General features: G+C 42.9%; 1 protein-coding gene across 6 annotated transcripts; it reads right to left on the minus strand.

The window, feature by feature from the left end:
- Nucleotides 1-24,296: 24,296 nt before the first annotated feature.
- Nucleotides 24,297-225,022, minus strand: blnk (B cell linker). Of its 6 annotated transcripts, XM_033033622.1 has the most exons (26): nt 224,932-225,022; nt 223,495-223,557; nt 174,514-174,560; nt 101,678-101,743; nt 99,571-99,627; nt 96,282-96,328; nt 94,256-94,302; nt 83,859-84,024; nt 80,762-80,868; nt 78,791-78,881; nt 71,755-71,841; nt 69,361-69,411; nt 64,035-64,060; nt 63,306-63,328; nt 56,847-56,948; nt 54,690-54,732; nt 51,031-51,076; nt 49,439-49,505; nt 46,157-46,187; nt 45,088-45,124; nt 43,869-43,953; nt 43,693-43,730; nt 34,887-34,981; nt 27,729-27,812; nt 27,493-27,648; nt 24,297-24,761 (listed from the first exon to the last, which is right to left on the minus strand). In XM_033033622.1, exons 1-26 carry the CDS (start codon nt 225,004-225,006, stop codon nt 24,642-24,644), a joined length of 1,857 nt encoding a protein of 618 aa, XP_032889513.1. In that variant the 5' UTR covers nt 225,007-225,022; the 3' UTR covers nt 24,297-24,641. The 6 variants fall into 6 exon arrangements, with proteins under 6 accessions (XP_032889513.1, XP_032889514.1, XP_032889515.1 ...); XM_033033623.1 differs by lacking the exon at nt 99,571-99,627; XM_033033624.1 differs by lacking the exon at nt 56,847-56,948.
- Nucleotides 225,023-226,147: the final 1,125 nt, after the last annotated feature.

The following is a 226,147-nucleotide window of genomic DNA, read 5'->3' on the forward strand; positions in this document are numbered from 1 at the left end:
GATTGAAAATTGGCTTCATGGATGGAAGCAGGGTGATAGTGGAAGGTTAGCTCTCGAACTGGAGGCCTATGACTAGTGGTGTGCCTCAGTGTTCGGTGCTGGTCCCGTTACTGTTTATCATCTATATCAATGATTTGGATGAAAATATAAGTGGCACGATTAGATGATACAAAAGTGAATGGTTTTACAGATAGTGAAGATGGATGTGAAAAATTGCTGCAGGATCTTGATTGATTGGTGAGGTGGGCTGAGGAATGGTTGATGGAATTTGATTCAGAGAAATGTGAGATGTTGCATTTTGGTTCCTTGAAGGTGGAGTCGCAGGTAGATAGGGTGGTCAAAAAGGCGTTTGGCACATTGGCCACCAGTCAGGGTATTGAGTATAGAAATTGGGAGGTCATGTTGCAGTTGTATAAGACGTTGGTGAGGCTGCATTTAGAGTATTGTGTTCAGTTCTGGGCACTATGTTATAGGAAAGATGTCAAGCCGGAAAGGGTACACAAAAGATTTACAAGGATGTTGCCAGGACTAGAGGGTGTGAGCTATAGGGACAGGGTTGAGTAGGCTGGGACACTATTCCTTGGAGCTCAGGAGGATGAGGGGTGATCTTATCCTCATCATATCATGATTTTATAGCTGTTCATTTTCAATATTGTATAAAATCATGAGAGGAATAGATCGGGTAGATGCACAGAGTCTCTTGCCCAGAGTAGGTGAATCGAGCACCAGAGGACATAGGTTTAAGGTGAAACATAGAAACAGCAAATAGGTGCAGGTGTAGGCCATTCGAACCGTCGAGCCAGCACCGCCTTTCAATATGATCATGGCTGATTATCCAGAATCAGTACCCTGTTCCTGCTTTTCCCCCTTCTTGATTGAGTTAGCCCTAAGAACTATATCTAACTCTCTCTTGAATACATCCACTGAATTGGCCTCCACTGCCTTCTGTGGAAGAGAATTCACAACTCTCTGGCTGAAAAAGTTTTTCCTCATCTCAGTCCTAAATGGCTTACCCCTTATTCTTCAACTAAGACTCCCCCAACATCATTTTTCCTGCATTTAGCCTGTCCAATCTCTTAAGAATGTTATATGTTTCTATAAGATCCCCTCTAATCCTTCTAAATTCCATTGAATACAAAGCCCAGTTGATCCATTCTTTCATCATATGTCAGTTCTGCCATCCCAGGAATTAACCTGGTGAATTTAAGCTGCACTCCCTCAATAGCAAGAATGTCCTTCCTCAAATTAGGAGACTAAAACTGCACACAATACTCCAGGTGCAGTCTCACCAGGGCCCTGTACAACTGCAGTAGGATCTCCTTGCTCCTATACTCCATCTCGTCTCTCCATCTCGTCTTGGCCAGTACCCCATTCCTGCCTTCTCCCCATATCCCCTGACTCCGCTATTTTTAAGAGCCCTATCTAGCTCTCTCTTGAAAGCATCCAGAGAACCTGCCTCCTTGTAAACCTTGTAAACCTACGCTGCACTCCCTCAATAGCAAGAATGTCCTTCCTCAAATTAGGGGACCAAAACTGCACACAATACTCCAGGTGTAGTCTCACTAGTGCTCTGTACAACTTCTGAAGGACCTCTTTGCTCCTATATTCGATTCCTCTTGTTATATAGGCCAACATAACGACAGATGGCACAATGGGCTAAGTGTTCGGCTGGCAACCGGAAGGTAGCCTGTTCGAATCCCGCTTGGAGTGCATACTGTCATTGTGTCCTTGGGCAAGACACTTCACCCACCTTTGCCTGTGTGTGAATGTGTGTGAGTGATTGGTGGTGGTCGGAGGGGCCGTAGGCGCAGATTGGCAGCCACGCTTCCGTCAGTCTGCCCAGGGCAGCTGTGGCTACAGAAGTAGCTTACCACCACCGAGTGTGACTGAGGAGTGAATGAATAATGCGATGTAAAGCGCCTTGAGTATTAGAAAGGCGCTATATAAATCCCATCCATTATTATACTCAAATACTCTTGCAAGAACGCCAACATGCCATTAGCTTTCTTCATTGCCTGCTGTACCTGCATGCTTACTTTCAGTGACTGATGTACAAGGACACCTAGGTCTCATTGCACCTCCTTTTCCTAATCTGTCACCATTCAGATAATAATCTGTTTTGTTCTTGCCACCAAAGTGGAAAACCTCCCATCTATCCACATTATGCTGCATCTGCCCACTCACCCAACCTATCCAAGTCACCCTGCAACCTCATAGCATCCTACTCAAAGCTCACACTGCCATCCAGCTTTGTGTCATCCGCAAACTTGGAGATGTTACATTTAATTCCTTCATCTAAATCATTACTATATTTTGTAAATAATGGGGGTCCCAACACTGAGCCTTGCGGCATCCAACTAGTCACTACCTGCCATTCTGAAAAGGACCTGTTAATTCCTACTCTTTCCTTCCTGTCTGCCAACCAGTTTTTTATCCATGTCAATACCCTACCCCCAATACCATGTGCTCTAATATTGCACACTAACCTTTTGTGTTGGACCTTGTCAAAGGCTTTATGAAAGTTCAGATACATCACATCCACTGGCTCTCCCTTATCCATTCTACTTGTTACATCCTCAAAAAAATCCAGAAGACTGGTCAATCATGATTTCCCCTTCATAAATCCATGCTGATTTTGACCGATCCTGACACTGCTTTCCAAATGTGGTGCTAGTGAAGGGGAAAAGATTTAATAGGAATCTGAGGGGTAACTTGCACACAAAGAGTGGCGGGTCTATGGAACAAGCTGCCAGAGGAGGTAGTTCAAGATTCAAGAGAGTTTATTGTCATGTGTCCCAGATAGGACAATGAAATTCTTGCTTTGCTTCAGCACAACAGAATATGGTCGGCATGAATACAGAACAGATCAGTGTGTCCACATACCATTATATAAACACATGAATAAATAAACAGATAAAGTGCAAATAAACAGATAATGGGCTATTAATGTTCAGAGTTTTGTTTGAGTTGAGTTTAATAGCCTGATGGGTGTGGGGAAGTAGCTATTCCTGAACCTGGACATTGCAGTCTTCAGGCTCCTGTACCGTCTACCTGAAGGTAGCGGGGAGATGAGTGTGTGGCCAAGATGGTGTGGCAGGATTATTGCAATGTTTAAGAAACAGTTATACAGGTACATGGATAGGACAGGTTTGGAGGAATATGGACCAAACTCGGGCGAGTGAGACTAATGTAGCTTGGACATTTTGGCCGGTGTGGGCAAGTTGGGCCAAAGTGCCTGTTTCCACTCTATGACTCTAACATCCCATTAGTGCTGCTGTACATTGATGATTGAATTAATTATCTATTCACTCATTGCCATCACAACATACTTTCTCTGGTAGAGAATCACTGTTTAGTTTATGCTATCAATATTATCCTTTGTAAGTATCATACATTTCTACTTTAAAGTGGCATCTATTTGTCAATTTAGCTGACAAATTAAGCAGAATCGAGTATTGGATTTTTGGGATTTCTCCCTAGCTTGTTTCCATTTGTGTATTGCAATATTTATTAAATTAAACAGAAAAGGCTGGAAATAGGCCAGGCAGCAAGCAGATGTAAATCAAATTAACATTTAAGGTTGATAAACCTTCATCAGAACTAGGCAAATTAGATGAGCACAGCTTTTGAAGTTGCAGAGAAGGGGTCAGCGAGGAGAGAAGATAAATGTGAGTGCATGGAGACCATATGAGAATGATTCATGTGACAATGACGCTGGCCATGAGAGGGCGATGAAGGATTATTGTAGGAAATCTCTGCCTGGAAGAGCTGCATATTAGAGATAAATTAAATCAGACAAGAGAGAATAATGCCTGAGCTTGAGATACAAAACACTGCAGTTGCTGGAAATTTTCAGTAATGGGGATTGTTGGAAATATCCAGCAAGTGAAATAGCATTTGTGCACCTTGAAATTCATTGTTCAATCCTGAGTGGCAATATCAAAAGCAGTTCCTGGAGATACCAGGGAAAGAGTAAAATGGCAGGGGTTTCACAGAGATGCAGCACCCTTTTTAGTCTTTGCCAATTACCAGGGAACCAAACATCCTTGGTGAAACAGTGAATCATGGTACTATTTCCAATCTCTTGTACTGCATTGGGTCCTCCCAATATTGCTCTTCATCTCTGGAGAAACCAATTGCAGACTACTATGTGGAATTAGGCTTGTAAATAAGCGAAATCCACAATCTGAAGTTCAAGATCATCTTTAATCAGTACCCATATTATAACGGTACAGCAGGTCGTTGGTTGTTAGTACATCGTGACCTCTTCCAAGACTGACTAGTATAGGAAGTGGGTGTTAGTATGAATCATACAGTAGGGTGGGGTTAGTGATGCTATTCTACTATGATTGGCTTTCATGCACAAACCAATCTACATCCTTCCCCGTAAAAAGTGAATATGGTTAAACACACACGTCGCAAGAATTCAAACATACTCGCCGTATCTATCAGGCGGTCTACTAATATGGCCCGAAAGTGTACGGACCAAGCCCTCTCCCCCTTCGCCAGAAAGATTAAAAGGAGGTGGTGAACCCGGAGGTGAGAAAGCAGCAGAGGACACCTGTGGTGACCGACAGGGGAAGCATGCGGGAGAGGTAGCATTGTGGTTAGTCATAGCAGCCGGTCGTGGTAGGTTAAGGGACATGCTGGAACTGGTGGTGGACGTGGCAGCAGGCGGCTGGAACAGTAGAGGTGGAGCAGAAAGATCAGCTGGTGGCGGACTTGGTTCCTTCACAGCAAGCAAGTGTTGGCGGCTCCGACGATGTCAACAAGGTAAGATCGTGGTTCTTCAGCCAGGCCAACAATGCAACCCAAACGGGAATGTCCCACAGAAGTTTGCAAACGAGCGACTTGGCCCGGTAGTAGTGGTTTAAGTGGTTTGCAGGACTTGTCATGCGATAGTTTCTGTATGTCGTGTTTCTCCTGGATACGCTTCAGGATCATAGCTGGCTTCAGCACCTGTGGCAGAAGCTTCTACCGGGCAATCGGAATCGGAGGTCTCGTTGTCCTGGACATCAGTCGCTGGGCCGGCGAGCCCAGGGTTCCGTCGCTAGCAATGTTCCTGAGGTTTAAGAGGTCGAGATACACATCTGACTTGGCTAGGTGGGAGCGTTCCATTAGCTTTTTAGCGCTTCTGACGGCTCGTTCAGCGAGCCCGTTACTTTGTGGGTATTCAGGGCTGCTCGTGACGTGGTGGAAATTCCATCGTTTAGCAAAGTGTTTGAAGGCGTAACTGGTAAACTGTCTTCCGTTGTCGGTCTGCAAACGGACAGGTGCGCCGAATGTGGAGAAGTGTTTCTGTAGCTTTTGAATGACCATCTCTGATGTGATAGAAGGCAGTAAATCGAGTTTGAACCAGTTAGAGTAGGAGTCAACCAGGACTAGATAGTGTTTACCGTGCCACTCGAAAATGTCTGCCGCCAGCGATGTCCAGGACAGTGCTGGTGGAGGCTGTTGCAGCAAGGGTTGTCTCTGTTGGTGCGGTGCGAGGCTGTTGCAAATGGGGCAGGAGGCTGGCCTGTCCCGTATGTACTTGGCCATGCCGGGCCAGTAAAACATGTTTTGTGTGTGGGCCAGCGTGGCATCGTGCCTGGGTGGCCGCTGTGTGCCTCTTTGTATTACTCGTCACTTAGCGATGAGGGGATCATGACTTTGTGGCCCTAAACTATGACACCGTCCTGTATTACCAGTTCATCATGGACTAAGAAGAACGGCTTCACCTCTGGCGGTACGCTGGATTGTCTGTCTGGCCAGCCTCTTCTAATTACGGATGAAAATTTCTGGAGGGTAGCGTCGGTGGCTGTGTGTTCGGCTAAGCGGCGCAATTGTTTTGTGGGAATAAAGTCAATGCTGAGAACCGTAAACTCGTCCCGTTCGTAGGAGTGTCGTTCGTTGGATGCCCGTGGTGCGCGAGAGAGAGTGTCTGCAACGAGCATGTCTTTACCCTTCCTGTAAACAATTTTAAAGTCAAATCGCTGGAGTTGCATCATCATGTGCTGCAGACGTGCAGGTGCTGCGTGGATAGGTTTGTTGAGGATGGTCACCAGGGGTTGGTGGTCTGTCTTCACCGTGAAAACATTTCCAAAGATAAAGTCCTTGAATTTGGAACAAGCGAAGACCACAGCTAGCAGCTCCTTCTCGATTCGGTGTCGGTCATGGTACGGGAGGCATAGGAGACAGGGCGTAAAGTTCCATCGGCAGAGGATTGTAGGCAGGCTGCGCCGAGTCCAAATCGTGAGGCATCGCAGGTAACTGACACAGGGCGCTTCAGGTCGAAAAATGTCAAGGTGGGGGCGCTGGTCAGCTTCGATTTCAAAGCGTCAAATGCTTTTTGGTGTTGCTGGAACCAGGACCAGGCAGCATCCTTTCAAGTCAGTTGTCTCAGAGGCGAACTCAGTTCACTGAGGTTCGGTATGAATTTTCCCAGTTAGTTCACCATACCCAGGAATCGCTGCAGGCCGAGCACATCGGTGGGAGCAAGCATCTCTGTGATGGCAACATTTTTCTTCGGATCCGGCCTGAGACCATCAGGAGTGAACACATGTCCGACATAGGTGATCTCTGGAACCCTGAACTTGCACTTGTTAGGGTTGAATTTCAGGTTGATCTGATGTGCCTGGTCCATGATAAGCTTTAGGTTGTTGTCATGCTCTTTGCCATAAACCAAGATATCGTCTACGATGATGGCACACGGGAAGCCCTGGAACAGCAGTTCCATGTTCCTCTGGAAGACTTCACTGGCTGAGTTGATGCCGAATGGCATTCTTAGAAACTTGAATCTGCCAAATGGAGTGGCAAATGTGGTCAGGTTTGACGACTCGTCATCTAGCGGTATCTGCCAAAATGAGCTCTTTGCGTCGAGGACTGAAAATATGGTGGTTCGTCCAATCTGCGCAGTGATGTCCTCGACAGTCCTCATAGGATAACGGGGACGCCTGATGGCAGTGTTCAAATCCTTCGGATTGATGCATATTCTTTTACCGGGACCACAGATATCAGCAGCTTGTGAACTGACTGGTCAAATGAAACCAGCCCTAAGTCTTGGCATGCCTGAATGCCCAGTAGAGTCACAGAGTCAGAATTCAAAACATAGAAGGTCAGATTCCTTGTAGTCTTGTTCAGCACACATTTAAAATTGGCTATTCCCAGGGGAAACAAAACTTCTCCCGCGTAAGCATGCAGAGTGGACTTGTCTTTAGTCAAGGCCTCATTATTTCTTAGGTACACAAAATTGCTGGAGGAACTCAGCGGGTGCAGCAGCATCTATGGAGCGAAGGAAATAGGCGACGTTTCGGGCCGAAACCCTTCTTCAGACTGATGGGGGCTGGGGAAAGAAAGAAGGAAAAAGGGAGGAGGAGGAGCCCGAGCGCGGGCGGATGGGAGGGTGGGAGGAGACAGCTAGAGGGTGAAGGAAGGGGAGGGGACAGCACAGGCTAGCCAAATTGGGGGAATTCAATGTCTGAATTCCCCCAATTTGGGGGAATTCAATGTCTGAATTCCCCCAATTTGGGGGAATTCAATGTCTGAATTCCCCCAATTTGGCTAGCCTGTGCTGTCCCCTCCCCTTCCTTCACCCTCTAGCTGTCTCCTCCCACCCTCCCATCCGCCCGCCCTCGGGCTCCTCCTCCTCCCTTTTTCCTTCTTTCTTTCCCCACCCCCCATCAGTCTGAAGAAGGGTTTCGGCCCGAAACGTCGCCTATTTCCTTCGCTCCATAGATGCTGCTGCACCCGCTGAGTTCCTCCAGCAATTTTGTGTACCTTCGATATTCCAGCATCTGCAGTTCCCTTTTGAACTCATTATTTCTTATCTTGTTGTAGAGGTGCATAGACATTACGTTAACTTTTGCACCAGTATCTAGCTTGGCCTTGACAACTTTATTATTAATTGACATCAGAACAGCTGTGTGAAGGAGTGAATGCACAGTTGACTCCCCGTAAGAGTTAATTGGACCATCCTCAGGGGCTGAGTCGAGCTGGTCTTGAGAAACAGTGGATATTTGGTCTTGTTGGAACAGGTGCAGATTAGATGCTGAGGGGGCTCATTGGTGAGTCCCCGATTAGCCGGTTGAGGGGCCTAAGTCATAAATCTTCTGTTATTGGTCGGTGTTTGCGGTCTGTTAAACCCCGTCATATTTATGGACTTCTTTTCGGAATCAAACTGCTCGCTTAATGGAGCGACAAACGCAGACAAACGACAGGCATGTGCAGCCTGCTCAAGTGTTAAATCAGGGTTCCGCAGTAACTCTGACCGTAGCTTCTGATCATTCATCCCAGAGACCAGTTTATCCCTTATCAGCTTGTACTCGCTAGAATTTAGAAGATTGAGGGGGGATCTTATAGAAACTTTCAAAAATTTTAAGGGGTTGGACAGGCTAGATGCAGGAAGATTGTTCCCGATGTTGGGGAAGTCCAGAACAAGGGGTCACAGTTTAAGGACAAGGGGGGAAATCTTTTAGGACCGAGATGAGAAAAACATTTTTCACACAGTGGTGAATCTCTGGAATTCTCTGCCATAGAAGGTAGTTGAGGCCAGTTCATTGGCTATATTTAAGAGGGAGTTAGATGTGGCTAAAGGGATCAGGGGGTATAGAGAGAAGGCAGGTACAGGATGCTGAGTTGGATGATCAGCCATGATCATATTGAATGGCGGTGCAGGCTCGAAGGGCCGAATGGCCTACTCGTGCATCTATTTTCTATGTTTTTATGTTTCTATTAGTCATGGTCTCGAATCGGCACCTCTGAGCCATGTATCGTAAATCACAAATAAATTTCTCCACCGGCTCATCAGGAAGCTGGTGTCTCACAAAGAATTTGGCTCTTTCTAAAATGCGGTTCGACGGTAGGTCACATATCTCACGGAAAAAAACGCAGTAAAACATTAGGGTCATTCATAGGCACAATTACCTGATCATTGTTATCTTGAACGGCTGGTGCGTATTCAAAAGTCCGAGCTCTCATCATGGCCTCGGGTCCCGCAAGGTTACGTAGGAGGGAGGCCTTGACAGCATCTGGTTCATTTCGGTGGACGATGTTGATGTAGTGTCCGTCATCAATCTCAAATATCCGCCATCGCTCGCCGATGTCGGAAGCAAAGATAAGCTGTGCAGGCTTTCTGCATGATTGAGCCATAGTGAAGCAAGGAAAAAAAACGGATATACAGAAATAAAACCTGGTAGGCGGACGCAGTGGGTTACTCCAAGTTGACTGACACCATGTAAATAAGCGAAAACCCCAATCTGAAGTTCAAGATCATCTTTAATCAGTCCCCATATTATAACGGTACAGCAGGTCGTTGTTTGTTAGTACATTGTGACCTCTTCCAAGACTGACTAGAGTAGGAAGTGGGTGTTAGTATGAATCATACAGTAGGGTGGGGTTAGTGTTGCTATTCTACTATGATTGGCTTTCATGCACAAACCAATCTACAGGCTGACCCTCAGCTTCCAGTTGCCTGTCGCTTTAATTCTCCATCTCACTCCCTCTTTGTCCTCCATGGTGAGGCATCTATCCCCCAGCAGCAGCCCTGGCCTGACTCACCTGCCGTGGAGTTTGGAATCCCGTGCTCGATAGGGAAGCCGCTGAGCCCGGTCCCAGAGGACCAGAGAGGATGGTGGAGAGAGATGGCGGTGGTGGACGCAAAGAACAAAGGGCCGATAGGAGGAACCAGGGTCGTACCTGCGGGAGGCACCCCTGGGCGCAAAGGCTGAAAGGTGGTTGGGCAAGGTCAGTTCTCTGGCCATTGTGATGGCCATGGCGATGGCTGGAGGTCCTGCAGCAGCCTGGGGCTCGACTGGATCAGGCGCCACTCCAAGAGACCGTGCTTGTGGACTGGACGCACTGTAGTGGCACGGAGCGCTGGTGGATGCCTGCAACTTTCCTTGGCCAGGACAGCCCTGCAACACCGCTAGGACAACGGGCCTTTCTGACTTTACCCGATTCTGATGAGAGATCATCAGCTTGAAGTGTTGCTGCATTTCTCCAAGGCTGCCTAACTTTGAGTTGTCTGTGAGGTGAGGTCATTGCCTTCATCCATATTGATCCAACCCAGAACACAAATTTCTCCCTCTTAAAAAAGTGCGCCCTCCGACCTTGCAGCAGTGTGCTGAACAGGGCACCTGTCTGGACAGGTATCATACACTGAATTGCTTTAGTAGCAAAATACTTGTGAAAGTAAGTGAAATTTTTAGCTGGATTTTTTGTTGCATGCTATAAAGTTTGGTTAAACATCCACTGTAAGCCTGTGAATGTTCTACACTGTTGAACGTTCTTTAAGGGTGAAGTGCTTGTGAAAGTTCCTTATCCAATTTCTGATGCATGTTTGTGCATCAGATTAAATCTCAAAATTGATTCATTTGCATTCCATTTGAGAAAAAAGCTAAAGTTTTGGAGAAAAGGGGGTGAGCGGTTGGGAACATGCCTGAGTTTCTCAACTGTGATGTTTAATTGTCTGTGTAGTCATTTCCCTGTTTTTCTGGGCTACAGCTATTTTGCAGATAATTTGTGGTTCTGTTTTAGAGAATAGAGAGAAAAAAAACATTGTAGCGTGGTCTGTGCTGCTTCAGTGAAGGATTGCAATGTTGAGAGTTTGTTATTGATCCATGGTTTTAAATACTAGCTACTGTTTAAAATTGAATTAAATAGGTGTTCAAATTGGTATGCCTTGTTTTCTGTTAAATTATATTGTTTCTGAAATCTTCATATGCGACTAATAGTATATTTCTATGCTCTAAATTATCAGAACATTTGTTTATTTACACACACGTGTACATGTCCACCTCCATTCTGAGGTACCTGAAGGCTGGTGATGGTACTCAAAACTCTTGGATCTAGGATGCAGCACCACTCTGACAGCACCACCTTGACTTTATGACCCATAGACTACAATCAATGAAGGTACACAAAAATGCTGGAGAAACTCAGTGGGTGCAGCAGCATCTATGGAGCGAAGGAAATAGGCGATGTTTCGGGCCGAAACCCTTCTTCAGACTGATGGGGGGTGGGGGGGGGGGGGGAGAAGGAAGGAAAAAGGGAGGAGGAGGAGCCCGAGGGCGGGGGGGATGGGAGGAGACAGCTCGAGGGTTAAGGAAGGGGAGGAGACAGCAAGGGCTAGCAAAACTGGGAGAATTCAACGTTCATGCCATCCGGACGCAAGCAACCCAGGCGGAATATGAGGTGCTGTTCCTCCAATTTCCGGTGTTGCTCACTCTGGCAATGGAGGAGACCCAGGACAGAGAGGTCGGATTGGGAATGGGAGGGGGAGTTGAAGTGCTGAGCCACCGGGAGTTCAGGTAGGTTATTGCGGACTGAGCGGAGGTGTTCGGCGAAACGATCGCCCAACCTCCGCTTAATCTCCCCGATGTAAATCAGCTGACATCTAGAGCAGCGGATGAAGTAGATGAGGTTGGAGGAGATACAGGTGAACCTTTGTCGCACCTGGAACGACTGCTTGGATCCTTGAATGGAGTCGAGGGGGGAGGTGAAGGGACAGGTGTTGCATTTCTTGCGGTTGCAACGGAAAGTGCCCGGGGAGGGGGTGGTACGGGAGGGAAGGGAAGAATTGACAAGGGAGTTGCGGAGGGAGCGGTCTTTGCGGAAGGCAGACATAGGGGGAGATGGGAAGATGTGGCGAGTGGTGGGGTCACGCTGGAGGTGGCGGAAATGGCGGAGGATTATTTGTTGTATTTGTCGGCTGGTGGGGTGAAAGGTGAGGACTAGGGGGACTCTGTCCTTGTTGCGAGTGCGAGGATGGGGAGAGAGAGCAGTGTTGCGGGGTATGGATGAGACCCTGGTGCGAGCCTCATCTATTGTGGCGGAGGGGAATCCCCGTTCCCTGAAGAACGAGGACATTTCCGATGCCCTGGTGTGGAACGTCTCATCCTGGGAGCAGATGCGGCGTATGTGGAGGAATTGGGAGTAGGGGATGGAGTCTTTACAGGGGGCAGGGTGGGAAGACGTGTAGTCCAGATAGCCATGTGAGTCAGTTGGTTTGTAGTGTATGTCGGTCAGAAGTCTGTCCCCTGCGATGGAGATGGTGAGGTCAAGGAATGGTAGGGAAGTGTCGGAAATGGTCCAGGTGTATTGGAGTGTCGGAAATGGTCCAGGTGTATTGGAGTGCCGGATGGAATTTGGTGGTGAAGTGGATGAAGTCAGTCAGTTGTGTGTGGGTGCAGGAGGTGGCCCCAAAGCAGTCGTCAATGTAACGGAGGTAGAGGTCGGGGATGGGGCCCTGGTACGTATTGAACAAGGATTGTTCAACGTACCCGACAAAGAGGCAGGCGTAGCTGGGGCCCATGCGTGTGCCCATAGCTACACCTTGTGTTTGGAGGAAATGGGAGGAGTCAAACGTAAAGTTGTTGAGGGTGAGGACCAGCTCCGCTAGGCGGAGGAGGGTGTCAGTGGCTGGGTATAGGTTGCTCCTCTGGTCGAGGAAGAACCGGAGGGCTTTGAGGCCATCCTGGTGGGGGATGGAGGTGTAGAGTGACTGGACATCCATGGTGAAGATGAGGGGGTGAGGGCTTAGAGAGTGGAATGCGCGGAGGCGGCGGAGAGTGTCTGAGGTGTCTAGAACATAGGTGGGAAGGGATCTGACCAAGGGGGATAGTATGGAGTCAAGGTATGTGGAGATGAGTTCGGTGGGGCACGAACAAGCAGAGACAATGGGTCTGCCGGGAGAGCCGGGTTTGTGGATTTTGCACAATCAATGAAGTTAGGTGAGAACAGTCCTCCATAATAATTCTCCACATTGGTGTCCCACAATGACGTGTTCTCAGTGCACATACTGCACTCACATGACTGTGCAACCAAATTTGACTAGCTCCATCTACAAGTTTGCAGATGGCACCACTATGTGTTTTTGATTTTCTGTTTTTGGATTGAATTCTGTTTTTAATTTGTGTCTCTGTGATGTCTTTATTACTTGTTATATTCCGATTATATGTTATTCCGATTACTATGTAAGGTGTCCTTGAGATGTCTGAAAGGCGCCCATTAAATAAAATGTATTATTATTATTGTTATTAGATCACTAAGAATGATGAGATGGAATGCAGCAAAAAGATAAAGAACTTGGTAACAATGTTGTTGGGACAACCATCTCTCGTTCAATGTCAGCAAGACAAAGGAGCTAGTCAATGGTGTAAATATTACCAATGATTTGTTGTGGGCCAACCACATTGAAACCACAGCCAAGAAGATGAACCCACACCTACTTCCTCAGGAACCTGTGGAAATTCAGCGCCTCTCCAATGATGCTTACAAACGTCTACAGATACACCATAGAAATCATACTGTTGAGTTGCTTGGTACTGTATGTCCCCAGGATTGCAAGAAATTGCAGAGTTGTGGAAGTAGCCCAGTCCATCACATAGACCATATTCCCCACCATTGATTTCACCGACAGTGCATTCAGAAAGCATTCAGACCCCTTCACTTTTTCCACATTTTGTTACGTTACAGCCTTATTCTAAAATGGATTACCGTAAATTCTTTTTTTTTAAATCAGCAATCTGCACATAATACCCCTTAATAAAAAAGTGAAAACAGGTGTTTAAAATTTTTTGCAGTAATTAAAAAGAAATAACTGAATATCACATTTACATAAGTATTCCGACCCTTTACTCTGTACTTTGGTGAGGCACCTTTGTCAGTGATTACAGCCTCGAGTCTTCTTGGGTACAAGCTTGGCACACCTGTATTTGGGTAATTTCTCCCATTCTTCTCTGCAGATCCTCTCAAGCTCTGTCAGCTTGGATGGGGAGCGTCGATACACAGCTATTTTCAGGTCCTTCCAGAGATGTTCGATCGGGTTCAAGTCCGGGTTCTGGCTGGGCCACTCAAGGACATTCACAGACTTGTCATGAAGCCACTCCTGCGTTTTCTTGGCTGTGTGCTTAGGGTCGTTGTCCTGTTGGAAGGTGAACCTCCGCCCCAGTCTGAGGTCTGGAATGCTCTGGAGTAGGTTTTCAACAAGGATCTCTCTGTACTTTGCTCTGTTCATCTTTCCCTCGATCCTGACTTGTCTCCCAGTTCCTGCTGCTGAAAAACATCCCCACAGCATGATGCTGCCACCACCATGCTTCACCATAGGTATGGTATTGGCCAGGTGATGAGCGGTGCCTGGTTTCCTCCAGACGTGACGCTTGACATTCATGCCAAAGAATTCAATCTTAGTTTCATCAGACCAGAGAATTTTTTTTCTCCTGGTCTGAGAGTCCTTTGGGTGCCTTTTGGCAAACTCCAAGCAGGCTGTCATGTGCCTTTTACTGAGGAGTGGCTTCTGTCTAGCCACTACCATAAAGGCCTGATTGGAGGAGTGCTGCAGATATAGTTGTCCTTCTGGAAGGTTCTCCCATCTCCACAGAAGAGCTGTGGAGCTCTGTCAGAGTGACCATCGGGTTCTTGGTCACCTCCCTGACCAAGGCCCTTCCTCGATTGCTCAGTTTGGCCGGGCGGCCAGCTCTATGAAGAGCCCTGGTGGTTCCAAAGTTCTTCCATTTAAGAATGACGGAGGCCACTGTGCTCTTCAGGACCTGCAATGCTACAGAAATGTTTTAATATCCTTCCCCAGATCTGTGTCTCGACACAATCCTGCCTCGGAGGTCTACGGACAATTGCTTCTTCTTAACTCCACTGGTTTTTGCTCTGACATGCTCTGTCAACTGTGAGACATATAGACAGGTGTGTGCCTTTCCAAATCAAGTCCAATCAATTTAATTTACCACTGGTGGACTCCAATCAAGTTGTAGAAACATCTCAAGGATAATCAATAGAAACAGGATGAACCTAAGCTCAATTTTGAGTGTCATAGCAAAGGATCTGAATACTTATGTGAATGTGATATTACAGTAATTTATTTTTAATTACTTTGCAAAAAATTCTAAACACCTGTTTTTGCTTCTTCATTCTGGGGTATTGTGTGTAGAATTATGATAAAGAAACTGAATTTAATCCATTTTATAATAAGGCTGTAATGTAACAAAATGTGGAAAAAGTGAAGGGGTCTGAATACTTTCTGAATGCACTGCATGTTTCATGCTACCTTGAGAAAGCAGCAAACATAGATCCTCCTCCTCACTCCAGTCGGGCAGAAGATAGGGAAGTTTGAAAGTGCACACTGCTAGGGAGATGAATAGCTGCTTCCCCTCTATTACCAGGCTTCTGGACGGACCTTCCATAAGCTGGGGTTTAGACCTGATTCTCCAACGTAACTCATTGCGGACATTGGATTTTGTCTCTCTAACTCTTATGTTACAATGCAGTGAACTATGTTCTGCAATCTGTACCTTTCCCATCGCTCTATTTCACTTGAGTTTGGATTGATTGCACTGATGTATAGTATTAGGAATTGGTTGCTTAAAAGTTGTTAACATATGAACAATGGGCTTGTGGAAGAATGGGGTGTTAAAAATATGTACACTGACAAATATCATCGAAAATCAGATTCTAATAGATTGTTGATTTATTTTCTGATTGCTAGCACGTACGACAGATGGCACAATGGGCTAAGTGTTCGGCTGGCGACCGGAAGGTAGCCGGTTCGAATCCCGCTTGGAGTGCATACTGTCGTTGTGTCCTTGGGCAAGACACTTCACCCACCTTTGCCTGTGTGTGAATGTGTGTGAGTGATTGGTGGTGGTCGGAGGGGCCGTAGGCGCAGAATGGCAGCCACGCTTCCGTCAGTCTGCCCCAGGGCAGCTGTGGCTACAGAAGTAGCTTACCACCACCGAGTGTGACTGAGGAGTGAATGAATAATGCGATGTAAAGCGCCTTGAGTATCAGAAAGGCGCTATATAAATCCCATCCATTATTATTATTATTATTATTATTATTTAACTTTTGCATTTTTCAGCTTGAAATTGTGCAATCTGGTGCATACTGTAGCGAGTCTTTTAACTTGCATTTGAATGCAACATTTATGCTTTAAATTGGATTAGGTATCAATAAGGTAAGGCTTAATTACATTCCTAATTACATTCCACAATAGAGCCAGGCTGATCAACAGGTGCAGCACATGAATGACTATATTCATGTATGGAAATCAGATTATATTCATGCTGTTATGCATATATATATATAGAGAACATTTCAGAGAAACAAAGCAAAAGTTGGACTTCCATCACTGTTCTGCACAAATAAATCAATCAACCTTGTTCAAGAAGGAACTGCAGATGCTGGAGAATCGAAGGTAGACAAAATTGCTGGAGAAACTCAGCGGGTGAGGCAGCATCTATGGAGCGAAGGAAATAGGCAACGTTAAGGGTCGAAACCCTTCTTCAGACGGTTTCAACCTTACCCCTTGAATATAGAAACAAGACAAAAATAATGCTATATATTCAATCATATATGGTTCAATGAAATTAAGGTATATATGTAAAAATATATATGGAAACAGGAACTTCCGCCCACAAAGTCCACACCGACCAGCAATCTATCATACACCAATTCCATCCATCACGCCAGGGACAATTTACAGAAGCCAATTAACCTACAAACCTGCGCTTCTTTCGGATATGGGAGAAACTGGAATATCCAGAGAAAACCCATGTGGTAGTAAGGCAGCAACTCTACCACTGCGCCACTGTGCCACACCATTAAATTATTTTTTCTGTAATATATTTATTATGATGTCATGTGAATAAAGATGAACACATGATTCTGATTTCTGCCCTTAGTTGGATAACACACATGTCCAGTCATTGTGTTTTATAGCTGGTTTCAAACCTCTTCAGGCTGAAGGTCTCGACTCGAATCATCACCCATTCTATCTCTCCAGAGATGCTGCCTGTCCTGCTGAGTTTATCTAGTTTTTAGTGTCTATCTTCAGTTTAAACCAGCATCTGCAATTCCTTCCTACACTATTTGTTAAGCAAAACAGGTCCTATTCTCATTATATAATTTTGTGATCAGCGTGAGAGTTGGCAGCCCTGTCTAAGGCCAGGATGTGACAACAGACACACAGGGAGACACATGCACAAATGAAGAGACACACACGCACGCACGCACGCGCGCACACACACACACACACACACACACACACACACACACACACACACACACACACACACACACACACACACACACACACACACACACACACACACGGAGACAGACACACACACACACACACACACACACAGGGAGACAGACACACACACGGAGAGGCACACACACACACACACACACACACACACACACACGGAGACACACACACGCACACACACACACACACGGAGACACACACATACACACACACACACACACACACACACACAGGGAGGGAGACAGACACACACACACACACACACACACACACACACACACACACACACGGAGACACACACACACACACACACACACACACACACACACGGAGACACACACATACACACACACACACACACACACACACACACGGAGACACACACACACACACACACACACACACACAGGGACACACACACACACACACACACACACACACACGGAGACACACACATACACACACACACACACACACACACACACACACAGGGAGGGAGACAGACACACACACGGAGAGGCACACACACACACACACACACACAGGGAGACACACACACACACGGAGACACACGAACACGCACACACACACACACACACACAGGGAGACACACACAGGGAGACGCACACAAGGAGACAGACACACAAGCACACACACACACACACCTTTCCTTCCCCCTCCCTCCCTCCATCCTCCCCTTCCTCCCTCCTGCCCCCATCCCCCCTCTTTCTCCCCCTCCCATCCTCTTTCCTCACCCTCCCTCTTTCTTCCCTTTCTCCTTTCCTTCCTTCATCCCCTATCTACATTCCCTCCCCTTGTGTGTGTCTCTCTCTCCCCCTCCTCCCTCTCCCTCTCCCTCTCCCTCTCCCTCTCCCTCTCCCTCTCCCTCTCCCTCTCCCTCTCGCTCTCTCCCCCCCCCCCCCCCCCCCCCCCCCCCCCCCCCCCCCCCCCCCCCCCCCCCCCCCCCTCCCCCTCCCTCTCTCCCTCTCTCTCTCTCTCCCTCCCTCTCTCTGTCCCTCTCTCTCTCTCCCTCCCTCCCGCTCTCCCTCTCTCTCTCTCCCTCTCTCCCCCTCTCTCTCTCCCTCTCTCTCTCCCTCTCTCTCTCCCTCGATCCCTCCCTCCCTCTCTCCCTCTCTCCCTCCCACTACCTCTCTCTCTCCCTCGATCCCTCCCTCCCTCTCTCCCTCCCTCCCTCTCTCCCTCTGTCCCTCTCTCCCTCTCTCCCTCTCTCCCAATCCTGGCTCAAAACCACTTCCACTCTTTTCTCATATCTATTAATTCTCTTTCACTTAAAATACTGTATCTGTTATTCTTTAACAGAATGCATTCAGCCTCTCATCATCATTACCTCTCTAGAAGAGAGAACTCCAAAGATTTATGATCACTGATTGAAGATGGTACTACTCATCCATTGTAAATGGGATATCTATCATTCTGAAGCTATATCCCTTATTCTAGATACTTCCAGGGTGTGAAATATAGTTTTTGCATCCAATCTATCAATCCCAAGGCAGAATTCTGTTTCCCCTCCTATTCTGAACCAATGAATATAGGCCTAATTTGCTTGACATTACTTCCAAGAGCCTCTTGTGGCAGGAATCAACCTAGTGAACCTTCTAGGAAATAGCCTAGTGAATTTCTTTTGGACTGACCTCAATGTCAGTATGTCTTTTATGAGGTGAATCAAAAGAGTAATGCAGATGTGGCCTTAGCAGTACCTTAGTGAAATAGTTACAATGCTTATAAACTCCAACCTACTTGTCAAAAAGCAGATTGCATTTACTTTGCTAATCATTCACTGCATTTCCCTGCTGCCATTTTACGATTCATGTACAAGAGCACCTAGATTCTCTGACCTTCACCTGTCTGACTTTAGTTTCCTCTTGCCGAAGAGCTGCACAACCTCACACTTTTCTACATTAAACTCCATTGGTCATGTTTGTATCCACTCACCCAACCTATCTACAGGTATATACAATTGTAGAGTCCAAATACATTCATTGCAATACGTTCTCATGCCTATTTTCATGTCATCAGCAAACTTGGATAGCTTGGATTCCCTTGAGTTATAGGGTCAGAATAGGGGTGTTTTTGCTGATGATTACACAATGTTCACCAATTGTGACTGCTCAGATAATGAAGCAATTAACAACCAAATGGAGCAAGACCTTGTCAAAATCCAGGCCTAGGCCGATTGGTGGTAAGTAACATTCATGCCACATAGTGACATTCAATGGCATTACTACAACTGTTGCCCACTGTCAATTTTCTTGGGGTTACCATTGACCTAAACTCAACTAGAGTAGTAGAGTAGAGCAACTACAGTGTGGCCATGAGAGCAGGTCAGAGGCTAGGAATCCTGTGGCAAATAACACACCTCCTAACTCACCAAACCGTGTCCACCATCCACAACTCGTGAAGAATATCATGGAATACTCTCCACCTGCTTGGTCGAGAGCAGCTTCAGCAACACTCAAGAAGCTTGACACCATACAGGACATAGCAGCCCACTTGTATTCCGTCCACAATAATTCACTCACTCCACTGGCGACGCACATTAGGCAGCAGGTTGCACCACCAACACAATGCACTGCAATAACTCATCAAGATGCCTTAGACTGAATCTTCCAAACACCACCCATACCAGCGTAAAAATATGTGACCACCACCACATGGAAGTTGCCCTCCAAGTCACACACCATCCTGACTTGGAAGTATATTGCCGTTCCTTCGCCATTACTGGATCAAATCCCAGGAACGCCCATCCAGTGGGAATACCTGCATCTCAAAGTCTGCAGTGGTAAAGGAGGTAGCTCACCACCTTCTTCAAATGCAGTTAGGGATGGGCAATTAAATGCTGGCTCAGTTGCGAAGTCCATATCACGTCAATGAATAAATAAATTAATTAACAATCCCCAGGTCATTAACATAAATAATGAATAATTGAAGGCCAGGAACGAATTTGTTGGCCATCGACCAGTTATATCTGTATTGCTTGAAAAAGATGTTCATTCTGGCGCTCTGCCATCTTTGTGATAACTAATCTTCAGCTCAATCTAACTTGTTTCCCCTAATACCATGCCAATGTGTACACAAGCTCTTTCTGTGATATTTTGTCAAATATCTTTGAAAATCCAAATACATTGCCTCTCCAGGTTTTCTCCCACAGACTGAATATTGTATAGTTGCACCAAAACTTGGTACTTTTATACTCAACAGTCCTTTTAATGTAAGCCAGTGTTTCATTAGCCTTCCTAATTACATGTTGTGAATGCATGTTAATTTTGTTATGTTTGCACGCTTCATTTACTGGAGCTTCATTTATTGGACATTTTACTGAGCTCAATTTAATGCAAAATGTTAGATTTAAATGACATTGATTTCTTCATTCCTCTTCTTAAAATGGATAATGTCACATGTTTCTACATTGCACTCCATCTGACAACTCTTTGCCACTCACGAAACCTGCCTGTATTCCTTTACAGTCTGTTTTTGCTCACAACTAGCCAACCCACTGTTTCACACTTCACAGGTGGGTGTCTGAGAAATATTGCTGGGGGCGGAGGTGGTGTCAGTTAGTATAATGTCGTTAAAGAGACTTTTGGATCGGCACATGGATATCCACATAATGGGGGGATATGTGCCGGCAGATAAAAGTCGGTCTTGGCAGACATTCTGTTTTCAAGTTTTCACCAGCAGAAGGTGTCTGCAGTTGTATAGAAGCTGCCAAATCCATCCTGCTGGTCTCGCAAACACTAGTTTGTTCGCATGAGCTGTACATAAATAGAGGCTGCGAGGACCTATTTTGTTAGATCTAATATTTTAATCAATTAAAAACCGTTGTTCTCAGTAAACAAAAAGGCTTATGGCATGTCCATAATCTCTGATGGTGCTTGGACACTACTGATAATTGGGGTTTACAATTTCTGATTCTGCACTGTGACGGGAATAGCAGATCACTGAGGGCAAACCAGACGGTTTCCAAACTCAGTGTCTATTTGACCTGACCACATGTGAGCACTTACATCCACCTCCACAACATTGACCAATTTTAACCTTGCCACAATCTTAATTTCACCTGCTACTCTTCAGCCTAAGCCTGGATATTCCACAGCAAGAGCTAGATAGTGATGTAGGCTGTTCCACAATGGGGAGACTGAAGGGAGGAAACCAAAGAATGCACAAATTCTAGCAGTGATTCCAGTGGAGATTCCAAACGTCTGGCTTGGAAATCAGTAATTATAACAGACCATCATTATGTCATGGCTTCAGTCTTGGCATGAAATAACTACATGATACAACAAGACCTTTTTGTCGTATCCCCCTTCTCTGCCTCCGTCTACGCTGAGGCCTAATGGCGGAGCTGACTCTGGAGGCAGCTGACAGGACTCGCCCTGGGCTCGCTCCCGTGAGGGTGGCCCAGCCCGGGGCTGGAACTGCGCTCTCGTGAGAGCGGCCTGGCGAGGGGCTGAGAGACTCTCCCGTGAGGGGCTGTGGCCCGTCGGAGTGGCCCAGCCCAAGGGAGGAACGGCACTCCCATCGGAGTGGCCCAGCCGGAGGGAGAACGGCACTCCCGTCGGAGTGGCCCAGCCCGAGGGAGAACGGCACTCCCGTCGGAGTGGCCCAGCCCGAGGGAGAACGGCGCTCCCGTCGGAGTGGCCCAGCCCGAGGGAGAACGGCGCTCCCGTCGGAGTGGCCCAGCCCGAGGGAGGAGCGGCACTCACGTGAGGGCGATCCGGCTCGGGGCTGGAACGGTGCTCCGGTGGCTGGGACGGCGTTCTGGCGGCGGTGACCTGAGTCTGGGGTTCAGCCGCGGGCCAGCGGCTGCGTGTGCTGGACTGGAGGGCGGCAGCTTCGACCACCCCCGGGCAGCGGTGTTTGAACCGGCCCGTTTGCGGGGTTCGGTGAGCCGCGGGACTGTTTGTACCATCGCCCGGTGGGGAATCGCCTCAGCGCAGAGGGAGAAGAGGAGGGAAGAGACAGTAACCCTAAGATTTTTGCCTCCACCACAGTGAGGAGGTGCTTGGAGGATACACTGTGGTGGTGTTAATTTGTGTTTATTGTTGTTTATTATTGTATGATTGTAGGTATGACTGCAGGCACGAAATTTCGTTCAGACCGTAAGGTCTGAATGACAATAAAGGTATTCAATTCAATTCAATTCAATTCAATTTCTTAATGTCAGAGACACAACGAACTGCAGATGCTGGAATCTTGATACTAACTGCCTTTGACAATGTGCCATATAGCTGAAGAAATAATCTGCATATGAACATTGAACAGAATTGTCCACATGGTTCCTTTGGTGTAATATAGGCAATGTCAAGTGTACCTTTTGCAATTTTTCTTATGCTTCCAAGGTTGAGAATAGGAATGTTCTCACATTATTTACCTTACTTCCCAAATGATTTTCGTGCACTTCTTTCTTAACAGGACTTTCCTGCTTTTACACACTTGCTTCCCAAGTCTTCAGATATTCATGGCATCCTTCACTTTTCTTCAATAAGATGCCCTTCCAAAACAGTCAGTGTGTGTGTAAGATGGCAGCACGCAGCACAACTTTAGTGCCACTTTGTTGCCCTATTTACTGGTCTAAATAATTAGACTTCATTCACATGATAACATAAGGTGAGAATATTTATCCATTAAATGTCATTTTCAGACCCCACCAAGGGGTGGGAGATTGCAACCTTCACGTGGTCCGTATTGTTTCGACTAATGCAATCAACTCGACGTGCACAAACGGAAGATCAAATAGAACAAGTTGTCCAACAACTTTAGGTTGTGCACGCCACACGAAAGAAGAAGAAGACCCCACCACAAAAGAATAAACCAGATTATTTGCAAAAATAATACTGTACTTGACATCTATGAGCTTCGGACCCAAGGTTTTAGAAACATAAACATAGTTTTCTCTTGCTTCATAATAATGTCCAACTTTAATCTTGCCTTAGGTATGAATTAGGATTGTAGCAGATGACCTGTGTGACCTTCCAGGAAATAGTCATGTGTAGAGTTTATGTGTAGAGTGTGTTAAAAAATGAAGCTTAACAGAGTCAACGGAAGACTCGAGGCCCCCGACCGCGGGAGAACAAAGGAAGAGATCTAACTTTTTTTCGCCTTCCAACACAGTTAGGGATGTGGAGGAGTCACTGTGGTGGATGTTTATGTTAAAATGCATTTTGTCTTTTGTTATGTTTAGTGTGTTTTAAAAGTTTATGTTAATGTTCTCTGGTTTGTTTTATGTGGGGGGTGAGGGAGGGGGTTGGGGGAAACGTTTTGCCAATCTCTTACCTTGTCGGAGATGTGATTGTTTTCCGGATCGTATCTCCGGTCGCTCTGTGGCCTAACATCATGGAGCTAGAGGCCTTGCTCGGGACTGACTTTGAGCCCCACCGCGAGGCCGTGGACTTACCATCGGAGTTGATCCCTTGCCTGGGATCGACGCTCCAACTGCGGCCTGTGGATTTCACCATCGAGGAGCTCACAGTCTCGGGTAGAGACTGATGTTGGGAAGCTCCAAACGATGCCGAAGGTTTCAACCAGCCTACGACCCGGGGTCCGATCGCCCGGCGCGGGGGAGCTGAGATTTCTCCCCGATGCAGGAGCTTGATCGCCTCGACACGGAGGGCCCAAACACTGCCAAGATCGTCCCGTCAATGAAAGGCTCGACGTCCCCGTCCGCGGGAGAACAAAGAAGGGAAGAGATTGAACTTTTTTCCCTTCCATCACAGTGAGGAATGTAGAAGAGTCACTGTGGTGGATGTTCATGTTAAAATGTGTTTTGTGTGTTCTGTTGCTTTTTATTGGCATGACTGTATGGCGAATGAAATTCCTCGTATGTTGCAAAACATACTTGGCTAATAAAGTATTATTATGATTATGATTGTGATTATCCATGATACTGGTTTCATATTTTGTTTTATTCACAGCAGCAGGCACTGCTCTAGGTGATAACATTAACATCAGCCAAAATATGATTAGTGTGGTTGGTCTATGATCAAGAATTGTAATTGGTCTACTCAGTATCCTTCCATGAACAACACTTACAACAGGCATATGAATTTTATCTCATCAGACCAGACAGCTTCTGAAGCACAGATGAAATGCCAGCTGTACTGTGCTATACCGCAGAAACGATTTTCCTTCAGCTTTTCATTCTGCATTAACAATGATTTCATTTCAAATATTCTTAACAAACTATTCATAGCATTAGCAATATGATTGTGGACAGTATCAAATTTTGGTAACAAACACACTCATTTAAAAATTTTATTACCATTGTTCAACAGTATAAATAGCACGTTTTTAGTAAGAGTAGACAAGAAAATATTTTTTTTTGTCATCTGTGTGGTAGACATTTTATACCATGCAATAGCTTCAATAATGTTTTATTGTTGAAAATAAATTCCTTTGAGGTCCAAATAAATAGGTTAAATGATAAAATGGTTTCAACTGCTCATGAATTATGACTAACACAATAACCATGACAAAATTCATCTCTTATAGGAATTTAGACATCTCATTTTATTCAAATAATTTGCATTATTTGAAAATATGATATAAAATGGAAATGATATAAATACTATTCAGTAAACACACTTCACGAGTCCTTGACTGGATATTTCAGTTTGGTCGAATCTTTGGTGTTATTTTGACTGTCGATGAGAACCAAGGGAATCTTCTGATGGTTTTCAATAATATCAGCAATACTGAAAAAACGCTAATTGAATAGAAACAAACATTGTTAGCCCATTATTATTCTTCTTCTTATGTGGATCTATGACATAAATAATCAACATTTCAGCATGCAAAATTCCCCAAAGGTTCCACATGACGTATTTTTCTTTGTAAAAATAAAATGTAGTGAGCTGAAATTAGAAGGGAATAACAATGGTCTGGTCGATGACAAATTTAATAATAAGCTTCAGGAGTTTGAGAGCCCAAGGAACTGGGTATTCCAAGAATAAAGGCCGAAATAGGAGTACACCATTGTGTCATGAAATATATCCCTTTAATTTCTCAAATCTCTCAATATAACACATGGGTCAATTCTGTACGTAATTAGGAGTTTTAGTTCCAATATCCAGCGTGAAATATATTTGTTACTATCAATAAGGGAGGTCTTTCTGGTTAAAATATATTTCCCCTTTATCAATGAGTTTAAAAGCAGGCCACGAGATATTAGGGTAGATGACCAATATCTTGATCCGTTGTGTCCAAAGGATGCTCGCGCAAGGATAAATGCCAAGATGTCTAGGAAGGGATTTATGGAGCTGTGTGACTTGGCAGCTGAACACCTGGATGCCGTTAATGGAATTATTTAATTTGTGGATACTAAGGAAGCCAGAGTTAGAAGGACATTGATGCCCCAGGGTTGTGTAGAATCAGACATATAGTAGGGATTAAGACCAAAGAGGCTTTTAAAGTAAGAATGTGAATTATAAAATTGGTGCAATGCTTAGCCAGATACCAATGTAGGATACGAAGCACAGAGTTAAATATGAACAATGATTGATGCAGGTTTAAGGAATGGAGTGGATTTCAGGATGAACTTTAGTTTATGAAGGGAACAGCAAGAATAGCCAGCGTGGAACATTTTGTCAGACTGCGTTTGAGAGAGGTGGATAATGGTTTCTGCACCAGACAAGCTGTCATTGCAGCAGAGGCTGGTGATGGAGCTGGAAACACCAGGGTGTGGGGATGGCCACTGCTCAGTATGAGGTTGTGAACTATGAGGTTTGGAGTCAGACAGTTGTAAGGAGGGAATGTCAATAAACAGGAAATAGATGTATGTTATTATTGAGTTGGGGAGTCAAGGAAAGAGCGTTCACGTCGCGGCCCTGCTTTCACCAATCTTTCCACCACCACGCACAAGAAGCACAAGACAGACACTGTTGTATGCTGATGTCAAGAAGTGTGTTCAGCTCTAGCTGAACAACTTCTATTCTTGTGTGTGGACTCGATAAGAAGAAGATTGAAGTGGCCTTGATCATCTTGATACTAAATTGGAGGAAATTTCTACTCTTTCAATGCTAGCGTAGAGGAATCCTTAATGATGCTGGCAGCCTTGCCAAGAAGCATGAAGTGCAGATGGAGTAAATGGAATGGAGGCTGGTTTGTGTGATGGCACGTCACAATTCTCTGCCATTTCTTGTGGTCTTGGATGGAGCTGTTCCCAAACTAGGCTGTGATGCATCCCGACAAAACGCTGTCTACAGCGCATCTGTAGAGTTGGTGAATGTTTGTTGGGGACAAACGGAAATTCCTAAATCTAGAGATTACTAGACTAAGTGGGACCCATTGGGTCCCAGCATCACACGGGAGGGCTGGTCACCAACGCAATATTCCACATCTCCACCAATTCCAATATTGATCGCCAGTGGGGGGGGCTGTCTGGGTGTTGCGGGCCGAAGGTACTGGTTTCCAGAGGGCTAGCATAGATATTGTGGGCCGAATGGATTCTTGGGCTGGCATCCAACTGTTGCAATGATTTTAAAAGCCAAGCCAAGGCAAACAATTGGGCTGCAGCCACCTGACAACCAAAATTCATTTTGTGAACACAAACTTTTTAAAAAGGCGAGGCAAACAATTGGGCTGCAGCCACTTTAGAGCTGCATCGAGGGGACTCGCCGTGGAATAGACGTGCGTTCATTGTTATTCGCAGCTCAGAGAGCCATGACCCTCTCGCTTCCTGGGTCTGGCAGAGACTGAGTGAGGCACTACACTTCCAGGTTTTATAGTCCCTCCCACTGCCGCCAGCGGGGGCAGCAGAGAGAATGGGGATTTAAAAAAACCCATTAATATCTCTGATTTTTCATCGATGGGAAAAATCTTCTGGTCCCGCAAGGCGGAGGGGGGCTCTGAGCAAGGTGGCCAAAAATGACGGCCATTGGTGGTGGCGTTCTCTCGGAAATCGCAGCACAGTGGGCCAAAAGCGGTCAAGAACAGACTTTTAGTAATATAGAAGATATTCTAAACTCTGCTATTTTTCTTCTTGTACTATCTGCTATACTTGTTCATGGCTTGATTGTACTCATGCATAGTGTGTTTGGACAGCACACAAAGAACATTTTTCATTATAAGGGATAAGGTGATTTATAATCCATATGTAATACTGAACTACAGAGAGGTAGTCTACTGCTGAAAAAGACATATGAGATGATCTGGACTAATCCCATCCTATTTGCATTTTACCCTGTGGTTTTCACTCGAGTCACTGTAACACAGGAGATAATATCCTAAAATAGAAAATTGGGAATAAACATGACACACAAATGAAAATAGTGCCTAGAAAATGCAACGCGCTATAGGGTAGTTTTTTAACCAAGTCACATTAAATTTCTGATGCGGTTATTGATTTTTAACTGATCTTTGCTACATGTGAAATAATTAAGAACACACTAATTATCCTATGATACATGAAGGAGATACATGAAGGAGAATTCACTTACCTCTTCACCACTCTTTTCTTTCCCCAATGCATACTCTTGCGTTAGTTCAATGTAGCGCACAGGAATATTGTAGACTTTTCTTTTGTATAATACAACTAATGTATAAGGCTGCCGTATGTCCTGTCCAGAGCTTTTTCTTATAAGATATGATCCGTCCTATTTGTTTAAAAAGTGCATTTAGCTACAAGAACAGATTGAAGTCATGTAAAACTGCTAAGAGAAATTAACTCCTGTACCTTATTGAATTTCTGCAATGCCTCTTCTGCAGTTTTTCGATCACACTGATTAGTGAACCAGGGTTTGCCATCTACACTCGGATCCTTCAAGTTAATAAAAAGTGGATGAATACCAAATGTTTCTAATATTGTTCAATGACGTCAACGAATTGCAGATAAATTTCCTAACCATTTTCAGCATAACTATCACACGCAGTAAAATGAATAATTAATATGATGTCTTCTCTGTGCACAACTGCTTACTACTTAAAAAAATGCAAAGACATTTTGTAGAAAGTATATATACAAGCATTCTAAATAGAGGCAAGATTAAGTCACTGAGGTTCTCATGCTTGGCTCGTTATTAACAAGACCATGGCTAATTGGAGTGTAATATCCACCGCTCACACCTATCTACCCATGCTAACCTTTAATTCCCAAAATTATTATCTATCTGTGCCCGAAATAACAGTTCACCAACTTTGCTTCCATCTTCCATTTAGGCTGAGAATTCCAAAGATTCATGATCCTCTGAGTGAAAAAAAAGTGTAATCTTCATCATAATTTGGTGAATCTTTTTGTTTTAAGTGATCCTCAGTCCTCGATTCTTCCACGAGAATCATCCTCTCCACACCCACCTGAAAACACCACTCAAGTCACTCTCATTTTTCCAATCTCCAGTAATACAAGTTAGCTTGTTGATCCTTTTCATAACCTCCACACTTCAGCATTTATTTCCCAGAGAAATAAATTGTATCATTATGTTAGGATTCTAAGTTACTCACTGAACATGCACACAAGTGACGACACACAACATGGTTGGGGAGGAAATGGGGAGAGGGGGGGCGGGGGGGGGGGGGGGGGGGGGGGGGGGGGGGGAAGGGATTACTTTCCTAGAAAACTGTCTGCATCACGATTTTCCGTAGCACAAAACCACATCAACTGCGTATGCATCAAGAAACACAGTTGAAAAAAAATAGATGTAATATTTATCCCCCACCTCTGCATAAATTTAATGAGCAAATTCTATTCCTTATTTCAAGTATTGGGTGATTTGTGAATTCTGCAAGGATGAATTTCTGTTGCCTGATTGGCTGTAAAGGTGAGGCTACCTGTACTGGGCTCTTGTGAATCATGCACTCAGCACTCAAATTTATTTGCATCACAAAACTCTGCAATTGTTCACCATGTATATATATATTTTTTTTACCTTCCCTACATTTGCTAGATCTTTTCCCTTTTATTTAACTTATCGCAGCCTGAAGAAGGGTCTCGACCCAAAACGTCACCTATTTATTTTCTCCAGAGATGCTATCTGACCCGTTGAGGTACACCAGCTTTTTGTGTCTATCTTCGGTGTAAACCAGGATCTGCAGTTCCTTCCTGCACATTTAACTTATCAACATCTATTTGCATCTTCTTCGTTGTTTTCCTGCCTACTGACAAGTCAGCAGGAATTCAGCTATCATACCTTTGATGCCTATGTCGTCATTTATATACATTATAAAAAGTTGAAGTGCCAAATACTTATCTCAATGGCACATCACTTGCTATATCTTCCCATCAGAAAAATAGATCCATTATTCTCCTCACTTCCTATTAGCCACTCAAACATCTGAGTATGCCAGTTATTATCCTCCACACTATGAAATATTTTCAACATCAACCTTTGATGTGACACCTTATCAAATGAAAAACAATTGACTTGGACAGACCAAGAGATCAAAGGCTAGATAAAACATTAATTTCAATGTCATTAAAAGTAGGAAGCATAAGATAGATGGAATTGTACAGCAGAGAAATCAACTCTTTTGGCCAACCTCATCCACACAGACCTGACACTCCACTGATCCCATTTTCTCACATAATCTAAAAAATAGTCAAATAAGTGACTGAAATACAGCTGTATATATAACTGATGACTCGATGAATATAAGTGAGCGTGCAATAAATGGAAGACAGTTTGACTCGCTTTGGCAAGTTTGCGCACCTTTGCAGATATGACTTCACCAGCCTATCAGATCAGATTCAGATTCAGATTCACATTTATTTTCACATGCACCACTTAAGGTACAGTGATATTTGATTTACCGTGCAGCCATACAATTAAAAGAAGACAACACAATTAAAAGGACGATAGAACTTAACAGTGATCACTGTGATGGAAGTCAATAAGGTTCAGTCAGTTTTCCTCCTTTTGTTCACCTCATGCCAAGTACGTGTAATTGACATAATGCACTTCCTTTATAATGTAAAACAAATTTCTACGAGCATTAAATCCCCTGAACACCCTTGAACAGTACTTCTGTTTCCCCATATATTTTAAGCTCATTGCCCTTTCAAAACTTTTGCAAAGATGTATATTCTGTGTCATACCTTCTAATTAGATTGTTGATGTAATCTAATTCAATTATCCGATGTAAACATTAGCTCAATGTGAGGGCTAAAAATACTCATTATACACCAATAGTTAGTTACACAAATTTCTGGCCTTTTAAAGTAAGAATTTTTAAGATTCTTGAATGACTTGTTTCTTGACTACTGAAGTCTACCAGAAGTGATTAAACCCAATGAAATGTCTTGTCGCAATACAAGAAGGCTGAGAGACGACATAACTTGAGGTTTGGCTTATTTAATCCAGTTATATAACCATTACCATGTAGTTATGTTATTATTATGTTGTTTATGATTTAGGGTATTATAATGGGAAGGTAGATGTGATCACTGACAACAGCAGTATATATGCTTATTCCCTAATTGTCTTGAGGGTTGTAGCTGAAAAAAGTTACATAGGCAACTAAATGTTAATCACATCACTATCACATCAGATCCAGTGAACATGGTGACTGGCTCTTGACACAGTTTCTTCCCTCAAGAAGACAGGGGCACAGCTGGATGAGCTGCTGCCTCAGCGCCAGAGACCCGGGTTCAATCCTGACCTCAGTGCTGTCTGTGTGGAGTTTGCTTACTCTCATAGTGACCACATGGATTTCCTCTGGGTTCTCCAGTTTTCTCCCACATCCAAAGACGTGAGGTTTTGTGAGTTAATTGGTCTCTGTAACGTTGCCCCTTGTGTGTCGGGAGTGCAAGCGAATGTGGGATAACATAGAACGAGTGTGAATGGGTGATCGATGATCGGCATGAAGTCTGTGGGCCGAAGGGCCTGTTTCCATGCTGTATCACCAAACTAAACAAAAGAGCTGAAGTCAGAGGAATTGGGTACTTAGTACAAGAAGAGTTTGCAAAAGTAGAAGAATGCAAGTCTATGGGAGGATGTAATGTGGATTTAAGCTGGAGAAATTAGGTGATCCTTTGTGAGGGAGAGAAAATGGAAAATACATTTGAAACTCAAAACAGAATAGAAAAGAGTTTGGTTGCAAATGTCCAGAAATATGTAGGTTAAGGTAATAAATGTGAAATAAGCCAGAGAAATTTTAGGAATTAGATTAAGGCCAGATATTTCTGAAAAATAACTCCCAAGATTTTTAATAATGCAGGAATGGTAATCCGTGTAGGATCTTTACATTAGTACAGGGAAGTTGAGGTTCCTTTAATAAAGTTGAAATGAATAAAAATGTCCAACTGAGAACATTTCATCAAAAGAACATAGTGAAAGATTAATGCTATATTCTTATTTAGGTGAATGTCAAGACATAAAATGTTCATAATATTCAGCCCATAATATTCCTATGAACAAGTTCACGTGAAGAAGAATTGCAATTTGGTAGATAGATAGAACATAGAACAGTACAGCACAGGCCCTTCGGCCCATAATGTTTGTGCTGAGCATGATGCCGGGAAGCTGATCTCATCTGCCTGTACATGATCCATATGTTCTCTGTTCCCTGGTCTTCCATGCACCCATCTCAAAGCCTCTTAAACACCACTATCATATCTGCCTCCACCACCACCCCCGGCAATACGTTCCAGGCCCCCAACCAATATCTGTGTTAAAAATACTTATCCCGCACGTCTCCATTAAAGTTTCCCCCTCTCCCATTAGAACTAAACCCTCTAGTGTTGGACATTTTCATCCTGGGAAAAAGACTCTGAGTGTCTACCTTATCTATGCCTCTCAAAGTTTTATTATCTTCTATCATCTTCCCTCAACCTCCGATGTTCCAGAGAAAACAACCCAAGTCTATCCAATCTCTCCCTGCAGCTGAAACCCTCTAATCCAGGCAGCATCCTGGTAAACCTCCTCTGTACCATCTCTAAAGCCTCCACATCTTTCCTGTAGGGAGCGACCAGAACTGCATGTAAAACTCCAAATGAGACCTAACCAAAGTCTTATAGAATTGCATCATGATTTCTGACTCTTATATTCAATGCTCCTAGCAATTAAACACCTTCTTTACCACTGTCAAAGTGAGGCCACACACAGATTGGAGGAACAGCACCTCATATTTCACTTGGGCAGTTTACAGCCCAGTGGCATAACTACAAGTGACCCTTGCATTTCCTCTCTCTCCGCCCCTCCTCCACCCCAGTCTTGCTAATTTCACCATTTGTATTCCTTCGTTATCCCCTCTTCCCCAGGCAACAATGGACCATTGTGGGCTCCACTTTTCCTGAGTCATCAATGCTGGCTCTGCTTTGTTCTGCACCTTTCCATACCTCGAGTGTCCCGAAACATCACCTATTCCTTTTCTCTAGAAATGCTGCCTGACCCGCTGAATTACTCCTGCATTTTGTATCTATCTTCGGTGTAAACCAGCATCTGCAGTTCCTTCTTACACACCTTTACCACCTGATCTACTTGTGCTGCCACCTTCAGTGAGCTATGAACTGAACTCCACAATCCCTCTGCATATTAATGCTATTAAGAGTCTTGCCATTAAATGTATAATTTCCCCTTACAAACTCCCAAAGTTCATCAAGTCAAGTCAGATTTATTTGTCACATACACATACAAGATGTGCAGTGAAATGAAAGTGGCAATGCCTGCAGATTGTGCAAAAAACTACAGAACACAATAGAACAGAATCAGTAATTACATATTAGAAAAACCTCCCAGCAATTTTTAAAAAGACACAACATAACAGTAAATTGGTACAGTAAATTAATCCCTGGTGAGATAAGAGTTTACAGTCCTGATGGCCTGTGGGAAGAAACTCCGTCTCATCCTCTCTGTTTTCACAGCATGACAGCGGAGGCGCTTGCCATGACCGTAGCAGCTGGAACAGTCCGTTGCTGGGGTGGTAGGGGTCCCCCATAATGTTGCTGGCTCTGGATCTGCACCTTCTGGTGTATAGTTCCTGCAGGGGGGCGAGTGTAGTTCCCTTGGGTGCGTTCGGCCGAACGCTCTACTCTCTGCAGAGCCTTCTTGTCCTGGGCAGAGCAGTTCCCAAACCAGATTGTGATGTTGCCGGACAAGATGCTTTCTACAGCCGCTGAGTAGAAGCACTGAAGGATCCTCAGAGAGATTCTGAATTTCCTCAGCTGCCTGAGGTGGTAAAGGTGCTGCCTTGCCTTTCTTACCAGTGTGGCAGCGTGTGATGTCCATGTCAGATCCTCTGTGATGTGGACTCCCAGGTATTTAAAGCAGCTCACCCTGTCCACAGTAGCCCCATTTACCACGTGCTCAAGTTAAACTCCATCTGTTATTTCTCTACCCATTTCTGCAGCTAATCCACATTCCTTCATATCTTCTGACTGCCTTCCTCGTTGTCTGCAACTCCACCAATTTGGGTATCATCTGCAAACTTTCTCCAAACCCACCTACATTTACATCCAGGTCATTTATATATAATCACAAACAGCAGAGGTCTCAGCACAGATCCACTGGTCTCAGATCTCCAGCCACAATATCTACCTTCCACCGCAACCTTCTGGGCAAACCTACCACAAGGGACCTTATCAAAGGTCTTACTGAAATCCATGTACACAACATCCATCACCCTACCTTCCTCATTCTCCTTCGTTACCTCCTCAAGAATCTCAATCAAGTTAGCTAGACCCAAAGAATGTGGTTGAACCTTGAACAAATTGTAGTTCATAGAGTACAGGGGACAGAGCGTTGAAGTACTTGAGATTTGATAAAGGCAAATGCATGAAGGTTTCCATGGTGGAATGCCACAGATAGTATCTTGGTGTGGATTTTAGCAACTGTACTGATATAGTAGGAAACAAGTTCTGAAACTCAGCTCTGTCAGAGATATCAATATCACAATCTTATTCCATCTGAGGATCCCTTGTTATGAGAATGGAACTCATGAAAAAAAGACAAGGAGGTAAACTGCACATGATTCTATAATGAGTAGAAATGTATCTGCAGGAAGGATACTGCAACATTATACTGCACTATGGACACTGGACAATTTGAACTTTAGACATTGATTGCACTGTAATTTGTCTTGTCACTGTTCATTTTGTGTTCACTGCTTTTCCACGCCCGGTTCAGGAATTGTTTTGTTTATTTAATCTAGTTTTTTTCCCCTCATCGTAGTTGGGGGCCGTTTTCACAGGACACTCTCCCTTAGCTGGTCGAGGAGATGCGAGTGTGTCTCTTCCGTCCGTCGGTTTCTGCATCGGTCTCCTCGCACCCCTCGGTACCTCGGGATCGCCCACGCAGCGCGTCACTGCGCCCGTGGAGCCTCCATCCCGACTCACGCCCGGGGTGTTCCAGACCTACATGCAGGAGCCGCCCTCGACCATGCTATTCCTTCCTCCGGTTCTGGGGGGGGGGGTCCTGTGGCGTCAGCCTAAACACGGGCCACTCATGCTCGAACCCTCGTCAGGAGATACGAGGGCGGGCACGTGACGTCATGGGCTAGAGGGAGTGTCCTGGTACTTAAGGTCTCTCACCGCGAGACCTTGGGAAGTCGACAGGTAGCTGAGCCCGAGATAATAACCTCGCTCAGCTACAGTAACATTGTATTATAGTTAGCGCACCAACCTAACGTGTCACCACGGAATAAATGACTCTTTGAACCGGCCTGACGTCTCACCTTTATTCACCACATATGGTGCCGCTACAATTTCATGGTTTGTTGGTTAAGAGCCTACAAGCAACGCACTGGCAGAAACAAATCTAAGAGTAAGTATCATGAAACACAGTTGTGGTGAGCTGAATGGAAATAGAAGTTGTGTCGATTTGACCTACTAATCTAAATATCCTTTCTTTTGTTTCTGTAGTCTATGAAACTGATACGATATATTGGCTTATGGAAGATTTACCTGTTCAAAACTTGAATGAGAACTGGGACTGGGAGGATTCGCTGGGTAAAGTCGTGCCGGAATTTCATTGTGTCTGGGTGGAGTTTCTGGAATATCTAAAACAATCATAATTAGAAAGTAATCAGTCACATTTGATTATTTCCCATAATCAGTCATCATGATCAATGTTACCCAAGTATCATCTCTATTGTAATGATGTGCCATTTTCTGGTAAAATCCTATTTTGCAAAACTGGGCTTGGATTCACTCCAAAAGAGACATTCCCAGCTTTCTGCTTTCAATTAACAGAATCATAGAATCATAGTAATTTTTTGCAAATTAGTTTTACATCCTCCCTTGCCTTCCAAAGGTACATTTTGCATAATTGGCCATGATGTCCAACCGCAGGTGAACCAGTGTTTTTTTAAAGAGATTACTTGCTTTTGTTCTTCCGCGCCCTCTTGAAGTCTATCATTGTCTACCTCATTGTTTACCATGGTTTTTATATCATTAAATTTGTACTTTGTGTACCCGCCAAGTGATCAAGAAAAGCAGCAATCCCAGTGATAATGGCCATTTTTGATTTATGGGCTTTTATTTTTGATCATAAGCATATTTCCTGCACTTTATCAAAAATGATCTGCAAGGCCAGGAACAATTGTGTTCCTTCAATCAGCTCTACTTCCTCATCAACAAATGTAAATCTAGTTGGTTCAACATGATTTGCTTTCCTGTATTAAACCATGTTTGCCCAAATAACATTTGGTTCCAGATTGCTGTTCCAGATTCCAGTGGTTTCCTTACCATAGAAAGAAGACTGACCAGCCTAAGATGCTGTGTTCATCCTTGCATCCTTTTCTAAACAGTCATGTAACATTTGCAAATCTTCAAACCAAGCAGTATCGCAAGATTGAAAGTGTAAATCCCCTCATCCATCTAGGATGTATTATATTGACACTGGATTACTTATTTAATTTATGTACAACCAGTATTTTTAGTATCATGTACGTTCAATTTTTAGTCTATCTAGTACCTTAACCTCCTATTTACCAGTGACTTCCATGACAAATAATTTTTAGATGAAGTGAGACATTGAGTACTAATGTAATATCTCTGTATCTGTCTAATGCCTCTTTTATTTGGTCCTAATCGGCTCTTTCCCTGTGCTCACTACACATTTTTGATAGTTATGCTAATGGAAACATCTGGATTCCCTCGTGTTATTTCTATGTCCATTCTCCTACTCCAATTTAGTTTTGTTTTTTGTTTTACTCCCCTTCAATCTCTCTCTACTTGGTCTGGTTGTCACTTGTATCATTAACACAGTTACTGCTTAATTTGTTTCCCTTTCATCATCCAGGAAGCTATGACGTTGGTGCGTCTATCATTCCCTCTAGGAGGAGAGGTGAACAGTTTCCATCTGTCTCTGAGCTCCTTGCCTCCACAGGTATCGAGTGACCTACTAAGTTCTTGCAGCAGTTTGTTGCCGCTGTTCTGTGGTGATATTTTGCAAGCAGCACAACCGCAAAGAATCAAATATAGCAGCTCTGAACTTTGGATGTAAGAAACAGCACAAATCGGTGCGGTAACTGACCATATAAATGGACCAATACTATTATGATGTCCTGAATACAAGGGAGCCTCTGATTGTAAGGGAGTTCCCTGTGGGAAGATAATCGTGGAGGATCACTACTGTAGTCCGTACAGTCCCACAGAAACCAGGGAATGTGTCTGGAAATGTTGGGCTTGCTAGTAAGACTGAAGCACCTGGACTACACCCCTTCTCCCTACCAATCTGCTGACCAATGTAAAGTCCCAAGAGAATAAAGTTGAGGACTTATGGGCAAGGTTGCTTTATCAAAGGGAGATGAGTGAATGCTCTGTGATCTGATTCACAGAGACATGACTCAGCCCAGCTCCCTGGACTCGGCCCTCCAGCCTGAAGGTTTCTCCATCCATCGCATGGACCGAACACAGGCATCGGGGAAAGGGAGAGGTGGTAGCACCTGCCTCATGGTCATGTAGCTCAGACCCGGCGGTCCTGTCCAACCCCTGATCTCCCTAATTGCAACATGTGGTGCTGAAGTGTGGCCACTTCCTCACCGCCATCATCATGACCACAGTCTACGTCCCACCCCAGGCTGATGTTCACCTAGCGCTGGAGGAGCTGCATGCAGTCAACGAACACTAGTAGATGTACCCCGACACCTTTCCCATCATAGCCGGGTTCTTCAACGAAGCCAGCCTGAAGAAATCACCCCCTAACTGCCACCAGCACGCATCCTGCAGCATCAGAGGATCAAACACCCTCGACCTCTGCTATGCCACCATCATAGATACCCAATCACTCCATCCGTCGCCCTCACTTTGGGAAATCAGACCACGTGGCTGTGCTCCCTCTTTCTGTGTCGAGGCAGTGACTGAAGAGCGTAATCCAGCAGTGAGGCCTACACTGAGCTGGTCAGGGGAGGCAGAGGAATGACTCTGCGACTGTGAAGTTGGTAGACGGGCCTAAATGAATACACCACAGTTGTTACTGACTTCATAAGGAAATGTGTGTCCCCACGAAAACCATCCGAGTATTCCCCAACCAGAGGTCTTGGATGAACCAGGAGGTCCGCAACCTTCTGAGATTCCATATCTCCGGCATTCAAGAATTGCAAGACAGGTTCACACAAGAAGTCCAGATATGACCTTGATAAGGCCATCAAAAAGATTAAAGGGGACTCGCTCTAAACGGGAGGATGATACGGATGTTTGGCAACTGTGGCAGGGCTTGCATGCCTACACTTTCTACAAGGCAAAACCAGGGGGCAGCTCAAGCGAGAGCAAGGCTTCACTCCCAGACGGGCTCAATGCTTTGATAGGGATGATGTGCTTCTCGCACCGACATTGATATTCGTTGGATGAGATTACAGATGACGATGTCAGAGTATAGGGAGGAATATCAATCCACTGACTGATTGTCCTGGGGCCAGCACACTGATGCAATCATAAAGGAAGCAGGTCAATGACTCTACTTCCTTACAAGATTGAGGAGATTTGGTCCGTCATTGAATGCTCTCTTGAACTTCTACAGGTGGACAGTAGAGAGCATATTAACTGGTTGCATCACGGCCTCGTTCAGCAACTTGAATGCCCAAGAGCAAAGACGATTGCAAAAAGTGGTGAACACTGCCCAGTCCATCGCGGGTGCCGATCTCCCCACCATCGAAGAGATCTACAGGCGTTGCTGCCTCAAAAAGGCAGCCAGCATCATCAGACCCACACCACCCTGGCAGCGATCTCACTTCACTCCTGCCATCGGGAAGAAGTTACAGGAGCCTGAAAACTGTGACTTCCAGGTTCAGCAGCAGCTTCTTCTCAACAACCATTCAGCTATTAGCCACGACAACCTCCAACTGAGCTCTGAACTCCAGGGACTTGTGGGACGTTGCTTTTACTGTTTTTGTCTTTGCACTTTTATAGTCTGCTTTTTATAGATCAAACAACTTTTTTGTTGTTTATTATAGTATTTACAGAGTACTATGGTTACATATCTGTTCTGATGCTGCAAGTAGGAATTTCATTGCTCTGTTTTGCGACATTTCATAATAAAACACTCTGTACTCTTGACACTCTTTTTACCCCTAGATTACAACATCTGCAACCAAATGTCTCCTTAGGTGAACCGTACCTCTTTCAGAAACGTTTTGCTCCAGAAAGTTTTGAGAAGTTCAAAGTTTCTTGCCCATCACTGCCCCAGTCTGTATTTGGATTTGTTGAAATTCCCCTTTAGCACACATAACCTACAGTTTATGCAACTCAGTAACAGAACAATTACAGGATTGGTCCCAATCCTATACAATTTCAGGTCACAACTCTAAGAATACACATTCAGGCAATATTTAAAAAAGTTGTGGATGTTTCTCCCTCAATCACTCTTTCAGCCATTCAGATCCACAAACACACGGTTAAAAACATCTTTCACAATCTCCCCTCTAATCCTTCCACCGCCACTTATAATTTATGACTGGTTTCTGATGCCTCAATTAAGGAAAGCAGACTTTCCATTTATTCTATTTTAGCTCATCATAATTTTCCACACACCACTTAAGTCTCCCCTCAGTTTCCTCTGTACCAAGAAAGCAATCCATGTACTGAAATCAAAATCATTGCCATCATCGCTTCTCCTTACCTTCACATTCAATTAAGCCAATTGGACATTCCCTTCCATTCTCAAGAAGGGTCTCGTCCCGAAACGTCACCCATTCCTTCTCTCCAGAGACGCTGCCTGTCCCGCTGAGTTACTCCAGCTTTTTGCATCTCCCTTCCCTTAACCTTGACCTTATCTCCAACCGGGCATCAACCCTATCTTCAGTAAAAGCAGCTACAAAATATTAACTTAGATCCTGACTCACATCCACTGCATCCACACAGAGGTCACCATCTTGTTCCTGAACACGACCTCCTCTTACGTTTGCTGTCCTCTTGTAGTCTAGGATTATCATTTTGGGATTTTCTTTGACTTTATCTCCTACTATTTTGTTTATGTTGCCTCTTTAATTTGCTAACTTTTCTTTTAATTTCATTTCTTTGCTTCCTATATTCAGTTTCTTCCCACACTCCGAATACGTACAGGTTTGTAGGTTAATGGGTTTCGATAAAATCGTACATTGTCCCTAGTGTGTGGGATAGTGTACGGGGGTGATTGCTGGTCGGCGTGGACTCTATGGGCCGAAGGGCCTGTTACTGTGCTGTCTCTAAAGTCTAAAACAATATCACGGGTAGGTATTTCTCCTTTCCCCAATCAGACAGTTCTTGGTACTTTGGCTCCCTCTGTTGACCAATGAGTCTGCAGTTGCACTCCAAAGTTGAACTATTTCTCTGTGAATATGAATATTGATTTTTCTAACTTCAAGTAACCCCTGCATTTCCCCCTCTCTGTAACCCTCCCCTACCCAAGTCGTATCAGCTTCCAAGTCGCATTTTTGAGTCTCATTGTCTGTACTCGTTCTCACCGAACAAAACATCTAACAATGGCTTGTTTCCTATATCATCCTCACTGTTTTGCATATCTTTCATTCATTTGTTCTATGTCTCTCGTTTCTCTTTCCCCTGACTCTTCGTCTGAAGAAGGGTCTCGACCCGAAATGTCACCTATTCCTCTTCTCCAGAGATGCTGTCTGATCTGCTGTGTCACTCCAGCTTTTTATGTCTATCTTCTATTTCCCTAATATATAGATATATAGTCCACTCTAGAGCAACACTGTTTTCTCTTTCTAAAATAAAATTAAGAGCTTGTGGCTCTCAATTATTTCTAACTTTTCAAATTTTCAGATGCCAAACTATTGAATTAATATCATAAATGATCTGTCAGCTGGAAAGCAAATCAAGTGAGGCTGGAAAATGTCCAGTAAAATCAGAAGGATTATGTCAAATACATATCAGTGTTTAGTATCTGGACTCAACAAGATTCTAAATTACTTGCTCATTAATGTTGGTATCACTTGCAATGCTAGAATGCATGGCCCATTCCTGAATGCCATTGCGAAGATGTTGCTCAGATATTGACTTAAACCACTGTGGTCCTTTAGATGAATATCGTATAATAATGGAGTTCCAGTCCTTGACCCATTAACAATGAATGTTTCCACGTTAGATTGGTGCATGATCGAAGGTAAACTTGTAGGTATGTAATGCTCCCATTAGCCAGTTGTGTGGTGAGATAGTTACATTCACAGATAATGGGAGATACAGTTGGAAATCTTTCCTGCATTTGTGGAGTATTTTGTAGATGGCATAATTTGCAGTCATGGTGTGTTGGTGGTGGAGAGAATGAATGTCTAAGAGGGTGGATTGTCTGTCAATAATCGCCGATAGTATTGAGCAGAGTAACAAATCCAGGACTTTTGGAGTCTGTAAACTGGGCAATGTCCAGGGACTCGGCATGAATGAATGAATGAATGAATGAATACGCCACAGTCCTTACAGACTTCATAAAGAAATGTGTGGAGGACTGCATCCCAACAAAAACCTTCCGAGTGTTTCCTAACCAGAAGCCTTGGATGAACCATGAGATCCGCACTCTTCTGAAGTCCAGATCCCGGGCATTCAGGTTTGGAAATACAGAGGTCTACAAGAAGTCCAGATACGACCTTGGTAAGGCCATCAAAAAGGCCAAAAGGGACTTCTGCTCCAAGCTGGAGGATGAGACGGATGTTTGGTAACTGTGGCAGGGCTTGAATGCCATCACCTCCTACAAGGTGAAATCAGGAGGCAGCTCAATTTTCAGTGGAGCAGCACTCCCTGATGAGCTCAATGCGTTTTACGCACGCTTTGATAGGGAGAATACTGATGTGCTTTCCCAAGCCCCCATTCGCCGTGATGGTATTTCAGTCTCAGTCACAGAGGCCGACGTCAGGAAATCCTTCAGAGGGGTGAACCCTCGGAAAGCACCTGGACCTGATGGTATACCTGGTCGTGTTCTAAAAACCTGTGCGGACCAACTGGCTGGAGTTTTTACAGATATTTTCAACCTCTCACTTCTGAAGTCGAGGTCCCCACCTGCTTTAAAAGGGCATCAATAATACCGGTGCCCAAAAAGAGCAAGGTGACGTGCCTCAATGACTATCGACCCGTGGCACTAACGTCTGTGGTGATGAAGTGCTTTGAGAGGTTGATTATGGCGCGTATCAACTCCTACCTCGACAAGAACCTCGACCCACTGCAGTTTGCCTACCGCCACAACAGATCAACGGTGAATGCGATCTCGCTGGCTCTCCACTCCACTCTGGACCATTTGGACAACAAAAACTCATATGTCAGGCTGTTATTCATTGACCACAGCTCGGCGTTTAATACAATCATCTGCTCCAAGCTGGTTATCAAGCTCTCAGATCTGGGTCTCTGCGCATCCCTCTGCAATTGGATCCTCGACTTCCTCATTCACAGACCACAGTCTGTCTGTTTTGCTGGAAATGTATCATCCTCGATAACAATCAGCACGGGAGCACCTCAAGGCTGCGTGCTCAGCCCCCCTGCTGTACTCACTCTATACTCATCCCAGATTCAATTTTAATTGTCATTGTCAGTGTACAGTACAGAGACAACGAAATGCCTGCGTAGCCGGACATAGTGCGAACTCCATCATCAAGTTCGCCGACGACACCACTGTTGTGGGACATATCACTGATGGTGACGAGTCAGAGTATAGAAGTGAGATCGACCGATTGACCAGATGGTGCCAGCACAATAACCTGGCCCTCAACACCAGCAAAACCAAGGAACTGATTGTGGACTTTGGAAGGGGTAGGATGGGGACCCACAATCCCATTTATATCGATGTTGGAAAGGGTCAAGAACTTCAAATTCCTGGGCGTGCATTATTCCGAAGATCTTTCCTGGTCCCAGCACACTGATACAATTATAAAGAAAGCACATCAGCGCCTCTACTTCCTGAGAAGATTATGGAGAGTCGGTATGTCAAACAGGACTCTCTCGAACTTCTACAGGTGCACAGTAGAGAGCATGTTGACCGGTTGCATTGTGGCTTGGTTCGGCAACTTGAGCATCCAGGAACGGACAAGACTACAAAAAGTTGAGACCACTGCCCAGTCCATCATCGGCTCTGACCTCCTCGCCTTCGAAGGGATCTATCGCAGTTGCTGCCTCAAAAAGGCTGCCAGCATCATCAAGGACCCACACCATCCTGGCCACACACTCATCTCTCTGCTGCCATCAGGTAGAAGGTACAGGAGCCTGAAATCTGGTACATCCAGGTTCAGAAACAGCTTCTTCCCCACTGCCATCAGGCTATTAAACTCGCTATCAAACAAACTCTGAACTATAACAGCTTCTATCTGGGACACATGACAATAAACTCTCTAGACTTGACTTGACTTGACTTCTTGGGTGCTATTGGAGCTGTTCTCATTCCGGCAAGTGATAGATTCTCTAATGTAGTCCTTGCAAAGAATAGTTATACCTTGCAAAGACATTCTTCAGCATCTTCAGGTGGATTCCAGTACCGTAGCATCAGTTTGGCTACAGGCCTGGCTGATTCTGGAGCTTACCCGTTGGTAAACTGTGTGAAAACCTCTATGGTGGGGACCTTTGAAGGAGGCTGAGATGGATCAATCATTTGGCATATCTGCCTGAAGATATGCTGCAAACTGCTCAATTTTTCCCCTTGCTCCAACAAATTGGGTTCTTCCAGCACTGATGATAATAATGTTATGGAAATATGACCTTTTTAATTGCTTCATTGGAAGATTGGTTGATGTTGAATGGATGGAAAACTATGGGTCCTTTGCCATTATCAATCTGTTAATAGTTTTTGTTTTCATTTATATAATTTAATCCACATATTTGGTTCCTGTTACGCTTCTTAATTAGAGTTAATTTTAATTCAGTTTAGTTTAGAGATACAGCGTGGAAACAGGCCCTCCTGCGTCACCGAGTCGGCATTGACCAATGATCCGCGCATATAAGCACTAACCTACCCACACTAGGGACAATTTTACATTTTATACCAAACCAATTAACCTACAAACCTGTACGTCTTTGGAGTGTGGGAGAAAACCGAAAATCTCGGAGAAAACCCACGCAGGCCACAGGGAGAATGTACAAACTCCGTACAGACAAATACCCGTAGTCAGGATCGAACCTGGGTCTCTGGCACTGTAAGGCAGTAACTCTATTGCTACCTCACTGTGCCGTCAACTAGGATAGTTAATATTTAACTATTTTCCATTAAAATGATCATCAATTTTGCAGATAAACCTTTTCCTCTCATATTTTACGTGTATGTTGTACTAGTCGAGCGAAGGTTTACTTGAAAACTTACTTGGATGGTTTGCAGGCGGTAATCTCAATGCCTGTGGTCTGAAAACAGAAGACGAAAATTAGTACCAATAATCTTTTCAATAGCTGTTAAGAATATAACAAACACAATCCCTTTCTTATTTGTCCTGAGTTTAAGAAAAAAAATCTTTGACGAATAGTAAATAAGTAGAATAATACTTGGGACCATAGCGTGGAGCTGGCAAAGTTGGAACTTCAACTGGATTGGTGGGTCGAGGTTTATCGGGAATCTTGTGCCTTTCACCTGAAGGAAAACATCACAGATCGAAATATTGCCACATGTGAGAATAAAGTATTCATTCATGGTTAAAGACAAAATACATCTCAATGAAAATGGGAATAGATTATCTGAAAAATTATGGCCAAATAATAAACATCATTAGAAAATTAACCGCTTAAAGATTTAAAACATGCAAACTTAATTATCTTATTTCAACATGGCTCATTTTTTTCTTGGATGAAACACACTACCAAATGTGGGTGTGACCACACCATTACCCTGTACAATTGTAACAATACATCCCTATTTCTAATCTCGAATTCACTTGTAACGATGCCCAGTGTACAATATGCCTTCTTAACCACCAGCTGCACCTACAAGCTAACGTTTCAGTGATTAGTGCATAAACAATTCTAGATCCTAAATTCTTGAGGATACAGGTTTAAGGTGAGAGGAGAAAGATTTAATAGCAAACCTGAGGAGTGACCTTTTCACACAAAGGGTGGAGGGTGTATGGAACGAGCTGCCGGAGGAGGTAATTGAGGCAGGTACTATTGCAGCGTTAAAGATACATTTAGACAGACACGTGAATAGGGTAGGTTTGGAGGGATATGGGCCAAATGCAGACAGGTGGGACAGCGTAGAAGGGGCATGTTGGTCGGTGTGGGCATGTAGGGCTGAAGGGCCTGTTTCCACACTGTATCACTCTATGACTCTGTCCCTATGTATTTTACTTATCTGCAACCTTTCTGCATTCAGTTGATAATTTCCCTTTACCAAAGTTACACTTTTCCACATTAAACTTAATTTACCAAGTTATTACCTCCTCACTCAACGTATCAAGATCCTGTTGCAGAGAATTTTATTTATGTGAAAATATGAAAAGATTCCAAAGAAAGGTATTGAGATGGGAGTAACTGTTGATTGAGCATGGTATTGGCAGAATATTTTCTTTGTGTAGTAATACTGTATGTGTGTGATTATTCCTAATTATGTGCTTTGAATATTTTAGCACGGTTTTTTTTTGAGAATATATAATCTCAGAACTCAATTTCATATTTAATGAGAAGCATTTCAAACAGTTGAATAAAGTGAAAATCTTTAAAAGTGTCGGATTACAGTAGGAAGTGGTGTTGAAATAGTTAAAATCAATGTTACCTTCCGTGTGTGGATGCTCCCTGGATTCCAGCATTCTCTGCATCAGATTAAAAAAAGATGAATGTAAAATCAAAAACAGAAGGAGAAAGGAAAGGGAATGTTCAAATTGCCATAAAAATGATAGGTTGTGAATCATGATGAAGTAATTGTAGTGGATACTACTGATTGTTAAACTGTAGAGGGTGTGATTGGAATCCTACAGAGAGCAACTCTGAACTACTATCTATCTCTTTGGTGACCCTCAGACTATCCTTGATCGGACTTTGCTGGCTTCACCTTACACTAAACGATATTCCCTTATCATATATCTATATATTGTAAATGGCTTGATTGTAATAATGTACTGTCTTCCTGATGATGGGATAGCACGCAACTAAAGCTTTTCACTGCACCTCGATACACTTGACAATAAACTAAACTGAACTGAAACTGAAACTACATGCACCCGACAGCAGGATCCCCAGTGACACAGTGTTGAAGCCTAAAACTTGAGGCATTCCTAAAAGCTTTGACAATTGGTAGAGGCCTGTCCCAGCTTTGCTGTCTTTCAAAAGTGTGGGAAATCAAATATCTCTGAATGTCTCATGTGTTCAGAAACATATAAAAACTTGACGATTAAGTAAATTCAGAGTGCATTTATGAGGATGTTGCCAGGACCTGAGGGCCTGAGCTACAAGGAGAGATTGGGTAGGCTGGTTCTTTATTCTTTGGAGAGCAGGAGGCTGAGGGGTGAGTTGTATAGAATCATGAGGGAATAGAGTCAAGAGTCAAGTGTTTTATTGTCATGTGTCCCGGATAGAACAATTACATTCTTACTTGTTGCAGCATAACAGAATATGTAAACACAAAAGTGACTGTGCAGAGACTTTTCACTGGAGAGGGGAACCAAGAACTAGAGGTCATAGATTTCAGATAAGAAGGGAAAGATTTAATAGGAATATGAGGGGCAACTTTTTCACACAGAGTGTGATAGGTAAATAGAATGAACTGTGGGACTATTATGACTTTAATGTAATTAAAGACTTCAGAAATTAATGTACAGCTGCACTAATGACTTATTTTTTCTTACCGGCTTTGGGAGTGGCCTGTTTGTTGGTTTCCTGAAAAATACAAGATAAGGCATGAAACCAATTTCTAGATAGTTTCTACGTTGACCTTGTTTTTTAATTTATTCATTTGTCATTGTATTTTACACACATTATTCTGGCCACATCAGCAGATTGACCTGATGATGTGGTTCCAACTAGGAGTGGCATCTCGTTTGCAATAGGTCAAGGCCACTCAAGTAACAGAAGCATCACCTTGACTACCTGTAATTCCCTGCCTTGTTTTATAACAATGTTTTAAAATAGCGTGCTGAAATCATTGGCTTTACATCTCTCTCTAGAGTGGGATCTTGAAAACTGCTTGTTTTTGCTTTTGCGTGCCATCTCTTGAATATAATGCTGGAGATGTCAGCTTTGCAGATGGTGAGATCGCATACGTTTAATAGATAGAAGGAAGAAAACAGAATAATACAGCACAGAAACACACCCTTCCACCCTCACTATCTGGGCCAAACATGATGCCAAGCCCAACTCTTATCTGCCTGCAGATAGACAAAAATGCTGGAGAAACTCAGCGGGTGAGGCAGCATCTATGGAGCGAAGGAAATAGGCACTGTTTCGGGCCAAAACCCTTCGTCAGACATTTTATCTTATCTGCCTGCACATCCCACCATTGCCTGCATATCCATTTGTCTATCAAAAGGTCTCTTAAATGCACAAAAATACCTGCTTCCACTATCACCCCATGGCCTCACGATCCTGGCACCACCACCATCTATGAAATCTAAAACTACTATGAAAAAAAAGAGCTACTGCCTAACTGCGCCGGAGACCCGGGTTCGATCCTGACTACGGGTGCTGTCTGTGTGGAGTTTGTACATTCTCCCCGTGACCTACGCGGGTTTTCTCTGAGATCTTCGGTTTCCTTCAAAGGTTTGTAGGTTAATTGGCTTGGTGTCATTGTAAATTGTTCCCAGTGCGTAGGATAATGTTAATGTGCGAGGATCGCTGGTTGGTGCGGACTTGGTGGGCCGAAGGGCCTGTTCTCTAAACTAAACACCGCTTTTAAACTTTGCCCCTCTCATCTTAAAAATATGTCATCTTGTATTTGATATTTCTATCATAAAGAAAAGGTTCTGACTGTTCACTCTATCTATGGCTCATAATTTTATGTACATCTATCGGATCTCCCATCAAACACTGGCTGATCAGAGAAGACAATCCAAGTCTGTCCAACATCTCCTTGTAGCTAATACCCACTAATCTGGGTATTATTCTGAGCGACCTCATCTGCTCCACTTCCTTCCTGTATTGGGATGGTCAGAACTGCATACAATGCTCCAAATATGGCCAAACACGTCCTAGAAAACTGCATCATGACTTCCTGACTATTATACTTCATTCATTCATTCATCATCGTTGAAAACATCAGCGACGCAGTGGTGCTGGTTTCCGATGGGAACGGTGATGGACGCACCACACATCTCTGTCCTCCAGTTTCTGCGGACTTCCGCCGCTGGAAGTGTAGGATTGTGGTGTGTGTGCTTTATCATCATTCCTTACAATGCTGTGTACGACAGTGATCGCAACTTCTACTGAAGTGTGGATGGCCATTGGCTCGCTAGAAGCTCATCCGCTTTTAGACACGTCTTGTATTAGGTCCTGCTGGGGGTCCACAGCCCCCTCCTCACCTGGCAAACCAGGTGGGGGAGACGGTTTAGTCGCCGACTATCCGACAATGGAGCAGGTAGCAGGGGGATTACATGGTACCCGTGGAGGGAAGAACTCCCCCCGACCTGACCATTGTTATACTCAATGCCCCAAACTAATCCAGTGAATATAAGGCTGTCAAAAAATGTTGATGGGTTATCAGCAACTGTTAGCTTCCTTGAGCCTCTTCCAGTAAGGTTAACAACACAATGGTTCAAAACACAAAGAGTGCAGCTTTGCATTGTGTCGGTGTTTTGCACAATGCATGGACGGCATTCTGCCATGTTTTGTATTTCAGTACGAACACTCACCATCAGCTTCATTGGGAACAGTTTTAGATGGCTGCCATGTTATTGCTGAGGGCCGCTACTGATAATGTTTTCCAAGGGATCAATCACTGCTCCAATTCCACTAATTTATCCATCAACCAGGTGACTTCATCAACCTCACCCTTCCAGTCTTATTCATCTCTTCCCCATTTTTTCTGCAAAGTAAAACTAATTTGTTTTTTTTTTCTTCAGCCCACCGAGTCGCAAGCCACCAGCGATCCCCGCACATTAACACTATCCTACACACCCTATAATTATATCATAATTATACCAAGCCATCAACTTACAAACCTGTTCCTCTTTGGAGTGCCGGGGGAACCAAAGATCTCAGAGAAAACCCACGCAGGTCACGGGTACGTACAAACTCCGCATAGACAGCACCCATAGTTAGGATGGAACCCGGGTCCCTGGCGCTGTGAGGCAGTAGCTCTACCACGACGCCACCGTACCACCCTTCTGATGAAGGGTTTTGACCCGGAACAACTGTTTCTCTTTCTATCAAAACTTCCTGTCCCACTATTTTCTGCTTTGTTTCACATTCCCATCGTTTTGCAGATTTTTATAATGTCAACAACTTTAAAAAGTGTTGCCTAATTTTATAAGTACATCTTAATTTGCTAGCAGTTCTGTGTACTTCCTTGAAATTTTTAATTTTGCTCGCAGTTTAGAAGTAAAAGGAATAAAAGAACAAAAGTGTGGAAGTACATGGCCGATCAGGCAGCGTCTATGGAGAGAGAGAAAATTAACCTTTCAGGTTAATGACCTTTCATATGAACTTTTCATATAATTTTCTGTGTCAGTTCCACATTGGAATCTTTTTTACAGTAGAGGTCCTAGGACAATATACAATCAAGGTTAGAAATACTAAACGTGTGTGGATGCAATGTGTAGGTCGAAGAAAGACACGACAAGCTGGAGTAACTCAGTGAGTCAGATGGCATCTCTGGAGAAAAGGAATAGGTGGCGTTTCGGGTCGAGACCCTTCTTCAGACTGAAACATCACACATTCCATCTCTCCAGAGATGCTGCCTGTCCTGCTGAGTTACTCCAGCTTTTTGTGTCTATCTTCGGTTTAAACCAGCATCTGCAGTTCCTTCCGACACAAGATATAGGTCAATGGCCAAATGTCAGAATTATACCCTGAGTAACTTCAGCATCTTGGTTCTTAGTTCAGATTTCCAGCAGACACACTTTGCTTTCGTATGACTGCAGAAAGAACTATTTTATCTAGGTATTCAAACTGATACTCAAATGCTGTTAACTCACAGTTCCCTTTGTGGTGGTATTGGGATTTCTGATACATTGAAGGTCCTGGAACCCTCTGTGGAATCACCTGGAAACAAACAGGAAAACAAAAGGAATAGTAATATCTAAAATGTATTATTTGCTATTCGGGATCCAATGATTAAATAGATAAACGTTTCTCGGTGTGATAATGTTTTTAAGGGATGCATGCGATCAGTAAAGCATGAATCTCTTAATTTAGTTCAAATCTACACTTTCCCCTGTACACCCTGATTCCAAAGCCATCTGCACAACTCCTGAATATTTTATTGCCTCCTCAATATTAGCCAGTGGGAATAACCCTAAACAAAATGATATTCAGCTTTTCCAAAGCGTTGTTACCTGCCTGCTTTGGATCTAACCATCAACAGGGGAAACAGTATCATCCCACACAATGTAGCTGAAAACATTTATTCTCCACTAATTAATCTTAATGATAGTCCTCAGGACCCAGCCTGGTTGCATGGGGACCGAGGGTCACAATAGAAGACCATGCCTGTCTTTTTTTAAATATTACTGCTTCTAGCCCTCCTTGCAGTAAACCATCTGCTCAAGACGAGTGAAAAGAAACAAATGACTGATTCCAGTAAAATAAAAATGCACTTTCTCGGAGTCGCCCAGCAGCACGAGAAAATAGATGTATTAATTATTAATATATGAATAATATTGGAAGCAATATTGGAAATTTATTTGAAGGCTGAACTGGTTATCTTTTTGCAAAAGTCTAAGTTAAAGTTGATGAGCATGAACGTTTCCTACTGAAACGGAGTATTTTGATGTTGGCAACACGATGAGTGTGATTGAGTAATCCAATCTCACGTTGCCTCAGAATCTTCACCAAACCTTTCTGGGTACATCATTAAAGTCCAGCTAAATGAATGTTTCATGATATGTTCTGGGCTGAAGAATGTACATTTAATCTGATGCGAAAAATAGCATAAGTATTTTTCTTTATTTAATATATTGTTTAAAAAGTCATGACTACTTTACTGCTATTAATAAGTAAAATAATCTTTGAAGAATGATTCAAAAATGTGTATGAACAGGAAATGTGTCCTATGAGAGTAAAGAATTAGTTTGGAGAATTCCAAACATTTCAGCATTCTTTTTGGCCAGAATCCCCTTTTCCTCTCAACCATTAGTTTTTAAAATGGGGTGAATGTGGCGTGGCAAACCTTTGAAACGAGTCCATGACTTCTCATTGTAGGAAAACATGTGATAAAAGAACAAATGGGTTCATTCATCTATTTTATAATCATCTTTGCATTGCACTTCATTGACATGACATGTCACTACAATACATTAAAATGTCATAAACTGCCTTATGCATTTTATTGAATTTATTCATATTTATTTTCAGTTGGTTTCTTTCTCTGCCAGTTCAGTCAAGATATATATTACTGGGTATCACCCTGATACTTCATAAATGAAGCTTCATTTTAAGTAACCTGCACTTACAGATAAGCTCAGCATGGTTTTTCAGACGTTCATTACAGAATTAAAAAATATTTAAAACAGGCGAAGGTATGTAAATTGGCAATGGTAAGTAAATTACCAAAAAAATGATTACTAACCTGGCTCATGGTCACAAACTTCATATTCATCTTCGCTGTCATCCTCCTGTTAAAATATCAGGTGGCCATTTTTATTTTCGTCCAGATATTTTAATGTAAATAAAATGATTTTGCTGGTTTCTAAAGGTTACTAATTGTTTCCGCAAAGATCAAATAAAAAATGGAATATGGTGTTATTTACTTTCTTAATCAATATTTGCAGGTAATGAAAATAATGCAAATCATTTCAGAAGGTAACATGGTAGACATGGTTTACATAGACTTCAATATGGCTTTAGACATGGTAAGATCCAGAAGGCATGAGGTATTCAAGGTGTATTTGCAAACTGGATCCAAAATTGGTTTGACAATAGGAGGCAGAGGGTAATGATAGAAAATAGGTGCAGGAGGAGACCATTTGGCCCATGATCACAATGAATGGCGGTGCTGGCTTGAAGGGCCAAATAGCCTACTCCTGCGCCTATTGTCTATTGTGTGATTGCAGTCTTTGGACTATTTACCCCTTGATACTGATTTGATGTCAGTTTTTACCAGGATTAAAGCTGTTTCATTCTGTCACGTGTGTAGGATAAATCTGCAGATGCTGGTTTAAACCGAAGATAGACACAAATGCTGGAGTAACTCAGCAGATCAGGCAGCATCTCTGGAGAAAAGGAATAGGTGTAGTTTCGGGTCTAGACCCTTCTTCAGACTGAAGAGGTGTCTCGACCATGGACCTTATGAAGAAAGTTCGTATGCAGAAGTTACAAATCCATAGCATGATTTTAGTGGTTTTTGCAAATAAAAAAGCTGTCTGTACACATCAATTAATAATTAAGCTACATTTAGCAACATTTTTCCCCTTCAATATACTCCCCTCTTCTATATTGATTATCTGACCAATATAGAATCAATTATCTGGTTTATTGAGTATAGGTGACCACAGGGAGAATGCAGAATTCACTCATCAGGATGTTGCCTGCAATTGAGGGTTGTCCATTCTTGTGCAAATTTATTTAATCACAGGCTGATTTTTGCTATTTTTTCATATGATGAGTTTCCATGTCCACCATTTGTTCTTATATTTTTCTGAAACTCTTTAAATCTCTCTGAAAAAGTTCTGCTGGTCATTTTCCGTTCTGCAGGTATTCATGTCCAGGGATTTCTGTGAAATCTCCCGCTAGTTGGATGCATGATACAATATTGAATCAGCCCAGTGTAGTGTAAAAATTCACAACATGGATTTCAAGCAATTCACAAAATGGATATCACTGCAAGGAGGCGAACAAAGATCATAACCTTGCCTCAGCATTGCTTGAAATCACACGAGAGATGACAAAGTTGGAAGGTTTGAGCCCAGTTTCTGTATCCAGAATTGTTAGGCAAGGGTTCAAAACCAGATCACTAACACCCAAGAGGACTGGCAGGTGCGGCTGCAAATGGACAACTCCTCCATGAGATGAGTTGAGGCCTTGCTGAATCGGAAGTATCCCAGGAAAATAAGAGATGCCCTGAATAACGATTTGGAGGCAGCAGGAGCCTCAATAAGCTCCAGCACCGTATGCTGATGCCTTACTGAAGACAGTTGTATAGCCAGAAGATTTGTGGAAAATCAACTTCTAACTGATGCGTTGAAGCGAAAAACGATACCAGTGGACCTTAAAATATAAAGATTGGTCAAATGAGGACTGGTGAAAGATGTTATTCAGTGACGTAAACCATTTCCTGGTTCAAGACCAACATGTTCGAGATAATTTGGAGAGCTGGTAAGAAAATGCCACATTGACCAGTTTATCAAACACTCTGGAAAGATGATGTTCTGGGGTTGTTCCAGCTATTATGGTGTTGATCCACTGCACCTTGTTGCAGAATGATGGGATCGCTACAATGTATCGATGTATTGGAGAGGTGTGGTGCTGGAGATGGCAAAGACTTGAGATAGACACAAAATACTGGAGTAACTCAGCAGGACAGGCAGCATCTCTGGAGAGAAGGAATGAGTGACGTTTCGGGTCGAAATCCTTCTTCAGACTTTAGATTAGTTTATTGTCACGTGTACCGATGTACAGTGAAAAGCTTTTGTTGCGTGCTAACCAGTCAGCGAAAAGACAATACATGATTACAATCGAGCCATTTATGGTGTAGAGATACATGATTGGGAATTCAACGTTTCCAGATGTATCTGGGATATTCCAGCAAGACCTTGCACCATGCCACACATCGAAGACGGTGACACTTTTTTTCCCAGCAAAAGGGGATAAGTTTATGGACTTGCCTGGCAACTCGCCTGACCAGAATCCAATTGAGAATATGTGGTCAATTGTCAGGGGGAGACTGAAATGAAAGGACTGTAGCACAAGACAGAAGTTCATTGAGGCCATAATTCAACCGTGGTATCAAGATGAAAAGACCCTCAGAAACTGACAGAATCTGGTCAATTCGATGCCAAATCATGACAAAGATTTGATAAAGAATCGTGGTGGGCATATAATGTACTAAAGACATAATGGTAGGATGATAATGAATAAAAGGCGGTCCTGCGATATGAATGTTGACTCGTTTAATCTGAGTTTCTGCTTAATTCCATTAATATGCACAGTGGTTTGGATGTAAAGAGGGATTAGATAGGCTGGGTTTATTCTCAATGGAATATACCAAGTAGGGTAACTTTAGAGGATTATCAAATTATGAAGGACATAGATGGAAAGATGGTCAGAATTATTTTCCCAGTCTAGAACTAGAGGGAACAGTTTTCAGATTTAAATTCCAGATCAGTTTATTGACATATACACCAGGGTGCAATGAAAGTCTTTAGACTTTAGCGTTTAGAGATACAGCGCATAAGCAGACCCTTCGGCCCATCGAGTATGTGCCGACCAGCGATCAGCCCGAACACCAGCTCTAATCTAAGCATTAGGGACAATTTACAATTTCCCTACAAACCTGGAGTGTTGCAGGAAACTGGGGCACCCAGAGAAAACCCACACGGTCACAGGGAGACATACAAACAGACAGCACTCGTAGTCCGGATGAAACCAGGACTCTGGCGCTGTTAGGCAGCAGCAACTACCACTACGCATTGTGCCACCCCAGGACCAAGTCCTTGTTCACATCAAACTCATAGAATAGATAGTATACATGAAGCAATTATTATTTTCTCACCTGGGATAAATAAAGTTCTATCGTATCGTATTGTATGATAAATTCAACAATAAATACAAAATATAATATGAAAAGGGAGAAATTTAAGGGAGATTTGGGGGAGGTTTCTCATACAGATGCTGGTGGTTTTCTGGAATGTGCTGCCAGAGAAATTATGGAGGTAAATACGATCACAATGTTTAAAAGGCATTTGATGAGGTAATTAGATACAAATGGCACAGAGGGGTAGAGGCTTGTTGTAGGCAAGTGGGATTAGCCAAGATCAGCATGAAACAGCTGGGCCGAATGGGCTTGCACATGATACTATGATACTATGATTATGATTAAGAATTTTATATGGAACTGCATTGAGATAGGGAATGAGATTTTGTGTGCTTTATGATCACACTATTGTTCAACAGCATTGCTTCATCTTCTACTTCAGTCTGGGTAATTACTCAAGCTTTATCCTGCTTCCATTTTAAAGCTGCTCCAGAGGGGAAGATGAAATAATTTTTTTCTTAAACTTTGAAACTTACAGTTTTCAAAGCGGGAACTTTTCTGTTCAGTGGTGACTCTTTTCTGGAAAAAAACACATATGTTGAGAACAAATCTGTAGTGTTAAAGTTTTAACAACCTGCCCTGCAATCAATGTTTAAGGTGAGTTAATAAATTATAGCAGCAGAATTGGGCCATTCGGCCCATCAAGTCTACTCCGCCATTCAACCTGGCTGATCTATCTTATTCTCTCAACATCAGCCTTCTCCCCATAACCCCTGACACTCATACAAATTAAGAATCTGTCAATCTCCACCTTAAAAACTTCCATGGACTTGTCCTCCACAGTCATCTGTGGCAATGAATTCCACAGATTCACCACCCTCTGACTGAAGAAATTCCTCCTCATCTACTTTCTAAAAGTACGTCCTTTTATTCTGAGGCTATGACCTCTAGTCCTAGACAGTCCCACTGGATTAAGATTGAAGGTAGACACAAAATGCTGGAGTAACTCAGCAGGTGAGGCGCATCTCTGGAGAGAAGGAATGGACGACGTTTCGGGTCGAGACCCTTCTTCAGACTGATGTCAGGGGAGGGGGCGGGACAAAGATAGAATGTAGGCGGAGACAGTAAGACAGGTGGGAGAACTGGGAAGGGGAAGGGGAGGGAGAGAGAAAGCAAGGGCTATCTGAAGTTAGAGAAGTCAATGTTTGTGGTGTAGACTACTCAAGCGAAATACGAGGTGCTGTTCATAAAAGATTAAGATTAAGATCAGGGCGTAATAAAGTTAGCTGCTGAGGCTGAAGTTTTATGATTTTTTCATGCCTGAAGCCATATGCTGGATACGGGACAGTTTTTGATGATCAGTATCCAGTGTTGTCAGATACTTGCAGATCAAACAAGGAATTATACTTCTTTCACAGTGACAATATACTGTAATTCACCACAATTTCAAAATACCATTTCCTTTTGAATTTTCTACATAATATAAAGTTCTCTTGTCTTTTGATTTAAAATGTTTACAACAGCAGGGTTCTCTATCAAATAAAATTACTAGCTGATACCATGGAGGAAAAAAATAACAACGATTTTTGTTTTTTGACTTGTTTCTTAGTGACCTGCGTTGGAAACAGCTCAGTATGGTTCAGCATTTATGGATAAAGTATAAGACCAAATTGGTCAATATTTTTTTGGTATATTATAATCCTTTTATGACCGTATTTTTCTCATTATAAAAAACAAACCTTGTTAAATTCTTTCAACTCATTTTATCAAAATTGGAACGGCAATCAGCAATGTTAACTTTCAATGAAACCAATTTAACATGAAATTCTGGAAATGTTATTCCATTTAAAGAGTGCAAAAAGGATTTATCTGAGGGTTTCAATTTTAAGGCGAGGCTGGATAGACTAGGACGTTCCCGTGGAGTGTAGGAGGCTGAAGGGTGACCTTATAGAGGACCATAGATAAGGCGTAAACACAGTCTTTTTCCCTGGGGTATTGGAGGCCATAGGTCTAAGGTTAGAGGGGAACAATTTAAAAGGGACTCGAAGAATAGCTTTTGCACACATCGGGTGGTGCGTACATGGAATGAGTTGTCAGAAGAAATGGTGGAAGCAAATACAATAACATTTAAAAGATACTTGGAGAGGTACATGGATAGGAAAGGTTTGGAGGGATAAGGGCATTACACAGACAAGTAGGCCTAGCTCGGTTTAGAAACTTGGACATCATTGATAAAGGGCTCATTTGCATGCTGCTTTGGTCCATGGCTAAAAACACAAGACGATCTAAGGGATTTGGTCATCTGGCCCTTTACTGATCAACCCATTATGTATCCTGTGCAGATGTACTTAGCTCAGCTCATCGTCATTTTCAGTTTGCTCCCCTCCTCTCCCACCCCTGTCCCACTATTAACATTGATACACAACATGAAACTCCCTCCCGCCCACACCATTCCCCGCATCTACCTGGCAATTTGTTAAGTTCAGTTGCAGGCTTTTCAATTTATTTCTACACCTGTTCTTTCTACAAATCTGAATCTTTGGCATTCCCTCTGCTAACTTCCTGTTTGCATATTGTTTATGATTCATTTGTTCCTTAAAGTTGCACGCTATTTATTGTTAACTGACGCATTGCTGCTTCCCACAAAAGCCATCTGAGTATTTATGCAAGCAAAGTATTCACAAAAATAGTACCTGAGTACTTCTGGCGTAATGGCCACTTTGGGAAGAAAGCGAGCAAGTAAAAGTGGACTCCCTGTTCCTGAAGACCCGGGTTTCGGAAGTTGTGGCTTAGGTCTTCAAACAGAAGAAAAACATTTGTCTGATTAGAATTTTAAGATAAATATAAGTGGAGAGAATAAACACCAAAAGCTGGAGTAACTCAGTGGGTCAGACAGCATCTTTGGAGAGAAGGAATATGTGACTTTTCAGGCCAGGACCCTTCTTCAGACTGAGAGTCAGGGAAAGGGAAAAGAGAGATACAGACGATGATGTAGAGAGATACAGAACAAATTAATGAAAGATATGCAAAAAAGTAACAATGATAAAGGGACGGACTATTAACTGTGGTCTGGGTGAAAATGAGTTACAGCCAATGAGACTCAACAAGACGACTTTGAAGCTGGTACAACTTGGGTGGAGGGGGATGGACAGAGATAGGATGCAAGGGTTACTTGAAGTTTGAGAAATGGATATTCAAACCACTGGGCTGTAAGCTGCCCGAACAAAATATGAGATGCTGTTCCTCCAATTTACGTTTAGCCTCACTCTGACAATGGAGGAGGACCAGGACAGAAAGGTCAGTGTGGGAATGGGAGGGGGAAGTAAAGTGTTTGGCAACCGGGAGATCAGGTCGGTCCAGGCGGACTGGGCGGAGAGCATCTTATGAAGTAGTTGGTGATGCATATGACTCAAGCCCATGTAAGGATTCCCAGGAGCAATGTCGAATTCCTCAGCACTGCTTAGGAAATGTGGCTCTTAGAATGGATGGAATTCCAGGACATTTGGACATTTCTCCAAAAAAGAGATGACAGGCAAAAAGCAAATTATCCTCCAAAAGAGAGTGGACGTTTGCAACATTCCTGCTTCATTTTCCTGCAGTTTAAACTGTAAGGTGATCAATTTGGAGAAATGCTTGGGAAAGTGCAAGATGAGCATCTGTCCTCCAACACAACAAAACTCTGTCCCTCTCCCCCATGACTGATCAGAGGTTTGGGGAGAGGCATGCAAGAGCTATGGAGCTGAGTTGCAGAATCAAATCCGGGATCAGGTTGTACAAAGTTGCAAATCAAATGGCTTGAGACGGAATTTGTTGGAGAAAGATGACACGCTAACATGAAGGGAAGCGTCTCGACCTGAAACGTCATCCATTCCTTCTCTCCAGAGATGCTGCCTGTACTGCTGAGTTACTCCAGCATTTTGTGTCTATCTTCGGTTTAAACCAGCATCTGCAGTTCCTTCCTACATTGATGATTGCCCGTTCATTTGAAGTCATGGAAACCCAGTTGCAGCCAATGAGATTGGATGGAGGAAGCCATGTTAGCAAGATGACATCCACTGGCACTCGCAGGGGACATGGACATGATAAGGGTCATTCCAAAGCTGAAGATGACTGTGAGTGTTTCAGATGTGGGAATTTTGGACATGTTGCCAGGATGCAAAGGAATGGAGGATGAATAAAACAATTATGTTCCGTGTCCTTGAAGTTTGTTTATGATATTCTGATCAAGGTGAGGATCTGAGGCAGTCTCTTTGTCGCTTGTGGACGTTGGCTGAGAGAAGATGAAAAGCCTTTGAAAAGGACTGACATTGCCATCATTGCTATGGTTGTGGATGTCTCCTCACTGCTCCAATGCAAGACTCTAGGTGGGTGCATGATTATTATAATAACATCCTAATAAAGTCTCCATTGTAAACTAAGGGCAGCACGATGGCGCAGCGGTAGAGTTGCTGCTTTATGGCGCTGGAGACCCGGGTACGATCCGGACTACAGGTGCTGTCTGTGTGGAGTTTGTACGTTCTCCCCGTGACCTGTGTGGGTTTTCTCCGAGATCTTCGGTTTCCTCCCACACTCCAAAGACAGGTTAATTGGCCAGTAATAAGTGTAAAATAATGTGCGGGGATTGCTGGTCGGCGCAGACTCGTGGATCGAAGGGCTTGTTTCCGCACTGTATCTCTAAACTAAAAAACTTAAAACTAATGAAGCAACTATGCCTGCCATGCTATTTCTTGCAATATTCTGACAAGATATTCTATACTTTGTCCAATTTGAAATTGCGTGATTGTAAATCAAATGGTTTTGAAAACAAGCAAGCCTCTCTCTATTTCCAGGATGTGGAGAATTTCAAATCCAAAACAGTTGGTAAAATAACAGTTACAGTAAAATGTTATACCTCAGATCATATAATCAGTTTATTTATTCATGTGTGTATATATTTATATCATGGTATATGGACACATTTATCTGTTTTGTAGTAAATGCCTACTATTTTTCTGTGTGCTTAAGCAAAGCAAGAATTTCATTGTCCTATACAGGGACACATGACAATAAACTCACTTGAACACTTGAACTTGGTTAGAAATGGTCAGTATAAAATGTTGATGATTGTGGATGAAAATCTTTAAGGTGGCCACTTGGGGGCGCTCTTATACAAAGTAGCAAAAAGAAAATGGCAACATTACAGGACTGACATTGTAATTTGTTATATTTGGGAGAGACCCCAAATCATGTGGATTTACTGGATGATAAAAAAATGACAGCACTGTCACGATAAACATATTTATCACTATGCAGTTCATTTGATTTATGATTTGAGTTGTGCGATTTACGTTAATACGTTCAAATTAATTTTCCCTCCAATAAATATCTGTTGAATTCTTGATTAATTTAATTAGCAGCAATACCTAAAATATGAGTTTGTAAGCTGGCTGACAGAGCCAGCACACCATCGTTAATATTTAACCTTTAAATCTCTTTCATAATCGCTGGATGGAATTAAGAGAGCGTTAGATAGAGCTCTAGTGGCTAGTGGAATCAAGGGATAAGGGGAGAAGGCAGGCACAGGTTATTGATTTGGGATGATCAGCCATGATCACAATGAATGGCGGTGCTGGCTTGAAGGGCCGAATGGCCTCCTCCTGCTCCTATTTTCTGTGTTTTTATAAACGTTATCAAATGTGCCAGGTCAAATATGGTTGTTGTAGTAGGGGATTTTAACTTTCTCAATATAGACTGGGAAAAGCATAGTGTGAAGGGTTTAAATGGGGTACAATTCCTCAAAGGTGTTCAGGAGAGTAGTCTGAAGCAGTATGTGGAGGCCCCCACATGTGCAAGGGCAATGCTGGATCTAGTGTTGAGAAATTGGGAAGTGCAAGTTAATGAAATGTTTGTGGAGGAGCTTTTTGGGACCAGTGACCGCAGTTCGATTAGGTTTAAGATAGTTATGGATAGGGACGGAGAGGGTCCACATGTTAAAATGCTCAACTAGGGTAAGGTCAACTTTGAGGGTATGAGAGAAGGTTTCGCTCAAGTTGACTGGAATAGGTTATTTGAGGGGAAAGGAACATCGGCCAAGTGGGATGTTTTAAAAAATGTACTGACGAAAGCTCAGGATATGTACTTCCCTGTTAGAGTGAAGGGCAAAGCAGGCAAATGTAAGGAAGCTTGGCTGACGAGGGAGATTGAGGTGTTGGTCAAAAACAAGAAGGATGCATGGGACAGGTATAGGCAGCTGGGATCAAGTGCACCCCTGAAGGAGATTTGGGAGCTAAGGAGTAAACTGAAAAAGGAGATCAGAAGGGCAAAAAGGGACCAGGAGATAGCTCTGGAAGGTAGCATTAAGGACAATCCCAAAAGAATTTATAAATACATAAGTGGGAAAAGGGTTACTAGAGAGAGAGTGGGACCTCTCAGGAATAAAAGCGGTCACCTCTGTGTGGAGCCACAGGAGATGGGCAAGGTCCTCAATGAGTATTTCTCCTCTGTATTTACCGAGGAGAAAGACAGTAGGACGGAGGAACTTGTGGCAGTCAATGGAATTGTCTTGAGAGCAGTCAGTGTTACCGTCGAAGAAGTGCTGAAGGTACTGTTGTGTATGAAGGTAGACAAATGTCCAGGGCCTGATCAGATATATCCAAGGACATTGCAGGTAACTAGAGAGGAAATTGCGGGAGCCTTGGTTGAAATTTATGAGTCGTCCTTAATACAGGAGAGGTGCCGGAAGACTGGAGGGTGGCAAATGGGCTGCAGGGAAAATTCTGGGAACTATAGGTCAGTGAGCTTAACATCTGTAGTTGGAAAGTTACGAGAGAGTATTCTGAGGGATAGGTTATACAGGCATTTGGATGGGCAAGGGCTGATTAGGGATAGTCAGCATGGTTTTATACGTGGGAGGTCGTGTGTCACAAATCTGATTGATTTTTTTGAAGACGTGATCAATGTTGTGTACGTGGATTTCAGTAAGGCATTCAACAAGGTTCTGCATGGTAGGCTGCTCTGGAAGATTAGATTGCATGGGATCCAAGGAGAGATAGCTGAATGGATAGCACATTGGCTCCATGGAAGGAAGCAGAGGGTGATGGTGGAAGGTTGCTTCTCGGACTGGATGCCTGTGACTAGTGGTGTGCCTCAGAGTTCGATGCCGGGCCTGTTACTGTTTGTCATCTACATCAATGATTTGGATGAAACCATATAGGGCAAGATTAGCAAGTTTGCTGATGATCCCACAGTGAGTGGTTTTACAGACTGAGAAAGATTGCAGCAGGATCTGGATCGATTGGCCAGGTGGGCTGAGGAATGGTTGATGGAATTTAATACAGAAAAGTGTGAGGTGTTGCATTTTGAGACTTCGAACAAGGGCAGGACCTACACAGTAAATGGTAGGCCTTTGGGCAGTGTTGTAGAGCAGAGGGATCTAGGAGTACAGGTGCATGGTTCCTTGAAGGTTGAGTCGCAGGTAGATAAGGTGGTCAAAAAGGCTTTTGGCACTCTGGCCTTCATCGGTCAGAGTATTGAGTATAGAAGTTGGAAGGTTGTGTGGCAGTTTTATAAGACATTGGTGAGGCCGCATTTAGAATATTGTGTTCAGTTCAGGACACCATGTTATAGGAAAGATATTGTCAAGTTTGAAAGGGTTCAGAAAATATTTACGAGGACTAGAGGGTGTGAGCTATAGGGAGAGGTTGAGTAGGCTGGGTCTCTGTTCCATGGAGCGCAGGAGGATGAGGGGGTCTCTTATAGAGGTGTATAAAATCATGAGAGGAATAGATCGGGTAGATGCACAGAGTCTGTTGCCCAGAGCAGGGGAATCGAGGACCAGAGGTCATAGGTTCATGGTGAAGAGGAAAAGAATTAATGGGAATCCTAGGGGTAACTTTTTCATCACAAAGGGTGGTGGGTGTATGGAACAAGCTGCCAGAGGAGGTAGTTGAGGCTGGGACTATCAGAAACAGTTAGACAGGTACATGGCTAGGACAGGTTTGGAGTGATATGGACCAAGCGCTGGCAAGTGGGACAAGTGTAGCTGAGACATTGATGTGGGCAAGTTGGGCCGAAGGGCCTGTTTCCACACTCTTATCACTCTATGACTCTATATAAAATGCTGGCTAATTCCTCTCCGTTAATAACATAGAGAGTAACTCCTCCAATTCATTGTGCAGATAATGTGCAGGGAGAAACTGCAGATGCTGTTTTAAACCAAAGATAGACACAAAATGCTGGAGTAACAGTGGGATAGGAAGTATCTCTGGATAGAAGGAATGGGTGATGTTTTGGGTTGAGACCCTTCTTCAGACTGAGAGATGGTCTATCTTCTCTCTATCATTGTGCAGATATATTATTTGTGTTCTTTACATGCAAATATTCAGATAGATTGTCCAGAAACAGATGTTAAAAAGTAAAAGCTGAACACTAAATGAATTTAATAACATTCATTACATTCCTGAGGTCTTTCCTACGGGCTATCTCCAGGATAAAACTACAGTCACCCAGCTTCTGTTAAAAATTTGTTTGTGAATATTGTTTGAGTCAAAATCCCCAACAGCCTCAAATATTGTCCCATGTATGACTGAGGATGTTGTCATCCTGCACTGTATTTGGTCTGGGCTTGGACTCCCTGGACACTGGAACTCTGGCAGTAACAAGACCAGTAGATCCAGCATGGATCTAACTAAAGTCAAGTTTTAGTTTCTGATATAGAGTCGAAACAGGCCCTTCGGCCCACCAAGTCCACGCTCACCATTGGTCACCCATACACTAGTTCTGTGTTATCTCACTTCTGCATCTTACACTCCAGGAAGCCATTTAACCCACAAATCTGCACATCTTTGGTATGTGGGAGGAAACTGGAGTGACGAGAGCAAACCCACACGCTCACAGGGAGGACGTACAAACTCCACACAGACAGCACCCGAGGTCAGGATCGATCCTGGGTCTCAGCCACTGTGAGGCAGCAACTCTACTGCTGCGCGATTATGCCATAAAGGATCTGGGGGGATTGCCAGATTCCTGCTCGGAAACCTGAAGAAAATTGATTTGTTGTGGATGAATGGATCACCTTGTAAATTGCTTACTTGTGTCTAATCAAAAACAAAGTTAAAAGATAAATTCATCAAACACTGTAACATCTCTCACATTCGCTTTTAATTGTGACGTACCTGAACTTTGGTGGTGAAGGCTCCTAAGGACAAAAGAACAAATACCAGGTTACATCAGATTTTGGAAAGTGATTGGAGAATTACTGCATTGTACACTCATGTTACAAAACACACCTTTAGTTACAATCAATGTGTGAACCAATTGAATGATCAAGGAGAAAAGCACCATGCTGCAGGCACTTAAAATCTGAAATAATACAGTAAATTCAGGATATACTCAGTAGATCCGGCAACATATGTTGGAGACAGAATCAGAACTAATGCTTCAGGCCAATAAATAAACTCCTGGAAGAATTCAGAGGGTCAAGCAGCAGCTGATTAGTACTAGTGTCAGGGGTGACAGGGAAAAGGCAGGAGGATGGGGTTAGGAGGGAGAGATAGATCAGCCATGATTGAATGGCAGAGTAGACTTGATGGGCCGAATGGGCTAATTCTGCTCCTATCACTTATGACCTTATAGAGGCCAAGGGATGGACATAGTTTTAGACGAAGACCATGTATCAGGACTGAGAGTGTAAGGAAAGGAAGCCAGTATATAGAAATGAGGGGAGAGCTATTTATTTGCTAACCCCATCTGATTTAGATTATTCTTTTCAGGTGAAATAAGGTAAACCCTATCCTGAAATTTCAGAAGCTTTTTCTGATATATTATGGCCACATTTGTATAAATTTGTATAAATACTTGTATAAATTTCACAAATCATTGATATTAACTTATCAGCAACTTACCACTTCATCTGGAACTTCGTACACATCTGTGAGAGGAGGACATGTATTAATAAGATGAAAACACAGCTAATATGTTGAGCTGTTTCCCAAAATTGACACAAGGTTCAGGTTTGTTTAACAGCAAATTGATTTGCATGTATGTGTCAAGCTCCCCAATTCAAATATAGAAACAGGGAACTGCAGATGCTGGTCTAAAAAAGACACAAAGTGCTGGAGTAGGTCAGCGGGTCAGCCGGTATCTCAGGAAAGCGTGGATAGGCAGCATTTTGGGTTGGGACCCTTCTTCAGACCTGAAATGATGTATTTCCATGTTCTCCTGAGATACTGCCTGACCCTCTGAACTACTCAAGCATTCCGTGTCTTCCCCAATTCAAATTTGGGCGGCACGGTGGCACAGCGGTAGAGTTGGTGCCTTACAGCGCTTGCAGCGCCAGAGACCCGGGTTCAATCCTGACGACGGATGCTGTCTGTACGGAGTTTGTACGTTCTCCCAGTGACCTGCGTGGGTTTTCTCTGAGATTCCTCCCACACTCCAAAGACGTACAGGTTTGTTGGTTAATTGGCTTGGTATAAATGTACATTGACCCTAGTGTGTGTAGGGTAGTGTTAATGTGGGGGATTGCTGGGCAGTGCGGATTCGATGGGCCGAAAGGCCTGTTCCCGTGTTGTATCTCTAAATTAAACTAAACTCAATTCCAGTTTGCAGCAACTCACACTGATCAAGCTAAAGAATATACTTTTTTTTAGAAAAAATAGATGCTCTTTGAATTGTGAATTTAAAATTGCATATTGTTTTCTTTGTAAGTTTTTGAGAATAAATATTCTCAAATATTCGTCGCGGAACCGGTGGGCCGAAGGGCCTGTTTCCGCGCTGTATCTCAAACTAAAACTAAAAACTAAATTGATATTGATGAGAATTTCGGGCCTATTGCCCTTGTTTTGAATGAATGTGGTGCAGTGCTGTGGACCAATACATCCGAGATTGAGAGGGTATCTCGTGTGGAGAGTACAGTTGGGCCAATGACTTTCAGATGGGTAAGGAAATTCTTTTGTTCATCAGTCAGCTGGCTTTAAAAAGACTTCCATACTGCTGCAAACTAAGGTAGACAAAAGTGCTGGAGAAACTCAGCGGGTGCGGCAGCATCTATGGAGCAAAGGAAATAGGCAACGTTTCGGGCCGAAACCCTTTTTCAGACTAAACTACTAGATGCTGAGGGTGACCTTGGCTGTGGGCTCCCTGTATTGATGCTGCATTTTTATGTACAGCCACCAGAGGGCGGGACAGGATCTGTTGTTGCATTTGTATTTCCAGCTATCGAGGGACTGAATGTGAGTTCATCTGTTACCACAACCTGGGGCACGACAAAGGTGGGATCAGCATCATTTAAATAGGCGGCAGGACCAAAGTGCAGAGAATGTGCCGAGATTCTGAAGAGAAATGTGAATTGCTGTCTTTGTATGTTTCTCGTCGATCGGTGGGACCGGGAGCCCGCCCGAAGTCTCGCTTTCGGTGGGACATCACCCGAAGATTCATCGGTCGATGGGACCGGGAAACCGCCCGGAGGCTCGGCAGACGCCAAAACCGGGATGGAGCTGGAAAAATGAGACGCGTGGAGCAAAGAGCCCCTGGGACACAAAGATGGCCGGGCGAGGAGAGGAGAGGATGTTGGTTCACGGGAACTGCTGCAGTACATCGAGCGTGCGGGTCAACCGGTCTTTGCACTTTGAATAATGGCAACAATAATGTCGGTGCCTGCATGTGTTATTTACGCAAATTGAATGTCACTGTACAGTTGCACATGTGACAAATTCTCTTTCTCCTCCCCAGCTAGCCTCTGCTGCGGGGTTCCACTAGGTTCCATCCTTGGCCCCATTCTCTTCTCCCTGTATATGCTCCCCTTAGCCAAGTCATTCAAAGGCACGGCATTTCCTTCCATTGCTATGCAGATGATACACAACTCTATCTCCCCCTGAAGCCCAACAACTGATCAAATCTACTTAACCTTATCCACTGCCTCGAGGATATAAAGTGTTGGATGGCCCAGAACTTCCTCCAACTAAACGAGAGTAAGTCTGAGGTCATCCTTCTTGGCCCCTCGGACTCAATCAAAACGATAGCAGGCAGTCTTGAAGCCTTACCCCATTACTCAAACCTCACGTCAAAAAACTTGGCATGTTATTTGACTCAGCGTTGAAATTTGACGTGGTAAAAGCTAGCTTCTTCCAGCTTCGGACGATAGCTAAAATAAAACAATTCCTCCAGTTTGACGACCTCAAAAAGATCATCCGTACATTTATCTCCTCCCGCCTAGATTACTGCAACTCCCTTTACACAGGCATCAGCCAATCCTCCCTGTCCCGCCTGCAACTGGTCCAAAACGCCGCAGCGAGACTCCTGACGGGCACCCGAAAATGGGACCACATCACCCCGATCCTGGCCTCTCTCCACTGCCTCCCTGTGCGGTTCCGAATAAATTTCAAGATCCTTCTTTATGTTTACAAAGCCCTTAACGGGCTTGCCCCCACCTACATCAAAAGTCTGCTTACCCACCACACCACCTCCAGTTCCCTCAGACTTGGGGTTACTGACCATCCCGCGGTCTAGGCATAAGCTCAGGGGTGACCGCGCCTTTGCGGTTGCAGCTCCTAGACTATGGAACAGCATCCCTCTTCCCATCAGAACTGCCCCCTCCATCGACTCTTTTAAGTCGAGACTTAAAACTCATCTTTACTCTCAAGCCTTTCTTGACGTCCTCTGAGTGAGGGCTATATGTATGTATTTATGTATGTACTTAATCTATGAACCACCGTTATATAATGTTAGTACCTCCACCAATGTAAAACACTTTTGTCACCGAGAGTTGTTTTTTAAACGTGCTATAGAAATAAAAGTGACTTGACTTGACTTGAAATAAATTACTATTGAACTATTTTCCTTTCAACAGTTCCAATATTTGCTGAGTTCAAATTATCGTAAACCATAACCCTCACCAATTACTGAAAGAATGTTTTTATTCTAACATTGGCACAGTATTAATTTTGGATCAACTGACATTTCCAGGCGGCTTCAGTGAAGCAGTTACACCGAATACTAATTAAATGAAAGGTAATAGAATATTCAGCAAAGATTATCTTCATAAGTCACCACCATTAGGAACCAAGGTGCATGGAATTAAGTGCTCATCTGTATCCACATCACTTCTTAGGCTTTATCCCGACCCTAACAAAAGCTTTTCACTGTACCTTGGTTAGGGATGCCAACTATCTCACTCCCAAATAAGGGACAAAAGGTCAAAATACGGGACAAATTCACGACGGCAATTCATTGACCGACTCGGCCGTGGCTGGGTGAATGATGAGTTGAGTGATGAATGATGAGGCCGGGTGCCAGACTGCACACAAACCCCAGCTGGCGGGCCAGCTGCGGAGTTTTGGCCCACGCGACGTCGCGCACAAAGTCTGGCATCCCATCCAACTCATGAACCGATGATCGGCCATGAGAAGGAGGGGTGGTGGTGTCGGCGGTAAGCAAAGGTCTGAAGGTCGGACAGCTGGCCGGGCTGCCGACCGACGGGGCCATGAGCGAGGCGCTGCTGCTGCACTCCATGGGCTGCACAATGTCGGGACGGGTGAGGCGGGACCGGACGAGGCGCTCCGACCCGACAGTCCCCTCGACTCGAGTAGTAGCAGTCAAATATGGTACAAAGGCGGTCCCGTATGGGACAAACCAATTTAGCCCTATATACGGGATGTCCCGGCTAATACGGGACAGTTGGTAACTCTAATCTTGGTACACGTGACAATAAACTAAACGAAACTAAACCCACTTCTCTTTTCCAACTTTCTTCCCCCAACTACAATCAGTTTGAAGAAGGGTCCTGACCCAGAATATCATCTGCCCTTTAACTTCTCAAATACTGCCTGACCAGTTGAGTTACTTCAGCAGTTTGTTTTCTGCACAAAATTCGAGCACCTGCAGTTTCTTTTGTCTGGAATTAAGAATAAAGGGACAGGCCATTTAGGACAGAGATGAGGAAAAACGTTTTCACTTAGAGAGTTGTGAATCTGTGGAATACTCTGCCACAGAAGGCAGTGGAGGCCAATACGCTGGATGTATTCAAGAGAGAGTTAGATATAGCTCCTAGGGCTAATGGAATCAAGGGATATGGGGAGAAAGCGGGAACGGGGGTACTGATTTTGAATGATCAGCCATGATCCTATCGAATGGCGGTGCTGGTTCAAAGGGCCGAATGGCCTTCTCCTGCACCTATTTTCTATGTTTCTAAGTTATGGAAATAATTGTTGGCATGCCATGAAGCTCTCAATCATGAGGGATGTGATGGAAGGATTCATCGGTAGTGCTACCAAACATGCTTACTCTCCAATAATCTGCTCATGGATGTCCAGCTTGAGATTTGCCAGGATTACTTAGCTTCAGAAATTGTCACAACCTTGTTTCTTGCATGGATGAAAGAACTACATTTCAGAGGTGAGGTGGGAATGTCTGCCTTGACATCAATGCAATGCTTGATAGATTGAAGATAGACACAGAAAAAAAGAGTTACTCAGTGGGTCAGACAGCATCTCTGGAGAAAAGGAATAGTTGATGTTTCGGGTCTGAAGGATCTTGACCCGAAACATCACCTATTCCGTTTCTCCAGAGATGCTGTCTGACCCATTGAGTTAATCCAGCATTTTGTGTCTATCTTCGGTTTAAACCAGCACCTGCAGTTCCTTTCTACACTCTTGACAGAATGAAGCATCCTTTGTTCCTGGTAAAAACTGACGTCAATTTGGCATCAAGGGGTAAATTGTCCAAGATTGGATTCACACCTTGCACAAAGGAGGAGAGCTGCAGTTTTTTTGACACCATTCGCCTCTACCCTGATATCATGGCAGAGGGATTCCTTAGGACTGTGTACTAGGCCCAACCATCTTCAGCAATGACATTTGTTTGAACATAAGGTCAGAAGTGGGCTTGTTTGTTGATGCTTGCACAATATGAGGCTTTATGTTTAGTCGAAGCCTGGGATATGGTGCCAGGGGAGGGGGTAGGAGCAGATAGATAGACACAATAGACAATAGGTGCAGGTGTAGGCCATTCGGCCTTTCGAGCCAGCACCGCCATTCAATATGATCATGGCTGATCATCCACAATTAGGGAATAAGCAGGGAATAGAGGGACGTGGACCATCTGCAGGTAGATGGGATTGGTTTTGATTAGCCCACCATTTCTGCCCTAACCATAATGGCAAAAGGCCTGTTCCTGCACTGAAACATTTCATGTTCCATATATTGAAGAGTTAATTCTTTCTACATTTCTTACCTTGAAACTGTGGGCTTTCTGACCGTGACTGTGCCTCAGATGCAGCATGGTCTGGATAAAATAAGGAAGACATATGACCTACCCGTGCATGATTCATGAATGCAGAATTACATATTTTCCAATAACAGTTTACCAATAGGCTGATGACCAGGTTACTAGATGACTCCAGATTACAACAGATTACCAGGGCGGCATGGTGGTGCAGCAGTAGAGATGCTGCCTTATGCCCCTGTCCCACTTAGGAAACCTGAACGGAAACCTCTGGAGACTTTGTGCCCCACCCAAGGTTTCCATGCGGTTCCTGGAGGTTTTTGTCAGTCTTCCTACCTGCTTCCACTACCTGCAACCTCCGGCAACCACCTGCAACCTCCGGGAACCGCACGGAAACCTTGGGTGGGGCGCAAAGTTTCCAGAGGTTTCCGTTCAGGTTTCCTAAGTGGGACAGGGGCATAACAGTGCAAGAAACCTGGGTTCGATCCTGACTACGGGTGTCGTCTGTACGGAGTTGTACATTCTCCCCATCACCGTATAGGGGATTCTCCGAGATCTTCCATTTCCTCCCACACTCCAAAGATGTTCAGGTTTGAAGGTTAATTGGCTTGGCATAAATGTAAATTGTCCCTAGTGTATGTAGGGTGGTGTTAATGTATGTGGATCACAGGTTGGTGCCAACTTGGTGGGCCGAAGTGCCTGTTTCCACGTTGTGTCTCTAAATTAAATTCTCTCAATATATTCATATTTTCTATATTTAAGCAGAATCTATAATGCTTTTCATTCAATTTTAATTTACACCAATCATAAAGAAAAGTCCTCATGAATCAGTATCATACGCCCATGATGTATATTTAAACATTCTTTAAATTGCACATTTATAAATAAAACTGGCATTACAATGTTGCAGAATTTTAGTTAACTGAATCCTACTTTGCAGTTATTGTTATTTATAATAGGAACAAAGCAATAACCATTCAATTATAGATCTGGATTTTTTTGTCAGAACCATAATCGTTCTTCGATCTCCCACCCTCTAACTTCAACTGGCCTGTCTAATGTTGATGATCTGAGAGGGAGGGGAAATGATGGAGGGGATTGTTGCCTCTCTGTTCTTACCCTGCCTTGTGTCTTTCCTATTGTCTACACTTGGGAATGCATAACAATGCATTTGCTTGTATATGGGATGGTAAGATAAAATGCAAGAGAAATAGCAGCAGGAGTGAAGCATTTGGCTGTCTGACCATACATGCAGATCATAGCCGTTCATTTGCCCACGGTCTACTTTCCTGCTTGTTCTACATAATCCAAGAGATGACAAATTTTGTTCTTCAATATTCCCAATAACATACATCCAAAATTCCCTGGGGTAGCAAATTCCCGTGATGAGGAAGTCCTTTATTGTTCTGGTTTTCACCCTTTACATTGAGGCCATGTCTGGATTCTCACATTCGAGGGAACATAATCACAGAACCCATTACATCAAACTCCCATAGATTTTTGTCCATTTCAATAAGTTCACTTCCCAATCTAAATTTCAGATCATATAAGGCCCAATCCCCTCAACTTTTCCCAATAAGGTCACTTCAACGCAGCGTTATTCATATGTTGTTTCTGTAACAACTCCAAGGAGTATATACTTCCTTAAATAAGGAGCTCAAATCTGTAAGCAGTGCTCCAAGTGTGGTCTGGATAGTTAAACTCTATTCCATTGGTCTTCCTGATTATCTGCTGTACGACTTGCTAACTTTTTGAACTGAGGGAAATTTTGAGGAATATGTTCTCCAAAACTTTATTCCATTGCTTCATCGTGGCTAAATGAATAATATTTTGGGCCAAGCTGTTCCACAAAGTGTAATGTACGTTGGAATATATACTTTTGAAGTTATTGCCATTACCGTCAGAATGATGGATTGCATAGACTTAAAGGATTCGTGCAAGTTTAAGCACAAAGCACAAACTTGCAGTCCACTTTCCACACTTGCCAGAACAAAGGTTTGTTTGCATGTTAGTGGAAATCCCCAGCAGAAATATACGATTCTCCTCGTGAAGGAAGGAACTGCAGATGTTGGTTTAAACCGAAGATAGACACAAAAAGCTGGAGTAACTCAGTGGGTCAGACAACATTTCTGGATAGAAGGAATAGGTGACATTTCAGGTCGAGACCTCAGATTACCTTCAGACTGAAGAAGGGTCTCGATCCGAAATGTCACCTATTCCTTTTCTCCAGAAATGTTGTCTGACCCGCTGAGTTACTCCAGCTTTTTGTGTCTATCTATTGCGATTCTCCTCTTCAGTTTTTAAAAGATCCCAAGGATACAACAGTGCATGAATTGCACTACAATAACAAGCTGTTGCATTTTGAACAGCATCTTATAATTTGCATTGAAGGCATTTGAGTACCTGAATCGTGGAAGTGCCCTGCTTTGGGACTGGATGATGAACCTGTCGGTTTGCTGGGTGGCTTGCCTGCTCTGTTCACTAGAGGAGCTGAAGGAATATGAATAATTTAATGAAGAGATAGATAGACACATTTGAAAATCATTTTATGATTAAGATTCAAAAAAATTAAAATGTAGCACAATCATGCCGAACACAAGTAGTCTTTGCAATGTTCACCTCTAATAGAAAGCCACAACCCGCTGCGTACACTGGCAACTTGAGAGTGAATGTGAAAGGAAGGCACCAGAATTTGTTAATGGTTCTCACGTTAACGGTTCTCATGAACATTCTCAATATATTCTTTGAAGTTAGTTTAACAAATAAATAGCCCTCTAGTTGCTGCCTCTTTTCATTGGATTTTTATTTTAAGGTAATTCTTCTGAAATCTCAGTCTGCAAAATCTTTAATACGCATTTTTTTTAAATCATGCTAAAAAATTGTCCCACCTATGGCCCAAGTCTGAAGAAGAAGGGTCCTGACCCAGTTGAGCTTATAGGACTTGATATTACAATCCCTATTATAATTGGCACCTTCTTACTATCTTGAGTGGGGGTAGGGGTAAAGACTTAATTGGGGTCATCAGGTGGGCACCCTCCTTCCTTTGTTGATAGGCCCACGACACCTCCAGAGGGCTCAACAGCAACATCTGGCGTCCCAGGTGCGCTCTCCTCCGTTTTACCCCTCTTGCCGGTCATGTTGCAACCCAGTTGGAGTCCTTCCTCTTCAGCCACAGCCAGTTGCTGCTTTGCTCGGCAGCCTCTGACAGCGACCTGATGGCTTGCCGGAAGGCCTGCCCTCGAACTCCCATTCCCTTCAGGAGTCTGGTTGTTGTCATGGCTACAAACCCTCTACAAACAACCTCTACAGGGAGCACCTGGGTACGCCAGCCACATTGTTCTGCCTCGGCTGCTAAGTCTGAATACCTCAGACATTTTCGTTCATGCGCTTCACCAACTGCAGCCTCCCAAGGCACAGTTAACTCCACGATGTACAGGGACATCTGTGAGGTTGACCATATGATCAGGTCGGGCCTGAGATTAGTTGTGATGATCTCTGGTGGAAAGATGAGCTTCTGGTCTAGATCAGCCTGCATTTTCCAGTCCCGGGCAGTGTCCAGGAGGGTCGGTTCCTTTCTTGCAAATGGCTTCTCTGGAAGCTGTCCTGCCTTTACAAAAGGGATGGTGATCGAGAAACCAGGCGTTGAGGGAGGGAGGGAATTGGTGGTAGTTCTCCTTCTTTCCAAGGTAATCGCCAGTTGTAGCAGGACCTGATTGTGCCTCCAGGTGTAGCGGCCTTGTGAAAGACTGGATTTATGATGTGCCTAATGTTGCTGGGGTTTGGCAGAGAGAACATGATGGATCTTCTCCAAGTCACTGGTTTAGGTTCTTGGGTGTGGGAAGAACATCGTAGGTGGCTCTGATGATGAAGCTAAGATGGCTTCCTTCCATTTCCCACAGATCCTTCCAGGTAAGCTTCCGATGCTCCAGGTTTTCCCAGGTAGTCCACTGGCCTTGTTTGGACTGTGAGGCTGAATTTGCGCATCTTTCTGCCTCCTCTTGCTAACGGACCTCAGTAACTACCAGCTTTCTTCTCTGGGTGGATGTTGCCTTGTGCCATGTGGGTCGACTTGTCCCGAGTCCAATCCCACCTCTTCCCTGCTGCACCTGTCCTACATGTCTCCATGCCTGAGAGCAAATTTTGCTTGCGGTGCAGCCTCTGATGGGGTCCACATCCTCCCAGTTGCCAGTCTGGGAGCAGCCGCTCGTACCGTATATCTTGAGACTTGGTCAGGGTCATGTCCAGCTTCACTTTGGTGCATTTGTATTCTTCTGTGAGGCTCGAGACAGGCAGTTCCAGAGCGCTGAGTCCATACAAGCGCGGGAGTCCAAGCCACTTCTTGATGTATGAACTGACTGTCCTCTCCAGCTTCTTGACTTTGGTGATGGGGACCTCGTAGACCATCAGAGGCCACATCTGACGGGGGAGCAATCCAAACTGCAGGCACCACAGTTTCAGCTTACCGGGAAGCGAGGTCTTGTCTATGCTAGCAAGGTCTTTGATGGTTTTTCCCCTCAATTGGTCACACTGGTCTAAGTCTTTGAGGCTTGCATTGTACCACCGTCCTAAACTCTTGACTGGCAGCTCTGATGCCATCGGAATGGGTGTTTCATCAATGTGGAATTCCTTGTCTATCATTTTTCCTCTGATGATGGATATGCTCCTGGATTTGCTGCGTTTCAACTTCATCCGAGCCCATGTTATGTTCGCATGAAGCTTTTCCAGCAGGCGCTTGGTACATGCAATGGTTGAAGTCAGGGTGGTCATGTCATCCATGTAGATGAATGGGAGGTAGCCACTGCCCAGACTGCAGCCGCTCTCCTCCTACGACCCACTTGGAAGCTCGGATGATCATTTCCATCGCCATGGTGAAGGCTAGCGGGGAGATGGTGCAACCTGCCATTATTCTCACAATCCAGTGATTGCCATGATGTTGTGTATTCTGGTGTTGTAATACAGAATTGCAAATCTTGAAAGTAGTTTCTGAGCAGGTTTGTAATGGTCTTTGGTACCTGGAAGAACTCGAAGGCTGTCTAGAAGAGAGAATGGGGAACAGAACCAAAAGAATTGGCTAGGTCCAGGAATAAGACGTGCAGATCTCTTCCTTCCCTTCTTGCAGACTGGATTTGATGCCATATCATGCTTGTGTGTTCTAAGCATCCAGAGAAACCTGGTATACCAGCTTTCTGTACCGACGTGTCAACCAGGTTGTTCTGTTTCAGGCTTCCTTTGAGCAACAATGCTAAAGAAGATCTTCCCTTCAACATTCAAGAGATTGATTTGCGGGAATTGGTCGGTGTTTGAGATCGTTTTCCTTGGGGATCACCCTGCTCTTCGCCATGCTTTTGGGATGGTTTGCTTTCTCCACGCTATCTTCATTAGCCTCCATAGGAACTGTAGAACATTTGGAGCATTTTTGTGCAGCCGGTATGGAACTCCATTTGGTCCTGGAGCTGAAGCTGCCCTTGCCTTCCTTACGGCTTTCTCGACTTCGCTCCACCTTGGGAGGCTGTCGTCTAACTGGTGTTCTGGTTGAGGAATGGGCGGCATGTCTGGAGGTATCCCCCTCTGCTCAAATCATTAGTTGTCTGTGTACGTTGATTTCAGGTGGTCCTCCAATTCCCTCTTTGACACCTTAAGTGACCCGTTCTTTTCCTTTGAGAAGAGTCCTTTCACAAATCTGAAGGGATCCTTGTAGAAGGATGTTCTTTCCCTCTCCTTCTTCTTGCGTCGAGTTCTGAGGGTTTCTGCTCTCCGCAGTCTTCCCAGGCGTTCCTTTAGATCTGCTTGCAGGAGGTTGATGCCCACTCTTTCCTCCAGTGAGGATTTCCTCCACCGTTTCCTCAGGTCCCTTCTCTCTTTGATTAGGCGCTCGATTTCTCACTGCCTTCTGAGCTTGGAAGGGGTTGTTGTTTCCTTCTTTTTGGTTCCGAACCTTACTGCCCCGTAGGAGTAGATCAGATCACTCATTTTCTCCAGTTTCTTCTCCACTGTTCCTTGAAGTCCGTCTAGGATCTTACTCAGGTTTGCGTCGATTGTTGCCCACTCTTTCGTGCTGCTGAACTTTGGCCACTTCACATGATGTCTGTGGCCTTGCATGTTCTTCTCCAAAGCAGGCTGCGTCTGGCTGGATTCCTGGTTCTCAGATGTTGTGCTTGAATTACTCTCCTTAGTCACTGGGGTGTTGATGCTGGTTGGACTGTGGGTTGTATCCTGCTGCTGAGCTTCATTGGACTGATTTGATCTTTCTCTCAGGAAATACTGATCAATGCGAGGTCCCGGCCTCACCTCCTTCAAGCACTTCATCCGTCCTTGATGTATTTTTAAGGCTCTGATGGATGTTACCTTGGACCAGCCGCAGCTACACACCTGGAGTTCTTGCCCTGCAGCTGATGTTGTACATGCCGTGCCGATTATCTCCATCGTTGTCGAGTTCATGCCAGGGTCAATTACCGGGTTGTCATCCGACGAGTCATCTTCCCCCCCCCCCCCCCCCCCCCCCCCCACCTCCCCGCTCTCGCAGTCTTAGGGGGTATTTTCCTCTTTGAATTTCTCGTAACCATTAGGGGTGACTCCTATTCACAATTATTACCTGCCCATTAACTTCCCAAATACACATAATGAACAGATAATGAGGTGGGCATTGTAAGACTTGCAAATATATTCAGGGATCTCGCACCAATATCATTGCATTGTGTGTGGGGAGCGTGTTACAAGGTGCAGTGGTAGAGATGATTGAGGGGGGAGGATTGATCGGGAGCTGATGGAAGTGGGATCAGTGAGACTGTTGAGGAGACGGTGAGAAGATTGTTAGATTTTGAAGCTCGGATAGCATGAAATTTTGAAATCTAACTAATTATCTAATAGCTGCCCAAGAAAGGCCACAGATTCAATCGTTAAAGTTCCAGCTGGTCTTAACCATTAAGTTAAACGGCTGCATTCAAGGCTTGCACCTGGTGAGGTCTTGTATGTACACTATCATTTCATGGAGTCAAACAGGAATGAAACAGAATCTTGGGCCCACTTCGGCCTTGCCAACCAAGATGCCCCATCTAAGCTGGTCCCATTTGTCTCCATTTGGCTTCCGTCTAAACCTTTCCTATCCATTTATCTGTCCAAATGTTTTTTAAATGTTGTTGTGGTACCTGCCTCTGTCAGTTCATTCCACATACCCACCATCCTCTGTGTGAATATGTTGCCCATCAGATTCCTATTACATATTTCCCCCCTCATCTTGATGCCTTCTAGTTCTTGATTCCCTTACCCTGGAAAAAACACTCTGTACAGTCTCTATTTATTCCGTTCTTAATTTTATACATCTCTATAAGACCGCTCCACAGCCTCCTGCGCTCCGAAGAATAAAGTACTAGCCTGCCCAACCGCCCTTATAGCTCAGGCCCCTCGAGTCCTAGCAATATCCTTGCAAATCTTCTCTGTACTCTTTCCATCTTCGTAGCTTCTTTCCAAGAGTAGGGTGACCAAACTGCAACACAATACTCCGTGCATCCTCACCAATGTCGTATACAACTGCAACATAAAGTCACAACTTCTATATTCAACTACCTGACTGATGAAGATCATTGTGGCAAAAAGCCTTCTTGAAAAACATTTCCACCAGTGACAACACTTTCAGGGAACTATGTTCTTGCATTAATAGATCTCTCTATTCTTCAATGGTTCCCAGCCCCTTACCATTCACAGTTGAGGTCCTAATTGGGTTCGAATTCCCAAAATGCAATATCTCACACTTAGCTGAATTAAACTCCATTAGCCATTCCGTAGTCCATTGGCCCAGCTGATCAAGATCTTGGTTAACATGAAGTTAAACTGAATGATATTTGCTGTGTAACATCATCGTGTATGACCTTGGACTTGTATGCATGTGCCATGTGCAGGAAGACAATTATCAAAAATCCATTTATTTGCTCTTGATAATTGCATTTGATGATTTCTTTAAAAATATAAGATTGCACAGTAAACATGCACTTTGCACTGTTCAACAGAAATCCTAGGCCAATCTGTTTTAATTCATCCACATCTGTGGGCAATGTAAGGAAATCATAGAATGAATGTGATGCCTGAATGTATAGGTCTGTAAAATACAGTGAGTTAGTCTGCTATCTGTAATAGTCTTTATTCAAAAAGTTTTAAAAGTTTATTCTTACTTCATTGTCCTCACCACATTGTTCTAATATCTCTGGACGCTTCTGAATTAGGATCCTATCATTGACCCCGTCCTCAATATCCAACAAATAGATTGCTCACTTTATATCTTCTCCAATTTTCAAACCTGATCACGTCTTCATTCACTCACATGCATGCTAATTACAGAGCTGAGCATAATTGTTTCAAAAGTGATTTCATTTTAACAATTATATCCTGTCAGGTTGGAAGCCCGGAGGAAAAATATCAAATTGGCTTCAAGAAGATTAAAAAAATCAATTAGTCTGATCTGTATTAACCATTCTAGCTCTCCCTGTCCAGCATTGCTAAAAGGATAGAAAGATGACATTCACCCAGATTCCATCATAGGAGTTTTTTTTTTGTTTCTATGATCATGTCTAGGCTGAATCTCCCTGACAGGTGCAGCGGTAGAGTTGCTGCATTACAGCACTCATTCGCTGGAGACCTGGGTTCGATCCCGACTACGGGTGCTGTCTGCACGGAGTTTGTACGTTCTCCCTGTGACCGCGTGGGTTTTCTCCAAGATCTTTGGTTTCTTCCCACACTCCAAAGGCGCATAGGTTTGTAGGTTAATTAGCTTGGTATAATTCTAAATTGTTCCTAGTGTGCATAGAGTAGTGTTAATGTGTGGGGATCGCTGGTCGGTGCGGACTCGGTGGACTGAAGGGCCTGTTTCCCCTCTGTATCTCTTAATTGGCTTGATATGATTGTAAATTGTCCCTAGTGTGCGGGGATGGATGGATGGTCGGCGCGGACTTGGTGGGACAAAGGACCTGTTTCCACGTTGTATCTCTAAACTAGACAGCAGCTGTAAACAGATGTACGTGCTTTGAGAAACCATATTTCCCAAACTGCCACCATGCATTTAATAACCATGTCAATGCTATTGAAATTCTTTGATGCAATTTTCTTTGATTGCATTTATTATGATGTTGATCTGATTCAGTTTCTGGTACATAGTGAGTGTTTCAGCAAATTACCCCTTGGACCAGTCATTTACATGAAGATAAATTCTTGTCATCTTGAGTTTGCACGTTCTTCCCCCTCCATGTAGTGCAGCTTTTTCCACTCACAACCCACGTGTTGGTTGGTGTGTTACTTTAGTGACCTGCCAATGTCATTGGTTATTAAGGAGTCAGGGAGGCATTGATGGGCATGGAAGGGCGAACAGATGCCAGGGATATAAGGCTGATGGGATTGTTGTGAGTTGGCATGGACTAGTTTTATGTTTGAACTATGAGATGCAAGAACTTACCTTTCAACATTGGTCGAAGGACACTTTTCTCTGTGGGGTCAATGTATGCATCTTCGGGTTCACTATCCTTCATGGGGACAATGTAATCACCCTGCAAATAAATACAGTTTCCCACTAAAACAAAACGCACCAAAATAAAACAAACAACAGTCGTTTACAATCAGCTCACTTCATTCACCAAATACATTTGCAGGATATGCATGTGATTTTGTATGCTTTTACTACTTTGTGCCATTCTCTAGAGAAATCATTTGTTATAAGAATGGCCATTTTTAATGTTCAGATCTAAATCATTTATAAGCCATAGTCATAGAGTGGCAATGCGTGGGAAAAGGCCCTTCGGCCCAACTTGCCCACACCAGTGAAAATCAAAGTTGCACCGTGCAGATGCAATCAGGATACAAACAGAATAAGAAAAGATATTATTCTGAAGAAGGGTCTCAACCCGAAATGTCACCCATCTTCTCTCCAGAGATGCTGCTTGACCCGTTGAGTTACTCCAGCATTTGTGTCTACCTTCGATTTTACCAGTATCTGCAGTTCTTTCTTACTATACTAAGAAATATATAAATGCTTATCCAGAGTGGCATTTGAATGGTCAAATTTGCATTTTTGGCAAGTGAACTGTCTTGGACAATTAGACACAGTAGCAGATTAAACGCTAGCATTCAAAGAGGAATTGGATAAGTATCTAAGAGGAAAGAATATGCTGGGCCAGAGGGACTAGCGGGATTGTCCTTACAAGGAGTTGGAAAGAACTCAATGGGCCAAACTGTCACGATCAAAAATGCAACCACTCTTTGACTGTGTACATTGCTGAGGCTAGTCACCATTCAGAGCCGTCTCTGCCTTACTAGAGGCCCGTCAGCTGTGGAGATTCAACACATTCAATCCTACACATGCTGAGAAATTAAATGCAGACAGATGATCTGTCCAAACATTTTGGTAGCTTTAAGAATCTAAACGTAACAAGCTGTTGATTCATCTATGATATTAATTTACAGTTTCTCTCCCCACAGACACTACCTAATGTGTTGGAATTGTCTTTTTGGTTTCAGGTTTGATAACCAGCATCTCGTTCTCTAAATGTCCCCATTAACCCATTGCCCCTGAATCACCACATTAACTCTAACCTTACTTTATCAAAGAGATTCCCTTAATCCCTCCCCAACCCTTTCTGCAATGTAAAAATAACTACATTTCCCCCCCACCTTGTTGGTCCTGATGAAGGGTCTTTGACCTGGAATGTTCACTTTGTTTTGCTTTCCGCAGATGCTGCCTGAGCTACTGAGTGATTCCAGCATATCTTGTTTTCATTTCAGTTTCTGAGCACCTCATAGAGTCATACAGCATGGAAACAGGCCCTTCAGCCCAACTTGCCCAGGCTGACCAAGGTGCCCCATCTACACTAATGCCACCTGCCAGCATTTGGCCCATCCCTCTAAAACATTCCTAACCATGTACCTGTCCAAATGTCTTTTAAATGTTGTTATAGTACCTGGCCCATTCCCTCTGTGTGAAAAAGTTACCCTGCAGGCTCCTATTAAATCTTTCCCATCACACCTTAAGCCTATATCTCCTGGTTCTTGATTCCTCTAGTCTGGGTAAAAGACTCTGCGAATTCATTCTATCTATTCCTCTCATGATTTCATACAACTCCATAAGGTCAGCCTCCTGCAATCCAAGGAATAAAGTCCTAGCCTGCCCAACTTCTCCCCACAGCTCAGGCCCACGTGTTTGTGGCAACATCCTTGCGAATCTTCTCGGTACTCCTTTGCATTTTTGTTTAATATGCTTGGTGCAGGGAAACATGACTAGAATTCCTCCTTTGCAAGTCACCAAGCACAGGCCCTTTGATCTCCACTGATACTCCTGACTCTCACTCACGTTCTCCTTCTGGAGAAGCCAAGCACTATTGAGGGCACCACCTGTTGAAAAGGTCCAGCCCCCTTTCTGTGATGTTGACCTTACCTCATCATCTTCCTTCCGTCCCCGGGGCTGTGGAGGCATCTTCCGCTTATTTGGAACCGGAGACGGCTTTGAGCAAGGGACCACAGGCCGGCTTGCTGCTTGATTGTCTATGGGAATAATGTGGAGGATTAACTTTAGATTCGGGCAGAGTTACCAACCCAGCACTGATATCTTGCAGCGCTTTCAGGGCAAGGCCAGCAGCATAATCAAGGACGTCGCACCCTGGCCACTCCCTCTTCTCCCCTCTCCCATCAGGCAAAATGTGTAGAAGTGTGAAAACGCACACCTCCAGATTCAGGGACAGTTTCCTCCCAGCTGTTATCAGGCAACTGAATCATCCTACCACAACCAGAGACCAGTCCTGAACTACTATCTACCTCATTTGTGACCCTCAGACTATCATTGATCGGACTTTGCTGGCATTACCTTGCACTAAATGTTATTCACCTTATCATGTATATATACACACTATACATGACTGGATAGCACACAACAAAAGCTTTTCACTGTACCTCGGTACTGCCACTGAACAGGGGGGAACTTAGAGATTTCATAATATTTCAGATGTTAGAAATGACTGAAGGGATTCCGTATTTAGGTCAGTTCAGAGATAGGCCCTTCAGCCCACCGGGTACATGACAACCATTATTGATCCATTCACACTAGTTTAGTTTAGTTTAGTTAGGAGATACAGCGCAGAAACAGGCCCTTCAGCCCACCAAATCCAGACTGACCAGTGATCCCCGCACACTAACACTACCCTACACACACTAGGGACAATTTACACTTATACCAAGCCAATTATCCTACAAACCTGTACATCTTTGGAGTGTGGGAGGAAACTGAAAATCTCGGAGAAATCCCATGCGGTCCGTACAGACAGCACCCGTGGTCGGGATCGAACCCGGGTCTCCGGCGCTGCAAGTGCTGTAAGGCAGCAACTCTACCATAGCGCCACCGTGCCGCCCACATTCTAAGTTATTCCACTTTTGCATCCATTCCCCTTACACCAGGGGCAATTACAGAGGTTAATTAACCTACGAACATGGAAATCTTTCAGATGTGAGAGGAAACCAGAGGACCCGGAGAAAACTCACGCAGTCACAGGGAGAATGTGCAATTCCACACAGACAGCATCCGATATTAGGGTCGAACCCGGGTCTTTGGTATTATGGCACCGTGTCACTGTGCCGCCCAAGTCACAGAGAGATACAGTGCAGAAACAGGTCCTTCGACCCACCTAGTCAACACACTTACACTAATCTTACATTAATACCACATTTTCAATAGGTCCCTTTCAATTCTACCAGTCAGCTACACGAAAGGACCAATTTACAGAGGTCAGTTAACCCACCAACTCACACGTCTCTGGAATTAGAGAAGGAACCTGAGAACAGGGAGGGAAGTCATGAAGTCACGGGGAGAAAGTGCAAAGTTCACAGGCAGCACCTGAGGTCAAGATTGAACCTGGATTGGTGTCGCAGAGACACAGCAGGTCTACAGGCCGCACCCCTCTGCTGCCCTGGAGATATCTTCATGCAAAGCTTGTGCTGAATGTGATAAGAATTTAATCGGAAACTCGATCAATGGGACTTTGACCTGAGTTGTGCACTTTTGTTCTATGTTCCCTCAGGTGTTTAACAGAATGATGCATGGAGACACCTGGATATTGCAAGCACTGTCTAACAGCAAGGGCCGGTGACTGCACACCAACCCCATAATATTAACTCAGGTGCCGGGAGGCAAGCCATCACAACAAAAATCAAACCTCCTTTGGTGAAACTTAATAAAACTTACTTGAACTGACCAGAGTTTGTTCTTGAACTGACAGCTCTTTGTGTAAAATAAAATCTACCACTTGGTCCAAACATTAGATCGCGATTGCCACCTCTCTCAACACTCTACTTCAAATCCTTCATCATCTGATTGACCCTGACCATACTCCCCCCTCACCCTAAACCTTGTCTCCCACCCCACTCCTCCGCGACAAAATTATCCTCAACCCAGCTGTAATCAGGCAACTGAACCATGCTATCAGACACTAGAGAGCAGTCCTTAGCAACTATCTACCTCATTTGGAGACCCTCGGACTATCTTTGATCTGACTTTACTGTTCTTTATCTTGCACTAAACGTCATTCACAAGATTCCCTTTATCATGTATCTGTACACCTTGGATAGTTCCATTATAATCATGTATTATCTTTCCGCTGACTGGTTAGCGAACACCACAAGTTTTTCACTGTACTGATTAAGGCCAACTTCTATACTCAAGACTCTGACTGATGTCGGCCAAAAGCCTTTTTGACCAACCGATCTACCTGTGGTTCCACCTTCAAGGAACTTTGTAGCACTTTTCACAATCAAGTCAATTCAGTCAGGACCTGTGAACGTTTCTCCCCATCCATCACAAACTGTGCAACGGAGTTTGAGATGGTCAGCAGAAGACCAGTTGTGTTGCCCATGGCACCTTGAGACGTGCACGATATAATTTTTCTGCAGCAGATACCCCCACAGTGTGCGTTGGGCCAAGCAGTTAACACACCTTTCCTGGCACCGGTGAATACCCGGCCACTTCTTATATTAAAAAGCAAAGAACAGAACTGATTGGCAATCTCGAGCAAGGGAGCAAGATACATAGTTCCTTTTCTAAGATGCATGATACAAGTATAAACAGAAATCAAATTACAGCTGAGATGGAAAGAATCTCAGCGGTTCATAGCCAAGAGAAAGTAATCAATATGTGATTGATCTAAAGATTGCATTTCTGAACGTGCTCACTGTAAATACTTTGTGCTTACTAAAGGGCCGGTCCCATTCAGGCGAGTTTTTGGGAGACTACAGGCGACTGCCGCAAAATTTTCAACATTTTGAAACATTTTCGGCGACAGTGGCGACAATGTTTGCTGTCGTAGGTTGTTGTAGGCTGTCGCCAGTTGTTGTAGGTGAATTCCATTAAAATTAGTCCCTGGCAGTTGCCTAAAGAGTGGCCTAAGTGGGACAGGCCCATAACTTTCAACCATACAAATTCTTGCAACTGTACATTCACAAAAGGTAAAAAAACGAATGGAATTGAAAACATATGAATCATAGAATACCTGCATATTCACTTTTAAAACCTTGAAAAATGTTTGGAATCATTTTCTTGGGATTTTCACTCGGAGGTGGCTCATAGTTTTCATCACCTTCCCCGTCTTCACGTGGATCTTCGTAAGTGTCAGAGTCTTCAGAACGTTCATCTGGGTTTTCATAATCACTATTATCCTGAATACAAGCAGAAGACTGGCTCTGGTTTACAGTTATTTGATTTAATACGCTATGCCAATTTGCACAGCATTTGATTTTGAATCAGACTAAAAGAAAATATCCACTCCAAAAGCACAATCACACTATTATCAAGTGTTAATATTTCATTAGCTGGTACAGCGTTTATTTTCATTTTAAATTGTATCAAGTAATTTTATGGTTAATGTATCATTTTCATCAGCGGAGATTGATGCCAAGAATGATTCACGCTGGCAGCAGGGCAAGCAGAGACATACACTTTAGAGGGGTTTGTACGCATGTTATTCCAAATAAGCTCCAAACTACATAGACTTGAGGGCATTGGTTTTGTTTTTTTTGCACTATTATTATTATTTATTTTTTTACGTGTGCAAATGTGTGTGTCTGTGTGTATATGTGCGTATATGTATATATACGCACACATAACCTTTTTTTATGCTCTGAACTACATAGACTTGGGGTGCATTGGTTTTGCCTTTTTGCACTAATATTGTTTGATTTCCTGTGCGCGTGTGTGTGTGTGTGTGTATGTGTGTGTGTGTGTGTGTGTGTGTGTGTGTGTGTGTGTGTGTGTGTGTGTGTGTGTATGTGTGTGTGTGTGTGTGTGTGTGTGTGTGTGTGTGTGTGTGTGTGTGTGTGTGTGTATGTACACGCACACACACTGAACTTTAATTTTGTTTACAGTGTACTATGTTTACATATTCTGTTGTGCTGTTAAGCGGCCTTTTCACGGGGCGAGTTGACGCAAGATGTCACCAGAGTGAAGAGGTCGTGGTCCAGCACGAGTCTCGCACGATATAACGGCAGTAGATAAAGAGTTCCCACGGTACTCGGCATTTCTGCTATTTGTGCGAGTGATCTTGTCCGTTTCCCGAGCTTTCCCGTTAAATCTTGAATGAACATCGTGAACTACACATGACACAAATGATGTAACTTTTTTTTTCACACACTATATATATCCTCCCTTGGTTGAATTGGCTCATTTGGAGACATATTTTACTGTGTATGTGGGAGACACAGATGGACTGAGCACAGTACCTCGGTCTTACTGTGTGTGGGAGAGGGGGAGAAAGAGACGTACACTCACAGAGGCAGAGTCTCTCAGCCTGTGTAAGAGGGAGGGAGAGAGAGAGAGAGGCACACACAAGGTGGATGTGAAATCTCACCTGCCTGTTTCAGTGACAGACACCCGCCGCCAGTAAATGAAGACACCCCCATCTGTCTCCCCCTCCTCTCCCTCGACTCCCCCACCTTTCTCTCCCAACTCCAGTCCCGTCCCGACCCCCTGGGAAACTGAATAGAGCAACAGTCAACTGCTGCCTGTGCGCTGATATGACAATAAAGGCTACTTTACTTTACTGAGTTAAAGAGTTCCCACGGTAGACTGTAAAACTGGGACCCTGGTTCTGGACTCCCCCAACACCGGAACCCTTCTTCAGACAGCCTAATCGGAATTGAGTCTGAAGATGTGTCTCGTCCCGAAACATCAGCTTTTTTTCTCCAGAGATGCTGCTTGACTCGCTGAGTTACTCCAGCTTTTTGTGTCTGTCTTCGGTTTAAACCAGCATGTGCAGTTCACTCCTTACACGGGTCTCTGTACAACATTGATTGGTAGCGTTCCGGACCCCTGGACCCGAGGACTCCGACGTGTATCTCTCAAAGAAGTACATGTGAAAAATTTCTCACGGACCATAAAAATGCGTAACCTTTCAGTAAAGTCCCTTTTAAAGTCCCTTTTAAAGATTATAGTTATTTTCTTGAATCTCATTAACATAACTCATGAATAAGTTGATGTCCATATGCGGATGCAAATCTTTATTTTTATTTATTTTTTAAATTCAATCCCACATAAGATAATTTTTACTCACCTTCTGTCCCCTCTGTCCAGCTTCCGGGTTCACCGTTCGCAGGAGTTCCCACGGTACCCGCAACAGTTATTACGGATATCGCACTGGCCACTACGTTCATATAATGTTGCAATACTCAACCACAAGTGTACAAGTCACTCTTGGAGAAATTCAAACTTTCTTGAATTTTCTCCCGAGTGACCAAGTTACACGATGACCTGCCGTTAGCGCTACGGTGGTCCACGGTGGTCCACGAATGCCGCACTGTTATCGCACGAGGTTCCCACGATGTTAAACTCCGGTTAACTCTTGCGTCAAGTCGCCCCGTGAAAAGGCCGCTTTACAAGTAAGAATTTCATTGTTCTATCTGGGACATATGACAATAAAATATTCTTGACTCTCGAGTGAGCATGTGCTTATGCCTTTGGTTCACATTACTTTATGGATGATTATTGGGGGAGGAGCTGTATCTGTGCATGCACTCTCTGCCCCTCTATCTTGCTCACAGCCCCGGTGTGGAAGGATATTTTACCCAGTGGCTAACATCTTTTAAAATGTGATAAAATGGGATCCATATTTCTTTGATTTCACCTTCCTTAGTTAAAACACTCTTTGATGTTGGTATAGGTAATTTACAAGTTACAGTTTTCCCAGCCTCAGTATTCAGTGGGTTGAACACGTTTTCCTTCACAAACCTGTAATTTTGAGTTAATTTCGCACACATTTATTCTCATCCATCCAGGCAAGCTGCTGATGTGTTTTGGTACTAAGGACATTTCAGGACTCTCTCTATTAGTGCTTTCTGGCCAGTTGGCCCATTTCTACACAAATGACTAATGCAACACAGAGTGCAGTTTCCACATAAATGGGTGGTTAGGGTTAGCCAGTTGATCCATATTTTCCATAAAGGAAAACCTAATAAACCTAATAACAGAGACAATGGAAATACAATCATGTTTCTCTGTGATGCTACATCAATGCAATTCTAAGCTTTAGTTTTAGTTTAGCTTAGAGATACAGCGCGGAAACTGACCCTTCGGCCTTCGATCCATCGTGTCCGCGCCGACCAGCGATTCCCGCACATTAACACTATCCTACACCCACTCAGGGCAACTTACAGTTATACAAAGCCAATTAACATACAAACCTTCACGTCTTTGGAGTGTGGGAGGAAACCGGAGATCCCGGGGGAAACCCATGCAGCTCACAAGGAGAACATAAACTCTGTGCAGACAGCACCCGTAGTCAGGATCAAACCCGGGTCTCTGGCGCTGCAAGGCAGCAACTCTACCGCTGCGCCAACATGCCGTGTCAAACTAATTTGACACTTTATATTAAAATTTACATTAAATGTGCAATGTGATTTGTCATGCAGTTTGCAGTTGGTGCAGATGTAATGAGTTGTTTCCATAACACATTTCGTATGAATGTCTGAATTAAATTTCTTGTGCAGTTTTGATTAATTGAATAAGGAACATGTTCATTGTGTCTCGGATAACATGTTGTCAACTAATTTCCATCTTTCTTTAAATCTCCTCCCTTTGCTTTCAATCCCCATATGAAACAAAAGGCCAGATTTTACTTTCCAAGTACCAGGATTGTAACTAACACTCTCTGTTAGTTATGCTTAAAAGGTACAACTGCAGAAAAGAGACAGATATGCTGAAAATCTTGTTGGATTATTTACATTTTAAAATAATTTGAATTTAACACTTTTTATTTATATTGGAAGTACTATAGAAAATAGAGAAATGGATAAAATGAGGAAGACTTTTTAAAGTTTTGCTACAATTCATTGTAATTGTTATGTAGAAACAAGGAACTGCAGATGCTGGTTTACAAAAAAGGACACCGGGTGTTGGAGTAACTCAGCAGGTCAGGCAGCATCTCTGGAGAATATGATTAGGTGGTGTTTTGGAATCGGGTTATTTTTGCATATCTCTTTCCTCTTGCTCTCTCTCATAATGTAATCTTCCCTTCTTTTTATTTATCTTTCTGCATATGATAATATGCACAGTCTGAAGAAGGGTCTCGACCCGAAATGTCACCTATTCCTTTTCTCCAGAGATGTGATCTGACCCGCTGAACTACTCCAGCTTTTTGTATCTATCTGTGATAATATTGAATTCACTTTCCGCTTAGTCCTGGTGATGTTTACTTGGTAACATGTTTACGGAGATGCACAGATGTTTTCCCTGTTCTGGTTGTGTGGTTTCCTGCACTGTGATGTTATAAACCTACACTTTTCAGCAAGTTACAACAGAGAAAACGATAAAAAGAATAGATGTAAGTGCTAATTTATCCAATGACAGATACAAAAATCCAGCTGCAGTGATTAATGGATTTTTGTGGAACTTTTCCACAGCCCTGCTGAACTTTTGAATCATAGCCTTTATATTCCCAATTTCGTGCTCGTATCTGCCAGTTTGGCTGTAAATTACATCCACTTCGGAGCAAGCAATATGAGAGGGAGGATTTATCAACTTTTAAGAATGATATCTATTGTACACCATAAAGAAATATTATTTTTTCCCTCCTACATATTATTTTTTTGTATTGTTGCTGGGTCAGAATCGATGAAGTCGCCATCTCGCACATAAATGGGAAAACAAGTGGTTCAATGGGATGACGGACCATCACTTTCTCAGGCGAACCAGACAGCAACAATGGTCTAGTCCACTAATAACACTCAAAGGAAATTTAAAAGCACTATCTGTTAATTTTCTTTAAAAAGATAGGGTTTAGAAATTTGTGTAGGAAAGAACAGCAGATGCTGCTTTAAATCGAAGGTGGACACAAAATGCTGGAGTAACAGCGGGTGAGGCAGCATCTCTGGAGAGAAGGAATGGGCGTCGTTTCGGGTCGAGACCCTTCTTCGGACTTAGAAATTCCTTAGCTTCTTAAAAATATTGTTGATTTAGCCATTTTTCAGGGGAGCTGTCTTAGCACGAATATAAAGATAAAGAGGCCCAAGGCGTTGCATGCTAAAGATCAGTGTTGCATTTTGTGCATTAAAATGCTTCCCCTTCTGGAGTGTGCAAACTAAAATAGAGTTTGGGAGGGGAGTTGTGCAGTTGGTGGGGTAAGGAAGATCAGGATATGTTGTCACAGAAGGCTGTGGAGACCAAGTCAATGGATATTTTTAAGGCAGAGATAGACAAATTCTTGATTAGAACGGGTGTCAAGGTTTAAGGGGAGAAGGCACGAAAATGACAGATTGACACAAAAAGCTGGAGTAATTCAGCGGGACAGGCAGCATCTCTGAAGAGAAGGAATGGATGACGTTTCGTCTCGACCCAAACCATCGCCCAGTCCTTCTCTCCAGAGATGCTGCCTGGCCCGCTGAGTTACTCCAGTACTTTGTGTCTATCTTTGGTTTAAACCAGCATCTGCAGTTCCTTCCTACACACAGGCAAATGGGATTAGGAGGCAGAGATCAGCTATGATTGAATGGCGGAGAAGACTCGATGGGCTGTATGGCCTAATTCTACTCCTATAACTTGTGAACTTGTGTGATATCAATTGCATAGAGGAAATAAGTACTTTGATGGGTACGAGGGAAGGGGAAATACTCATCTGTTGGGAGCTCAGGACAAGCAAGCAATCCGGGGTAAAGGGATGGCCAGAAACAGCCCAACAATTCTGGTGGATGAAATTCTGATGAGAGACTAGGATGCCGGTGGAGTTGTGGGGGTCTGATTTGGGATTGGGGTTGGGATAGTGATGGTCAAACATGGACTGAGTGGATGTTGACACAGAGCTGGTTGAAGACATGGGGACATAACACAGATGGACTAGTGAATAATGAGGGTTATGGCTCCCAGAGTGGTGTGGTTTGGTGGCCATGGTAAAGCCATCATATGGAATACATTTGTAAGTTAGGATACTGTGATGATTGCCCAGTGCCACACTTCAAGGTCTATGTGTATGAGGGAACTGCAGATGCTGGCTTACACCAAAGGTAGACAAAAAAAACTCAGCAGGACAGGCAGTATCTCTTGATAGAAGGAATTGGTGCCGTTTTGCCGTTTTGGGTTGAGACCCCTCTTCAGACTGCAGAGAGTCAGGGGAGAGGGCGACATAGAGATATGGAAGGGGAAGATCAAGGAGAATGTAGAATAGACCATTGTTAGCTAGGGGAAGGTGACAATGAGGCATACAATGATCTATGATTTGCTCAGGTTGGACTCCATCAACTAACACTGAAGCAGGTCTCACTCATGCTGTGAAGTCCTGCCTGTGCATCAGTAGACCAAACTTTCCGCGCACCTCACCGCCACGCATTGTTAATGTTTCAGATACACAGAGGGTGAGGTAGGGAGACTTGGCATATCTCAAAGAGAATAAGCAATTTGCCTTAAAAAGTGCATTTTTATTGCAATTGTATTGCATGCTGCATACGAATGTTGCTCAACTCAGCAGAATTTCCAGTTCAGATGTTCATCATTCCTGGCACATTTCTCACTTTGTTATTTTCTTTTGAGCATATCCACCATTTGCTAAAAAAACCCAAATTATTCTATAGCCAAGTTTACATGCCCCTTGAAATCAAAGTTTTATGGGAGTCATCCTGAAATTATGCATATAAGGTCATAAGGTCATGTGATATGAGCAGAATTAGGCCATTCGGCCCATCAAGTCTACTCTGGCATTCAATCAAAGCTGATCAATCTCTCCCTCCTAAACCCATTCTCCTGCCTTCTCCCCATAGCCTCTGACACCTGTACTAATCAAGAATTTATCTATCTATGCCTTAAAAATATCCACTGACATGGCCTCCACAGCCTTCTGTGGCAAAGAATTCCATAGATTCACCACCCACTGTCTAAATAAATTTCCCCTCATCTCCTTCCTAAATGAACTTCCTTTGATTCTGAGGCTATGACTTCTAGTCCTAAGCTCTCCCACTAGTGGAAACATCCTCTCCACATCCACTCTATCCAAACTTCACTATTCTGTATGTTTTAATTAGGTCCCCCCTCATTCTTCTAAACTCCAGCGAGTACAGGCCCAGTACCTACAAACGCTCATCTTAGGTTAACCTACTCATTCCTGAGATCATTTTTGTAAACCTCCTCTGGACCCTCTACAGAGCCAGCACATCCTTCCTTAGATATGGTGTCCAAAATTGCTCACGATATTCCAAATGGGGCCTTACCAGCACCTTATAGAGCCTCAGCATTACATCACTGTTTTTGTATACAAGCCCTCTTGAAATAAATGCTAGAAAATATATTTTCTTTGATGATTATTATTTGATTTCAAAAGCAAAGTGTGAATATCTCAAAATGTCTAATTTCTTATCAGCAAAATCTATGAATATTTTCAAAATAACAACATGTTTAATGTACAAGGTGGGTCATTGCAATTTATAGGTAATAAATTCATAATTTTCATTGGATTGAAAATATTCCTTCCGAAGACTACAAAGGACACCTTTTCCCCAAAGCATGGAACACAATGTTCCACAGCTTCTCATTGATTCTGAAGGCCATTGGGTTTCCATGACGGAGCAGTAAAAAACAAATGAGCTTTGGTTAATCATGCATTGGGAGCTTACTCTGGCCAAAATGTGACTGATTATATCAAGTGTGCAATGTGAACAGGGACACCAGCAATTTATTATTAGTGAAAATTGCTTTGTTATATGCAAATTACTGGCTGCAGTTATGTTGCAGGGTTACAGAGAAATATCCAATTTGAATAAAGGTGTCACCATTGTGGAAATTTCCAGTGCAGGATGACATTCTTAATGAGGCAGATCCGATGGGTTCTGTACTTGGCATACATTTATTTAGTCCTGTGTCAGTTGTACGTTAATACCGGCCTACACGATCTCCCTGTTACCAAACACTTTAACTCCCCTTCCCATTCCCACACTGACTTCTCTGTCCTGGGTCCTCTCCATTGTCAGAGTGAGGCTAATCACAAATTGGAGGAACAGCAACTCATATTTCACTTGGACAGCTTACACCCCAGCGGTATGAGCATTGACTTCTCTAACTTTGTAATCCTTGCATCCCCTCTCTCTCCACACTCCCCTACCCTAGTGGCCGTACTAGTTTTACTGTCATCCTGTTGAGTTCCACTGTCTGTCGTGGACTCATTATCACCTAATCCACAACCAACAATGGACCGTTGTGGACTCCACATTTCCATGGTTATTGTTACTTTCTGCATATCTACCATTCATTTATCCTAAGTACCGTCTTCATCTCTCATTTCCCTTTCCCCTGACTGTCTGAAGAAGGGTCTCGATCCAAAACGTCACCTTTCCTTTTCTCCAGAGATGCTGCCTGACCTGCTAAGTTACTCCAGCTTTTTGTGTCTGTCCACCATTAAATTATTTATGGCCATGCCTCTAAATGTTAAGAAGTCGTTTTTCAAAAAACTGCTCTACTGAATGCAAGTTTATAAGTTAATGTTTACCTGCAGATTGCAGAAGCTGAGGTCATAGAGTTATACAGCATGGGAACAGGCCCATCGATCCAACTTGCCCTTGCCAACCAAGATGCCTCATCTACACTAGTCCCACATGCTCACGTTTGGCCATATCCCTCTAAAGCTCTCCTAAATGTGTATCTATCTAAATGTCTGTTAAATGTCATTATAGTACCTGCCGCAACCACCTCTTCTGGCAGTGCGTTCCACATACCCACCACCCTCTGTGTGAAAACGTTGCCCCTCAGGTTCCTATTAAATCATTCTCCTCAACTTAAATATTTCTCCTCTGGTTCTTGATTCCTCTACTCTGGGTAAATGACTGCGCATTTACTCTATCTATTTCCCTGATGATCATATACACCTCTATAATATCACCATTCATCTTGCTGTGCTCTAAGGATAAAGTCCTAGGCTGCTCATCCTCTACACAGGCCCCTAGACTGATCCCAGGATTGAGTAGGTTAACCTATGATGAGCATTTGTCGGCACTGGGCCTGAACTCGCTGGGGTTTAGGAGAATGAGGGGGGACCTCATTGAAACATAGAGAATAGTGAAAGGCTTGGATAGAGTGGATGTGGAGAGGATATTTCCACCAGTGGGAGAGTCTAGGACTAGAGGTCATAGCCTCAGAATTCAAGGACGTTATTTTAGGAAGGAGATGAAGAGAAATTTATTTGGTGGGGGGGGAGGTAATCTGTGGATTTCTTTGCCACAGAAGGCTGTGGAGGCCATCAGTGGATATTTTTAAGGCAGAGATAGATAGATTCTTGATTAGTATGGGTGTCAGAGGTTATGTGGAGAAGGCAGGAGAATGGGGTTAGGATGGAGAGATAGATCAGCCATGATTGAATGGTGGAGTAGACTTGAAGGGCAAATGGCCTACTTCTACTCCTATCACATGACCTTATGACCCTGCCTGGGCCCTGCCATTCACTGTGAAGGTCCTGTCCTGGTTTGATTTCCCAAAATGCAACACCTCACACTTATCTGCATTAAACTCTATTAACCATCCCGCATCACACTTGCCCAACTAATTAAGATTTTTTTGCTGTAATTTTTGATAAAGATCTTCGCTACCTACAATATCAGTATCATCTGCAAACTTATTAATCACGCCTTCTACATTCTCATCCAAATCATTGACATAAATCACAAACATCAATGGGCCCAGCACAGATCCCTGAGTCACAATACTAGTCACAGACCTCCTGCCTGCTAAACAACCTTGCACATCACCCTCTGCTTCCTTCCATGGAACCAATTGTCTATCCACTTGGCTAGATCTGCCAGGATCGTATGTGATCTAACCTCCCAGAGCAGCCTGCCATGTAGAACCTGATCAAAAGCCATGCTGAAGGCCATGTAGACCATACCCACAGCTTTGCCTTCATCAACCATTTTTGTTACTTCTTTAAAAAACTCAATCAGATTAATGAGACATGATCTTCCACGTACAAATCCATGTAGACGAGCCCTAATTGACCTCTGTCTATCCAAGTTCATATTTATGGGGGAGGGGAAATTAGATTTATTCTGTAAACCATTTTTGCATTTGGGGTGTGGAGTGGCTTGTGCCTGTTGGACATGATGTCTGTACATGATGTGCAGTGTCTGCCTGGAAATACCACAGGTAGTGATTCTTAATGGTGGGCAGAACTATGATTAGATCATAAGATCATAAGTGATACAAGGCGAATTAGGCTGAATCATGTCTCTTCCACCATTCAATCATGGCTGACCTATCTCTCCATCCTAACCCCATTCTCCTGCCTACTCCCCATAACCTCTGACACCTAATCCAGAACATATCCTACTTTACATATCCTACAAGAACATTTACAACCCCTTTACAACATTAGGAGCCCTCTCAGTTGAAGTGTTTTATATAATTAGTGACATTCCAGTTTTAAACACTTACAAATTCATTGTCAGACCACCGTTCACCACCAGGTCCTTCAGCTCCTTCTAATTAATAGAATAAGAAAATATATTTTCAGTAACCAAAATAATGATGTTATTCCATACTTTGGAATGACATGAAGCAAAACAAATCATTAGTAGGGTGGAAGGGCTGCAATTTAGATTCTGGAGAACCAAGTTTACTTTTGACAGACACAAAATGCTGGAGTAACTCAGCGGGACAGGCAGCATCCCTGGATAGAGGAATGGGTGACGTTTCAGGTCAAGACCCTTCTTCAGACTGAGAGAGTCTGGACCCGAAACTTCACCCTTTCCTTCTTTCCGGAGATGCTGCCTGTTCTGCTGAGTTACCCCAGCATTCTGTGTTCTATCTTCTGTGTAAACCAGCATCTGCAGTTCCTTCCGATACAAGTTTAATCAATTGTTCGCTGATAGCCCATTGAGAAATGGAAAACCTCTGGTCAAAAATTCACATTTTTAAGCAACAATTTATAAACAAAGCCAATGGTAGAGTGAGCCTTTCACAATAATAAGTATGATCTGATTTAACTGATAATCCATGTTGTTTCCTGGAAGTTCCAACATGGCTAGAATGCGGTGAAGGGTCCATACATGTATCACAATCAAGGAACATAGCATCAGGGAACTTTTGAACAATCCACTGGAGGACTCCGTGGGTCGGGCAGCGACTGTGAAGGGAAGAAATTGCATTGAAAACAAAGGTTTCAAAGGTCTTTTATTGTCACGTGTACCAATTAAGGTACAGTGATATGCAAATTACCACCAGTAGGACACCTTTGATACAGTTTCAACCCAAAATGTCAACAATTGCATTCTCCCCACAGATGCTGCCTGACTTGCTGAGTTCCTCCAGCAGATTGCTTGTTGATCCAGATTCCAATATCTGCAGTATTTTACGTATTCAAGATTAGTTTTTATATGCATATAGGGACTAGACTTCTTCCATTTTATAATAATGCAGCTTTAAATCTTACACTTGTCTCCTATAAGTTTCTAACAAAACCTAGCATGTTTAGAAAATACAAGTTTAAGCTGCAGTTGCACAGTGGACTTGTAGGTGGTTTGAAATGAAAAACCTGATTTAACATTGAGCTTTGTTCACAAACACTCATCAAAATGTTATATCCATTGTAAATCTGTGGTAATTCTTTCCAAAGTGATTGAAGGCAGGGGAATTGGTTGTTATGTTATGCATGTGTGCGTTCGTCAGGACCTGCCAAGCATCAGTTGCAATGAAAATCACTTACATTTTAATGTGTTTCACTCAAAAATAAATAGGGCTTTGTATGTTCAATCATGATATCATTTTTCAAAATTCATAAATCTTAATCTTATCATTCCCTGCTGTGAAAGCTGTGATAAATATTCATGCTGTTGTTCTTGCTATGATCAAGGACTTCACTCCTGAAAGTTTTTGAATTAATTAAGCAAAATTAAATGATCTTCAAATTTCTCTCTCAGATTCAGGTAAGAAAACAAATCCTATTCACTTTTAAAAGTATAAATTCGGACGCAGCCCAGAACACCACACAAACCAACCTCCCTTCTATTGACTTCATTGAAACCTCACGCTGCCTCGGCAAGGCCAGCAGCATAATCAAGGATGAGTCGCACCCTGGCCACTCCCTCTTCTCCCCTCTCCCATCAGGCAAAAGGTATAGAAGTGTGAAAATGCACACCTCCCAATTCAGGGACAGTTTCTTCCCAGCTGTTATCAGGCAACTGAATCATCCTACCACAATTAGAGAGTGGCCCTGAACTACTGTCTACCTCTTTGATGACCCTCAGACTGTCCTTGATCGGACTTTGCTGGCTTTACCTTGCAGTAACGTTATTCCTCATGTACCTGTACATTGTAAATGGATTGATTGTAACCATGTATTGTCTTTCTGCTGACTGGTTAGCACACAACAAAAGCTTTTCATTGTACCTCGGCACACGTGACAATAAACTAAACTAAAACAGAAACTGAAACTGATCAACATTTGTGTAGACAACTTTACCTGTGTAATCTCTATGAGGAACAGTAGGTGGTGCTTGCTTAGTGATTCTGCAGCAATTAAGAGAAAAATAGATTAAATAATCATCAGGCCAAAAGCTTCGATGGCAGGGAATGTTACATTTCAAATTGTTAGTATTTTCAGTACAACATGCACTAGGCCTTATTCAGCTGTAAAAGCAATTCCAAGTTAGTCAATGCATTCTAGAAGCATGACAGTATTTGGGTCACTGTCAGAGGTCATGTGAGTGAAGTTAGCTCTTTGAATAGCATCTGGTGAGTAAACAAAATGAGCCATTGATGTTACACACATATGCTTACAAATTTCTGACCTGACCTTCAAGAGGATATGATGGAGGTTCTAACGCCAGTTATAGGACGGCGATCCTTTCCCAAATGATTTGTTGGTTCACCTTGAGGACCATTACTGTCACTACAGGGAAGATTCAGCGATTACATGAACATTCTCCTGCAGTTCATCTGTTTTCTATCAACACAGTATCAGCTGATACTGAAGCCAGGAGCCAGGTTATATAAATGGGGAAAAGGAATACTGAGATATTAATAGCTCCCATTTGTCACTTGGAACCTAAACTACCAAAACCTCACCTTCACTTAGCCACTAAAATGAATTTAGTCAGTTCATTTTAGGAATTGGTTCAAATAGGCAGAGCATGCTAGGAAAGTGGTCCAACATTGCATTAAGATTGGTGTCACATCATGGGATCCTGCTTTTCCAGCAGAGTAATTTGGGAGGAGGCATATAGGTCACCTTATTGAATGTCCTGGTACATCAGAACAGCAGATGTTGCAAAGCACCAAAGCAAGTGTGGTGATGAATGCTGATATCGGAACATGAGGCCATTAATTTGTTGTGAAATACATCTTCAATTAAACTATTTAATTACTGTTAGTATAAAGATAATTATTTGTCTGAACGTTTGGAGAGGGTTTCTGTTTGTTTGAATTCCGCACCAAGTTACTTTCTATCCACCTGAGCGGCCAGATTGGACCTTGGTTTAATGTGGCACTACACTGACAATAGTACCATCTGATGTAAAGTGCTCAGTTCTCATGATCCCAACCGCAAGGTGGGATCACTAGGGACAATTTACAATTTTACCAAGCCATTTAACCTACAAACCAGTATGTCTTTGGAATGTGGGAAGAAACCGGTGCACCCGGACAAAATCCACGCGGGTCACGTGGAGAACGTACAAACTCCGTACAGACAGCACCCATGGTCAGGATCGAACCCGGGTCCCTGGTGCTGTAAGGCAGCAACTCTACCGCTGCGCCACTGTGCTGTAATCTGCAAATAAATCTCACCGGTGACAACTTGTTTTTTTCAAGAATACCAGTAAATAATTAATTTTAGTATTTTTACCTATGATGCAAATGACTTGGCTCTCGGCATGCTGTTATACTCAAGCAATTATGCTTAAGCTTTAATCATAATTCTTTAGCAATTTATATGGTATTGACCAATAAAGACCAGAAAAATAGGCAACATGTGCCCAAAATGACGGTACTGAAGTGTCTTTTCTAACCAAAGTGTTCTTGTTCTAGAAACTCATTGTAATAGATTAAATAAACCTGCCTAATTTTAAAAGAGGTCACAAAGCATTGAATTGGAACAGAAAGTCTCTACAGTATTGCATGTAACAGAATCCCACCCATTTCTGGCACGAAAGATATGCCTGGTAAATACATAGCTGCTGCATTCACTGTGAATAGGACAGAACTGTTAGCTTCGCCACGCTATACTGATTGTACAAAAGAATAATCACTCAACTTGAAATGGGCAAAGAAATTTAGGCTCTTTAAATCATGGAGGATCTCATTAAATCCACCAAAAGACTTTGATAATATTTTTTTGGAAAATTAGCGGAACTATTTTTCTTTTTACAATGTATATGGACAGTCTCACAAAATCGGCATCTTATTGAATTCCTAAGTGTATGTCCAAATGTACCATATTTCCTTGAATAGCAATTCCTTTCAATATTCACTGTTCAAAGATAAATGCACAGTAGCTCACATATTTGAGTCATTTTTTGTTTACCTACATTATTTACTCTTTTAAGATTTACAGGTCATTAATGATATGTTATCATTCAATAACATTATCACCATTATATCCATTGAAAGGACTGTGTAAAATTGCGAGAGGCAGTATGTATAATCATAAGAGGCATAGATAGGGTAGATAGAACCTTTATTCCTGGGTAGAGATTTCCAACACTAGAGGGCCCAGCTGTAAGGCGAGAGGGGGAAAGTTTAATGGAGAAATGCGGGGCATTTTGTTAGTGGTGATTGTCTGGAATGTGCTGTCAGGGTTGGAGGTGAAAGCAGCGACGATTGAGACATTTATGAGGCTTTTAGATAGGCACATGGAAGTGCAGAAAATAGAGGGATATGGTTCATGTGCAGGCAGGTGAGATCAGTTTAACTCGGCATAGTGTTCAGCACAAACATTGTGGGCCAAAGGGCCTGTTCCTGTGCTGTACTGTTGTATGTTCTATGAATGCATATAACGAGTTGTACCTTAAGCTTTGTGTTGCCATGCAACTATAGAGCTTTGATTCAATAGGCAAGTCTGTACACCAACCCATGTAGACCGATCAGTTATGGATTTATTCCTGGAATAGATGTTATGTACTAGCAAAGTACATTGATATCAAAGTTTAAAATATTTAAAAATATCACTTCCCCATCCTGTAAAAATGCACCTGTTGTTCACTGATGAGGAAGTAGCAACAATACCATCGTAAATATACTTTTGCTACTGGCTGTGCCAACTTTGTACGGTAAAATAGCAGGAACTAATCTTAAAGAAAAAATAAATTATAAACATTTGCAGTCTACCTAACAGTAAAACTTAACCCTAAATGTGCTTTTCAATTGAAGATGTGAAATATTGTACAGCTTCGAGCCTTATTATAAGCAAAAGTATATTTGAACAGGAATGCAATGAAAACAATACTCAAGGAAATATGATACCTTTAGACAGAGGGACATAAATTAAGTCTTTTGATTCAATTCCAAATTTATACTTTTTTGTCGTTGTGAATGAAAGTGTTTTGAGCAATTGGCCTCATAATACTTATCTGCTGTGATTATTCCTTTTTCTACAATATGTATTAGTATCAGTAAAGTTAAAAACAAATACACGGACTAATTGCCTGCAGTTAGAAACACAGCTTTAAACCGTTCTTGGTTAGTGCAACAGACAAATCCTGGAGCACACTGAGAATAAAAAGAATAAGCAGGCTTTCCGTGTTCCTTCATACCGATCCCAAGTATTTTTCCCAGTTTTACGCATCGCTGCCACTTGCACATTTTGGAACCTATGAGTCGGAGGAAAGGCTCACATCTTAACAAACGTGGTTTTATTAATTAGCACAATCCCAAAACATGATTTTTTTTCTCGGAATACATTTTTTCACGGGACAAATCAGGAAGCAGTTTTGTTAAATTTGGGGAAGATCAAATGGCCATTAAATAACCGCGTCTCATCAATCACTTTGCCATCTTTTCAACAGCAAAATGAAATAAGTTGTAAAGAAACATGAAAAAAACCAAAGGTAGACAAATATGCTGGAGAAACTCAGTCTGAAGAAGGGTTTCGGCCCGAAACGTTGCCTATTTCCTTCGCTGAGTTTCTCCAGCATTTTTGTCTACCTTCGATTTTTCGGTATCTGCAGTTCCTTCTTAAACATTAAAAAAAACAAATATACGTTTTAAATGAGGTAGATTATAACAAAACTATTTGTTTTAGTGAAAGATACGTGAGATAGATAAAGGAGTCATAAGATTGAAACCTGGAAAGACAACGAACATTTCAATTTTTCAAATGACCACCATCGATGATCATCAGAACTAGATTTCAGAAACAATAATAAACAGATAAAAATGTTGAAAGAGAATATTAAATGGGTCAAATAATGACTGACTTAGTGAAATTGAATTTTTGAGTGATAATTATTGTTTTAAATTTCAAATATGTTTGATAACAATGAGCATTTCCCTCATAACCAATCACTCCTGAAAAGAAGCATTCCACAGGATGCAGAACTAGCATTCCAATTTCTAAATATACTGCAATTCCTTAATTTGCAATTCTTTCACATTTGTAAAGTAATCTGTGCCATGAAGAATGACCCGAAAATGGTCAGTGAGTAATCAATTAGCAATTAAATTCAACACTCAGATCCCCCTCAGAACAAAGCAAAGCAGCTTTATTTTCTTGTTTCCTATCCTTCCTGTAATGTAGACATATTGATGTGGGGAATGATAGGCTTGACACCCCATGATTGACTTGCACTATCAAGACCCACAGGAATAACTTGTTTGGCTGAGGTTCCTTAGAGCAAAACAGTAGGCAAACAGATGGAGGGGGCGTTCCCCAATTATTGCAGAAGAATTCCCAGGAATATTCAGCTACAATGCCAGTGAGTCTGGTGAAGGGAAGGGTTACGTGAAGGCCATTGCAATAACTGTAATCCATGAATACAATGGTGTCTGGATCTAACATAGTCTCAAACCAGGCTCCACTTGAAATGAATAAATCAGAGGAAGAGAGGGAAATAAGCTCCATATTCGAACTTAAAAAAGGGATCCATACAGCATTGTAACACCAATAAGACCATTTTAGCTGTCAGAATAATTGCTGTCAGAATAATTTGTCCCTAGTGTGTGGAAAGGGCATTTGAGAGAAATAATTAGACAATAGAAGCAAGATTAAAAAATATGGTATCCAGAGGAGAAAGATGGATAAAGAGGCAGAGAAATAAGAAAGATTGATAGTAGTAGGATCCACTAGGGTAGTAGGTGTCTAAGCAGCTGAAGACATGGTCAGTCAATGTGGCGCAAAGGAAACTGTATTTGTTCCAAAGACAAAGGAGGGAGAAGTTTGAGAAAGAACTGCGGATGCTGGTAAAATCGAAGGTAGACACAAAATGCTGGAAAAACTCAGCGGGTGAGGCAGCATCTATGGAGAGAAGGAATTGGCGACGTTTTGGGTTGAGATCCTGTCTATCAAGGAGGGTGATATCATTTTCAAGCAAAACAATTATAAGCTAACAGCAGATATTCAACATCACTATATTTGATACATTTGCTTTCATGATTGGAATGTTCAAGTCTTCATTTACTTGGAAGTTAAAAAAGCTATGAATCTTGTGAGATTAAAGATACTGTACTCAGCATAACCAAGAATGCTCAGGCCTTCATCGAGAAAGAAGGAGTGAAATAAAAGAAGCTGTGCCTCACCGTTTGTTCAGGAAAATGAGACGTTCAGATATTGCAGCTAATTCATAACCTTCCTAAAATTAGCAGCAATACATGAAAGGTAGGTTTATGAATGATATAGTTACTTAGAATAAAACATAAACTTACTTTTTAAACTTCCTGATAATCCCACCTTCATTCTTTTTAATGTCCTGCACTATTCTTTGTATTTGCCTGTGAAAAGGAAAAGACAAGAAATACTTGTTAGTCCAAACATCTTTCTCTAGTCACAGAAAGGTACATTGCAGAGCATTGACCATTTAATCTTAAATCAAGAGTCAAGAGTGTTTTATTGTCCTATGTCCTGGATGGGACAATCAAATTCTTACTTGCTGCAGCACAACAGAATATGTGAACATAGTACATAATGGGGGAAGAGAAAAAAAAATAAAAAATTTAATAAATAACAAATATAGTGCAATAATAATAATAGTATTTCACAGTTCAGAGCTTATTCGTTGTTCTGTTTAATAGCCTTATCACTGTGGGGAAGTAGCTGTTCCTGAACCTGGACATTACTGTTTTCAGGCTCCTGTACCTTCTTCCTGATGGCAGTGGTGAGATGAGTGTGTGGCCAGGATGGTGTGGGTCTTTGATGATGTTGGCTGCCTTTTTGAGGCAGCGACAACGATAGATCCCTTCGACGGTGGGGAGGTCAAAGCTGGTGATGGACTGGGCAGCGGTCACAACTTTTTATAGTCTTTTTTTGCTCCTGGACACTCAAGTTGCCGAACCAAGCCATGATGCAACCAGTCAGAATGCTCTCTACCGTGCACCTGTAGAAGTTTAGGAGAATCCTCTTCGACATGCCGAATCTCCGCAATCTTCTCAGGAAGTAGAGTCGCTGATGTGACTTCTTAATAATTGCATCGGTGTGCTGTGTCCACTTTAATATTAATGCAGAGGTACTTCAGTGAAGGAAAAAGTGCTCTCTAAAGAATTAGAGCTGATGATTCTGGTCAGGATAGTAATAACCCATACCACTTGACAAGACTTCAAATTAATTGGTATATTATCTAATTTTGTCTAAGGAGCCAGCACAATTATAATCAAAATGAGTATTAAAAGGGTGGCATAAAGTGATCCGCTTCCTGTTGCTCATAAATATGATACAATACCACTTTATTTATCCCAGACTGGTCTGCCACCAGACAAAATATACGGTTACAAGGCATTGAATGTGGCACGTGTATGATAATAATAATAATGACATTTAAATGGCCAGTTATTACAGCACAATATTGCTCAAACATGAAATTAAATTATTGTGTGGAAAAGACCAGGATGAGGGATATGCAAAGGTGGGGGTCAGTCTACCCCACGACAGAAAGGGGAGGAGTTGTACAGTTTGATAGCCACAGGGAGAAAGGATCTCCTGTGGCGTTCTGTGCTGCATCTTGATGGAACCAGTTTGTTGCTGAAGTTGCTCCTCAGGTTGACCAGTGTGTCATGGAGTGGGTGAGCTGCATTGTCCAAATGCTCCACAGTTTGAGGAGCATCCTCCTTTCCGTGACCACCTCCGATGAATCCAACTCTACTCCCAGGACAGAGCCAGCCTTCCTGTTGAGCTTGTTAATCCTGTTGCCGTCCGTGGCTTTCGCTCTGCTGCCCCAGCACATGACAGTGAAGAAGATGACACTGGCAAATGCCAGCTGGCATCTTTTAGAAACGGTGGATGCGGTGAGAAAATAGATCTACATTCTTTTGTCACGTTCTCCATGGCACTGTCACCTTGGAACACGTCTAAAGAATGGGAACTTGGTTGAAGTGTCAGAAGCCAGGGCTGAAAATTAAATTGTAATTTGTATACAGTGACTTTTGCCAGAATGAATCAAAAAAGGGCAAGGATAATTCAGCTGAGTTTTGAAACAGTCTTTTTTGGAAAAAGAAAATGGAATGTAAATTTATTTAATAGAATGAACATTTATAAATTTTCATTATGTAAATAATGAAAAATTATAAAGGGAACCAAGTGAAAAAGCAATCCCCATTAAGATGATAGATTATCCACAAAGAAATGAGCCTTTGTAACAGAATCTGCCCAGAAAGCAATATGGAAATGAAACCAACACAACCTCTTGTTGTCAGGTATAGAAGAGAAGGGTTAGAGTTTGTAATTGTATTTTTCACAACATGGGCACATTTTTGTTACTCCCTTTGAGAACAATCCCAATATCTTCCCACTTCAGCACGATTTCAATGTCCTGGCCTTAACTACTCAATTTGCAAGCAATTCTACCAGTCTGTGATCATCAATGTAATATAATGGTTGCTGTTGTGTTTTCTAGGTTTGTCATTCACAACTCTCACACTTGCAGTCACATCCTGCCTGCCCTACACATATTGACTGTCAGCTGTTTAAATTGACACCAATGTTTTCACTCACCAGTAAATCCGTCAATATTTCTGTAGAAAATATGAAACTTTGTCAGTGAAATTGGAAACTGTCAGTGTTAACTTGTTAAATTACTTAGATGGTAGGGTGCAAGTCTGATTGAATCAGTTGGACAGATATTACTTTCTCCAATTGTTAGTTGAACACAATTTATGGCAGGAATGTATTCAGATTGGAGTGTATTGTAGTGCCACAGATAATAAAAGACAAATCAGCAAAGCTTTACTGCCTCATCTTCTGCGCTGATTCTCGAATGCGGTTGACACTAGGCATAACCTGTAATACACTGGAGGAGTCGGTAGGTCAATTCTAATCCCAAAATTCCTTGTCAACATTCAGTTGATAATGTCTCAACTAAATGTAAATGGAGACGGAAGGAACTGCAGATGCTGTTGTTAATAAAAAGAGACACAAGTGCTGGAGTATGATAGGGAAGGCAGCATCTGTGTGGAACATTAGGTTTCTGGTCAGGACCCTTCTTCAGACCAACTGACTGTCAAGTTTCCTTCTGGAGTAACTCAGTGGGACAGGCAGCATCTCTGGAGCGAAGGAATGGAAGACCCATCTTCAGACTTCTAGATTTGTCATTCACAACTCTTAAACTTCAGTCTTGACCCATTCTCAGCCCAAGAACGGTCTTGACACATTCCTTCTCTCCAGAGATGCTGCCTGTCTCACTGAGTTACTCCAGCATTTTGTGTCTATCTTTGGTGTCAACCAGCAGCTGCAGTTCCTTCCTACACAAGTTTCCTTCTGGGTTCGGCATTGGCCAGGTGGATTATGGTCTGGGTGGTGGTTCTAAGACAATCTGGCTCTGCTGTGCTGGTTCCTTACCACCAAGATCTTTAGGATGGGCTGCTAATGGCTTGATTGTCAATGTATGTGGAGGGACACTGGTGATGCTGGAATCTGGTAACTCAGTGGGTCAGGCATGGGTAGACAAACTCCAGTCTCAAGAAGGTCCCAACCCAAAATGTTGCCTATCCATGTTATCCAGAGATGCTGCCTGACCCGCTCAGTTACTCCAGACTTTGTGTTCAATGCTGGTGTACGTATTATTGAGGGGTATCTGTGGAAGCCCTTAAATGATGGTATCTGAGCAGCTTATTTTATCTACCAATGTGCAGCTCTTCATTGTTAACTATTGAACTGTTCAGCTGCATTTGTTTCCAGAAGACCAGAGAATAGGCTGCCAAGGAATATGTTTAAGATCAAGTTAGATTTTTGGACCAAAAGGAAGTCAAGAGTTATGGGAGCTGGGCAGGAAAAAGCGATTGAGGCCCAGATCAGTTCAACCATGACCTTATTAAATGGCAGAGTAGGATGAGGAGTTGTAGAGACTACTCCTGGCCCAACATCCCTTGCACATTTATCATTAGCACAATTATTACGTAAGTAAGAAAAACCCTGCTGAGGTTTAGTCTCACCTTATTGTTCATATCATGAGCTAAAATATCCTTTAGCTGTGGTGTACATCTATTCACCTGATCTCATTTGAAATCATTGAATAGTCTCAATTTGACATACAAACATTATTATGCTATTCAAACAGTCTTACCCACATATAATAATGAGTAATGATATTTTCATTTTATTACACGCCACCTTTGTTTCTTAAAGATTGAAGGTTATTTGTTGGGTTATTAGGGCACCACGGTAGCGCAGCGGTAGAGTTGCTGCCTTACAGCACCAAAGACCCGGGGTTCTGTCTGTACGGAGTTTGTACTTTCTCCCTGTGACAGCGTGGGTTTTAGCCAGGATCTCCGGTTTCCTCCCACACTCCAAAGACAAATAGATTTGTAGGTTAATAGGCTTGGTATAATTGTAAATTCTCCCTAGTGTGTGTAGGATTGTGTTAATGTGTGAGGATGTCTGGTCGGTGCGGACTCGGTGGGTCGAAGGGCCTGTTTCCGCACTGTGTCTCTAAACTAAAATGGTTATAGTAGGAGGTAGCAAGGCATGAGAGGACTCTTGTTTACACTTTAATTGAGAATTTGTCATTGGAAGAAGATCACTGTGTCATATCAGTTGCAAATGTAGAGCACAAATATTTACCCACAATGAGTGTGTGATATGATACATAATGGCTTTAGAAAAGATGTAATTACCTGGTGTGACGAAATGTATCGAGACAAAAAAATGGTGTGATTGAGGTGGGTTGGACACATTGCTTTTAGAGTTTGAGGAGTTAAGATTAGGAATTAATATACAAGAAGCACAATTTATAAAGTAGCCTTATAGCAATGATATCTCAAGGTATTTTCCTGGAATCACACAGCAGAAATGACAGCAAATGTGGCCAAAGAGGCAAGTTTTAACAAACAGAGAGGGCAGGCTGCATTGAGATTGTAAAGTCGTCATAAAAAGCATGTGTGAGAGTTTCAGTAGATATTGAACTGGGGCAGAGGTGAAAATGGAAAGGAATTGTCTTTATAATAGAATGGCCATGTCATGGGGGAGTGACTGGGTGGCACAGTGGCGCAGCGGTAAAATTGCTACCTTACAGCGCCAAAGTACCTGGGTTCAATCCTGACTATGGGTGCTTGTCTATACGGAGTTTGAAAATTTTCCCTGTGAAAGCGTGGGTTTCCTCTGGGTGTTCCGGTTTCCTCCCACGCTCCGAAGACGTACATGTTTGTAGGTTCATTGGCTTCAGTAAAAATTCTAAATTGTCCCCAGTGTATAGTGTATATTGGCTGGCTGGCGTGGACTTGATGAGCTGTAGGGCCGTTCCTGCTCTGTATCTCTAAAGTCTAAAGTAAAGTGGTGTGGAAGAGCTAGTGCAGGTATTTGTTAACAAATAAATGGAAAGATATAAGTGGAAACAGGCAAGGGACTCTCAAATGTGAATGGTAGTGACGGATAGTATAGACAACCTCTACCAAAAGGATTGAGGAGAGGCATTAGTCCGGATAACAGCCCCAAAGATCATCAACTGTAACTTACAAGAGATTAAAGAGATGGAGAAGAATTTAGGGAATAGGAAGTGGCAAATTGCCTACTGCTTAATGGTCAACGTAGAAATGACGTCAGCATTCATGGTGCACTGGATGGATGGAAGGGATAAGGTGCACTCTTTGTGAGCATGTTGACATTTCTACTTGCATAACACTGGTCTGGCCAATCCCAATGATGTTGTTGTCACATTTGTAACAACACAACAATCTGTTACATTTAGATGAGCGGATGATTTCAGAGAATTAGTGGTTTATTCATTTAGCATTTACTTATCTCCAAGGAAGACGTTATACATGACAGGTAAACGGTTAAAATGCAGCTGTTGGCTTTTCATTTTCCTCACCAGACCTTCCCTGACATTAATTCCTTTTGTCAGAAACTTCTTGAGGATGAGAGGTAGGAGAATTCTTGCAGCTATTTTTGTTTCTTCAACGCTACTTCAACAGAAATCTCATTATCGTGTGACAATTGGTGGTTAACGAAAAAGGACAGGGCTTGAGTAAGATGAATTTTATTTCATTTAAATAATTTTGATGAGATGTCCAAAGCTTATTTTAATTCTGCATTATGATGTATGCATGAATAATGATGATATTCAGTGTATCTGTTACAGTACCAAGTTAATTTGAAAGTATTTAAAAAAAAATTATTTCACGAGCACAGCGGGGGTTGCATTATTACATTGTAGCTTCAGAAGGATCAATGTCCGTGAGAAGATGTGAGTAATGACATTGAAAAAAAATAGGTAACAAGACCAGATCCAGCGGCAGCCAGTCCAGGCTGCTTGTATTCAGCAGCACATCGGCAACATATTCTTTCAAATAGTGATGCTGATTTCAACAGTCAAGCAGTTTACTAGCAATCTATCTGTGCTGGACCAAGTCATTTTGAGACAAGTATTTTGTGAGCACTTGTAGAAAACTCATGGGGGCGGCACGGTGGTGCAGCAGTAGGGTTGCTGCCTTACAGCGTTTGCAGCGCCAGAGACCCGGGTTCGGTCCCGACTATGGGTGCCAGGGCCGACCTTAAGCCAATTGGACCAATTGGTCCCAATTGGGCCTCGCGCCTAAGGGGGCCCCGTGCTAGAGTAATCTACTCTCGGCTCATCAAGTACACACAACTTATTGCAATATATATGTAACACCACATTGCAGGTTCTACAGAGATTTCTGTGGTTTCTGTAAATATGAGTAAAAGATTAAGAGTCATCATATGAGTAAAAGATTAAGGGTCATCGGCAGAACATATTTGAGTGGCAATAAGAAGAGGGATGTAGCCAAGGCAAAAAAGGCCGAAGCAGAAAAGGAGAAAGGTGCATTAGATAAGTATTTCAGCAAAACTATCGCAGAAAATGCAGAAGAGCAATTGGAGCTACAACACAGTGAAGATAATGACACCGAAGGAAGCCAGTCTGAAGAAGTTTTGCAAGACAATCAAAGGAGGAATTTGTGTACTGAAAGTAAGATCGGCCATTTCGAAAGTTAAATTTGACAAACAAGGAAATTCGCCTGTTGACATGACTGCTGGTGCCTCTGAGGCAAGGGAGAACGGGCATTCAAAAGCTGCCAGTTTTGTAGAATTAATAGATGATCCTGCAACATGGCCAGAAATGATAAGTCAGAGTGTTAGGGACTATTTAGTGAAAAAAGGACCACCTACAATTATAGTAGAATTTTTCCCCAAGAATGAGAGTGGATCACGTTTTTCAAAATTTCACTGCAAAAGAAAACTGCCAAATGGTGAAATTGTAGATCGTCCGTGGCTAATATACTCTGTGTCAAGTGATAAAATCTTCTGTTACTACCGCACGCTTTTTGATAATAACGCAGCATGTGCACTTGCAAGTTGTGGTTTTAATAACTGGCCGAACATTCATACAAGAATAGCCAAGCATGAGAACTCCAAAAAGCATTTGCAGGCTATGCTCAGTTGTTATGAACTGCAGCAAAGATTATCTGCTGAAAATGCTTGAATTCCTTGCTTGCAACAACAGATCTACCGTATTTCCAAATGTATTTATTTCTCTTCGGATTTTCTTGATAATCCCAGTGACTGTGGCATCTGGAGAAAGGAGTTTTTCCAACCTGAAAGTGACCAAAACTTACTTGAGATCATCAATTCAGCAAGAACGTTTGAACAGTTTGGCAATTATGTCCATTGAATCTGAAATTAGCAGGAGTTTAAACTTAGACAAAATTCTAAAAGACTTTGCAGAGAAAAAAGGAAGAAAGATAACTTTCTCATAATAAAAGGCAATAATAATATGATTCATTTATAATTTATCAATGTTAATAGAAATCCAAAAAAGATAATTTGTTTCCAACGATCCACTTAAATTCTGAAATGTTTTTTTCTGAAAAAAAAAGTAATATTTTTAATAAATCATTTCACAGTATGGGAGGATCGGAGGGCACCACGTAGTTGAAACTGAGCAACATATTATGTTGTAATGATGTTTTGAGTATAGACACTGCATCTGTATGTGGAAAACACCACTCAACTTTCAATACATGTCTGGATTTGAATTTACCAGCTTCTGGAGAGAAGCGGCCAAATGTGATTTTTTTAATATTTGGTTTAAGCGAGCTCTCATGGTGAAAGTTGGAGAGAGTCAACTTGCAAGAGAAACCAAGTAGTTAAATCGTAAAATCCGTGGTTTTATAGCAAGCCTTCCACTCATAAAGGTCTGCAGTAATCAAAGCCCGAAAAGGGTAGGGTGGGCCTGAAGCCCAACATTTACTGCCTGGACTGGTTTTTCGCCAATGGTTATTGGTTTTCCAGGATCTAGTTAATTAAATTACTTTTTTTCCTTTTTTTTTTCATTTCGCAGTCACTAAAACAAGTGATATTGTAACTCTGTACTTTTCAGAGGTGATCTACACATTTTTTTGTTACTTGTAGGCTTACATGTATGCAATTTTATATTAAAATGTAGCTTAGATCTGTTTGGTCCATTAACTCGCAGGCACTTTTTAAGCGCACATTTTGATTTCTTTCCATTCTACCATAGAGATATAAAGTCTATAATAGACTTGTATTTCTATGAATCTACAGACCTTGGCTGATTTTTATATTTCTATGATTCTACAGACCTGGGGCTCACCAAAATTGCTCCCAATTGGGCCCCGCACCTCCTAAGGCCGGCCCTGACGGGTGCTGTCTGTACGGAGTTTGTACATTCTCCCTGAGAACTGCGTGGGTTTTCTCCGAGATCTTCGCTTTCCTCCCACACTCCAAATACGTACAGGTTTGTAGGTTAATCAGCTTGGTATGAATGTAAATTGTCCCTATTGTGTGTAGGATAGCATTAATGTGCGGGGATCGCTGGTTGGTGCGGACTTGGTGGGCTAAAGGGCTCGTTTCCGCTCTTTATCTCTATAAAATAAAAGCAGCAGTACTCCCGTTCTTTGGTAAACCATTCGATTCTCTGGCATGTGGTCTGAAAGCACATATTGCACGTTCCATACATCCCACAAAACTACGTGACATCTGCAAATAGAATACAGAGTAGCAGAGAGTACAGCATGCACTTTGGTAGAAGGAGTAAAGGCGTGTCGAGACCACTTTCTAAACGGAGAAAGGATTCAGAAATTGGGGGTGCAAAGGGACTTTGGAGTGCTGTGCAGGATTCTCAAAAGGTTAATTTGCAGGTTGAGTTAGTGGTAGGAAAAGCAAATGCAATGCTGGCATTCATTTTGAGGGAACTAGAATATAAAAACAAGGATCTAAAGCTGAGGCTTTATCAGGCGCTGGTGAGATCACATTTGGAATATTGCGAGTCCCATATTTGAGGAAGGCTGTCCAAAGAAGGGTCCAGAGAAGCTTCATGAGAATAATGCCGGGGATGATTAGGTTAATAGACTAAAATGCTGGAGAAACTCAGCAGGTGAGGCAGCATATATGGAGCGAAGGAAATGGGCAACGTTTCGGGTCGAAACCCTTCTTCAGACTGATGTGAGGGTGGGGGTGGGGGGGGGAGGAGGGGTGCGGGAAGAAGAAAGGAAGATGTGGAGGGAGGTGCCGTGGTAGTCTGGCCCACTGACCTCTACCGGTCTGAGGCCAAGCGTCAACTCTCAGACACCTCCTCCTACTAATCCTTGGACCATGACCCCACAGACGAGCACCAGGCCATTATCTCTAGCACCATCAGTGACTTCATCCACTCCGGCTCCCTGCCCTCCCAAGCCTCCAACCTCATCGTTCCCCGATTTTACCTTCTCCCCAAAATCCACTAACCTGACTGTCCTGGCAGACCCATTGTCTCTGCCTGTTCGTGTCCTACCGAAGTTATTTCCACATACCTCGACTCCATCCTATCCCCCCTGGTTAAATCCCTCCCTACCTATGTTCAAGACACCTCACACGCTCTTCATCTACTCCAGGACTTCCGTTTTCCAGCCCCCATTCCCTCATCTTCACCATGGACGTCCAGTCACTCTACACCTCCATCCCCCACCAGGAGGGTCTCAAAGCCCTCCATTTCTTCCTCGACCGAAGAACCAACCAATCCCTGTCTACTGATACTCTCCTCCAGCTAGTGGAGCTGGTCCTTACCCTTAATAACTTTTCATTTGACTCCTCCCATTTCCTCCAAATACAAGGCGTAGCTATGGGCACGCGCATGGGCCCTGGCTATGCCTGCCTCTTTGTAGGGTACATCGAACAATCCTTGTTCGAGGCGCACCGTGGCCCTATCCCCGAACTCTACCTCCGCTACATCGACGACTGCATTGGTGCTACCTCCTGCACCCACACACAACTCACTGACTTCATCCATTTCACCACTAATTTCTATCCAGCGCTCAAATACACCTGGACCATTTCCGACACTTCCCTACCATTTCTTGGCCTCACTATCTCCATCGCAGGTGATAGACTCCTGACTGACAACCACTATAAACCCACTGACTCCCATGGCTATCTGGACTACACGTCTTCCCACCCTGCTTCCTGTAAGGACTCCATCCCCTACTCCCAATTCCTCCGTCTATACCGCATCTGCATGCAGGATGAGGTGTTCACACCAGGGCATCAGAGATGTCCTCATTCTTCAGGGAACGGGGATTCCCCTCTTCTTCTACAGATGAGGCTCTCACCAGGGTCTCTTCTATACCCCGTGACTCTACTCTCTCTCCCCATCCCCCCACTCGTAACAAGGGCAGAGTCCCCCTTGTCCTCACCGTCCACCCTACCAGCCGTAACATACAACAAATAAACCTCCGACATTTTCGCCACCTCCAATGTGATCCCACCACCTGCCACATCTTCCCATCTCCTCCCCTGTCTGATTTCCGCAGAGACCCCTCCCTCCATAACTTCCTGATAATTTTTGTCCCTTCCTACCCGTACCACCCTCTCTCCGGGCACTTTCCCTTGCAACCGCAAGAAATGCTGCACTTGTCGCTTTACCTCCCTCCTTGACTCCATTCAAGTAGCAATGTTACAAAATTTTGAGATTTTAAAAATCAAGTCTGCAATTTATCCCATCAGATAAAGCATAAAAATAAGTTTAATGTGACACCTAATTCACTTTCATATCTCAAGTATTAAAAAAGTTATGGCCATTTTCATACTGGGAAATGAGCATCTTGTTCCCTATTGATTTTCTATGGACATAACAAAAAAGCTGTGATCGTGAACAGTCAAAAGCCCATAACTTTCTTAAAAATTAAGAGAACTGAATGAAATTTTCAGTTATCATAGATTGAAGCATTCTGAAACAAATATAAAATAATCTTACTTGGATGACCTGAAATTAAAGCATACAATTAGTTAGTTACCTAATTGTAGCTAATTTCAGACTTCAATTACTAGATCTAAACATCTATCCATTTCTTAATAAATGATTAATATTTTTAAATAGCCTAAATGTCCAAATAATATTCACAAATAATTCACAATAAAACATGATTTTAAAATCTCATTTACATTAATTTATAGACCAAATGGAAGGAATTTAGTGTTCAATTGCTGTAAATTAAAGTCCATTTTAAATCAGCTTTCCAGTGGGCCCCTGTGGAACGCGCTGGTTTAGAACGTTCACATTGCGGTAGATTTGTGCCCCAAATGCCCAGAAAAATACTGCGCGATATAATGGGGCCAAATTGAGATACTCGCAATATTAAACTTAGTATAAAGGGATCTTTAGAAGCCCTTTTTAATGTAAAAATATACAGCCTACCTTCAGATATTTGCTTTATGAGACCCAGCGGGTGCGGGTGTTCGCGGGTTCAGAGATTGATTTTTAAACTACTATAACTATTTTACGAGGCCTTTAAAACTAATAATAGCTTTTGCGACGGGGTCTTTCAGCGATTTTTCGTTAATAATTAACTAGGCTGAACATCTTCGATTTGAACAGCCTAGAGAAAATCGCGTTTTAAACCCGCCCCCTCTAAACGGCGCCAAAATCGCGCACAACCTCAGCGGCAGATATTCAACGACGCTTCAGGTAGGCTTTGCAACATACCTAATTCAAGGACCCAAGCAGTCGTTCCAGGTGCGACAGAGGTTCACCTGCACCTCCTCCAACCTCATCTATTGCATCCGCTGCTCTAGATGTCAGCTGCTCTACATCGGTGAGACCAAGCGTAGGCTTGGCAATCGCTTCGCCCAACACTTTCGCTCAGTTCGCAATAACCAACCTGATCTCCCGGTGGCTCAGCACTTCAACTCCCCCTCCCATTCCGAATCCGACCTTTCTGTCCTGGGCCTCCTCAATGGCCAGAGTAAGGACCACCATAAATTGGAGGAGCAGCACCTCATATTTCGCTTGGGCAGTTTACACCCCAGCGGTATGAACATTGACTTCTCCAATTTCAGGTCGTCCCTTCTTTCTCCTACCCTTCTCAGCTCTCCTTCAGCCCACTGGCTCCACCTCTTCCTTTCTTCTTCCCGCCCCCCCCCCCCCCCCCACTCTCACATCAGTCTGAAGAAGGGTCTCAACTCGAAACGTCGCCTATTTCCTTCGCTCCATAGATGCTGCCTCACCCGCTGAGTTTCTCCAGCATTTTTGTCTACCTTCGATTTTCCAGCATCTGCAGTTCCTTCTTAAAGGTTAATGTGTGGGGAGTGTTTGAATGCTCTGGGCCTGAAATTGCTGAAGTTTAGAAGAATGAGGGGAAATTTCATATAAGTTCTGGGTAATGAAAGGCTTAGATAGAATGTACGTGGAATGGATGTTTCGATTCAACGGCACAGCCTCAGAATAAAAGGAAGTACCTTCAAAATGGAGATGAGCAGGAATTTCTTTAGGGTGGTGAACTTGTGGAATTCATTGCCACAGATGGCTGTGGAGGTGAAGACATTGTGGTTTTTTAAGGCAGAGATGGATATATTCTTTATTAGGATGGATGTTAAAGGTTACAGCGAGAAGGCGGGAGAATGGGCTTGAAAGAAAAAAATTGATCAGCCATGATTAAATGGCAGAGTAGAATTGATGGGCTGAATGGCCTAATTCTGCTCCTATTTCTTATGGTATTGAAAGCGCATCATAGAAAGGCTATATATGTATAAGCGCACTGTAACTTTTATAATTGAGTGAATTGGTTCTGTTAATTGCCTGCTATCACTGATCTTCCTTTGAGTCCACTGCCACCTTATTCATTTTGACCAGTTAGCAAACAAACGGCCTTCATGTTTTACGTATATTTTATTATTTATAAAATTATAGTTATCACAGTGATAGTATAAATACAAATAAGACAAGAAGGAAAATCTTTTCCACAGGATTTAAAGTGGCAACTGGGATCAGAATTGATAATTCATTTAAAAAACAAATAAATGATTAACCTGCCTGAGCAACTTTGCCGGTCTGCTATTTTAATGGAAGGCATTGATCCATTTAATTTGAATGCATTAGCGCCATGTTGTACCAGTATTCTGAGGAAGGTTATGTCAATTGATCAAACTGTAAAATGTTTTTATTACTAACAGTAATATTTTACTCCATGTTGGGAAATGCTTTATTATGGATAAATAGTTAATCAGAAATTTAAAAAGACAATATGTTCTTGTTTATGAATAATCATTTGTCAAATTCTCTTCTACATTCTGTTTTGATAATATTTTTTATATAATGTCAGTTCCTACAATACACAAGGGTTCCGTTCAGTGAGTCTATAATTTGATTTCTCTGTGTTAGAAACATGTATTTTCCAGAGCTATCTACATCTTATTGCTCAGCAAATACTTACTATAATTGTTTCATTTCATTGCATATTCACCCGTTAAGGCATGTTACGCTCCGTATGAGGCCACTCACACAGAGATCTGTGGTTCCAGATTGCAGTGGCAAACGCTTACATTTACTCTAAAGAGGCCAGCAAGTCGGCCAGTTGTATCAAACCAATTATGCTAAATAGAGAAAGAAATCCTGGAGCTCCATACTCAACAGTGCAGCTCAATATCCTCTTCTCCACAACAGTTGGGGGAAGTCAGTCGACGCTGGCCATGGCAGTCAGACCCACCTCTCAAAAAGTTACAACTATGTTTAAAGAAGGTGAACGATGGGAAGCCATGATCCCTGGAGTACTTGTGTCAAGATAAGACAGAGACAAATGGAGCATTTCAGTTGTAAATGAACAGGAGTGCAGAGTTATACACTGGCCTCCTGCAGCTCTCTTCATTCAACTAATACCACCAGATTTTTACCTGTGAGGTTTTAGTTGCTTTGTCTGGAATGCATGTGAATAATTTGAGGGTCATTTAGTTACAACATTAAAATAGAGCTTTCTACCCTCAAGTAATTTATGTTCATATGTGACTAAATGGCATCTGTTGAAGCTTCACTCCTCTAAATCTGTTCCCTATGCTGTTGGCAAGAGTCCCCCACGTTGTGCCTGCAGTGTGGCAGGCTTTCAAATAGTACTGAACAAAGCATGCAAGGCTGTACATAAGTGAAGCACTGTGTAGCTCTATCTAAAGGGATTTACAATCAGTTTTGGCTGATTTGTCAATATAATCCAACAATCTATTTCTGTTCATTTCTCACTTGAAACAGTTCCGTTTTATTCCCAACAAATAATGAGAATAATTCCTTTTAATTCGTCTGTTGATAATTTTAGCCTCCTCGTAAAGTGTCTGCAAATTTTGTTTCCAAAATATTCTTGGGGTAGATATTTGTCTTTGCCTGCATGCACTAACCACGTGATATGGAAGTGTATGTGTCCTCATTGATTTTCAGTCCTTTCTGAAATTTGGTCGCACTGAGGTTAAGGTAGCTGAATTTTACATGTCCACAATACTAAACTGTGCTTGCAACCCAAGATGGATTTCTATGCTGCAAAGTTCTAATTCATTTACATTGAATTTAATTTGCAATTTGAGCATAGAAGCTCTGGGCTCAAAGGATCAGTTCACAATTCAACATCAGAATAATGGCGGCTTTCTGGATTTATACTCTCCAGGATTAATCACTCAAACTGCAATGTTGGATGAATGGAGACACTGAGATATAACAAAGAGAAGGGGATGACCATCAGATTGAATCAGATGATGGAGATAACAATCAAAGTCCCAAGGAATTGTAGTGGAACAGTGGATGCATAGACCATATTATTATATGTAGTTTTAGTGGGCTCTTGTGACAAAATCCTAAAATATCATGCAGAATATTTAACTTGGAAGTAATGTATTTTAATTTAATGCAAGCCACGTTGTCGAGTTATTGATAAGGTTGATGAATAATGGTGTATTTCCATGCATGATGTTATAGCGTGACATTTGCTACTACTTCTGCATTGGGGATTGAGTTCCCTGTTGAAATATCCATCCTTTGAAGATCAGCAATAATAGTCTCTCACTCTTGGGAGGATTTACACAGCCACAAAATAATGATGTTTATTCTGGATAGGTGCCAATACTATGTGCTCAGCTGAACTTCACCAGATTCACAGAGAGGAGAGCCAGCAAAGGTTTTGCAGTTCCTCCCAAAACCTCTCAGCCTTTCCACCTTACTTTTCCAGCGTAAGACTTCAGAATATATTTTTCCGCAAGTCCAGGGAGGAGGCTGCTGATTCCGCACATCTTCAAGATACAGTAAACCAATTTACTGTTGTGTGGTGTCTTTTTTAAATTGCTGTTTTTTCTTTTTTTCCCTCCCACAAATATGTAATATGTGAATATGTGATTCTGTTCCATTCTGTTTTGTAATTTTTTTTGCACAATCCGCAAATAAACTTGACTTGACTTGACTACAGTGTTGCAATTTGCCACGGCTCCTTTGCCGACGCCTCACAATCCTGGGACCTCTTCCACACGTGGAAATGTCCTCATCTGCACATTCTTCTGAGCAGCATTAACCATCTTGACATAGAAAAATACTACCATTTCTTCCACCTCTCCGAGTAAAAAATTGTGAAAATCACCATCCAAATGTACACCTTAACCTCAGCTGATCAGGAAGATACTTCATCAGCAATTTCTCTCCAGTGATTAGAGATGACCAATAAAAGGTCATCTTGCTACCAATGCTGATACTCCATACCTGACGTCTTATTCCCCTCAATGTGAGTGTACACAGAGTGTAAAAGTAAAAATGTAATGAAAATATATTCAAACTATTGCTTAGACCACAGGCGTATCGTTTACGGTGTGGCACATCACCACAGAAAGGATGATAAAACTATATATAAGAAAAGACTAGAGCTGATCAGAAACATTTATAATGTCTACCACAGCAGATGGGTTGTGACAATAATTCACCTGACTCACCAAAGTCCTTTCAAGATACAACCTGCTGGAGTATTCCTTATTCATTTGAATGAGTGCAGTTCCAGCAGTCGGGAGCCATGGACTATCTACAACAATCTCTAATTGATGCTCTGCTGCTTAACCATACAATGTGACAGTGGTGCATACCATCTGCGAAATGCACTGCAAATCCTTTGTCCATGGTTTTTGGACATCTCTTCCCAAACCTAAAGCTGCCACTGCTTCAGAGAACAAGACCTGCAGGCAGGTAACAACACCAGACCTTGCATGTTCTCCATTAGGAGACACATCGTCAGGAGTTTAAAATATATTGTTGCTCCGCCATCAAATTCATAGAACTCCGAAAGGCAGCATCAGAGACCATTCTCACATTCAGCGCAGCGCTTCAGAGAGATGGCCTTCCAAGAGCAATTAGGAACTGATATTAAATGCTATTTATTTTTAGGAAATATATTGGAGCAGGTTTGATTTAAGGTAGGTGAATAACATTTTAAATTACGAAGTGTCTTGGTAGTAAATACAGGAAGACTAATTAATATACTTGATGGGTAAAAGACATTTTAATTTTGCATAATTGGATCTGTACGCATTAAGAATCATGAATAAACGTAGTTGCTGAACCCAGCAGTTATTTGTAAACAGATAAAACTCTTTAACCACGTGGCAGATAGAATTGTAAAATAGTTCAACAAAAAAGCTAAAAGGCAATTGAGGCTATACTGATTCTGTCAAAGACCAAGGTTTACTTCCAGAACCCAGATCAATTTACTCTTTAAATATTTTGAAGGACAAATCTATTTTTTCTGTCCTCTCAGCAATGTAATCTCAATCCTAACCATTCATTGCATTAAATATATTTTCATAATTTTGCTTTTGTTTCTTTGCTGAACTATTTTAACTTTCTCTTCTTTCATCTACTTGGAAATGGTGGCATTTAGTAGATGAAGTTGCTCTTCAACCCGCCACGTGCTGGTCATTCCACAGCCTGCACATGTCTTCCTGTAACTAATCTTTATGATTGAATACTACACTTAGATACTTTATGCTTTTATAGCCTTTTTGTCATGAGTACTGAAGCTAAAAGGTGAGTTAAGAGGCATTAAACAATTCTGAATATCTTTGTGTGGGAAACATACAAGCACAGAACTTACTGAAATGTTGTAACAATCTACTTGCATTGCAATCACTGGTGAAATTTACAATGATCCAGCCATTGGTATTTTACCAAACATTCCTTAAGGCTGTGAGAACCAGTACAAAAGCATCAGAAAACATCATCATCAATCAGCACCCAAAGAAGATATTCCTTCTGTGTTAATTACATATTTGATTCCAAGAGACTGCTGATAATGTACGTTAGCTCAACTTTCAGAATATACAACTGTAACAACTATTTACGTTTGAATGCAGTTCTCTCTGATGAAATGAAAATGGCTTTCAGGATCCAGAGAATAAAGATTTTTTTTAAACACAGTCATGAAATCATCTAAAGGAGGACTCTTGACTGTTTTTTTAAAGTGGAAAATTCAAGATCTAAAAAGTTATAATTGGCATTAAATAGAGTTCACATTTGATTGTCATGAGAACAGTTTTTCTCAGCTCTTTCTTTCACAACATAAAATGTGATCAGTGGCTGATGAATTACTGGCAAAGTGTGGTCATGACCAAGGCTGTCTGTAGTAATTAGCATCAGATCTCAAACATTCAAATATCTTCAATGAAAAGTGAGGAGGTAAAGTTCAACAAAATAGTTATTACTTGAATTTGTACAAAAGCTTCACAGCCTTTGTAATTGTAATCTTTAGATGATTGCTGTGAAAAATAATCAATTGGGAAAATGGGTTTGAACTTTGAATGGCATCAAATTTCTGCATACTCATCATATTAACCAAATATTAATACACATTCACGTCGTCCGCCCTTCCCATGCTAATTCCATGTACACCAAACTAAACACTCACTCATGTCTCACAGCTATAATACATTTTTGTTATAGCAAATTTTGTCAAAACAAATGTTGGCTGATCTAAACATCTTCACTTCAGATATTGGGATATTACACATCTTGCCAAAATGTTAATTGTATACTGCACAATTCTGATTTAAGGGCAGGTTATTTTCCTTTGGTCACAACATAAAAATATTCATGATTTTCCACTTTTCATTTCCATTGAGTTCAAAGACTTCATATTCATGCAGGATCATTACACTTTTGCAATCAGATCTAATTATGGGAGTGTTGTACCAAACAATCCAACAGACACATGTTGTCAGAGTTTCAGTGTAAAATTACACATTGCCACATGTGCACTTTGCTTAGTTTTACAGTTGCAAATAATTGATATAGTCAGGTCACATTCTGCACTTCAAACAAACAAAGAACAAAAGAATCTTTGAAAGGTCTAGTTATGTAAGTAACCATTTAATATATTTCAACTCTAATGGCTCATTTCTTATCAAGAATCTTAACACTCACCTTATTTTCTCACTCTGAACAAGTTTATTAAAGGTTTCCATGTTCTCTGACCAGAAAATAAAGTTTTGCAAATTGTTTGCATCTGTGTGTGAAATGCAGCTGCTACCAGGAGGTCAGCCAAGGCAGAAGTATATTTTTTGCATCATATCAGATGTTTTTCATACGTATGAGTGACAAATGACATCACCTACCACAACCTTTGACGCTGTCTAAACATTATTCCCTGAAATCGTACGATCATGAGATGTATGTTTGAAGAACTTAACCAGTACTTGGTAAGTCACAAATCATTGAACTCATCCCATTAGTTAATATTTCCCAAGAACTAATTATAGCCAATAATGCAGAACTCACATAATGTAATCTTAAACGGACATGTGAATAAGTGAAAGGGGGATTTTCTGCCAATTTTAACCACATTTTCTGTTTTGAATCCATGGCACATATAAAAAAATGATTTAATCTGTGGCACTTCACTTACATTAAAATTGCATTTTAAAATTAAAGTTCTATCTTTATTAACATCTTGACATATATTGATTATATGGAAATTCTAGACTGTAAAACAAACATTATTGCATTTGAATGGGAATGACTTCTAAGAAGATAAAAATGGTGACTCTTACTAGCCTGAAATAATTTTCACACTCATACATTTGAAGACTTAGATATGTGACTAGAAATACTTCAGTATCCATTGAGGCAGGATGAATCATCGTTGTGTGGGATACCTGTGTGATTTTTGGCCAATGTTCTGATCATTGAAAATTTCAATAGCATGCACTGTTGTATGGGGCTTGCACACAGAGAATAACTTTTCTTCACACAACATGTGGAGATTCCACAAAGAAAAGTAACAGGTAAGCCTAGGCAAGTAGCAGGAGAGAGGCGACATGTGGTCGCGGGCATCTGGATTGGGACCTGGTGGAATGGAATCATTCCTGTCAGCCATCAGTGGCGGGGTCTGGCCACACTAGATCATTGGAGCTGGGAGCTGAAGGATGAGTTAGAGGCTTGGTGTCAGAGCATTTGAATCTGAGGTGAGTTGGATTGGAGCTGGGAGGGGGTGGACTGGTTGTTCGTACAGGTGCGGTGAGCTCGAGATCAGTGTAGAGTGGGGCAGCAGTTAAACGGTTCAGAAAGATATTGAACAGGGCTTACTCGGGTAGCTCTCCCAGCACAGACCTGCGACCCGCCACTATTAATACCAGAGGCTCTGACCACTCATCATGTTCCCCGGGGAAATGTGTTCATTTTGATTCTAAGGCACGCCCTCAGTTGGTCATAATGCTACCGTTTCTGCACAGCACAGCACAGCACAGCACAGCACAGCACAGCAGAAACAGCACAGCACAGCACAGCACAGCAGAAACAGCAGAAACAGCACAGCACAGCACAGCACAGCACAGCACAGCAGAAACAGCAACATAATCAGCAACTGTGGGTGTGCCTTGGAACTACACAACTAATTTCCCTGGGGCATATGGTGAATGGGCAGAGCCTCATTTATTAATGTTGGCAGCTTTGAATGAAAACATTTAAACAGCAGTAAATCGAGGACCTCTAAGCATGTCAGAAATCCCAGATTCACTGACAGATTCAGGATACCAAACCTGTTACTTCACTTTGCTAGACATAAAAATAAAAAAAAACTATCAAAGATTTACCACTGTTTGCGTGCCTAGTGAACGTGGGGATGTTGCTTTGCTGGCTGTCAAAGTGTGTTTCAAATTGTGGGCCAATCAAACAAAAAAAGCAGAGAAGGAAACAAATGGGAAAATCAGTTGAATGAGCACAGATGTGCTTAGACTTCGTCTAGTTTATTATAAATCCCCCTACAGTGCAGCATCTACCATGGAAAGAAACACTTCTGCTTTCTGGTTTTGGGTCACCGATTCACAACATATAACACAAAATAACTCACAAACTTAGTCACACCCAAGAAAAAAGTAACAACAGCTGCAGATGCCAGTTAAAGATAAAGGATGCATTAAGTAAAAACAGAAAAATCTGGAAATACTCAAAGGGACTGGCAGCATCTGTGGAGCAAGAAAGAGTTGCCACCAGCCAGCCTTACCGCCACACCATATACAGCATTTGTTTAAAACATAAAGAGGGGGAGGTGTAATTTCTTGGGATTTAGTTTCGTTTAGTTTGGAGATACAGCGTGGAAACAGGCCCTTCGGCCCACCGTGTCCACACCGACCAGCGATCCCCACACATTAACACTACCCTACACACACACTAGGGACAATTCTACATTTATACCAAGCCAATTAATCTATAATCCTCTACATCTCTGGAGTGTGGGAGGAAACCAAAGATCTCGGAGAAAACCCACGCAGGTCATGGGGAGAAGGTACAAACTCTGTACAGACAGCACCCGTAGTCAGGATTGAACCTGGGTCCCATGTGCTGTAAGGCAGTCGCTCTAGCACTGCACCACCATGCCACCCTAAGGAGGTATTACAAATATTGCTGAATTGGAATATTTACCAGTTATTATTATTAAAAAATGGTTCAGTATTATCAACCAGAAACATAGCCTCAGCTAACTAAATCCTTGGTTTGGTGACATCTGTAGAGTTGCCAGTTTTGGAGGAAGTGCTCCCGATCCCGACTTAATTAAGTTGATGTGATAGATGCTGTCTGCACCGAGTTTGTACATTCTCCACGTGACCGCGTGGGTTTTCTCCGGGATCTTCGGTTTCCTTCAATACGCTAAAGACCTACAGGTTTGCAGGTTAATTAGCTTGATGTATATGTAAATTGTCCCGAGCGTGTGTAGGATAGTTTTAATGAGCGGGGATCGCCGGTCGGCACAGGCCGAAGGCCCTGTTTCCGTGCTGTATCTCTAATCGAAACTAAACTAAGTGTAAGAGATGTTTACCGGAATAAAAACTGGTCTCCATGGGTTAAATTATGAAAAGAAACTACTCAAACTAGAGTTGTATTTTCTGAAAGTTGAAGGTTATTTGATTGAAGTTTTGGAGACAAAGAGAACAAAGATGATTCCTGGAGAGAGTTTATTTTCAGCTGGGGAGTCTAGGAATTTGGACAAGGCTTAAATATTAGAATTATACTTTTTTAAGGAGTAAAATCAGGATTCCCTGTTATCTGGAAGCAGCAGCAGAAATTTGGCAGACTTTTGCATAAATGGCAATTGATATGATATCAACCAATAAATATAAATCTTGAGATCTGCAGATATTTGTTTACCAAATGTATTAAGGAATGAGGAGAAAACACAAGTCTGTGGGGCTGGGTTTACATTGTAATAATTTCTTAGAATGACATCTAATGTTTAAGGGGTGGTACTGCCTATTCCTATGTTCTTAAGTTGAGGTGATTTTAATTGGATGAAAAGAAAGCCAACAGATTTTTCGCATCTCCTGACTAATATTTCTCTCCATCACTGCTGCTCACAGAACTTGCTCAGAAAAACTATTCTGTCAGAGTCAGTAGAAAGTTGAAAACCGCTTGGTGGTTTTTTTGTTAGTTAAGGGTATTCAGGGTTAGGGAACCCACACAGGTAGAAAACAGATCAGCCACGATACAAATGAATGGTGAACTTAGTTAAGGTGTTAAATGATCTACACCGATTCTTGTTTATTTTGGCCATCCACCTTAATGTTACTGAGCTCTTCACCGAAATAGCTAAACTTGGACAACAAGCTAGAATATTGTGTAGGAAAGAACTGCAGATGCTGGTTTAAATTGAAGACAGACACAAAAAGCTGGAGTAAATCAGCGGGACAGGCAGCATCTCTGGAGAGAAGGAATGGGTGACGTTTCAGGTCGCGAACCTTCTTCAGACTGGGTCAAGCTAGAATATTGATAGTCTGAAATTATGGAGTCAAAATAAAAGTAAATTCTTATTTACCACAGTTTGAATAAAAATATCAATTCGTTATATTCGGTTTCATCCCAACAAAATTAACATCTACAATTCTCCATTTCCATATATTGCATGTGGTTTCCCATGATTAGTTAATGAGATATGTAGTTGTGAGTGTTGTATTTAGCTGCAGTAAAGGTTATGCTTTGTTTTTTAGCAGAACTGATGGTTCTGTCAAGTCAATATTTCCACTTCAGAGTGATATCAAATTAAGAGAGACATTTGTTGCAAACAGACCCCAGGGAACAGCAATGCTTCTACTTCCCATCTGTTAACTCTATGCCACGCAACTCCTTGTACTCTTTCAGAACGGCAAACCCCCCCCCCCCCCCCCCACAGTCCGCGCTACTTTGCCTTTCGGATCCACTTACCAACATAGGTCATGAACATTGCCTGAGTAAAACCCTTACAGGCCTCTCCTTTTTATCGTGAGCTCCAGCCAGATGGCAATAGTCATCTCTAGCCTTCCTGCGCCTCTCCAGCATTCTAATTTTCCATTTCTAGCTCCCCAAATGTGTCGGACATTGATTGCACATTTACAGTTCTCCCCATCCACATCCTATAACCAGAGATGCTGCCTGTCCCGCTGAGTTACTCCACCTTTTAGTGTCTATCTTCGGTATAAGCCAGCATCTGCAGTCCCTTCCTACATATCCTAGAATTGGAGTATGCTCATCAATGAACTAAACAACAGTGTCTTCATGTTCAAAATAATATCCTCTCAGAATATAGCTGTCAATTCACAAGTCAGTTGCAATAGCTTCTTTCACAAATAATGCGCTTGAATACAAAAGGGGTAGAGGATGAGAAAGTACAATTAAATTCCTTCATCGATGCAGCTTGATTTCAGGCACAGTCCATTTGCAATCACATAATATGCATCAAAGCTCTACTTCCTCGTGAAATATTGATGTTTGGAAAATACCATCAGCATCCGCCATTGTCAGGGAGGAAGAATTTCAAATTGGCTGCAAAAGTGAAATTAAAATTTATCAGAAGTAAAAATAGTTTAATATAACATCAAGAAAGGTGCGGGAGGTGCTATCCACAGTGGGTGAAGTAGATTTAGAAATGTTCATGTAAATGCCAATGTAGACCAAATGGTGTTATTAAAATGAGTAAATACACGTTACTGTGGTTATCGCCCGACACCTCTGCTCAGTCCTCCTGGGCCTACATCATCTCCTGGTTGCCAAACACTTTAACCCCCCTCCCCATTGCCATACCGACCTTTCTGTCCTGGGCCTCCTCCACTGTCAGAGTGAGGCCCAACGCAAATTGCAGGAACAGCACCTCATATTTCACTTGGGCAGCTTACAGCCCAGCGGTATCAATATTGATTTCGCTAACTTCAAGTAACCCCTGCTTCCCCTCTCCCTCCATCCCTCCCCCAAGCTAGTTGTTGTACTAGTTTCACTGTCGTCCTGGTGAGTTTCATTGTCTGTAACTCGTTTTCACCTCGCCCACCGCTAACAATAGTCCATTTCTTTTATCATCATTACTTTTTGGCATATCTTTCATTCATTTGTTCTATATCTCTCAATAGCACCGTCTATATCTCTCGGTCCCCCTTCCCCTGGCTCTCAGTCTGAAGAAGAAGGATCTTGACCCGAAGCGTCACCTATTTCTTTTCTCCAGAGATGCTGTATGACCCGCTGAGTTACTACAGCTTTTTGTGTCTATCCGTGGGTATCAAGCTGGGCACATTTGACACCAGTTCCTTTCTTCAGTATTCTGAGCAAGCAGCTGTAGTTGTATTGATCAGAATGCATTTGTTCAAGGCATTGGAAAGCTGAGCTGCATCCGCACTGGGCTTCAATGTGAAGCACAATCTTTGCCCCTTGGTAGTCTATGGCCCGAAGAAATGTTAATGGGAGAGTAAGCAAATATATGCCTCTTGTTAAGTGAGTGAGGAGCCATCACACTGTTTCTGAATATCCAACAAAATGCTGGAAGTCAGGAAACACAAGGCCAACTTATCTTGAAGATAGACACAAAAAGCTGGAGTAACTCAGCGGGTCAGGCAGCATCTCTGGAGAAAAGGAATAGGTGGCATTTTGGGTCGAGACCCTTCTCGACCTGAAACATCACCTATTCCTGTTCTCCAGAGATGCTGTTTGAACCCAAAGTATATTTAATCAAATAAGTTGGAAGGGAGTATTTAATAGCATATTGATGAACTAACAGGCACATTCAGAATTTCAGTTGGCCCACATTAGAATATTTGCAGTGGTTAGTAATGAAATATTCACAAGGTGCATCAGATTTTGATCCACCATACATGTAAGTCGTTGAAAATCAGCTGTATTTCAACATATATGTGCCATGAGGTTTTGTTGTTGGATTTGAAGACTACTCATCAATCCGTTCACAACATCACTCACTTCTTGTTGCTCCACACATATGTTCATTCCTTTGTCCTCGAGAGGTCCTGTGCTCTTCCTGGCTACCCTCTTTTTTTCAAATGTTCGTATAAAATGATTGGATTTTCCTTAATCCAACTTGCCAAGGATGTCCATTGTCCCATTAGGGTCTCCTAATTCTCTGTTTGAGTTCTTTCCTGCTTTCTTTATATCCCTTTGCAGGCCTCGTCTAAGCTTCTTAAACTTTACATACTTTAGCTTTTTAATTTTAGTTTATTAGTTTAGTTTAGAGATACAGCGTGGAAACGGGCCCTTTGGCCCACCGAGTCTGCCCCGACCTGCGATCCCCGCACATAACACAAGCCTACACACACTAGGGGCAATTTACACTTATACCAAATACACACACCCAAGCCAATTAACCTCCAAACCTGTACGTCTTTGGAGTGTGGTAGGAAACTAAAGATCTCATAGAAAACCCATGTGGTCACGGGGAGAACGTACAAACTCTGTACAGACAGCACCCGCAGTCAGGATCAAATCTGGGTCTCCGGCGCTGTAAGGCAGCAACTCTACTGCTGCTCTACCGTGCCACCATTCTGTTTAAATTTAGAAAGTTTCTTGTCATCCATGATTCCTGAAACTTGCCATCGTTATCTTTCTTTCTTTCTTACTCACAGGAACATGATTGGTCCTGAATTCTGATCAGCCTGTCTTTGAACGACACTCTCATGTCAGATGTGTCTAACCACATCATTGCCACTCCCTATCTACTCTCCCAGGGCCAAGGAAAGAGTGTTTATGGCTCTGTTTCCACCAATCTTTCCACCACAACGCACAAGAAACACAAGAAGCACAACACGCCATAGTATGCAGATGTTGAGAAGTGTGTTCAGCTCTGGCTGAACAATTTCTAATCTTGTGATGTGGAATCAATAAGAAGATCTACTCTCCCCACCACCTCCTTAATGCTGTTTTGATTTGCCTTTTCCCCATTTAGCAATGTCCCTCGAGGTCCAGGATCGTGCTTACACATGACTATTTAAAAACAGGAGTTGTGATCACAGTTCCCAAAATCTGAAACCCCAGTCATCTGGCCAGGCTCATTACCCAATACAAAGTCTAGTATGGCCCAATGTAGTTGTGACATTCTCCCTGATTAGTTATGCAATTCTCCCACCTCTTTCACTTCTCTCTCTATCATGTCTAAATCATTGAATCCTTAGAATGATGAGCTCAATGTCCTGCCCATCTCTCAACCAAGTCTCTGCACTATGCATCAATCCAGGATCTAAACACTCATTGTGTAGGAAGACATTGTGTAGGAAGGTAACCACAGAATGCTGGAGTACCTCAGCGGGACAGGCAGCATCTCTTGATGGAAGGAATGAGTGATGTTTCAGGTTGGGAGCCTTCTTCAGACTGACATTCTAAAGTCTGAAGGGTCTCGACACGAAAAGTCACCCATTCCTTCTCTCCAGATATGCTGCTGCCGGTCCTGCTGAGTTACTGCAGCTTTTTATGTCTCTCTTCAGCATTACACTCATTGCACTGAAATAAACACACTTGTGTGTTTGTTTGTGTTTATAGTGTGTTTGACCATCCCGACATTGGAGGTTTGTCTATCCCGACGAGAGGGCCTGTACATCGGGCCGTCCGTAGCGGCGACTATGGAGGGGTTATGGCCCCGACCACGGATGAACAAAGGAGGAGGACTGACTGAACTTTGTTGCTTTCCACCACAGTGAAGAATGCTGTGGTGGATGCTTGTGTTAAATTCATTTTGTGTTTTGTGTGTTCTTTTTAAGTGTATTGCTGCTGGCAAATTCATTTCACTGCACCTTCGGGTGCATGAGACGAATAAAATTGACTTTGACTTTGACACTTCAGCCCATCAGTCCCATTGTGTCCATTACTATGCCCCTTCCTATTTTTTGTGTGTCCTTTCTATCAGCCTTACTCGGTCTGATCCCTACCTTCCCCTCATACCACTTGTTGATCTGCTGCTCTAGTTCCCCCCCACCCCACCAAGCTACAATTAGCACTAGCATTCTTCTCCGCAAGGATATTGGCGCCTTTCCAGTTGAGGTACAATCTGTCCTAATTATATATGTCCTAACTGCCCTGAAAGAGAGCCCACTTTCCTTGTCCACTTTCCTGCCCTTTCCCTATAATCCTCGATTCCCTTGCTGATTGGAAATCTATTTCTTTCTGTCTCTCAATGTACACAAGGACAGTCCCCACACAGCTAGCTCTCTGTGGCAAGGATCTCCAGTAGACCAGATGCATTTGGCATTCCCGGTGTGGCCTCTTTTATGTCTTCGAGATCAAGAGAGCACGAGGTGACCATTTCTCCCACCAATTCCCACCCCCTTCCAGTCACCTGCCTCTTTCCCTTCCTTTGTACACTCATCTCCCTTCTCTGTACCCCATTTCTCATTTTTACCTCTCCCCTTCATCCTGTATCTCTCCCTCCAGCTATACATTTCACTCCTCCTCTTCTCTTCTATCTGACATCCATTTGTCTCATTTTCACCACAAGCCTTTGTCACTTATTCCACCCATCTGCTAATAATCTCCTCCCCCCACTTACTTGTACCCATTTATCACCTTGGCTTCTAGACTTTGTCCCTTCTACCCAGTTTTCATCTTTTTTTTTCCTCTTCTCCAATCAGTTTGAAGGGTCCCGACCCAAATCGTTATCTGTCCATTTCCTCCATTGATCCGCTGAGTTCCTCCAGGACTTTGTGTTTTGCTCAAGATTCCAGCATCTGCAGTTTCTTGAATCTCACTCAGTGTTTACCTTGTCTAGCCCCCATTAAAAATCTGATCTGTCTCAATAATCATGGCAGAAGGCAAAGAGTTGCAATAGCGGAAGCTTTTTCTGGTTGGCTGCCAGTGACTAGCGGAGTTCCGCAGGGCTCGGTGCTGGGGCCGCTACTCTTCACGTTGTATATTCATGATTTGGACGAGGGGATTGAAGGCTTTGTGGCCAAGTTTGCAGATGATACGAAAATAGGTGGAAGGGCAGGTAGTGTAGAGAAAGCAGGGACTCTGCAGAACTTGGACAGGTTGGGAGAGTGGGCAGAGAAGTGGCAGATGGAATATAGTGTAGCAAAGTGTGGAGTCATGCATTTTGGTTGTTGGAATAAAGGCGTAGACTATTTTCTAAATGGGAAGAGAATCCAGAAATCAGATGTGTAAATGCTGGTGCAGGATTCCCAAAAATTTCATCTGCAAGTCAAATCGCTAGTAAAGAAAGCAAACTCAATGCTAGCATTTATTTCAAGAGGCCTTGTATACAAAACAGGGATGTAATGCTGAGGCTCTATAAGGTGCTGGTAAGGCCACATTTGGAATATTGTGAGCCATTTTGGGCATCTTATGTGAGGATGGATGTGCTGGCTCTGGAGAGGGTCCAGAGCAGGTTTACAGGAATGATCCCAGGAATGAGTGGGTTAACCAATGATGAGTGTTTGTCGTCACTGGGCCTGTACTCGCAGGACCTCATTGAAACATACAGGCTTGGATAGAGTGGATGTGGAGAGGATGTTTCCACTAGTGGGAGAGTCTAGGACTCGAGGTCATCGCCTCAGATCTTATGACATGACTTTATGACATAACTTTATGATCATTTCCTTTTCTTCTAAACCACCGAATAGAGTCCCAACCTATTTAACCTTTTCTCACAAGGATAGCTCCTTTGTATCCAGGACGATCCTTGTGAACCTTCACCAAACTGCCTTCAATGAACTAGGTACTTTATGTAATAGGAAGGAGACCAAATGTATTTGCAGTGGTCTAAATATAGTCGCATTCAGTAGCACAGATGCTGTGTCTTCCCAACTTTATAATCTACCGCCGTTGAAAGAGAATAACAATATTCAATATCTTCCTGCTGCATATGTGCGCTGATTGTACTAACTGATCTTTCACAATGTCCTGCCTCTTTCAAGCACTCTTCTTCAAATGTATTCTGACCCCTTACCTGTACACCCTATAAAATCGTGCCATTGTGTCTTTTTGTCTTTCTTTAACCTTTCTGATGAATTGTAACATTTCACACTTCTCTATATTAAATTATATCATCAACATTTGCCTATTTAGCCACCGTGCCTATTTGTTTTTGATCACTGAACACTTGCTCGTGGTCCGCCAAGGCCTACTGGATCTCCCGGTTGTAATCCATTATTAACCCCCCTTCCCATTCCCATACTGTCCTTCCTGTCCTAGGCTTCCTCTGTTGCCAGAGTGAGGCCACATGCAAACTGGAGGAACAGCACCTTACTTGTGGAGCTAACAACCCAACGGTATGAACATTGAATTCTCCAATTATAGTGAACTTACAAACTCTTCCTCCTTTCTTCCCCTCCACTGCCCCCCCCCCCCACCCCCATCCCTCCCCACCATCTCTACCCCCCCCCCCCCCCCATCTCTACCCCCCCCCCCCTCCCCCCTCTCTTTCCCAAATTATGCTGGAGCAGCTTACAGCCCAATAGTATGAATGCTGAATTCTCAAATTACAGGTAAATTACAAACACACTCCCATGTCTTCCACCTCCCATTCACCCTCCCCCCACCACTACCCCCTAATTCCCTGTGTCCTATCTGGACTTTCCTTCCCTCCCCTTCCACCTACATTCCTTCCTCTGGCTTCATAATTCTTCAATCCTTCTCTCACACCTTTAGTCCTTTCATCTCTGGCCTTTGTCCAACCATCAGCCTATACAAACCACCCCTTACCTGAATCTAGGTATCACTTGCCAGGCTGTGTCCTGCCCCTCATCTCTTCCAGCTTTCTCCCCACCCTCCCCCTACAATCAGTCTGAAGATGGGTTCCAACCTAAAATGTCACATATCCAAATTCTCCAGGGATGCCGCCTAACCTGGTGAATTACTCCGGGACTTTGTGTCTTTTCCTTTGTAAACCAGCATCTGCACTTCCTTGTTTCAGCATTCTACCTATTTCTACTTCCAGTCTATTACCCTCCTTCCTACTTAACACACTTCCAAGCTTTGTCATCTGCAAATGTGGAAACTTTATCCTGCACAGGTATATCATAGGGTCATTGAGAGATAAAGCATGGATCCTGTATCTGCCCAAGTCCACACGGATTATCAACCTCCCACTAACCCAAATGATTCATTAATCCCACTTTTGACTTTCTTCATTTTCTCATCAACTCCCCCAGATTCGGCCAATTAACCTAACAACCCTGATCCCAATGGGATATGGGAAGAAATCAGAACACCCTGAGGAAACCTACTTGATGACCTGCGGATTGTACAAACTCCAGAGACATCAGGATTGAATCGGAGTCTCTAGCACCGTGAGGCAGTGGATCCCAACACTGTGCCATGGTGAAGTTCATTCATGTCTATCACAATGTAGACCACACTGCCTGCGCTCCACTGTGGAAAAACAACCACTCTTTACTCATCCATTTCTGCTCCAAGCCATTTTTTAATTCATGCTTCTATTAGCCCTTTACTTCTAAGGCCTCAAGATCATCAGCAAACTTGGAGACATGAAATGTTCAGCCAAATTCTTGAGTAACTACAAGCCCTGAGATACCCAACTGCAAACCTGCAAAAGTTCTGCTTATTCCCCACCCTCAGTTCTCTGTCTGATAATAAATTCCCAAACTGTCAGTCTTTTACTCCAAAGCCCATGTTTAGTTTAGAGATACAGTGTGAAAACAGGCCCGTCGGCCCACAGAGTCCACACCAACCAGCGATCCCCACACATTAACATTATCCTCCACACACACTAGGGACAATTTACATTTATACCAAGCCAATTAATGTACAAACCTGTACGTCTATGGAGTGTGGAAGGAAACCAAGGATCTCAAGAAAGTCTACGCAGGTCTCTGGGATGACGTACAGATTCCGTACAGACAGCACCTGTCGTTGGGATTGAACCCCGGTCTCTGGCGCTGAAAGCGCTGTAAGGCAGCAACTCTACCACAGCGCCACCGTGCCGCCCATGTGTTATAACCTCCTGTGTGGGACCTCATCGTCGCTCCATGCTCAGACCTGTGCGCTGTGCAGATTGATGCCATGTAGTGTTGAGGATACTGACAGAGCAGTCGTCGTTCTGCTGAGAACCAAGCTTCAACTTGGCTTTTCAAATAGATGTAAAAGATCTTTGTAATAAAATGTACTCCTGCCATCTGGGTTAACCTCTATCCCTTAACCAATAACACACAAAAATGCATTATATGGTTATTTACCTCATTGTTAAATATCTCTACATTACATCAGTCACCACACATCATTAGGTAGTTAATTGATTGTGCAGTATTTTGAGACATACTGAATCATGAGAATCAATGTATTTTTCTATTACAACTGCAGCCTGAACGATATTCAATATTCCATTCCATTCTGAATATCAAGTGTTTATGAAGCCCACACATAAAAAACCCCAAACCAATTGGAGAATATTAAGATAAATCCCAACATCCACTTAAATCTTTCAGTCATATTAAGGCATGGGCTCATTCGCAGGCATCCATTCGGTACAATCTATCTTAATTGTACCTGTCACAACTGCCCTGAAATAGAGCCCACCTTCCTTGTACACTTTCCTGCCCTTTCCCCATAATCCTTGAGAAACTTTACAACGAATATAATCTCGATTTTAATCATGTAGTGTCTTTCTGCTGACTGGTTAGCACGCAACAAAAGCTTTTCACTTTACCTCGGTACTCGTGACAATAAACTAAAACTAAACTGAGCTGGGTTTAGTTCAGTTTAGTTTATTGTCACGTGTACTGAGGTACAGCGAAAAGCTTTTGTCGCGTGCTAACCAGTCAGCAGAAAGACAATCCATGATTACAATCGAGCCATTCACAGCTTACAGATACATGATGAGGGGAATAATTTGAATAACATTCAGTGCAAGATAAAGTCAGTAAATTCTGATCAAATATAGCTCGAGGGTCTCCAATGAGGTAGATTGTTTTTTAAATATTTTTTTAAGAGGAAGGTCCTCTTTGCTAGAACTATTAATTGACCATATTAATTCCATTATAATTCCCCATTTTGTAATGTGCTGGGCAAATCCTAGGCTTTGGAACCTGACATATTTTCACATATTCTTATTTTCACTTGCTCTTTATGAATATATAGTAATGAAAGAATGAGTGGGAAATAAAGATCAGAAAATAAAGCAGTTTATCGATGCATTCGAGTACTATTTTAAAGCTGTTGTCATGTCAAGGACAGTTTCAGCCAACAACTTTACAATTATATGTGGCATTTCCAAGGAGCAAAGTGAAACTTCCAGCCCAAGTCCACACAACCGGAGAGACAAACACACAATGTGAATTGTGTCGGTTTTACAGAAAAGAGCTGATCATTCACCGTGTCAGGGAATGTAAAGCTGGCAATTAATTTTGAGCCAAGATAAATTTCCAGCTGGACTCAAAAGGAATTCTGTCAAGAAACATAAATCGGGCAATTAATTTGGAGCCAAGGTGAGGTTTCACCTGGATACAAATCAAATTGTGAGACTGAACCAGCTGTTTTGCTCCTCTGTAACAGTTTGTATCATTAGTACGTCTTGCCTAATTCCTGCGTTTGTTTTTTGACACAAACTAACAGAATATGTTCTCTGCTTTATTATTTTACATCCAGTTCAATGGGTTAGACTGAGAAATAATAACTGTTCGGTGCAGTCTTCCCCCTTGTGTTCCAGCAGTCCCATCATGCAGACCCTTTCCAGGAATTTAAATAGACTCATTAATAACAATCTTTACACGTCAATAAAAGATATGTAGGTGGAAGGAACAGGGCAGACAGCAAGTAAGAATAAAAGTACAGCCATGGCTTTAATAAAGGATAATACCAACTTTGTATTTGTTGCTTTTCTTTCAAGATACATTTGAAAAGTAGATTTTCTTTCTACTTTGGTTGTTGAAATAAATTGACCGCTATATATTAATATTAAGTGATATTTTATTTTATTTTATTTTATTTAACCTTTATTTAACCAGGATAAGTCTCATTGAGATTAAAAATCTCTTTTACAAGAGAGTCCTGGCCAAGACAGGCAGCAGCACAGTTCCACAGTTACAGACAATAATTTAAAAAAAAACAACAGAGAACATATAAATAGAGTCACAGTCAGAACATCATCAAACAAAGCATGTACAGACAGAAGAGCCCGCTTCAACATCATTAAGAAGGTATTTAAATCTGTTTATAGAAACCAGCTCCTTAAGTTTCAGATTATTCTGCAGTTGGTTCCAAACATCAGCAGTGTACACTCCATGGAACAGAGATTATATATCAATATTCTAAATAGGCCGAGTGATGTTGTCAGAGAAAGGGATTTATTATTTACTAGTTGATGACAAAACTGCACATTCTCTTATCTTTCACTTTGCACAACTCCGTGACCTGTTACTCATGGTTGTTGCATTTAGACTACAAATCTGTGCAAATTAGAAGATTAACCAAACTTAGTTATCTTCTAACTAATTTAGAATATGGGCAGCTGCGGTGACGCAGTGGAAGAGTTGCTGCCTTACAGCGCTTGCAGCACCGGAGACCTGGGTTCGATCCCGACTACGGGTGCTGTCTGTACGGAGTTTGTACGTTCTTCCTGTAACCGTGTGGGTTTTCTCTGAGATCTTCGGTTTCCTCCCACACTCCAAAGATGTACAAGGTATGTAGATTAATTGGCTTGGTGTATGTGTAAATTGTCCCTAGTGTGTGTAGGATAGGGTTAGAGTGCGGGGATTGCTGGTCGGTGCAGATTCGATGGGCCGAAGGGCCTGTTTCTGTGCTGTATCTCTAACATAAACTAAAGCTAAAGGTTCGCCTTAGACAAAGGGACAATGAAGGCAGATATTAGAAATGCTCTGAAAATCATACAGTGTTACTCACCCCCACCCCATTGCCTGGGCTCCTAGACGCACCCTCACAACTGTTTATCTCATTCCTGAGTCCTCAATCTCACATTCAACCCATTGGACTATCCCCTAATTATCTAAATTGGACACAAAATGCTGGAGTAACTCAGTGGGACAGGCAGCATCTCCGGAGAGAAAGAATGTATGACATTTCGGGTCGAGACCCTTCTTCAGACTGATAGACAGGGGAGAGGGGAACTAGAGATATGGATGGGCAAGGTGTGCAAATGACAGATCAAAGCATAGGATGATCAAGGAAATGTAGAATGGTTCATTGTTTGCTGAGGGGAAGGTGACAACGAGGCATACAAAATGTAAAATTAATCAGGAGGACAGTGAAACTAGTCAGAGAATTATCCAACCCTCCAACCTCACTCCCATCCCTAAATGTGCAACCAACCCCTGCTCAAAATGTGGATAACAAGCATGTCTGAGACGCTACATCTTGAAGATATGAGACTCGTCTTAGTAGGAAAATCAGAGCAATTTTTAAAGATATGGTCTCCTTTCATTGATTTATTACAAGTATAGTATGGTGCAACTGGAAATTAACTGTTTCTGAACTGGGTGATGGGTGTGGTGAGATGAAGTAGGTATATCCCTTCTCTGTTTCTAATCTTTCTTTCTTTTTTCTCTTTTTTCTCTTTCTTTCTTTCTATTTTTCTACAAGCTATCACTTGTTAACCCCAGGCACTCCAGGGGTTTACACGAAACAACTTATTTCACTCTTTCATTTTCTCACTTTCCTTTTCTTGTGCTATCTTTCTTTTGTTAAATTTAATATAGAAATTGTACACGAAATGTATTATGTCCTATGCCATGCATCTAATAAAATAAAAAATAAATAAATAAAAATAAATAAAAAAAACAACCCCTGCAGAACTTATTCCCCTGTGTCACCTCCTGATCTCACTCCTCTCTTCCCGATCTCACTCTGGGCAAACCTGCGCTCCCAAACCTGTGACTTCACTCGGAATACCCCTAACTCCCCATCTTGCTCTCAAAATACCAGACTCATTGCCAAGGCATCAACCTCTCTGCCAATCTCCCCAACTTCATTCATGAGGACAAAAACTCATTCCTCAGCCACTCAACCTGTCTGAAGAAGGATCTCGATCCGAAACGTCATCTATTCCTTCTCTCCAGAGATACTGCCTGACCCGCTGAGTTACTCCAGCATTCTGTGTCTGTCCTCAGCCACTGAGCTTGCCTCTCCATTCCCATGATCTTGTTTCTCTTTCACTTCTGACCTCACTCCAACCTTGTTTCCTAACTCTGAAGGTTTCTCTCAATTCCCCAGTCTTAGCCCTCACACACCCAACCTCACTCTTGCCCCACTGATCTCACTCTAGTTCCCCAACCACCCACAGCCTTGCTTTCCAAATCTGACTTTGTGATCTCATGCCTAAGCTCCCAAATATTCCTGGTCGAATGAGTTTGAAGGATGAGTCCGAAGAAGGACCTCAACCCGAAAGGTCACCCATTCCTTCCCTCCAGAGGCGCTGCCTGTCCCACTAAGTTACTTTTGTGTCTATCTTTGGTGTAAACCAGCATCTGCAGTTCCTTTCTATATACACTTTTTCTACCAACATCCTTGATCTCATTCTAGATGGATGATATCATTGATGAAGGCTCAAACTCGTCTCCTTCGGCCACTTACCCATTCATCCTCAAACCCCTCCAATTCTGGTGTTGCCAGCTGATTACCCCCTGCTGCTCGCTCAGTGATCTGAAAGCTGACCAAATGTCAGGCCCCAATTATGCGTAAGCTGTGAAACGCACACTAGGCAGTGGCAGTCGCAAGCCAAAGCATTACTTATATGTTTCCGCTATAAGTACCCAGGTACATCACATCTTTTAGCCCATAACTAGGATTCTGATATTGGATTTGACCCCCAGTACATAAAGTAATGTCTATTCCTGGGCGAAAACTCCAATCGTTTAAATCTATTCAAAAACTAGATTTAGTAATGAATCAACTGTATGTAGTGTTGTGGTATGATTCTATTATCCTGGAATTTCCTACCCAACTCTGCTGTTGGGATAGATACAGAAAGCTGGAGTAACTCAGCAGGCCAGGCAGCATCTCTGGAGAAAAGGAACAGGTGGCGTTTCAGGTCAAGACCCTTCAGTCTGAAGAAGGGTCTCGTCTTGAAACGCCACCCATTCATTTTCTCCAGAGATGCTGCCTGTCCAGCTGAGTTACTCCAGCCTTTTGTGTCTATCTTCGGTTTAAACCAGCATCTGCAGTTCCGACCTACACAACTGTTCGTAGCGTTGTGGTAGGACACTGTTACCCTGGAAATTCCTACCCAACTGTTGGGATGTTTGTTAGATCTTCCCAGTTTGACCCATTCCCCTGCATCATGTACCCTGGCCCTGGATTTCTTTTGTACCTTCATTCCTCTCATTTTAGAATGGTGTCACAGAGTAACATTATCATCTATCAGAAATGAATCTGACCCCTTGTGCTGGAATCAATGAAACACACATTACCGATGAGAGCGACATGACTTCTGGATTAATAATGCTGATTTAATAGGACATGAAATATCCCTACTTCTTCAATTAAAACTAGATTTTAAAAAATACAGCTGCGTACAGAAAAAGGCTTGATTTCTTCTTTTTGTCTAATTTTAATGAAAAACACAGACCTGTGTCAAAGCAGTTTTGTTTCTAAAACTGGTATGTTTTTAGTTGCAAATGCTTCAGTTTTATCATTTCCTGTACATAGAATCTGAGCTTATCTGATAATTTTGCAAAACATAAAATAACCAATTCTCACTAAATTTAGAGCTGCTATAAATATCTTCTCAGGTTCGGAGTTGTCAATCGTGTTGGCTTGTATTTTTTAGATGGAGGTGGACACATTTCCCTTCTTCTTTGCCAGTGCCCGGCGGTTGAGAATGACTTGCTTCCACTTCAGTTTGGAGGTCAGGCAGATGCCTGTGTGTGAAAGTTATTTTTAAACTTGGGGTGGCCGATGTACACCAATTGCCGCAAGAGCGAGGTTTTGGTCTGGAGATCAGGCTCAGCCACACTTATGTGGTATGCATACATGTGCTTGGCACACACAAAACCACTCTCTCCCAATTCTCTCCTCCATCAGGACCCCCCCTCAGTTTTCCTACCTCTCCATCCCTCCCCCGTTCCAACTGTTCCCTCTCACTCTCTTCTCCTCCCAATTCTCCTGTTCTCTCCTTAGCCTGCCCCCACTGCACAAATACGTTCTAGCAGCTGGCTTCTGCCTTTGACTAAGGCCCTACACCCTGTAGTGAACCTAGGGCAATATATTAATGGATCTCTCTTGCATGAGAGCGAGATCTCTCTGAATATAGGCAGAGTAAATACTGGGCAACACTTGGTTTGCTTTCTAGCTACTTCAAATATTGTTACAACATGTACTACATCAATTTGTTATCACTATAACTTCTTGTTTACATGCTAGTAGCAATTGTAGGAATACAGATAACAAATTGCTGTGGTGAATGTTGTTGCAATTGGCTGCTGGCACGAGCAAGTCTTTCAACTTACACTGACCAAAACTGTCCGTCCGGCATTACCCCTTCGCGTTGGTTCTCCTGATATATCCTCCATTGCTCACTCTAATGGCCCTGTCCCACTTAGGCTATATTTTAGGCGACTACAGGCGACTAGGCTGTCGCCACATGGCCGTGAATAGTCTCCTCAGTCACCCAAAGATTCGTAGCGTCTTTCTGGTTGCTGCTGGATTTTCAACATGTTGAAAAATTTACGGAGACAGTCGGCAATAGTGGGTTTGACGCCAATGAGCGTAGCTTGACTTATCCTGACATAGGTGCTGTCGTCCTTGTCGCCAGGTTAACGTAGGTTGTCACCAAGTGACGTAGGTTGTCGACGGTGCTGACTTCATTTTTTGTTGTTGTTAAAGTAATGATTCTATTTCAAATTTTAAGTCGAAGGTGAGTCCAGTCGCCGTTTTTTCGGCGACCTGCTACCACTATGACAGTCGCCGGCAGTTGCCCACAAATAGCGTAAGCGGGACAGGCCCATTACTATTCAATACCACACAGTGGAGGAGAGGGCATGGCATGTTCGTGGGTCAGGGTGTTGGTGGAGTGGGCACTAGAGGCCCTGCTGCAGCCAGCGGCACAGAGAGGCAGAGAGTGATGGAGGACATCAATAGCATCATTAGGCCAGTCCTGTAACACGGAGCCAGTATCATCGCCTAGACAACGGGTGTTTAAGGCCAAGATAAGACTCAATATTTTTAAGAAGTTGAAACATGATTGCTAAAAGATGGCACTGTAAATGTGGCGACTGTATATTGCCTCAATGAAGCCTATCATTTTTACACTACAATCGCTGCACTTTTGTACTTACTGTATTTATTATTGTGTTTATGTATGGTCTGATTTTACTCAACTATTTGCAAAACAAAGAATTTTGCTGTGACAATAAAGTACCACTGAGCCATTGAATTGAACCATGTTACTGTACAGACCACTAATCTGAAAATGATCTCCGTGCCCACAAAATACAAGTAGAGCTAAGTATGTTGAAGAAACTATTCAAATTGCATTTTTTTTCAATGATAAATCGCTTCATTATTTTGCTTGACGATCACTATATATTGTTGCTGCACCAAGTTTGTCAAATATCCCCTTGCTGGGTTCCCAAGGCATAGACTTGTGGAGCAGCAGCGGAGGACACCATAGCTACGCTTGGCCAGGCCGACCCTGCAACGCCACCAGGACAGTGGACCTTCATGGTCAGATCAAGATCCCTGCACTTACAACAACTGGGACTTGAGAATGGAGCCAAACTGGTGACGCTGTATACTGTCTGTGCACTACTGCTATACACTTGAACTGTACCTGAGATGCTTATCCAATATTTATCTAAGCGCTTATTTATGTATAGTGATACTTGTACTGAACTGCATACAAGAATTAAATGAATTTCAATGTACCTCGGTACGTGCGACATATAAAATACCCTAACAGAAAATGTAGGGTTTCAATTCCCCATCAGACATTATTGCGCAGGTGGTAGGAAAAACATTTCAAGTCAAATGTCTCAACTCCTGCCAGAGGGGATAAAATTAATTAATGATGCCTCTCTCGGCATTTTAATACAAACTTATTGCGTGTAAGTATAACTTAAGGATGCTGAGCCCATCCTGCTACTGTCTGCAATCTCTTGGATTGTGTAGCCATTGCCACAATGCTGAGAACACGGAGAGCAGATCACCAAAAGGAATATTGTAATAGCCTGGAGTACCTGCTTAATAATACTTTGGAGCAGTTTGACCCTTAATTCCACTGTAATGTTGCATATGTGGCAAATAAACCACTATTGACTATTATTATATCATTATAACATTAAAGATTTTTGCATTGCACCAACAGTTCAAAACAAAACCATCAAACAAATCAATATGATGTGAAGTAATCCCCCCCAAGTAGAAGGGAATAAAAGCAGGCAAATTAATTTATCCTCTCCCCATTCCCCTTTGTAAACTCTCCACTATACTAACTGTACAAAGGACCAAATCTGTGTTAGATGATACTGATGCCCCTGCAAATCTTCAAATTCAATAATTAACTTGTTTGTTGCAGCTTTAATAATGCAAAGCTTTAAAATTAATGTATATTTAATTTGTTTCAACATTTAGCTGGTTTTGTGGTGGAAAGTGGTTTGGGGGACTTTTAAAGGAACTAATTTTGTTCTAATTCTGGGGACAAAATGCAAAGTGCGTTACAAACTGAAAATATCATCACAGAAGAAATATCACCACCAAATTGACAACGGTTTTAGTTTAGTTTCGAGATTCATCGTGGAAACAGGCCCTTCGGCCCACCGAGGCCACACCAACCAGCGATCCCCGCACATGAACACTACTTTACACACACTAAGGACAATTTTTTTTTACATTTGTGCCAAGCCAATTAACCGACAAACCTGTAGGTCTTTGGAGTGTGGGAGGAAATCAAAGATTGTGGAGAAAACCCACGCAGGTCAAGGGGAGTGTATGTATTTGTGTATTTTGTGTATTCAAATTTATTGTCATTGTCTCAGTTAGAGACAACGAAATGAATTTCCCTTACAGGCAGTATCATAAAAATAAAAATAAATAAATAATAATAATAATAAATAATAAAACATATTAAAAATAAAATAGAATTTAAAAAAAAGCACAAACACTGAAAGTCCACGACACAACATAACACAGTGGCACCAAGGTGAGGAAGGCACCATAGTCCAGCCAGCCTCCCCTCCGTTCTTCCCACAAACTCCGTACAGACAAGCATCCTTAGTCAGGATCGAGCTCGGGTCTCTGGCGCTGTAAGGCAGCACCTCTACCACAGCACCACTGTGCCACCCAAAAACTGAAAATCTACACCATAAAAAAAAGTTCAAACTCTCAATAATTTCCAAACGTAACTGAATGGCTCTGGAGAAGTAATTATGACCCACAGTATAGACGCAAATCCAATTTAATGTTGCACTTGTGATATTAGTGTCAATGTGTTATGTGTTTAACATAACAAATAGGGGCAGGAAAAGGCCATTCAGCCCTTCGAGCCAGTACTGCCATTCAATATGATCATGGCTGATCATCCAAAATCAGTACCCCATTACTGCTTTCTCCCCATATCCCTTGATAACCTAACCACAGGACTAGATCTTTAATTTCTTTCATTATTCTCTGCACAACATAAACTACGCCAGACTTGTCCTCAAACCCACCTTTTCTTTGTGTACCGATGCTCAGCAAAAGTGACCAATTTCCGTGTTGAAAACATCAATTATTCCCTAGCCATGGGTACACAGACTCAAATTTCTAACATGAAAGAATCCTTCCTGATTTCACTCTTGAATGGACTGGCTCTAATTGCATTATGCCTCTTATTTTTTATCTGTTCCACCTGAGGATATACTATTCCTTCATCCACTTTGTCAAGTCCTTTTTATCATTTAAAATACTTGATTAGATTTCCCCTCATTATTTTGTGATCAAGGAAATTATGCAACACACACCAGTAATTTAATCCCTTAACATTATTTAACAGTACGCTTTACAAGGCCAATCCTTCCCGGTCCAAAGGGCAGAACGAAAGTTCTGAAAAAGCTAAAGCTCTCTTTGCATTCCAGTCTTCTTGAGAAAAATCTATTATTTTATTAATCATTAAAAAAATATTTACCTGATTTTTATGACACATATGTACACTAGCTGTCATCTGCACGAACTTAATCTCTAGAAGGAAAGCTAGATCTAATATCATGACTAGATTTTTATTCTTGATGTATGGAGCACAGTCGTGTATTATAATGCAAAATACAGGAACTAAGGATACTGTTTATTAAAAAAGGGGTTGCCAATTGATGATGAAAATTAGGTGATTTCTTTTCTCCCAGAGAGTTGTGAATCTTTGGAGTTCTCTTCCTCAAATGGCAGTAAAAGCAAAGTCTTGAAATGTTCTTAAGGCAGAGGTAGATACATACTTGATAAGCAAGGAACTGAAAGATCATCAGGAGTAGACAATAATGTGGAGTTGGGGTCAGCCATGAATAAATGGACCATGCTTGAGGGGGTCAAATGGCCTACTCCTGCTCCTCTGACGAGAGTTTAGCATATATTTTATCTCTGCACAGCCCACTCCCCTGATATCAGTCTGAAGAAGAGTCTCGACACGTAATGTCACCCATTCCTTCTCTCCAGAGATGCAGCCTGTCCCGCTGAGTTACTCCAGCATTACTACAGTAAATACCTGTACCATGTTGGTGAGCTGCATTAATGCAAAAGATTAAGGCACATTATAGAGTGGGGTCAAAGGATTAAAGTTGTGTAGGTGTGGAAATCACAGAATGGAGACCCGGAATGACATGGGAAATGATGCACCGACTAGCATGTTGGAGTTTAAATCTAAGAGGGAATCAGTAAATATGGTTAAAAGGAAAGAACATTATTTAATAAAAACTAAGGCTCTGTATCTGAATGAATGCAACATTCCAATCAAAATACATAAACTAAGTTAATAAGTGATAGGAGCAGCATTAGGCCGTTCGGTCTCTCTCTCTCTCTCTCTCTCTCCCCCCTCCCTCCCCTCTTTGCGAGCTCCAACCGCGGGAGCCTGTGGACTTAACATCGTGGAGCTTGCGATCCCTTTGTCAGGGATGGAGCTCCAACTGCAGGAGCTTCGATCGCCCCGATGCGGGAGCTTCGATCGCCCCGGCGCGGGAGCTTCGATCGTAGGCTGTGAGCGCTTCAATCACCCCGACTGCAAATGGTTCAACTGCCCCTGACCCCGAGAGAAAAGGAGGGAAGAAGATATATGTATTGCCTTCCACAACAGTGCACTGTGGTGGATGTTTATGTTAATTTTTATGTAGTGTCTTGCTGCTTATTTGATTTGGCAAATCAAATCCCTTGTATGTTCTTACATATTTGGCTAATTAGTTCTTTGTATCTAAGTAAGATCCCAGAGGTACTTCTAAATTGGTCACTGGAAATGAGGGAGGAACTCAGGAAAATTCCAAATGTTAGAGCAGTGGGATTGAAATGCAGGCTGACAAGTCTTTGGACCCTATTAGATTTCATCCATGGGTGGTAATTGAATGGCGAGTGAGATAGCTGCTTCAGGGAAGTCCTGTTAGATTGGAAAGTTGCAAATATGACTCTTTTATTCAGCAAGGGAGGTAAGTAGAAAGCAGGAGATCACAGACCAATTAGTTTAACATCTGCCATTTACAAAATGTGAGAGACTGTGTAAGCTGTAGGAGGGCGCATCGGAGAATTCAGTGTGCTTTTGTGAAAGGCATATCTTGTTCGACCAAGTTACTGGAGATCTTTGAAGGAGTGACATGTGCTGTGGATAATGGAAAGCCAGTGGATGTACAGGAGATGTAAGTGTAGAAGGCATTGATAAGATGCCAAATTACATAAAGTAAAAGCTGATGATGTAGGAGGCAACGCAGATTGTCCGGCTGACAAGAAACAGAAAATAGGCATTCACAAAATACTCTGAAGAAGGGTCTCGACTCGAAACATCCTTTTCTCCAGAGATGTTGGCTAACCCACTGACTTACTCCATCATTTTGTGTCTATCTTCAGAAAATAGGCATGTGGGTTGGAAGTATATAACGCATGGTGTATCACAGGAACTGCTGTCTTAGCTTTTCTACCTGATGATGGTAGGGCAGTGTATGTAGTTTATATAGACTTCAGTGAGGCCTTTGAAAATCTTTCATAGGCTGCCCTGCAAGGTTAGTTAGACTGCACGGGACGCTGGGTGAGCTGGTTAACTGTACATAGAATTGACTTCAAGATAGGAAGCAGAAGTTGGTGTGGAAAGGTGTTTTTCAGACTGGAGGCCTGTGATTCGTGGTGTGCCTCAGGGGTTAGTGATGGGCTATTGTTGTTTGCCACCTATGCCAATAATTAAAAGTGCATGTCCTTCTAACTGTTCCAAGCACTCAGCCTTATCTCTCCCCTGCTGCTGATTTTGTTGTGGCCTACTGATTACGTCTTTGACATTCAATGCTCTCCCTTTCTCCATGCATCCTGATCACTGCAATATTTTCCAGCTTCCTCCCCAACCAAAATCCACAATCAGTTCCTTGGTCTTACTGATGTTGAGAGCCAGGTTGTTGTGCCAGCACCATTTGGTCAGCCGGTTTATATCACTTCTATACTCTGACGTCCCTGTAATGTATTCATACATATTCATGTATATGTTAATGCGTTGGTGTTCAATATAAGCAGGGAATGTTGTGTAATAAATCTCTCTCTCGTGATCCAGGCAACCTGCGTGTAAGTTGTTAGTTATTCTGCCGTCCGGAATATAACAAAATTGGCGACGAGGATGGGATAGAGTTTGTGAACTCATCCTTTAAATACAGTGCAGGACTGTTTTGAAACATGCAATATTGTTTAACATTTTAAACAGTAAATATGGAGTTGTGTTGCAGTTCTTTACGAGCTGGACACGATAGGCCGCAGATCCTTCTATGCAGGGGACTGCAGTTTTAAACAGCAGTTGGACAAATCGTCCAGAGTTTGGCAGGCTATCTCTATGTTGTGTCTACGTGGCAAGATGCTGTCTTTGGGATTGTATAAGATTTTTTTGTCGAGTTCCTCAAGCTGTATAGCCTTTGTACAACTAAGTTTTAGGTGAATTGTTGCACCAGAACAGACAGGAAATCGGGGTTTTTGAACGGACTTTAAAAATAAAGAGAGAACAACACGATGGCAGCGTCCACGGGCTACATTGGAAACCTTGGCACTTCTGACAAGAGTAGAGAGCCGTTCAGCTCCTATATGGAGAGAGCAAAAGTGTTTTTCATGGCAAACAACATAATGGAGAATAGTGGTGAAGGAGAGATAGCGACTGAAACAAATAAGGCATTTGTGAACGCATGAAAGAGATTCTGCTCACGGAGATCGGTCCTGAAGTGTACGGCACACTCGTGAATCTCCTTGCACCCATAAAGGCAAAAGACGTGCCATTCAATGACATCATGAAGAAGTTGGAGGAGCATTTCAACCCAGAGCCTCCAGAAATTGCAGAAAGGTATAAATTTGGCACTAGAAATCAGAAGCAGAATGAGACTATCAATGAGTACATTGTTGCCTTGAAAAACATAACTTTCCACTGTAACTTAGGAACCTTTCTCAGATGCGCACTATGCAACAGATCTGTTTGTGGTCTAGTGGATGTACGATTTAAGTCCAAACTCATGAACACTCCAGATCTTACATTTGAGAAAGCATGCAAGATTGCTACCACAATGGATATAGCATCAAAGAATGCTTGTGAGTTTCGTTCACCATGGACTGCAGTGGCCGTTTACAGTTACAAGACAGTGCTTATGGCCAAACCAAGAGGCGCTAAACCAAAACCACAGTATGGCGGGGGGCCGAGTTCAGCCAGTTGTTATCGTTGCAACGGTAATCAATTTTGTCAGTTCAAAATGGCCAAGTGCTATAACTGCCAGAAGAAAGGCCATATCGCCTCAGCATGCCGGGCCAAGCTTAAAAGAGGAAACCAACAATCTGCAGGAAACAAGCGACAACACCAGAGAGGAGTTCACAACTTGGAGATGAACCCAGATGGAAATTAACTTGGGTTGTACACCATTTATGCAACCAACATCGATAAGCCTACAACCAGCCAAGGCAGGGACTTTCGAACTAAACAATTGATAAATGATCAGTTAATCGATATGTATATTGACATGGCAGGTAGCAGATTGTTCGGTCATGAACAAAGGCCTGTACGAAACAAAGTTCTCACAGACACCATTGTTTGCGAGTAAGGTCAAGCTGAGAACCTACTCGGGCGAAGTTTTGGAGACTTGTGGACAAATGAACTGTAAAGTTCAGCATAATGGTCAGTCAGTAACACTGCCCATCATAGTGGCCAGCTACAGAAATAAACCAACCCTCCTTGGAAAGGACTGGCTGAGTAGAATAGAATTAGACTGGAAAAACATTTTCAGCATTGATGTGTCCAAATCACATCTTAAAAACGTCATAAGCAAACATGCAAACATTTTTGCTGACAGTTACACGGGAATAACAGGGTACTCTGCACACATTCGTCTTAAACAAGATGTGAGACCTGTGTATTGTCCACCAAGACCTATACCATATGCACTAAAGCAACAAGTTGAAGAAGAACTCAACAGGTTAGAGCGGAATGGAGTACTCATGAAGACAGACCCAGAGTAACTGGGCAACGCCAATTGTGGTCGTACCCAAGGCCGACTATGTGGAGACTACAAAGTCACAATCAACCAAGCCATTAATGATGAACAATATCCGTTACCAACCTTGCAAGATCTGTACGCAGAACTTAGCAGAGCAAGAAACTTCACTAAACTGGATTTGTCTAACGCTTACGCCCAACTCAATGTCGACAAGGAAAGTCAGCAGTACTTGACTATCAACATACATAAGGGCTTGTATTCATATACAAGGTTGCCCTATGGTGTGAAATGCTCCCCGAAAATTTACCAGTCTGTCATGGATAAAATGTTACAAGGCATTCCACACTGTGTGTGCAACCAGGATGACCTACTGATATTCACAGAGGGCATGGTAGGACATCAGGAAATCCTTGAGCAAGTTCTCACACGACTGAACTGCCACAACGTCAAACTGCGACAAAGTAAATGTGCATTTGCGCAGTCAGATGTGGTCTACCTTGGGCTCAAAGTAGATGCCAACGGACTTTGCCCTGTGAAGGCGAAAGTGGAAGCAATAGTGAATGCTCCAAAACCCAACAATGTGTCAGAGCTACGATCATTCCTTGGGATGGTGCAGTTCTATGCACGATTCCTTCGGATTTAGCAACTGTGCAAAAGCCACTACATCATCTGCTACAAAAAGATGTGAAATGGACGTGAGGATGTGGGGAAAGGAACAGCAACGTGCATATGAACATTTGCAAGGAAAACTTGACAAGCGAAAACTCCTTGTTCACTACGATACGACACGTGAGATGAAACTTGCTTGTGATGCTTCAAGTTATGGTGTAGGTGCAGTGATCTCCCACGTAATGAATGACGGACAGGAAACATGTAGGACAGGAAACTATAGCTTTTGCATCCCGCACCCTATCACCGAGTGAATGTAATTATGCACAGATAGAAAAGGAAGCACTCAGCATCGTGTTCGGAATCAAGAAATTCCATCAGTTTCTTCTCGGCAGACCATTCACCCTAGTGACTGATCACAAGCCACTACTAGTGATACTGGGTCCCAAGTCAGCTATACCTTCCATGGCGGCATCAAGGATGCAGCGCTGGGCAATTTTGCTGTCCCAGTATGACCACAAGGTGGAGTACAGGAGCTCCAAGTGCAACGCAGTTGCAGATGCGTTGTCCCGGTTGCCCCATGAGATCTCTGACATGGGAAGTGAGAACTCAAACTACACACTGCAAGTTGTAGATGAAGACTTTCCAGTGATTGCAACTGAAATTGCAGCAGAAACAATGAAAGACACTGTGCTGAAGTTGGTCTATGAACAGACATTGAATGGTTGGACTGAAATCGATAGTGGATTGAACTCAGAGCTGAAGCCTTTCCATAATCGACGCCATGAATGATCATGTGAGCAGGGATGCATTAAGTGGGGTTACAGAGTGGTTGTACCAGAGTCTTTGAGACACAAAATGATGATTGAAATTCATGCCGATCATCCTGGCATAGTAAGCATGAAGTGATTTGCCAGAAGTTTTGTGTATTGGCCTGGTATTGACAGTGACATCGAGTCACTGGTGAGCAAATGTAGCGTCTGCCAAAATTGCCGGAGTAATCCACCAAAAACATCATTGCAACCCTGGTCATGGCCAAGTAGACCTTTTCAGAGAATTCATGTCGATTTTTGTGAAAAGGGTGATGATCACTTTCTGGTACTAGTAGATAGTCATTCCAAATGGATTGAGGTTAAGTATATGGGGTCAAGTACTACTACTGAATGTACCATAGATGAGTTGAGATCTATTTTTGCATGCCATGGTTTACCGGAAGAACTTGTTTCTGATAACGGGCCTCAGTTTAGTTCAGAACGGTTCAAATAGTTCATGCAGCGGAATGGTGTAAAACACACACTTGTTTCCCCATACCATCCAGCCTCCAATGGGGCGGCGGAAAGGTCTGTTAGAGTTGTCAAAGATGTTCTCAAGAAACAGGTTTTGCAGGGTAGTTCAAAGCTCAGCATAAAACATCGTTTAGCTAGTTTCTTGCTGAAGTACAGAACCACACAACACACAACAACAGGTTACTCATCTGGAGAACTGTTGATGAAGAGAAGGCTAAGAATACGCCTAAGTCTAGTTCAACCCGATTTGGCCTTGAGAGTTAAGCAAAAACAGTCGTCAAAAACAACATTTTGACTCCCACAAAAAAGAGAGGTACTTCAAACCAGATGAGCAGGTTCGTGTTCTCAGTCCTCCCAACAAGACCAGTCGAGACAAATCGGATATTGGGAAAATAGTGGGAGTGTGTGGAACGAAAAGATACTTCGTTGAAGTTGGAGATAGGGTCAAAGTGTTCATGTTGATCAAATGATTCCAGCCAAAGATGAACCAAAAACTGAGCATGAAGTCCTAATCCCTGAATTTTTATCTGAAAGTGAGATGGAAGAGACGACTGTGATTGAAACACAAAGTTGTTAGTACTGACAAAGAAACAGATTCCTCTGGTCAAAGTCAGGGTACTAAAGCAGAGCCAAACAAGCCTACAGTTGAGTCAACACCTGTTACATCTGTTACTGTTAGACGATCAGGCAGGATCCGTAAACCAGTAGTCATGTTAGGATTGTGTTAAATAACTCACTGTATAAGTAAAATGAAAATGTGTAGATATGTAAAATAAATATATTATGTTTATAATTTAAGATTTCATAAATACTGGTATAAATCAAGTATAGAGATAGTTATGGATAAAGACAGGGCAGGCCCACAAGTTAAAATTCTAAATTAGGGCTAGGCCACCTTTGATGGTATTAGGCAGGAACTTAATCATGTTGATTAGTGGAGGAAAAGGAACATCCAGAAAGTAGGATGCTTTAAACAGTGTGTCGACAAGTCCAGGGCTTGCATGTTCCTGTTAGAGTGAAAGGCAAGGCAGGTGGGTGTAAGGATGCTTGGGTGATGAAGGAAATTGAAGCTCTTATCAAGAAGAAGGCAGCAGCATGCAGCAGGTATAGGCAGCTGGGATCAAGTGTATAACTGGAGAAGTTTCGGAAACTGAGGAACAGAAGGAAATCAGGAGGGCAATAATTAGGCAAGGGATAGTTCAGGCAGATAATATAAAGGGTAATCCACTAAGATTTTATAAGCACTGATGGGAAAATGGTAACCAGTAAGAGAATAGGGCCCCACAGGAATCAAAATGGTCATCCCTGTGTTGACCCACAGGAGATGGGCAAGATCCCCAGAGTATTTCTCCTTTGTTTATACTGTGGTGAAAGACACAAAGACTGGGGAACTTGGGGCAATCAATTAAAGTGTCTTGAGGGCAGTAGATATTAAGGTCGAGGAGGTGCAGAACATCCTAATGCCAATGAAGGCAGACAAATCTCTCGGGCCTGATCAGAGTTATCTGAGGACACTGTGGGAAGCTAGAGAAGTAATTGCAGGTGCCTTGACTGAGGTGTTTGAGTTATCATTAAATATGAGCAAGGTGTCAGAAGGATAGAGGGTGGCAGATGCTGTGCCTCTATTTAAGATGGGCTGCAGGAAAACGCCTGGGAATTCTAGGCTAGTGACACTAACATAATCCCGTTCCCTCATTCATTCATTCAAGGCCGACACTCTTTGCTGTGGCGACAGATTCCTCCACCCACTCTGCAACATACACAATAGAACACAGGCCCGAAACATATTTACCTTTTGCCAGTGGAGGACCAAATGTGAGGCCCCCCTTCATGGGTCAGTCTTCTCTGACTTTGACACACATATTGCAACATGTCAGAGCTGAGTTAGTTACCAAGGCAAGAGCGAAATGCAGGCTTGTAGGCTGAAGTGTTTAAGATGTCTGAAGAAGGATTTCTGCCCGAAACGTTGCCTATTTCCTTCGCACCATAGATGCTGCTGCACCCGCTGAGTTTCTCCAGCATTTTTGTGTACCTTGTAGGCTGAAGGACTGGAGTCACTTTGAGTCCACTTGTTGGTTCAGTAAGTGAGTTCATTTGGTCGGCATCATCTACCTGCACTCTAAAGTGCACATTAGTGTTTATTTTTGCCTTCATTTTATTTGCTCTGAATGCTTTTAATTAGGTCATAAGTGATAGGAGCACAATTAGGCCATTCGGCCCATTAAGTCTACTCCGCAATTCAATCTTGGCTGATCTATCTTTCCCTCCTAACCCCATTCTCCCGCCTTCTCCCCATAACCCTTGGCATCCATACTAATCACAAAATTAATTTATGCTAGACTAAGTGGAACCTATTGGGTCCCATGTTCACATGGGAGGGCTGGTTCCCCCCAACGCAATATTCCACCTCTCCACCAATTCCAATATTGGTGGCCAGTGGGGGATGGGGAAGCTTTCTGGAGCACTGGTATGGACGTTGTGGGCTGAAGGGACTGGTTTCCAGAGGGCAGCTCAGTCACTCAGGCCTGGTGGGCTGGCAGCTCAGTCACTCAGGCCTGGTGGGCTGGCAGCTCAGTCACTCAGGCCTGGTGGGCTGGCAGCTCAGTCACTCAGGCCTGGTAGGCTGGCAGCTCAGTCACTCAGGCCTCGTGGGCTGGCAGCTCAGTCACTCAGGGCTGGTGGGCTGGCAGCTCAGTCACTCAGGCTGGTGGGCTGGCAGCTCAGTTACTCAGGGCTGGTGGACTGGCAACTCAGTCATTCAGGGCTGGAGCGGTGACAGCTCAGAAACTGCCTGAAATTCTGGCCATAACAGGTGAGAGGCTATGAGAGAGAAGGGGGAGAGGGTGGAGCATCAATTTTTGTCATTTTTCATCTATTTCATCTATTTCTGCAGATCACAGCAATGAAGCAGGAAGGTCTATCCTGGCTTGGATCTCACAGGGAGCCAATGAAGGGAGGGAGAAAAATACTGGGGTGAGGTTTAATACTTGCAGGGGGAATACTTACTGATGGGCCGAAGGGACTCCTCCTGGGCTAGTACAGGCTTGATGGGCTGAAGGGACTTAAAAAAAATCTGAGTGGAATCTCAGTGAAATACTTTTTTTTTGTACTTTAGGCCAACATGCTCTTCCTGGGTTAATATGGGCATTTGGGGCAAAAGGGACTGATTTCTCGGCTATTAGGGGTCATGTGGGGCAAAATTAGTGGTTTGAGGCAGGCCAAACAACACATTTCATTTCATTTGTTTCAGGCGAAACAACTCATCTCTTTTTCATTTCATTTCATTTCCATTTTCATTTCAGTTTCAAGCACGGGGCAGGCCAAACATCTCAACTCATTTTCATTTTCATTTAATTTCCATTGTCATTTCAGTTTCAAGCACGGGGCAGGCCAAACAACTCATCTCATTTTCATTTCATTTCATTTCCATTGCTATTTCAGTTTCAAGCACAAGGCAGGCCAAACAACTCATCTCATTTTCATTTCATTTCATTTCCATTGCCATTTCAGTTTCTAGCACAGGGCAGGCCAAAGAACTCATCTTAATTTCATTTCATTTCCATTGCCATCTCAGTTTCAAGCACAGGGCAGGCCAAACAACTCATCTCATTTTCATTTTATTTTATTTCCATTGCCATTTCAGTTTCAAGCACAGGATAGGACAAACAACTCATCTCATTTTCATTTTATTTCATTTCCATTGCCATTTCAGTTTCAAGCACAGGACAGGCCAAACAACTCATCTAATTTTCATTTTATTTCATTTCCATTGCCATTTCAGTTTCAAGCACAGGGCATGTCAAACAACTCATCTCATTTTCATTTTATTTCATTTCCATTGCCATTTCAGTTTCAAGCACAGGGCATGTCAAACAACTCATCTCATTTTCATTTTATTTCATTTCCATTGCCATTTCAGTTTCAAGCACAGGGCAGGCCAAACAACTTATCTCATTTTCATTAAGGGCTAACAAATCATTTATTGCAAGTACATTGCAGACTCACAATTCAATTGACTCACAGCGGAATCACAGTTGTGGCCTCTCCATAGCGATCTTCCAGAGGGACTGACTCATGTCCAGGCATCTGGGGTTTTATAATACTGCCCTCGCCCGGAAGGGGCGTTACCTTAATCATGGTGATTGACATGCGAGAGGACCAATCAGCTGATCTCAAGATTTTTTAAACATTCATAACTTTTTTATTTTTCATCGATCGGAAAAATCCTCAGGGCTGCCTTAGGACTGTGAGTAAGATGGCCAAAAATCATAGCGATATATGGTAGCGTTTTTTCTAAAATCAATATACAGCGCAGACAGGAAGTGGTCAAGATGAGACTTTTAGTTATATATAGATTACAAAGATACGTTTTGATTTATTGCATTTTTACTTATTTTTAATTATTCTAATCCATTTGAACGACTAATTCAAGGCAATGAAAAAAGTTAAAAACACTTGCAGATGTTATTTAATACAGCGATCAGGCATGTTCATGATCAAAGGACAGTTGCATTTGCATAGTAATGTCCAAGTGAAAAAAACATTCATACAGACACTAATCATACCATCGTAAAGTTTAAATAACCTTTGGACAGATACGTGGATAGGATAGGTTTAGAGGGATATGGCCAAATGCAGGCGGATGGGACTAGTGTTGATGAGACATGTTGGTTGGAGTGGGCAAATTGGGCCGAAGTGCCTGTTTCCATGCTATATGACTACAGTTTCTAAACTGCGTGCAACACAGCTCATTCTATCCAAACACTTGTGGTCTATATATTTACATATTGAATAAAAACATAATTGGTTATTAGTGGCTCTAGATTTGACTAGACAGTACGGTATTTTCCAGACATGCATCACCTGGTGTTTGCAGGAAACTTGCAATAGAAAAGGCAGCAAACTTGACAAACCAGATTAACGCATGTGACATTGAATGCTTTTATCAGCTGACTCATCATAACAACTTGGAGACTTTGTTCCAGACTTTTCCTTATGAAAGGTGAGAGGCAGGAAACAAAGAAGATTTGAGCTTTGTAAACAGAAGCAATGTTTATTGTGTGCAACAGATGCTATCTGTGGCACATATTTAAGTTAACCTCTACTTTTACCCAACAGCCCAATTGTACACATGCTACGTATGAGGTGCAGAATAAGGAACATCATGACTTCCGGTGGCGCTATGGAGGCTTGAGTCCAGCGCCAACTAGCTCCGTGCCGAAGAAATTTAAAACGGGAGAAAATCGGGTCTTACCTGCAGCGATCGCGATCTGAACGGCTGCCTGCGTGACGTCATCAGGCGCGCGACTTTAAGATATGTCGTCGGTACAACATACCCCCCCCCGTGGGACAAAAAAAGTCGGTAAAGGGAGACCGCAGAAGGAAGAGGAAGGCCTTACAGAGGCCTCGACCTCAGTTACAACAACGGCCCAGGAAGACCCTTCGAAGAAAGCGAAACCGAAAAAGTCTGAAATGGAGGAACTTAAAATTTTTCTCTCTGCAGAAATGAAAACCTTTGGACAGAAGTTTGGAGAGAAGTTTAAAGAGGAACTTGACTCTTTTAAGGTAGATTTTAAAGCAGAAATGCTTTCTACCGTTAAACAAATGCTGGAAATCTGGAAGAAGACGAGGGAGGAAGAGATCAAGGATCAGATGGAAGTGCTGGAAACCAGGCTTGTTTCGGTGGAAACGAAGGTGGACCCCATTTATCACATACTTGATCAGCATAGAACAGTGATAACCGAACTTGAGAATTCGGTGACGACAAGTGTGGAAACAGTAAGTCGACTCCTTATTGAAAATCAACGCCTCTCCGATATGGTGATCAAATTAAATGATAAGTGTATTGATTTGGAGGGGCGTCAAAGACGTAAGAATCTAAGAATTGTAGGGGTGAAAGAAGGAAGTGAGAAGGAAATGGGTACGCGGGATTTTGTGGCAGACCTACTACAAAAAGCCTTAAAATTGGATCACAAACCTTCACTCGGTCGAGCTCATAGAGCGCAGGGACGTCGTATACAAGATGATGGCCGTCCAAGACAAATTATCGTAAAGGTACAATTGGATCATGAATTTGATGATTTAATGAAGAAAATTGTTCGAGGTGGACAGCTCCTTTTTGAAGGTGCGAGATTCAGTATTTATCGAGATTATCCGGCAGAAGTCTTCAAGAAAAGAGCGCTGTTCACTGAGACAAAGAGAATACTGAAGGAGGTACCTGATCTGAAATACAGTTTGTTTTACCCCGCAAGACTAAGAGTCTTCTACAAGTCCAAGGAGCACTTTTTTACAGACCATGAAAAAGCACTGGAATATGCCAAAAAAGTCAATAACACGACCATAGACGGAAGAATTTACATTACCCCTTAGGAGTCAAGCCAGATCTAAAAGGACCTTTAAAGTTCTTTTAAGAGCTTTAAGGACATTCGGAAACCGAAATGGACGGAGGACATTGGATAAAACCGTGATCTTTGTATTTTTGTTTATTAATCAATATTATTATCTGTATATTCATGCCTAACTATATATGTAACAACTAATACTTATTAAATATCTATATTACCACTAAAATTATTAACATTAACATTTCTCATAAAAATTTAATACTGTATATGATTGATAACAATGATTAATAATTAATAGTCTTTGATTAACGTAGAAATGAATTACATACTTATATTATATAGGAAGATATGCAAGAGGTAAATTAGATTACGTCATTAAAAAAGTTTAACGGTTTTTCTCTTTATTTTTCGATTTAAAATTAAATTTATAGATTTAGCGAAAAAATTAATATGATATGTGAGAATAATAACGTTGGGAATTTTTGCTGTTTTTGAACTTTTCTGCAGGGTCACGTGTTTGTGTATGTATGCATATGGGTATATATGTATATATATGTATATGTATATATATATATATGTGTGCATATTGTGTGTGTGTACGTATGGATATGTAAATAAGTTTGTTACTCCCAAAGAAGTTATTTGAATGTTAGAAATAATCTTTTTTTTCTTCGGGCACGGAGCTGGAAATTTTTTTTTTTTACAAAGGCTACGGAAGTCTTTAGAATTCTAGCCACGTTAGTGTGGCTATCACTAACTACACTAATTGTAGATGTAGTTCTTTTTCTTTCACCCTATACTAACCAACTCTATCACTTTTTTCACTTTAAATATTTTTATAATTTAATGTTTGAATGGAAAAATAAGACTAATACAAGGAGATGTGTTCGGAAGAGCGATGTATATGATTTTAAATTCATCTATTTGAGGTTCGGGAGCAGGGTCAGGTTCTATGTGTTGTACCTTCTGCTCGGTTATAGACCACCTTAGAAACAATATGCAAGATGTTAATATGATAAGAGGGGGTCAGGGAATAACATTTTGTAGTTGGAATGTCAAGGGAATTAATGAACCAATTAAGAGAGGTAAAGTTTTGGCACATCTAAATTTAATCAAAACAGATATAATATTTCTACAAGAAACACACCTTAAAAAGGAATCCCAACATAGACTTAAAGCTAAGTGGATCGCTGAATCATATCATTCCTCCTTTTCCCATAAGTCCAGAGGAGTTGCAATACTAATTCGTAAAGGAATACCTTTTAAGAACTCTTCAACAATAGTGGATATTGATGGTAGATATATTATATTAGTTGGAGAGTTAAATGGAGAAAAAGTGATTCTTCTTAATGTTTATGGGCCTAATTTTGATAACCCCAAGTTTTTTAATAAAACATTTAATAAAATTCCTGAATTTACACAATATAAATTAATAATTGGAGGAGACTTCAATTGTACACTAGATCCATACTTAGACAGATCATCAAGGCAAAAAAAAGTAAAATCTCAATCAAGTGTATTTCTAAATTCATTTATTAATACCACTAATATTAAGGATATCTGGAGAATAGAAAACCCAACGGGACGGGAATATTCATTTTACTCACCAGTACACAAAACATACTCAAGAATAGATTATTTTTTAGTTGACTCTACGTTTATCCCATTTATTTATAATTCAAAATACCATAACATTATAATCTCAGATCACGCACCTGTAACATTCATGATTAAATTAAATGGAATGTCCGAGAAACAAGCATATTGGAGATTTAACCCACAAATTTTGAACGAAAGATCATGCCAGGAATATATTATTAAACAGATTCAAATATTTTTTGAGGTAAATGACAACCCTGAAACACCTACTTCTCTTATGTGGGAAACGTTTAAAGCGTATGTTCGAGGTACATTAATTTCTGCTCAAGCATTTTATAATAAAGAGAACAGGATTAAGCAACAAACATTGGAAATTGAAATCAAGCAACTAGATATAGAAAATGCGAGAATGCCATCTACTTTAAAACATAATAAAATTGCTGTATTGAAATATAAATTAAATAAAATGTATTCAGAACAAGTAATAAAACTTTATCAAAAAACCAAACAACTACATTTTGAATTTGGAGACAAACCACAAAAATTATTAGCACGTCAGTTACGAAAAATGGAAGGGGAAAAAACAATTCATAAAATTAGAACAGAGACAGGAGAATTATTAAAAATGCCCAAGGATATAAATGATAGATTTCTCCAATACTATCATAACCTTTATTCAACTAAAACCGTAGCACAATCAGAAGGAATAGCAGATTTTTTAATAAAATGTAATTTAAAAGGTTTAGATTCAAACGATAGAGAATTATTAGAAAGGGAGATTACGATAAAGGATATTGAGGAGTCTATTGGCTCTTTAAAAAATGGTAAAGCAGTAGGACCAGATGGTTTAGGTTCCGAATTTTATAAAAAATTTTATGATTTGCTTAGCCCACGTTTACAAAGACTGTATGAGTATATCTATACTCAACAGAAACTTCCAGACACTTTAAATGAATCAATAATAACACTTATTCCTAAAGCTGATAAAGATCTGGAAGACCCGGGATCATACAGAGCAATTGCACTTTTAAATACAGATCAGAAAATTTTAACTAAAATACTAGCGCATAGATTAGGTACAGTGATGAATAAATTAATACACCCTGACCAAACAGGCTTTATTCAGAAACGGTACTCATATTATAATCTAAGAAGATTATTTAATATTATATATTCTAAGAGAATTATTAATGAAGATCTAGCAATAATTTCACTTGACGCTGAAAAAGCATTTGATCAGGTCGAATGGCCTTATTTATTTTCGGTGATGGAAAATATGCAGCTAAGGGAGAAATTCTGTACATGGATAAAACTGTTATATACAAATCCCACGGCTAGAATACTTACAAACCAAAGGTTGTCACCTAAATTTAGCCTATCTAGAGGTTGTAGACAAGGATGCCCATTATCTCCATTATTATTTGCGCTTGCTATTGAGCCACTGGCAGAAAGAGTAAGGGGGCATCCGGAAATACATGGGTATAACACAAAGGACACAGTGAATAAAATTTCTCTATACGCAGATGATGTATTAATTTACATTACAAAACCAGAAATTAGTATTCCAAACTTATTAAAGCTAATAACCCAATTTGGTTCACTTTCAGGATACAGAATAAATTGGAATAAAAGTGAAATTATGCCAATAAGGGAACATAACAAACAGACAATACAACAATTTCCATTTAAAATAGTAAATGAAAAATTTAAATATCTAGGTATTTATGTAACTAAGATATATACATCATTATTTAAAGCAAATTTCCCCCCATTACTGAACAAACTACATAAGAATATTCAATACTGGAAAACACTTCCTATCTCAATGGTAGGCAAAATCAATGCCATAAAAATGATTTTTTTACCGCAAATACTATATCTTTTTCAGACAATTCCGATATATCTGGCAAAAAACTTTTAAAAAAAATTGGACTCTATTGTTAATGATTTTATCTGGGATTATAAGAATCATAGGATAAACAAAAGACACTTGTGTAAATCAAAAATAAATGGAGGCTTGGTTTTACCCAATTTTTTGTTTTATTTCTGGGCAGTTAACATTAAAAATATGAATTTCTGGTTGGAAGAAATAGATCATCAACCAGACTGGTTAAAAATGGAAAAGGAAGATTGTTTACCTTTTGATATCGGTTCGATATTATTTGCTACGTCTAAATTAAACAAAAAAATTTATAGGGAAAACCCTATAATATTTAGTGCTATACGAATCTGGAAACAATTAAAAAAGACATTAAAATTAGATAATTTATCACTTTTTCTTCCAATTGTGAATAATCCTTTGTTTAAGCCTTCATGGTTGGACGGGGGTTTTACACAATGGAAGAATTATGGAATTAAAAATATGGGACAACTTTACAAGGAAGGTACTTTTCTGACATTTCAGGAATTGCAACAGACTTATGGACTTCGAGGAAATGATTATTTCAGATATCTTCAACTTAGAGATTATGTAAAATCGAACTCCCAAAATTTTCGAATTAGAAATTCAGAAATTCTTGATGAATGTTGGAACAAACATCCTAATACAGAAAAATTAATATCTTATATATACAATATTTTATTAGACAGTGACATTCCCTCGACGGACTTACACAGACAAACATGGGAAAAAGAATTAAATCAAGTAATAACGAAAGATACTTGGGAAGAAAGTTTGCAACACATACATCAGTGTTCACTAAACGCCAGACATTCTCTAATACAATTTAAAGTAATACATAGGTTACATTATTCAAAAACAAAACTACATAAAATTTTTCAACATATCTCACCTATATGTGATAAATGTCAACATTTAGAAGCTACATTATCTCATATGTTTGCAAACTGTATAAAAATAAAAAAATTCTGGGTAAATATTTTTAGTATAATATCTAAAGTAACCAGCATACAATTGGACCCAGATCCAAAATTAATAATACTCGGAATATTAGAATTAAATCAAACACTTAGAACAACACAAAGAAACTTTATTGATTATAGTTTAATAACAGGAAAAAAATTAATTCTAAAATTTTGGAAAGGCCCTATGGCCCCCACAATCAAAATGTGGATTATAGAAATGACGGAGACCTTAAACGTGGAAAGAATCAGATTTTCCCTGTTGGATAAACAGGAATCATTCGTTGGAACATGGTCTCCTTTTATTGATTACTTAAAGGGTCAGAATGGTTCAGCACAGGAACCTGACTAGCGCGCGGGCTAAAGAATGGATGAAATATTATACTCTGAAATGTACGAAAATATCTCGAATGAAGTCTTTTTTATTTTAACAAATTTTTCCATTCTTCTCTAACTACCTTTTTTTTTTTTGTTTGTTGTTTTTGTTTTTTGTTTTTCTTCTCTTTCTTTTCTTTCTTTACTTCATCTATCTCTTTAGTTCTATCTAGTTTAAAAAAAAAAAAGGTAAAAAGTATTGGAGACAATGTAATAATAATTGACATGTAATGATGTATTTTGGTTATGTACCTATCTCCAATAAAAAATATTTTCAAAAAAAAAAAAAAAAGAATAAGGAACATCATTGTATTTTAATATGAAAAGGAAGCAATCTCTGACTGATATAAAATTGACCACACCAATCAGAATTACAATTAAAATATTGGAACGGACATATGTGAACACAATTCCTCCTGTGAAATACAGGAAAACATTAATTTAATTCACGGCAGTGTCTTGCATTGGAAAGGATTACAAAATGAAGTATGTTTAGGGGGGACTTGCATATGCTGGATTAAACCGAGGATAGACACAAAAATCTGGAGTAACTCAACGGGTCAGGCAGCATCTCTGGAGAAACGGAATAGGTGACATTTCAGGTTGAGACCCAAAGTCACCTATTCCTTTTCACCAGAGATGTTGTCTGACCCACTGAGTTACACCAGCTCTTTGTGTCTAACAAAAGTGAAATATTCTCTCCATGTACTTGCTTAACTAATTCAAAAAGTGTATGGTGCCAGTATCAGCTTGCAGGAACAAACACAAATGTTTAGCATTATGTGATTTGTAATGCACAATAGGATCGGTTGTAAAACCAACTCCCACAAATCATCATGGATTTTCGATGGTGTCAGCAAACTTTAACTTTCAGTAGAAGATAGACACAAAATGTTGAAGTAAAGGGCCTGTCTCACTTTCAGGACCTAATTCACTACCTCTGCCGAGTTTGCCCTTGACTCATATTTGCAGCATGGTCGCCACGAGGTCGTAGGTAGGTCGTGATGCTAGTCGTAGGTACTCGTGGCATCAAGTAGGTCGGGGCGCTTTTTCAACATGATGAAAAATGTCCACGTGTAAAAAAAGGTCATGAATTATGTCGTGAAAGTTGGACAGCAGGACAGGCAGCATTTCTGGAGAGAAGGAATGTAGTCCAGGCCACACACTACAGCCCATTAGATTATGTTATATGCCCCCCTAAATGTTCACGCTGACAACTAAATATATACTGTGGTTGCAAATAAAACAGACAGGCAGTCACACAACATCCTCCAAAATTTGTGATAATTTGTAGTTCCTCCTGGAACTAAACCAGTCTTTGCAAGCACGCGAAACAGCTACATAGTACCAAACGTGATTGTATTAACCCAACTTTTATTGTATTCCACGTACATGTTTATCACGCTACGCCCTTTCTCTTCTTTATATGCAACATGTTTTCCTTGTGTTAGCTGCACACATTCTATGACTTGGATACTGTTCAACACTAACTGAACTCAATGTGACAATTTTACTGACAAAATTAGACCCTTTTTTATTATTCAAATATTAGAATCCATAAACATTTAACCTATTCTTCCACTGGAAATAGAGTCATAGTCATAGAGTCAGAGTGATACAGCGTGGAAACATGTCCGTCGGCCCAACTTGCCCACTAGTCTCACCTGCCCGTGTTTGGCCCATATCCCTCCAAACCTGTCCTATCCATGTACCTGTCTAACTGTATCTAAAATGTTGGGATAATCCCTGCCTCAACTACATCCTCTTGCAGCGAGCTCCATACACCCACCACACTTTGTGCGAAAAAGTTACCCCTCAGATCACTATTAAACCTTTTCCCCTTCACCTTAAACCTATGTCCTCTGGTATTCGATTCACCTAATCTGGGCAAGAAACTCTGTGCAACTACCCGATTTATTCCGCAATAAACTCCTAACAGAAATGAGAAGTAATGCGCTGTTTGTTCATTCAACCATATATTGTTTCAAGTAACCATGGCCAACGCATAAACAAGTGTGCCTTACAGCCTTGTAAACAAAGTGTGCACAAGGCAAACATACATCTGCAATGCCTGGGGGTTTTAGGGTGAGCGGGGGATGGTGGTTGGTGTTTCTGAAGTTCTCCTCAACAGCAACCTTAACTTCAATACGACATCAACAGGTCCCTAGGTTAAAGACCTCCATATCTTTAATTCTATTTTTGCTTTTCTGTTAGAATTAAGGCAGAATTGCTGGAAACCCCCGTGGAAATTATACTCAAAAGTTTTTTTTATGTTCTTACGGCCTCTACTGCAAGGTCATTTTAGATTGGATTTTTCACCCTTGCATTGTGACAACTGTATTCTTACAGCTTAGGTTTAATTTTAATGAAGCTGCAATAAATGAAGATGAACTACCCATTCACCTGCTTCTTAATAACACTGGAAGCCAGTGAGTTTTAACACTTAAACTGTCAGTCTCCATTGAGTATCGGTACAATGAAGCACGCTGTGCTCTATTGAAGCAGAGAAACAAAAAGCAGAAACATACTGTAATACAGGTTTGTATTTAGATATTTTCCCCCCTAGGCCCACTATTGCAATCCCCAGCCTAGCTCCAATGGTTATATTTTGTTTGATTATTGCTGGAAGCACAGCTATTGATGTAAACACAGGGACTGCGCAAGGATGCAGTCTCAACCCCCTTCTTTACTCCTTGTACACCCACGACTGTGCAGCAATGTACAAATATAATTCAATTTTCAAATGTGCTGATGCACCACCATTGTGGGCCAGATATCAAGTAGTGATGAGATGGAGTACAGGAAGTAGATCGAGAACCTCGTGTCCTGATTGTTGAGACAACAACCTTTCTCCCAATGTCAGCAAGACAAAGGAGATAGTGGTCAACTTCAAGAAGTGAAGCGGTTCACATACCCCAGCTTGCATTGACGGTGACGAAGTAGAGATGGTTGAGAACTTCAAATTCCAATCACCAACTTCTCCTGGACCACCCATATTGAAGCAACAACCAAGAAAACACACAAATGCCTCTACTTCCTTAGAAGGCTTAGGAAGTTTGGCATGTCCCCAACAGCTCTAGCTAACGTCTACAGATGCAGCATTGAAAGCATTATATCAGAATCATCACAGCTTGGTTTGGGAACAACTCCATCCAAGACCGCAAGAGATTGCAGCGAATTGTAGATGCAGCCCAAACCATCACACAAACCAACCTCCCTTCCATTGACTCCAGTTATACCTCACACTGCCTGGGCAAGGCCAGTAGCATAATCAAAGATGAGTCGCACCCTGGCCGTCCCCTCTTCTCTCCTCTCCCATCAGTCAAAAGGTATAGAAGTGTGAAAACGCACATCTCCAGATTCAGGGACAGTTTCTTCCCAACTGTAGAATAGATCATTGTTAGAAAACAGAGATAAAATGTAATCAAGGACAGTCAGACTGGTCAGAGAACTGGGAAGGGGAGGGATGGAGACAGAGGGAAAGCGAAAGTTACTTACACAAAATGCTTTCCCTCTCTCTCCATCCATCCTCTTTACCAGTTCTCCGACCAGTCTGACTGTCCCTGATTGCATTTCATCTGTGTTTGCTTTGTTGTAACCTTCTCCTAGATAACAATGATCTGTTCTATATTTTCCTTGATCCTCACCCCCTTTTATGTCTCATTCTCACACCTTACACTTCCTTATCTCTGTGTCTCCCCCTCCCCTGACTCTCAGTTTCAAGAAAGATCTGGAACCAAAACGCCACCTATTCCTTCTCTTTAGAGATGCTGCCTGTCCCGCTGAATTAAGCCAGCATGTTGCATCTATCTTGGGTGTAAATCAGCATCTGCAGTTCCTTCCTACACCCTATGCCTTCTTTACTACTCTATCTACTTGTGTTGCTATTGTTTGGGAGTTATGGATTTGGACCTCATGATGGCTCTGTACATCAATTAAGTGTCATGCCATTAATTACGTATTTTCCCCTTATATTTGACCTCCCAAAGGCAACACCTCACACTTGCTCTGATTAAACTTCATCTGCCATTTCTCTATCCATACTTAGTTCCATTCTCAGGGCAGCTTCCAATCAATCATCTGGAGATGGAACACATGCCTTTTTATCTCCCCCTAGCTATTGTCCAGTGACCCAAACAATCAATGGTGAAGCAGAAATTTATTTATGCTTCTTTCAATTGAGTGTATTGTATTTCTCAGAGTGACTTCATTTACATTGGGTGAGCCAGACAAAGATTGTGCGCACCTTTATTCAACCCACCACTGTGAACCCGAGTATTCAGTGATCTGTCATTTCAATTTTCCATTCCATTCTGTTGCCATCTGTCCTCACCAACTTTAGCCTTTGCTTTTGCACTAAACTAAATGAAAACTGCAGCTCACGTCTTGAAAGGACATAATACAGCTCTGGGAATAAACACATTTCAGATAATCAGTGATCACCCATTCCACTCTTGTACTGTCTCCTAGAATAGAATAGAATAGAATAGAATAGAATACCTTTATTGTCATTCAGACCTTACGGTCTGAACGAAATTTCGTGCCTGCAGTCATACATACAATAATACAATAATAAACAACAATAAACACAAATTAACATCCACCACAGTGAGTCCTCCAAACACCTCCTCACTGTGGTGGAGGCAAAAATCTTAGGGCTGCAGTCTCTTCCCTCCTCTTCTCCCTCTGCGCTGAGGCGATTCCCCACCGGGCGATGGCACAAACAGTCCCGCGGCTCACCGAACCCCGCAAATGGGCCGGCTCAAACACCGCGGCCCGGGGTGGTCGAAGCTGCCGCCCTCCGGGCCAGCGGCTGAACCCAGGACTCAGGTCACCGCCGCAAGAACGCCGTCCCAGCCACCGGAGCACCGTTCCAGCCCCGAGCCGGATTGCCCTCACGTGAGTGCCGTTCCTCCCTCGAGCTGGGCCGCTCCGACGGGAGCGCCATACCTCCCTCGAGCTGGGCCGCTCCGACGGGAGCGCCACAGCCCCTCACGGGAGAGTCTCAGCCCCGCGCCAGGCCGCCCTCACGGGAGCGCCACAGCCCCTCACGGGAGCGCCGTTCCAGCCCCGAGCCGGGCCGCCCTCACGGGAGCGAGCCCAGGGCAAGTCCTGACTGGCTCTGCCTCCGGAATCTCGAGGTCGCCAGCTCCGCCATTGGGCCTCAGCGCAGACGGAGGCAGAGAAGGGGGATACGACAAAAAAGTCGCATTCCCCCGAAGGGAGAGACAGCAAGCCCCGTTTCAACCACCCACCCACCCCCCACATAAACACAACCTAAAAACCAAAAACTTAACTAGACAAAACGAAAAAAAACAACACCAAAAAGTAAAAACAAACGGACTGCAGGTGAGCCGCAGCCGTTCACCAGCGCCGCCACTTCCACTTCTAGTGTACCCAATATATTTTCTATCCTCCTTTTTGTGCCTCCCCCAAACATACCTTTCATTATTCACTAGACTTTACCAGACTCTTTCAGTTGGCACGGTGGCGCAGCCGTAGAGTCGCTGCCTTACAGCAAATGCAGTGCCGGAGACCCGGGTTCGACCCCGACTACAGGGGGCTTGTCTGTACGGAGATTGTACGCTCTTCCCGTGACCTGCGTGAGTTTTCTCTGAGATCTTCGGCTTCCTCCCACACTCCAAAGACGTACAGGTTTGTAGGTTAATTGGCTTGGTAAATGTAAAAATTGTCCCTAGTGGGTGTAGGATAGTGTTAATATGCAGGGATCGCTGGTCGATGCGGACCCAGTGGGCCGAAGGAGCTATTTCTGCACTGTATCTCTAAACTAAACTATCACCTCTAATTATGTCCTTCATTCTCCTGATCTCTCCCCTTTCATTTCTATTTGTTCCTTCTGCCCTTTACCAATTTTCTGCAACGTAAAGCATAGCATTAATAATATTTCCCAGTTAGGATAAAAGGGACATGCACCAGTCTGAAAAAGGGCCTCGACCTAAAACGTCACCTATTCGAACAGGGGGCGCTGACCTGTGCGCGGCTGCCCAGCCAGCAGCTGTCTGTCTTTTCATCTTTTTTTTATTTTTAGTTAGTTAAAGTGTTTTTGTTTCTGGAGTTCTAGACTTTTTTTATGTGGAGGGTGGGGGGGAAGGGGGAAACTACCTTTCAGGGTCCCTACCTGGTCGGAGAGGCAGCTTTTCTCCGGGCTGCAGTTTCGACCCGTCCTCGCGGCCTACCAGCGGGCCTGGAGCGGTGTTTCCTGATGGGGACCGCCCAGAACCACGGCTTCGGCAGCGGCACAGCGCTGGAGCGCTATCGTGGAGCGGGCGATGCCTTGCTTGGGTCGCCGCGCTGGAGCTCCGGTGAGCTGAAGACCGCCGGGAACAACATCGTGGAGCTGCGGGACTGTGGAGCGGCCAGCTGCGGGCGGCGGCGCTGAACTGTACACCGGGAGCCTGGGATCTCGCGACGAGATCGCCAGTAGTGGAGCTCCAACCGGCGCGGCCTTGTTGGCTTTGGAAGCCGCGGCCTCCAGTACGGAAGCGGCCGTTCCAGGTGTCCTAAGCCGCTGTGAGGATTCTCCCGACGCCGGAGCACCATCACCCGGCGAGAACGGCCAGGAACATCGGGCCTCCGTAGAGGCAACTGTGGAGGCCTCAATTGGCTTGACTATGGGTGAACTGGGGTTGGGGACTGGATATTGTGCCTTCCCTCATGGTGGGAGCCATTGTGGGGGGATGTTCTTTATGTTTAAATCTCTTATTAATGTTATGTCTGTATTCTTTCTTTATGTGCTGCATTGGCAAGAAGCATTTCACTACACCTAGGTATATGTGACCAATAAATAACCTTTGAAATAACCTTTGAATATTCCTTCGCTCCATAGATGCTGCCTCACCCGCTGAGTTCCTCCAGCATTTTTGTCTACCTTCAATCTTTCCAGCATCTGCAGTTCTTTCTTAAACATGCATCTAAAATATCATCTCCATTTCTCTCCCGACAACGTTACATAGAGTATTTTAATGTTTTTTTCATATATCTAACATCTGTAGTTTTACACTTCAAGAAATCGAGTTCATAATTTTCTGAAATGTGTCCCTTCTAATTTATTGGAGTGACAACTAACAACTGGAAAATTGCACAATGATATCAAATTCCCTAACCTGGCAGCTAGAATGAGTGAATTTTTAGACCATTAAATATCTTAATAAAAGATATCTTTCATACTTCAAAGAAGAAATCTGTCCAGATACCTTTGGTACTATTTTCTGAATTACAAGATAACCATTCAAAAAGAGCACATTTTCATTCATTCATAATTACAGAAAATACAAAATAGTATCAATCAGGACCTCCCAACTGAAACCATTGGGATGACACCAACAAGATCAATGGCTACATAAGGAAATGTAGATGCTGGAATCTTGAGCAAAATGCAAAGTGCTGGAGTAGCTCAGTGGGCCAGGCAGCATCTGTGGAGGGAATGGCTAGGTGATGTTTTGGGTCAGGACCCTTCTTCCATGGCGATATTCCTGGCTTCCCCCTACAAATGCACATCTTACATCCATACCCAAGCCAGTACCTGACAGGATATTAAACAGTCCTCTGCAGTCGTTGTTCAGCTCAGGGTGCACATCCACTCCTCACAAGGCCGTCAAAATGTAATATTAAAGAGACAGAGGCGCAGGTGGTAGAGCTGCTACTTTGGGTTCAGAGGCCCAGGTTCAATTCTGACCTCTGGTGCCACCTATCTGGAGAGAGCTCAGATTTCTTTTGGGTGCTCTGGTTTCCTCTCTTATCCAAAAAAAGCCATGTGGAGTTGGCAGGATGATTGGCCATTGTAAATTATCCAAGTGTGAAGATGAGTGATTGAATCAGGGGTAGAGGGGCTGATAAAAATGAAAAGAGAATATAATGGGTTAGGGGAGGATTAGTGCAAAAAGGGGCCTTTTTACAATAACAAAACAACTACTTTTAGAACTCCGTAGGGCAAGCACCATGCTGATGTAGGGTCTTGACCCGAAAACTTCAATCATGTCTTTGCCTCCTCCAATGCTGTTGAGTACTAAAAACAATTTATGATTTGGTCCAGATTCCAGCAACTGCAGTCTGGGTTCTTGATGGCCAGGTCTGAATCAGTGGGTCGAAGGGCCTGTTTCTACCAGTGTCTCTCTACGACTTTAAATCTTCCTTTCGTTTCCCCGCAGACAACCAAGAAACCTCCAACTAAACAGCTGCCTTACCTATTCATCAGTATAATTTTAAACAGATTAAATAATGTTCTGGAGATAAAGAAGCACTGAAGTTAAATAAGTATTTAAATTAAAACTTTGTGAAGGACAATGAAGATCATAAGTGATAGAATTAGGCCATTCGGCCCATCATCTACTCCACCATTCAATCACGGCCGGTCTATCTCTCCCTCCTAACCCCATTCTCCTGCCTTCTCCCCATAACCTCTAACACTCGTACTAATCAAAGTATTCTAAAGTATTTTAAATAAAGTATTCCATTCCATTCTAAATCCACAGTATATAGAATTCAGGTTACGTAGTCTTTACTTTGAGATTACGACTAAACTCTAACATGATACATTTGATTCCAACAGGTTGCAACAGGTTCTCGGCTAACAAATTGTAATAGTAACCAGTACTCACTGCATTGGTTCACTAATGTCATCAACTTGCTCAAACGCAAAAAAATAAATAAAAAAATGAGAGGAATAATGCGTACCTTACACCTTTCATCCTTCAGCTGACAGCTATTTGAATATTTGCTGGTAACACTCGGTAGTCTCTGGGTTTTTTGTGCAGATTCTCAGACAAAAAACAAACATTTGTGGAAAGTCAGTAGACGGATGTTTGAACACGTTTTAGTTATGCATCTCCCAGGACATGCATTCAGTATTATTTCAAAGAAAAGGGACCGGAATCAAATTATTTACGTTTTCTTCCAACGTGAGAATCAAAGCAGTACTCGTCCTCTGTTGGTTCTGCGGCTCTGTCTGAAACTTCCGTGTTGATCATGTTAATGATTACAGGTGAAGCGAGATTTAAGTTGATAATTATGGGTGTGGCATTCAGAGAATATTCAAGGCAGTCTCATGGTGACCGTATCAGTGACATTTCACCTATTTGGAACACTTTTAAAATTCACTGTATTAAAATTCAGGATGCAGCTGGCAGAATCTGTGTAAACCTGGCTTTTTCCATGAAATGATAGTAAAGTATTTCCATTCACTCGCATTCTCAAATCTCATGGCTCTGTGTGGATATGGGGCCACTGTTGGAGAGGACAGTTTCCTTACATCAGCCAGTACAGTGAATGGGCAGGGAAGGAACTGCAGATGCTGGTAAAAAAACTGAAAATATACACAAGAAAGGTCCCGACCCGAAACGTCACCTATTCCTTTTCTCCAGAGATGCTGTCTGACCCATTGAGCTACAGTAAATGGGCAATTCCCCTTCTTTCTCTTTCCAACCTGCGCTGACTGTTCAAAATACAGGTGACAATCCAGATACCTTCCCAGCAGCATCACTTGTTCTAACAGTATCTGTTGCAAAACTAAGGTGTCCAGATGATTTGTTTACTCCTCCACTGATACACTGGTAGAACAGGATCAGAAATGTTCAACCTTTGGAAGCGGAAATGCTGGAGGATACTTGTGTCCATTGCAACTCATCATTTTTATTCCCGTCCTATGTGTGTATTGTTGTTTTTTATTGTATTGTATTGTATGTATGACTGCTTCAATTTCGTTCAGACTTCGGTCTGAATGACAATAAAAGGTAATCTAATCTAATCTAATCTAATCTACAGGCCAAAATTGACACAGAATAATATTGAGTGATAGTCACAGACCAGGCAGTGCAAGAAAGGAGTTTTATTGTAGGAGCCCCCAGATCCCAATGAGTTATCATGTGCTCGAGGCAGAATTGCCAACAAATGTCAAGAAATTATGAAAGAATAGGCAGACTGTGGGAAAGAAAAGTCTCATGAAATCAGAAACAAGGGGGAAAAAAAACCTATTCTGCATTTAGCCGACCTGGCAGCTTCTGAGAAGTGAAACTTTCAGTGTACAGTCCGTGAGCTTTTATACATGGAAGTTTATCGCCTGTCATGTTCACTCTGTTTCTTTCTCTGGAATGCTCCCCGACTCAAAGGGCTTTCAGTAATTTTTTTTTACTTGAAAGCATTGTGTGCTTTCCTTAGAAAGTGGCGTGCGAAATGTGAAATCAGTGAAACTGCAGATTAGGCAAGAGGATCTCCATTAGTCATCACAAGCCAAGCTAAACAAGTGTAAACAAAAGCATCATAGTTAAGGATGTGGTGGAAGAATAGGATTCAGGTTCCCATTACATTTTAATTTCATTGTCTACATTTACCCCCCCGGATTTTCTGATAGATCACTGGATGATTACTGAACATGGATTACTGAGCTACGACCAAGGGTCTGAAAATTCAAAACTGAAAGAATGAATACATTATCGTCACATGTGACAAGTCACAGTGAAATTCTTTGCCTACCCATGGTAAGCAATGGTCACCACTGATGGCGTTTACAAAATATCCCTGTGCCAGGTCTCCCTTCGTTCTCCCCCCTTCACAGCATTGCCCCCATGCCGGGTCTTCCATTGCCCTTCCCCCTCCTTCACGGCAGTCCCCCCACGCTGTGTCCTCCTACATACGCTGAGGCCCTGTACAAGCAGGGACAGAGCCGGCTGGACAGTTTTGAGAAGGCTCCACGGGGGACAATTTAAATTTTTTTTTATACCAAGCTAATTAATCTACAAACCTACATGTCTTTAAAGTGTGGGAGGAAACCAAAGATCTCGGAGAAAACCCACGCAGGTCACAGGGAGAACGTACAAACTCCGGACAGACAACACCCGTAGTCAGGATCGAACCGGGTATCTGACACTGCGCCAGCATGCCAAACTCAATTTATTGAAATTTGGGCTTCTACTCGCTGGAGTTTAGAAGATTGAGGGAGGACCTCATTGAAACTTACAGAATAAAGAAAGACATAGATAGATTGGATGTGGAAAGGATGTTTCCACTGATGGGAGAGTCTAGGGGCAGAGGTCATGGCCTTGGGATTAAAGGGTGCTCTTTTAAAAAGGTGGTGAGGAGGAACATCTTTAGTCAGAGTGTAGTTAATCTGTGGAACTCATTGCCACAGAGGGCGGTGGAGGCCGTCAGTGGATTTTAAGGCAGAGATCGACAAATTCTTGATTAGGGCGGATGTCAAGGACTATGTGGAGAAGGCAGGATTAGGAGGCAGAGATCTGCCATGATTGAATGGTAGAGTAGACTTGATGGGCCGAATGGCCCAATTCCACTCCTTTAACTTGTGAAGTATCTCCAAAGAGGGAAAGCATCACAGAACTGATCCAAGAGTTAAGGGTGTTTGTCATTTGCACTGGAACAATAAGATTCTGACTTGCTGCAGCTTTAAAGCACATTAATTGCAACAAGAAAAATAATATTTAGTGATCCTGAGTAAACTAGACCATAATAATGTAGAAACAAAGTACGGCGAGCAACAATTGAAACAAACCAAAACGAGATATGTCTCATTGTACTGGCATAAGCCTCTCCCACAGACAATAGAGGAACAGGTTGAACACAGATTTTCCGGTACACCCACCCAATATTCCGGGCAAATGGGAACTCAGTTGAAATTCCCTGAGCGGCCACATATGGTGTTATAATCTGAATGTGAATGGAATGATCTGCCGACCCATCCCTGACTCCCACCGTCTCCCCAGACATTTAGAGCCCCGGCTTGCGACCCCAGTCCCGACAGGCAAGTAGCACCAGCGAGCCCCTCTCACCTGTAAAACAGTGGCTTTATCCACTCAACCACCGCCACCTGCTTCTCCTGTCTCAGTCCAGTCGGCCTCTTTTTCCACCCTCCTACCCCTCCTCCCTCCACAGCCACAGCCCACCCCCGGAGTCGTCGACAAACACCACCTTGGAAGCGAGAGCAGGTGAGAGGGGAGGGAGCCCCAGGGTGACCAAGAGCATCCTGTCGTTGTCAGTGGCCTGAAGCAAGAACGTCCTGTCGGGGATTACAACGCGAGCCACTACAACAGCCATGTGAACCGGTGAAGAAGGGATCCCTGGTGCAGACCAGCGGCATTGGTGCCTAGTTTTAAAGTGAAACGGTGCAAAGTGCCTGATAACTCAGCTGACTGAATCAGTCTGAGGAAAGGTCCCGATGTCACCCCACCATGTTCTCCAGAGATCCTGACCCACGGAATTACTCCAGCACTTTGTGTCCTTTTGTCTGTTAACCACCACCTGCAGCCACCTGCAATAACGGACATCACTCCCTCTGCTATGGCCCATTATAAAGAGGGTTTACTGTAAACAGACCATAGTGGAGGCAATGGGATCATTCCATTCACATTTTATATATATATATTTTTTAAGTTTTTGGCACTCCATGGTGCTTTCGAAACATGAGAGGGGTGTCATTAGGAGACCAGGGGTGTGTTGTTGTTTCATATGACCTCTGTTGGTCCAGAAAAAATGGATAATCCAGAAATGCTCTGGAACTGAGGGTGCCGGACAAATCAGTGATCAACCTGTACCATAAAAGAGGAATTGATTGGCATAATTGTAAATGGCTAGCTCCCACAAATACCAAAATAGCCTCCTTTTGCTCTGGTATTTTATTTCATTCACATGTTTCAACTTTAATGTTTTATTCTTAATGTTTTATGTTTTATTCTTAATTGTTATTCTTAATTGTTTATTGTATGTCGTGTTGTTACTTGCGAGCGGAGCACTAAGGCAAATTCCATGTATGTGTACATACTTGGCCAATAAACTCATTCATTCATTCATTCATTCATTCATTCATTCATTCATTCATTCATTCATTCATTCATTCAAAACGAATTACTGAAGTCGGCATTCTTAGGCCCTTGAAGACCTTTCAGAAATGTTCTTTTTGGTATTTGTTCCATCCTAAATGGTCACGTACCTCCCCCTATGAAATGCCAACATGCTGATTAAAGTCCCAAGCTGCTAAACTTGAAAAGCAAGTATTTGGGGTGTTTGTGTCAGCAGCTCACACGGACAAAATGGGTTCCGCCCAAAATTGTTCAACTCCTCTTTGAAGTAGAAGCTCGTCATCTTCAAGTCCCAATTGCTCCCGTCTACATATGAATCATGGGTAGGTACATATTCTGATAATACCTTTGGAGTGGGCTAGTCCCCTGGCTGAATACTTTATCCTGGTCAGTATGATGAGCATAGTATTGTTGCATACGTTCCTTTTTTCTTCAATAGGACCATTTGGATTTAAAATAGAAGGCACCACTTTAGAATGGCATCTCTGTCAATGTACCCTTTCAGACTGTTGTTTCAATTGCATGTTTAGGATTGTTATATTAATGGTGTTAGCTATGCCAAGTATAAAAATATTAATAACTAGGCTTGGCTTGGGCTAGAATTGGCCTGGTTCACTCTGGAATGAATCAGCTCTTAATTTTTATACCCAAGCGCACCGCTAGTTTGGAACCTCTTTTGAAAACTTCCCTTTATTAGAATCAACTCAAATAAAATAAAATAAAATCAAATACGTTTATTGTCATTGCACAACAACTGTACAAAGAAATTTCATTGCATCACCTTCAGTGGTATACATAGAAGACACGGGATAAAAGATTAAAAGAACAAAAACACAAACAACCATTGACTCTCATATACCGACAAGATCAGTAAATGAAATTAATAAATAGATAATTGAAATATAAAAAAATATTGCGCATTATATTGCACCACAAATTGTGTTGGGTTGCCCGCAGTGTTGTCTATCTGAGTTTAGTTCTTTTATGGCACATGGGTAGAAACTGTTAATGCTCTTGGTCCATCCAACTTTAACTCTTGCTGCCTACCATATAACTCACTCTTAACTCCCCTGTAGGAAGGAAATGCAGATGCTGGTTTATACCGAAGATCGACACAAAATGCTGGAGTAATTCAGCGGGACAGGCAGCATCTCTGGAGAGAAGGAATGGGTGATGTTTCGGGTCGAGACCCTTTTTCAGATTCCTGCCCCATGTCAATAAAGCTATTCCACCTTGTGCCATTCAAAAGAAACCATCAGGAAACAAGAGCATAGTCCTTGCCACAGATTATGCGGTATGAACATTGACTTCTCTAACTTAAAGTAACCCTTGGTTTCCCTCTCTCTCTCCAATCCCCCCTCCCCCTTCCCAGTTCTCTCACCAGTCTTACTGTCTCCGACTACATTTTATCTCTGTACCGCCCACTCCCCTGACATCAGTCTGAAGAAGGGTCTCGACCCGAAACGTTACCCATTCCTTCTCTCCAGAGATCTCGCCTGTCCCGCTGAATTACTCCAGCATTTTGGGTCTACCTTCGATTTAACCCAGCATCTGCAGTTCTTTCCTACACATGTTATATTATTATTTGTGCTACACATTAAAAAAAAAGCAAATTTCTACTTACGGGAAATCTATGACATTGAATCGGTTTTGGAGACTATCGCATGAATTCTGTAAAAGAAAAAGACATTTATTTATTATTACTTGTACATTAATAACATGTTATATAACATTTACATTCTTATCAAAACCAAATATAATTAATTGTAATTGTGCATTACGTGAGAGACTAAAAAGGTAAACACAAAATGCTGAAGTAACTCAACGAGACAGGCAGCATCTCTGGAGAGAAGGAATGGGTGACATTTCGGGTCGAGACCCTTCTTCAGACCGCTGGCAGGAATCTGAAGAAGGGTCTCGACCCGAGACATCACCCATTCCTTCTCTCCCGGGATACTACCTGTCCAGCTGAATTACTCCAGCATTTTGTGTCGATCTTCGGTGTAAACCAGCATCTGCAGTTCCTTCCTACAGAATAAAAAGGTTACTTGATTTTGAAAAAATGGATGATATGATTTAGTTCATACTTTGCTGCAAGTAGTTTAATCATCAACATATTGAGCACATCTAACTGCCTAGATGTTCATTCCTGGCATCATCTATAAAATGAGGTTACTCCTTTGGGTTACTCCGACAACACTTCTCTAACCAGTAGGGTCTCAACCCAAAAGGTCACTCGTTCCTTCTCTCCTGAGATGCTGCCTGTCCCGCTGAGTTACTCCAGCATTTTGTGTCTATCTTCGGTCCAAACCAGCAACTGCAGCTCTTTCCTACACATCTCTAACACCATGTCAAGTTCAGCTGTCACATGGGAAGACCTCGACCTGTAAGCTCCTCTGCACTGCTGGAAAATGCAGCGAGCGGTCCACAATAAAATATTTGGTCGCTGTCAATATTAGGAGATTCAAGGTGGAGTTGGAAAAGTATCTGAGAAGGGATACTCATGGCATTTAATTTTTGGACATTGACATCTTCAAGATTCTTGACCTCGGCTTCCTGCTTTTAAGTTACTCAAAAAGGAAGTCAAAATCCATGGAAATGTAATGAAACGGAAGGCAGTGCGATTGTGGTCCACAGAAATAAATTCACTAAGAAATTATTGTTTTCAATGCACAGTTTATGAGAAGAATTTGATTTTCTTTTTCTTAAATTGATTGCAAGTTGACAACAACTGCACCGAGCAGATGGTTTTCCTTTAATAGGCTAAAATAAGTAAGATAATGTTCAAATAAGATTGACACGAAAATCAAAACTAGAAATGCATTTTTGATTATATACAACAAAGCTAAAGTACGATACAAGACTAAATTAAAATTTAGCTTCAGCTAGATTGAACGACGAGTCAATTACCTACATTGGGAACAAACTTTGGAAATTTGAAACCACTACCGATTTGTCTCTCAACATTTCTTGAGCCTTTAAGTTCTCTGAGAAGTGAAACAATGTCTACTGAGAGACAAATGTTAAACCAATTACTGAAAAGGCCTGAATGATTGATTTCTTCCTGAGTCTGAATGTCAGTTTGTTGCTCTGTGGTGAAAAATCAATATTAAAAATGTAGTTTTGAGGCAGGCAGGAAGGGCCTAGTTATTAAACTTTCGATCCTACTTAGTAACAAGTAGATTCAAAGCCAGGACAATATTGACTTTAATGGGAATCTTGGTCTGAGTGGAATTTACCAGCTTTAGTGCATGCATGCACCGAGCACACCTGACTGAACAGTGTGCTCAGCACAGTATTTAAACATTTACAGGCTTTAACACTTTGCAGGCAGCTATAGTTTTCTAGAATAACAGCTAACGATGGCCTGTTTCCTTTATCATCTTTACTTTTTTTGCATATCTTTCATTCATTTATTCCATATTTCTCTACATCACTGTCTCTCGTTTCCCTTTCCCCTGACTCTCAGTCTGAAGAAGGGTCTCAACCCCAAACGCCAGCTATTCCTTTTCTCCAGAGATACTGTCTGACCCGCTGAGTTACTCCAGCTTTTTAGGTCCATCTTTTCCAGAAACCTTTGAGCTTCATGTTTGACATGGCAGCTGCTGGAATGTTTTAAGTATAACTAAAATAAATATAATTGCTCGATAATTAGCTCGATATTCCCTTTTTGTTTCCTTTTCCCTCAAAATGTCAACTGTGCTTTCTGTGTTTGGATTGTCTCATTGGCTTTTCATCACTTCCTTCTCGCCTACAAATTCTTCTGTTTGGTTGAGGGGAAACAAGCTATAAAGCTCTGGCAATAAGTTCCATTCCATTTCCAAAATGACAGGGCTCTAAGTCGAATTATTCCAACTTAGTGTTACAAATTAATAACACATTTGTGAATACCCTGGGAGATTTTACAATGTTAACGGAACTATATAAATGGAAATTATTGCCATATTTTGAATAACCCATAGATTAAACTCAAAGGTATTGCAGAGAGAGTTTTATTATTACACTAGACCAAGTGCAGACCCGTTGGGTCTGTTCCCCCAACGTGCAGTTGAGGGGGCATTGGGCGTCACACACATTAACCACCCCCACACACACACTAACTACCCCCCTGCACACACGGTAACTACCCCCCTTGTTAATATATTAATATTATTAATTTGCTCCTTTTACTCCAAAATCGCCCCTATCTACTGACGCATAGCTCCCAACTCGCAGGCGCGTCTAGAGAGGGAGGGGGGGGGGGGTAGAGAGTGAGGGCAGTGAGAGAAGGGGGGAGAGGGAGGGGGAGAGGGAGGGGGGGAGAGGGAGGGGGGAGGGAGGGGTGGAGAGGGAAGGAGAGGGAGGGAGGGGAGGGAGGGGGAGAGGGAGGGGGAGAGGGAGGGAGGAGAGGGAGGGAGGGGGAGAGGGGGAGGGAGAGGGAGGGGGAGACGGGAGGGTGGGGGAGAGGGAGGAGTGTGGAGGGAGGGGGAGGGGGGAAGGAGGGGGGAGGGGAGAGAGGGAGGGGGGGCAGGGGGGACAGAGATGGGGGGGCAGGGATCGGGGGACAGGGAGGGGAGGAACAGGGAGGGGGGGAGAGATGGAGAGGTGGGGAGAGAGAGAGAGAGAGAGAGACGTGGGGGAGAGAGAGGTAGAGGGCGGACCTGAACTCGGTGAGCAGGCGGGTCGGACGGGGCCTGCGATCAACGGAGGAATTTCAGGTTTCCCAGAGGGAGTAATGCCCCGCGCGACATTAACTGCTGTCGCCATGTTCAAACCGGTGACCGGCTGTGACCTTCGGTGACCTCACGATCTGCAGAGCATTTTGAGGATGGGGGGGGGGGGGAGGTTGTAGTGTATGGGCAGGCGGGCGGGCTGGAGTCCAGCAGCTACCTAATGTAGCGGTTCTGGCAACAGCCGCCGTTCTGCTCTGTCTGCGGGGAGAGGGGAAGAGGAATGGAGAGGATGGGGGAGAGAGGTGAAGGAGGGGGGGAGGAAGGAGAGGATGGGGGAGAGAGGTGAAGGGGGGGGGGGGGGTTGGAGCGGGCGCTCACTCCAGCTACAGGCTCTGCTCAAGCCCAGGCAGCAGCCTCCCTACCAGGCATGGACTGGAGGGGGGCCACGGGCGGGGATAGACCTGAGGATGCCGAGCGCGGCGGCGGGCGGGCGGTCGTCCAACCGGGCTTTCCCCCGGCGGCAGTCTCCGGAGAGGGAGAGGGAGAGGGAGAGGGAGAAACAGAGACACTGAGACAGAGAGACAGAGAGGGCAGAGACAGAGAGAGGGGGGAGACAGCTGCCGGTCGTGGGGTGGCTTCTTTCGGCTGTTTTTAAATGGGGTCTTTGAGGCGAGAGGCGGGTGTTATCGTTGCTGGCCAGCAGGAGGCGAAAAATGAGTGAGTGGAGGGGGGGGGGGGGGTATGATTTTATTAAAAAATGGGTACATAAAAAGAAAAAAATGTTTTGAGGAGTGCAAAATCGGATGTAAAATGAATGAGCTAGCGACATGGTAAAAATGATGGAGTTTAATGACGGAGTGCCGGCGTAGCATGGAATCAAAGGTCGAATGTGGCACCCACAAGACAGCCAGGCAGAAACACACACACACAGCCACAGAGTCTTAAATATAGATAGATGTCCCAGATAGAATAATGAAATGTAAGCATTGTAACTCCAAACAAGATCATAAATGAAAAAAAACGTTCAGTGTGTGTATACATACACATGCTTATACATACACATACTTTATACATATACACATACAGACACAAAAACAAACAATAATAGTGCAAAAAGACAAAACCAATGCTCGCAAGACTGTAGTTTGAGCTTATTTGGAGCTTGTAATGTTTACTAGCCTGATGGCTGTAGGGAAGAAGCTGTTTCTGAACATCATAGTTTCAGGCACGTATATATCTCCTTCCCGATGGCAGGAGTGAAATAAGTGTGTGGCCAGGGTGGTGTGGGTCTCTGATGATGTTGGCTGCCTTTATGAGGCAGGGACTCCTGTAAATCCATTCGATGGTGGGGAGGTCAGAGCCAGTGATGGACTGGGCAGTATTCACAACTCTTCGCAGTCTTTTCCGCTCCTGAACTTTCAAGTTGCTGAACCAGGCCGTGATGCAACCAGTCAATATATTCTCTACTGTACACCTGTAGAAGTTCAAGAGAATGCTCCCTGACATACCAAATCTCTGCAATCTTCTCAGGAAGTAGAGGCGTTGATGTGCTTTCTTTATAATTGCATAAGTGTGCTGGGTCTAGGAAAGATCTTCAGAAATATGCACGCCCAGAGATTTGAAGCTTTTGACTCTTTCCACCTTCATCCCGTCGATACAGACAGGATTGTGGGTCCTCATCCTTCCTCTTCCAAAGTCCACAATCAGATCCTTGGACTTGCTGATATTGAGAGTCAGGTTGTTGTGCTGGCACCATTTGATCAGTCGATCGATCTTACTTCTATACCCATCACCATCTGTAATTCGTCCAACAACAGTGGTGTCGTCGGTGAACTTGAAGATGGAGTTGGCACTGTGTCCGGCTGCACAGTCATGAGTATAGAGTGAGTAGAGCAGGGGGCTGAGCACGCAGCATTGAGATGCTCCTGTGCTGATAGTTATTGTGGAGGAAGTGTCTCTGCCAATTCTGTTGGTGAGGGAGTGGGGGATCCAATTTTAGTGATCGTGATATCGAAACAAATCTTTTTGCAAAGTCTCCTTATTTAAGACACTAACTACCAACTTTTGCTGAATTTTCTTGGTAAAAGTGACTATTTCTTTCAAACATTTGTGCTTTTCCTTTCCCGAGGCAAATTATTTACATAAGGACAATGCAATGGACAGTTTGATAGCCACAGGGGAAAAAGGATCTCCTGTGGTGTTCTGTGCTGCATCTTGGTGGAACCAGCCTGTTGTTGCAGGTGCTGCTCAGGTTGACCAGTGTGTCATGGACTCAGTGGGCCGAAGGGCCCGTTTCCACGTTGAATCCCTAAACTTGCATTAATGTAGATTAATAAGCTTTATGAAACCACCACCATTAGTCGAATTAGTTTAATCTAACAGGGGTTGTGAAAGTAGTCAATGCTTTGCAGCATTTTAATGTCTGTTCCACGCACAAAGGAGCAATTTATCCTATTACTAAAATTGTTTGGCATTGAATAGGCAATAAAAAATGCTGCCGGTTACACCTCACTTGATTTATGCTCTCAGTCAAAATTACCCCCTAGTGGGTTTTTTGACACACTGCACTAATTCTCAAAAAGAAAAGTTGATAGGAGTTAGATGCGACCTCCACATCAAAAGCTTCTTTGTCCCAAAAAATTCAATAAAGATTAAAGACATCAGTGGATGACAATATTAAACAGCCTATGAAATTAAAATAAGATAAATGATCCATTCTTATCAGCATTGATTGCTGTAACACAGATTATGATATCAGTTTAAATTGGCCACATAATCTCTAACAATGCAGATTGTACAACCCAGTTGCATGATTTTTCAATCCTCTCTTATAAAGCTACACATTTGAACTTTCAAGAAATTGTCGGGCGGCACGTTGGCGCGGGGATAGAGCTGATTGATGCCTTACAGCTCCAGAGACCCAGGTTCGATCCTGATTATGGGTACTGTCTGTATGGAGTTTGTACGTTCTCTCTGGGTATTCTCCGAGATCTTCAGATCTTTGGTATTCTCCGAGATCTTCAGTTTCCTTCCACACTCCAAAGACTTAAGGCCCTATCCCACTTATGTGTCCTTGGCATGTAAATTACGTGACCTCGTCATCGCGTTGAGGCGCACGGGCATCGTGTGGCCGCGTGGGGCCGGTCCCACTGAGAAGCGCGGAGGGGTATGGAGTTGTGCGCGATATCGCGCGGCACCCAAAAATTTTGTAGCGAACAAAATCTTCACACGCCACCTGCCTATCGCGTAACTGACGGCCAAAGTGGGACAGGCCCAAGACCCTGGCGCGATGCAACGTCTCACCTCCAACAGCAGCAGAAGCAGGCAAGCGATCGTCGAGCTCAGCCTGGGGCTCACGGCCGTTGCGGTTCGGATCCGCCCCCACTTCTACTCCCAGAGCGGGGCCAGGAAAATTGAAGATAGACACAAAATGCTGGAGTAACTCAGCGGGACCGGCAGCATCTCTGGAGAGAAGAAATGGATGACGTTTCGGGTCAAGACCCTTCTTTCAGACTGAAGAAGAGCCTCGACCCGAAACATCACCCATTCCATCTCTCCAGAGATGCTGCCGGTCCCGCTGAGTTACTCCTGCATTTTGTGTCCATCTTCAAATGACGTCACGCGCTCCAGACGGCTGTGCGGGCGCATGAAGTCGCGTAATTAGTGTGCCTAGGACACGTAAGTGGGACAGGGGCTTAACAGGTTTGTAGGTTAATTGACTTGGTAAAATTGTATGTATTGGCAAAAAGTAAAGTTGTCCCTAGTGTGTGTAGGATAGTGTTAATATGTGGGGATCGCTGGTCGGTGCAGACTCGTTGGGCCAAAGGGCCTGTTTCCACACTGTATCTCTAAACAAATCTAAAAAGCTAAACTAAACCTACTTTTCCCCCAATCTTTTGGCTTGGGAATATGTTTCTTTAGGAACACACATTTGCTGTCTGCATTTTATTAACAGAGTACTAGAATATGCAGGAATAGGTTCAGACTGCAGCAATCACATTCCAACGTCTCTGCTTTACTTTGGGATTTTTTGATAGAATGAGGCTTCAGGGCCTGGAAATCTACATATCTGCTTATTATCATCCTAGTTGAATATTTACATGCAACCATGGAATCACCGTGAATGGAGAGCATGCCAAGGAAAGAATGAATATCAAATTGATACATTCAAAGACACAATCAAATCCCGTGTACAAAATCATTTTGTATCCATTTGTTTAATGTAACTGTCACAGTCTGCCCTCTCCTCATTCTCATCCACTTCACCTCCCAGTAATTTTCCACCGGTCCCTCCTTCTCCTCGCCTGCCTGCCACTCCCCTCTCATCAGCCCAACTCTCCTCACCTGTTGCACTCAGTTGCCTCTGATCACCAATTAACCCGGTATATAGACTCTCCTCACCGTTCACACAGTGCCAGATTGTTCTCAGCATTCATGCAAGACTCTCCAGCGATTTCCCGACTTCCTGCCTGGCATCGACTCTCCTTTCGTCTGTCCCTCGTTGGTTTGTTTGCATCGTGTGTTGGATCTCCTGGTGACCGGACCTTCCGCTACCCCAACTATGTCTCCTGCCTGAACCTTTTCGGAACCCTCGCTCAATCCTGAGCCTCTGTGTGAGTACGGTGTACCCATTCCTGTGTTACTACTCTGTGTTACAGTATCGTAATAAAGTTCATTACCAACTATACCTGCCTGATTCTGTGCTGCTATTGGGTCCAAGCTATACCCGTTACAGTAACAGTGTCAAGGTCAGGGGAAGGCACTGCAGAACAGCTGTTTCACCTTGTTACAAATTTGTTCCCAAGTACAGAAAAAGTTTAGGGAGGAACCGCAGATGCTGGTTTAAACCGAAGATAGACACAAAAGGCTGGAATAACTATGCGGTTGACGGGCCAGGCAGCATCTATGGAGAGAAGGAATAGGTGGCACTTCGGGTTGAGACCCTTCTTTCAATTGTTTATCCCTAGTTAGTAAACTATCTAGTAATGACTGACTTCCCTCTCTGGGTTACAGCAGGACTTCGTTCCCAAACGCTGTGTGTAACACAAACTCTTTGTTGGTCGGTAATGAACAAATAAATGTGAGGGAAAGAATCACAGAACCCGCTGAAGTGTGTAGGAAGGAACTGCAGATGCTGGTTTACACTGCAGATAGACACAAAAATGCTGGTGTAACTCAGCGGGACAGGCAGCACCTCTGGAGAGAAGGAATGGGTGATGTTTCGGGCCTCTCCCATTCCTTCCTCCAGAGGTGCTGCCTATCCCGCTGTTACTCCGGCATTTTGTGTCTATCTACAGAATCAGCTGAGATGGGAGAGTAAGTGGATGCAGGATGAGTGGCCAGCAGCCAACCTCAATGCCTTGATGAGTGAGTGAGCGAGCAAGCGAGCTAGCTCCTCAGTGCTCCTCAACCCAACGCAGTCCCAGTCCCAGCCCCAGACAGTCCTGTTTCAGTCGGGGGGAATGCAGGAGGTGGAAAAGGGATAGCATGTGGAAATGACAGGAAAGCCATCCTATTCATCCCACTGTTATCCCCAAAGCTAGTTTGTGTGCACAGGATATCCATAGGTGGGGTACTTGTAACAGTGTAAAGATAAGGTACGGGCATTTACTCTGCTTCCAATACAGAGCTTTGGGTCCGACATAGAAACAGGATATTTGTCCCTCCAAACCCACACTGAGCATTAGCACCTATTGTTACACTGATCCTAAAGGGTCTGTCCCACTTTCATGACCTATTTCACGACCTTTTTTACTCGTGGACAATTTTCATCATGTTGAAAAAAACGCCCCAACCTACTTGATGCCACGAGCACCTATGATTAGCATCACGACCTGCTACGACCTACCTACGACCTCGTGACGACCATGAAGCGAGTATGAGTCAAGGGCAAACTCGGCAGAGGTCGTGAATTAGGTCGTGAAAGTGGGACAGGCCCTTAAAACCGCACTGACCGTTAGCTTTACACTGATCCTACCCCAACCCATTCTATTCTCCCTATATTCCCATCAGCTCCCTACTCCTCCGATTCTCCCACTAATCTACACACCGGGGGATTTGGGGATCTACGAGAATACTGGAGCATCCAGAGAAAGTCCCGGCAGTCACAGGGAGAATATTCAAACTCCACACTGACAACAGTGCAGATGAAGGTTTAACCCAGGCCACTGCAGGCATGAGGTTGTTTCTCTATGAACTGTGCCACTTTGCCTCCCATATGCTACACTGAAGATAATGGGACCTCATTTGAAAAGAGGAAGGGAACATGAAGCTACTCATAAATGTTACTAACCTAGGTTGAATTTTTAGGTGTCACTGTCGATTATTTGGGCAAGGGAACTGAACAGAGGCTGACCAGTGGCAACCTCAGGCAGCAGAGTCATCTCCTGTTCAATTTCACTGAGAGCTGTTGATGGGTTTGTATGTGCAAGAGGCACTGTCAAAGAGGAACAAAGAGTTGCTAGGGATTAATTCTGCCCAGCAACCCATTGATGAGACTGTTCAAAATAAATATGAATTTTCCTTTAGACTTTAAGATACAGCGCAGAAACAAGCCCTTTGGCCCATGGAGTCTGCGCCGACCAGCAATCACCCCCTACACCAACCTACACGCACTAGGGCCAATTTCACAACTTACCAAAGACAATCAACATACAAATCTTACGACTTACCTCGACTAAACCTACGAGTAAAAAAAGTATCGATTTTTTTCCATCGCGACCTTTTTTTTACTCGCGGGCATTTTTCAACATGTTGAAAAATACGCCGCGACCTAGCTGAGGCCTCGAGTACGCGGGGACTACTCTCGAGCATGAAGGAGAGTTACAAAGACCTCCTAGGACCTCGTGTCGACCGTGCTGCAAGTATCAGTCATGGGACAGCCCCTTAACTCAGTGGGTGAGGCAGCATCTCTGGAGAGAAGGACACAAAATGCTGGAGTAATTCAGCCTGAAGAAGGGTCTCGACCCGAAACGTCGCCTATTCCTTCTCTCCAGAGATGCTGCCTCACCCGCTGAGTTACTCCAGCATTTTGTGTGTACCCTCATTGTGGGAACTGCAGGTGTTCAATGATGACATGCAATGTTCAACTCTTGTCACCACTACTCAGCAAATAAAGCAATCTATGCCTGCATGCAGTAAGACTCAAGATAACAGTCAGCTACGGGCCAATAATCACAAATAACATTCATGCTAGGTCCATTAAAAGGGAGAGTTTGCCAGCTTTCAATGGCGTTACCAATGCTGAATCCTCCACTGTTAACTTTCCGGGGGGGGAAAAAAATCACCTTTATCATGAAAAACATTACTGGACCAGACAGATAAATATCATGTCTCAGAGGTGGCATGTTGGTGCAGCGCCAGAGACCTGGGTTCAATCCTGACTACGGGTGCTGTCTGTACAGAGTTTAGTTTAGTTTAGTGATGCAGCGCGGAAACAGGACCTTCGGCCCACCGTGTCCGCACTGACCAGCGATCCCCGCACATTAACACTATCCTGCACAGAAATTAGGTATTATTTTTACATTTATACCCGCCAATGAACCTACAAACGTGTATGGCCTTGGAGCGTGGGAGGAAACCGAAGATCTCGGAGGAAACCCACATGGTCATGGGGAGAATATACAAACACCATACAGACAGGGCCCGTAGTCGGGATCGAACCAGAGTCTCTGCCGCTGCAAGCTCTGCAAGGCAGTAACTCTACCGCTGCGCCATCGTGCCGACCATTCTGGTTGTACGTTCTTCCAGTGATCTGCATTGATTTTCTCCGGAATCTCCAGTTTCCTCCCACACTCCAAAGACGTACGGGTTGTTAGGTTAATTGGCTTGGTGCAATTGTGAAATGGTCCTTAATATGTGTAGGATAGTGTTACTGTGTGGGGATCGCTGGTCGGTGCGGACTGGGTGGGCCGAAGGGCCTGTTTCTGCGCTGTATTTCCAAACTAAACAAAACTAAAGAGCGTGTAAATGATTGGATATCCCAAGATCACTGACTCGTGTCCTGACATCCCAAAGCTTGTCCATCTTTTACAGCGAATGCTGGGAATGTGATGGAATATTCTCTAGCTGCCTGGAGGAGTGCAGCTCCAATAATACTCACAAAGCTCAACACTATCCAAGATAAAGTAACTCATAGGATTGGAATCCTTGAGACACAAGGAACTGCTTCTCAAAAAAAAAGACAAAGTGCTGGAGTAACTCAGGCAGCATCTCTGAGAACATGAATAGGTGATGTTTCGGGTCGAGACCCTTCTTCAGACTGATTGACATTATCCCTGTTGCTGCATTTTCATCATTGCTAAAGCTTCCTTGAAATGCTTTTCCAATAGCTCTGTGGAAACAAAAACAAACTGCAAGAGGAGCTCTGTGGTCCAGGCATCACCTCTGGAGGGAAATTAATAGTGGCGTTTTAGGTTGCAGCTACTGATCTAGATTGAAAGAGTAGATGGAAGGGTCAGACACCATCTGCAGAGGGAAATGGTTAGTCGACAGTTTAGGTTGAAACCTTTTACCTGGAGTAGATAGGAGATAGCCATATAAAGATGTGAGGGAGAGGGGTGCAGCAATAGATGGTAATCTGAAGAAGGGTCTTGACCCAAAATATCACCTATTCCTTTTCTCTGGAGATGCTGTCTGACCCACTGAGTTACTCCAGCTTTATGTCTCTATCTTAGGTTTAAACCAGCAATCTCTTTAGTCAGTGGGTGGTGAATCTGTGGAATTCTTTGCGACAGAAGGCTGCGGAGGCAATAGACAATAAGTGCAGGAGTAGTCCATTCAGTCCTTCGAGCCAGCACCGCCATTCAATGTGATCATGGTTGATCATCCCCAATCAGTACCCCGTTCCTGCCTTCCCCTCATATCCCCTGACCGCTATCTTTAAGAGCCCTATCTAGCTCTCTCTTGAAAGTATCCAGAGAACCGGCCTCCACCACCATCTGAGGCAGAGAATTCCACAGACTCACAACTCTCTGTGAGAAAAAGTGTTTCCTCGTCTCCGTTCTAAATGGCTTACCCTTTATTCTTAAACTGTGGCCCTGGTTCTGGACTCCCCCAACATCCGGAACATGTTTCCTGCCTCTAGCGTGTCCAAACCCTTAATAATCTTATATGTTTCAATAAGATATCCTCTCATCCTTCTAAACTCCAGAGTATACAAGCTCAGCTGCTCCATTCTCTCAGCATATGACAGTCCCGCCATCCCAGGAATTAACCTTGTAAACCTACGCTGCACTCCCTCAATAGCAAGAATGTCCTTACTCAAATTAGTGGACCAAAACTGCACAAAATACTCCAGATAAAGACAGTGGATATTTTCAAGGCAGAGATAGATAGATTCTTGATTAGTACAGGTGTCAGAGGTTATGGGGAGAAATTCAGGAGAATGGGGTTAGGCAGGAGAGGTAGATCAGCCATGATTGAATGGTGGAGTAGACTTGATGGGCCGAATGACCAAATTCTACTCCTGTCACTTATGACATGCAGTTCCGTCCTTCATAAGCGATAGGTGGATCCAGATGAGGAGAGGTTGGTTGGCAGCAGGAGTCAGGTTGAGGTGCGAAGGGTTGATATAGTGTCAGAGGCCGGGAGATGCGGAGACAAAAGAGCGGCAGATTGTGGAACCATAAGACAGGAAGACACAACAGGGAGGGTTGGTGGACAGATGGACACAGTTAGGGCAGCAAATAGAGAACCCAGTGGCATGAGTGTATGGCTGGTGGGCAGATGGGGTAGATGAAGGAGGGGAAGGAACCGGAGCGATGGAGGCTGTGGAGGTGTTGGGCAGACAGTGATGCGTGGAAGGACTTGGGTAAATAAGAAGGCGAGAGAAAGGGATAGAGGAAGAGCAGGGTCTCTGAAATTTGTGAATACAATGTTCATGCCATTGGGGTGCAGACTACTGAGGGGGAATGTGAGGTGCTGATCTTTTAATTTGCATTTGGCCTCATCCTGGCAGTGGTTCTCTCAATCTCTGTCCTGCTCGGGCGAGGAGGGAGCAGAATGAGAAGAAAAGTGTGAAATGGAGGTGATGCAGGTGAGGCCTCCATGGGAAGCGGGTGGGGAGAGAGCCACACTTTCTGAACAAGGAGGACATTGGAGTGCAGAGCCTTATCTTGAGAACAGATGCAGTGGAGATGGAGAAACTGAACGAGAGGACCCTCTGACACCAAAGGGGTTTATTTAGTTCAGTTTAGGGATACAGCGAGAAAACAGGCCCTTTGGCCCACCGGGTCCGCACCGACCAGCGATCCCCGCCCATTAACACTATCCTACACCCTCTAGGGACAATGTTTTTGCATTTCCCAAGCCAATTATCCTACAAACATGTACGTCTTTGGACTGTTGGGGAAAGGAAAATGAAGATCTCGGAGAAAACGCACGCAGGTCACAGGGAGAACGTACAAACTCCGTACAGACAGCACCTGTAATGGGGATTGAACCCAGGTCCCCGGAGCTGCATTCGCTGTAAGGCAGCAACTCTACCGCTGCGCCACTGTGATCGTGTACTGCACCAATCAATATTGCATGGCTGATGTACCTTTCCCTCTCAACCCTGAGCAGTTGGCTGATCATCGGTGTTTCAAGACGGCAACACCATCACATTCTCAAGGGCAATAATGGACGGGTAATAAATGCTCTCCTCTCCAGCTACAGCCAGATGATGAAAATGTAATAAAAACTAAGCCTCGTCTTAAGGCAGATCTGGGCTGTGTTCACCCTGGAGCCAAATTCCAACTGTCTGCTCCTGCCAGTTCCAAGAAAGAAAAGGTTGAAGGAAAACTATCAATACAGTTGGGACAGATGAATCTGCCTTTTGGATAATTGAAGGGAAAAGACCAATGTAACAAAATAATTTTGAAAGGCCCCTTCGGCAGTAATTTCTTGCATATGACATCCAATAACATTAGGTTAAATGATATCTGTATTTACATGATACACTTGGTTTCAATGTCAGTGTTACTCCATTGCTAAATGTGTTCGAATCATTCACTTTTCATCCACCTGGTGGCAACAATTCTTATTTTAATAGGGCAGTTGAACAAATAATATACAGCAGAACAGAGCCAAAATGATTATTCATCAGTACTTTGCCACCACTCATTGCACTTGGAATGAATATAATAGCAGTGCTGAACACAGATGAGGTTGAATAGTGGTGTATTATTATGACCAGCGGCATCTCCAGTGACAGCAAGATATTAAAAGACCGAGCAGGGCTTTTGTTTTTCTTCCCTTCAATGTTTCTCTATAAAAAACCCAGGGATGATGTTAGGTGCTGGAGGTATGATATCATGTTCTTTGGCTGTCAGGAGATTGAGTACAAAGAAAAACAGCCTCCCTAAAAGCAGTTTGGATGTTTTTCCATTTACTTTCCTTCAGCCAGACGTTCAGCAACAAAATGTAAGGGGTGAAGTTCTCAGAATCACCTTCTGTATTGTCGCAATTTCTCCAAAGGTTCAGTCGAGGTGATAGATTTACAGAGGGGAGGGTGGAAACATGCGACAATTCTGAGCGCACTGTAAACACGAATGACCGAACACGCATAGATCCCCAGAGGTCGACCATGTGTCCGAGGAAAGGTCTGAAGGAGGGTCTAGACCCGAAATGTCACCCATTCCTTCTCTCCAGAGTTGCAGCCTGCCCCGCTGAGTTACTCCAGCTTTTTTTCGTCTATATTCGGTTTAAACCAGCATCTGCTGTTCCTTCCAACAAGTGTGTCAATTGGACTCTGATCAGAACTGTGAGGTTCATGCAGCTTCCTGACTGAAATAGCTCTGCAGAGCAGTTTCCTCAGCCCACTGCTCAGGGCTGAGAGGGAAAGCTACATAAGCCATGATTGACTGGCACAGTAGACTTGATGGGCCAAATGGCCTAATTCAGCTCCTATCGCATGAACTTCACAAGCCAAAAAAAATGGTGCGTTTCAAAGCTGCGATTTTTTAAATTACCGATTGTACCAGAGAAGCTGTCTGATAATGTCAGAAATCCACCAGCATCATGCTGTGTTTCCCTTTCTTTTGAGCACTGGTGCCAAGTTGCTCAGGGGACAGGATGGGTGCAGAGGAAGCGGGAGCCAGAACTGGAAGGACAGGAGTCAGGGCTGGGTTAATGTTTAGGGCCTGTCCCAGTTGGCCGTCATTTGCGCGTCACGCAGATGGCGCGCAAAGATTTTGTACATCCCAAAATCCTGGCACGCCGCGCGCGACCGTGCGTCATTGCCTACGTCACCATGCACCATGCGCGCGTAATGCGCACCATGCGTGCATCATGTGCGTGCCACGATGCGCGTGTTGTGCGTCGTGACACGTAAATGATGTCGCGTAAATGACGCGCAAATGACGGCCAAGTGTGACAGGCCCTATTGGGACATTCACAGGCTAATCTTTCAACTGTTTTGATAGCCAGTAATGCCCGGCAGAACCTAACCGGCCATTTAAGCAACTCAACATTGAACAAAGGCAGTCTGCACAATGAAGTTTGACAACAACCTTTCCCATATCCATCAAGGTATCTTTTGAAAACGGGTGATGCATAACAATCATTTATTCACACATTGAGGAATACTCAACTTTTTTTTAAACATATCAACCCTCTAGGATTCAGATTCCTTCTCACTTATCCTTGTCACCTAACTTCTTTAAAACTTCATTTGGTCTTTGCAATTTGTACTGGCGCAAACACATAATTTCTGTCCCTTAATAAGACAATAGCCCGCAGTGACTGGGTTGCAGGTTCATGTATGCGTGTGTGCACCTGCCAATAGGAAGCCCAGAAGACGTCACTTTGTGAAACAGGTTGGATGGAACTAGCCGATAAACCCATGTGTTGCACTCCATAGCTCTGGGCAACATTACTGCATTGCAAATTACATGCTGCCCATCACAATAATTAACTAGCCTACGCCCGTTTCACCAAGAGCAGGCCTGATCTCCAATAACGATGAGAAGGCCTACCTGGAGGAGGCGGCTGATCTGGCAATCTGGTGTCAGAACAACAGCCTCCTCTTGAATGTCACAAAAACTAAGGAGCTGATTGTGGACTTTAGAAGGGCTCAACATCCGAGGACGTACATGTCACTGGAGATAAATGGAACTATTGTGAATAGGGTGAGCAGCTTTAAATACCTGGGAGTCCACATCACAGAGGATCTGACATGGACAACACACATTGCCGCACTGGTGAGAAAGGTAAGGCAGCGCCTTTACCACCTCAGGCAGCTGAGGAAATTCAGAATCTCTCTGAGGATCCTTCAATCCTTCTACTCTGGTGCAGTAGAAAGTATCCTGACCGGAAACATCTCGATCTGATTTGGGAACTGCTCTGCTCAGGACAGGAAGGCTGTGCAGAGAGTAGTGCATTCGGCCAAACACACCATGGGAACTACACTCCCCCCCCCCTGCAGGACCTATACACCAGGAGTTGCAGATCCAGAGCCAGCAAGATCATGAGGGACCCCTACCACCCCAGCAACGGACTGTTCCAGCTGCTACGGTCAGGCAAGCGCCTCCGCTGTCACGCTGTGAAAACAGAGAGGATGAATCGGAGTTTCTTCCCACAGGCCATCAGGACTGTAAACTCTGATCTCACCCGGGAGTAAATAATGTCGTGTCTTCTTTTTTTAATGTAAATACTGGTTCTGTTCTGTTCTGTTGTTTTGCAAAATCACGCAGCAAGCATTGCCACTTTAATTTCACTGTACATCTTGTATGTGTATACGGCCTGTCCCACTTAGGCGATTTTTTAGGTGACTGCCAACGACTAGGACAATAGAATTCACCGACGTCAGCACCGGCGACAACCTGCGACACAACCTACGACAACCTACGACAGCACAAATTGTCGCCACTGTCGGCGAAAATTTTTCCTCTTTCCCCAGAGTTTGGGAATGAAGACCTAGGTTTAAGGCGAAAGGGGAAAATTTAATAAGGGCACGTTTTTGCAGACAGAGAGTGATGTGTATATGGAACGAGCTGTCAGAGAAAGTGGTACGATGACAAAAGTCATTTAGACACATACATGGATTGGAAAAATCTTAGAGGAACATAGGTCAAATACATGGAAATGAGACTAGTTAAGAGGGGCATATTGGTTGGCATGGATGAGTTGGGCTGAAGGGCCTGTTTCCATGCTGTATATCCCCTACCACCTACGTTCAAGAGAGCTGTTCCCCCAATTCTTCCTCTGGAAATTTGCCCATCCCCCGATGCAAGTCCAGAACCACTAAAGTGGCTGACTCAATTCAGAAGCAGTTAGGCATTTATGATAAAATGTCAACATTGCCAGTTGTGTCCACATCTGATATCCAAGATACAAAAGAAAATTAGCCTGGGCAGCTATAGATTTAATTTGCAATACTTAAAAGACTACAGGGGTTTAAGAATGGATGAGATAACAAAGTTGTGAACCGCAAAACAAATGTCAATTTGAAAGGTGTGTGTATCAGTGGGGGATAAAAACTTGGAGTTATGTTCAAGTAACTCTTCCTAATACTGAACAACAAAAACGATGACAACTTACAAGCAACTTTGATGCTGTCAAGCTGGAAAGGGTACAGCGTGGATGATGCAAGGACTAGAGGGTCTGAGCTGTAAGGAGAGGTTGAGTAGGCTGGGACTCTATTCCTTGGAGCGCAGGAGGATAAGGGGTGATCTTATAGAGGTGTATAAAATCATGAGAGGAATAGATCAGGTAGACACACAGAGTCTCTAGCCTAGAGCAGGTGAATCGAGGACCAGATGACATAGGTTTAAGGTGAAGTGGGAACGATTTAAGAGGAATCTGAGGTGTGTGGAACAAGCTGCCAGAATAGGTAGTTGGGGCTATCCCAACATTTAAGAAAAATTAGACAGGTACATGGATAGGACAGGTTTGGAGGGATATGAACCAAACACAGGCAGGTGGGACTAGTGTAGCTGGGACATTGTTGGCAGGTGTGGGCGAGTTGGGCTGAAGGGCCTGTTTCTACACTGTATCACTCTATGACTCTATGACTCTAACTTCTAGAATTCTGATTAAAAAAGGTTCATTGATTATCCCAAAGCCCAGACAAGATTACATTACTTATGACAGGAGCAAACATGCAATGTGATTCTCACGTTTCAAAGGAAAACATCCAGATCAGAAATGATAATAGTCTCACATCCTTTATTACCATATGCGTTTATATACTTGGTGCCTTTCCAAGTTTGGGACGGTTCTCACTTGTCCAAATGATAGAAATTATTATTGTAACCACTTTAACACTATTCCTGGGCAAGGCACAAGTGGAACTGCAAGAATTGAACAATAATGCTAAATACAGAAGTTTAAGTGTGACAAGTGAATAAAGAAAGTAATCCTCATCAATAAACACCAAGTGATCTCTTCTCAATGAGGAAGTAACGTTTAACAAAATTACTTGCCGTAGAGGAAGTAATATTCAAACATGACTGTAACCCACAAGAAAATAGAATCCCCTTTGTTAAATTAAAAATTGTTGAATGTTAGTTTAAATTTTCATTCTGAAAACAATGCACTGGTGAAAAAGCTTGTTCATAAAAATATATCAATCACCACAATTTTAATTTCACACGGCACGATCAGGAACAGAACCATATTCTGATTAAGAAAGTTTGATCATAAAGGTCATCACCACCAGGACTGTCTATCCAGCAGCTGAATGTCACTAAATCTGAAGAGTTAAATGCCATTCCTGACACAGAAACAATGAACGCTTTCATTGGGAAAACTATGTAACATTGAAGCATACAAATTAAATGCCCCAATTTAAATCTGGTTCAGCTCCAGGTGTGTCCGATTTAATTTAACTGTAAAATTCACGCATTATACCAATGAAACAATCCTTTCTTTAGCCCCAGGCGCTAATGTAATCTTACTGACAGATTTTCCAATCAGAGGCATCTAAAAGAAAGGGCACTTCTAGCGTATGGGCTGCTGCCAAGGACACACGCACATTGATAAAAAGCACATTAACTGCTGCTGAAAGATTATCAGATTATGACTGTCCTGGCTTGCCCTCATTTTCCTGGGCTTGCAGTGCAAAGAACTGTGCGCAACTGGAAATGAGAGGCTGACACACCCGTGGTCCAGCAGGATGGAGCGATGGACAATCTGGGGCTTGATGCAATGGTCACAGGCTGTATAAAGAGGGCCTCTGTTTAAGGACTTGTCACCTCCACATGCTGCAGTGCTGAATTCATGTGCAAAACCCTTTAACAATTTGCTCGGGGAATATAAATCAAGAAGTACCATTTATATCATAGTGATGTATGCAAATTGTGCATGTAAATGGAATGATACGACGTACTGTGATTGGTAACAGATGAAAGTATTGTATTATACATCAGCAATTGTAATGAATAAAGTATATTTTTTGGAAATATACCTGTGAGGTTTTGTTCTCTTGATGAGCCTTAGACAACAAAGCAAGCTGCTGTGCAAGTCCATTGGCTGTGTTTGGAGAGGGTCATGGGAGAACGACTGCTCCCTGGAAATGGAGATATTGGCGTGAGCAAGGGGTTCATAAGAGCTGGGAGCAGAATTAGACCATTCGGCCCATCAAGTCTACTCCGCCATTCAATCATGGCTGATCTATCTCTCCCTCTCTCTTGCCTTTTCCCCATAACCCCTGACACCTGTGTGGGAGATGCTGCTGGGTGATCTCAAAGGCCATCAACTCCAGAAGTGGATCGAGTGCAGAAAGCTGCTCCAGGCATTGCAAGAGATACCGGGCTGTTCCACGTGTATTTATTTTCCTCCAGCACAGAAGACGGTGGTCGTTCACTTACTTCCATCCACCATTCTCACCAATTCTCTCCTCGTCAGCAGCCGTATCGGATCACTTGGCAATATCCGGCCAATGCAGATTCTCCCATATTCCTTTCACTCAACCTTTGTGTAATCGTTAACTTCCCTCAACATTCCTTCTTCTCCAACTTGCTGCATATTGCTCCCCATTCAACCCCACCCCATCCTACCTTATGCCATTAAACCCACCACAAGCTGAATCCCCAAACCTTTCACTAACATTCGGAGCAATGTATTTCCACAGCATCTTTAATATAGTAGAATGCCTCAAGTCAGTTCATCAGACGGCAAGAAATAAATCTGACACCAAGCCACATGAGGAGATATTAGAATTAATATTAGAAACATATAAAATAAGTATAGGAGGAGGCCATTCAGCCCTTCGAGCCAATACCCCCATTCAATGTGATCATGGCTGATCATCCAAAATCCACGTTCCTGCTTTTTCCCCATATCCCTTGATTCCGTTAGCCCCAAGAGCTACGTAAATCTAACTCTCTCTTGAAAACATCCAACGAATTGGCCTCCACTGCCTTCTGTGGCAGAGAATTACACAGATTCACAACTCCCTGGGTGAAACACAATGTTGGTGGAACACATAAGTTGCACAGAGTGTTCTAAAAGGAGGAAAAAGTTGAAGCAATTGAGTCATTTTGGAAAGGAATTTTATATGCAAATATTTTAGGCTCGCAAATTTCCAATCTCTGAATCTCCAAGATCCTTTCAGGATTTGCTGTCAACTTTCATAAGGATGCAAACTGGATGTTAGAGAATTGACCGTTTAGGATGCACCTTTCACATAATATAATCCGCATACTTTACACACTCAGATCCTGTATCAACCCATTATATATCCCATCCATTATGCATTCTTCCCAATACAGGCCTTGACTATGAGTTCCCATATTAACTATACACTGAAGATAGTCACAAAAAGCTGGAGTAACTCAACGGGACAGGCAGCATCTCTGGAGAGAAGGAATGGGTCGAGACCCTTCCTCAGACTAGTTAGGGATAAGGGAAATAGAGATATAGACGATGATGTAGAGAGATAAAGAAGAATGAATGAAAGATATGCAAAAAATTAATGATGATAATGGAAACATGCCATTGTTAGCTGTTGGGTGAAAACAAGAAGCTGGTGCGACTTGGGTGGGCGAGGGATAGAGAGAGAGAGAGGGAATGCCGGGGTTATTTGAAGTTAGAGAAATCAATTTTCATATCACTGGGCTACAAACTGCCCAAGCAAAATATGAGATGCTGTTCCTCCAAACTCTCTGTGTACATTGACCATGGAATTAATCAGAAATGAAAATAGACTGGGTTTTTAAAACGCGAGGCAGATATATTCCTGTTCATTTTTCACATTTGCGACTTGTATGTCTAATTATTCACATTCAACTGCATTAAATTCACATTCTTGCATTAAATTGTCTAGTGCAGTACTACCCACAACCTAACCTAAGTACGCAACATTTAGGTTACAAATTCAAATTTGCAATGTAAAGGGAACTTGAATGCCTCCGACTATAACTTATTCCAAGAATACCAATGCTCAACAGCTTCCTTAACTATTTTTAAAATGAGTGAAGTTCTGCTCTTGCAGGCTATTAGCGTAAAGGAGAAGAGGAAATTAGGCTCAGCACGGAAATGTTATACAATTAAGCCATCACGTTGCAACATTTGAACAGATGTTCTGCTCACCCCAGTTTTTCAAGATGCTCAATCAATATTCCACTGCAGTGGCTGAGTAGGCAATGGGTTACAAGAAACCACAATGGCACATTTACATTTGACAACTCAGAAATCAAGCTAATGTTGATCAATGTCGGGAAAAAAAATCAGTTTTGAAAACAGCAATGAGTTGAGGCTTACACATAGATGAAAAGAGGATCTGAACACCATCTCACTCCGACCCTCCCCCTTCTTAGTCTTGGCCAGTCTGGTTGTCCCCCTGTTTAAATTTTATGTATGTTTGCTTCAATGTCACCTTCTCAGCTAACAATGATCTATTCTACACTTTCCTTGAACTTCATCCCCTTTAATGTCTCATTTTCACACGTTACACTTCCTTATCTCTGTCTCCCTCTCTCCTGACTCTCAGTCTGAGGAAGGGTCTCAACCCGAAACGTCCTTCTGTCCAGAGATGCTGCCTCCAGCATTTTGTGTCTGTCTGAACTCCTTTTTCCATTCAGTGAGTGTTTTTATCCCCTTTCTGAAGGCAGCCTGTGTTAATTTTGGAGCTAGACAAAAAATGCTGGAGTCTCGACTGCTGCCACAGAATCTCCTGTCTGCACCCCTAACTAAAGAGCCACCTACCACTATGCCTCTGCCTGACAGTACCCTTCCCTGCTGAGCCTCAGATTCAGGCTCGGTGCTACTGCCCTGCCTGGATATGTCAACCTGCTCAACCTCGATATGTCAACCTCCCCCACAGCACCTGTATTGAAGGGGGTTGGTCACTGCACTCATGTCTAGATGTGGAAGAAAAGTGTTGCCATCTCATGACAATTCAACACTATTAGTCAAATACTAGCATTTGCATTGTAACTTGCATTAGTATGATCATTTAAAAAAAAACAAACTAGGCTTTATAAAGTACTTCTCACAACCTCAACACTTACTAAATGAATCACAGCCAATGAGATAATTTTAAGCAGAGCAGTGGCTTATTTGCACAAAACAAGGTTACTCAAAAAAAAAAGAAACAGCCAAACTGTTCTCCCTGACCTCACTAATATCACTCATATTTCCTGCTTTCAGAATGACCTTTTGGACTTCAGTTGCTCTTTGGAAGTTTCATTCCTTGGCGCAGTATACAACAGCCCAGCTGTATACAAGCCCAATTTTGCACCAAATTCAGTTATATATCCTCGGACTCAATTTTCAAAGGTGACTGTTATTTGGTCATGTTCTTTGTGAGACCTTGCGTCACATATACTAGTGAACATTTCAAAATGGGAGTGTCATGAATATATCGGCCATACGCAAAACAAAAAGACAAAAGCATATATTTGTTTACTCTGTGCGGCCTGAATCCATCCTAAATAACCCACCTGGGGACCAAGACAAATTTTATTTGCTGGTTTTCTTGGGGGCTCATCCCTCATGCCTCTGTAGTTACCTTTACTCAACAGTACGACCGACACGTGTGTGTGTAAGAGGGAACTGCAGATGCTGGTTTAAACTGAAGATAGACACAAAAACTGTCGTGACTCAGCGGGACAGGCAGCATCTCTGGAGAGCATTTGTGGAGGGAATGGGGAGACAATGCTTTGAGTTGGGACTCTTTTTCAGGTTGATGGAGTAGGACAACCTGACAAGTGACAAGTGGAGGAAAGAACTGCAGATGCTGGTTTAAATCGAAGGTAGACACAAAATGCTGGAGTAACTCAGCATCTCTGGAGAGAAGGAATGGGTGACGTTTCGGGTCAAGACCCTTCTTCAGACTGGTTAGGGATAAGGAAAACGAGAGATATAGATGGTGATGTGGAGAGATACATCTGATTACATCTTCTCCCTTTCAAACTGCAGGTTGAATTTTATCATATTATGGTCATGACCTCCGAGTGGTTCCTTTACCTTAAGCTTTCCAATCAAATCTCGACAAATTCATGTTGGGTTGCATTACATCTTGGTTTGGGATTAGCTCTGCCCAAGACTGCAACAAATTGCAGAGAGTACTAGATGTAGCCCAGTCCATCACACAGACCACACACCCCATTATTGACTATCTACACTGCCTCGATACGGCAGCCAACACAATCAAAGACTTGCATCACTCTGGTCATTCCTTCTCATCCTTGCTCCCATCAGCAGAAGGTACAGAAGCTGGATAATATGCACAACCAGTCTCAGGAACAGCATTTTGCTCTCTGCTATCATACTTCCATATGCTAGGCAACTGTGGACATTGGGCTTTGTGTGGGGAACTGAAGCACTATACTGCAGATAAGTATATTCTTCACTCTGTATCTTTCCCTTTGCTCTGTCTATTGTATTTGAGTTTGTCTTGAATATATTTATGTACGGTATATCTGATTTGTTTGAATAGCATACAAAACAAAGCTTTTCACTGTACCTCGGTATACATGACAATAATAAACCTAAACCTAGCAAGTTCCATGTTCTCACCTCTTACAGCACAAAACAAATTGACTCAGGATTTATTATTGACCATATAAATAGGATTCTCATCTCTAGCCTTTACTGCGAGCTAAAATATATTCTTTATGTGTTCCTGATTCCTTGCCAAGAACACAAATAAATCATTCAATGCTCTTTTCTAGAGAAAAGAACTATAGCCTTTCCTGATAGGTATAACTTCTCATTTCCTGCGTCATTCTAATAAATCTCTTCTGCACCTTCTCCAGTGTCTCAACATCCTTTTTACAACAGAGATCATAGTACTCCAAGTGTGGGCTAACCAACACTCTATAAAAGCTTAACATGGCCTCAATGATTTACAATCTTATAACTCCTGAAATGAATCCAGTATTTCTTTTTTGTCATTGCCTGTGCGTTTATTGCATTTAACCCTTTGTGGCCGCATCAGAGTCTTAATGCTAATGTTTATTTTGATATAATGCATCTACAGAATACTTTGCCAATTCTCGTGAAATGCAATGATACTTTAAATTAGCAGTTTCTCTCCTTTTTTTCCAACTTTACTATATTGCCTTCCATTTATTTGTTGTGCAGTATATGTGATATGCCTGTTCCTTAAATTATTTAATTATTTTTGCTTTTCAGTAGGATACATTTCCCATGGATTATAAATATTGGATCATCGTAAATGTTTCTCATACTTATTTTAATACTTCACTTTTCAGTAATACTTTTCCTGTTTACATTTCCCCATTCTCTTATAGTACCCCAAAATCAACCTTTTCTCCTCTAATTAAATACTATGCAGTTTTTTCCTGGGCAAATTCAATGCTGGAAATCTTAAATAAAAACAGAAATTACTGAAAATACATGGAGATCAGGCAACATCTCTGGAATGCAGAACATTGTTCATATTCGATGGGTCTGATGAAGGATCTTTGGCCTGAAACATAACTGGTTTCTCCTTCTATTGATAGTGTTGAACTTGCCGAGTACATCCAGCATTTTCTGTTTTATGACAATATTTGACTTGTTTTCTCAAACCATTTTACAATAGAATTGTTTCTTTTTAGATATTCCTCATGCACTTAACTTCCATCTGTTTTGATTAATATCCCTTGATCTGCCAGAGTATAAGCGAGCTCGGTATTCCGACTGCGCATGCCCAGGTCATAGGTCACTCGTGATAAACATTCTCGGCAACTGCGGACCTACAGACCTGTGTTTCATCCGTAGTCAGGATCGAACCCGGGTCTCCGGCGCTGCGAGCGCTGTTGAATTGCTACTGGACCATCCCTGTCCCCTCCCGAGTGTCCCATCCCTGTCTGGGGGCAGCCGGAGGTGTCCAGGGTGACCCTGGACTGATGGGACACCGGCCCGGAGCAGTGGAGTTAGCGCTTCTTCTCCGCGCTGGCTGTAAGCCTGGGCCGCCACTGCTCCTGGACAGTGTCCCGTCAGTTACCCCGGATATCTCCGACCTGCCCTGGACAGGGATGGGACACTCGGGAGGGGACAGGGACGGTCCAGTAGCAATTCAACGGCGCTTGCAGTGCCGGAGACCCGGGTTCGATCCTGACTATGGATAAAATGCAGGTCTGTATACATGCAGCAGCACAGTTGCTGAGAATGTTTATTGCGAGTGACCTTTGACAAATCCCATGATTCTTTGGAATACCGAACTCGCTTATTAGTAGTCTCTCCCTCTTCTCCTTGTATACAAGAAAGGGTACACATTGTGAAAACTTCCATTCCCTTTCACAACCTCATCTTACCACTGCTTGAGGCTAGTTAAACTGCTCATGGTTATTCTATGGCAGCTCAGAAATTCAATAGCATACTGCATGGGAGACCCACTCCAGTTTAGTGCCGTTTGTACAAATGTTTTGGTGGGGATTTTCTGCATGGATTTAGGTTCCATGGTGGTAGTCAGCATTAATCAATGGAGCATTAAAGGTAGGGAAAGCAGAGTAGTGCAGAAATAATAGGGTTGCAATTGTAAACAATTTTAACTTCCCTAATATTGACTTGGGGAATATTGACAGATTGCCTTAGTAGTAAAGGATTAGGTAGAGTAGAATTTGTTCAGTGTGTCCAGATTTTTGAAGCAATATATAGATCAGCCTACTAGAAAAGGGGCTAGGCTGGATCTCAAAGAAAATGAGGTTGGGCAAGTGGATAATGTGTCAGTGCCTCTGGACATCAGTGCTGTTAAAGGTCCTGCCAGTAACTGAAGACTTTCCTCTTGTATCTGCCCTTGCCTTTGAATGTGACCTTTCAAAGTGCAACACCTCACACCTGCCATTATTCCACCCATATCTGCAACTGGTCTATATTGTGCAGTATCATCTGACAGCCTTTTTCACTGTCTGCAGCTTCCCAATTTTAGTGCTGTCTGTAACTTGACTAAGCAACTCATCAAGATATTTTTGTCCAAATCATTTTAATATACAAGCAGAAGTCCCAGCACTGATCTCTGTGGAACAAGACTGGCCACAGAGCTTCAGGCAGAACAACATCTTTCTACCTCTACCTCTGCCTTCTGTGGAATATAGGCCGGATGCAGGTAAATTGGATTAGCTTAGTTGAAGCATTGTGTCATATTTAATAATTAATTAATTAATAATAATAATTCCCCAGACAATTTTTAGAGATGCATACAGACATATATATACATACAACTGATATACACATACAAGTAATATGTATAGCAATGTTACAAAATTTTGAGATTTAAAAAATCAAGTCTGTAATTTATCCCATCAGATAAAGCATAAAAATAAGTTTAATTTGACACCTAATTCACTTTCATATCTCAAGTATTTAAAAAGTTATGGCCATTTTCATACTCGGAAATGAGCATCTTGTTCCCTATTGATTTTCTATGGGCATAACAAAAAAGTTGTGATCGTGAACAGTCAAAAGCCCATAACTTTCTTAAAAATTAAGAGAACTGAATGAAATTTTCAGTTATCATAGATTGAAGCATTCTGAAACAAATATAAACTAATCTTACTTGGATGACCTGAAATTAAAGCATATAATTAGTTAGTTACCTAATTGTAGCTAATTTCAGACTTCAATTACTAGATCTAAACATCTATCCATTTCTTAATAAATGATTAACATTTTTAAATAGCCTAAATGTCCAAATAATATTCACAAATAATTCACAATAAAACATGATTTTTAAATCTCATTTACATTAATTTATAGGCCAAATGGAAGGAATTTAGTGTTTAATTGCTGTAAATAAATGCCCATTTAAATCAGCTTTCCAGTGGGTCCCCGTGGAACGCGCTGGTTTAGAACGTTCACATTGCGGTAGATTTGTGCCCCAAATGCCGAGAAAAATACTGCGCGATATAATGGGCCCAAATTGAGCTACTCGCAATAGTAAACTTAGTATAAAGGGATCTTTAGAAGCCCTTTTGAATGTAAAAATATACAGTCTAACTTCTGTGGTTTGCTTTATGAGACCCTGCGGTTGCTGTCGGGCGCGGGTTTAGAGATTGATTTTTAAACTACTATAACTATTATTCAAGGCCTTTAAACCTAATAATAGCTTTTGCGACGGGGTCTTCCAGCGATTTTTCGTTAATAATTAACTAGGCTGAACATTTTCGATTTGAACAGCCTAGAGAAAATCGCGTTTTAAACCCGCCCCCTCTAAACGGCGCCAAAATCGCGCACACCCGCACCGGAAGATTTTCAAAGACGCTTCAGGTAGGCTTTGCAACATACCTAATATGTATGAAGTAACCAAAAAACATAAATAAATAATAAATAAAAATAATAAATAAACATTAACCCCTGTTTGTCAACCATCCCCTTCATCCCTGTACCTTGTGAAAAAAAGTTTTTTGTATGTCATTTTAAACTGGTTCATGTTTGGACATTGCTTTAACTCCACATTCAAACTGTTCCACAATCCTACTCCACAGACCGAAATACAAAAAGTTTTTCTGGTCGTGCGGACTCTTTGTACCTTAAAATTAAATATTCTTCTTAAATTATAACCCCCCACTCGCTCATTGAATAATTTTTGTATATTTCCAGGTAAGTTTTTATTTTTGGCCCTAAACATTATCTGTGCTGTTTTAAATGCCACCAAATCTTCTAATTTTAATAATTTTGACTGTAAGAATAATGGATTAGTGTGACCCAGATACCTGACATTGTGAATAAAACGTATTGCTAGAATAGGTGACGTCTTGGGTCGAGACCCTTCTTCAGAAGAAGCTTTATAGAAACTTTACAGCCAGTAGTGCCTCACCTGGAGTCAAAATGCTATTGACACAACTGTACTTATTGTGTACAGACACAAAATCCTGAAGTAACTCAGCAGGACAGGCAGCATCTCTGCAAAGAATGAACCCATTCCTTCTCTCCAGAGATGTTGCCTGTCCCGCTGAGTTACTCCAGCATTTTGTGTGTATCTGTGGTTTAAACCAGCATCTACAGTTCCTTCCAAGACTGTACTTATTGTTGGTGTGATTGGGCATTATTTCCACCATTACTTTGGTCTTCTTTGGGTCCTGTCCTGAATTCCTGCAGAAGGAATCAGTAATGTCATTGGGCTGGGTATCCATTCTACTAGTGGTTGAACCTGCCCCATGCAGAATGTGGGATCTCAGAATGGCACTGATCCATCAGGCTGAAAACCCAAGACCCAGAGGACTTCTCAATGCTTGGGGGTGTCTGCAACCCAGTTGGTCAATAGCCTAGCACTGCCTTTCAGTGTTCCAATAGTAGTGGGGCACCACTCTTGTATGTTGCAGTATTGTAAAATTATCTACCATAACTCCATATTAATTAAAGCCCCAGTTTTAACTTGGTATGCTTGGTTGGAAAAAACTTGGAGAAATGTTAGATGGTACCACAAACTGTAACGAGGTTTAACATATAAGACTAGAACCAATGTAATCCCAGAAAAATCGCAGGTTAAAATCGCAGATTATTAACAAAAGTACCTGAAAGGTCACAAATTGTTTCATTGACTTTGCAATAGACAATAGACAATAGACAATAGGTGCAGGAGTAGGCCATTCGGCCCCTCGAGCCAGCACCGCCATTCAATGTGATCATGGCTGATCATCCCCAATCACTACCCCATTCCTGCCTTCTCCGCATATCCCTGACTCCGCTATTTTTAAGAGCCCTATCTAGCTCTCTCTTAAAAGCATCCAGAGAACCTGCCTCTACCACCCTCTGAGGCAGAGAATTCCACACTCACAATCGTCTGTAAGAAAATGTGTTTCCTCGTCTGTTCTAAATGGCCTACTCCTTATTCTTAAACTGTGGCCCCTGGTTCTGGACTCCCCCAACGTCGTGAACATGTTTCCTGCCTCTAGCGTGTCCAAACCCTTAACAATCTTATATGTTTCATTGAGAATCCCTCTCATCCTTCTAAACACCAGAGTGTACAAGCCCAGCTGCTCCATTCTCTCAGCTTTCTCTCAGCGTGGAAAATTACCAACAGAAGTTGATACACTTTTGACCAAATATCAAGGGAGTAAGCTAAGCATACCAGGGTGGAATTGATGTTCTTTGTCAGCCTGGAGTGTCAGCCTTGCACATAGTGAGCTTGCTGTTATCCCAGGGTCAGCTTTGTACACAAACAAGATATGGTGCCCACATCTGATTTGCCAATTTGCAATTGGGAGCACGTTGATATATTCCTTGAAGGGAAGTAGTGTTCATCTTTATTATGTTTCTGTTGGCATTATAAAATGAATGAATAAAAAAATAAATAATACCACAGTTAATAACAATTAATAATACTTCAGTTCAAGAATGAGGCATAGAAAGGCCAAAGCATCAAGTTTAATCCGAAGAGGGAGGTATTTTTTCCTTTTAATGGTGGGATCCTGGTCTTGGATGTTACAACACAATATTACAGGCAGAGGCACATCCCAAACTGGATTATAAATGTTGGTTTTTGTGTTACAGAACGAGCAGAGACCATTCTGGGTAGATTAGGGGGTTGCTCTATCTTGGGCTTATGGAAAGACTGAGGAAAGAATGTTCATGTCAATTGGACGTACTAATGAAGTATTCTGTGAGAAACTGATGACAATTATTTTCACTGCCAAAAGTGGTATTGCAGCTGACTGGATAGGGAACTCTTCTTGCTGATGTTCAGAGCACAGCAGTTCATGAGCAAAAAACAAAACGCAAGAGGAACTTAGCAGGCCGGGCAGCCAAGACCCTGTGGAAGAGCTCATCTGCCTCTCTGGTGCAAAATGAAAAGAGGTTATTTCGGGATGCTAATGTTTGTTGAAATGTAATGTTATAGAGCATGTGAAGCATACTTTCAAGGGCTGGACTGGAAGATGCTCTAGCTCCAGAGTATTAGAACCTTTCCTTCATCATGGCTTCGGTGCAGGGTGACTGATCTGATGGATGTCTGCACCATTCAGAACTCATTCTTGCAAAAGTACTCGGCTGCTTTAGAGGCAATATGCACCACAATAGGAGAAAGTAGATAATTGGGCAAATAAACGGGAAAATTTATATACTACCCTAAAGCAAGTATATCCTGATTCTTGGCAAGCAAATATGCACATCTTTCCAAGCAAATGGCTGTATGTGTATTAAGTAATAGCTATTTTACTTCGGAGTCATGTGAGTCATGAAGAACCCCGCCAGGACGCATGCGTGACATATCGCTACACGCATTGCAACAAGTCACAGCAAGGGGGAACGTTGTTCCCCTAGCGGCAAAATTTGAAAGCCAGGAACAGCAGGTAAGGAGACTCTGCGTTCCAGAATTTGAAAGTCGGGAACAGCAGGTAAGAAGACTCTGCATTCCTTCCACTTACCTTTTAGGTGGAGACATGGACCGGATCCATGGAGGCTGCGGGAAAGCTGGCGGGGGAGAACCGCGGAGTAGCGGGCAGCCGGCAGCAGCAGCCAAAGGCACGCTAATCTCCCGTAATGGGAACAGCTGTGCCCGACTTTCGCTCCCGACTCCCTCCCGCACCGGGCCGGGCGGGAGAGGGAAGCAAAACTAATGTTCCCCGCGCTGGTTTTTTCACAGGGGGGGAAGCTGGACAAAATAGTGTCAACAAGTGCTGCTAGGAAGCTGGCTGGGGAAGACCGCGAAGTTGCGGGAGCCAGCAGCAGCTGAAGGCACAAGACCCGTAAGGGATCAGCTGTGCCGACTTTTGGTCCCGCGCCGGCCAGAACACCACGGCCGGGCGGGAGACTATTTAAATGGGGCCGTTGACTTTTGGACAAGTCAATAACGGCAGCAGACGGGGTGGAACGACGTTCACCCGTAGCGACAATTTTCAAACTGGACCTGCAGGTAAGAGCTGCGGTCTTTTTGTGTTTTACCATGCTGATTGCAGGTGGAGAAACCAACGGGCTGCGACAAAGCTGGTGGGCTAGATGGGATCAGATGTGCCCGATGTCGCCTCCACACCGGCCATATCCACTCCACGGAAGGGCAGTAAGAACAAAGCTGGAGAGGGAGGACCGCGGAGCAACGGGCAGCCAGCAGCAGCCAGCGGCACTCGGATCACCGATAGTGGGATCAGCTGTGCCCGATGTCGCCTCCGCACCGGCCAGATCCACGCGGCCGGGCGGAAAGGCTAGACACAAAACAAACAAGGTCATGGACTCAGAGGAGGCTGACTTTGAACAACCGCGGGCGGCCAGCGCCCGAGAGCGCTGGAGCCGGATGGAGCGGTGTGTGGAGCATTTGCTCCAACGTGACAGACTCCGGGAGATGGAGTCGGGTCACTGTGGGCCCTATGATAAACCCACAGCAGTACCTCTTGAAGGGCTGCACAGTGCTTCTACCTCATCAGAGGGGAGCACTGCAGGTCAGTTCTGGGCTGACCTGGAAGAGGGGTCCGCAGAAGGAAAGACAAGTGTGCAGGGTGTGGGGGGGGGGATTGTTAATTTACGCATTCCCTCCTTTTCCTGCCTCATCAGTCGGGTATTAAGGAAAAACAACAAGACTCTGCATCTGGTATTGGTAGTACCCGATTGGCCTACACAACCATGGTTCCCAGTGGTATCAAACATGGTATCAGAGACATGAACATCCCGTCTGTTCTGGAATATCTGGCAGGCCTCTACTATGATGAGGGGCTCAGTTACAGTGCCATCAACTGCGCCAGAAGTGCCCTATCGACTTACCTATGGCAGGGGACAGAGCATTACACTGTTGGGACTCACCCACTGGTACAAAACTTATGAGGGGAATTTTTAATACTATCCCCAAGAACCAGATACTCCCAAATATGGGATGTAAGAATAATCCTGAAGATGCTCAGGAATTGGTCTCCAGCAACAGTTCTGTCCCTACACAGACTGACATTAAAACAGTCATGCTAATGGTATTGGTCAAGGCACAGAGGATACAGTCACTGCAAAAACTAGACTGGGCAACATGACTTCCTCAACAGAAAATATTACGTTTCATATTTATGAGTTAGTAAGCAGAACAGAAAGGGATCAGCAGGCCTCAATATACAATTAGGTCATACCCAACAGATGACCGTCTGTGTATAGTAAGACATCTGTCGTACTATACATTATACATGGAGAAAACGAATATCCTAAGAGGCAATGAAAAGGCACATTTTGGTCAGCCACTAGCAACCACACCAAGATTGACGGTCCAGACCATCTCAAGATGGCTGAAACAGGTGCTAGCACAGGCTGGGGTGGATACTAATATTTTAAAATCTCTTTCCACCAGGGCTGCAGCTACATCGGCAGCAATACAGTTGGATGTACCAATGGACCAAATCCTCAAGGCAGCAGGATGGTCTGGAGGGGAAAACATTCCAATTATTTTATAATAAACCAGTAATGAGACCTGGAACGTTTGCAGAAACAATTTTAAGTTCTGTAAATTAATTTAAACCCATAAAAAGGGGTTATAAATTTGTGTTAACAAATTTTATGATTTCAATGTCGAATTCATGTCCAAATTATGTTAACACAATTCCTCCCACATTCAAGGCAGATGTGATGCATGGACTCGTTTCCACGGCATGAAATCACAGAGCTTTAAAATCTTCACGTAGTCACTCATGTGACTCCGAAGAAAATAGTAAGATTAAACGAGAACTTACCAGTTTGAAGTTTGATTTGTATTTTATGAGGAGTTACGATGAGGGATTACGTGCCCTCCGCTCCCACCCTGATCATATACTTAACTGGTATCTCTTCTCTAATCTTACTATGTTTAGTCATTACAGTTATCTGTGATTTCACACCGCTGCTTTGAAGAATGACACGCATGCGTTCTGGCGGGGTTCTTCACGTAATCCCTCATCGTAACTCCTCATAAAATACAGATCAAACTTCAAACTGGTAAGTTCTCGTTTAATCTTACTATTTCAGTTCATAAAAAGGCTTCATTATATGAAGTCGGCGACTAAACCGCCTCCTCCTCCTGGTTTGCCAGGTGAGGAGGGGCTGTGGACCCCCAGCAGGACCAAAAACAAGACCTGTCAAAGGGCGGATGAGCTCCTAATGAGCCAACGGCCATCCACACTTCAGTGGAAGTTGCGATCAATGTCATACATAGCATTGTAAGGAATGATGATAAAGCACACACACCAAAATCCTACACTTCCAGTGGCGGAAGTCCGCAGGAACTGGAGGACAGAGATGTGTGGTGCGTCCGTCACCGTTCCCGTTGGAAACCAGCACCACTACGTCGCTAATGTTTTCAACAATGATGATGATGATGATGATGATGATTATGTGCAGCAGCACAAGGTTAGAGCTGATCCATCAGTTACAGCCAGCCCTTTACAAACATCAACTACCTGGACAAACTCACAGCATTTCCAATTATTGTTATGTGTTTGCCCATGGAGAAAGGTGATTGCTCTTCTAGATGATGTACTGGTACCTGCTCAATCTATATAAGAATTGTTGACATGCTGCTGAGGCAATCTGTTTGAGAACAATGTTTAGGGTTAAATTGACCTTGCCATTGCTGCATCGGAGTTTGTCAGAGATAATTTCAAGAATTATTCTATAACTCCAGATACTGCCTCCCTGAGCAATCTGCAGCGTTGCTCACTGCAAAAGGAGAAAAGTAGTTGGAGGAGAATTGATGAATAGTGGGAGCCCACGTCACATAATACATTCATGCCTTCCTGGCATTTGACCTTTCCAAACATCCAGAAATAGTTCCTATGGTCATCAGCCTTGAATGGGCGTAACTGCAAAGCTACTTTACAAAGGGAAGATTGTCTACAAGGCTCAGCAAAACTACAAGAAAAGGCAGTAAACCGGGAGCATGGATGCGCAGCTGCCAGCTGCATCAAATCTCTAGTCGCATAATTAGCATTAAGAATGGTTAGGAACGAGGCCTCTTTGTGCAATAACATGACACACAAGTGGTAGCACATACGAGGAGATAATTGCGACACCGGCAAGTTGTTAAAAAAAAATGATGTGAAGGTGTAGCTCCACAGATGCTGATGCTAAATTTAACTCAGTGAGATTAGGGAGCTGCACTGTAGATGCACCAGAGAGGTGAGGTTTGCAGCAATGATATTGCTCTAGCAGCATTAGAATGGAGAAGGGGATTAACATGAAAAATTTGTCCCATGGATGTGCAAGGACCATTATCCTCCCTCCCTTCCTTGGGTGGGCTTTCCTTACTTCAGGAATGTTTACACTGCAATAGAATGCATGGGTGAAGTATGCAGTTCTCAAGAGAGAGTTACATTTAGCTCTTAGGGCTAAGGGAATCAAGGGATATGGGGAAAAGCCAGAATGGGCTGAATGGCCTACTCCTGCATTTATTTTCTATGTTTCTATGCTAGTTGTCAAATCCCTTGCAGCAGAAAAAAATAAAGCACACAATGACCTCTGGATCAGGTGACATCACAGTTGAAATCTTTTCCAACCTCCATCTTAGACACATCACTACTGACAGACTTGGATGGAATGGATGCGGAAAGGATGTGTCCACTTGTGGGAGAGTCTAGGACCAGAGGTCATAGCCTCAGAATGTACATTGGGTGGCACCAGCATTGGCTGCCTCGCCAACAGTCTGTCTGTCCCTTCCTTCTTTGTTGTTTTTTTTTTAGTATGTGTTAAATGTATGTTTTAGTGCTCTTTGTTTTATGTTGGGGATAGGGGGTTGGGGGAAACTTAAAAAAATCTCTTACCTCAACAGAGATGCAATTTGTTTCCGTATTGTATCTCTGTCCCCACTGCAGCCTAACATCGAGGAGTTGGCGGCCTTCGCTGGAGACCGACTTTGGGAGCTCCAACCGTAGGAGCCTGCAAACTTTAACATCGTGGAGTTCGCAGTCCCTGGTTAGAGAGCTCCTGGTTTGGGAGGTCCAAACCGCAGGACCTTTGACCGGGAGCTTCGACCGCTGGCTGCGGGAACTTCGATCACCCCGACTGTGGACGGTTCGACTGCCCCGACCGTGGGGGAATAAGGAGGAAGAAGATTAGACTTTATTGCCTTCCATCACAGTGAGGAATGTGGGGAATCCACTGTGGTGGATGTTTATGTTAGCTTTTATGTAGTTGTGTGTTTTGTTGCTTTTTTTTAGTATGGCTCTATGATAATTCGAGTTTCACTGTACCTTAATTGGTACACGTGACAATAACTGACCTTTGAACCTTTGAAGAATTAAAGGACATTCCTTTAGGAAGGAGATGAGGAGGAATTTCTTTAGTCAGAGGGTGGTGAATCTGATGGCATTCATTGCCGTAGAAGGCCAAGTCAATGGATATTTTTAAGGCAAAGATAGATACATACTTGATTAGTACAGGTGTCATGGGTTATGGGGAGAAGGCAGGAGAATGGGGTTGAGGGAAAGATAGATCAGCCATGATTGTATGGCAAAGTAGACTTGATGCCTAATTCTGCTCCTATCACTTATGAACATGGCAGGTACATGGATAGGAAAGTTTTGGAGGGATATGGGCCAGTCGTGGGCAGGCAGGGCTAATGTTGATTGGGCATCAAGGTTGGCATGGGCAAGTTGGGCCGAAAGACCCATTTCCCTATTGTACGACTGACTTTCTATGACTCATGCTCCTTTCATTAATGCAAGGTTAAGAAGATAGTTTGCCATGGATCAACTGGACACAAAATCTCTGCTTCCAATACTTCAAAAAAGAACTTGGAAAATCCAGATTTAACCCCACCAAGGGACATGCTTGATCACAAATCCAGTTGTTGGATGCTCATCTTGGTTCATAGCCCTTCAACATCTGTTGAATTGTGATATGGGCAGCAGCAAACTTGGTCGCACTAGTTTGGCACAGATGTTGGGAAATTACCACCTCTGATTATGACAGGCACAGCATCTAATCTCAGACATTTAAAAGTATCACACTGTTGTATTTCTCAATTGTAAAATATCTGGCAGTTCACAAGATCATTAGTCACAGGAGCAGAATTAGGCCATTCAGCCCAGTGTATCTGCTCCACTATTTCATCATGGCTGATCTATTTTCTCCCTCTCAACCCCATTCTCCTGCCTTCTTCCCATAACCCCAACACCCTTCCTAATCAAGAACCTATCAATCACCTCCTTAAAAATACCCAACAACCTGGTCTCCACAACCACCTGTGGCAATGAATTCCACAGATTCACCACTCTCTGGCTAAAGAAATTCCTCCTCATCTCAAGAGTTCAAGCCACATTTATTGTCACATGCACCAGTGAGATTTGAGTTACCACACAGCGATGCGAATAAAAAGAACACAACACACGATAGAATTTAACATGAACATCCCCGCACAGCAGAATTAACGTTTACCACTGTGAGGAAAGGCAATAAAGTTCAGTCATCTTCCTCTTTGTTCACCCGTGGACGGGGCCTTTGAGCCCTCCGCAGTCGGTGCTACGGGTGGCCCAATGTTTAGGCCCTCTTGCCGGGATGATCGGAACTCCGGCGTCGGAACAGAGAACACTCTCAGCGGCTTGGAGTTTCCGAATCGGCCACTTCTCCATTCTGTTATTGCCACCTCAGCGTAGAATTCAACAATTTCAGACAATGAGCTTGTATGTCAGTCTTCTACCATTTTTCCCTCATCTCTTTCAATTTAAAAAAAAAATGTCATCTCCTAGTACCAACTCTCCAGAATCTGTCAGTTGTTACTCAGTTACTTTTTCCGCCCTCTTTCAACCAGCATCACCACAATGTGCTTTCTTTCGCCTCCTGGTCTCCATCGTTTCGTCCTCTGCCCTGTGAACTTCTCTGCAACTTTTAAACTTGCTTATTTCTACCATTTCCCAGTTCTGATGAAATGACATTCATGTTCAAAAGTGATAGGAGCAGAATTAGGCCATTCGGCCCATCAAGTCAACTCCACCATTCAATCACGGCTGATCTATCTTTCGCAATCAACCCCATTCTCCTGTCTTCTCCCCATAACCCCTGACACCTGTACTAATCAAGAATCTATCTATATCTGCCTTAAAAATATACAGACGGCCTCCACAGCCTTCTGTGGCAATGAATTCCACAGATTCACCACCCTCTGACTAAAGACTTGCTCCTCATCTTCTTCTCAAATGAACATTCCTTAATTCTGAGACTATTACCTTTAGTCCAAGACTCTTCCACTAGTGGAAACATCCCCTCCACTCTATCCAGGCCTTTCACTATTCAAAGACAAATGTTTCTCTCCCCACAGATATTGTCTGACCAGCTGAATATTTCTGACATTTGTTTTATTTCAGGAAGTCTAGCAACTGCAGTATTCTGCTTCTTTTTATCCAAACCACACACGAGATAAGAAGTTGTTCAGCCAGAGCTGAAAACACTTCTCAGCATCTGTATATAATGATGTCTGTCTTGTCGCTTCTTGTGCGTGGTGGTGGTGGAAAGATTGGTGGAAACAGGGCCACAATGTGAACGCTCTTTCCTTGACCCCAGTATTCTGTTTGTACATCAGAACTAAAGCAGGCTTGATTTCCAATGAGAAGCTGACCTTAAGAAAGCATTACATGTAACCGTATCACCAGTCATATGTTTTATAGCATTATCTATTTTTGATGTTACAGGAAGTATTAAAACAGTTTACAAAAAGATACACTGTGTTATTTTTAAGAATGTTGCAAAATAAACCAACGTCTTAGTTCATCATTGAGCTCGTCAAAGCAGAATTCAGTGACAATAGACAATAGACAATAGGTGCAGGAGTAGGCCATTCGGCCCTTCGAGCCTGCACCACCATTCAATGTGACCACGGCTGATCATCCCCAATCAGTACCCCGTTCCTGCCTTCTCCCCATATCCCCTGACTCCGCTATTTTTAAGAGCCCTATCTAGCTCTCTCTTGAAAGCATCCAGAGAACCGGCCTCCACCATCCTCTGAGGCAGATAATTCCACAGACTCACAACTCTCTGTGAGAAAAAGTGTTTCCTCGTCTCCGTTCGAAATTTGGTAATTTCATATTCTTAAACTGTGGCCCCTGGGTCTGGACTCCCCCAACATTGGGAACATGTTTCCTGCCTCTAGCGTGTCCAAACCCTTAACAATCTTATATGCTTCAATGAGATACTCTCTCATCCTTCTAAACTCCAGAGTGTACACGCCCAGCCGCTACATTCTCTCAGCATATGATAGTCACGCCATCACGGGAATTAACCTTGTAAATCTACGCTGCACTCCCTCAATAGCAAGAATGTCCTTCCTCAAATTAGGGGACCAAAACTGCACACAATACTCCAGTTGTGGTCTCACTAGGGCTCTGTATAACTGCAGAAGGAACTCTTTGCTCCTATATTTGACTCCTCTTGTTATAAAGGCCAACATGCCATTCGCTTTCTTCACTGCCTGCTGTACTTGCATGCTTACTTTCATTGACTGATGAACAAGGACCCCCAGATCCCGTTGTACTTCCCCTTTTCCCCTTGACGTAATTTAGATAGTAATCTGCCTTCCTGTTTTTGCTACCAAAATGGATAACTTCACATTTATTCGCATTAAACTTCATCTGCCATGCATTTGCCCACTCCCCCAACCTGTCCAAGTCACCCTGCATTCTCATAGCATCTTCCTCACAGTTCACACTGCCACCCAGCTTTGTGTTATCTGCAAATTAATGTTACTTTGAATCCCTTCATCCAAATCATTGATGTATATTGTAAATAGCTGCAGTCCCAGCACCGAGCCTTGCAGTACCCCACTAGTCACTGCCTGCCATTCTGAAATGATCCCTTTAATCCCTACTCTTTGTTTCCTGTCTGCCAACCAATTTTCTATCCATGTCAGCACTCTACCCCCAATACCATGTGCCCTAATTTTGCCCACTAATCTCCTATGTGGGACCTTATCAAATGCTTTCTGAAAGTCCAGGTACACTACATCCACTGGGTCCCCCTTGTCCATTTTCCTAGTTACATCTTCAAAAAATTCCAGAAGATTAGTCAAGCATGATTTCCCCTTTGTAAATCCATGCTGACTCGGACCGATCCTGTTACTGCTATCCAAATATGCGGCTATTTCATCTATTATAATTGACTCCAGCATCTTCCCCACCACCGGTCAGTCTAGCTGATCTATAATTCCCTGTTTTCTCTCTCCCGCCTTTCTTAAAAAGTGGGATAAAATTAGCTACCGTCCAATCCACAGGAACTGATCCTGAGTATCGAACATTGGAAAATTATCACCAATGCATCCACGTCCCTTGTCAGCCATGGTCGCATAGGCCAGTCTACCTGCATGTTGAAATCGCCCAAAACAACCACAGCATTACTTGGAATCTTTCTTCCTCCTAGGAATGAACTGATCCTGCATCTTTTGTATTATTCCTAGGAATACCAGCTATTTTTGTTCCACTGTCATCCCTGCTCGTGTATCTTTCCAGTCAACTTTGGCCAGCACCTCCCTCATGGCCCCATAGTCCCCTTTATTCAACTGTAACACTGACACCTCCGATCTACCCTTCTCCCTCTCCAATTGCAGATTAAACCTGACCATATTATGGTCACTACCTCCTAATGGCTCATTAACCTAGAGGTCGTCTATAAAATCCGGATCATTACATAACACTAAATCCAGAATTGCCTTCTCCCTGGTAGGCTCCAATACAAGCGGCTCTAAGAATCCAAAACAAAGGCACTCTACAAAGTTCCTTTCTTGGGGTCCAGTACCAACCTGATTTTCCCAGTCTACCTGCATGTTGAAATCGCCCAAAACAACCACAGCATTGCCTTTGCTACATGCCATTTTAACTCCTGATTCAACTTGCGCCCTATGTCCAGGCTACTGTTTGGGGGGCCTGTAGATTAGTCCCATTAGGGTATTTTTACCCTTACAATTCCTTTGTTCTATCCATACTGACTCTACATCTCCTGTTTCAATGTCACCCCTTGCAAGGGACTGAATTTCATTCCTCACCAACAGAGCAACCCCACCCCCTCTGCCCACCTGTCTGTCTTTTCGATAGGAGGTATAATATTCAGTTCCCAACCCTGGCCCTCTTGCAGCCATGTCTCAGTAATTCCCACAACATCATACTTGCCAATTTCTAACAGAGCCTCAAGCTCGTCCACTTTATTCCTTATACTTCGCGCATTCATATATGCAGCACTTTGACCTCCGTATTCACTTCCCCCCTTGCACCGCTCGCAATTGGCCCTGACCTTACTCTGTTGTCCCTTCTCGAGCTTTCCTTCCCATTAATTCGAGAATCCTTTGTAATTTTTCCTGTACCCACTTCCCCTTCAACTCCATCTTTATACTCCCAATTTGTCAATCCCTCCCCCCCACTATTTAGTTTAAACCCACACGTGTAGCCCTACCAAACCTGCCTGCCAGAATGTCGGTCCCCCTCCAGTTATGGTGTAACCCATCCCTTCTGTACAGGTCACCCCTACCCCAGAAGAGATCCCAGTGGTCTATAAATCTAAATCCTTGCTCCCTGCTCCAGCCCCTCAGCTCTACATTCAGATCCCCTATCTCCCTGTTCCTGTCCTTACTAGCACGATGTACTGGAAGCAATCCAGAGATAACCACCCTAGAAGTCCAGCCATTCAGTCTTCTTCCCAACTCTCTGAACTCATGTTGGAGAACCTCCTTTCTCTTCTTCCCGATGTCGTTTGTGCCTATGTGCACAACTACTGCCGGGTTTACCCACAGCAAGTACAATTAGATCACTAAAACCACCAAATGGCCTGGTCTTAGGTCCAGTAATTGTTAGATCTCGTTCGAAAGGTGCAGCTGATAAATTGAAAACACACTTGGGCCATTTTTTCCAGAGAAGAGTCCTAAACGTTTCTTATCTGTATCTTGACCAAAAAGACTTCATGAGGTATAAACTGTTTGGGATATTGCCATGCTGAAAGGAACAATCCCTGTATAGGCAAAGGTGGCATACAGTGCATTCAGAAAGTATTCAGACCCTTTCACTTTTTCCACATTTTGTTACAGCCTTATTCTAACATAGATTCAATTCTTTTTTTTATCATCAATCTACTCACAATACCTCATAATAAAAAAGCGAAAACAGAAGTTTAGAAAATTTTGCAAAGTAATTAAAAAGAAATAACTGAAATATCCCATTCACATAAGTATTCAGACCCTTTACTCAGTACTTTGTTGAGGCACCTTTGGCAGCGATTACAGACTCATGTCTTCTTGGGTATGACGCTACAAGCTTGGCACACCTGTATTTGGGTAATTTCTCCCATTCTTCTCTGCAGATCCTCTCAGGCTCATGTTGGATGGGGAGGGTCGATGCACAGCTATTTTCAGATCCCTCCAGAGATGTTCGATCGGGTTCAAGTACGGGCTCTGGCTGGGCCACTCAAGGACATACACAAAGTAGTCATGAAGTCACTCCTGCATTGTCTTGGCTGTGTGCTTAGGGTCATTGTCCTGTTGGAAGGTGAACCTCCGCCCCAGTCTGAGGTCCAGAATGCTCTGGAGCAGGTTTTCATCGAGGATCTCTCTGTACTTTGCTCCGTTCATCTTTCCTTCGATCCTGACTAGTCTCCCAGTTCCTGCCACTGAAAAACATCCCCACAGCATGATGCTGCACCACCATGCTTCACCGTAGGTATGTTATTGGCCAGGTGTTGAGCTGTGCCTGTTTTCCTCCAGACGTGATGCTGGCATTCAGGCCAAAGAGTTCAATCTTGGTTTCTCATGGTCTGAGAATCCTTTAGGTGCCTTTTGGCAAACTCCAAGCGGGCTGTCATGTGCCTTTTTACTGAGGAGTGGCTTCCGTCTGGCCACTCTACCACAAAGGCTTGATGGTGGAGTACTGCAGATATAGTTGTCCTTCTGGAAGGTTCTCCCAACTCCACAGAGGAACTCTGGAGCTCTGTCAGAGTGACCATCAGGTTCTTGGTCACCTACCTGACCAAGGCCCTTCTCCCCTGATTGCTTAGTTTGGCCGGGCGGCCAGCTCTATGAAGAGTCCTGGTGGTTTCAAAGTTCTTCCATTTAAGAATGACGGAGGCCACTGTGCTCTTTAGGACCTGCTATGCTGCAGAAATTGTTTTATACCCTTCCCCAGATCTGTGTCTCGACACAATCCTGTCTTGGAGGACTATGGACAATTCCTTCATCTTTATGGCTTGGTGTTTGCTCTGACATGCACTGTCAAATGTGGGACCTTATATAGGCAGGTATGTGCCTTTCAAATCATGTCCAATCAATTTTGGGTGTCATAGCAAAGGGTGTGAATACTTATGTAAATGTGATATTTCAGTTATTTCTTTTTAATTACTTTGCAAAAATGTTTAAACACCTGTTTTCGCTTCTTCATTCCGGGGTATTGTGTGTAGATTGATGATACAAAAATGAATTTAATCCATTTTAAAATAAGGCTGTAACATAACAAAACGTGGAAAAAGTGAAGCGGTCTGAATACTTTCTGAATGCACTGCATTTAAAATGGGCAGCTGACTTGGACAGAATCACAAATGGCCATATTGTTAGCAACAAGTGGATATTCAGCAACTAATTTTGGACTTTGAGGTTGACAACCTTTCCATATTTGTTAGTTTAGATTTATAGTTTAGAGATACAACATGGAAACAGAATCTTCGGCCCTCCAATTCCACATTGACCACCGATCACCTGTACACAAGTTCAACATTATCACACTTTAACATTCCACACTCAAGGGGCAATTTGCAGAAGTCAATTAACCTAAAAACCTGCACATCTTTGGAGTGTTGGAGAAAGGGCATGTGGTCAAAGGGAGATCATACAAACTCTGCACGTATAGTCATGATCAAGTGCACGCTCTAGATGCTGCGCCACTGTATCGCCCAGTCCTTAAAGAGAGGTTTTTATAACCTCAAGACATGGGGTGGATAGGGATCTCCAAAGGCATTAGGTAAACATTAGGTGAAAGATCTAGCAAATGTGTAAGCACTATAATATTTACTATTAGCATGATGGCATTGAGGCAGAAATAATTGATTGCATCAGGGTTATCAAATCACATGATTGTCTTTTGTGTTTGGTGCAACATTTAACAAAGCACCATCATGTTTCATGTTAACACAACCCATTTTAGAAGTCTAACAACATTTGTTTGATCATGTGAAAGAAGGAACTGCAGATACTGATTTAAACCGAAGATGGACACAAAAAGCTGGAATAACTCAGCGGGACCGACAGCATCTCTGGAGAAAAGGAATGGGTGATGTTTCGTGTCGAGACCCTTCCTCAGACTAATTAGGGTTAAGGGAAATGAGAGAGATGGTGATGTGATGAGATAAAGAACGATGAATGAACGATATACAAAAAAAGTACCGATGATAAAGGAAACACGCTGTTTGTAGGGTGTAAATGAGAAGCTAGTGTGACTTGGGTGGGGGAGGGATAGAGAGAGAGGGAATGCCAGGGCTACCTGAAGTAAAGTCAAGTAAAGTAAAGTAAAGTATCCTTTATTGTCATTCAGACTTTTCAGTCTGAATGAAATTTCGTGCCTTGCAGTCATAACATAGAATAAAATAGCAAAACACACAATAAACACAGATTTAACATCCACCACAGTGAGTTCACCAGGAACCTCCTCACTATGATGGAAGGCAAAAGTCTTAAAGTCCTTGTCTCTTCCCTCCTTGTTCTCCCTCTGCGTTGAGGCGATCCAGGCTTCCGATGTTGTGACCCCGCCGGGTGATGGTATGTAAGTCCCGCGGCCAAATCCGAGCTCCGCGAACGGGCCGGTTCAAACACCGCGGCCCAGGGCGGTCGAAGCTGCCGAAGCTGATTTCTCCGAGTCCACTGGGCCCGCGGCCGAGCCTCCGTGGCTCCGAAGTCGGGTCGCCACCACCGCAACGCCGCCACAGCCCCAAAGTCGGCCAGCCTTGCGTTGGTAAGTCCTGGCTGGCTCTGCCTCCGGAGGCTCGAGGTCGGTCCCAGTTGGAGGCTGCCAGCTCTGCCATTAGGCCTCAGCACAGACAGAGACGGAGACGGGATATACGACAAGAAAAGGTCGCATCCCCCCGAAGGAAGAGACTAAAACAAGTTTCTCCCACCGCCCCCCACACATACACAACTAAAATAAACTGAAATAAACTGTAACAACGGGACTAAAGAAAACAAAAAAAGAAAAGACAAACGGACTGCAGGCGAGCCGCAGCTACAGGGCAGCGCCGCCACTTCTGGAGTGAGAGAAATCAAAACTCATACCACTGGGCTGTAAGATGCCAAGTGAAATATGAGATGCTGTTCCTCCAATTTGCGTTTAGCCTCATTCTGACAATGGAGGAGACCGAGGACAGAAAGGTCTGTGTAGGAATGGGAAGGAGAATTAATGTGTCTAGCAACCGGGGGATCAGGTTGGTTCATGCGGGCTGAGCAAAGGTGTTCGCCCAGTCTGCCTTTGGTTTTGCCGATGTATTCATTTGTTCATGTTGATCCAGTTCTGTACTTAAATGACTTTCCTTATGCTCTCCTGAGACTACACTGTTGCATCAGAAGGGACAGTGCATGTCAATTTCTGCAAACCGAACACTCTGTAGGTGGTTCTCAAAGACCCATTGTCATGTTCCGCTGACCTATTGACCACTTGCCTCCAAAGATATTTTAAACTTTTGAAATGCCTTTGATGAGCTTTGACATTGATCGGCACTTTTCGCTAAAATTAGCAGACAGGAAATTGAATCTTCTATGTCCAAATACACTTTTTGTTCTTGCATGCATTTTCCACCGAGCTACAAGATTCATTTCTTCGGACTATGTTCTCAGAATAAATATTCTTGAGGCCAGGTCAGGTCAACTTCCTCATGTACTTACACTTCTTCTAATGTCAGCAGTTACTCGGGTTTCTTAGGATTTCCCACAAATTATCATATTCATGACAAACACAAATGCTTATCTTATGGGATGAATTAATAGCATTCTAAAATTAGAGGAATGAAAATAAGGAAAACATGAATTGGGGAATGGGGAAGGAGCAAATGGCCAATAGTGTATAATCTATATAACTACCAAAAATCTCTCATAGGCCCAAATGGGGTCCTTATGTGTGAAACTGCTGAGTGGATAATTTAATTTTATTATCCTGACATCAATCTGGAAATGATCATGAAAATGTAAGCAACTCGCTAGAGTTCTTACCAAGAGGGATGCATTTGAAAACTAGAGATGTTCAACTTTGAAAGAGCCTTCAGTAGTCAAATTGTTTAAGAAGGAACTGCAGATGCTGGAAAATCGGAGGTATACAAAAATGCTGGAGAAACTCAGCGGGTGAGGCAGCATCTATGCAGCGAAGGAAATAGGCGACGTTTCGGGTTGAGACCCTTCTTCAGACTGTTGTGAGGGTGGGGGTGGGGGGGGCGGGAAGAAGAAAGGAAGAGGCAGAGACAATGGGCGGTGGGAGAGCTGGGAAGGGGAGGAGAAAGCAGGGACTACCTGAAATTGGAGAAGTCAATGTTCATACCCCTGGGGTGTAAACTGCCCAAGCGAAATATGAGGTGCTGCTCCTCCAATTTACGGTGGGTCTCACTCTGGCCATGGAGGAGGCCCAGGACAGAAAGGTTGGATTCGGAATGGGAGGGGGTGTTGAAGTGCTGAGCCACCGGGAGATCAGGTTGGTTATAGCAAACCGAGCGGAGGTGCTGAGTTAAGCGGTTGCCAAGCCTACGCTTGGTCTCACCGATGTAGAGCAGCTGAAACCTAGAGCAGCGGATGCAATAGATGAGGTTGGAGGAGGTTCGGGTGAACCTCTGTCACACCTGGAAAAACTGCTTGGGTCCTTGAATGGAGTCAAGCGGGGAGGTAAAGCAACAAGTGTAGCATTTCCTGCGGTTGCAAGGGAAAGTGCCAGGAGAGGGGGTGGTTTGGGTGGGAAGGGACAAATTGAACAGGGAGTTACGGAGGGAGCGGTCTCTGCGGAAAAATTGCTATGTCAAATTGTTATGTACAGAAGACTATTTGGGCCAATGAACCTATTCTAGTGCCTAATAAACTATTCAATTCTCCCTGTCCTTCCTTATTGTCCTGCAAATTATTCTCTTTCAAGTGCCTGAAGGAACTGATTGAAAAAAAAGAATACATTTACTTCTCAACTCCAGTTTCATCCATTCTGCTCTTTGCAAGGACCATTCCATTTGCCAATTTCCCTCCATTTCTACCGTCAGTTCCTTCGGGGGCGTATTTCATACAGATATCCTGAAGTGCGTTCTTTCCCTAAACCTCAGCTTTCCCTCCACCATAGGTGAGAGAGGCTATGGCAACTTCTTATCTAATTTCTGCACCTCTGCTCTCACCCCACTGTCACCAGGTCAGTGTTCACCAGGCCTCTATTTGCACCTCACCAGCCTCTGTAATTTTCACCATCTTCCATGAGATTTCACCACCAGACATCTTTTCCTTCCCACCCCTTACAGCATCCCATGAGTAAATTCATGACAAAATAAATCCTTTTTACAATATTGAGCTTCCTCCAATTCTCCTTCCCACTTGTCAGTGGCCTCTTTCACTGTTGTAATGAGGTCCAACACAAGCTTATTGTTCATTTTGTTGTATCCAACTCTTCCCCATACACTCGGCAACTTGACTAACTTATTTCCACACCTTTCTAGTTCTGATCATTTACAAGCTGTACATAATTTGCTTTCTGTCACCATAAGTGCTACATGATCTGTTGAGTGTTCCTTTCTGTCTAAGTCTACATACTAAAAAGTCCACTGGTTGCAGATGGTAGCAGAAGTCATAGATCATGAGATGTATTTAGTTGTCTACTCAGATTTTTATTGATCTCCATCAGAAATGTCAAGTATCAGAAATGTTACCAATAATGTGACCACACTGGTGTGTTCTGAGGCTTCCCCTGTTGGCAACTATCTAAACTTCAGAAGATGAAGACAATTAATTACTCAAGACATTTTTCATGGGCTTTCACTTGGCTGTCCAGGTATAAAGCTGGCAATGCAGACGTATCAAACTGGCAGACCATTGTGTAAAATGTTTGATTTATAATATGCGACAACTTATAGAATAAGCTGCAAATTTTAAGGCAAAGTATTGCAGATACAGAAAATATGACGTAAAAAAACAAACAAAATAGAAACATAGAAAATAGGTGCAGGAGTAGGCCATTCGGCCCTTCGAGCCTGCACCGCCATTCAATATGATCATGGCTGATCATCCAACTCAGTATCCCATCCCTGCCCTCTCTCCATACCTCCTGATCCCTTTAGCCACAAGGGCCACATCTAACTCCCTCTTAAATATAGCCAATGAACTGGCCTCAACTACCTTCTGTGGCAGGGAGTTCCAGAGATTCACCACTCTCTGTGTGAAAAATGTTTTTCTCATCTCAGTCCTAAAGGATTTCCCCTTTATCCTTAAACTGTGACCCCTTGTCCTGGACTTCCCCAACATCGGGAACAATCTTCCTGCATCTAGCCTGTCCAACCCCTTAAGAATTTTGTAAGTTTCTATAAGATCCCCCCTCAATCTTCTAAATTCTAGCAAGTACAAGCCGAATCTATCCAGTCTTTCATCATATGAAAGTCCTGACATCCCAGGAATCTGCTGGAAGTAGTTATTTTTTGAGATAGTTTTTTCAGCCCACCAAATCCGCACCGACCAACGATCCCTGCAAATTAACACTATCCTACACACATTAAGGGCAATTTACACTTATACCAAGCCAATTAACCTACAACCTGTACGTCTTTGGGACAAACTACTGTGCAGATCAGTCAGAAACTGTAGAGGGAAATGGGGAACATTTCAGGCAAGTGAGTATTGCTAAGTATTAACCCTCTATTTACCCCTCGTCAGCAACTGCCTTCCTTGCTGATGTTTCAAACAGTTCCCGTTTGTATAAAAGTAGGAAGTCTGCCTCTCTTAAGACTACAATTTAGGGCAAAAACAATATGGTATCCAATTAATATAAACCCTTTAAAGAGAGACAACCCTTTCCTTGCCTTCTTTTATGCAGAGGCATTAGGCTGTTTATTTACCAAATGTATGGGGCATTTCTAATCTGCTTAACTGTGCTCTGTTGTGTTGGAGAGAACTGCAAATGCTGGTTTAAATTGAAGATAGACACAAAACGCTGGAGGCAGCATCTCTGGAGAGAAGGAATGGGTGACATTTTGGGTCGAGACCCTTCTTCAGAGGAGTGGGAGGTGCATGGATAAGGAAGTGTAAGGTTGAAAACAGGACAAAGGGAATGGAGATCAAGGAAAATGTAGAATAGATCATTGTTAGTTGAGAGAAGGTGACAACAGAGCAAACAGAGATAAAATGTTAGGTACACAAAAATGCTGGAGAAACTCAGCGGGTGCAGCAGCATCTATGGAGCGAAGGAAATAGGTGACGTTTCGGGCCGAAACTTCAGATAAAATGTTGTCGGAGACAGCATGACTGGTTGGAGATCTGGGAAGGGGAGGGATGAAGAGAGAGGGAATGCAAGGGTTACTTAAAGTTTATACTTTATTGTTGTTTTATAAATCATAACCAGCGAGATGCTGTATGAATAAGTATAGGGCATGTGCAAATTAAAACTCCACCCATCAATGTTAGTTACTGTGACCTTACGAGATAAAATATCAGTCCAACTTCATGAAAGAAAGTTAAATAGAATCCATTGACTTACCAAGAATACTGCACCAGATATTCTTTGCTTTTCCACAACAATGGCAGTGTCGTATAAATTAATCTACATATAAAGACAGAATTGGAAAACATTTGACTTAAAAAAAATTAATGTGAAGAAACCAAGCTACACTGTTGCAAATAGTTATGGTTAAGAGAGCAATTTGCATAATCGACAGAATTATTTTAAATTACTACTGAGTGTTATACTGCACGTTATAAACTGACATTTTGCTTCATTCCGTAACAATGCAGGCATCGTCTTGTGTTCCAGTACATACAGTTCTGGTCACCCCATTACTAGAAGGATGTGGAGCTCTGAAAAGAGTGCAGAGAAGGTTTACCAGAATGATACCAGGATTAGAGGATATATTATTAGCCACAGGGAGAGGTTCAGCAGACTTAGATTGTTTTCTCTGGAAAGCCAGAGACCTGATGGGAGTGTATGGAATGATGAGAAGCATGGATAGGGTAGACACTCACAACCTTTTTGTCCCAGAATGTAAATATGAAATATCAGAGGCATATGTTGAAGGTGAGGTGGACAAAGTTTAAATGAGATGTGTGGAGCAAGTTTTTTTCCCAGAGAGTGGTGTGTACCTGGAACAAACTGCTGGGGGTGGTGGTGGAGGCAGATACAACAGTGGCATTTAAAGGGCCTGCCCCACATGGGCGTCATTTGCGCGCGAAAATCGTCTAGCAGTACGACAGTCATGCGCCAAGTGCTCTTGAGGGCCCTGCTACTTTTGGGAGCCATCGTACTTAGTCCGATCTCCGTGGCAAGGATTTTCCCAGTGTAAATCAAAGATACTATGGTGAACATTTTTCAAAATTATGCGCGCTTTATACCCGGGTGGTCGCATGGTGCGGCGCTCAAATGACGTGCAAATGGCATGCCGACGGCGTACAGGCGGCGCATGGTTACGGACGTTGACGCATTGTGACGCATAATAAATCAGCATGGGCAACGTTACCGCGCGTCACTGCATACGCCACCACGCCTCACCATGCGCCACGCGTGCGTCACGACGTGCCAAACAATTTTTAGGACGTCGCGTAAATGACGTGCAAATGACGCCCAAGTGGGACAGGCCCTTAAGAGACTTATGGATGTGCAGACAGTGGAGGGATATGGATTATCTGTAGGTAGAGAAGAGTTGGTCTTGGCATCATGCTGGGTACAATGCAGGACATGTTCCTGAGTTCTCCTGTGCCATACTGTCTAATTTGATCAATTGTTACAGGGCAGCCTTGCAATGATTCCTGTGTTCACTGGACTACATTTAAGTCATGTCACTTACTCGCTTCTACGCTGTCAACACTTTGAAAGTACAAAGTTCAGTACAAAATGAAGCTAAAAATGATTTTAGCGGTTACTGAAGGACGTCTCTCTGAAGCTCGTTAGCTTCTTTCAAATGGGAGAAAACTTCTGTCTTACCGATCGCAGAAACTCGGCAAGATCCCAGCTTCTCCACGTTTCACACTCCTCCCGGGTGGGCAACCTCGCAGCCATTGGTTTTGCAGAGAGCGGAGGACACAAACTGCTCGAGTAACTCAGCGGAGAGCTCGTCCCCACGTTCAAGCTGACCCGCTCGCTCCGACCAATGTCCCTTTAAAAGACTATTCCCGGCGCAAGGCGGAAGTTTTTCGGTTGAAAGGGTGTGTGAAGGTTCTTCCCCATGGCTATGTCACGATTGTGCAAGCGGTAAATGTTCGGTAAATGTTTAACCACCCACACGATAGGGGAGGAAATCAAGGGCAGAAATAGCCGCGTCTATTACACTTGGACGCGTACATGGTCAGCAAAAAATAGACCTTAAACCACGTTAGTGACAGTCAGCAATAGATGCAAAACAAAACAAGTGAAAGCGCTAAATGCTGGGAATCCTCGCATTTGCTAATGTGATGTCGGTCAGAAGCACCTTGCACTGAAACTGAAATCTATCATTCTTCCTGGGATGAATACAAAATGCTGAAGTAACTCAGCGGGTCACCGCCGAAACGTCACCTGTTCTGTTTGTCCTGACCCGCTGGGTTACTCCAGCAGTTTGTTTCTTCGGTATAAACCAGCATCTTCAGTTCCTTCCTCCACAATCTACCACTCTGTCTGTTATACATTGGGACTATCAATTATGTACAGCTTCACATTACATCTTATTTTCTTTATAAAGCTATTCTTGTGACTTATGGTTTGGAAAAATATATGGATAATTGCAGAACAGGATTAGAAAAAAAGGCTTTGTGTAATTTTTGCCTCCTATTATCCTCTATGTTGCTCTTATAACTATATGTTTTAAACTTTTTTACAGCCTGTCATAGAGTGATAGAGTGTGGAAACAGGCCCTTCGGCCCAACTTGCCCACACTCGCCAACATGTCCCAGCTACAGTAGTCCCACCTGCCCACATTTGGCCCATATCCCTCCAAACCTGTCCTATCCATGTCTAACCTGTCTAACTGTTTCTTAAACATTGGGATAGTCCCAGCCTCTTCTGCCTTCTCTGGCACTTGTTCCATAAACCCACCACCCTTTGTGTGAAAAAGTTACTGCTCAGATTCCTATTAAATCTTTTCCCCTTCACCTTAAACCTATGTCCTCTTGTCCTCGATTCACCTACTCTGGACAAGAGATTATGTGCATCTATCTGATCTTTT

This window comes from Amblyraja radiata, chromosome 15 (assembly GCF_010909765.2).
Source record: "Amblyraja radiata isolate CabotCenter1 chromosome 15, sAmbRad1.1.pri, whole genome shotgun sequence".
NCBI classification, from domain to species: Eukaryota; Metazoa; Chordata; class Chondrichthyes; order Rajiformes; family Rajidae; genus Amblyraja; species Amblyraja radiata.

What these genes read in the sequence shown, in the direction of transcription:
- blnk (XM_033033622.1), bottom strand. Translation starts at nt 225,006, where the DNA reads ATGGCTGCGAGGTTGCCCACCCGGGAGGAGTGTGAAACGTGGAGAAGC. An exon ending in TTCAATGTCATAGATTTCCC is followed by an intron (nt 101,744 to 174,513) that starts GTAAGTAGAAAT and finishes TCCTTTTCACAG; the next exon opens with GCAAATACAAAGAATAGTGC. An exon ending in TCCTCATAGAGATTACACAG is followed by an intron (nt 94,303 to 96,281) that starts GTAAAGTTGTCT and finishes TCTATTAATTAG; the next exon opens with AAGGAGCTGAAGGACCTGGT.